This window comes from Lepisma saccharinum, chromosome 29 (genome assembly GCF_977018435.1).
Source record: "Lepisma saccharinum chromosome 29, izLepSacc3.1, whole genome shotgun sequence".
Lineage (NCBI taxonomy): Eukaryota > Metazoa > Arthropoda > Insecta > Zygentoma > Lepismatidae > Lepisma > Lepisma saccharinum.
The window spans coordinates 41,577,593-41,865,950 of record NC_139257.1 but is presented as its reverse complement, the minus strand read 5'-3'; the positions used below and the strand labels follow the sequence as shown (position 1 = coordinate 41,865,950).

At 37.4% G+C, this 288,358-nt stretch overlaps 3 protein-coding genes across 5 annotated transcripts; 1 reads left to right on the top strand and 2 right to left on the bottom strand.

Annotated features, from left to right (window-relative positions):
- The first annotated feature begins 13,044 nt into the window (after window positions 1-13,044).
- On the top strand, window positions 13,045-36,986 carry Gorab (Golgin, RAB6 interacting). 2 transcript variants are annotated; one of them, XM_083114395.1, is made up of 6 exons: window positions 13,045-13,231; window positions 18,948-19,117; window positions 20,908-21,176; window positions 27,656-27,796; window positions 32,024-32,228; window positions 36,626-36,986. In XM_083114395.1, the coding sequence occupies exons 1-6, from the start codon at window positions 13,165-13,167 to the stop codon at window positions 36,737-36,739; spliced, it is 966 nt and encodes a 321-aa protein (XP_082970521.1). In that variant the 5' UTR covers window positions 13,045-13,164; the 3' UTR covers window positions 36,740-36,986. The 2 variants fall into 2 exon arrangements, with proteins under 2 accessions (XP_082970521.1, XP_082970520.1); XM_083114394.1 differs by having other exon boundaries at window positions 18,945-19,117; window positions 36,626-36,985.
- An 18,258-nt stretch (window positions 36,987-55,244) lies between these two features.
- On the bottom strand, window positions 55,245-55,904 carry LOC145981471 (uncharacterized). The gene has a single exon (XM_083114701.1). It carries the CDS (start codon window positions 55,902-55,904, stop codon window positions 55,245-55,247), a length of 660 nt encoding a protein of 219 aa, XP_082970827.1.
- Window positions 55,905-97,581: 41,677 nt separating this feature from the next.
- Window positions 97,582-275,361, bottom strand: LOC145981609 (nose resistant to fluoxetine protein 6). Of its 2 annotated transcripts, XM_083114977.1 has the most exons (15): window positions 275,130-275,361; window positions 167,110-167,291; window positions 161,872-162,053; window positions 158,860-159,089; window positions 154,071-154,169; window positions 142,143-142,310; window positions 140,490-140,583; window positions 137,153-137,272; window positions 131,873-132,038; window positions 123,687-123,766; window positions 115,822-115,917; window positions 112,932-113,061; window positions 110,831-111,005; window positions 103,978-104,120; window positions 97,582-98,777 (listed from the first exon to the last, which is right to left on the bottom strand). In XM_083114977.1, the coding sequence occupies exons 1-15, from the start codon at window positions 275,338-275,340 to the stop codon at window positions 98,652-98,654; spliced, it is 2,202 nt and encodes a 733-aa protein (XP_082971103.1). In that variant the 5' UTR covers window positions 275,341-275,361; the 3' UTR covers window positions 97,582-98,651. The 2 variants fall into 2 exon arrangements, with proteins under 2 accessions (XP_082971103.1, XP_082971104.1); XM_083114978.1 differs by lacking the exon at window positions 154,071-154,169.
- Window positions 275,362-288,358: the final 12,997 nt, after the last annotated feature.

Genomic DNA, 288,358 nt, shown 5'->3' with positions numbered 1-288,358 from the left:
TCATTATATTACCTCATAACGAGTATGTTACATACGCCATCGTCATGGACGTCCGCAGGATTTTTCCAGGGAGGAGCAATGAAGGTATTTTTTTCCAGGGGGGCAACGAAGACAAATTTTCCCCAAACACAGTGTCCTTCCCTAAAAAACATTGCTTAAATTTGAATTTATGGTGTCCATGCAATAATTAACACATATTATTGTGGCTAAAATGAAATTATATGTGCATATTTTTTGGTTGACTTTCATTTTCCCGGGGGGGGGGGGGGCACGGCCCCCGTCAAATTTTTCTCTCATCTCAGCAATTGCCAGATTGTCTTCGTCAGCCAAATAACTCCATACAAGTAAATATTTATTATTTCTTACATCTTATGCCGCTGTATCCGCAATGTAAACAACGGGACTGGCTAAAACCGGAAGTTCCTGGGAACTGGGCAAAACATAACCAATATTGATGTTTAAAGTTTTAACATGGTTTATAGGATCTGTGTTATAAGCCAACTTGGTGGCCGAATGCATGTGGTGCTTGACTCACGATCTTGTCACGAGGTCCCGGGATCGAATCACGCCCTGATCATGGGTGTTCTTTGTGACTGTCCTTTCATCAATTTCATCCCATCATCACTCATTCTCATCGTCTCGATTGGCTTAAAGTAGTATAATAGCGGCGCTGAACGATGAAAATACAAATACACATGGTATTGGGATCAGATTTCACGAAAAGGTTCTCTAAATCACTAAAGTGGTTCCGGCGAGAGAACGGACTTGGAAATTCTATTTTTGTCTTTTCCGTCGAAAGCCAAGTAGGGTCACATGAACAGCTGAACCAATCGTGTTGGTCCAGTTGCCGTGGGTAGGAGGAGTTCTCGTGGTATTCTGCGTTGCCAAATTTTCGTTTTGGGTCGTTTTCGAAACAGGTGGCACCCTCAACAAAGCCAGTACGGCGAAGCCTAATGGTTGCCGCCACGTAGCAAGCAAATGGGTCTCAGATTTCCTGCCTCTCCCTGAAATGCGAGCGAAGGGGGCTTGTTGACAGGAAGAGGTGTCGTACGACCAGTGTTGTCACAATATGAGAACACAATTTCCCTTTCCAAGGGGCAAAATTTCCATCTTCGGACCAATTTTTCCCTTCACCTAAGCAATCATACAATAATAATAATAAGTATTAGTAGTGGAAGTAGCAGTAGCTGTAATTATTATTATTATTAGTGGTGGTGTTGGTGGTGGAAGCAGTAGTAGTAGTATTTCCGGGGTCCATGTGAATAAAAAATGTTAAATTTTTCACATACGTGTCCCAGGTTTGACTCCTGGTCAGGAATCTATTTAATCGTTAATCCTCATCGTTACTATTATCCGAAGGTGCAGGAAAGCGATGTACTTAACAGACATGTAAATATATACAAGCTATATTCAAGGGATCAGAAAAAAGAACAGAAAATGTGAATATGAAATTGGAACTTAACATAAACTGTAATAATGTAGTATTCTTAATCGAAATTCCCTTTTGCCTTTTGGCTAAAATTTCGGTCCAAATTTCCCTGCAAAAGGGAAATTTCCCATCATGTGGCAACACTGTGTATGACTGGACAAAAATCAGAACCGGTAGCAACACCGCTTCTCCCCCTTGAACTGGAGGCGGAAAGTCTGGGTTTCCTCAAGTCCATTCTCTCGCCAGAACCACTATAGTCCAGTAATCCCACATTGAACGGGTTCATTGTAGGCGTAGTGAAACACAAATGTCCTCTTTTTCCCATAAACATGTCTATTTTATGAAGAAACATACGAAAAATCTATAGAAAATCTTAGTAGGACATTTTAAGAATAGTAGATTCACTAGTCAACTAGGTCAGCTGCTAACTACGTATATATTATTTATAACAGTGGGTTAAATAAAATTGTTTATTATGTTTTCTGTTATTGTGTTTAATCAGTAGAATTTATTTATTAAATATTACAAAATATTTCAGTATTATATTTAATCTTATTCAATTTTGGAAGTATTTGTCCCCAACTTAAAGTAATTGCCTTACTTAATATTTAATGTTAATATTTATTGAGTCTAGAGAAAGGAAGTGAATAGAACACAGTTTTAATGGCAGTTTAACCTGTTATACTGAATACCATGGACGCACGTCTTAAATGCTCCACGCAAAATTGATATTTATGATGGAATAACAACTTTCCTCAGGCTAAGAAGCTGTTTCATTAATTCTCCATCGAAGTTGTAGTTGTCCATTAAAGTTATGGATAAACCCAATTTCTGATGATTCGTCTAAACTAATCTATAAAGCATTGTATTATAAGTGAAATAAATTAAATATAGCATTTAAAAAAAATAGTTTTATTCACCGTTAATTGAAAATGTATTTAAATAATAATAATTATAATATTGTAGAATGTATAAATTATGTGAAACTTTACCTCGCCCGCTTAAGTGTGTACGAGACACTCCCTTCTTCCGTTGGCTTTATTTTAGAAATTCAATTTTGGAGATAATGCTAACAAAATTCGCCACTTACAAACACTTCCCACAGCACCTAACTAAATTGTCAATGAAATAGGTACATGATTGCTCCCGGAACTATACTATGTACACAGCTTTCACGAGGTATTTGATTGATTGATTTGGTGTTTAAAGTTCACTTAATGCACAGTAAAGCTAATCGGGACTGGACCTACAGTTTAAAGTGGGATCCGAACCACTATGTGCTTCCGCCGGGTATCGAACCCGGGACCCCTTGTTTACAAGACGACGGCGCTATCGGGGAGGCCTTGATGAGGGATTTGTCAACGAGATTTACACAGGAACGATTCTCTCTTGTCATATCGGTGGGTGTCTTTGAATTATAAGACTTCTCTAGTTACAGTTCAGATTACTAGTCATGGGCGTAACTTGAGGCTTAACTTTTTGGAGGGAGACAGAGTCGAAAAGTTTTTCATCCCATAAAAATAGTGTCCGGGATTATTTGCTAAATAATTGTTACATTTAAGTCACAAATATTATTATTTATTACTTAGTTGCTCAGGTCTCAGGATGTTAGCGAAAGTATCCTTAACTTGTAAAATTTAACAAACCTGAAAATTTTGGGGGTAAGTGCCCCCCCCTTGCTCCCTCCAAGTTACGCCTATGTTACTAGTGAATCTCAACAATCGGTGGTCGCAATCTCTAGAAGGAATTCCTTATGTAAACACTTTTTAGTTTCCTTTCAAATCAAAGTATCATTATGCAATTATGCATCATGAAAATATTTTTAATACTCTTCATTCGTATTCACTAGATTTTTCTCTGAAAGATATATTAATTTAACTTCAAAAGCATAAAGTTTAATAAATCATATTTTTTACATCACATTAAAATATTTAAGTTTAGGATGAACAATGTACAATCTTATGGTGAAACATTTACATAAAGATAAGTTATAATTTTAATGTCTGTGTCTACTCTCTTAATAACATTTTTCAAGCACTTCAAAAGAATATTTCAGCTTAAACTATTTCTTCCTTTGGACCACATTCTTGAACTGTCCTTTGACTACATTTGTGGACTGTCTTCTTCTTCAGAATATTCATATTCAGTATCGGAATCAACGAGTACATCATTTGAATCAATATCATCAATTCCTTGTGATTCGAAGTTACTTGAAACTGGTTCAATGCCTGAGCCACCCCTCTCCAGCTTTTGAATTTGCGCTATGAGCGCTTCGGTGATAGAGTTTCTTTTCCCTGCTCTACCACCTTCGTATCTTTCGAAGTCAGTCATCAACTGGTTTTCCTTCTTTGACGATTGTCCTTTGTTTCTTCCAGAATGTGTTGGAAGATCATTTTCCCGGTTTTCTGCAGCTTTACTAGTTTCTTGACGACTACTTTCACCGACATATGTTCCTTCAGCCTTCAAGTAATGAGAGTTCTCAGCTATGTTTGGGTTCATATCCTCCAACTGTTGGCGGACTTCACTAATTTCATCTTTCAGTCTATCAGATTCTTCTAGCAGGAAGTATTGTCGTTCTTCTAAGTCTTTCCGCTTCCTTCTTTCATCTTCTAGTTGTTCAGTTGCTTCTCTTATGTGAAATTTCAGCAACTCTAGTTTGTTCTTATAGTTTTCGTCCTTAAAGTCATCTGGAAGTTTACGTTCTGTCTTATCTGACTTCACTGGAGATAATGCTCTTCCGTTGGAAGTGTGTCTGGGAATGGTTGGGGAGTTTTGTGGCATTGTAGAAGGGCATTTATTTTCTGGTTTGGAATTTCTGGAAGGTGCTCTAAGATCAGCGAGCTGCTTTGTCATGCTAATCGGATTAGAATTAGTACCATATAGTTTATCCAGGGAGAGTGATTTAGCGGCAAATGCTGATTTTTGCCTTTCTAATGCTCCCGATGTCTCAGCAATGACACGTTGCTTCGCCCCACGTGACGAAGTTCCCAAAGCCCCAAGTATCATTGTTTTACTTCGTTGGTTCATTTTGAAATAATCTTGCTGCTTGGGCAACAGTAATCCACCTGGATTTACCTTAAGAATTATGACAGTGCAAGCACATATTTGAATTCACTATCACTATGACAATGCAAGGTTATTTTGTTCCCATGCTATTACGTTAAATGATACGAAAATCATTGTTATCATCACAACAATAGAATTCCTCAAGAGTAAGGTTTTGAGCATTGTTTTGTACAATTGCTGTTAGGCCTCCCCGATGGCGTAGTGATGACGTCGTCACCATTTCATACTCAGTGCAGGTACGTGGTGGTTCGGATACCACTTTAAACTACAGGTCCAGTACCCCCCCCCCCCAAAGACTTACAAAGTACAAAAATTAAATAATGAAAAAATATACTTATATAATCCAATGTTATTTATTTCCGCCAAATTTATTGGAAAGCAAGGTTGGGATCATACAACTTTGAATGACAGTATAAAAGAACATTTATGCAACATTTACTACTATTTATAATAACATGCATAAAATATTACCAGGAACTTTACTTTTCGTCGACTGGATCTAACATCCTTCTTTGATATTTAATAAATATTTAATTTTTATCTATTTGAAATTAATTTCCTTGCCATAGCATATGTTTCTTTGTGCTGTTTCATCACTATCCTTAAACCGTCTTTCTACCTATTGATGTAATAAAAATATAATGTTAATTAATTTGAATATTTTAATTAATATTATCTTAATCATTTAAATATAATTATAATTATTTTAATTTAAGCATTATTATTAATATTGTTATTATTATTATTATTATGAGGCATTTATTTCTGACCCCCCAAAATATATTTCTAGATACGTGCCTGATCTGGGCATAAAGTGGACCTGTTGTTTCTTATAGTACCACCGCACAATGGGACAAAAGTGACTTCCCCGATTGGAGCAGTGGTAGCGTTGTCACTTTGCAATCAAGATTGCAACGATCCTGCGAGATCGCCACAAGTTACGCATTTGTTCTTTTTATTGTCATTGTTGAATAGCATTGTATAATCTTATCTATTGTGTTATCGCTTCTGCATAGGGTTTCACTGCTATGCTTGGTAGAGAACGTAGTTCTACCATATCTCACTAGGGAGCGTTATTGTTTTAACTAGTTCATTATTAATCTGTATAGATGGCACCTCATGTTAAGCAGCGCTCTCGTAGTTCACGAGAATCCACTAGAGGCGCTGGCGCTGCGCTCGGAATTGTATATAAGCAGCGACGCTGCCCCGGCCAGCAGTTCTGTGTTGACTCTTCGGCGACTCATGGTCGAGCTCTGCTCCCGCAAATAGCCCAGCATTGCAAGCACACGGGTGCTTAGGGATACAAGAGGGCTTCTTACAGTGTGGCCTACTCTGGTAGATTATACGAGAGGTAGCAATATTTCTCGGCCTACCGAGTAGAATATACGCATTGTTTCAAGCTCAACCTCCTACAGTGTGGCCTGCCTGTAGAACAGAAACGTACTCCTTGTGCGGCCTACAGGTAGATTATACGCATTGTATTGGGTTACGGTTTAGCTCGTGGACATATTTACTGTTGGGAGACGGCCTACTAGTAGATTATACGAAGGGTATCCGTATTCTTTGGCCTACTAGTAGATTATACATTTCACAACAGCCGATGCAGAAATGACGTCATCTTTTGGCCTACTGTGGTAGATTATACGAGCGATAGCAATATTTCTCGGCCTACCAGGTAGATTATACGAAGGGTGATGTTCATCGTTAGTTAATTTTTCATTAAGGGAAAAACGAGCAGTGTTTTATTACTGCCTACAGCTTAGCATTATTCAAGTAATTAATTAAAGTAAATAAAGTTTAACTAAGCACTATCCTTTGTAAGCTTATAGTAAATTTCCGTTGCTTTGTTAATATTACTCTTTACTAGGAAAGCAGATTTAAATGTTCCTTGAGTCGTTTAATTAATGCCCTATTGTCCCCAAGTCAGCACAGAGGCGACCCAATGCCATACAAGAAAAATAAGGTCCTTTATTCCCCACTGGAGAAAAATTGAATGGTCCTTGTCCTCCCTCTCCAAGACTTCTGCAGAGGAGATTCGAACCTGGAACTTCAAGAACGACAAAAGTGCAGTGAAATCTTATCGGGAGATATTGTGACTTTGTTTTGTGCGGATATCTAATTTCACCCTAGTTCAATAAACTGTTTACGTCGACGCTAACTTTCATTATATATATATATACACCCGAACCCTGAGTGTATAAGAGCATCATATCTCCGGCTAGAAAAGAGCTAACATCATGGGTAAAACTGAATAATGTTCCCCGTCACCACGTCGAACCCGGTACGTTGCAGTCAAGTACTATTCTGAGATACTGCAACCGCAACGTCGTGCCAGAAGGCGTGTGTGTGTGGTAGTCGAACCCGAGGGGCGTTACAAGGTGTCCCGGGTTCGATACTCGGTGGAGGTACATACCTAGGTAGTGGTTCGGATCCCACTTTAAACTGTAGGTCCAGTCCCAATTAGTCTTTCTGTGCATGAAGTGGATTTCAAACAACAAATCAATCAATCAATCCTATGTCTTGGCAACTCCGTTATTGTTCTTTTTCATTTTCTTTATATTCTTAATTTGTTGTAGCTATATCATGCACCAGTTAACACTTTATCAAGTTACAGTATATACATGGATGAACATAATATTTATACATTTACACATTACTTTCCTAATAAATAACTAAACTATTTCATTGAGTTTGTGAAACATTTTGTAAAATATGTACTTGATACGGCCCTGTTCACGTATATTGCAATTGTTACGTACCCAATAGGACCAAGTAATGTGAATAGTTTGCCAAAGACGAATAGAGATGGCAGCACCAGGCGTGCAAGGTTAAGAATTGGCATAATATATATGAATAACTATAAATAAGAACAAAGGAAATTGGAAAGATGAAAAACAATAGAATATATTATAAGAAGACAAAAAATAAATATGAAAGAAGTAAATTAATATATATATCTTATAAATCAAATCAATGATCACATGTAAGTTAATATGAAAATTAAGGAAGTCAAAGCACTGATACAAGTTTGTGTCTTTGAACAGATATTGCATCTGTTTGGTTGATTTACCATTCCCGTAGCGGAAATTTTGTTTACAAGAGTGGCGAGCGCGTTCTGATCGACGCCCCACAGCACTTTTTGGTTGCGCAGTTTAACTGTAGCACCTACTTGGATGCGCATGTCAATCGGCTGCACCAAGTATACACTCTGTTGCACCTAGTTAGTGGTGGCGCGTTCCAATTGCAGCCCCAAGGGAGGATATTAGTATTATTCCCAAAGCTTGGAGGAAAAAGTTAGAAAAGGATAAAGGAATTCGTAAAATAGTCAAAACCTAAAAATAAATTGAAATCCAGAGGGAAGTTCACAAAGAAGATAAGAAGGAAGTCCCGATCCAGAACGTCCATTAAGAGGGAAGTCCATATCGTCCATATTAAGAAGGAAGTCTAGATCCAGACCGTCCATTGAGAAGGAAGTTCCGATCCAGGCCGTCCATCAAGAAGGGAGTCCCAACCCAGAACGTCCATTAAGAGGGAAGTCCAGACTGTCCATTGAGAAGGAAGTTTCGATCCAGATCTGCTCATTACGAAGACAATGAAGGAAGAAGATTGAGATGAAAATTGACTGTAAACGAGAAAATTATAGAAGAATGTAGCTTATCATGTAAAATTCTTACTCCATGTATCCTGTGTTTAAATAATATATTCGCTTAAACGTCTCCATTGGAAGGCATCCTGTCTGGTTTCGTTGTCTACAAAGAACCCTACCCTGTAGATAAGCTAGCTGAGTTTTAAGATTAAGGTTTATGTACCTTTGCACCAAATGTAGGTAGCATTAAATAAATGGCGACCAACTTTTGGGGCTAGAGAATTAGGAACCAGACAGCGAAGAGAGAAAGAATAACTGAAAATGGAGGAAAAGGATAAAGATGGAAATGATAATGGAGAAGCTACAATGAAGGAAGACGGAGAAAAAAGGGAAACTTTCATTTGCTGCGGAGAGGAAGGAAACAAGGAAGAAATTATTTTCTGTGTCACATGTAAGGAAATGAAACATTGGACGTGCGAAGGAATAAGAAAGGAGAAATACATATCAATAAGTAAAAGGGAAGAAGATTATACATGTAAGGAATGCAAGAAGAAAAAGCTAAAAGAAAAGCAGAAGAAGACAGAAGAAATAAACTTGATGGAAATATTCCAAAAGCTGTCAATGCAGATAAATGAAAATAACAGAGAATTGAAGGAGAAGATTGATGAGAGTAATAGAACAGTAGAAGAAAAGTTAGAAGAAAATAATAAGGAAGTGAAAGAAAGGCTCGATGAAAATAGTAGAAAATTAGAAGCAGTAAGAAATGAAAGCAAGAAAATGTACAAGATAATAGCCGAGACATGTGAGGAAAATAGAAGATCATTGGAAAAGAAAATAGAAGAAACAACACTGCTAATTGAAAACAAAAGCGTGGATATAAATAGGACGATCGAGGAAGAAGTTTCAAAACTTAGAGAGGAGAATATACACAGAGCCAACAGTATGGAAAGAAAAATTGTTGAAAATAAATCGCAAATAGAAGCAGTATCTTCTAGAATAGATGCAAATGAAGACAAGATAGAAGAAGCAAAGATTCTGATAGAAGATAGAAGTTGGACGATGAAAGAGGAAAGTTCCAATGAACAGCATGACAGCAAGATAGACGAAGAAGCTATAAAGTTAAGCGAAATAAACAAAGAAGAGACAGATAAGAAAATAGAAGAAGAAGAAAGAGGAATAGCAAGGGATGAAACATTTACTTGTCAATGTAATGATGAAGAAATCCATGTCGAAATGAAGATGAAAGAAGAAAGTTCCAGTGACGAGTCTCTGACGGAGGAAGAAAAGAAGCATACACATAACCGAAGATGTAAACAAAGAAGGAAGAAAAGTAAAATGAGATATAGATATATTCACGTAAAGACATGGAAGAAGAAGAAGAGAAAGAAATTAAAAATAGAAAAGAACCTGAAGAAAGTTAATAATATGCTAAGAAGGGTCGACATAGATCAAACTGATTTTGATTCTACTTCGCCAAAGAGAAGGAAGAAGAAGACGAGACGGAAAAGACAAGGAGAGCATGCATTTGATGAAGATCTAGAACAGAAGAAGTTTTGGCAGAAACTAGATTTGAAGAAGAGAGAAATGAAAGTAATTTCTTTATTAGAAGAAAGTTGGAAGAGGAGGAAGAAGGATCTTAAGAAGAATAGAAAAGAAAATAGAAGAAAGAAAAGAAAAGGAGGAAGAGAAAAAGAAAACAAGATAGTGACAAGCAAAGAGTATCTGAAAGAATCGGAAGAAACAAATATGACTGAATAGTGCAAAGGAAGGAGATGTTATGACTTATTTAGACTGGCAAGCAGACGTTTCTAGAATTAATAAAGTTCTCTGAAAAAGTTCCAGTTTACCAGAAGAAAAATTCGTGGAATTATTAGTGATCTATTTGAAGGAAGAAAATTTTAGTTCTTTAATGTTAGTTCCTGTAAGAAGATATATAGATATGATAGTCATCGTTGGAGGAAAATCTATTCTGCAAGTGATATCTTAAGAAAGAATAATAAGTGCTAATTTATATCACCACTCCATCGAACAATGAGACTGATAGTGAAAGATCAAACCAGTAAAAGTAAAGATGCCAAAGAAAGTAATATGGAAAGTGGAAATCAACTTTTCAATTGTACGAACAGAAGAACGAAGAAGATAGAACAGTTAGGCATAGAAGGAAGTTAATTAAGAAGAAAACTCTCAGGAAAACGAGAAGAAAATATGAAAGAAGATCGAATAGTATCAGTAAAACATATTCTTTGTAAGCTTAGACGATTAAAAGTCATCGTGTATTTAGAAAAGTGCAAATGAAACGGGTTGTAATCCCAGAAGTTAAAGAAGTATCGGTTGTATTCCGAGAATGGGTTGTAATCACAGAAAATAAATATATCTAGATACATGCTGATATGAAATTAAGGCTGATGTGAAGAATTGTTGTAGCTGATAGAAACATTTAGATGGTTAACTTAGAGAAGAGAGAGAGTTCTTTGAAACGGAAAAATCTGAGCTAACTGATAATCTGTAGAGAGATTGCTGAAAGAAGAAAAGGGTGAAATGAAAATTACTTTTTTGGCAGGATATGGTCAGGTAAAGACTATCTTGGAGAGATTATACGAGCAGACTTGCAGGAGATGAGCTATTGAAGAATTATATTTTGTATCTAGAAATAACTTAAGATATCACGAATATTTTCGGAACGGTGAAAAGATATCTAGGAACGAAAATAGAAAGAAGAGATAAATCGAGAGATGAGAAATAATGCTGCATGCCAGGAGATATAATTTCACAGTGAAAGTGAAAAGCAATGTAAGCAGAGAAAGCTATCAAAAAGTTATTTTTCATATATGAAGGCCCATATGAAGTGATAAGTACTTTTAGAAATACAGTTCTTCTAAAGCACATAAAAACAGATGTAGAAAGGAGAGAGAATTTAGATAACATTAGAAGATATAATTGTACAGAAGAGAAGAAAGAAAGCGTCAAGAAGAAATAATAGACTTATACATATATAATTTGAAAAAAAATGTATCTGCATATATATATATATATATATTACGACAAATTTTTTGTATGGCCAACGGGGGGAATATTGTGTTACGTACCCAATAGGACCAAGTAATGTGAATAGTTTGCCAAAGACGAATAGAGATGGCAGCACCAGGCGTGCAAGGTTAAGAATTGGCATAATATATATGAATAACTATAAATAAGAACAAAGGAAATTGGAAAGATGAAAAACAATAGAATATATTATAAGAAGACAAAAAATAAATATGAAAGAAGTAAATTAATATATATATCTTATAAATCAAATCAATGATCACATGTAAGTTAATATGAAAATTAAGGAAGTCAAAGCACTGATACAAGTTTGTGTCTTTGAACAGATATTGCATCTGTTTGGTTGATTTACCATTCCCGTAGCGGAAATTTTGTTTACATCAGTGGCGAGCGCGTTCTGATCGACGCCCCACAGCACTTTTTGGTTGCGCAGTTTAACTGTAGCACCTACTTGGATGCGCATGTCAATCGGCTGCACCAAGTATACACTCTGTTGCACCTAGTTAGTGGTGGCGCGTTCCAATTGCAGCCCCAAGGGAGGATATTAGTATTATTCCCAAAGCTTGGAGGAAAAAGTTAGAAAAGGATAAAGGAATTCGTAAAATAGTCAAAACCTAAAAATAAATTGAAATCCAGAGGGAAGTTCACAAAGAAGATAAGAAGGAAGTCCCGATCCAGAACGTCCATTAAGAGGGAAGTCCATATCGTCCATATTAAGAAGGAAGTCTAGATCCAGACCGTCCATTGAGAAGGAAGTTCCGATCCAGGCCGTCCATCAAGAAGGGAGTCCCAACCCAGAACGTCCATTAAGAGGGAAGTCCAGACTGTCCATTGAGAAGGAAGTTTCGATCCAGATCTGCTCATTACGAAGACAATGAAGGAAGAAGATTGAGATGAAAATTGACTGTAAACGAGAAAATTATAGAAGAATGTAGCTTATCATGTAAAATTCTTACTCCATGTATCCTGTGTTTAAATAATATATTCGCTTAAACGTCTCCATTGGAAGGCATCCTGTCTGGTTTCGTTGTCTACAAAGAACCCTACCCTGTAGATAAGCTAGCTGAGTTTTAAGATTAAGGTTTATGTACCTTTGCACCAAATGTAGGTAGCACAATCTAAATTCAAATTCCTTAAACATCAATTTTGATTAGAACATTTAAAAAATGCATCCATGGTATTTAGCGTAACAGGTTGCACTGCCATTACTTAGCAGCTGGCCTAGTTGACTAGTGAATATACTATTCTTAAGGTGTCCTACTAAGATTTTACCTAGATTTTTCGTATTTTGTTTCTTCATAAAAGAAACCTATTTATTAAAAAAATGTGTTTCACTATGCCGACAAGGAACCCATTGCTTAATGTGGAATTACTAAACTACTGTATAGTTTCCAATTGAAATAACGTTTGGTGAAATCTGATCCCAATATCATGTGTATTTGTCTTTTTGTTGTTTAGCGCCGCTATTATACCACTTTTAACCAATCGAGACAATGAGAATGAGTGATGATATGATGAAATTAATGAAGGGGCAGTCACAAAGGACACCCATGTCCAGGCTGGGATTCGAACCCGGGAACTCGTGACAAGATCGTGAGTCAAGTACCAAATCCACTCAACCACCGAGTTGGCTTTTACCGCAGATAGCAAATCATACAGACGCTGTTTTTGGTTCACATAGAGAACGACAATACATTTGGATAAGAAAATGAGAACTGGACGCATGACCTTTCCTCTCTAAAATTCGAGATTTTCACAGTGTCGGGAAATTTAGGATATTTCCCGTCCCGACTGAAAATTTTCTGTCTTTCACACCCCTGTCCCCTAGTCGACAGCGCCAACAGTAAAGAAGAAAATGTAGAATGTGTTCATTAGAATAATCTGTGAATTTGTGTTTTGTTTTGGTGTATAATCTGTGGTTTAGTAGTTGTCAAACCCATAGACGTCATACCTGTACAGTGTCAAACCATGTAAAATATATATGGGAGATTGAATATAATCGGAGTCTTTTTTGCGGAATGCAATAATCTGTAAAATAATGACAACTAATTGGGAAGGATTTACAGAAGAAGAACTTAAGCAAATACGCCACAATACTGGGAAAGGTAATTTCGCAATTTATATTTGTAATATTCTACCTCTTACTATCTTACTATTCTTTATATTTGACAGTAAAAAATGTTCGTACCAGAGGTACCCTCAGAGGGGTTACTGGGGCATTTATATACCGGAGACACCTATCAATTATTTATTTCGCAATTTTTTACATTGCTAATTTACTATTCTGCATTGCGGAACATTTCTTTAGGTGAAATAATGAATTTCTAACGAAAATAATGTCTATTTCTTACATTAACGAGTACTTACTGTTGTTTCCCACAAACCATTGACGTTAGCCCAAAAATTCACGAACCATCACGGGAACGAGGTATGCCTACTAGGTTAGGTTAGGCCTGTTAGTTTAGGTTCCATTAGCACTCCTTTCGTTCAATTTAGCATATGGACCGTGTAAAAATGTAAACATAAACATTGGTGAGGTCTTGCCCGGTACTTCCAGTTTAGGCCAGTTCCCGTTGTTTCCACTACAGATTCACCGTCATACGAAGTAAGAAATGAGTATTTGTTAAAGTTCTACTATGAAAGAGTGAACGTCAAGAATCCGTCGGATGATCAACTGCGGAGCAGATTATTAAAACATGACGTGTCTTTGTGGCCGCCAGTTGTATAGCATACTACCACTACGTATCCCATGTACAAGCACGACGAACTCAAAACATACGAAAGTTTAGATATATTCAGTTATTTTGTAAATGGAAGAGTGAGGGAAAGAGAATTCTATAAAACTATTATATTATAAAGTATGCTTAAGTGAATCTTTGCCAACAAATCTGCAGAAGTAATGACACATGCAAATGCTAGTAAATATGTGTGCTTTCAACTTCGCCTTTCCGCCTGAGGGATTTACGGAGAACCTATGATGTGGCATGCACGAATTTACTTCAAACAACAAGGGAGTTTTCAGATTGAAGCGACAAGCGATATCGAGTTTTCGCACACAAGCCTTCAATCTAAAGCAAACCGTTCACCACGCTTGCGCAAATAACAGACCGGGCAACACAATGCACAGTATTGATAAAACGGCCTAGTCCGAGCGACATGAAAGCGAGAAGCGACACCTGCAATTTGTCGTGTCGCTTTAATTCGGAAGGTGTTTATATTTTAATGTTGGTTTCCAAGATACACGCATCGTTTCAGTCTGAAAGCTTCCTTTCGAACCAATTCACCACGAGAAAATTCACATGTCGCTTGGACTGGTATGTTTTCTCAGTACTATGCATCGTGTCGCCTCGGTCTGTTGTACTCGTATGCAAAGTGGATTGTTTCCTTTAGAATAAGGGGCCGTTGCTTGTCGCTTCGGTGTGTAATCTCCGTGCCACTTGAAGGTGAATCCTCAGTGATCAACGAAATATATCGAACCGAAGGGATGCGACAAGCTGCACGTGTCGCTCAGATTCCCAATGGCATGTATTGTGCCGCCTGAGACTTGATTTCCCATGCACGGTAAATGCTTATTTATAGACTAAATGGACCTGTGTCGCTTGTCACTTCGGTGTGAACCACTGCTGTCGCGTGTCGCTTTGGTTTGAGACCTTACTAAGAGCCATTCTTTTCACCACAACATAATCCACAGATAAGCGATCAACATGACTGTAACAAAATGCAAGTCGTACAAATCCTGTCCGGGTACCAATCCCTTTTTCGTTCTGCTTGTATCCACAGGTTTCGTCTCTGTACGTCCTTCGGATACCTACGAAGTGATACTTGACTCAATAAAATTGTTCCCGATCGAACTCTGCAACCATATGCTATGCAGCTGACTCGCTATTTCCTTGTAAAAGAATCTCCACTTTGTCGTTTCATATTATTGTCCATAGCACTGTAAGCGTAACCGGATGTTCCAGGGGAGCCAGACGATTGCGCATGCTCCGCAGTAGCTCCGCCTTTAACACCGTCTATACGGACAACATCGGAATTACAAATTCCACGGCATCTTCCACACCCGTCAACAACTTCACGACGCATCCTCGACACGTCATCTTGTAGCAGCAGCAATAGCGCGCATTGTGCTCTCGTGCAGAAAGCAAATGGCGGCAGCAGCAATAGCACGTCGGAAATAGATTTTCGTAGAAAACCACATGCATTCGCATTAAAATGGATCAAAACTACATTCCCGAACATCAAGAACACTACAGAAAATGATTTGCGTAAGTACTTTCTGCTGTAAATTTGAAGAACTCCATCTCCGGTATAGTAAAATGTTACTGATATTCTCCCTCAACAAACGACAGTAAATATCGTAGAAGCATGGGAATGAATGTAGAAGTAAACCGGAACCTTAGTAGAATGCATTTAGGGACTTTATTTTAATGCTAAGGGAACCTAACCTAACCACGAAAGCATATATTGAACAAAACCTTAAGTAATCGCTAAAACTCCACAGCATGTGTTAACAGATGTACATTGAACCATTTAAAAATTGCATTCGTAGCATGATGAAATTGCCATAAAACAAAAGGAACTTGGGCCCAAAACTCCCCATTTTGAACACTTGACACATTACACAGACTACCACCTAAAGTAAATATTTTGGGATATTATTTTAATGCTAAGAGAAGTAAACCTGACCATCCTAACCTAACGACGAAAGTATGTATTGAACAAAATCTTTGAACATTTTGGCGGCAAGAATTATACAGAAGTATATGGAAGTGAAAAACCTGTGCCCAGGAAACATGCAGTAAGTAATCACTAAAATTCTGCAGTATGTGTTGACAGATGTGAATCAAAATCGAGCCATGTAAAAAATGCATATGTAACGTGATAAAATTGCAATAAAACAAAAGGAACTTTGGCTTTTCTTGATGACAATTTGCGTATTTTGATGCTACAAATCCTTAAAAACTGGCATTTTGTATCCAGCATGTGTTGCGTGACACAGATCTACAATTACCACCGACATTATTATTTCTACCTGAAAATAACAAAATTTGTAATAAAATATGGATAGGAGCCTTGGAGTGTAAACATATCTAACAAAACCTATTATTTTTTTAAAGCAAATGCATCAAATACAATAACCAACATATCAAATACAATAACCAACATATGTGTGAAAAGTGATAAATGGGTAAACTTTCCGTATCCGGAAAACTGGTTTCTTAAAATTTACAGGAGAAATTACTTACCAAACGCAGTCTCTTTAGACTTGTGGAAGTGCGGGGAAGTGTTTTCTCGCATTGTTCATTGATTTTTTTCCGGCAAATCATGTATTTTTTGATATAAATGTGTGACCGATGCACGAAAGCTGTTGCATCCATTTCCTTCCAGCCGGATGTTGCCTGTGTGTGATGACATAATCACGGTCAATGCCTGTCAGTGTTTCCAAACACATGTTTTTGTAACTGAAGAAGGTACGTTTTCGCAAATTGTTTGTGGGTCTATGTGTCAATGGTTCGTGGCACTATGTGTCAATGGTTCGTGAGGCTATGTGTCAATGGTTTGTGGGGCTATGCGAGAATGGTGTGTGGTGCTACGCATTTTTTTTTCTAAACCAATTTTTAACTATTCTAACCTAAACGTGACCCGACCTAACCTAACCTTACTGGAAATGGTTCGGGGGGCTATGTATGAATGGTTTGTGGGGTTACGTAGGTATTTTTGGGTGGAGTGCGGTGGAAACACTGCATGCCGACTACGGTAGTGAAACTGCGACCGCAATTTAGCATGTTACCGAAGGGAAAAAGAAACGAACAAAACTTACTTCATACGTCGAAAATATAGATTATTTCCGTGAAAGAAGCGAAATGTCATTTTCAGCAATGTTTCTCAATGCAGAATACGTAAGTAGGAATATGGAAAGTGGCAGAAGTAGCGAGTTTCAGCCATTTTCTGGATACGGATAGCTCCATGAACGATGCATGGTTAGACTGGTTAGGTTAGGCTAACATAGTTAAAATTTGGGGTTGTAGTAATATCAGGAATATATATTTTGTTCTTTAAGTATTGAAAACATAAAATCTTGCAATAAACATTGGTTTTCTTGAGAAATCGAGGGTGTCGGTTGTGGTCACGGATCCGCTTATTTTGCAAGTTCTACATGTGAGCGGCAAATTTTAACTGAAGATTCGTGATTACGAGGCCTAAATTATTGAGTATGCGTAATATGAAAGAAATTGGGGAAGTTTCCGGTATAGTAAAATCGCTTCAAAATAAATGCCAGTGACAACCATGAAGTTGTACCATAGGGTTGCACATGGTCAAATATAATAATTTGTTGCTAATATAAATAATTTGTTAGAGGAAGATTTGTTGTAGTAAATAAACCTCGTAAAGTACTAGAAGTGACACACAGCAGAATCATATGGATTTAAAAAAAAATTAATAGCATTAAGTGGATTTGTAATATGTCAAGGGTAATAGTGACAATAATAATAATAATTGGATAAATTAAAATATGCAGTCTTGTTTGAAACTAGTTCTTACTAAATTGCTAATTCAAACCAAGGTAGATAGATTTAAATGATTTAATGATCACTTTAAAGATATCATTTATAGAATAATGTACATAAGGATAGTGCAGATATCAGAATCACTTTTTGTGAAACTACAGTGATCTCGTAATCATTTAATGGTGTTTATTAGGTTCTAAGAAGGGAAACAAAATATATGTACTGTTGGGATCAAGCTCATATAAAAGAAGATGTAATATGTAAACTGCAAACACACTTAAATTTCTTTTGATTCAAAACTCAATAATTTTTATGGGCAAAAATAACAAACATTTTGTGTAGAATAATATACAAAATACAAATCATGTTAAACCATAAATAGTATAATTATCATTAAACTGTAAATAAACATGACAGCTGATATTTTGCAAAATATCTTTAAAAAAAATACCAAAATTCAGCTACAAAGGAAAAATATTGTAAGTTACAATTATATAGTACATCCAGAATGTTTTACTGGAAGAAAAGTTTTTAGAAATTATTATAGTTTCATTAACACACTCCACAAACATTTGCATAGTAGGTTCATATATATAGTATCAGAAACAGAGATATGTATATTTACTTCTATTTTTTTAATTTGCTTTAGTCAAACTGTTCAAATATTTTACAGGGTCGTTTACCAGAAAAAGCCTTTCTATGAAGAAACATATGTGCATGTATGGTGCCAGAAACAATACAACCAGTTTTAAGCATGTTGTTTTTTAAAAAAAGAAAATCGATTTAAACAAAAAATAATAATAAATTATTTTTTAAAATAAAAATTATGTTTTTATCCACCATGATTCAAACTATGTTTCAACTTAATCTAGTTTGTAGAGCTTCTACACTTGTAAATAGGATTGCCATTCATCACCAAGTCTAATAGTTATTCGAGTCTCTCCAAGGTTCAAATTACATAACTCTCAACTCCCTCCCTTCCTCAAAAAATATACTTCAAAGCTTAATTTCTTTTGGAAACACAAAATCCGAAATTGTGTTGAAATTTCAGTGCCGAGGATAAAAAAATGCATTATATAGGTAGTAATTTATCTTGTTCAGCATTTTTTGTTAAATCAAAGATCATAGTTTGAAAATTTTGTGTCCTTTAATTAACCGAATCACACATTCTTAACACAGTAATTACATATTTCGCCAGGTTGATTGACATTATCCATAGTATATCTTAACAGGCAGGAGGTTTCCTAACACCTACATTTTTGTGATGTTTCGTGGCATGAAAATGTAAATTTTCTAACTTTTTTTCCAGAAGAAATACCATTGATTTCACATGAACCAAAGCAACAGCCAAGAATGGACAAGTCATTTAAGAAAAACTTTAAGAGGGAAAGAATGCTTCTTGGAAAAGAACCATGCAGTACGAAAGTCATTAATGATCAACAGTCATCTTTAGCACCAACAGCATTTTTCTCCAAGTCTAAGGTAGAAATCTCAAATTATTGAAATCAAATATTGACAAGTTACTGATTCAGGGTACCCAGTATGGTAAAAGAAGTTCTGTCACTTTTTCCAGATTTTCGAGTATTTTCTAACAAATTTCCAATCCACTCTGTAATGTTTGTTTCTTACTGTAACCTTATTTACAGCCACTTTTTTCACTGTAAATATGAAAGCAATGCTGCAAGAAACCACATCCTCGAATATTTCTTTTTACTCACAATAGTCTGTCACCTTGTAATCAAGGAGTCCTGGGTTTGAGGTCCATAATGGTTTGGATTCCACTTTAACTGTAGGCCCAGTCCTTATTAACCTATCTGAGCATTTTTATCCATGTCTAAGTTAGGAATCTCAAATTATTCAAATCATACATTGACAAGTTACTTGCCGATTCAGTTCCCAGTATGTTAAAATAAGTTCCATCACTTTTTCCAAATTTTCGAGGTATTTTCAAACAAATTTCCAATCCATTCTGCCTCAAAACAAACTTTTCCTGACAAACATCGTTTCTGTCAAATTAAAGATTACAAATATGGTAAAATTCACATTCACTGCAAGTGCAATCATCATATTTCAAATGCTTTGTGTAATATGGGATAATTTTATTATGTGCTGGCCATGTCAAAGGCTAAACTAAAACAGTATATTCAGAAAATACAATTGTAATTAAAAATACAATATTGTAGAATTGATTTGCATACACAGTCAGTTTCATGCTTTTCCCTAACATGTCTTAATATTCGATCAAATAAATATATTGTTTATAGAGCCACAGGGCTCTTCCCAAGTTCTTTCCTCTGTGACAGTGTTGCCAACTTAGCTCTCTTGGAGCCAGGTGTGCCTCTTTCGTTCACTTGTTTGGCTAGGAACTAGGGCCCCATCATGCCCCACTGTGATGCCATCACTGGTTCCTGCCCACATAGACAAACTTTTGCCATGATTATACATTTTGCACATGATGTGACATTGTTATATTGGCTGCATCACCCACCTCTTCGTATCTCATCAGCTATTTTTTTGTAACGCCGTGTTTGACGTGAAATTGACATAATATTATCAGGGAATCTTTTGTTTTCAATTTCATATGACCATCGGTGGATTATTGAGATGGGCGATGCTGCCAGATCTAAATGGTGAAAACTAAGAATAAATTGTCATCAATTTATAGATTTACAAAGGCTGGATAAAGTGCCTCCTACGGTAATGTTAGTGCGGTAAAGTTTTAACTCATTTAAGGTGAAATTTAGCTCTTTCATGTGCATCAAGTTTGGCAACGGTGCCAGGATGGCTGGAGGAGGCAAGGAGAAATGCATTGCGCTTATGGGAGTATTATTTGATTTGTTTTCTTGGGAATAACAAACTTCCGATGGAATAGAAGAAGATATCAATGGGAAGAGGGCAGTTTGAAGATGCATTTGACCAACGGAAAAATCAAAACTTCCATTTGATTAGCTGTAACTTGATGTTGAAGTTGATTCCCCATAAGGAATTCATGGGATTCCGAAGATTCTTATTCATATTTTTTAAATAATCAACATAAAAAAATGCTTTCGCATGCAACATGGGGAGAAATTCATACTCTAGCGTACACCCAGTTTTTTTTTAGTAGCAGGCGATAGTGAAATAAATGCACAACTGTTGCGTAACTGTAACTCCTCTTTTGTATTTAATCATGAAGAAATGAAAAAAAACTGTAGCTTTGAATGTATCGCTTAAATAGGAAGAGATACATATTGTCCAATTTTTTTTGTAATATTTATTTTTCCGTTTTCAAGGAATCTGAGCACAAAGAAGTACCTGCACCAGGAGACGGAGGTTCGGACTCAGGATGTAGCCTAAACGAAACACCAGCTGCTACTCCTGATCAGAGTCCAAGTCATGGAACGGTGTGCCTGCATGTCAAAGAGGATGGTGCGTACGAACTGTTAAATGTGGACAGTAAGCAGCTTAAAGCTCGGCTGGGTAATTTTCAAGAAAGGCAGAAGATGATGGAGGAACAGAACAAAAAGAGACGAGAAATGCTTGCTGTAGCAATTATGCAAAGGTATGCTATGGGCTGGGTTCGTATTTATCACATAGAAATATTAGGAGCTTGTCGTTCAAATTCGTATACTTTTTATATGTGCATGTAATAATTTGAAAACAAGATAAAATAATATTCACGTTATTTATATTATTTCCTAGGATGTGACATTTGCAGATATGTCAGTGAATATGTATTTATAGAAGTAAAAAATATTTAAAAAATGATGTTAATTTTATATTGTTCATTCACTGAGATGAACTGGTTTTTTTTAACGATCCTATGGTAGCCACCAGAATCTTCATAAAAAAAAAATTGTGGTTGCTACTACTTCTCCCTCTAAAAATATGATTTTATACAGGGTGTACATAAAAGAGTATAGCAGTTTCAACGATCTTTTATTTCTCGTAGCAACTGTGTATGAGAACAAATGTTACATTAGACTCATAACTTATGGTTGTGCAAATTACTCACAATTACAGAATAATACATATTCTTAAATAATATTGTAAAATACTAAAACTTATTGTACTTACAATTAGTTAGTGTATATTATTTCCAAACAACGTTTCGGGAAACCACTGTTCCCTTCATCAGGTTCCATTTTGACTATCGAAAACACTCCATAGCCACATCAAGTCGATTCAAAAGTCAGGAAAAAGGATATAGGTTTGACTTTGGTAAAGGAGGAATTTAGAAAACTTGCCAAAACCTGTTAAAACTTCCATTCCCACACTGCTGTTTAAAACCATAAAAGTTAAAAGAATCAATTTAAAAAAAGCATTTCAACTTAAAAATTTAAAAAGGCGCATGCCATTTCACTTCTTCGTGGTGACTTCAGAAAAATAAATACACCCTGTATAAAATTCAGGATTTCTGAGGACCGAGTCTTGGTGAAAGCAAAAAAGAAAGTACAGAACGAGTTACTTTACACAGAAATCCAACTTTGGTCATTGTTTTGAATCCTTTTGCATCCATTGTTTGAACTCTTTGCTTGTTTTCCACAGTGTTTACTAAGTGAAGAAGCAAATAACTACTTGTTTGAATAGATTTAGTCTTTATTGCTTTACGGCAGTCATAAATCCCACCCTGATGTGTGTAATCAGTAGCTTATGTATGAAAAATCCTGTTCTGTATTTGTCTTTTATTCAGAGGTAATGTGGAATGCTAGTATGCAAGAAGCTAGTGTGGGCTCATTTGTAGGTTTATATTCAGCGTTAGCTTGTGAATTTTCAAGGAAGGGTGCTACAATTTTCCAAACTTTCTCCTTACTGTTTGTTGACAACATTAAACGTGCTAGAGCTTTAAATAGCATGGTGCCAGATGAATGCTCCGGTGAGGAGTAAGTATTGGCTGGTGGAATGACAGAACCATGCCATTTTGTCGTTGTGATGGTCTTTGGGGAAAGTGCAAAATTGCTATGAAAGTTTAGTGTTTGCTTGAAACTCAAAGTGTAAATGTTGCCAGGTGATTGAACCACAAACTTTAATTTACCTTGTTTAAATTTGGAAATACATCTTCCTTCCAAATATTATTTACATGTAGATATTTCAAAGAAAAATGCAGGCTTGACCAGGACTCGAACCTGGGTCTCCGGCATACTTTGCCATTCCTTAGCTACAGAGGTAGCCCTGGCTTTGCCTGATTTTTCAATGTCCCTGTTTTATCTGTGTGGAATTGTCTCTGTCAGCTCTACAGCAAGAGTGACAGAGAAAAATTAGATGAAGTCAGGTCTTACTTGTGTGGCTGCGGTGGCTCAGTCGGTAATGCATCTGACTACCATGTTAAAGGTCCTGGGTTCGATTCCCAACTGGTTCAAATCCGGGAACTTTTCTAATGTTGGAAGCGGCCCTGGCACCCACCCAGCGTCGAATAACATGGGTACCTGGGGGAAACCCTGGGGGGTAAAGGCGGTCAGGGTCACATCACGCCCACTCATGACCGGATCAAGAAAGTGTGGGGTGTTACCCCCACACCCCCTATATGCCTTTATGGCATGGTGCTATGCACAGGGGAGAACTTTACCTTTTTTAAGTCAGATCTTACTTAGTAAATTACTTACTTACTACTTAGAAAATGCATTCATGTTACGTAGTAGCTGACCTATATGGCAGAGTGGTTAAGACAATGTACATGGGTGTTCTTAAGTGTTCCATCATCCTCATTGCGATTACACAGAAGTACAGAAAGACAAGGTTAAATAATAAAAAAATGAAATCAAATCAATGTTACACAGTACATGAGGCATGTTTTCTTATATTCAAAAATTATAATGTTTCTCGAAGTGCAAATGATAAATGTGTAATTCTTTGTATAACAGAAGCATGTATTAGTCAATTTTTCGGTAGCTTTTTGAACTCTGAAATCTTTGTGTTGGAAGAGAGTGCAGTTATTTTTTTGTGAAAAAATGGCATTTTAAAAAAATCTTGTTCTACTTCTAGTTACTAAATTATACATGTGTCATTTGTAAGCATGAAACTTTCTCTGACATGAACAAAACGAGATGTGATTTATAATGATACTGGACTGAATAAATCATGAAATGAACAGGTATGAAGAGATTTTAATTGAAATGCAAAATTTTCTACTAGACCAAAATTGAGTATGAGAATTTGAATGAAAGGACAAATATAAAATTATCAGATTATATGTAAACTCAAGAACTGTACTATGAATTTATCACAAAAGGAACCAGCATGGAACACATTAAAGGCCTCCCAGATGGTGCAGTGGTTGTGTCATCGCCTTGTAACCAAGGGGTCCAATGTTCGATACCTGGTGGAGGCACATAGTGGGTCGGATCCCACTTTAAACTGTAGGTCCAGTCCCGATTAGCCTTACTGTGCATAAAGTGGACTTAAAAACACCAACTTGAATTGAATGAAACACACAAGGTGTGTAATGGAACAAGTTGAATGTGAAGTTGCACTTTCGTTGTTTAATTTCTTTTATGGTTACTTCATCGATTCAATTACGAGGCGGCATCAAAAAGTTTTGCATCCTCGTCCTTTGCCGTGTCCTGCCTCTGGCTGGGTCGGCATAGAAGTCAGTGGCGAAGCGTGACATTTTTACATAGTCATCGCAAGATTTGCCAAACGTCAGGGTCGATCTTCCAACACAGAGTTGAGGGGGTGGAGGCACAATATTTATCTGCGATAAACGCCAAGGTCACTGCCAATTCAATGTAAAAGCTCATACCACAGACCTTACGACTACAAAAGACACATAATTCTATCCAATACAACGAGAATTATTAAATATGATGGAAACTGAGATGCAAACACCTCAATTGTGTTTAAAGGTAAGAAGAACCTTTATGGTTCGCCGCCAATTGTTGTTTTGATAATGAAAAGCAGATTCATATCGTTCAGTGTGTGCTTTTCCTCTTACCAAGTGGAAATAGCAGACATTCGAGTGGTGTGCCCAGGATTTTCGAAGAGGAGGTGGTTTACGTGTACTTTTTAGTAGTCATTCCTGAAGTCCTCATTTTGACATCTTTCCTGCCTTTTCTATCTTCTTTTTTTTTTAAAAGAATATTGAGCCTAAGCAGAATTATGATCCTCACCTCCCTCCTTGAGCACTGGACACTCGGAAGAATCTTGATGACTCCAGACAAACTCTGCCATGGCTGTAAACATGGGAACTGGGGCTGAATAAAGGGCCTGTTATGACCCAGACCTTCAAGATTGGGGGAAAGTACAGGTGGGCCTGTTCGGCATCGGCAGAAACCAGAGAGATTCGCACCATTCTGCGATGAGCTAGGCCGATGGACACCATTGCCTTCAATAGGAAACTTGGCGGGAGGGTTCAGCACGAGGGGTAGTACTGGGGCCTCATTTCGATGCGCTAAGATTAGCGAATCTGTTGCGTATTTCGAGCTGTTTCATGCTGTCGCTTGGCTTATTTCGCACAAATATCCGAGTATACTGACTTATTATTTTTACTGCTTCTCTAAAATATATAAAATGCAATATTTTTATTATTTTGCTTGGTCATCGCCACTTCTCACGATGACCGGACGCCTCGCCTCTATTAGAAGTCAAGCATCTCCATTTTCTTCCTGGTCTTCCACCACTCCTTTCTTTCCACAGTGTTCCAATCGTGTCTTCTAACACTCTTCGCTATCTGCTCTTTCCACCGACATCTTAGTCTCCCCCCTTGGCCTTATCCCCACTCCTGTTGAGGTTTAATTTATTTAATAATGAAAGATTGAAACAATGAACATACATATAGTTTGCCTGTAGTGTCCTCTACTCAGAGTTACCCTTACACATGGTTTCCATCACATTCAACACAAATGAGCCAGCATTTTACCCAGACCTCGAATAAAGTTTTGAAATTTTCCACAGAACACTCCATAGCCCACCGTTCAGAGCTGTTTTAACCTCCTGTAGGTCCTTGAATCCCATGCCACGAAGCACAGATTTACACAGTATTTATGATGTCCCAGACTCTCAATCATTGCATGTGCTGACCCACAGGACATGCACACTGCATCAGAGATTTCCTGTATGGTGTTGCGTCCATCCACTCAAATGAGCTCATCAACCCTGTGGCGGTTGTCATCAGTCACTGACGTTGGTGGCCTGCCTCTCCTTGTCTTGTGGCCCCCGTGACAGAGTGGTTAGCACATCATGCTACGACACCAGGGGTCCCAGGTTCGAATCCTGGCCTGGTCATATGTTTCTGAGTGTCCATTCATCACATCATCACTCATCCCAATCTTCGCAAATTAACCAAAAGTGGCACAAAAGGCGAAGTAAAATAATTCAAATAAATCAATCTCCTTGTCTTGTCCACACTTTCGGTTTCTTCCACTTTACTTAAGTCTGTGCTTCGTGGCATGAGTTTCGAGGACCTACAGGAGGTTAAAACAGCTCTGAACAGTGGGGCAGGGAGTGTCCTGTGGAATTTATCCAGCCCTTTTTTGAGGCCTGGGTAAAACGCTGGCTGAAATTCATTGAACGTGATGGGAACTCTGAGTAGAGGACACTACAGGCAAACTATTTGTATGTTCATTGTTTCAATCTTTCCATTATTAAATAAATTATAACTCAACAGGCAAAACTTTTTGATGCCCCCTAATGCACTGTAGTTATGCAGTCTAAAACAATGGCCAAAATTGAATTTCTGTGCATAGTAGCTCATTCGGTACGGAACGTGAGTTGGTTCGAGTCTCCTGGGGGAAGTGTAACTACTTTTCTCCTGAGATTTCGGCCAGTGTATGGAACTGTTGGCCTCTCACCGTCGTGAGGAAATTGGGGAGCTACAAATGAGTAGCATTAACCTACAACAAAGACTAGGGATTCAACGTGTTGACTACATGTCACTCTGTAACTGGGGGCCTTAGTCTTCACCTTCAATACATGATCACAGAAATGGCCACTCCATTATCGCTCTGACTCATAATCGGTGAGAAAATTCTAGTCCTGATTGAATGTTAACCACTGCTGAGTGGGTTGTCTTACAAGTTCTTGTTAACTTCAGCCATAATAAACTTGTAGAGTCTACACCCAAGCATGAAAGTTCAGTCTGTCTGACACAAATTAATGAAGCAGCAACCAGGAAATTTGTGGAAAATGCACAGACAGTGTTGTCAGGGTGGATCGTCGGTTCTCTTTGAATTTCTCTTCCACAGCATGGTCCAATTCGTCTGTCACCAGAGATGTTTGCCCACTGCGTTCCTCATCATGCACATTGTTCCGTCCTTCGTTAAACTGTCGCTCCCATCTCCGTACCATTGAGTCACTCATGACCTGTTCACCATACACTTCACCAATTTGACGGTGACTTTCAGCTCCTGACACATTCCGTGCATTAAAAAACTGTATGACTGAGCACACTTCGCACGTGGTGGTTGTTTCAATTTTCTTGAACATTATCGCAACCCACTACGAAACATCTGCATCTCTGTCGTCTCTAACACTGACGTCTCTGCCTTACCAATGGGTCCAACTGCTCGGTGCACATGCACACTCTTGTGATTGCAGTGCAGCTGTGGCATAAATTGCAAACGGAACTTACTTTCGGGATGTGCCTTTTATTATGTTGTCTTTGTACATGTTATTTATAACACCATAAAGCCTTGTTACCATGATATGGTTATAATATGAAGGTGTTAGAAAGAGTGGAAAGGACAAGAGAGAACGAGGAGAGAAGAAGGAAGGAAATAGAGCATGAGATAAAGAGTCCAACCACATTCACTTTCAGGTGAAAGTACAGTTGACAAGGGAAAGCCAGCTGCTAGAATGTTCCAGAACAACTTTCTAATAGTCTGGAGGGAAGTAATGTTTGTGTATATATATCGTCCTGTTATTGTACCTTGTTACATTTGTACTTGGTGCAGAGTCTGAAGAAGACCTTGCTAGAAGGTTGAAACGTTATGTTTAGTTTATATTTTATAATAAAATAAATTTCTGCCTTCGTGAGCATATTGAGTTTTTCATGTTTTTTATGTACAAAAACTTGATTTTAAGATCTGTATCTTTATTCACTTGTAGGAAGAAGCAAACAGATGCCGAATCAAGTCGTCTCCAACATATTCAAGTTGAGCTCAATAAATTAGACAGCTCCCTGAGTAGTGATGTGGGGATTTTAAGGAATCAGATTGAAGTAGCAAGTATTGAATTTAATGAAGCACAGTGAGTAACATATGAGCCTATTTTTAATTATATATGAAATGCGATACTTAAGAATAAAATACAGTTTCAAAGTTTTATAGAAACTAGAGTTTTAATAACATGATTGAAATACAGAATTGGCCAAATTATTGGACTCATTAGTTAAGAAAATGATTGGAGTGGATTGATTTGGTTTTTTAAGTCCACTTTATGCATAGTATGGCTAATCGGGACTGGACCTACAGTTTAAAGTGGGATCCGAACCACTTGTGCCTCCACCGGGTATCGAACCCAGGACCCCTTGATTACAAGGCGAAGTTGAGAAAATGAAACATATAAAATCACTTTATGTAGAGAAATTTGACAGATTTAATATTTTATGTTGCACATTGTTATACACATTGCAAGTACTGTCAGTATTTCGTATGACCACCTTTCGATCCCCGGCCGGTTCAAATCCGGGAACTTTTCTAACGATGGAAGCGGCCCCGGCACCCACCCAGCATCGAATAACATGGAAACCCTGGGGGGTAAAGGTGGTTAGGGGCGTGATGCTGATCACATCACCCCCACTCACGACCGGATCAAGAAAGTGTGGGGCGTTACCCCCACACTCCCTATACCCCTTCATGGCTTGGTGCTATGCACAGGGGAGCACTTTATCTTTTTACCTTTTTTTTTTTTACCTTTGGATCTTTTCGAGCCCATTTTAATTACTTCTTCTGTACCACTCTTATTTCTAAACATCAAACCATGTGGTTTATGAAAGTACACATTTCTCCAGAGATACAAATAAATAACACCTTTACAACAATCAGAATTAATATTATTTCCTATGTTATAACTGGACCTCGGATTTCAGGTATTTAACCTATTTTTTCCTTTGCAGGTAAATAAGAAATACTGTAACAAGTTATGTCAGCGTTTAATTAAAGAACACAACAACTGACGAAGTTTTATAGTGCCTAAACTAACCTATGTTAGGTTTATGTGCCTAAATTTAACCTATTTTTAAGTTTTAATATTTCTTAGGTTTTACAGGATTTCTATCTCACAGAGGTATTTACTCGCTTTGGTGACGAGACAATTCAATGGCAGGCATGTTTGAAACATGTTTTCTGTCTATTTCCCTCCCCTATCCAAGTCTCTGATGTTTTTCAAAGCTCTAAACAAAACAATATGTCTGGTACTACTGTTACCACAATCACAGTTGCCTCCTCCTTTTTGCCACCGCACTATGCACTCTTAATGCTAAGCCGTGTCTACTAAGAGAAAGTAAACTATCCTTGCACCCCCACCCCTTCCCAGTTTTGGCAGCCAATCGCCTCTACTGCCTGCACAGCCCAATGTGCAAACTTCTGATCCACATGGTCTTGCTCACTTTCGTGTCAGTTCGGTCGTTTTGTGGCATTCACACCTTGTGAAGTACCGTTTCAACATTCAAATTTGCATCACTATGTTTCCGTTGAAAGATAATTAAAAGATAAAGATAAAATTTAACATCTGCTTGTACCTTTTCCATGCATGATTTTCAGATCCAGTAATTCTCGCATAATTCCAGGAATTCAAAGAATTCCAAATGAATAGCCACCCTGATATTGTGCAGCAAGTTTTACGTACTAATTCATTTTTCATATCAACAAGTAACTTTTACTAATAGAACAAGTATAGTATCGCAATAATTTGTGGATAATTTTGAAAACGATGTATACAAATGAAAATTTGGTTAGAAAATTAATATTTGATTGTTACATATGCCTACTAAAATTTCTTACGCTTATTGCAATTTTTTTAACGATTGTATCTAATCCGTACTTACCAGGAATTTTGTACCATTTAAGTTTTTTGGAACCTACTTCAGGGTTTTTCGAGGATAATTTAATATTTTTAGAACTTATTTCAGAATTTTTAGAACCTATTTTAGGATTTTTAGAACCTATTTTAATATTTTTAACCTAATTTTGGAATTTTAGAGAATATTTTAATATTTTTAACCTATTTTAGGATTTTAGAACCTATTTTAATATTTTTAACCTATTTTAGGATTTTTAGAACCTATTTTAATATTTTTAACCTATTTTAGGATTTTTAGAACCTATTTTACGATTTTTAGAACCTATTATAATATTTTTAACCTATTTTTGGAATTTTAGAGCCTATTTTAATATTTTTAACCTATTTTAGGATTTTTACAGCCTATTTTAATATTTTTAACCTATTTTAGGATTTTTAGATTTTTAGGATTTGTCAGAGTGTTTTGTGGAATCTGCAAAAAATGTCGCAGGACACTTTCACAGAGTCAAAATATCCTGGAAATTCTTCAGTCTGCATATTTTTTTCACTAACATTGTTGGAAGAAAAGGATTTTTGTCATTAGATGATTATGTCATTGAAAATTATGAATATTTTAAACCAAAGCTTTGGTACATTGCTATGATGTATATTCTGTCAAAAAAGTACCGGGAATTGTTAAATAAAATGCACAATTTTCATTTATTCATCACTATTTATTTTGTCGCCTTCAAAGTAGGCCCCATTTGATGCAACACACATATGCCAGCATTTTTTCCAGTCTTGGAAACACTTTTTATAGGCACTTTCCGGTATGGCCTTCATCTCCTTCCACGAATTTTGCTTTATGGCTTCAATCAAGTCAAAACGGGTACCCCGGAGCGGCAATTTTAGTTTTGGAAACATAAAGAAGTCACACGGGGCCAAATCTGGTGAATACGGTGGTTGTTCGATGGTATTTATTGTGTTTTTGGCCTTAAATTTGGTCACAACTGTTGCTCTATGCGATGGCGCATTATCGTCCTGTAAAATCCACAAATTGTTCTTCCACAAATCTGGCCATTTCTGACGGATTTTCTCACGCAAACGCTTCAATACAGCCAAATAGTATTCTTTATTGACTGTCTGTCCCTCTGGAACGAATTCATGATGCACCAAACCACGAATATCGAAGAAAACAATGAGCATCACCTTGACTTTTGAGCGACTTTCACGTGGCTTTTTCAGTTTCGGCTCATCTTTTGTCCTCCATTCTGATGACTGTTGACTTGTTTGCATGTCAAACTCGTAGACCCCTGTCTCATCACCAGTTATGATGCGTTTCATGAATGTGGGATCAGAATTGGCACGATCCAGCATGTCTAAAGATACCTGCTCACGGTACTGTTTTTGAAGAAAATTCACGTCTTTCGAAACAAGCCGTGCGGCGACGCGTCTCATGCCCAAAATATCCACCAAAATCGAACGAACAGACTCGTGAGAGATGTTAAGGTCAGTAGCTATCTCTCTTAAGCTGGAATGGTGATTATCGAGCACAATTTCCTTCACTTTTTCAATGTTTTCAACTGTAGAAGAGGTCGTCCAGAACGAGGCTTGTCTTCGATGATCTCTCGTCCCTCCTTGAACGCTTTGTACCACTCCTAAGCTTGTATTTTCGATAAAACTGATTCACCATAAGTCTTTTCCAACATTTGTAGTGAGTCAGCACACGCAATTCTGTTCGCAACACAAAATTTAAGGCAAATTCTTTGTTCAATAATTTTGTTCATTGTAAAGATCATGATGCACTACTGAAGTGGACTGATTCAACCTGCTGCTGTAAACAAACTGGTTGACAATGACAGATCACGGTCATGTTTGGCATAGGAATTAAGTACGGATCTACCAACTTACAGAAAAAAAGATTTTTAAAAAATCATTTGCGCGGGCCTTTTAAATTACAAATTCCCGGTACTTTTTTGACAGAAGGTAGTTCCAGTGAAAAATTTATTTTTTTAAATTTATAAACATTCACACTACATTGAATTGTTACAATTTTCAAGTATCGGTATTGGCTACTTAAAATATGTATAAAATGATATTTATATATTTAATTGTTAAAATGTTCAAGCATTGTTATTAATGGGAACATGTAATAGTATTGGCTTTATATCAGCTGGGTTTTATTTAATACAGTGATTTACGCACACACACCCGACATCCCCACAAAATTTCCTCAAGGTCTGTCTAAGATTTTTCACAATGGTCATTTGCTTCTAAATATACCCTTACACCCCCGAAACACAAACTTATACCCCCTTCCAGTCTAAACTGGATAAACCCCTGACTTGATAATAGTTTTAAATCATCTGGTTCATTCAAAACATGTCCTTCTGGGTCGTACTGGAATTAATGTAGTACATTTATGTTCAAGTTTCATGAATTGACATGTATTTTTGTGTAAAATGTCTATTGTAGGAAGAGATACGCCAAAGCAGAGAAGGAATTTCTGGATGCAAAAGTGAAGCTTTTTGATAAGCTACAAAGGAAAGAACTTCTTACCGAGCATTTATGCACAATTATTGAACAAAATGAAATGCGCAAAGCAAGAAAGCTGTCGGAGCTCATGGAAAAGTTAAATGTATGTTCATGGAATGAAAATGAAGAACAAATCTTGCCACAGGTAAGTTTACATGGATTTATTATTAACATTGTACAGTGAAGTGGTAACTAGGGAATATGTTATTGATTAAATGCACGTTTCTTTACAATCATGAAATCCCTATACTTAGGCTTACCATACGTCTGGGATTAGCCTGGACAGTCCTGGTTTGTTAGTGATGTCCGGGATTGCAAAATGTCTGGGGTTTTCAGAATCTGGACATAAATATAGTTACTGGTATTGAATATTCACGACCAGAATTTATGACCGGCAAGGATCGATCGATTATACCTTTTCTTTCTTCGAGATATCGACTTCTGAGCGGTTAAGGTGTTTCAAAAGACTGATATTTCATGTGCCAACATTTCTAAAATGGTTGAGTTTGCTATGTCTTTGCCTGAAACATCTGCTCCAGTTGAGAGAGTATTTTCAATTATGGGGAATATTTGGTCTGCAGAAAGCAGTAGACTTCTAGCACCCACTGTTAAACATCTGAGATAATACTACTATTATTAGAGAACTACCTGAAGCACTATTAGATCTGTCATGTCTAGTCTACCTAGTGATAATTCAATTCAATAGAGATTGTCGCACATAATTTATGGCAATTTGGCACAGACATGACTGACAGTGTTTAACCTTGTCCTGAAATCGAATTCGCTCGGGAGTATATTCCCAGAATAGGAACGGAAAAGTTTCCAGGGAGAAGCACCTGTTGTGTTTCGGGGTGGGGGGTTGTTTGTGTACACAAAATGGTATTTTGAGGTCACACGAGGAATTTTTTGTCATTAAAACTAAAATTTGTCTAAATTTTCCAGAACTAAAACAATGTGAAAATCTTAAGCATTGAAGAAACAGTAAAAATGCATGTAAAAATATCACCGATTTTAAATTTATAACACCGAATTTTACCCTACATTGCAACAAAACACTGAATTGCAGTAAAAAATAACATCGAAATTTGGGGAAAAGTTAAACTTAAAAACTTCACGTCTCTACATATATGGTATATTTATGTACATAATTGCATATTTTGGGAATATTTTTACACAAATGCTAAAGTTTGACCCTCTGTTACTTTAGACTGGGAATCTTGGATTTGCAATCAAGTGTAAAGATGTCATGTTTCCATTCCCTTGCGAATGTCTCCATCGTTTACAGGATTTTTCTTTACCACTCAGATTAACTTTTTAAAGACAATTAGTGTGTACCCTTATTGAATTTGTAAACCTACAAATTAGTTATATTCAGGGTGCGGAATCATGGGGGGGGGGGGATTTTCGCCCACCAACAATCTTGGTTTCAAAAACCCTCTCCCTTTCCGGGTGGGAGAATTTTTGTTATAATAAACAAAAGACAAGCAATTACTTTTAATTTCAAATATACTTTACTAAGATTAATATCGAAAACACGCACAAATTGTTGTAGTTGTGAGTATTGAATGCTTTCTCTCTCACGGGATCATTAACAAATCTACATCAATACCCACAATAAAAGTAAAACAAGAATGCAAAACAATAATAACTATAATATCTAATTGATTTATATTAACATAAAGCACAGACTAAACAAAAACTTACACATAATAAAACCACTTCAACTATTCCATAATTTATTAACACCTTTAACCAGTTACTAAAGGAATTGGTTAGCTGCTTTGCAATATCTGATATGTATAAAAGTAACAAATTAATTTCCATTATGTAATTAATAATAATAATATATTTTTAATTGAGTAATTTATTTTTACTTTTAATAACATTACAAATGTGTATATCGTATAATTTACACATATGTGTAAATTGTTTGGGGGGGGAGGGGGTTTGAAGATTAAGAACTTTCTCCACCCCACCAGTTTTCAATGATTTTGCATCCTGGTTTTATTTTATTCCTCCATTTTTAGTGAACATGAATCCACCTTCTGAAGACATGTATGTACATGTTAATGGAATATTTTTTCACGTTGAAGACATTGGGGGGATTGAAACTCGATAGTCCCCACCTACTGGTCCACCATGACTCATGAGCCCTTTGGCTAAATTAAACATAGAAGTACAGAGCATTCCCTGACATTCGCTACGAGACTCTGCGGCAAGCGGCCCGGTGTCAGAACTTCTATTTCCCGGTGAACGGGGTCCGCGACAGTCGGCTATTAAAATTACAGTTTTCATATTGTGTACTAACCTTGACTACAGAAGGTGTTGAAAATGATGTCCCTCTGCTGCAACACATTCCTGGCATCTCCGAAGGAAATTGGCATTTACACTTGCAAGTTCGTCTACTGTAATTCTCCCGATTTCTCGTACAATACTCTCTTTTAACTCACGGATGGTGTGCAGATTGTCTTTGTATAGTTTATTTTTTAGATTTAAGATTTATGCTGTGGTTTTTGAAACACGTTTCTTGTGGGTGATGGCGGATAGATTTCCGAGGAGACTGTTGTAACCTTTGTCCTATCTCATAGAGTTTTTCCTCAGTAAGTACACGTGGGTTTTTCTTTCCACTTTTATTCAGAACTGACCCTGTTACTCTAAACTTTTTACGAGGTTTAATATAGTGGTCCTATGTGGAACGGGAACACCAGGAAATTTCGTTGCATAACGTCGTCGCAATTATCCACAATTCCTCTTTCCGAAGTAACACTCGACAAGATAAATCCTTTGTTGTAATGTAAACTTTTGTGGTGCCATATTAAGCCACAATCTTCAACACACAGACACGACACAACACAACTCCCGAGGGGGGAGGATTATACTGGCATCAGTCTGCAACGTCAACAGGAAGGGAAAGAGAGCGAAAAGAACATATTGTTGCATGCGACTGCCGTGAACCCTGTTCACTGGGAAAGACAATCGCTGACGCCAGGCTGCTTGCCACCGAGTCTCGTAGCGAATGTCAAGGAATGCTCTGTACTATTTTACCCAATATTTCTTTCTCACTAGTGTATAATCTCTTTTAGTTCGAAAACAGAGAAATCGAAGGTAGAATGTGATTTTCGCAACTGCAAAAATCTTCGTTCGTAAAGCAGGAAGTAATCCAGTGAGCAATTGAACTTGACATGTAACAGATCGCATTTTCATACATTACAAATGTAGAATCTTAATGCCATTCAATTTTCTATTTGAATTTATCAAGTAAATTATCTGTCCAACCTGCTGATAGGATTCACACGCAGTTTGTGTCTAAAGGCAAAATTTTAAACTCATGACAGAGGACGAGATAAGTTGATAAGGGATTGTGAACAACATGCATGTCTATGATTTTATGATAGAATTGACCAAACTATGCCAGTAGTGTTTTGTTGGTATCCATGCTTTCATGAAAATACTGTGAAATTATGATGGTGACAATAATGTGACAATAATCGTACAAATATATATGTAAAATTCATGCTGGTAGTTTCAGGCCATAATCATTTATTCATTTTCATATATTGCTATGTATTGGTAGGATAGACTAAATTACATTTTAACATGGAGATGATGACTACGTTCACTTTAGTTTGAATTTCACTACGTCTTTCACTTCACGAAGCATATTTGAAGGCTCACTACTACAGACAAATTACGGTTGTACATGAGCTACTGGGCTTTGAGCGTATACCGATTGTTTACCTGTTCTAGTGTTATTAGCTCGAGCGAAGAAGCTCTCGACTTCGTAAGCCATCAAGCGTCATCCGTGCAAACTATTAGATGATCGAGTAAAACAGCCTCGATGCAGCAACGTAGCGCGCACGGTGGCGGCAAACGTTTTGCGGATGATGATGCTGAACGTGAGTTGTGACTGAAGCTGGGACAGCAGCCCAAACACTTTTATGCAGAACATTTTGGGGGACTGATAAAGCGATGGCATAAGTGCATCAATGTTCGTGGAGATTATGTTGAAAAATAAAAATGGTTTTCAAGTCAGTATCTCACTTACAAGGGAGGTTACCTAAGTGTCCCCCTACGATTTCCATGAAACTTGGCAGGTGTATAGAGGGGTCCAAATGAAGAAATACATGTTTTTTTTGTTTCGGCCAAAAAACTGTTTTAGGACTTCAATTTGTCCTCATCTTGACATTAGAGGGGAGATTTTGCCCCCTAAAACCGTTTTTTAGCTGAAACAAAAAAAAAAAGTTTCATAGAAATCGGAGGGGGACACTTAGATAACCTCCCTTGTTAGTATTTTTTTATTAAATGTTTATGACTTACTTACTGACATACCTATGCATATGTGTATTACAATTTTTCTCTTCCTTCAAAACTTTTTAAATAAACTTTGTGTGATAAAAATATGAGTTTGTTTTGTAATTCAACAGCAAAAGAATGACTAAAGCATTATGAGGGTTTTAGAAGTTAGAGAAATACAAACTTGTCTTTAAATTGCAGGTAGAGATTTCTTTGTTATTCAATTTATTATACTCTTGAATTTTGCAGGTACCTTCTGTACTATATGATGTGGATGACACCAGTTATGCAGCATGTACAACTTTGAAAAATCCAAAAGATCTGAACAAAAATGATTCCACAGCACAGAAAGCATCTTTGTGAAAGTACAATTAAGGATTTGCTTGGGAAGCATAAAATATATTTAGCCTGTATTGCAGATTCTCATCTTACAACAATCTCAGGTTTCGTACAATAACAGATTTCTAATTTGCCTTAAATTATTATTAAATATAGTAGCAATATTTACGTTGGATTTTATATACATATATATATATAAAATATAATATACATATATATACTTAGAGTAAGTATAGAATTTGTGTTTGTCAAGTATTATTATTTTTATTGTTATTATTATACTGTTTGTATATTATAATTACATTTTTATGTATGTATTATCTATCAAATTAAACACAAATTGTACAAACGAGTACCTTGTTTTATTTTTTTAATCTGCAGATGGTGTAAAATTCTTTAGTACCACCTCTCTATCTTGAATTTTAAAGTCGTTTATTACATATTCAAGGCGACAAAAGTCTTAATTGTAAAAATTTGTAACATGTGAACAAAATTGTTACATGTTTGGCGAGTGCCAATACAAGTTTCATTTTTGACAATGAGTGAGGAAGCTGTCCCCTCCCAGGTATGAAAATTTTCACAAAGCACCCCCCCGACCTGTCTCATCATCACCATATTAAATCATAGCAACATTCCCCTAGCTAACCCAAGGCTTGACCAAACATACCCCCAGCTTTAATTTGACAAGTTTAACAACAAGACTCTGCAATCCATTGTTTGCGCACCTCACATCACATTTCCCCACTCCATTGTCTGCGGCGACGTTCGTTCGCAGTGTTGCAACTTGGAGGGAGCAGAATTGTCTGAGAATTTTCAACGAAATTTGAATGTGAAAGGCATGAATTAGTATCCCGTCACCTACGCTACCTATTGATTACGCTAAATTCTAAATACATTTTGATATTTTCCCTTTAAACCTTAAATGAATTAAGTTATATTAGGGATATTTCTTACCAGCATAAGAAATGTATGAAATAAAACGATAGAAAAATGAAAAATATAGAACTGAGCTCACCTTCTAAATGTTTTCCAGTTCTCCTTCTTCAGCTTCACTCTCCCATTCATCCGAGTCTGTGTCTAACGATGAATCTGTGTCCGTGTCTGAATCGGCTTCACCAAGTCTAATTCAGTTCATCTACACGCTCGTCCATAAGTCCATCTCTTTCAAAGTAAGAATCTTGCAGCCAAGAGTAAAGAGCATGAACATTTCAATGCTTTAGAAAAGAACACAGGCAAGCGTGTTATCAGATTGCGTTCTCGTAGTGATTGTTGTACGATAAACAAACGAACCACCATCCAACTAGTTAAAAAAAAAAAAAAGCCTGGCCACTGCTCGATGTCGCATTCAGAGAATGAAGTCATTCACCCAGTAGTTTCTCTTCGTTATAAACCTTAACACACGTGCGTAATACTACAGTTTACGATCGGAGCACCGCACGCATTTTCAAAGGCCGGATTAAATAAAATGAACCACTGATATAATAGGAGCCTGCATGCACCGTCACGCTAAACAGTGAAAATTGTTTGTCATATTTGTTTTAGCTTAATTTTGTGGAGTTGGCACCACTGGTACTCTCAACACCAGACCAGTGAGTAGAAGAGTGGTGGGGAGGATGACGTAATAGGAAGTGCTCCGCAGCGATCTGCGCATATCGGGACTTAACTTGTCAGGCTATAATATTTTCCACTTCAGACACTGTTTGAAGAACAGGAAGATCACAGCATCACATCTCTTAATCCTTTACCGGACGGAAATTTCTCCCACATGTTAGCCTCTACCAACGAGAACTAATTGTCACTGAGATATGAAACTTTTCTTATTTAACGTCATCTCTGATATCGTGTACACATTTTCGAACTAGAGCGAATTTGCTTGTAGCATTGTTCAATCACACTATTCATACGTAAAACTGCATGTGGACAATGCAAAAAGCTGCCATCCACCCATAAATAAACAGAAATGGATTTTATATTTATTTTTATTCATGATGGTATGGAATTTTATAAATAACTCTCGACATTCTACTGATCCTTAATTCAAGGCTCTTCACTGCACTCTTGTTAGCATTCTATTAGAAATAATGGTTTGCTCACTGTGCAGGATTTGGTAGCTTTCATCAGCATATTGTCTCAGTCGCTGTGAAGACGCAGTACGCTATGAATTTTCATGGTGCTTGTTGAACAATTGATTAACATAGAGCTGTGTCAAGGGTGTTTTCAGCCATACTTCTCATACCATGCACAAAATGGGTCCTTGGCACTGATACAAAGTGCCTTTGATTGATTTGCTTTATTTTACTTTGCATTTCTTCCACTTTTGGCTAATTACAAAGATGGGGATGAAGGAATACTCCCAAAGAACATTCATGCGCAGGCTGGGATTCGAACCTGGGACCTGTGGTGTCATAGCATGCTGTGCTAACCTCTCAACTACGGAGATCAGCATGTATCTTGAGGACCGAATGCTTTTCTGCAACTTACAGCCACCGAGATTACCTGACATGACCCCTCCCCCGATTTCTTCCTGGAAAGGGGGGGGGTATCTTAAGGGAATAAGGTGTATGTTACATGCACTTGGCCCTTGGACAAATTGAAGGAGAGCATTGCAAATATCACCACTATTGACAACAGCATAATTGAAGAAACGACCAGGAACATCCAGCTGTGGCTTTAGGTGGGAGGACACTTTCAGGGTATAATGTAAAGTTTATTAAACTACCATATTTATGCTATATTTCAGATGTAATAACTTGTTACATTGCTAATGAAATGTGTCAGTTTTATATAAATCACCCTGTAGAATCCTGGACGTTGAGATGGACCTAAGGGAAATCGGTAGGGATGGAAAAGTATATAGAACTTGCTCAAGATAGGGAAAGATGGAAGGCCTGTGTTGCTGCAGCCATGAACCTTTAGGTTTAAGAAGGCTAGGGAGTTAGTTAGTCTGTAGAATCCTGGCTGTACAGTACTATACTCATTTTAATCAACGATTTGTTTTGGTATAAATTAACTACTTTTCATTTGCCTTCATATGCGCGAGAATTTGCTGCATGCTCTTTCGATGCTTTGACATTTTTCTTGTTACATAATTAGGCATGTGGTTGACAACTGTCACCCAAGCAGCAACTGACATTAACTTTATATTATTATGTAGCGTAAAATACAGCTGAGAATACAACAACGAGAAAGAATGAACAAGCAGCCATGCACAGTATAGTTCAGTGTTGCAATCTCGCAATGAATATCAGTGGGTAATACTGGTTACACATGTACCTAAAGAAGGGCTAATCGTCGCTATGAAGCCTGAATATCTTCACCAGGCATCTGAATTTTTAAATTCAGTTCCATAAAAAGAAAATAATTGAATTTGCTTACATAAATTTCCATTATTTTCTTTAAATAACAAGTACAACATGTTTTTGTTTTTTTCAATCTATCGTGTGCATAATTAAGTCAGAATAACATGATGCCATTTTCAATTTTTGCACTGTTGGTAGCTGAGCATCAAAAATATGCAGTGATATGGTACAGTCGGCCATATGTTAGAATGTATTGCATAGTTATTAGCTGTTAACAATTGATCGTTATTTAGGAAGGTCACTCTTGTGCAATAATTCATTACTTTAAATTCAGTCTTGTATTGATTAATAAATTAAACCTTTTTTAAGATCACATTTCATAGCTGTCTTAGTCCGTATTTGAAAAAAATGCTGGCGCTAGAATTATTCTTAGTTTTGTCTACCAATGACCCAGCTGTTCTTAAAGTGATATATTTTTGGTGAACATGTCGTCCTTTTTTTGGAGGGTTAAAGGTAGAAACATAGAATTTAATTCTTTATTTTGAATTTGAGTTTAACATATATGAAGGAAACAATACAATGAAATATAGCATACACAATTTCAAAATGTCATATCACATATTAAAGTTTTGAACTGAAAAATAATGGTATACATATTATTTTTTTCTGCCAAGACATATAATGGATGTTATACAGTTTACAAGTGTACATTGTATTAATAAATGGCCTCTAATTAGATAACAAAGAAACAATTTAAAAGCTCATGCAAATAGAACATATATAAAAGCAACATAGAACAGCAAGGCTATACTCTTCTCAGCTAACTGTAGAGCACATAGCAACAGAGGAGCAGAGTGGTGAAAGTGCAGCATTGCCAACCGTATGGTAATTACCATACATGTAAAGAAATTTCATGGCATGTACGGACGTACTGTCCAGACCTTAGTACGTAAGCTAAATGTACTGCTTTTCAAAATTTACACTTGCTGTTTTATCCCAAATATTTCCCTTAGAAATTCTTAAACCAAGCGTACGGACTTGGAGACAAAAATACGGTCCGTTTGCCATGCACATACGGTATTATCATTTTCAAAAGATGGCAACACTGACAGAGCAAATCAGGGAAAGCGGGTAACTCCAGTCGTCCATTACGTAATCAGTTTCTCACTGTTCATTGGTGGAGCCGTCTCGCATAACTTCTTGCGCAGATACTTGTTTTCGTTCACCAGGTCTACAGTTAGCTGGTACAGGGTATAGTTCCAAATCTTTGGAAAATAAAATATAATTAAGGTTCAGCCGATGCCAATGTAACGGTATCGGAAAGTATCGGATGGAATTCATCTACCAATAGCAGCCAATACTTTTCCGGCATTTTGGTCTTTCATGGTGTGCCCAAAAATGTAGCTCAGTCTAATTATTACTTTGCACCAGTTTTGCAGGAAAAACTATATTTTGTAATTACATAACAACTATTTTGATGTAATTCTTGAATATTCTAAAGCAAATTTCTTGGTAATTTGATGCATTCTAATTGCAGAAGAATATTTACATGCCAATAATGATCAATATTTTTGACAAATTCTTAATTATTGTAATTTTAAATATTGATATCTGTGGGAATTGGTATCAGCTTAGCCCTAAATATAATGCAAAGTAGAATGCTTTATAGAATCCTTAGATGACACTGCAAATGGTAGATTTAGTTAAGCTGCCATACACAAGGTGAATTTAATTTTATATTTGTGCTTCTACCAATGTACATTCTTCTACTATGTATATTTGAGCAAAAAAAAAAAAAAAAAAATCATCCATTGGGTAAACAAAAGACTACCATTTACTAGATCTTTACCAATTTTTAAATTAGCATTATTATTAATATAAACTAACCATGATAGATTATAAATACAGGGCAAACTGGAAGAACAGTAAAAATATAAAGTAGCATGTGAAAGGTGAATCTTCATACAATATAGCAACAAGTGTACGTTGACAAACTTCAAAGGAACTGATTACACTGATCGGCATGAAAATCCTCCCACGAGGATGAAAGGGTGTACCTTATAGATTTCGAGTCGCTGATTACGAATATCGCATTGAAAAAGTTCCAGCACGTAAGGTTTTTTTTTAGGGGGCATTTTCCATAAAAAATTACCGAAAAATTGTATTTTTGTAATGAAATTGTATTTTTTATGCTTGGAAAGCATAATTGTGTATTTTTACCTCAATCCAAGAATTGTTACTATATCCTAGGAACATTCTTTCCCCTGCCCCCCCAACCCCCCCCCCCCGAAATAGAAGAAAATTCCAAATACACCCCACCCACTCCAAAAAAACAGTGAATTCTGCCATAACACACATTTTTTTGAGAATTCCAGATAAATGTCAAAACAAAAATGTGAATAATATTGCATTTTAACATTACTACTGGAAGAAATATTTTCACGATGTCCCATGAGCCACAAGTGACTGGCTCTAAAATGAATGGTATCTTACAATTTTTAACTGTGTGTGACAGGCTTATTTGTGTACATTGGAGTTCAACGTTTTATTTTCGTTACACTCTTCCTACACTGTCACCTCGGCTTCCTTCAAGGTAAAAGAATTCGTAATCAACTTGTGGTCATTCGTTGGCACCCCCTTGTCTAGATGACAAACAGGATGTGGCTGGAAAAAGGTGCCAAGACATCCACCTCGTTGTCCCATGAAGGAGATATTTTACTTCCGAGGTGATCGTGGTGTAAGAGAGTCGCGTTACTCTGTGTCTGTTTATATCGTTAAGGAAAAATATTTCTGCGTGAAATATTGACATTTGTGTTAAACCAACATGCCACGAACTTGCAAAAACTCGGTAGATTCATTCTGCTACATATGTGGGGAAGTGGTCTTCAAGGAGCAAAGTAGGGCATTGTCACCGTTCCTAAAGACAGCGTACCACCTGTACTTTGGGTGTAAAGTCGGCGACCAGGATCGCGATTGGGCTCCCAAACAAAGTTGTAACTCGTGTGCACGTTCTCTAAAAGGATGGTTGAAAGGTACACATAAATCGATACCATTCGCTGTACCTATGGTTTGGCGCGAGCCCCGGGATCATGTTGCAGACTGTTATTTCTGCCTGACCAATATTACAGGTTTCTGAAAAGGCACGAAGCATAAAATACAGTATCCTGACTTGGATTCTGCGAGGAGACCTCTCCCACATGATGATGTTCTGCCTGTACCCATACCACCAGACTCATACATACTGAGCAGTGTTTCATCCGACGAAGAACCTGCGACTTGTCAGGATGTTGCACAATCTTCGAGTACGCATTCCGATCCCAATTACGCCCCAGTGTCTGACACTAAGGAACCACATGTGATAAGTCAGGAAGAACTGAATGATCTGATCAGAGACTTAAACCTTCCGAAGACCAAGTCCCTGTTGCTTGCATCACGACTTCAACAATGGAATCTCTTGATCGAGATGTGAATATATCGATGTACAGAAAAAGAGAGGTGAGCCTAGTTCCTAATTTTACAAAGGATGGTGATTTGGTGTATTGCAGTGACATTCCGTCGCTTATGGAACAACTGAAATTTGACTACATCACTGAAGAATTATCTCGGGAATCATAAGTCACCTAATTACAAAGACATTGTGGGCAGGTTAATTACTTCATTTCGTACCATGGGATTTAATATGTCCCTCAAGTTACATTTCCTGCATTGTCACTTGGACTTCTTCCCTCAACAGTACAGCTTGGGTGAGGTCTTTGATGAACACAGTGAAAAGCTTCATCAACAAATAGCTACCATGGAGAGGCACTACAGTGGGAAATGGAGTGTGAATATGTTGGCCAACTTCTTTTGGAATGCGACACGCGAGACACCCTGTACAAATTACAAGAGGAGCAGGAACACCAATTGACATGCAAATGTTGAACTTTTACTCTTTATGTAGTTGTATCTGCTTGTTTTATATTGAAATTCTGATGATAGCATGCAATTTTATATGGGGGGAGAATAGCACCTTTGCGTGGTAATTGAAACCCGCCCCCACCCCCTCCCTCAAAACTGGTACGTCTTGGAGAAAAACAGGTTGCGGATTCGAACTCAGGAGCTCGAAATCTATAAGAATCACCTAATTTGGTTCATGGGAGCGACAAAAAGTTTAATTTTGCCGAACAGTGTTATATGTTGAAAAACATTATGGTAAATTTCTCGTATCGGACAAACGACTGAAATTTGCTAGTTCATTTAATTTGAATATTCGTACTTAAGTATTCTGCATTGAGAAACATTGCTGAAGATGGCATTTCGCTTATTTCACGGAAATAAGCTCTATTTGCGACATATCGAGTAAGTTTTCTTCGTTTCTTCTTGCCTTCGGTAACATGCAAAATGGCGGTCACAGTTTCACTACCGTACTCGGCATGCAGTGTTTCCACCCCACTGCACTCAAAAATACCTACGTAGCCCCAAAAACCATTGACGCATAGCCCCACGAACCATTTCTGGTAAGATTAGGTTAGGTAGGGTCACGTATAGGTCACAATAGTTAAAAATTGGTTTCGAAAAAAAGATGCGTAGCCCCACACACCATTCTCGCATAGCCCCACGAACCATTTGCGGAAACGTACCTTCTTCAGTTACAAAAACACGTGTTTGGAAACACTGACCGGGATTACGTCATCACACACAGGCTACATCCACCTGGAAGTAAATGGATGCAAGAGCTTTCGTGCATTGGTCACACATTTATATCGAAAAATAGATGATTTACCGGGAAAATTCAATGAACGATGCGAGAAAACACTTCCCCGAACTTCCACAAGTATAAAGAAACTGCATTTGGTAAGTAATTTCTCCTGTAAATTTGAAGAAATCAGTTTGTCCGATACGAGAAATTTACCAACATTATACATGGACAGCATGTAAGTCTATTAAATTATGGTACATAGCGCATCACAATCATGAGTGCACACACACACAAAAACAGTAAATATTGCTAAGTGGACTCTGCATAGTTCCAAAATTCAAGTTGGAAAAATAAAATGTTTCTTCAGTCATGAAAACTTATTGTGTATGGAAATTAACATCAAATGAAACTGGTTTCATATTTCTAATCTTGATTAGGAGTAGGTACAGTGCATATAAACTTGTTGATTTCATCGGTATTCAATGAATAAAGTCCACTTTTGATGAAAATTAAAATTTTGATACTATGCTATTGTAGGGGTGGTCATCTCCACATGCCTAATTTTAGGTAAAACACTCAGTCTCGCATAAATCAACTTGAAAAGATGTTTTACTGCTTCATTCTGTAGCATTTTCAAACTTCAAATTGCGTTCCTGTAAAAAGTTAGAGTGGACTATAATTGTTTCACCCATGTATCCATCAAATATGAATAATTTCAGTACAGTTCAGTAATGAAGATTCAACACTTTTCTGGAAATCTTTAAAAACTACCAGACAAATTTATGATACGAACAAATATGAGACATCTGAGGGAATTTTGTTTGTTTACACTAATTACAGTACACTCATTCATTCTTCATCTATGTGTTATATATGCTGCTATGGCACAAGTACAAAACACAGTTAAAATGCTTTGAAATCAAGGTAAATTTCTTATATTGGACAAACGTCTGAAATTTGCTAGTTCATTTAATTTGAATATTCGTATTTACGTATTCTGCATTCAGAAACATTCTTGAAGGTAGCATTTCCCTTATTTCACGGAAATAAGCTCTATTTGCAACATATCGAGTAAGTTTTCTTCGTTTCTTTTTGCCTTTGGTTATGCGCAAAATGGCGGTCACAGTTTCACTACCGTACTCGGCATGCAGTGTTTCCACCCCCACTGCACCCAAAAATACCTACGTAGCCCCACAAACCATTGATGCATAGCCCCTACGAACCATTCATACATAGCTCCATGAACCATTTCCGCTAAGGTTAGGTTAGGTTGGGTCACGTTTAGGTTACAAAAGTTAAAAATTCGTTTAGAAAAAATATGCGTAGCCCCACACACCATTCTCGCATAGCCCCACGAACCATTGACACATAGCCCCACAAACCATTTGCGGAAACGTACCTTCTTCAGTTACAAAAACATGTGTTTGGAAACACTGACCGGGATTACGTCATCACACACAGACAACATCCGGCTGGAAGGAAATAGATGTAAGAGCTTTTGTGCATCGGTCACACATTTATATCGAAAAATACATGATTTACCGGCAAAATTCAATGAACGATGCAAGAAAACACTTCCCCGAACTTCCACAAGTCTAAAGAAACTGCATTCGGTAAGTAATTTCTCCTGTAAATTTGAAGAAATCCGTTTGTCCGATATAAGAAATTTACCGAAATCAATATCTGCAGTATGACATTATTTGTAGGGAACGGATTTTTTTTAAGGTGTAGCACCTATCCAAAAATATAGCTGTATTCATACCGATCGTTTGAGATATGTATTTAAGGACTTGAAATCAATTGAAATGAACAAACTTTCTTGCACCTTTTCATGAGATTTGCACATTTATCCCCTCTTTGATGGTTCAGCACCTGTTCCTTCCTGTTTTGTTAAAAAAATCGGACAGAAAAATAAATTATTTTCATTCTTCTTGAGCAGCTACATAAAATCCTATAGTCTCATTTCGTAGAGCAGAACGAGAGCTATAAAATGGTGTAATATAATCATTGCAGCCCCAATAGTTCACAAGATAATGTAGTTTCTCCACATATTATAAGGATCTTCTGAGCTCAAAGCATCAGCGAATTACATTCGAAAAGATAGAAATGTTGAGTGTAATCCAGTATAACAAGTTGTTTGAAACCCTGTAAATGCTATGTTTACTTCCTAAATGCTGGTTACTTTATCTAATTATTACTAATTATGTTATTTGCTACAGTATTGAATAATGTAACTGGTTTAGAGTTGAATAAAGGCATTTTATCAGCACCTTTTTGAAAACATTTTCAGAATTTTTTTTTCCTTTCCTGACCACCATTTTGCACCTCAAAATTCTCTCTCTAATTATTTGCATAACTACAAGCAACTTCGAACTAAAAAAATATATATCTAACATACACATATATGTTGCATTTAGTTATTTATGTATGTATGTATTTAGTAGCATAAAAGTACTGTGAAATAATGCATTTGACTAATACATTGCATGAACACTTCACCAGCTAACCCTTAGATTCACTTTTTTGCAGCTCTTTACTAATATTTAACAGTATCAACATTAACTTCCAACAAACCATATATTTAGACTTAAAATTCAACGAAATATGTATGGTTGGATCATACCCAGAAAACATAAATATACTTGTATGATATCTCAAAACATTCAAATTATGCAGCTTGTCCTTCATAGCAGCCTAACAATGTATTGTGGGTAAAATTCAGTATCACAATCTTTGGATGCTGTAATCACATTTGAATTATTAAGTAACACTTTGACAACAATAAGAACATCCAAGTTGGAAAGCTGCTTGGCAGTTAAGGCACTGGAATAAAATTTCATACTTCTATCCGAGTGCTGAGCACTATTGGGATGATGGTATCTACGAAAATCACAATTATACTCGCAGATGGTATTAATATCATTTTCATGAAGAGGATGATACATTCGTGCTTCTTGCACACTGTTGCTAAGCTGCATTTGCTCTTTTCTTAAAACGTATCGTCCCAACAGATATGGATTTTGTACTCGGCTGATTGATTCTATGTATAATGTCCCACTGTTCCTCATATCTTCCTCTATACATCTGTATTCCCGATCAGCAGGACTCAAAGGAAAAATATGATACCTCTGGTTTGAGTATTGGCAGAACTCCCACTCTTCTGTTGGATAGCATTGGATGACAGAATTCAGCAGCGACATCTGCAAAAGCCAACCAACGGCAAATATTTAGCACATAAAATATGAACTCAAACTATCTAAGAAATTAGCAGAGTATTTCATCAAAACAGTTTTTTTATTACTCATAATAATAGAAAAGAAGTCTCATTGGAACCAAATTATCTACATTGACATCACAGGTTGTATGAATGATTTCCACTCGAGAACTAAATATTCAACTTCTTGTAACAGTAATAAATAATTTAAAATGAAACCCTGTCTGCTCTACCTCTGATTTCATTATATATAAACTAACATCTTATTAGACTATGATAAGTTCTAAGTTAACTTGATTAGACAAGGAACATGATTAAAAATATGCCGGTAACAGTATGGTATAGTGAAAACACATTTCACTCGTTTATTTCCTAATTATTTACATTTGTACTTACCTGTTATGCATAGCGGAACATTTTTGAACGTGGGATTTTGCTTTTTCCTTCACATTACAAGTATTTATTGTTCGTTGCTAATTCGCTTTCGTTACATACAATATGGCAGGCAAATCTTGACTCACGTTGTCTATCGTCAGCTGATATGCAGTGTTTCCAAACTTATTAACCAAAAAATGCCGCACAAACTATTCACAGAAGGTTTTTAAGCGAAAATTGATCCACAAACCATTCACGGAAAGTTAGGTTAGGAAAACATAGAAAATTAAATTGGAAAAAAAAACCACTCACACGTCATCTTGTAAAACTACCGTGTGGTTGCTACACTAACAGGGGGTTACATAATCGAATGCACGGAATATCTGATTAGAGAGAGAGAGAGTGAGTGAGAGAGAGAGAGAGAGAGAGAGAGAGAGAAAATTGTGAGGAATCCCACGTAGTCGATGGTAATGGTGGCAAGAGCTATCGTGCATCGGAGATACATTAATGTCGAAAAATACATGACTTACCAGACGAATAAGTTGAACGAAGGGAGAAAACACTTTCACGAGCTTCCAAAAGTCTACAGAAACTCAGTTCCGTAAGTAGTTTCTCGTTGGTGCGTCGTTTCGGCGCTACAGTCGTTCAAAATAGCCCGTTTTGCCGCCTGAATGCTGGCAACCACACACAACATTTGATTGCATTTGTGACGTCATATCCCGTCGTGAAGCGATGCGTTCCAGGGTTGCCAGGAACACGCATATTCTGTGAAAAATGAGATAGCTACAATCAGCCACATTATGTACCGTAACACAAAACGAGAAAACACGTTCTGTAACCTAACAGGAAGTAAACAAACGATACGAAAAATAGTAGAAAGAAAATAGAATTCAAGTGGAAGTGGTCATATCGAATTTTGTCTCAGCTTACATGTCAAATATTTGCAAATCTAGTTACCAAGTTGGCATCTACAATTTAGTCTATCCACTTCGTTCTTCTGATACTAGTTGTCTGTGACACACTGAACAGATGACAAAATAGAAATGAAAGAGCTCAAAATTCAAAAGGTAAGCAACAGATAATATAATGTATATTCAGAGCATTATGAGGTAAGTGGCAAAATGATTTAAAATACAGGGACATAAGTAGTAGTAATACAAGCTCTAAGACGACTATGTGTTTATCTATGCACCGGATACACATGTGATAGTTTGCAAATGTGAACAGGGCAGTATATTCGGTACTGATTCATAATTAGATTGTTACTGTGGTTGTACTTGTTTTAGACGTAATGTAATAACGTGAACCTCGGATACTTACGTTATCAGCGCAAAAGTACCGCATGGCATCTGGATACAAATCTGTAGATATCAACCTTGCAACGAGATTTGCAAATATTTGACATGTAGTTGGGCGTAAACAGCCACGTGTAAGCTGGAAGTCCAATAAAATTTATTGATGTTGATATTTCAGATGTAGGCTGAGACAAAATCCAACATTGACATTTCATTATGAATACGTTTTTTACCATTTCTCATATCGTTGGTTCACTTCCCCGTTCCCCTAAGATGACTGCTTATCTTCTGGCTGGTAGGCTATGATGTTCGGTCTGCTGCACGTGTTTCTCTCTTCGTTTTACAGATAATAATGTGGTTGTTAGTTTGTCATTTTTCACAAAATTTGCGTGTTCCTTGCAACCCTACCGTGCGCTGTTTCGCCGCAGGATATGGCGTCACAGGTGCGATCAAACGTTGTGTTGGGTTGCCAGCATACAGGCGGCAAAACGGTCTTTTTTGAACGGCTGTAGCGTCGAATCGACGCACCAACGAGAAAAATGTTACTGGGAAAAGTTGTTTGTTTTGATGTCCTCTATACGAATCTGTGGTCCGTGGGCGCCATTAAAATGACACCCTGTATATATATATATATATATATATATATATATATATATATATATATATATCACTGAATGTCGGGTAAGTGAAGTTTCGGTTCCCTTGACCTCTGTACCCCCTGGAGAAAGTGAAATATTTTGCATGGTATATGAAAATTTTGCTCTTTATGAATGTTTTCTGTTGATTTTAGCTTGCGGAAATATGTTATTGTGAAGTTAAGTACATCTGTTACCTTAGCGTGTTACTTTACTATGAAGAACAACAACCCGAAGGCTTCGTGCAAGTGAATATCAAACCCAAAATGACATTCCACAACAGCAACTATAAGGTTAGGTACCAACAGTTATTATTGACTTGTTTTTTTGCTATTTGAGTGTACGTACAAAGGGTTTTAATAATAAAAAGCAGCAAAAGCACTCCAAAATGGCAGGTTTTTGCTTACGTGGGTCATACTTTGTTGAATATCTCCGTTATTTGTGTTTTCCGTGCACTGCAACTAATTTTATATTACGTAAAACATCAAATTCCAATGTAATTCTCAAGGGGGTACGGTGGATAAACGGCCCCAAAGTTTCTCCTGATTATGAGGATTAGATGTCTCCAAAATGCAAGTTCATAGCTTTAGCCAGTAGAGAGGTACAGGAATTACAAACACCTCATTGTATTCTATTTTGGTTCCTTTTCCATTGCTTTTAAATTCCAATGATAAGGATGAACAATAAACAAATGCAATGAAGCATACATACCTTAGTGATTCAAATCTAGGACTGGCTTCATAGCAAATTAGTGATTCATCTGTATTCCTCCGCCGGCCGAATATATGGTCATTTAGGTGCTATATTTATCTCCTTTAAAACTCCACCCACCTTTTCCTTTCTTGAGATTGAGCATTTTGGATAAATTCATGTACAAATAGAAACTTTTATATATGTCTGGGTGCATTCCGTTATTCTGATAAATCGGAAGTCCTGGTTTATTAAGTTGAACCACCCTCGTATAATTTTGCATGTAACATTGTTATGATTCAAAGTACAGTATGCGGCAAAACAAACAGTACCGAAAGTCACGGACAGAGTGCGCCCAGGTGCAAAGTGTTTTCAGCCAGCAGCGTTGCCTGCGTGTCCAGTTGGATTTGGATTAGCGTTGTGTGCAGTTCGCGTGAGGAGAACGGGACTCATAACAGAAGATTTTTGATTTGATTTGATTGTTTATTTTACTTCGCGTTTTGTGCCTCTTGCCTAATTTGCGAAGATGGGGATGAGTGATGAAATGATGAAATTGATGAGTGGACATTCACAAACAACCAAGTCCGACCGGGATTCGAACCCGGGACCCTTGGCGTCGCAGCGCGATGTGCTAACCACTCGGCCACAGGGTCGGGCTCACAACAGAGGAGAAGGTGTTTATTGTCGAGCACTACTTCCGCTCATACGGTGTTGGGCATCAGAATGTACCGAGCGTGAAGGTTGTGAAAACTCGGTTCGTGGAACGATTCAACAAGGTGGCTCCAAGCAACACAATAAATCTTGTCCATCATCGATAAGTTCCGTCGTACTGGATCAGTGTTGTGTCAATGGAAAGGGACGACTGGGTGCCGAAGGACAGTAACCACAAACGACAAACATGGACGTGTTCTGGATCAAGTGGTACGGTAGCCAAAGCGTAGCCTACGTCGAACGGCAATGAAACTTGGATTAAGTGACCGGTCTGTTCGGCGAATGTTCAAGGCCATTGGTGGGTTTGCATACCGTATTCAAGTGGGGCAGCGCCTCAATGCAAGAGATGAGCGGGCCCGGTTACTGTACTGCTCCACAGTGTTCACCATTGCATATGAAGATGCAGATTTCATGAGGAACATATGGTTTAGTGATGAAAGCCATGTGCACCTTGATGGGTACATCAACCGACAAACAACTCGTTTTCTTGGGTTTGAATGGCCAGATGTAATCATTCAGAAATCATTGCATTGTGCGCGGGTTATGATTAGGTATGCAGTGTCGGGACATGGAATATTGGGCCCGTATTTCTATTTCATGGAGGATGAACACGGGAATCCACAAACTGTGAACCAGGGACGATACAGACACTTGATTATTGAGCCATTCTTGCATGATTTGCGTGCTTTTTGCCGCGCAAGAAATCTGCCGTTACAACAACAATAGATGCAACAAGACGGAGCTACTGCACACACTGGGGGGGGGGGGGGGGGGGTCAATTGCCCTTCTGCGACAAGATTTTGGGAATCGCCTCATTTCCCATGGAACGGACTTCCCCTATCCTTCCCACTCCCCTGATCTCATGGCTCCCGATACCTACATATGAGGTACGTTGAAAGAGGACGTTTTCCGATCACATGACTTCCCGTCCACTATACCAGAGTTGCGAGAGAAGATTCGGTCATTGTTTGTGTCGTTGCAGCAACCCATGTTCACTAACATGTTCCTCAATCTACAGGCACTCTATGAGGAATGTGTGCACCGTGGCGGGAGACATTTCGAACACATTATGTACAGACGTAAATCTCTGTAACTCTCATTGCATTTCGTTTCACATCATTTTCTTTATGTCCCATTATGTTGTACAAGAAACCATTGTCAATGATGTGATTTCAGTACTGTTTGTTTTGCCGCATACTGTACTACTTCCCGTATCTTCTCAGACTTCAATAATTAATAAAAACAATTATTTGAGTAGAAGTGTTGAAAAAGTGTGCTCTTTTATACCGTATTCACGGTTTCATATATACATTAGTAAACATGTTGCATTTTAATATTTAAATAATATTAATTTAGCTAAATTGTAAATATGTTAAATTTATGGTAATACTTCCATTTGGTCAAAACAGCTATAACTCACTTATTTCATCCTTTTTAACATTGCTACTTACTTATTATGCATTGCGGAACATTCTATAAGGTGTAATTATGAATTTCTCATGAAAATAATTTAAATTTTTCATGTTACGAGTAATTATTTTTGTTCGTTTTCTTCGCTTGCATGACACACAATATGGCACGAGCGTTCTGGATAATCCCACGTCGTGCTTGTGTTTTGTCGATTTGGAGTGGTTATGCAGTGTTTCCACCTTTGAAACCAAAAAAATACCTACTAATACCTAAAATGTGCGGTTGTATAACCATTCCCGAATAGCCCCCACGAACCAATCATGGTAAGGTTAGGTTACGTTAGGTTAGGCAAACATAGTTAAAATTTGGGGTCTTACCAGAAAAATGCCCCACAAACCATTCACACATAGCCCCTAAAACCATTCACGGAAGGTTAAGTTAGGCAAACAGTTAAAATTTGGGATCCTATTTGGTTTTTTCATCTTCTTGCAAAACAACGGCATGTTTGGAAACACTGACACGGGGGTTACTTCATGAAACGCATGGAACATCCGCTTCACATACAGGAAGTACATGGAAGCAACGGCAATTGCGATATTTTCATACATAAAAACATGAATTACCGCTAAAAAAGATGAAACGATGACAGAAAATACATTCGGGAACATCAACAATGCTACAGAAAGCAATTCGCGTAAGTAGTTTCTTCTGTAAAAATGAAGAAATCCGTTTTGACTAAACGGAAGTGTTACCAAATTAACTTACAATTTTGAAATAAGATTCTGTTCTCTTGAGACAAAATATCTCCATAAGCAAATAGCTTTGTTCAAAGCAAACAATTGCCTAATCCAAAGCAAAGAAAGAGTGTGCAGTTTTTACTTTAGCTTTACGATAACGCCATACATGGGCATCCGGAAGGGGGGGGGGGCGTGGCCCCCCCTGGAAAACGAAAGTCATCAATAAAAATTACATATTTCACACATATAATTTAATTTCAGCCAAAATAATGTGTGTTAATTATTGCACGAACATGATAAATTCAAATTTAAGCAATGTTTTTTGAGGGATGAACACTATTATTGGGGAAAATATGCCATGTTGCCCCCTCCCCCCCTGGAAAATAATATCTTCCTTGCCCCTCCCTGGAAAAAATCCTGCGGACGTCCATGACACCATAGATCAATGTATAGAGGAAAGGAGCCAAATATGGCATACCATTTACATTTTGGTTCATACGTCAGTCAGATTTATTTCCAAGTGTGTTCAATGTACATAAATAGTTATAGTATTGAATGTTGTGTAATTATTGATAATAGTAGTCACATCGGACAACACAATTAGTCATGATATACGAAAAATACAAACACTGCACAATTTCAGACATGGCAAGTAGGGTTACTAATATGGCATACCTGTAACTTCTGTGAACAAAACAGTTTTAGAACCTGATAAACATAACCACATTGCGTTACAGAATATTAGAAAACAGTACGGTCTATGTCAGTATTTTGAAGTTGTGATAGTCTCTGCCATAGACCTAATAGAACTCATTCCTAGTCTATTGACAAAAGTCACACACATAGCATTCTTTCTTTGATCCAGCACACTCCACGTGGGCCCACAAACGACACAACATACACATAATACACTGTTCACCATGAACATCATTTGAAAATTTCCCATCACAGAACATACAGATGGCATCAGAGACCTGTGGTTTCTGATCGGCATTACTGCTAAAATTAGAGCTAGATGAATCATCCCTAATGCTCATAACGTCATCTTCCTCCTCGGAATCTGTTGATTGCTGATCGACGTACTTCATTTTCTTTTTCTTTTTATTTGCTGCCGCAAGAGGAGTCTGCACAGATTTCTCTACTTCCGTAGGACTAATAATTTGCGCCAATTGAAGTTTCTTCTTTGTTGACTTAGCAGGTTCCTTATTTAGTGAAATTTCCAATGTGTTTTTGTATCGGGAAGATATAACAACAGCTGATGAACCAGCCTTCCTTCCACGACTTCCAGCACTTTTCACAATTTTGGGAATGGGAGAGATGTTCCATGGTGTTACCCTCGAAGTTGAAGGTCCTGCCTCAGCCGTTGCTTTCTGGGATGAAGCGTTGATGTCTGTAGTCAAATCTTCAGTAGAAGCTTCCATCTCGGCATTTATGAATTCTTCATTGGCAAAAATGTTGGGGTTGAGAGGATAAATCCCCGTTACCTTAAATCCATTCACAGCAATTGCCCCCTGTTTGAACTTTTAAGTACGCATTCCCAAATAGTTCTGCAATATCAAAGTTGTTTAGGGGGCGTGAATTGATTCTCATCCAGAGGCGGATTTCTTCACTGTATCTTGCTTTCAGTGGACTCATAAAACTCCTATCTAAAGGTTGAAGTTTATGCGACGCATGTGGAGGAAGGCATACAATGGAAACATGATTCTCTTTCGCCAATAGCAACACCTCAAGATTTCTAGAATGGCTGTAACGGCCATCTAATATTAACAGTACAGGAGATTGCGCAGAGGGCTTCGTGTATTGGAGGAAATGCCTGAACCAATCCGTGAAAATATGTGCCTGAATCCACCCAGATGGATGACATGCAGCAATGGTTCCTGAGGGTGCACCTCTCAATAGTTGAGAATTCATGTTTTTCCTAGGGAAGATCATCATGGGTGGTACATAAATGCCACTGGCACTGATACATGTGACTACCGTCACAAGTGCTCCCCTTTCATCTGAACTTAGCGATGCCACTTGCCGTTTACCTTTACGGGCCAACACCTGGGGAACTCTCGACTGCCCTATGCTTAACCCAGTTTCATCAACGTTAAATATTCTGTCTGGTCCATAGTTTTTCTTTTCCATCTCTTCTCCTAACATGTTGAAAAATTTGTTCACATTTTCTCTATTGAATCCCAGGATTCGGTGATATGATGTTGCTGTAGGTTTTCAGAAAGACAATATTCCTTTGTGCCTCTTTAGAAATAGTTTCAACCAACCTTTCCCTGCACAGTACTTCAAAAATGGGTGTTTCAGTCCATTTTGTACAGTCAGCTGGTATGCCATCTGCCGCACATTTCTTCTCGTGAGACCGAAAAATTGTTTCTCATGTTCAACAGGTAGCTAACTAACTCTTCTTCAAGTCTTGCACCTAGCACTACTTTCCTACCAAGCTTCTGCGTAACAGCATCTGTAATCGGCAAATCAGGGTGAACTAACCTGTGTAATGTTGTGTGGGGTACAGGAATGCTTTCAGGAAGCCCATTACTTCATTCCTGCAATATGCTATTGCTCGACTCATGTTGTCATGGTCCCACTGCTTCCTTTTGGGTGGCATGTCTGAAATAATAATACAGACCCTATAGAACCTCCACTAGCATGTTTAGGTAGCTGTTATCGTTCCATTATAGAGGTTAACGTTCGGTTTTCTTTCATATTCCTTCTTAGGCAGTGTGTGGCGGTTCCCTATTAATGTGGCTGCCTGCATCAATTAGGCCCATGGGTCATCCTCTAGTTTCACTGTAGCATTTTTCTACCTAAGACTGCGCAATACTCTCTACTTTTCTTGCGATTGAACAACGGGCAAAAACAGTTCTTTCATATGCCAATGTTAACCTTTACAGTGGAAAGAGTACAACTTGCTATGTATCTGGTATGGTCTGTTACAGGAAATTATTTATTTATTTAATTTTAAAACAAAACAAGTAGTTGATATTTATTACCTAGACTAATGGATACATTTATTTATTATTTTATACTTATTGTCACTTTTCTTAGTGTTTGTCATGAAAATAATTAATGTACTCCTACAAATGAACATTGAATAGTAGAATACAAATATGGCATGGTGTGGGTACAAATATGGCATACTACTATGCCATATTTGTAGCCTCGCCATCTTTGATTTCCTGATCAAAATTTTACTGAACCCTGGCAGCACACATAAAAAACAACTATGCTCATTTGTGCTTCAAAGAATAGCCTTTTAAGTGCACACACGGTTATTGTCACTTTGTTGCAATCAAATAAACTGCCGATGGAAATACAACTTACCTTAAAACTTCTGAAATCTTCGAAAAACAAACAAGGTTCTCCTGTCTCACAATACACGTGCGGTGCTCAACGCGATAACACTCACAATGGAAAGACCTTCCAAGGGTTCGTTCCAGGAAACACCAACAGAGGGTAGTAGTTACCAGCAGAGATAATGCACCATGCCAAATTAGTACCCCTATGCCATATATATATCTCTCCTTTCCTCTAATATTATTACCTTACTCTATGATAGCACCAAGTAACCAAGGACTTTTTCTATTCATTCATTCCTTTATTTGGAACCTAACAGCTTTTATGCCACATATAAAATGTACACAATTGTTTTACATTAAAATTATCAGTCTCCCCCCCCCCTATTTTACAGATATTAGATTTTTATTTTAAACAAAGGACACTTTGCCTTTTACAATTGTATGTTACACTTTCTTAAAAATTATAAGAAACTATAACCAATCCGCACATCTGGATTAACAACTAAACTTGAACAAATTTGTTGGAAATGGAACCTTTAGATTATTTAAAGCAGTATACAAAGATATTTCTCTCTCTATTATATTTCGAGCATTCCAGTATTATATGTTGTGCATCTGCACTTTCCCAGCCACATTCAAATTTCTTATTGTTCGTTATTCCAATTTTGGATAAATGTTGCCTAGTACACAAATGGCCCATTCTCAGTCTATTAATTAATACAATTACATTTCTTGTAGCACTTACATGATGAAACCATGGTTTGTGTGTTTTGAATTCAGCAAATGGTCTGTATGATTCTCCCACTGTTGTGGGAGACACCAATCGACACCAATCAAACTATTCATTCAGAATTTTCTTCTTTACTCTAGAGACAAGTTCGTAATATTTGAAAGACACACTGCTTTCTTTGCACATTCATCTACATGAGAATTGCCTGTAATATTACTATGAGCTTTAACCCAAGAAAACTCAATGTTTTTTCCAGATTTTTGTATTGTTTCAACTAATTGTATAAATTTATAATATAAGGGGATAATTTGTAAAGACTCTTGTAAGAAGATTTAAGCACCTGTAATACACTTTGCGAGTCAGTAAGTATTAAGAACTTTCATAAATTTAATTTTTGGACATATATTAATGCTTGGTAAATTGCATAAGATTCTGCTGCTTATATTGAAGTCTTGTGGAAGCTGAAATAATAGGTCTGTTTTTATGTTGTGGATTGTACACTGCACATCCAACTCCTGACTCACTTTCAGATCCATCTGTGTATATGAAATAAAAACTTGGCCATTGGGTAAAATATTCCAATATGTGCGAATAACGAGGGAAATGAATATTATCCAGAGACTGTTGAGGATAATCTAATGTAAAAACAGGCCGTGAACGCATCTGTAGAACATCTTGGTACTCTTGACAAAATGAATTATATAATTCTATCCACATAGCAGCTTTTCTGTTTGTTATTTTCCTGTTTCATGTAAGTGTATCATATTTGTTAGTACATTGCTGAAAGGATGCTCACAATATGATTTCACTTTGAAGAGCATATTTGCTGCTAACATCTTCTGTCTACATGAAATGGAACATTCACCCACTTCCATGTATACTACTACGTTTGGAGTGCTGTTCATAATGCCTAAACATCTTCTCAAGAATTTCCTTTGTATGACATCAATGGAATTCAATTTTTCTTCTGTCAAGTTACACATTGCCAATAGAGAATAATCTACCAAAGGCCGAAAATAATTCTTGTAAAATAAAACTCGAGGATGACATCCCCACTGAGTATTTGATATTGCTTTGAACAAATTAAACACTTTTTCTGATTTGACTTGTATTGCTTTAATTTGGTCCTTCCAAGTTAGTTTTTCATCCAAGATGACACCTAAATATTTTACTCTGGATGTAATGGGAATTCGTGTTTTTCGAGACATTGAGTGAACTATTGCAGGTGTTCCCTTTTTACTTAAAATTGTAATATTAGATTTTTCCATTGAAATGGAGAGTTTCTTACTTTCAAGCCACTTTGCACTTCCAATATTTGTTCCTCTAAAACAGGAAAGTCAGTATGAATTTGTGTCGTGGACATATAGATACAGATATCATCTGCATATTGAAGATAATTGACTGTTGGAATTAATTTCCTTTTCATCCCGATCATATATATGTTGAATAACAAAGGACTTCCCTGAGCTAACCCTTTGCAGGCTGAATATGGTCCTCTACTTTCACTGAAAAAGTGGAAATATACAGATCTTTTATTCAGTAACTCCCATAACATCAAAACATAGTTGTGAGGTATTTTTAGCTGTTGTATTGTTTGGATTAGGATATTAATATGTACATTATCATAAGTTGCGCTTACATCTAAGAATGCAGCTAATACAATTCAATACAATCAACTGTTTGGACCAATCTTCTGGCACTTTTCCATTATTTAAGAATTTATTAAAAATTGTGCACATCACCATTAACGCTACATCTGAAAGGTGATTAATCATTGAATAAGTAATTCCACCCTTCCCTGGAGCAGATTCTTTGCTGTTGCCGATGATTTCATAGATTTCCTCTTTTGAAATTGGAGTTGCAAAACCTTTTGCCGAACGTAGTTTTGATGACTACATAATTCAATTGGTGTTTCAATTACTCCGTCTGGCACTGTAGGTATGAGTTTCTGAATAAATTCAGTCTTCCAATGTGATTTCAAAGGGACTACATTTGCTGTACGAGGATTTTTCAGCGACCTAAACTTTTTCCACACATATCCTAATTTCATGCTTGGGTGTAAATTTTCACAAAATAATTTCCATGATTTTCTTTTTGCTTTTATGCATAATCTCTTTGATTTGGCCATAGAACGTCTGAATGCTATCCAGTTCTCCGGATTTGGTTGACGTGAGTATATTCTTGCTAATTCGACTCTATGTAGTTTTGCTTCAGCACACTCTTCTGTCCACCAATATATCTTTGGGAAGTGTTGGTGACTACTTTTTATCACCCTGGGACAACTCAAGTCCATCGCAGCCGAAATTATTTTTACAAACTCCTCATATGTAATATTATCATGTTTTAATCCATCATCCTCTGAGAAATAAATATTTAAAAGTTTAGTATAATTAGACCAATTAGCTTTGAATACTTTCCATTTACGAATAGTTAATATTCTTTCATTTGTTGCATGGCAATAAGCCAGATAAAAATAACATGGATAATGATAGCTTGTTCTCAAGTCCATATCGGCCTCCCATGTAAAGTCTGCACAATACTTTTCTGAAATTAATGTTAAGTCTATAGATGACGGATTACTTCCATTTCTAGGCATATGAGTAGGTGAACCATCATTTATTATAGTTAACTGCTCCACCTCCATCAATTCAACAACAGTTCGACCCAACTTATCTGCTGCCTGTCAACCCCACAATGGGTGGTGGCAATTGAAATCTCCAGTTATGATTAACCCATATATTCCAGAATTTTTTTTTGTTGACAATTTTTGTCAAATTTATGTATTTTACTCTATTATGACTACAAACTATCAGGAAATCAAAACTAATTGAAAATCATTTTGTGTTCAGGCTAGAGGAGGGTGGGTCAAAATCGACCCAATGGGAAAATAGGGATATAATTCGTAACAATATAGGCACTGGCGATTCATGCAATCACTGACTCACTCTCTCTCTCTCTCTCTCTCTCTCTCTCTCTCTCTCTCTCTCTCTAACATTGATACCAATAAATAAAGAAAACGCATATATTTGATGTCCGCAGTTTATCACTTTGTTATACAGGTTTATGTTCTGTTGGCAGGATATCACAAGAAAATAAAACATACTAACAATAGTTACATGATTATGCACGAAATATATTGTAATATCACACACATTTTTTCACTTCATGAGTACATTACTTCTTGTGAAACTTTCAGAACATTTATCATAGAGAAATACATTGCACTGGCCGCAATACCTATTGGATATGTTTTTACAGCTGGCACATCTTTACCTATATTTCTTCTCTTTGATCATGTGATTTAGTCTGAAGTACTTTTTGCTTGATGGTGGCTCTCAAGATGTGCTTACAGAGGAAGACCTACCCGAAGAATCTCTTGTTATTCCATATCCTGCCAAAGTCACTGTACCAACCCTTCTTCTAAAGTGAGAATCATAGAACTTAAGACCTTCTGTAAACAAAAGCACGTGTACCCTAAGAGTGTTGCAAACTTATGAAAAAATAATCCACATAGCCTGCAAGGTGTAAAAACATTCCATTTGTCAACAGATGCAGAATAAGCAGTGTATCACTGATGACCTGTTGAAAGTTATTGAATGTATGGAGAAAAAAAAATGTACATCTTGCTTGGTGGCCGACTTTCAGACTCATCACCGAAGTTCCCTGGCTCAAATCCAGGCATGGGTGTTATTTGTGAGTGTCCCTTCATCAATTTTATCTGACGATCACTCATTCTCATCGTCGGGATTAGCCAAAAGTGGAAGAAAAGCAATGCTCAATTTTAAAAAATACAAAATTTACATCTTATCCCCCAGGAGTAAGATGGTTCCGTACCAAACTATTAATTTTCTCTCATATTTTATTAAAAACAAACCTTGCTAGAAGAATGTGACACATTGAGATAAATTACGTTTTGAAACCGGGGTTTCTTCATTAAATTTATTTGATGTTTGAAAGTGTTATGATTTATTATTATAGATAATGAAAGTAAGCTAATAGGCTACATATGATTTGATTGACTAAATTAATAATTATTAATTAGATAAAAATAATGGAAATAACTCATTTGGTTTGATTGATTTGCTTTATTTTACTTCCCCTCTTGTGAAACTTATGGCTAATGCGAAGATGGGGATGAATGATGATGATATGATGAAATCAATGAATGGACATTCACAAACATCCATGCCTAGGCCACGATTCGAACCCCGGACCCCTGGCGTCGTTGCGCGATGTGCTAACCACTCCGTCACGGGGGCGGCTAACTAATTTGGAATTCAAATATTACCTATCCCTCATCGTCTCGTAACTAATGACAAATGTGTGTGTGACACCGTGGTCGATCTACACCTCAATGTCACACATTCCAGTATCCTCCAGAGTGTACTTCATCATCTCTAAAGTTAATTCATCCAAAAACACACTCGTATGTCCTTTTCATCCCGTTCAAATATGCTGGATTATGCAGCAAAGACACCAAGGGAAACTAAAACGGCAACTTAGAGAAGCATAAAAGAGGGGAAAGAAGACTGTAGAATACAGAAATATTTTGAGGCAGTCACATTTTATTGTACGCTACATATAAAATAAAATGCATATTTGAGAGTGAATTTTTAAATATTGTCACATTTATTTTCTCTCTTGTTGAGAGGTGTTCATTTTAAATCAACTTCCCTCACCCTACGGCCTGCCCTCCTTTACCTGCAAAAGTATTCCGGAGTGTGAGAATGTCACCATCCGGATAATGAACACCTCTGGATTATAGATCGACTCCTGTGTCCCACCTCCTCCCCCATCCCCGGAGGATCATCACTGACAACGTGAAATCACTCTGTCATATGCCGACATACCACTTCTGTTTCTGTACTTGACTTAGTGAGAAGTATTGAGGTTGGCAACAGCCTAATAACGGATTTCTTCCACATCATATAGTCCGTTCTATGAAAGTACGCTAATGGAAGAAAAACGTGTAAATTACATTGGATTATCATTAAAGGTTTCTGTTTAAAATAATAATACGTGGTAATTGTATAAATTACAATCGATCACGTGAACAGCAAGAAAATAGCACCAGTTTCGAACATGGCGACTTCCATGCGAGCAGGAAGGTATCCCGTGTTTTCAGTGTCTTTCGGAAATACAGCCGTTTGAAAAGTGGCAAGAAGCAGGTTGTTCTTAACATTTATGTGACGTTGTGTCGGTGCTATCCTGAGCAAGCAGTGAAGTTGGTGTCCAAGTGTAATTGTGTGTCTTCGTCTTTGTGTTTTCGGTGTGGTGAAAGAAAGGAAAACGACCGGTCAAGTTGAGAGTCCCACGAAAAAAAACATGTTGTTGCTCGTATAAACAAGTACACCGATTTTGAGATAAGCGCAATACAACGCGAGGTGCTCTTGTATTCTTTCAATCAAAGAGCCGTCCTGTCCACTGTGGGGAAGATGTTGATAGTGATGATTGATGACGATCTCCCCAATTTTAGCAGTCGACGTTAAATAGCCTTTTGTGCCACGTTGAGTTCCTTTTTGGGAAGTAAATTTGACAGACCGTACTCTGACAGGATGATGTCTAGCGCCGAAAATGCCTCAAGTTCAAAAAGTTTCTGCTGAATCAAGGTAAGAAAATACATTACTTGCATGAGACGTGCGTAAATAATGTGCTTATTATCGTCTTCTTGTTTTTTAGTGCACGAGAAACTGAGAGAAAGATAAACAATGTATTTTTATTTCCCGGCTTATCTTTGTTTAGCTTCTGCTAAAACTGGCGGTATATTTGTTGCACAAAGGAGAAAACAATACTCTACATGTCAAACAATGTTGGGCAATAATTTTGTGGAAGAGGAAGCAATAAAACCAAAAGGCTTGATTTACTGAAACGAATCTCTCTCTCTCTCTCTTGTATAACTTTGGCGCTGTCATACTGAGAGAGGAGTTAACCCAGTGTCAGATAAATTGAACTTTTGGCGTAGAAAAATATGTTCATTCTTGAACAAGAACACGTATTTAATCATTTGTAGAAAATTTATTATACTTCACTGTGTAGATTATTATCAATTAAAATAAGAATACGTTTTTCAATGTTACGTAAAATTAAAGGTTGCGAGTGAGCAGCATATGATGGCCGCACCATTCGCGAACAGCTGGCATGGAGTGATACGTTACTCGAAGTGAGACTGTTGATTACAGAGGATCGGAAGGTTCGTGATTCTTACTTTAAACTGTAACAGATCTCCATTGTAGCCTGCATGTTTAGCTAGCAACTAAGAATTAACAACAGCCACATTTACCACCCAAGAAATCAATGGAATACAACATTTTACCACTTATTGAGTTACATATAGTTCATATATAGTACATGTATTATATAGAGTACTCCAAGTTGAGGTCTAATGGATCAATGCCACCTATGTTTGTATTATTCAATCCAATAACATCATGCATTTTGATTTGTTCTCTCCCTCCAGCAGCAGATGAACGTCTACTTGTCAGTTTGGAAGGCGAGACAAAGTACAAGTTGTCTTCTACTCATATCTTTATTCGTTTCCACTCTTGCATCAAGAGGACAAAGAAAAAATAGTATTTCCTCTATGTTGTGGTTCCTCTTCAAAGTGATCAAGTATCTCAGCTAGCGGCAGAGGTCTGTCAGTAAAGACAACTTCACTCCTCCCTGATCCTACTCATTCATTCACCCAATGTGGGGATAATCCAACCAGTTATGGGGTGACGTGCGGTCAGCACGACGAACCCCCAGTCGTTGTTTTAGGTTTCCATGATCAGGTTACGCTTGTCATTCATAGCTTTCCAATTTCCTCACGATGGTGGGTAGCCACCGGTCCCATACACAGGCCAAAATCTCAGGAGAAAAGATGTTACGCTTCCGCCAGGAAACTCGAACCTGCATGCACCCCGTAGTCAGAGCCCAAAGCATTACGCCTTAGACGGAAATAGTTCTTCTTCTTTTGCTCTACAGCCCTTGGTGGCCTCTGGCATCCCAAACAATCTTTTTCCACCTCGTTCTATCTTGAGCTACATTTTTTCAATTGCATATATTCATCCTTCTCAAATCTTCCTCAACCGCATCGATCCATCTTCCCCTCGGTCTTCCTTTTGGCCTTGTTCCCCACAATTTCTGATTGAATACCAGGCGTGGTAGCCTATCCTCTTCCATTCTCATCAGATGTCCTGCCCATCTTAAGCGTTGAGATTTTATATATCTCACATGTTCATATTGAATCAATCCTTCTAACTCCATATTATTCCTAATTCTATAGGATCCATCTTCATTCCTAACGGGGCCAAAGATCTTACGTAATATCTTCCTTTCAAAACACATTACCTTGCTTTCTGCTTTAGATGTAAGTTTCCAAGATTCTCCACCATATGCTATAACTGGTCTAATAAGTGTCCTATACAGTCTTAATTTTGTGTTCCTAGAGAGGTTTTTTGACTTAAATAATTCTATATGTGCATAATACTGTCTATTTCCAGCCTGTATCCTTTGGTTAACAATCTCTTCTTCTTCTATGTTGTTATGTAGAAGAGCTTCAAGGTAAGTAAAAGTGGGTACTCCTTCAAAGTGATATGTACCTACATTCAAAGCCAGAGAGTTTTGTCTGGCTGGCGATCTGGACATTCTCATATATATATATATATATATATCTTGTTTTAGTTTCATTAATTAATAGTCCTATTTCTCTGGATTTACTATCTATCTTTAAAAAAGTGCTTTTAAGATCTGCAAGTGTCATATTATCACAATATCATCAGCATAAGCAAGTATCTGTGTTGTTTTGTAGAATATACTCCCCTTTTTTGCAGTGGACTGATAATATCATGTAGTACAATAATGAAAATTAGGGTGGACAGAGCATCCCCTTGTCTCACTCCTGTTTCTATGTTAATGGTTGGTGAGACTTCTCCCTGCACCATGACTCCCGCTGTTGTATTTTCCAAGGTTACCTTTATCAATCTTATTAATTTATCTGGAAATCCTACTTTCTTGAATACTTTTATAATCCCAGCTCTGTGTAAGCTATCAAATGCTCGTTGATAGTCTATAAATAAAAAGTGTAGATCTATATTTTGCTCATAGAATTTTTCCATAATTTGAGATATGGTGAAGATGTGATCTATGGTAGATCTATTTGGACGGAATCCACATTGATATTCCCCTAGGATTTCTTCTGCCTGTTTAGATGCTCTCATATATAGAATATTGGAAAATATTTTGTATCCAATATTTAATAGTGTTATTCCCCTGTAGTTGCCACAATTCCTTTTATCACCCTTTTTATGGATGGGGAAGATAACTCCATATTTCCAACTACATGGCATTTTCTCTTAATCCCATATCATGCAAACTAGCTCATGAACTTTCTTCCAAAGTGTTTCTCCACCCTTTTTAAATATCTCCGCAGGGAGCAAATCTTCTCCAGGTGCTTTATTATTATTATTTAATTTTGATATTGCACACTTTACTTCTTCAAACGATGGTCTTTGTACCTCACATTCTGTAACTTGGGTTTGGTCCTCATCTGCATTATCTGTTATATTAAATTTAGATTTATAGAGCTCTACGGAAATAGTACAATGCATAAATTGGTATAATATATGAAGTATGCATGCAAACCTTACAAACATAAAAACATAATTGAATACAGTGAAGAATTCCAGAGGACAATACATAAAATGTGAAACCTGATGAAAACACATAATTGTTTGAGATAATGAACACATGTCACAAAACTGCAATTTAAAACAACAACTAGCATTCTTTAGGAATCATATTGTAAAAGAAATTTGGTAAAGTATGAAAAAATAAAATTGCACATAATTTTCTTTTGGCAACGGTATTTTAGCTTTCCCCATGATCAGTGTGCTCACAAATTCAAAGCCAACTGCAGACGTCATAATTTGGAAAAATCAGCATCAACTTTAACAATTATGAAAATTATAGTATGCCCATTAATTCCAACTCATAAATAAGAAAGATAAAGTAGTAACAAAATAATATTGAAGTGCGCAATGGGTCGAAAACAACCCAATGGGAATATATGGGTTAATGGAGTCTTGAATGAACTAATCATAGACCTTAAATGCTTCACTGCAATTTTTTTGCGACGTATAAGAAGATGGTATATAGATCGAGATAACGGTAAATACTTCATTCAAAATTTGCACTTGTATTCTCACTACTTCCAACCGATATTCTCGAAGAATCACTAAATTGGGATTAAATGATATGGGTTGGAATGCCAGACTTTCATGTACAAATATACCCACTCTTTTTCTGCCTTTTTGATTAAGTACTGCGTGATAATTTTTATTTCAATAGAAACTCTTCCATCCCCCCTCCCCCCCATATTTCACACACACATATAATGAGAGGATGATGCTCTTCTATCAGTTTCACGAGTTCAAGTTTTCTTCAAGGAAACAAGCATAAATCCATTGCACAAACAAAAACATATTTTGCATGTGATAACTTACTGATTATTATATTTAATGTTGAGCAATTTCATTTGATTCAAGCTCTTCAATTAGTTTCAATAACTGTGAAGTAATATTTTCACAATCGACTAGAATATTTTTAATTCTCTGAAGATTATCATCCACAGTTATGTTCAACGTTAGTTTCGCCATATCTTGTAATAAACTAATCAATATTTGCTTTTGAGAGTCACATTGTGGGATGCTAGTCCGTAATTTTCGTTTTTCCGTTGTTGGCACTGACGTTGGACTGCTTTGGGAATTTAGTAAAATATAATCTGGTCTTTCTTGTTCGTTTTGGATTTTAGGTTTGTCACACGGCTTTAGATTTTGCATACCTTTATTTATCATAACTTCTTTAGTTTTAAATATTGTCCCAAGTCTTCGATCAGCATAATTATTGTTCATGTTGTAAAGTTGAGGTTGAGAAGATTTCCAAGAATATAAGTTTCTTGATGTACCTCTCTTAGAGTGGCCAGCACCTCATATCTGTTAACTGTTGTAATTGCTGAACTTGGAGCTTTTACAAAGGAAGACTCTGAAATATGTTTCTGAGTAGCTTTACATGCGAGGGCAACCTTTGTTATTGAAACGTTACGCTGATCAATTTGGTCGGTTTGAACACAAATTCTCCATTTTCTTGATAAATCATCTTCTTCATTCTTTCCATTTTCATTATTGGAATATTTCTCTCAGCCTCTGCTTCATCTTGTACTTCTTCTAAATTTATATGTAACGGTAACCCATATATTAGTCCCATTTTGTGTAAAAGACTCTTCGGGATGTGTGTACAGTTAATGAGATAGTTAAGTATAAATTAGATGTAGTAGCTGTCCAGGAAGTTAGATGGCCAGGAGAAGGGAATTGTAAAACTAAAAATTATACTTTTTTCTATGGTGATACTGAAAATCATAATTTTGGAACAGGCTTTTTTATAAATAATAGAATTATCTCTGCTCTTAAAACAGTAGAATTTATTAATGATAGGATATCATATGCAGTTTTACAGGGTAGGTGGTGTAAAATTATTTTAATAAACATACATGCACCAACGGAAGATAAAGATGATAATACTAAAGATGATTTTTATACAGAGTTAGAACAGGTCTTTGATATATTTTCTCAGTATGATATGAAAATTCTGTTAGGTGACTGTAATGCACAGATTGGCAAAGAAGAGACATTTAAACCCACGATTGGTAAAGAAAGTCTTCATGAATTAAGTAATGATAATGGTATAAGATTGATTACTTTTGCAACCTCAAAGAATTTAATTGTGAAAAGTACCACTTTTAAACATAAAGATATCCATGAATATACCAGGTCTTCTCCAGATGGTAAAACTCATAATCAGATAGATCATATTCTCATTGATAAGAGAAGGCATACTAGTATAATTGACGTTCGTACACATAGAGGTGCAGACTGTGCCAGTGACCATTATTTAGTAATTGCTAAATTAAGAGAAAGGCTCTCAGTGTTAAATCATAAGCAACAAAATCTAAAAGTTATAAAATTTGATACAGGAAAGTTTACTGATGAAAGAATTAAGAAAGATTACCACATTAAACTGTCAAATAGATTTCATGTTTTGCAGGATTTAAATGATGATGAAAATATAAATGAAACAGACGTAAATAAGAATTGGGAGCACATACGTAATGCAATAGAATCAGCAGCTAAAGAAAGTATAGGATACCATAAACCGAGAAAAAGTAAGCCATGGTTTGATAATGAATGTCATAATCTAATAGAAATAAGAAATCAGGCTAGACTTAGGTGGTTAAATAACTCTGATGATACAAATCTAAACAATTATAATAGAATGAAGCGAGAAGTTAACCGCACGTTTAGAAGTAAAAAAAGAGATTACTTGAAAAGCAAAATTAACAAAATTGAAACAAACAGCAAAAATACAAATATCAGAGATTTATATAAAGGTGTAAATTAGTTTAGAAAGGGGTGGCAACCTAAAGTAAACTTGATAAAAGATAAAGATGGTGATTTTCTAGCAGACCCAAGCGATATTCTAAATAGATGGAAGAACGACTTTAATGACCTTTTAAATGTCCATGTAGGAGAAACCTTTAGTTCCAGAACCTAACTTGACTGAAGTTAAAGATGCTATTAAAAGGCTAAAGAATAACAAAGCACCTGGCATTGATTTAATACCAGCTGAGTTAATTAAATATGGTGGAAATTCTTAATATGTCAAATTCATAAATTAATTTGTTTAATATGGAATAAAGAAGAAATCCCTCAACAGTGGAAAGAATCCATAATTGTTCCTGTGTTTAAAAAAGGTGATAAAATTAACTGCAATAATTACCATGGAATTTCTCTACTCTCAACAACATATAAAATATTATCTAACATTCTTTTAACAAGACTAACCCCATATGCTAATGAAATTATAGGTGATTATCAATGTGGATTTAAACATAACAGATCAACTACAGATCAAATTTTTCACATCAGACAGACACTTGAAAAAAAGTGGGAATATAATCAAAATGTCCATCAGTTATTCATTGATTTCAAAAAAGCATATGATTCGGTCAAAAGAGAGAAATTATATAATATATTAGTAGAGTTTGGAATACCTAAGAAGCTTGTTAGTATGATAAAAATATGCACCAGTGAAACAGAAAGTAAAACTTGTGTGCGTATTAATATGTCTGACAAATTTACAATTCATGATGGGTTAAAACAAGGAGATGCATTATCTCCATTGCTCTTTAATTTTGCCTTACAATATGCTGTTAGGAAGGTAAAAGAAACTAAAGAAGGACTAAAATTAAATGGTGTGACTCAGTTGTTAGCATATGCAGATGATGTAGACTTACTGGGGGATAATGTGAATACAATTAAGAATAATGCTAAAATATTTTTCAAAACTGCTAAAGAGATAGGTTTGGAAGTTAACAAAGAGAAAACTAAATATATGCTTACAGGCCGAAACCAAGTGTTAGGTAATAATCAAAATCTAATTATTGATAACAACTCGTTTGAACCAGTTTCCAAATTCAAATACATAGGAGTAATATTAACAAATGAAAATTATATTAAGGAGGAAATAAAAAGTAGGATTAATTTAGGAAATGCATGTTACTTCTCTCTTCATAAACTTTTGTCTTCTCGTTTAATATCTAAGAAACTAAAAGTTAAAATATACAAGTAATTTTGCCTGTAGTATTATATGGATGTGAAACTTGGTCCCTTACATTGAAAGAGGAACATAAATTGAGAGTATTTGAAAATAAGATCCTTAGGAAAATCTTTGGACCTAAAAGGGATGAGGAGACAGGTGAGTGGAGAAGGTTACATAATTTAGAACTACATAATTTGTATTCATGTCCAGATATTATTAGAATAATTAAATCAAGAAGACTTAGGTGGGCAGGCCATGTGGCACGAATGGGAGAGGAAAGAGGAGTTTACAGGATTCTTGTTGGGAAACCTGATGGTAAGAGACCTGTAGGAAGGCCAAGACGAAGATGGAGGGACAACGTTGAGATGGACCTAAGGGAAATCGGTAGGGATGGAAAAGAGTATATAGATCTTGCTCAAGATAGGGAAAGATGGAAGGCCTGTGTTGCTGCAGCCATGAACCTTCGGGTTTAAGAAGGCTAGAGAGTTAGTTAGTGGTAGTTTACTTAGGGATTTTGACATTTACCTTATACTTCTTCTGAAACTCTTTGTTCAAGTAAAAGATGTACAAAAGTAACATCATTGGATGTTAAAAAGTAAACCTTTGCACAATTAGGACCATAATTCACCTTAATTCTAGCTTCTCTTAAGCGACTACCTAACATAATAGCACTAAAGCTACCAACATTGTGTTCCATGCCTTCAACAAGAACAATATATGGGCCTTCGTGCACAGGATAATATAACTCACTTTTATTCACATTATCCTTTGCTTGCATTGTACGCTCGGTAACACTTTCATATAGGTGAGACGGATTTCTTACTTTTTACAGGAGAAAGTACTTACGCAAATCATTTTCTGTAGCGTTGTGGAAGTTCGTGAATATAGTTTTGATCCATTTTAATGAAATGCATGTTGTTTTCTGCGAAAATCTCTGTCCGACATGCTGTTGTTGCTGCCACCATTTGCTTTCTGCACGAGAGCACACTGTTCCGTGTGTTAGATGATATAAACCCGTAGTCAGTGTTTCAAACCACACCGTGTTATCACTACAAGATAACGTGTCGAGGATGCGTTGTGAAGTTGTTGCAAGGTGTGGAAGATGCAGTTGAATTTTTAATTCAACACGGGATCGTGAAGAAAGAAGTGGAATGCAGGACGTGGAAAGTTAAAATTCAAAAGATTTCCGTGTTTTTAATTTCATCGAGAAAAACCAATGTTGACCGTATATGCTAAATTGAACGAAATTAGTGCTAATGGAACCTAACCTACAGGCATAACTTAACCTCATAGGCATACCTCGTTCCCATGATGGTTCGTGGGGCTATCGTGAATTTTTGGGGCTAACGTCAATGGTTTAATAATTACTCTTTATGTCAAAAAATGAACTTTTTCTCATGAAAACATTTCGTGAAGTGTTTTTATTTATATAATTTTTTTTAACCTAACCTTACGGTAAATGGTTTGTGGGGCTAACGTCAATGGTTTGCGAGGTATTAGCATAATTTCAAATCTGGGCACAAAAGTAGGTGTTTTTTTGTAAACAAGGTTGCAACACTGCATGCACACTCCAAATCGACAAAACAATGGCACAATGCGTGATGAACGGGTACGCTATCGCCATATTGTGTGTGGAAACAATGAACAGTAAATACGGCAATGTAAGAAATAGACATTATTTTTGTCAGAAATTCATTACTTCACCTAAATAAATGTTCCGCAATGCATAGTAGTATGTTATCAATGTAAAATGAGTGGGAAATAAATGTTTCAAAGGTATCACACCTATATGAAACTTCAATAGCGTCCCAACACCTCTCACTCGTTTATTTCGTCATTTTTAACATTCGTACTTACCTATTCTGCATTGCAAAAGATTCTTCAAGGTGCTATTTTGCTTTTTTCACGAAAAAAAGTTCAATTTTTGACATAAAGAGTAATTATTAAACCACTGACGTTAGCCCCCGAAACCATCCATGGGTAGCCTCACAAACCATTGTCGGTACCAGTTTCATAGATTGGAGACACATTAAAATCGGGTATTTTGTGTTTCGCATGGTTCGTACTTACCAATTGTGTATTGCGGAACATAGTTCAAGGTGCCATTATGCTTTTTACACGAAAACAAACGCAATTTTTCACTTCTCAGTGCTTTTTTTTTTATTCCTTTCTTCGCTTCCGGAACACACAATATAGCGGGCACATCTCGACTCATGTTGTGGGTATGCAGTGTTTCAACCTTCTTCAGCGAAAAATACCTACTATTGTGTTCGTCACCAGTGGAAATTATACATTATGCACGGGTAGCTAATGTATAGCCTGGGTAGATGACGGATAACCCTACGAACCATACATGGATAGCCCCACGAACCTTTCACGGATAGCCCCACGAACCATTCACGGATAGCCCCACGAACCATTCACGGATAGCCCCATGAACCATTCACAGATAGCCCCATGAACCAGTTCCAATAAGGTTAGGTTAGGTTACATTACGCAAGCGTAAAAAAAAGGGGGGGTTGAAACACTGACAGGGGCTTACGTCATCAAATGTATGCAGCATCCAGTTGTCGTAGGGCAAGCAAGTGAAAGCAATGGCAATTTTGCGTCAGTGAGATATTTCTCTTGAAAAATACATTATTTCCTGGTCAAATATATTCCACAATGAAAGAAAATACCTCAACGAACGTTGTAAACCTTGGAGAAACTCATTTCCGTAAGTAGTTTATTGTGTAAAATTGAAGAAATTTGTCTCCGATGTATGAACATTGTCGTTAGCCCCAAAAATTCATGATAGCCCCACGAACGAACCATCACGGGGACAAGGTATGCCTATGAGGTTAGGTTAGGCCTGTTAGGTTAGGTTCCATTAGCACTCATTTCGTTCAATTTAGCATATAGGACAACATCGGTTTTTCTCGATGAAAGAAAATACCAACAAGAACTTCTAAATGCTACAGAAACTCATTTCGGTAAGTACTTTCGGTAAAATTTAAGTATCCCCGAAACGTATTTCTTCAATTTTACAGGAGAGGAGAAAGTACTTACCGAAAAGTTTCTATATACTCTACGAAGGTTTCTGAAGTGTTTTTTCCCCTCGCTGAATGAATTTTCGCAGAAAACCATCTATTTTTCAACATTAATGTCTCTTTGATGCACGAAACCTGTTCCATTGATGTGCTTCTACTACGTGAACCAAATTTTGCATGCGCTTGATGACGTGTTCAGTGTTTCCAAACACGCAGTTTTCCTACTGTGTAACAGTAGTATAACGTAAATGAACGTGCATGTGACTGTGGGGCTTTCTATGAATGGTTCATGGGGCTATTTATAAATGGTTCATGGGGCTATCTGTGAATGGTTCATGGGGCTATTTATGAATGGTTTTTGGGGCTATCCGTGAACGGTTCGTGGGGCTATTTATGAATGTTTTTAACAATTTTTGGTACTATTATCGTATGAGGGAAACACCTACGAATCATATATTTCGGACTTCTTTACATTGCTAACATGTTATTTTTGAATGTGGAACATTTCCTAAAGTGAAATAATGCATATCAATATCTATTTCTTAGATTTACGAGTACTTACTGTTACTTGTTGTTTCGAATCTGTAACACATTATGGCCGTGATAGCGTACTGGTTTAGGGGGCGTTCTGAGTGTTTTTTTGTCGATTTATGCAGTGTTGCAACTTCGTTCACCGGAAAATATCTATTTTCATGCCCGGATTTGAAATTATGCTAATACGTCTCAAACCATTGACGTTAGCCTGACAAACCATTGACGTTAGCCCCAAAAACCATTCACGTTAGCCCCAAAAACCATTTTCCGTAAGGTTAGGTTAAGTTAGGCAAGCATAGTTAAAAAAAAAAATACTCGACACATCATATTCTAGTGAAAACACGGCGAGGCTGAAACACTGGCTACGGGGTTGCATCATCTTAACACACGGAACATTGCACTCTCGTGCAGAAAGCAAATGGCGGGAGCAGAAACAGTGTGTCGGACAGAGATTTTCGCCGAAAACAACACGCATTCACATTAAAATGGATCAAATCTACATTCAGGAACTTCCACAACGCTAAAGAAAATGATTTCTGTAAGTACTTTCTCCTGTAAATTTGAAGGAATCCGTTTCCCTCATGGGATAATGTTACCCAATTTTTAAAATTACAATTTTAGGCATGAGTTTACAATACCGGACCACTCTCCAATTTCTATAAAATTTCGCCTACTTACTAATTTCGGTGTCCTGATGACGTAACTGTAGTTCAAATTTGGCGGTCGCTTGTTAAAATTGTACATTTACGTCTAGAAAGTGTAAAATAACCTTGTGATTTACCACGCTGATTGTCCCTACACAGCAATTCGGAACCATCTTTTTTTCGCAATTCGTTAATGGTCTTCCTTTATGCACAACAATCTTGCTGACGTAAGACGAGGAATGCCTACGAGGTTAGGTTAGGCCTGTTAGGTTAGGTTCCATTAGCATAAATACAAAGAAAAATTAATATTTTAGCTACGAGAACTATACTTTGTCTTGCCTGTTGATTTCTTCATGTTGGGAAAATGGCGTCTTCCGTGGAGCTATTGTTCTTATGGTAGGGTTACGTTACGTTAAGAAAACATAGTTTATTTCCTTTTTTTCTCGATTTCCATACTTGACCGCCAATTATTACATGCAGATTCGTGTTTAGGAGTTCACAATTAGTGAGTAGGCGACATTTCATAGAAATTGGAGAGTGGTCCGGTATTGTAAACTCGTTCCTTAACTATGTTTGCCTAACCTAACCTTGCCGTGCATGGTTCATGATTTATGAATAGTTCGTGGGGCTATCCGTGCATGGTTCGTGGGGTTTTCGAACCTGGAAAAGAATACGAAATCAGTAACACAAAACTTGGTATTTTTCGATGAAGAAGGTTGCAACACTGCATAACCACTGATCATCGGCAACGCGTCAAGATTTCTCCGCCATATTGCGTGCAACGCTACCAAAAATGAACAAACAAGAATTACTCGATATGTCGAATATTGAGATTATTTGCGTGAAAAAAACGAAATGGCACCTTCAAGAATCCTTAGGAATGCAGAATACGTAAGTACCAATGTGAAAAAGAAGAAAATAAAAAAAATTTCAAACGTTTCGGGGATACTTAACATTTAATACAGATTCTTCCTTTTCATTAACTCTTGCTCGATTTCGTTTTGACTTTTTTGGTTGCTTAGTAACCAATTCAACATCCATATTTTCTCCGTCTTTACTTGAAGATGTATCCTTTTTTCCTTCCACTATTTCGCTCATGTTCATTTGGACGACCTGTCTGTTCTTATTATTACATTCCTCGCTAGACATTTCCCCCACTTCTATGAAATTTCTTACAAACGGGAAACTTTATCCGGATGGCCCAGAGCCTTCCATGCTATCTAGATTTTGAACACAGATTTATCTTCTTAATCACCAGATTATTTGATATTAACTTACGTTTCAATAAATTCACTGTCTTATAATAACACAGAACACTTTTGAAATAAAAACGATACTTATATCCACAATTTAATCTTGAATTTATCTGTAATTATATATTACGCAACTTAAGCCGCGCATCAGGTCAAGTTTCCAGTAGGTTGTATGTATTAATCCGCGCGAGTACGGCGCTCAGAATCATCCATGCCAATCTTACCTGAACCGTGAAGTCCAATAAATCTTATAGTTGAGTTGAGTTACCTGAACCGCCAAGCTCTTCGTATCACAGACAATGAGAGAATCGGCAGTATTGCCAACACATCAAAACCCGTACATGCATGTCAAGCGAAATGTATTTCTACTTCTTTAGTCTCCTAAACCACACAATTTTTATTTTTTAAATCACTTTCTGTGCATAAACTGTGTAATAAATGTGTTATTGTTTAATCGCGAAATATCTTCGAAACATGAGGGTGCGTGTGCGGGGGAGAATTAGGTTGTATCGAGCGATCAAAAAGAAAGAAAGTAAACGACAGGCGTCCCTTGAATTTATGGTGAGTTATGGCTTTTGGTTTACAAAGATTAAATTTATTAAAAGGTTTGTTGCACCATTTGCAAGCATCCGTTCCTTATAAGACATATAAGTTTATATATACCACAAAAAACAGCGTGATTTGTTATGGATGGTGTTATACAATGTACCAGTTAACGACAAGTATGTTACGTAAAATAACTTTTTGAAAATCCGGAATGTGCAGTACAATTTTGTATTCAAAATTAAACTTATTTTTTGCTCACTTCTCACAAAACTATGCCATTTGTGCTACGGATTCCTTACAATACCAGAAGTTACTGTTTGTGCGATAATATTAAGGGGGGGTTGCTAAGCAGTGGCGAAGCTAAGGCGTAAATACTGGGTAGGCTGAAAAATCTGCTTATATTTTTTTTATACAGCAGGTCCATGCGTCGGTTCTTGTTGGTCGCAAAAGTATCAATTACTCTTTCCTTGAAGCCTTGATCAATAGAAAGTTCCTTAACCAGTTTTTTTTTCGATGGCTATTGTACTGAGAGAACTTAATCTTTCATTTTTCATTGAATTACGGAGATAATTTTTTACTCTCTTGAGGGTCCTCACTCCTCATACTTCTTTCGGAGGAAGCTGTTGTAACAGGGAATGTCAAGACCAACTTGATAAGTTGTACTTCTTTGTAGATTCTTTGAAGATCATTGCTAACTATGAATTATGAATTTTAGAAGGTCTGCAGGAGGTAAATGCTTTTCTTCATCAGCATAGATATTCTTTAAATCATTTTCTAATCGTTCTTTGTTGAAAAATGGATATGTGGACAGAAGGATACTTAATTTCATCACAGGAAAATGTAGTTTATATTCCCCAAAGCTATTTTGGTCTACCAATTCAACAAACTTTATCTTCTCAAGATCTCCAAAACGTATTTCCAGTTGTACAGTCAGTGTGTCCAAGATTTCGTAGGTTAAGCATCTGAGAGCCACGAAGTCTTGTTCACTTACATTTATTTTACTGCAAATCATCTTAGTTTTCAACACATAATTTCACAGTATTATATTTTTATAACATAAATACACTATGTGACACACACACAAACACACGCACGCATGCACTTGAAGTAAATTAACATGCAACAATGCAGCGCGCGAACGACGCAGTTTGCACAAGAAGACTAGAAGCACAACAGGTTGGTTCTGAGGCTAGCCGCTTTTACCCAGCGAATCGGCAGTCCCCTCCCCTTACACTCCCCTTCCACCTACACAGAGCTCACGCTGTAGCTGCCTTGTAACGCGAGGCTTTTCGTCAAAAGCCTCACAGTTCGGCCCGAACGCGCTTTCTCTTTCTGGCCTGCCTGACGAGATATATGGAAGGATCGGCGGAACCAAACGTTCGGATTACATAGTTTAATTCCTTTTAACGAACTTTGATTGTTACAGGGTACAAGAACATTTTAATTTCAACATTTTTTGGGTAGGCTAAGCCTCAAAAGCCTCATAGGAGCTTCGCCACTGTTGCTAAGCAAGGGTAATGATATTTCATACATCAAGCACGGGTGTTCTTTGAGAGTGTTTCTTCATCAATTTTTCATATCATCACTCATCCTCATCTTCGCGATTAGCCAAAAGTATCAAAAAAGCTAAGCTAAATAAATCAAATAAAAAAATGTTATAAAGAACTTTTTGCGAGCAAGAAGGGTTCCGGTATTCTCCATTTTTTTGTGTGTGTCTCTTCGTTTTCGACATAAGAACTACTGAAAACATTGTGTTATGTTCATAAATGATCGTGCATCCTACACACATGCACGCCCGCACACATTTCTGTCGTTAAAAATGTCATTAATCAATTTTATTCTCAATTTTAAAACGCGCTACGACGCCAGAGGTCCTGAATTCGAATCCCGGCCTGGGCATGAATGTGTGCCAGTGTCCATTCATCAATTTCATCATATCGTTACTCATCCCCATCTTCGTAATTAGCCAAAAAGTGGTATAAAAGCGAAATAAATAGAGCACATGTAAATTTTAAAAAGGAGCCTCATTCAAGCAAAATATTATCTTTGTTTCAAAGTTGGTTCATTCATTCACGGTACAGTAAACAAGCGTCTTCGACAAAGCCTTCCTTACTGCCAATGTGTGTAACAATAAGCCTCCCCCCCCCTTCTCAGTCGGCTGCTTTAATCCAGTGCTCAGCCCTTCAACGAAAGCCTGGCGGTAGTTTCGCACAGTGGTATCCTCCCACGCTTTATTCAAAGTGTGTCCCGCGTTGACCCATGTCTCGTCCAAATCATTCAACACCCGACACACAGTTCAAGCTCTCATCGGCGGTAAATCACTCTCACTTCTTATTGCCTGCGCCAGTTTTTTTTTGAAGTTGGAAGTTCATTGCGAAAGTAAAATTCGTGCACTTTCTGGCGAATAAGTCGCTTGGAGAAATCATCCAACACCACTATTCTTGAACGATTTCCTTTAGCAAGTGACCTCTTCTTGCCTGGTGTTTCCATATTACCCGTTTTAAAAAAAAACACTTTTCGCCGCGTAAATGGAACGTTCACCGACACCTGTCAACACCGACGTCATGCTCATCACCTCACGTCCTGTCTTATCCGGATATTGTTGCCTTAAGGATGAATATACATTTAAAACAACTTGTTTGGCTTGACCTCTATTCAGCCATTCTCGTTGCTGTGCAGCTTGATTAGCAATGAATCACGATAAATGTAGGGTTAAAATAGTACGGTCTGCAACACTGGTGCCAGACGGATTGGTGATTCCACGCGTACTGCAACCGTCTTCAAGTCCACCTCGACTCGCTCTTGAGTTGAAGTGTTCATTGACCGCTATCGACAGCCTAGTTGGCGATCTGCGGTTCCAAGTTTGTCTGCTCAGTGATTGCAACGGATCAGGTACATATCTGCTAATGTATATATTATTTTGTCTACATATTAGAAGTTTATTAACTGTGTCCTTGCAAGTATGCACTTATGTCGGAATAGAACCCGTCTCAACGGAACTATATTCTGCGCACACGTTTGGAACTATGTGCGAAAAGTTGCTGCAAGGTTGACCTGACGCGCGGCTTAGCTAATACCATAGAATAGTTCTATGCTAATACTTCACCACAGAACAGTGTTGCCACAATATGAGGGCACAATTTCCCTTTCCAAGTGTCAAAATTTCCCTATTTGGACCAATTTTCCCTTCACCTAAGCAAACCATACAATGATAATAATAAGTATTAGTAGTGGTCAGGGACGTAGCTAGGTTGATCATTTCGGGGGGGGGGCAACTCTGAAATTTGTTCCTATCTAAACATTACCAGACAGTAAAGGTAAATAACTCTGTGTGTGTAATGTACACACACACACACACACACACTAGGGATGGCCAAACGGATCCGGATCCAGAAGTTACGGATCTGGATCCGGATCCGAAAGTTCCGGATCCGGATTCGGATCTGAAAGTTTCGGATCTGGATCCGGATCTGAAAGTTCCGGATCTGGATCCGGATCCAAAAGTTACGGATCTGGATCCGGATCCGAAAATTTCGGATCTGGGTCCGAAAGATTCGGATCTGGATCCGAAAATCCGGATCCGGATCCGAGAGTTTCGTATCTCAATCCCATTATAATATTACCACAACTTAAAAGGTATTATGATCTTCTATTACAAAGAAATTTTTCGTTAGTCCTACAAGAATTTTTTTCAAGTGTTGTTCCTAAAATACTTTGCTACGCATCGGCTAACACACTCGTGCACACATGTCAGAGGTGATTTTGTAAATGCCATTGAAACGAATATGTATTCATTCGAATGTATTGGAAATGAAAACACACATAAATGTGAGACATTCCATTCCAGGATGAAACCTTTAACACATATAACAAGATAGAAATGTTATACAAAAATTATACAATTGTTCTACAGTTACAGTTCTACAAATTAAAATAAAACATTATAATATATGCAGTGTTAAATAATTACAAGGGAGGTTATCTAAGTATCGCCCTCCGATTTCCATGAAACTTGGCAGGTGTATAGTGGGGCCCAAAGGCAGAATTACGTGTTTTTTTGTTTCAGCTAAAAAAACTGTTTTAAGGGGCAAAACCCCCCTCAAACGTCAAGATGAAGACAAATTGAAGTGACGATCTGACCCCTGTGTCCCTCTCCGATTTCCATGATACTTGGCAGGTGTATAGTGGGGCCCAATGGAAGAAATACGTGTTTTTTTTGTTTCAGCTAAAAAACAGTTTTAGGGGGCAAAACCCCCTCAAATGTCAAGATGAGGACAAATTGAAGTGAGGATCTGACCCCTGTGTCCCCCTCCGATTTCCATGAAACTTGGCAGGTGTATAGTGGGGCCCAAAGGCAGAATTACGTGTTTTTTTGTTTCAGCTAAAAAACTGTTTTAAGGGGCAAAACCCCCTCAAATGTCAAGATGAAGACAAATTGAAGTGAGGATCTGACCCCTGTGTCCCTCTCCGATTTCCATGATACTTGGCAGGTGTATAGTGGGGCCCAATGGAAGAAATACGTGTTTTTTTTGTTTCAGCTAAAAACAGTTTTAGGGGGTGAATAACAGGGTGTCTACCAAAATAACAAATCCAAAATTCTTGAGTTTTTCATGATTTTTCTTTACATTTATTTTTCGTTTTTGTTTACCTAAGTAGGGATCGAATAAATAAAGGTTCAGTTGGAAATTAGCAATTAAGAAAATAATATTTAATAAGAAAATCCTACCAGAAGGCTGGTTAAAATGAAAACTGCAGCAGTATACAACAAGATATTTAGACCTATTTTATCTATTAATGCATTCTGGACTGCATTTTGCAGACTAGCGAGGCTCTGGCGTTTGGACTCACAGCCAGTATAATCTTATGTGGGGCTCGTTTTGTCGTCCCTATGTGTTTGTGATTGTCTCTTCATCCATCTTATCTTATGGCCATTCATCCTCATCTTCGCGATTAGCCAAAGGGGCAGAAAGGTTAAGTAAAATAAACTAAATCCACTAATCAGTCATTGGGATAGCAAAAATTCTTGACCATAAGTAAATTTCTTGACCTACTTTCTTTATTTTTTCTTGATTTCCACGACTTTCTTGACTAGTAGACACCCTAAATAACTTCGTTCTCTAAACCCCTGCTTTACAATCAAGATAATGAATAGGAATGGGAAACACCTTGTTTCATTAGTATAAACCCGAAGGCAAGAAATTACCCTTAGACATTGAACGATCGCATCATTAGAATGTGGCCTCAAAACTTTTGTTCATTAATTGCTTCCGTTTGTCCTCTTTTTCGGCAATAACTGAAGCAAAATAAATGTCACTATTGAGTTTGGGAGCGCAGTCCATAGACTTGTAACTTGCATGATTTGTTTTTGTTAAACTGAAACACGTATTTCACCTAATTTTATTATGTGACGCTCATAATGTAGGATATTTATGACATTTTTCAAATTCCTCCCGGACGCCGGACACAAGGCTAAAATGTAGGACTGTCCGGGAAAATCCGGACGTCTGGTAACCCTATACATATATATAGGATATACAGGGTAAGTCAAAATGATGGACCCGATTACAGAAATTTATTCTGTGAAATCTAATAAACATATGTTATTGTGAGACATGCGCTTTGAAAGGTTAACTTTCAAAGTTTAGTTTCCATGCAGTGTTTACACTTTCTACCGCTAAGAGTCAGCAGCGAGTAGCAAGCAGGAAAATGGCGTTGACTTAAGAACAGAGATCTTTCTGTGTGCTTAATTATCATGTGAACAAGTCTGTGATTAGTGTGCAACGGCATTTCCGTACCAAATAACGGAGAGAACCACCTACGGGGAAGGCCATTCGTAAGTGGTATGAACATTTCAGAGATTCGTGCTGCATTTGTAAACGAAAATCGACTGGCCGTCCTTGGACTGGGGAAGAGACAGTGGAACGAGTGCGCACGTTTCGTGCGGAGTCCACAGAAGTCCACCTACCGGGCAGCGAGAGAACTTCAACTTTCACAGAAAACTGTCTGGCAGGTTCTGTGGAAACGTTTACAAATGAAACCCTACCGCTTGCAACTAGTTCAAGCCTTAAAAGACACTGATTATGCTTTGCGCGCGTCCTTCTGTGCGGATTTCCTCGCATTAATGGAAATGGATGGGTTCTCCGAGAGGTTAATTTACAGTGATGAAGCAACTTTTCACCTTTCAGGGAAAGTGAATAGACACAACGTAAGGATTTGTGGAACTGCTAACCCCCATGAATTTGTGGAACACAAATGCGATTCTCCCAAAGTGAATGCCTTTTGTACCATTTCCAAAGATTTATGGGCCCTTTTTCTTCCATGAACGTACTGTGACAGGACTTGTTTTCCTTGATATGCTGCAACTATGGCTCCTTTCACAGCTTGCAGAGGAAAGCGCAGATTTCATTCTCCAATTGGATGGTGCCCCTGCGCATTACCATGGCAGCGTTCGGGACCATCTCAATGGGGCATTGGAACAACTTTGGATAGGCCGTGCATCTCCGGAGGATCGACCTCTCCTTCATTGGCCACCTCGTTCCCCTGACTTGTCCCCTTTCGATTTCTTCATGTGGGGTTTTGTCAAGGATCTAGTTTACGTACCACCACTTCCAACAACATTGGATGACCTGCGTGCCCGCATCACAGCAGCCATTGCTGATTTTGACTGCAACATGCTACACAAGGTTTGGCAGGAGAGAGACTATCGGCTTTATGTGTGCCGTGTTACGCGAGGTGCTCACATAGAACACTTGTGATTTGTTTGAAAAAAACTTTGACAGTTTACCTTTCTTAGCACACGTCTCACAATAACATTTGTTTATTATATTTCACAGAATAAATGTCTGAAATCGGGTCTATCATTTTGACTTACCCTGTATATTACATTATAATATTGCTACATATGTAGTGCATTGGTATATTAAACTACTAAGAAGTGTATATAATATATATGTGAATACTGGAGGTTAAATAAAAATTAGAGTTCAACAATTTTCAGGAAGCAAATCAATTTATGTAATTACTATTAAACTATTACTGTACAGTTTTCCTTAATGTATTTTACTTTCTGCCTGTCTCAATGACAACCTCTTCTTTTTTATCGAAACTTTATCCCCTGTGGAAGTGCTAAACTGATTTCGTGACATGTGATAAATTATTCTGTGTAGGATCTTTCCTATTCATTCTGGAGAATACCGGGATTTTTTTCACCTGTTCGAGCGGCTCCGGTGCCCACCCAGTGTCGTACGTATAAAGTGGGTACATGGAGGAAACTCTGGCAGGTAAACGCGGCCAGGGACGTGGTGCTGATTGATGACATCACCCTCCACCTTCGGCCGTGATCAAGGAAGTGTGGAGCCCTAACTACACACCCCTATACGCTTTCATGGCTTGGCGAAAAGCATAGGGGAGCACATTACTTTACTTTTTTCATTATTTGGTATCCAGTACGTCATCATTAACAAATCATATTACATACACGCACACGCACACATATACACATTTTTTTGGGGTAACAATTATAACTTTAGAAACGCTTATATTGAGAGCGAAGCGAACAAGAAAGATATTACTAATTTCATACCTTTCATTCTTTAAAACAGGCAATAAAAAATACTTTCACGAGTCATCATGTAAGAAAACTGCTACATTTTTTTCGTCCTCTTGCATCTGCCCCTCCTCCCTCCCCCAAACCCTCCTACCTCGAGGGCAGTGAGGTCATTGGACCGTTCTGGTACTTGGCACCCTGGATAGAAGCAAAATCTAGCAGAATGAACAAAATGAATCGAAAACAAAGGTTTACTGGAGAAGGGAAAATTTAACCGTATTTGCGTATTGCCTTACAGAAACGGTGCACTGAAACAGCAGGAGTACAATCCCTTAATCCCTTAAAGCAAGAAAGACCGCTCCCTGCAATTTGTCAGGTTCGACACAAAGGGGTATAGTCATACAGTGACGACTGTCCTTTCGCAGGAATATTTTATGACAGGCAGTTCAGAGAGTATTTGGGACGCAGTGCCGCCTTTGGTTGTCCGCAACCATCGCGCCAACATTTGTTGAACAAGCTTGTTGTATTGTCTCCATTCAAGCTTTGTGCTGGTCTTAGGGCCGCCTGTCAAGATGTTGCTTTCCTGAAGAAAGAAGATCGCGTTTTATTCTAATTTCTGGGCGCTGTGGTACCGTCGTTCCCTTGTAATTAAGGGGCATAGGCGCCGACTCCATGGGGCTTAGGGGAGCTCGAGCCCCCACAATGTTAATGATGTGGGGGCAGAGCCCCCCAAACAATTTTGCTTAAGAGGATTTAATGTATTATTTTTCTTCTCTTGTAAAGTTTACTCTGAATCGTGCCACATGAACTTAACTTTAAATACACATTTGAAATGTTCTAGACCATCAACTTTGGGGGGCTGAGACCACTTAACCATCAACTTTTGGGGGGGGGGGCTATGAGCGAAGACAGCGAAACACACGACTTATTACTATGTACTAAGTATATGATTATTATTTACTATTATACATATATTAATCAGAGACATAATGAATTTAGCCAACGACTTGTTAAAGACTTTTTGGGAATCCCCTAAAAGAATGCAAATATTTAGGAATATTTTTGATGTGAATGAGAAGGCTGACCATACTGGACTGCGACCCCTTTGCCCTCGTCGGTGGACGTCGAGAGCCTCCAGTATGCAACAGATCTTAAGGAACTATGAAAACTTTCTCAATTATCTTGAGAAATTTTCTGAAGAAGATTCTACTGACGCAGCATTAAAATGTGCTGGATACCTGGAGACAATGCTTCACTTCAAGACATTTTTCTTTCTCTCCCTCCAATGCAATGTGATGGGTCCAATAGAAGAGGTAAACTGTAAGATTCAGTCTCCACGCATTTGTGCTACAGAAGTGGAATCAAAACGAAAATACTTGACTGACATCTTTCAAGAAAAGCGAATGGGTTTTGAACAGTTCTGGCAGAAATGCACACAGGGCAAACCCAGCCTCGTTGATGAGTCAGAATTGCCCCGGCAATGTCACGTCCCTAAGAGACTTGAAAATCCTGATGCTGCCAACATCACAAGTTCTACACTCCGAAATAGTGTTATAAATCAATATACACTGACGTGTGTGACACAGCAAAATCATGTGTTAAACAAGGACATGAATCTACAGGACTACAAAAAGTAACAGCCGTAGAGAAAGAATGGATCTCAGCTGTGAACAGTTGCACAACAAACTTTCAGCAAACGCGAGAATTCTTTCGCCAAGATTTGGATGCCGATAGGCTCTCTTTACACATGTCCATGCTTGGTGATATCGCCAAACAGAAGAAAGTGGTTCTATCATGCGTGACATAAGGAAGTTTCTTTTGGAAGACAGCACCCTCCAGGAGCCAAATTCATGATGGTCCTCCGCACTGTGCCAGTGACGACAGACACAGCCGAAAGTGCTATTAGCCGAATAAAGACATATTTGAGATCTACAATGAGGCAGAAGAGACTAAGCAGCTTAGCAGTACTCCACATACATCAAACTAAGCTTGATAATTTGGACCTGAAACCGCTCGTTAATGAGTTCATAAAAAAATAACCCACTGCGTAGAGCAACTTTTGCTTTATTTTTAAATCATGTTCATATGTTTTTGTTGTGTATGTCAGTTTATATCTTAGTGTACATGCTTTTTATTTTATTATTACAAAATTAAATTTAAAAAGTAAAATATTGTAGCAAGAACAAAAAAGTAAAACTATTTTCCTGCGATTTGTGTTAGCATTTATGTAAATAATTAAATAAACTGTTAAATATTGTAAATATTCGTTATTTTATGGGTTATTTGCAGCCCATCACATGTCTGTTGCGGACATTAAAACACACTCATGCCCTCGCCGGGACTCGAACCCGAGACCTATGGATCAAAGTGAGTTGATCCAACACGCTCGGCTACCGAGGCTGGCATAAAACTGTTAGGTTGGTCTCTTAATGTAAATACATACTTTTCAATAAAAATGTTAATTGTTATCTAAAAAACAAATGAGGAGACACAAAAAAACATAAAGAGAGTTTGAAACATTTCTAATCGTTTTTCATGTTACATTTCATTTGCATGAGGAATATAATAGCTGCTTAAAAACTGCTATACAAAGACGTAATTTTTATTTTTTAAAAAAGTGAGGGAGTGAGTCATTCATTCATTTATTTCAGTGATCAGAGCGCCCCCAATAATTTTGACAAGTCGGCACCCCTGGGTTCACTTGACATGGAATGACCCTATAACATTTCTGTAAAATCTTTTGTGAAATCTAAAAATGTCCTCTTTTTTTAAAGTTTGTTATCTGGTTACCCTACACAGAGATTAACTGCAGCCAAAAGAATTAATTGATATCAATATGTTTATTCATCATTAAGTATTAAAATAATGCAATAGATGTCGCCATCAGTACAAATATAAAACATAATACAAGAACAGTATAAACATACAAATATAAAAAATAATACAAGAATAGTATAAACAAACATACAAAACATAATACAAGAATAGCATAAACATATAAATATACAACGTAAAGCAAGAATGGCATAAACATACAAACACAAATATATGGGGTGTGTATAGAATTACATTAAGAGTAAGGACAACATTACATACAAGGGATGTTCAGAAAGTAAGTTTCGTCATTTTTTTTTCACATGGAAGCTTTATTACAAACAGAAGAATACAATATCATAACAAAATACAATCTGTTGGCTATTTTTTCACATAGTCGCAACCGACATTGATACATTTGCCGTATCGTGAAATCAATTTCAAGAAACCCTCCGGCAAAAATCGGTGCCCAGCAATTTAAGGAAGTTCTTCACAGCCTGTTGCACCTCTTCGTTGCTTCTGAAGTGACGTCCAAATAGCCCTGGTCTCTTGCGTCGAATGACGGACTTCAGTTTGCTTAATGTGTGGCAATAGCGTGCCGCACTTCCATTTCTGACCACATTTCCAGCACACGTCTTTCTGCCATACTGGTTTGCACTCGAATGAGCTCGGGTATGTTGGTCTGCTGCTTATCTCTATTCTTCGGCACTCTGCGCATGCACCATCGCTCCTCTGCTCTCGCTCCTCCTGTTGTGAATTCAGGAAAGATTGTCTTTTTTTATGGCAATGTGTTATCTCACTTTATAATAACGCTTCCCTGTGAACAAAATTGACGAAACTTACTTTCGGAATGTCCCTCGTACATTAAGAGTTCCAGATTTTTAAATCATCTTTTGAGTGCAGAATAAATTCATCTATTGAGTAGAAAACCTCCTCTCTTAGCCAGTCTTGGCAGTACTCTTCTAAATGTTTCAAGAGGTGCATGGTGAGCTGTCTCTGCCAACAGGTTGAAGAGTTAAATTCCTCTGTGTTTGTAATTAAGGCAAAACGAAAACAAAAGCACCTAGGTGAATGGTTCAATCCTCAATTAACTCAATTAAAAACACATATATCTGAAAATTAAGAGCATTTATATGTCGAAAATAAAAGAAGCCAAACTTGCCGCAAACGATCACTTCAATAATAATTCCAATAATAAATGTAAGGCAGCTTGGGATATTATTAAAACTGAGCTAGGCAAAGTGAAGTATGAACCAAATGGGAATATCTCAATTACCCCAGACAAATTTAATTACTTCTTTGTCAAGTCTGGTAATGGTGATCCCACAAAGATCAATGCTGCAAAAGATTGTATCCACGGCGATGTAAGTGGTGTACCAATATCACTTGACAATAGTAGTAATCTGCCTAGATTCAGATGGTATGAAGTTAAGCCAATGGATATTATTAAAGCAACACAAAAATTTAAAATCTGAGGATTTCTATGGTTTATCAAACTTTGTTATAAAAAGAATTATTGACATTATGCAGTACCCACTTACTACTCTTATTAATTGGATGTTTGACAGTGGGTGTTTTCCTAGATGTCTCAAAGTCTCAGTTGTTGTTCCAATACAAAAAAAGGGAGATAAGTCGAATCCAAGTAATTACCGTCTAATATCACTTGTGCCTATTCTATCAAAAATTATAGAACACTGCATACATATTCAGCTAGATAAGCATTTTTCAAATAATAATTTACTCACAAATGCTCAGTATGGTTTTAGAGCTCATTCATGTACCACAAAAGCAAATGAAAGCATTGTTGCAACAGTACTGGATGCTTTTGAATCTAAACTTTCTGTGAGTGCAACGCTTATTGATTTAAGTAAGGCTTTTGATTCAGTTTCACACCAAATGCTGATAAAAAAGCTACGCTCTTATGGTATCCTAGAAGCTGAACTCTCTTTCATAAAATCGTATCTATCAAATAGACAGCAGATGGTCAGTATAAACAGTAAACAATCAGATGTCCTAAATATTGAAAGCGGAGTCCCCAAAGGTTCTGTTCTTGGTCCTTTCCTTTTTTTAAATTTATGTAAATGATCTACCTAGCTTCATACCCCATAAAACAGTTCTGTATGCAGATGATACTACTTTCCTCACAAATGGCAATAATAAATACATACTTGAAGAACTGGACGAAGAAGTAGAAGATAAGTCCACTTTCTGGTTTGAAACTAATCATTTGACTATTTATAGGGACATTGAATTTTCGCGATGCACGAAATCGCGAAATATGAAAAAAAAGATGCAATTTTGAACATTCTGCACGTAACTACACCCTCAATGATGAAATATGCATGAGTTTTATTCGCGAAGTAATGCGAAATGTGTGTTTTTCCACGAAATGAACGCTTTTTCGTGAAATATCATCAAATTAAGTAGAAAACACGCAAAAACCGGCAATCCAGGTTGCGCGCAAACTCTCGATTTGTAACGAAACGTTTGCGTAAAGTTTCATACCACTTGCAGTTGAAGAACGTTCTATCTTCAATCACATTAGGATGACGCTGCAAATTGGGATTTCCCATACACATAATCTCAGTTCGAAAACTTCGCTCCCTGTCAAGCTGCATTCCTTTCTTCCCCCAAATATGCAATTTAGAAGTGATTTTGTGTTGATGTTTTCTTTTTGGTTGGACAGCTAAGTACTTGTGTATGTGTACAGTATATAAAAATGAAGTAGTTTATCAATTTATAGCTCTTTTGTATGTTGTTTCCTCTCATAATAAAAAAGTGTGTGCCAATTTTTTTTTCCACCGCTGGTATATACCGCTGATCTAACATTTTATTTACCACTCTCCTCAGTTTTTATTTACCATAAATTTGTCTCCCTAATTATTAATCAAAACAAAACAGAGAAAATAATCTTCACCCTAAATAATAACATTGAATGTACCTCAGTAAAGCTTCTTGGTCTACATCTAGATTCAAAATTATCCTGGGATGTGCAAACGAACAAATTATGCTTCAAACTGGCCAGAGTCATCTTCTTATTAAGTAAACTTAGATCCTGCGTAAGTGAAAATTTGTTGGTACAATCTTATTACGCCTTTTTTCATAGCCATTTAACATATGGGGTTTTATTATGAAGTAACTCATCAACTGCTGGCAATGTATTCATTTGGCAGAAGAAAGCAGTAAGACATATGGCTGGAATATTCAACCAATCTGTTTCATGCAAACCTCTTTTCAAGCAATATACAATAATGACTGTTCTATACCTATACATATTTAGCTGCCTAATGTTTATCAAAGAAAATATTCATAAATTCAACATAAGACACACTGTACACAGACACAACACAAGATTCAGTTATAAGGTATACACACCATCAACCAAGCTAAGCAAAGTACAAAATAATTGCAAACACATGGGAATAAAACTCTTCAACCAGCTGCCAGGGTCAGCCCACTATGCACCTCTTGAAAAATTTAGAAAGGTTCTGCAAGACTGGCTAAGAGAAAAGGTTTTCTACTCAACAGATGAATTTATTCTGCACTCGAGAAGATTTAAATTTCTAGAACTTTTAATATATGTAATACTATCCTCTCCATACTCACCTTATGTATTTATTGTCGCCGACTTGTCAAAATTATTGGGTGGGGGGCTCTGATCACTGAAATAAATGAATGAATGACTCACTTCCTCCCTTTTTTTAAAAATAAAAATTACGTCTTCGTATAGCAGTTCTTAAGCAGCTATTATATTCCTCATGCAAATGTGTGTCTGCTCATTTGTTTTTTAGATAACAATTAACATTTTTATTTAAAAGTAGGCTATGTATTTACATTAAGAGGCCAACATAACAGTTTTATGCCGGTCTCAGTAACCGAGCGTGTTGGGTGGTTGGCTCAACTCGCTTTGATCCGTAGGTCTTGGCGAGTGCATGGGTGTGTTTTAATGTCCGCAACAGACTTGTAAAGAAAGGACATGTGACGGATACAAAGAACCTTAGTGTTGACGTACCCATAAAAATAGCGAATATTTACAATTTTTAACAGTTTTATTTAATTATTTACATAAATGCTAACACAAATTGCAGGCAAATAGTTTTACTTTTTTGTTCTTGCTACAATATTTTACTTTTTAAATTTAATTTTGCAATAATAAATAAACACATAGCACGCCGTGCTTTAGCAATAATGCCTTTGATCATAGCCGTACCAGCTTTCGCAATACAGACTTTTCATAAGCTTTCCTTGCGTACTTTACTGCAAGCCAGTGTTATAAACTCAAAGACTTAAGAATTATTTTCCCCTTATTATTTGTACTAGAGGAAGAGATTTCGAGGATAACTAAATATCGTACATATCAATATTGCCTAAAAGTCGTGTTTACGAAATCAAATTGTTCAGAATTCACTAAACAAGATACTGGTATAATTGTCATATCACCTCGTCATTTTGAAACTCTCTTTAGTAAAAATGTTAACAATACTCATAATTATATACTTACTGTTAGTATATAGTATTAAGTCATGTGTTTTGCTGTCTCCGTTCATAACCCCCCCAAAGTTGATAGTTTATGTTTATGCTATTCTTGTATTGAGTTTTATATTTAGATATACAGCGTGTCCACAAAAACACTCCTCGATTTTATTTGGTTATAAAATGAAAACTTTGAGGAATATTGTGTTCATTTTTTGGGTAAACGTGTAAAAACTCATAAAGTTTCATGTGATTGAATTTCATTACAGACACTCAATGTGTGCCCCACCTGTCACACGGCAAACATCTAGGCGATAATCGAGCTCATTCCAGACTCTGGAAAGCATATCGGGCGTGATTGTGTTTACAGCTTCTGTGATTCTGTCCTGCAGAATTTCAATGGATGCAGGTAGGGGAGGTACGAACACTATGTCTTTGATATACCCTCACAAGAAAAAATCGCAAACACTAAGGTCCGGTGACCTAGGAGGCCAGGGAAGAAACACCTGATCATGGCGTCCAGCACGACCTATCCATCTGTTTGGCAGGACCTCATTGAGAAAGTTACGGACGTTACGATGCCAGTGCGGTGGTGCTCCATCTTGTTGGAAAAGGTAGTCACCTACCTCAGTAAGTTGAGGCATCAACCAGTTTTGTAACACATCCAAGTAACTGTCGCCGGACACAGTTTCGCCTTCAAAGAAAAAAGGACCATAAACTCTCTGTTCAGATATGGCACAAAACACATTACACTTAGGAGAATCACGTTGTATCTCCAGCGTGGCGTGGGAATTCTCCAATCCCCATATCCGCACATTGTGTCTGTTTACCTTACCATGCAGGTGGAAGGTTGCTTCATCACTGAAAATGATCTTCGGCAGAAGATTGTTATCATTTTCCATTAACTGCTGGAGATCCGAACAGAACTGCTGTCGCTTTGGACGGTCTTCAGGTTTTAACTTCTGCACCAGTTGCAGTTTATATGGCTGAAAGTGCAAGCGTTTTCGTAACACCTTGCTAATCGTACTTTTTGGGATTTGTAGTTCAATACTCGCTCTGCGCACTGACTTTTTGGGGCTCCGAACAAAGGTTTCCCTCACACTCTCAACAACTTGCTGTGGGACTGTCGGTCGGCCAGAGTGCCCTTTCCGCTTGTCACAGATGCACCCTTCTTCGACGAAATCCTTGTACCACTTCAAAATGGACTTGTTCGAAGGTGGTTCCACACCAAATTTACGCCTGAACGAACGTTGAACAGACACGACACTCTTTGTTGTGTGAAATTGTAACACACACCAACTTCGTTGCTGTTTTGAAAGCGCCATCTTGAATTTACTGCCCTCTAGCGGAAAAATGGGTAAATTTCACAACCTGTAGGGAATAAACAAAAATATTGTGAGTTACTACACCTTCTGACAGCATACTTACAAACATATTGCAAAAAGTTTTTATTTTATAACCAAATAAAATCGAGGAGTGTTTTTGTGGACACGCTGTATATGCTATTCTTGTATTATGTTTTATATTTGAATGTTTATACTATTCTTGTTTTGTCTTATATTTGTATGTTTATACTATTCTTGCATTATGTTTTATATTTGTATGTTTATACTATTCTTGTTTTGTCTTATATTTGTATGTTTATACTATTCTTGTATTATGTTTTATATTTGAATGTTTATACTATTCTTGTTTGTCTTATATTTGTATGTTTATACTATTCTTGCATTATGTTTTATATTTGTATGTTTATACTATTCTTGTTTTGTCTTATATTTGTATGTTTATACTATTCTTGTATTATGTTTTATATTTGAATGTTTATACTATTCTTGTTTTGTCTTATATTTGTATGTTTATACTATTCTTGTTTTCTTCTTATAAGGCGCATAAGCTCTTTATGGGCTTTGGCCTGCTCAATTACATCCTTCCACTCTTCTCTACTCAACACACATTTCTTCCAGTTCTGTGTCTTCAGTTTTCTTATGTAATTTCTGACATCGTCTATCCATCTGGTTTTGGGCCTTCCTTGTGATCTTGTAGCAATAGGTCTCCAATTGTAAATTTGTTTCACAATTCTTTCTTCGGGCATTCTTTCAATATGACCCAACCAGCTCAATCTTTGTGTTTTGATAAATTTCTTATATTCTTACTCTTTATTAATGTTTCAAGCTCTTCATTTGTTTTTATTCGCCATATATTATTAGATTGTCTCGTTGGGCCATATATTTTCCTTAATATCTTTCTTTCAAATATCATTAGTTTTCGAATTATATCTTCTTTAAGCACCCAGGTTTCACAGCCATATGTAACCACAGGTCTTATTATGGATTTATACAGCTTTAATTTTATTTTTCTGGAAACTAGTTTGGATTGGAATATCCTCTTATTCGCATAAAATGCTCTATTTCCAGCTGCAATCCTTTCTTTAATTTCTTCTTCGATTTCATTGTTTCCATTTACTATTGACCCGAGATATTTAAATGACTGTACCTGCTCTATGTGCATTGTATCTATATTCTCTTTTTGTTGTTGGATTTTTCTTCTTGTACATCTCATATACTTTGTCTTTTTTTCGTTCACTATTAGTCCATATTTCAATGCCTGTTGCTTTAGTTTCACTAGTGAGTCCACCATTGATTGCTTAGTTCTTGTAGTAATTACTATATCGTCTGCATATGCACAGATCTGTCTTAATCTTGTTGAAATGTTTCCTCTGATTTCCAACTTCTGAATTATTTCATCCATGACTATGCTAAATAAAGTTGCTGATAATGGGTCTCCTTGTTTTACGCCTCTATTTATTGCAAATTTCTGACTAAAATCATTGTTTCCTTTTACTACTGCTATAGTGTTTTGTAATGTCAACTTTATTAATCTTATTAGTTTGTTTGGGACATTAATTTTCTTTAGACATGTAGGAATTGTATTTCTATTTACTGAGTCAAATGCTTGCATAAAATCGAAAAATATGTTATGCAATTCAATATTATATTCATAACATTTTTCATATATTTGTCGCAGTATGAATATATTGTCAACTGTAGATCTATTTGGTCTAAATCCCATTTGAAATTCGCCCAATTTGTTTTCTGTAATTTCGGAGATTCTATTTTGTAGAAGAATTGCAAAGATTTTGTATGCGACATTCAGAAGCGTAATTGGTCTGTAGTTATTACACTGCAACCTGTCTCCTTTTTTAAAGATTGGGCAAATGATACCATGTAGCCATTCTTGTGGCATTTCCTCTTTATTCCATATGTTGAGTATCAAATTATAAATTTTATTCCTTATCATATATCCTCCGTGTCTTATCAGTTCTGCTGTGATGTTATCTGAACCAGGTGACTTATTCATTTTTAAGGATTTTATGATTTTATTTACATCCTCATATGTTGTTATTGGAATTTCAGTATCATTTTCCAATTTTTCGGGAATTTCATCTTCATACGGTAAGTGTTCCCAATTTAATAATTCCTGAAAGTACTCTTTCCAACGGAGTAATACTTTTTCTTTCTCAGATATTACTTCTCCAGATGCATCTTTACATAATGAAGTTGCATGAGTGTAGTTCCATACATGAGATGTCACAGCCTTAAAAAAAATTCTTGAATCCTTTCTTCTATGGTATTCCTCAATCTCTTTGATTCTATCATTTATCCATTCTTTTTTCTTCTTTCTGCATACATTGTTGGCAATTCTCCTTTTATTCTCATATTCTTCACAATTTGCCCTTGTGTGTCTCTGTAAACATCTTTGTCGTGCAGCATTTTTCTGATTTATTACCATTTTACATTCATTATCCCACCATTCATTCCTTGGTTTACCATCTTGCTTTTGTATTACTTCAGTTGCTGTTTTCAGAATGGCTTCTTTGAGTTGTTTCCAATCTTCATTTATATCTTGGGTATCAATAATGTTTTCCAAATTTTGACTGATTTTTTTCCTATATTGTTTCAGAATTTCTTTACTATGCATATTGCTTTTATTCTATTTTATCTGTTGTCTTGGAATACTTTTTTGTACAGGTATTAATTTCTGTTTGATTACTGCCTTGACCAAAAAATGATCCGAATCACAATTCAGACCCCTCATTGTTTTTACATCCTGCACCATTTCCTTTTTATTTTCGTTTACTAAAACATGGTCAATTTGGTTGGTAGTTTTCCCATCTGGGGACACCCAGGTACCTTTATGTATCTTTTTATGTTCATACTGTGTACTCATTACAGTCATATTATTTGCAATAGCATAGTTACATACTAATTCTCCATTATTATTGGTTATCTCATGCAATGTATGTTTACCTGTTACTTCTTTAAATGCATCCTCTTTTCCTATTTTTGCATTTAAATCTCCCAACAGGACTATCAGGTCATGTCTCGGGGTTTTATCTTGCACTACTTGCAGTTCTTCATAAAACTTATCTTTAATGTCATCATCTTTCTCTTCTGTTGGAGCATACACGTTTATAAATGTCACATTACAGAACCTTCCCTTCACCTTAGTTTAGATATTCTTTCACTACACGGTTCAAATCCTAGTACATGTTTTACCATTTCTCTCTTTACTAGGAATCCAGTTCCATACTATTCTTGTATTATGTTTTATATTTGAATGTTTATACTATTCTTGTTTTGTCTTATATTTGTATGTTTATACCATTCTTGTATTATGTTTTATATTTGAATGTTTATACTATTCTTGTTTTGTCTTATATTTGTATGTTTATACTATTCTTGCATTATGTTTTATATTTGTACCAATGATGACATCTATTGCATTATTGTAATTCTTAATGATGAATAAACATATTTATATTGATATTGAAAAGCGAAAAAAATAAAAGGAGAGCATCTTTCAGAAATTCTAAAGAAAGTATCAAAATTATTATTATTATTTTTCTGGAATTGTAGCTTTCCTGGCGACGTGATTCAAACAAGTGTTCTCGAGTTACCAGCCAGGTTAAGTCGATGTTGGCTTCCGACGTTTCCAGCACATACATTGCTCTCATCATCAGGGAATATAGAAATGGAGACCACTGTAGGGTTAAACATATGACTATGATGGGGCGGAGTTTGGACTCTGTCTTCCTACTGGCTCACTCCGGATCCTGGTGTTCTTATTGGCTGGAGCTTTGTTTTTATGGATGAGTGGTTTCCAGGCATGACTGAGCTGGTGTCCCACGTCTCTGTTGAGTTTGAGTTGCTGTTTTAAGTCCACTTTATGCACAGTAAGGCTAATCGGGACTGGACCTACAGTTTAAAGTGGAATCCGAACCACTTGTGCCTCCACCGGGTATCGAACCTGGGACCCCTTGATTACAAGGCAATGACGCTACCACTGCCCCATGGGGGAGGCCCCACGTCTCTGTTGAGATTGATGCTTTCCCATGAAATGGCTATGTCTGCTTTTACTCATCTGTCCCAGTAACCAGCACATTTGGCTATTATTTTGATGTCTCCAAATAAAATCGTGTGTCCCTCTGTAAAGCTGCGTTCTGAAAGTCCTGACTTTTCTGGTTGGAATAATCTGATGTTGCGCTGTTCCACTCACATGGTATACGGTATACTCCTGGAATCCAAAACTCCAGGTTATCCTTGACTGAGCAGAGAAGAGCCTTGGTCTTAGGTGGTGATCTGTAGATGGTCTTTACTCCGTGTCTTGCGAGAATTCTACTTAATTTCCCAGAGGTGTGCTCAATAAAAGTAAACACTTTTGTAGTGGGATGTTCTTCTCTGGCATTGCTTGTAGCAGGGCAACTGTGCGGTGAAGGGACAACACATCCCCATGTTCACCTGGTCTGGGTGGTGACTCAGGTGTTTTAAAGCCACTTTATGCACAGTAAGGCTAATCGGGACTGGACCTACAGTTTAAAGTGGGATCTGAACCAGTATGTGCCTCTACTGGGTATCGAACCCGGGAGAATTAGCAAAGTGAAGACATGCAAGTTCTTATCATTGGAATTAGCAATATTGACAAAATATGATGAAGATTCAGAAAATATGCTGTTTGTTGTTACATCACACAAAGACTTGAGTGAAATGGAATCTCTTGTCAGCAAATCATCCTTCAGGAATCTTGAACATAATTCGAATAGTCATTAATAGGTGTCAGTCAAAACAAACCAGAAAAAGTTGGTAACGCAGTCTGCCCCACTACATCTCTTTGCCCTATCCACGCTACATGTTTTTGTCTATCTAATTGACACTTTGAAACTGATAACCAATTTGTGTACTGAAAATGATATAAGATTTGCACAATCCATTTGTTCACATATAATGCAGGATCAAAAATAAATTCAAAATTGTAAAAAGTAGTGTTTTTATTTTATAGAACTTTGTACACATACACACAACACAGGCACACACTTATCCATTCTATGCACCTTGTACAAGCTCAAATGCATTTACAAACAAGACATAAATATGAAAAGTGACTACTTTGTCTGTATTGTAACAGACTCTATATTACATTTATTAATGATTAGCAAATTTTCACATTAGACATTTTTATTGCAAAAAATAACACTATTAAGTCTAGATATAAACTTAAATCTACATTGTTGTTTGTAATTCTGTTGTCTCCATATATACAGGTATAAAAGAGAGAGCACATTCTTTATATTTATAACATCACAATACATCACAATTTGACTGTATATAAATCATTTCATGACTAATAATTTGTACCCTTCCTTGTAGCTATTAAATGCATTCATTTTGTGCTATTGAAAAACTATAGGCATGTAAAAAATAGAATGAATGTGTCTTTGAAATTATTTTTTGTATCTCAAGAAAATTATGTAAAAATTTATTATGTAAAATCGAGTCTAATTCTTCTCTAGTTGTTCCAAAAAAGAAATTCAAATTACTAGCATAATTATAATGGTTGATGCAATAAAATGCAAGATAAGAATCTACAAGATCTATGTATATTACTGCGAATCAATATTTATGAAAAATTCTTCTTCAGAACCAGAGAAAAATAAGTGAAATGTTAAAGTGGTACTTTCATCAATAGGTACATAAAAGGGATTAATCTTATTAAAAGATCATAATTCATGGAATTCAATTCATTTCTTACAATGTTTAAACGAAATATACATAACTCAGGTATATATATATCCACATATTGAGCATTTCCAATCATTATCACACATACTCATTGTTATGTTTAGAGGAAATGTCTAAATATAAGTAAACATTGGACTGCAAAAAAACCATTTCCACCAACATCGTCATTCCAGTCATTATAACTTTGTAAAGTCTGGTGTTGAAAATGACTAATTTTTTCCAAATTAATTTATCATTTGTGGATCCTTGTTTGATAAAAATGACAATATTCTAATGCCACTCTCACTGTTTTTCAAGAATACTTTGAATTTCAGTCCTTCTTCATGTATGTTTCTTCTTTGCTGAAAATACGATGCGTAGTAATGAAATCATCGGTGCCTCCAAGGCCAGAGATATGAGAAATCCAAGAGTGTAAGAAGCCACAGTGTGTCCTATGAAAAATATTGTCTAGGAAGAGAAGGACAAAAAATGAACATATTAATAAAATTAAATTAAATTATATGTGTACAGTATAAGGTGATTCATAAGTCTGTAAAACATTTTAGAAGTTTACTACAGATAAACGATACAACTGACAGTGGTAATTCCGATGGCAAGAGTTTTTTTTGTACATACTGCACAAATGCTCTGTGTGTCAACCTTTGCTGATGCGGCAGATATCTAATAGATACTGCATGTTAGCATATTGTGGTCAATCAGTGCCACAGCCACAATAAAGCCCCTATCACATGGAACTGGATTTCTAGTAGGAATGCCCTAGTTGGCACTGAACTAACTTTCTAGGTAGCAATCATGGCCGCCTGGCTGACTGCTTAACTAGTTTAGAGGAATAGGACATGTTCTAATTGCTACTTGCTTTCCTCGACTGGATTCTGTGGAACAGCCAATCAGAGCAAAGTTTCGCCATGTGAAGATAATCTGCGAGTGTGCAAAGGAGCGCTTTTGTCTGTGGTTTCCGAGTGTTACTCCAGCAATGTATAACGTATACAGCATGAAAGGCGCGTTGAGTTACACCATCTATGCTGAATGCATACATGTACAGTAAACGTTGTAAAGTATGTATTTAAGCAGCACCATTGTTTTGTACCTAATAACGTTTTATACGAAACGTTATTCCTCTTGGTTGAATAGTTATCAGCTTTTAAAAATGTGAAGTGATACATTGTTTACATCTCACATGGCTGCCATTACAACTTCCCTCATATGGGAACAAAAGTCTATCGACAAGTACGCTGATAAGTATCGTGTGAGGCGAAAACTAGCAAATTGGTAGCCAGTCCAGCGCCAACTAGAGCATACCTACTGGAAATACAGCTCCGTGTGATGCGGGCTTTATATTGTTGCGAAGTTCCTGAAGATTAGCAGAGAGTGGGGCCTCCTGAAATTCTGCTCCAAATAGTCACTCCACAGTCACAGTGGACAAGGTTCTTGTATATTTCAACCAACAAATGCCTTCTCATGTTTACATGTGTGTAGTTGTGTCAGAACCTTGAAACCAGTGTTCTGTCTGAGCTTGCTGGGCTGGAGCGTCGTGTTCATGCTAGTGAAATGCTGTCGAAAATTAACCGTTATTGGGAAGGGTAGATCATGGCTCTTTTCCACGCACATTTTTCGTAAAACCAAATAATGAAACACTGTTGGGAAAATGGTTTAACCATCGGAGTGACCACAGCTAAAGATATTGTGGCCAAGTAGCAGAAACATTCCCCAACAAAAGGGACACATTCAAGGTTGCCAGCAAAAGTGTCACCTGACGTGCTGGAATTTGGCAAATTGCAGTCCAGGAGAATTCACCACCCCAACGTGCCATGCCCAGAGGTTCAATGTGACTCAGTCCACTGTCAGTGATGTCATTCGTCGCCATCTTGGCCTGTGGTGCGTACGTAATGGCCAGGTTCACAACCTCCTCCCATGTCACATTGTAGAACGCAAGGCCAACTGTCACAAACTGTATGAAATATACTTGGAGGGGTCAAAATGGAAGACAGTTGTCACATTGGATGAGGCCTACATTTATCCCACGTGTAATGGTAATATTAGGGAAATTATGCACCGTGATACCTCTGGCAAGGGAAGTACCGAGTTTTACTGCCAGTGCCGAGAAAGTTTCCCGCAGGGAATCATGATTGTCACCGGATATGGTTACAAGGGGAAGTTGGAGATACGTAAGGTGGAGAAGAACACAAAGGTGAATGCTGCCTACTTCCAGGAATCCATTATGGCCCCAATCTATTGGACAGACATCCCTCCTTTGTACGGAGCCAACAAGAACCAGGTGCAGATGCACGTGGACAAAGCATCCAGTCACACCACTAGATCATCCCTCCGGTTTTATCACGACATGCAGCAGGAAACAGGAATCCATGTTTTTCCCTTTCATGACATTCCTGTCAAAAGCCCTGATGCCAGTCCAATGGATTTCTGCAGGTTTGGACTGTTAAATATCCATCAGATATAACCCAAACAACCTCTGTAGTTCTATCGGCATCAGAATTACGACTATCGGTTTCAAAGTTTATCTGTGGTACATTTCTACAATGTTTCATGGACTTATAAATCATGAAGTATTTCCATAACAAAGTGCTTGTAATAGATTGATCCAATTAATATGAATGACTTTAATTAATGCCAGTAGTATATTGAGACACTGATAATTCAGGCTCATTAAAAATATATCATTTAATCTATCATGGATATGTCTGCTAATTTTTGCATCGTTTCTAAAACCTTTACAATAGGCAAAAGAGGCAATTTACCTTCCCACATTCTACCATGTTGTGAAACAGCAATGGATATGTGTGCATGAGGAAGGGGATGCCGAAACTAGTTATGTTCTGTTGTGTTTCTAAGTACAAGATACACATAGTGATGCATTTCTTGTAAGGTGGATGCCACAGTGTGACTGAATTGGAATAAAAGTATATGAGTGACAAGTATGCTATAACTTGACAAGTTTAAAAACAAGACGCTGCAAATAGCTGTTGCGCATCTCGCACCACATTTCTCCACTCCATTCTCCGCAGCGACGTTGGTTCGCAGTGTTGCAACCTGGAGGGAGCGGGATGGTCTGAGGATTTTCAACGCAATTTGTATTCGCTTTTTCCTGGGCGGTTTTCTACCTGTTGGAGTACAGAAATTCAGCTCACCTTTCGCCAACGACTCTTTTCTTTTAAAACTTGGCCTCCCTGATGGCAGAGTGGTAGCTTCGTTGCCTTGTAATCAAGAGGTCCCGGGTTCAATTCCTGGTGGAGGCACATAGTGGTTCGGATCCCACTTTAAACTGTAGGTCCAGTCCTGAGTAGCCTTACTGTGCATAAAGTGGACTTACAACAACAAATCAATCCAATCCATTTCTTTTAAAACTTGAGAATCCATCCATTTAGATACTCCCGTGGTGGCGCTTGTGGACTCGACAACATCATACTTAAGTTTATATAACTACTTCTGATTTCGCAAATATGTTGCAACATTGTAAACAATTTCTCTGGCCTGTCCTCTAAGGGGCTTTCCAGAGCAGATTGTGGATTTTGTTGGACCCGGCATGATTTGATTTTTGCATTTCAAAAATATGCAGCCAAGATTAAAGAGCAATAACATTTCAATGCTTTAAAAAAGAACACAGGCAAGCATGTTATCAGATTGCCTTCTCGTAGTGGTTGTTGTACGATAAACAAAATAACCCCCACCCCACTCAGTTTAAAAAAAAAACAGGCCACTGCTCGATGTCACATTCAGAAAATGAAGTCATTCGCCCAGAAGTTTCTCTTCGTTATAAACGTTAACGTGCGTGCATAATACTAGATTTTACGATCCATGCACCGCACGCATTTTCAAAGACCGGATTAAATCAAATGAACCACTAATAAACTGATATTAGCCGGCACCGTCAATCCACACAGTAAAAATTGTTTGTCATATTTTTTTAGCTTAATTTTGCTGAGTTGGCATTACTCGTTTTGTCAAGGCCAGACCAGTATGTAGAGGAGTGGTGGGGAGGGTGACGTAATAGGAAGTGCCTCGCAGCGATCTGCGCATATCTGGACTTAACTTGTCAGGCTATATGAAGTAGTGGAAGAATAAGCACGTTTGTTGAGGAGGTCAAGTACAGTCATTCTGTTCAATATTCACCTCCTTTATAAACTTGTTCATGAATAAAAAAAAAAAACCTTTGAAGTTCAGAAAACGAAGAATATTGACAGCTTTAACATAATATTATCACAATGAGGCAGCATCATTTTCAAGATTCTGTTTTATAATATTTCCTCCTCTATTTACATACTTCAAGAATGCATCATAGTTTTAGTGCAGGAAACCTGACATTCAAAATATAAGTGCAGTGCAGTAAATATTTCTTTTATGAAATGATTTACAGGCATCAAGTGAGTGACTATGTTTTGCCTACATGCTTTTTTCAATCTCTCTGAAATTCATGAGCATTTGGAATAAAAACTGATTTTAGGATCCTTAGAAACCAAATCAACCAGTGACATGAGTGTTGCAGGTAAAGCACAGAACAGTGGTGGTCAACACACGACACGTGTGCCGCTAGTGGCATGCTGGCACTTTGAAAGTGCCACAAGCAAAGTCTCGACATATATAAATTTATTAATATGAAACAATGAATGAAAATTGTTGATACTGAAATTAAATTATATGTAAGAAATTTGCCATTCAGTCAGCAATTAATTTCCAGGGGAGATGTGTCCCTCACCTGCCCCGCTTTCAAATTTTAAATAATGATTCTCTTCTTCCAAACTATTCAAATGTATTACAAGAGTGAAATGAAAATCTTAAAAAGTCCAATAAAAATTGTAGGTCAGATTGTATACAGCTCAAATTTACATGATGTATCAACTATTATTTACAAAATGACCTCAAGGCTGCAACAGTAATCAAATGATCTTCAAAACACCATTTTTGCCTCCTATACACACTTGCACCAGTGAAGAGAAGTGGTTTCTTGCACTCTATCAGCCTAAAACTTACAGAAATTCCTCGACAAATTTGAATTCAATATCTCTGTGCATGCTTACCACACCAGCAAATTTACTAATGGAGGAGAAAGTTCGACAATGGCCTCAGTTCGCAGACAGATGGGTGGAAAGGCCTTCACAGTGGCTCGTAAGTGACTGGACGTGGACCCCAATGACTTATTCTTCTTGAGGTATGCAGGCACCAACTCAAAGTTGAAATAGGTATGTGCTAAAATGTAGCAAACTTGTGCAACCTTACATACAAAAATGTACTAGATAAAAAACAAAAACAAATGAATCTCCATTGTATACATACAGGTTGACCTGGCCATACCTTGGCATAGAATATATGCTTCTGCCAGCTATATATTTATCAAAGTTACAACCAAAAAGCAGACTTTACATTTGCAGAGAAAACTGTGCTTCAACACAAATGAGGAGCTATTCGATTTTGTAAAGTACTGGCCAGCAATTTTCTTTTATGACAGGATACATGAAATTGTACGATGTACAACAAATGCTCAATTCAGAAAGTGATATGTCGAGGTGTAGCCTAGGTTTGTAGATATTTTCTTTTGTTTTCATTTCTTTAGCAGCCACTACACCCCCCCCTTTTTACAGGGACTAATTTACAAATATATTTTCTACATAAACATATTAAAATTCACACTTACTATCGTTCCTGGTTCCAAATGTACTGGGGCATCTCTACTCAGGACCATCGCTCTCAATGTAAGTGGATGCACAAGATATGCACAATATGTGACTCTACTAAATGCATAGAGTCCTGTCCATGACAATATTTTAGTTACATATCCTGCAAAATAAATGCACAATATGTTAGTAATTATGCATCGAAAAGAAAAATTGGAAGGGACAAATTACTTTAATTGAAATTATAATTATGAAGTTGGCCTGCATATAAACCCCAATGAAACCAAAGCAATGATAACAACAAAAAGGAAGAGAAGGAAGCCATAAGAACTGACGAGTAATTCTCAAAAAATAGAAGTGGTCACAAAATTTAAATATTTAGGGGCCTGGACTACAGAAAATAATGAGGAAATGGAAGATATAAGGAAGAAAATCCATCAAGCCAATAAAGTACACAATTACTCCTTGATATCAATTTTAAAATTAAAAGTGATACATTATAAAAGGAAAATAACACTCTTTAAGTAATGATAAGACCAGTAATATGGTGTGGCAGTTAAACCCGGACCCTAAATAAACAAGCCACAAATACCATCAACTCCTTCGAATGGAAATTTATTAAGTAGGATTTTAGGTTCTGTGAATGAAAATGGAAGGTGGAGAATAAGATATAATCAAGAAATTTATAGAATATACAGGGTGTCCAAATTGAAATTCCCTAATTTCACATATTTATATTAAACATAATATACAGGCAAGGACAGTGTGGTAGGTGGTATATGGTAGCTTAGCTGTGGAAATTTTAAATAGGTAATGAATAGTAAGGATTGCAGGGGGTGAAACATGAAAATGACAACCAATGCTGAAAAGGCGCAAAATATGTGGTGGTACGCAGAATTGGGATCCATTATTGTAGTTCAATAACGGTTTTGTGCAGAGTATCACAGAGACCCTTCCGATGGCAAGAGAATCAAGGCGTGGAAAGCAGCGTTTCTAGAGACAAGATCTGTCGCTAAGAGGCATGGTGGTGGCCGATCACCAACATCAGAGGAAAACATTCAGTGCATTACAGATGCATTTGCACAAAGTCCCAAGAAATTCGTTCGCATGGCGTCACGTGAGATTCCTCTCCCAAATTTTGTGTATTTTGCAATAATGGATCCCAATTCTGCATACCACCACACAGTTTGCGCTTTTTCAGCATTGGTTGTCATTTTCACTAATCACCCCCTGGAATGATACAAAATAAACAAATCCTTACTATTCATTACCTATTTAAAATTTCCACAGCTATGCTACCATACGAGGTTTGGCTAGAAAAAAACCGGACTGATGCTATGAAATCTTTTATTCGGCATTTTGTACAACAGGAACTTTATCTCCTTCAAAGTACTCCCCTGCACGATCTGTACACCGCTCAATACGAATTTTCCATTGCTGGAAGCAGTGTTGCCAGTCATTTTCGGAGATCATGTTCATTACATCCGTCGCTTTTCTTTGCACAGCTTCTACTGTCTCAAATCTGGTTCCTTTTAGGGCGGACTTCACTCTGGGGAATAAAAAGAAGTCACAGGGAGCAAGGTCCGGCAAATACGGCGGATGTTCTAACACTGGGATGCCATATTTAGCCAAAAATGTCTTCACTGACAGGGCCGTATGGACAGGAGCATTGTCTTGGTGCAGAATCCATGACTTCCGTTGCCACAAATCAGGTCCTCGCCTTCTTACTCGCTCACGAAGGGTTTTCAGCACATTAATGTAATGATGTTGGTTTACAGTTTGACCCTCGGGTACCCAATGAACGTACACAATGCCTCGAATGTCGAAAAAGACATTGAATTTGGACTTGCTCATGCGAGCTTTCTTGTGACTTGGCGAACTCGGGGTCTTCCAATGCATTGATTGGCGCTTTGTGGCAGGGTCGTACGTGAAAAACCACGATTCATCACATGGTATCACTCTCTCTAAGAATGTAGGGTCTGTTTCAATGTTCTTCAAAGTGTCCGTACAAATGTTCACTCGAGCTTCCTTCTGTTCCAATGTCAGGTTCCTTGGCACGAGTTTTGAACACACTTTACTCATGTTCAAATTCTCGTGTAAAATTTGTCGAACACTTTCTTTGTCTATTCCTGTGATTTCAGCAAATGCTCTAATGTTCAATCGACGATCTTTTCGAATCACATCACTCACTTTTTGAATGTTTGTTTCCGTTTTCGACGTGCATGGTCGTCCTGAACGTGGGTTGTCTTGGATCATTTCCTGTCCTTCTTTAAACCGTTCAAACCACTCAAACACTTGTGTGCGTGATAAACACTCATCCCCTACACAGATTTTAACATGTCGTATGCTTTTGTTGCGGATTTCCCCAGTTTGTAAAGGAACTTCATATTGACATGCTGTTCCATTTTAATACTCAGCATTTTTCCGACGAAGCACAGACGCACGTTCCGCTTTGTCCAAGTGCCACAGCGAAACTGAGAGGCCTGCACCCAGGGCAATTAGTCATTCTGTAGGCAGGGTATGGTAGTATAGAATCATGCATTGCTCAACCTTCGCGCATTTGTTGTTTGCCAATAGCAACATCAATCCGGTTTTTTTCTAGCCAAACCTCGTATACCACCTACCACACTGTTCTTGCCTGTATATTATGTTTAATATAAGTATTTGAAATTAGGGCATTTGAATTCGAACACCCGGTATAATGAAATAGATCTGGCGACCACCATCAGAATAAAAAGACTAGAATGGGCAGGACACATAATCCGGATGGTAGATCAACGCATACCCAAAAGAGTAATGCAAGCAAGAATTGAAGAAAGAAGACCTGTAGGGAGACCCAGGGACCGCTGGCAGGAGAGATGCTGCAATAATATTAGGAACAAGAAGGTTGGAAGCAGCAGCAGCAAATCGAAAGAAGAGGAGGCAGATGATCACGGAGGCTAAGGCCCGATTCAGGGCTGTGATGCCTTGAGAAGAGGAGAAGAAGATCCTGCAAAAGAAATGCACAATATGTTAGTAAATATACATCAAAAAGAAAAATTGGAAGGGACAAATCACTTTAATTGAAATTATAATTGTTCATTTAGATGTTTTCATGTTCATGTAGGAGATAAATCAGAAGTAAATGAAGTGCACACAGCAGAACCTCTAGTTCCAGAACCTAACTTGACTGAAGTTAAAGATGCTATTGAAAGGCTAAAGAATAACAAAGCACCTGGCATGATTTAATACCAGCTGAGTTAATTATATATGGTGGAAATTCGTTAATATGTCAAATTCATAAATTAATTTGTTAATATGAATAAAGAAGAAATCCCTCAACAGTGGAAAGAATCCATAATTGTTCCTGTGTTTAAAAAAGGTGATAAAATGAACTGCAATAATTACCGTGGAATTTCTCTACTCTCAAGCTTTCACCCCTAAGATGTGAACTCATTTTATTGTTTTTTTCGCAAGTCTGATTTTAGATAAGTGGTACAAATTGTTGATTATAGCTAAATAATAGTAAGTTTTATAATTATATGCTCTTGTGCTGTTTGATCAGCATGAAATAACCTTTTAAATTATGTGTGTTTGAAAACGCTAAGTCATGTAGGTTAGACGTTAGACCACAGTTTTTGTAATGGAGTCATTCTGGGCAAGTGGCCACGAAACAGACAGACTCGAAAGGCAATGAAGGATGGATTAGATGTTTAAAATGTAAGAAGTGGGCACATGAAGAGTGCGCTGGTTGTGACAAAGAAGATGATGAGTTTGAGTGTGAATTTTGCAAATAGGCCTACGCCTAATCCTTTATTGATAGACTATAGATTACGAATTACTATTTACTTTATCTTGTAAAGTTGCATACTTAAGATAATACTTAAAAAAAACATAATGCTTATTCTTAATGTGTATTACTTCAGCTTGTGTTGATGAAATACACACTCTGAATCGATGTGATTTGTTCATTTACCTATGCAGGTAAAATGGGAAGGGGCTGGACACTTTACCCAACCTAGGCGGGCAAAGTGGCCACTTCGTACTTCTTTTAAAAAGTAACGTGTACTTTTCTAAACAACAAGAATTAAAAAAAAATAGATATTGGAAGTAAAGTTATTATACTTACTATTGGTCTATGTTTCTATAACTTTGCTGATTAAAATGGTATGATTAGAATTCATCAAACCTTAGAGTGGCCACTTTGCCCTTCCTTCCCCTACTTAACTATGTAAGCAACACAGTAATCATTCATGTTCATTAATAGTCCAGTCATCAATTTTGGCAATTAAAAAGAACACAAATAAATAAAAAGTGGCAGAAAATCAATGGTAAAAAAAATCAAACCTCTCACAATCGAATTACAGTTACAAAGATTTAAAAAAATATATGTAGCCTTATGACACTATTCTGCAACTGAACACAATTGTTTTCCATTTAAGTTTTCATGGCATGGTGCTGGTATTTTAAGTGTGTTACAGTGATTAAAATAAACTTGAAGGTAGTTTAGATGGACATCAAGTTTTGACTTGTCAATAGAAATTTTGTCAAATTTTCGGCATTACTTGTTCAGTAGCTCCTTTTCTGTACGAATTTGTGTTTTCTTAGAATGTTAATCTGTGTACTAAGTGCATCTAAATTATTTAAATGTTATCATAAAATTTAATGACTTAGGTCATAACCAGACAATAGTTTAGTTTACTGATTAGTAACATATACAAATTTGGACCATCCACCATATTGTCCAGACCTTGCACCTAGCAACAGCAACCCCCCAAAAGAAGAAATCACTAATACACCACTGAGCGGGCATCCCCCCAAAGCAAAAGGCTTAATTCGCAGTGTTTAAGGGTACCTTAACCCCTCCTAAGGTACAGTATAACCTTGGACCTCACTTGCTGTCTATTCATGCTCCATTGTCACACAAATATTTAATTCTTATCAAACAAGAACCTTGCTTTTCTTTAGATTAAGTCTTATATTTGAATTACATAAAAACAACAATTTTTCACTGTTTCTGTAACTTCACTTGAATTAAAGGGAAAAAAACCTTATGTCTAAAGCATATTTCAATACAGGGAAGGAACTCAATGGTCCTTTTAGAGATTACTTGCAGAAAATAATTAATCAAATAATGATAGTGATACAGAATCAACTTCTCTCCAAGCTTTCACTCTAAGATGAGAAACGTGTATATTTTATAATCATAACAAAATGTGATAATTGCATAATCTTTTGTGAATTTGTGACATTTAGTAAGTTATGAGACCTGTCCAGAAAGTAAAGATGCAAAGGCCAGTATGTTATTACCAAGGCTAGGATTTTTATGACCTAAATATCACCAAAATATGCAAAATAAAATATGCTCTTATGACCGTAAATTTTACAAAATATGCACTAATTTGAAAAATATGCCCTTATAACTGGACTGTTTCAAACATCAATATCTAAATGCTGAGATATTTTCACTATTTTTAGTTCACTTTATGGGCTCTGAGTTGCAATGCACAATGAATACTTTCTCTAAATTTTCAAATAAAAATTAAAAAGATTTTGCTGCAGTCGGAAAAATAATGAGTAAACATGGGTGTAAGAACGAATACACTTCGAAAATGACTGTATATTTCATGAAAATGCAAAAAATATGCTGAATATGACCGAAAATCCATCAAAATATGCTCTATCATGCAGAAATGGCCAAATATGCCAAAATATGACCTTAAAAATCACATTAATTTTTTTAGTTTCTTCATAATGTGAATTTCTATATGTTTAGGGAACACATTACCCTTACCTAAAAAAATATGCTAAGTTATGAAAATACTAGCCCTAGTTATCACATAATTTGTATTTTACAAAACTACCACTATAAATGAATTACATGTACTTTATGCCGGGAAGAACGAAGCAATCAGTGGCGAAACAATTTTTTTGAGTGTCAAGGCCCTCTTAGTTGTTTTCCATTGGGTGTCCATGACCTGCGCAATGAGCTCCATCACAGGAGTTGTCATTGATTCGCGGCAGCAATTCATTACTAATCTTTTCAAGTAGTTTCCCAGTTGACCTCAGGATATGAAAATTTTAAAGATTTGCATGTAGAATGCAAAAGTGTTAACCATTCAGCTATGCACAATTCCGCCACATAGTTGCCCCATTATCCAAACACACATGAAGTTTGGGCACAAGCTTCTGTATCCCAGATGCAGAATTCTGCCGCTTGGCTGTTAACATCATGACTTCTTTCACTTTGTTATTGTCATCGAACCATTTTCCCTCAAGATGTTTTTTAGGTGAAAAAACAAGTGAAAGTTGCTGGGTGCAAGGTCTGGACAATATGGTGGATGGTCCAAAATATCTCACTTGAGTTTTGTAAAGTAGGTCGTCAAGAGATCAAAGACAGCTGACATCCCCTTTTTTACCTCCTGAGAATTCACGTCACCACTTCATCACATTTCGTCAGTTCGTATGATCCCATAAAGAGTAACATTTTGTCTTGTGAATTTCCACTGGATGCTCACCTGTTACACTGAGAAACCACATGATGCACCTTACTTTGGGTGGGATTAATTTCAAACATAGAACAAAGCTTTGTTGCACTATCAAACAAACATGAGTGGAAGGCATAAGAATCAAGGTCAAAAACCAGTGTAGCCACATATGCATAATGAAATTTACCTAGATACATGCAATGTATCTATTTTCTGGATGAGCAGCCTCAATATTATCTAAACTCTTAACAATAATGAAAAGGTTGTTATTCAACAAAATAATGTTTAATGAACACAAATAAGGGTTCATATCTTGGTTGCCTCCTATCTTGGTGTCAGCAACATAATGCATAATTCCCATACCATGCAGGTCAACAAGGAAAAAAACAAGAAATCAATGAGTTACCTCCATATCCTGTTGAGCATGCAATAATTATCCATCCAAGACCCAGAGCCCACACTGTATGGCACAAGGCAAAATATGCAGCTGATGACACAGGACCTAACTCAACATAGTAAAGGCCATATACAAGACTCATCATACATGTTGATGTAAGGACCCATCCTAAGGTTACAACAATCTGTAAATGAAAAACAAGATATTTTTGTTATAGAAACAAGTTGTGGACATACGCACAAATATAGAAATGTATAAACACAAAACCACAAATGCTATAATGGAAACGAGCTTGAAAAAATGTCATATTTTCAAAGATGTATTTACATAATCAGGATAATTGAATAGAGTAAAGTGGTGAGCATTCTTGGATATTTACTTACAAAAAAAATATTTTACTTGATATAAAAAACACGTACTGTACGTAGAACATGTAAAAAAATGTGAAATACAGGGTGACCCATAAGTCCGTTGGCACAAGTAGTTACTTGACTAGAGCAGCAGTTGCCAACTGACTTATGGGCCACCCAATTAAGAAATTCAATTCATACCGGGTGGTCCAAAAGTCCCGGAACGGTCACATATCGTGAGAAATACACATCGAATCGGAAAACAAAAAAATACATGTTTATTTAGTGAAAGAAAGCTATTCAATGATATCACACTTGATTCCCCACCCCCTGGGGGTGTAGTGGGAGGTAACTGTGAAATTCTAAAAGGAAATTCCCATTTTGTATTGTCGAATCGGAAAGAGGACTTCATTCCGAGTCCAACGAGCTATCAACCATCCTCCTAGTTCAATTAGGAACGGAGATATGGCGATTTTATATTTTCGGAGAGAGAAAAAAAAATGTGAACATTTCATAAAACCCAATTTTGTTTTTAAAGGGACGCTCTGCCCCTAATTGAGCTAGAGTGAATGCAATTGCAGATTCGGAATCCACACGTGAAGACCTTTCAATAGAGTATATGGAAGGGGAAGGGGGGTCTAATTGAGCTAGAGTGAAAGCGATTGCAGATTCCGAATGATTTTTTTTTTTTTAGATCCCCATATCTCCGTTCCTAATTGAGCTAGGAGGATGGTTGATAGCTCGTTGGACTCGGAATGAAGTCCTCTTTCCGATTCTACAATACAAAATGGGAATTTCCATTTAGAATTTCACAGTTACCCCCACCCCACCCCCAGGGGGCGGGGAATGAAGTGTGATATCATTGAATAGCTTTCTTTCACTTAGTAAACATGTATTTTTTTCGTTTTCCGATTTGATGTGTATTTCTCACGATATGTGACCGTTCCGGGACTTTTGGACCACCCGGTATATTTCAAGAGTCATTATCGGTGATGAAATGTGGTAGTTTATTTAAAAAGAGAAACCAAACCAGTAGATTCTGGAAAATGATTTTCAAGACTTTTTCTGGCAGTATCACCATTGTTTCACAAAGTTGATTGCTTCACAAAGATAATATTTTGAAGGCAACAGCAGCCACTAGTGAACAGGTGTATGGCATAGTATCAATTTTGTGTATATATTAGAGAGATGCATCTCCCCACCCCATTTTCAACCTCTTGTGCTAAATATACTTCTTCTGTTTTATTAACTTAAAATAACATAATTTCATATCATTTTAATATTGCACTGTGGAGATCTTCTGCTTGAACAGACAGATTATTTTAGAGTAAAATTTATTATATTTTCAAATGTTATTTTGCAACTGAAAATGAAAACAATTGTAAACTAAAACTATTCCCATCAGTTCAGTTTATATTTCAAGACAAACTTTCCAAGAAATTTGTCAGTAAGAAAACAATCTATTAATTTTATACAGCAGTAGGAAAAAAATTATGTTTAGCATAACAAATATGATGAAACAACTGTAAATGTCTTTGAACTGACATAAACAAGAAATGGTATATAATTACTCGACTTATCTTGTCTTGCATTAACCTTTGGTAAGCATCACTAATTCATTCTTCAAATTAATTCATTATTTTAGGATTAGGTGTCATACTAATATGGTAATAACTACATTGAGAGTAAAACCTCACGTGAAGCATTTTTTCAGTGAGATTTTTTCCTGTTACAAGCAAAACAAAATTCTTAATTCTCACCTTATTCATTTTCATTGAGCAATTTGTTTTGTAGAGCAGCCAACCTACACACATGCCAACCAGGTAAGGTCCAAATCTTGTCCATGGTTTGTCATACAGAGCATCAAATTGAGCCAAGGGTTCTGCAATGCTATAATTAAAATTATGATATTTAGCCATTACAATGCTGACAAAGTCAGGGACTAGAGCAATAATCTTCATGTGTACGTATGTAACTCTAGCAGTTAAAATATTTTATTTTCAATCACATTCTATTTCAGCTTAATGATATGAGGTGTGGCTAGAAAGAAACCGGACTGTTGCTACAAAATCTTTTATTGGTTATTTTGTACAAAACGAACATTATCCCCTTCAAAGTACTCCCCTTCACTATCGATATACCGCTCCATACGAATCTTCCATTGCTGGTAGCAGTGCTGGAAATCATTGTCTAAAACCATATTCATGACCTCCGTCGCTTTTGTTTTCACAGATTCTACGGTCGTAAATCTGGTTCAGTGCTGATTTGACGTTTGGGAATAAAAAAAAGTCGCACGGAGCGAGATGTGGCGAATATGGTAGATGTTCTAACACTGGGATCCCATTCGTGACCAAAAATGCTTGGACTAAGAATGACGTGTGGGCAGGAACATTGTCCTGATGAAGAATCCATGATTTGCTTTTTCACAAATCAGGTCCTCGCCTTCTTACTGGCTCACGAAGGCTCGTCAGCACAGTAATGTAATAATGTTGGTTGACAGTTTGACCTTCGGATACCCGGTACACAATCCCATGGATGTCGAATCAATTCACCGACATTTGCAATGTTTTATTCCGTTTTTGACGTGCAAGGCCGTCCAGGATGCAAGTCATCCACAATCACTTCTCATCCCTCTTCAAACCTTTGAAACCACTCAAACACTTGCGTGTGTGATAAACACTCATCTCCGTACACTTCCTTAAACAAACCACAAGTTTCTGTCGTGGATTTTCCGATTTCCATAAGAAACTTCACATTGATACGCTGTTCCACTTTCACACTTAACATTTTTCCGATGGAGTACAGATGTACGGTTCACTTCGTCCACAAGCTACAGCGAAACTCGGTGCCGTGCTATCACACAGTTGGTAGGCAGTATATCACGTTATACACTCATGCACCTCTTGACCTTGATGTGCTTGCCGTTTGTCGACAGCAACATCAATCAAGTTTTTTCTAGCCACACCTCGTATATCATTTAAAATGTTGATACCCAATTTCTGGCTTTATGTGCCACATATTTGTTGAGCAATTGTTATAGAAATGGAGGTTTCAGAGCAGTACTCGAAATGGAAATTCCTAGCTGGGGAGCATATGTTGGTTTTTATGTATCATTAGTTTTATCTCTTACACAACTCAAAATAGAAACTTGCTATTTTTGGAATCCTTCCTTACGTTATACCCAATATGATGAAATGTTTGCAATATGAATATATAGACTGTGGATAACAAAACAAAAACAGATTCTTTGAGGATATTGCTCTCATTGAAAGGGAAGTGGAAATATCTTCTGGTGCAGAGTCGCATTTAATAGACTGGTTATAATATTGAGAAGATATCATCTTATCGTATCTCTAAATTTCTCTTGCACTTTAAGGTACATTATATAGCCAAAAGTCACCGAACACCCAAGTGAACGTGGCGGCAATGCCATGGTCTCAGGCTGGTTTTACTTATTTTGGCTTGGGCCATGGGCGTCCGGAAGGGGGGGCAAGGGGGGCCGTGGCCTCCCCCTGGAAAATGAAAGTCAACCAAAAATTATGTATTTCACACATATCATTTCATTTTATCCACAATAATATGTGTTAATTATTGCATGAACATCATAAATTCAAATTTAAGCAATATTATTTTAGGGAACAACACTTTTGTTGGAGAAAATATGCCTTGCTTGCCCCCCCCTCCCTGGAAAAAAATACCTTTCCCCCTCCCTGGAAAAAATCTTGCGGACATCCATGGCTTGAGTCATTAGTTTTGGTCAATGGCAAATGAACAGTGGTGTTTATGAGGACGTTTTAGACAATAGCATGAGGCCCACACTGTGGAAACAGTTTGAAATGGGCCCTCTTCTCTATCAGCATAATAATGCCCCTGTTCATAAAGCAGGGTCCATTGCATCGTGGGTTGAGGACAATCAGGTGGATGTGCTTAGCTGGCCTGCTTAAAACCCCTCGTAGAACATTTTTGGGATGAACTGGAGTGTCGGTTGCATGCCAGATCCACTTTACCAAAAACCCCCCTTGAACTATTCATGAAGCTACAGGATGAATGGGGGGGGGGGGAAATCCACCAGCAATATACCACAAATTAGTGGAAAGCTTGCCCCAAAGAGTAATGCTGAAATAATAGTGAAGGGAGGTCCTGCATCTTATTAGTTCACTGGCTGGTGTCTTTGGGATGAACAGCACTGGGTGTGACTTTTGCATATATAGTGTAGACTCCTGGAATTAACAAATATGTGTATTTATGTAGTTTGTGTGTATGTGTGTATGTGGACTTGAAACAAAATTGAGAACTTTTTTTAAAAAAGTAAAGTGCTCCCCTGTGCTATGCACCATGCCATGAAGGTGTATAGGGGGTGTGGGGTTGGGGCCCCACACTTTCTTGAGAACTTAGGATATGTAATGTGAGACAATCAATATTAAATAAACTGCAATAAACGAATTTTAATAATTTATACATTGTCTGCATTATGTTTAGTGCTATCTGTAATTTTAAGATTAGAAAACAACATTGTATCAGTTTATATGTAATTTTATTCTAACACCATGTATTAATGAAACTTCAAATTACCATAAACATTCATGTGAATAAATCAGTCAACATATAAAAATAGATAAGAACATAACAAAATAGAAATATCCACCATACCTTGGAATTTCACGACTTTTGTATGCAATAAAAGCTGTTGTGCTCCAGGAACTTACAAGGAAAATGGCTACAGTAGCAGCAGCTAGTTGAAAGAAGCTGAAATAAATTTGATTATTATTAGGCATTTAGTTTCTAAAAAAATTATCACAAGCTCTTTATAATAAAACATAATTTGTATTTGAAATGCAAGAATTAAAATATGAGCCTAAAAAATATATATGTGGTTTTATATCTTCGAAAACGTCTTCTCATTGTATGCACACACATACATACACTAATTTTCTTTCAAAATTATGCATGATATACAGGGTCACCGAAAATGATTGCCGGGATTTTAAACTGTTATTATAAAATAAGGATTTAATGGATATACACGTGTGGCATCTTAAAATGTTCAGCAAAGTTTAAAGTTGGCACCATTTGTAGCTCTGGTGATGTCTAGACGTATTCAAACCCCTGCCACATTGCAATTGCTGCAGCGACCCTCTCTTTAAGGTACTCCTGCGCATGCGCAGCTTTAAGCCTCACGGTCACACAAGGTCACACGAAACTTTAAACTTTTCTGAACATTTTAAGATGCCACACATGTATATCCATTAAAAAGTTATTTTATAATAACACTTTAAAATCCCGGCAATCATTCTCGATGACCCTGTATTTTTGAAGCTTGAAAGAGTTGTGTCCCATGGACTAGTAGTTAGTTCACAATAAGTCACTTCTCCATGCCTACAACACTAGGAAGAAATTACAATAAAAATAAAAAATGCAATGTTGAAATATAGATAATGGCAAATATGGAAAACAAATGTCTATTTAACCTAGAGTTGCAAAAAAAGCTGGCTTTTTTGAATGGAGAGGTTTTTTTCGATAAAAAACTGGTTCAATCTTCAATGAAGGCACAGTAGTTTCAGATTCCATTTTAATCTGTAGGTCCAATCCCAATTAGCATATCTGACCATAAGTTGACTTAAACAAACAAAATTTTACTGAGAGAAAGACATTTTTTTAAATGAACTTTAGGGCCACTGTGCACTAGGACAGTGTTTCTCAACTGCAAGGCTGTGGCCCAGTACTGCACCATGAGAGTTCATTAGATCCAATGGTTGCCAACTATTTGAAACCCAATTTATATTTGTCAATAAGCCATACCATATGCCATAATTTATTTATTTATATTTAATTTCAAGGGTGCATATTAACATACATATAACGTTTAAAAAATTAAAAAGGGGTAAAATTTTTGAGCAGGGCATCGACTTTTATAAAATGAATTTACCATTTTGTGGTCTCACAATGGTCAACAAATAGGTAGCCAAAGTACATCCAGACCTATTCCGTGACCAGGTTTACCAGACATCAAGTCAAATTATAAATGATGCACTTGAAAGCCAGAATATGCTAAATACAAATGTAAAGGGGTTTGCTTCTAGATTTTCTATTTTATATATAGTTAAAGGAAGAAACTGTATCATTGAGGGTACATTTGATAAGTGCATTAAACAATGTAGCCATATTTGCTTTCTTTCTTTCTTCTTTTTTTTGCTCCATGTGAATGTTCAAATGTCAAATTCAAACAATGAAAATTATGTCATACTATTAGATTATATTTACAAAGTATACTTATGCAAGTGTTTAATAAGCCTAATAAAATATGAAGGCTTATCGGCTTGGGGAAAAAAACACATGCATTCAAACAAGCCGGCATTTCTGCAACTACTGCTTGTGTCTAATTATGAATTCCATGTCAAAAGTTGTATTTACAATTTAGATATGGGTGTCTTACAGCAGAGAGATAAAGCTGTAGAACAAGAAAAATGCAGGAAAAATTAATGTATTTTCATTGATTTGGAACACTTTGGGGATAAGAATTGATTTGGAACACTTTGGGGATAAGACTTGATTTGGAACACTTTGGGGATAAGACTTGATTTGGAACACTTTGGGGATAAGACTTGATTTGGAACACTTTGGGGAAAAAAGCCGAAAAAGACCAACCAAAAAAGCTACGGAAAATAACTCCATTTTTCTTTTTTCAAAAAAGCCATTTTTTTTCGACCACTTCCAACTCTAATTTAACCTCATAATTGGCATAACACAAAAAAGCTATTTTACATGTCAACAGTATATGCATGAAAGTCTGAATATACACAGTCTATTCAGTAGACACGTAATTATACCAGCAGCATTGGGGCCCTCACTGAAGAGAACCTTAACGGACCCCTTAGTCTTAAATTTCTAAAATTTAAATTTGTTCTTCATATCGTCCATTCATGCTTCTTTTAAAAATATATCTGTAATAAAAATAAACATAAAGTACAATATTAACTTAGAAGAAAACTGAATCATAGCTCATCATATTGTTGCTAAACTTCATCTCATTTTGCTGCAAATACATATATTTTACTGTTTACCAGTGCATTGTTGTTTACCTGACATGATTTTTCCACCACTTTGTCCAGCTCAAGAATGCAGATAGCCCATGTTTGATACCAAACAGAACCAAAACACTTATACCCTGTACCAGCTAACTGTAGAGCAGGTGAACGAGAACAAGTCTCTGCGCAAGTAGTGACGCGAGACGGCTCCACCAATGAACAGTGAGAGGAGCGGGATTGCATAATGGGTGACTGGAGTTACCCACTTTTCCTGCTTTGCTCTGGCAGAATTGCCAACTTTTGAAAATGATAATACCGTACGCACATGGCAAACAGAGCGTATTTTTGGCTCCATGTCCGTATGCTTGGTTTCAGAATTTCTAAGGGAAATATTTACCCCCTTCACACGCACAGTCACACACACACACTTGTTTTTCAAGATTGCGGTATATTTTAGCATTAAGTTAATGGCTTGTGTAGCATTATATACTAGTTAATCTCGAAGGAAACATGATATATAGTCAATAATGTTGACAAACTGCATCCTAATGACGTAACAGACTAGTGACGTAGTTTAGATGGGAGGAATCGAACTTGAGATCTCCTAAATGTCCTCGAATCGGGTAATTTGTAGTTGTAATAACTTGCCTTTCTGCAAACAATCTTATCTGAACAAAATTTAAAATTTACAAGAAATTAGCACTCAGAGTGAAATGGTAAATGTACTTCTGTACGGTGGCTTGTCTGCCAAGAAAAAGTAAATTGTCCTTGCGCCCCCAGTTTTGGCACCAAACATAGCCACTACTGGCTCACAAAAAGAAAAAGTAAAGTGTTCCCCTGTGCTTAGCACCATGCCATGAAGGCGTATAGGGGGTGTGGGGGTAACTCCCCACACTTTCTTGATCCGGTCGTGAGTGGGGGTGATGTGATCATCACCATGCCCCTGACCGCCTTTACCCCCCAGGGTTTCCCCCAGGTACCCATGTTGTTCGATGCTGGGTGGGCGCCGGGGCCGCTTCCAACGTTAGAAAAGTTCCCGGATTTCAACTGGCCGGGGATCGAACCCGGGACCTTTAGCATGGTAGTCAGACGCATTACCGACTGAGCCACCGCAGCCAACGAACCAGTCTTTGACACAGACTTATTAACCTCCCCGATTTGTAGAGGTAACGTCGTCGCCTTGTAATCAAGGGGTCCTGGTTTTGATGCCCGCTAGAGGTACATTGGTTCATATCCCACTTTAAACTGTAGGCACAGTCCCGATTAGCCTTTCTGTGTATAAAGAAAACTTAAAATAACAAATCGAACAAAGTTCACACATGTACAGTCACTGTCAATGCACTGAGTATCAAGCATACACCGATTAATGGTCAATGTAGAAAAGAGGTTCTCGATCTTCAATTTTATCAGATTTGTTTTACTGAAAACACGTTCACAGTCAACATTTGAATGTAGGAGGGATAAAACAGGAAGTGCGAATTTTGACAAGCTGTATATTTAGCATATGGGCCAAGACCTGGACCGTACGTCCGTACATGTACTGTCAGGACTGTACGGTTGGCAACACTGCACTTTCACCACTCAATTTCCCTCTCCTTCTCTGCCACTATGAGCGGTCCTGCTACACAGTTAGCTGGGTTGGAACCCAATCGCTGCCACTGTACCTATTACTTCAGTGACAGCTGAAAGATTGATTTCTAAACTCAAGTTAATCAAAACGTTTTTGAGAACTATTCAAGATTATACCCTGCATGGGCGTAACTTGAAACTTAACTTTGGAGGGGCAGGTTCGAACTTGAGGCTTAACTTTGGGGGGGGGGGGGGCAGAGTTGAAAAGTTTTCATCCTATTCATCAGGATTATTTGCTAAATAAGTATTACATTTGCGAAATCATAAATATTATTATTTATTACTTAGCTCCTCAAGTCTTAGGATGTTAACAAAAGTATCCTTAATTTGTAAATTTTAACAAACCTGAAATTTTGGGGGGACAAGTGCTCCCTTTTGCCCCACCAAGTTACCCTGTTTTGATTATTTCTCAAAAACTTTTTGATTAACTTGAGTTTAGAAAAAAAACCTTTCAGCTGTGACTGAAGTAATAGGTACAGTGGCGGCGATTGGGTTCCAAAACCGGGGGCAATGTATCAAAACTAGTGGGGGGGGAGCAAAGAGAGTATATTTCCCTTTGTAGATAAGGTTTAGCTTAGTGCAGGGGCAAAAGTCCCCCTAATCGCTGTCACTGAATAGGTAACAACTGAATTCTGGTGAACACATCAGTAAATTGATAGCTAAACAGTTTTTGTCAACAAAAATTTAGAGAGATATTTTACTTCGTTGCATGAGAATCAGAGGAACAAACTCCAAAAATTCGGTTTTCAGTTTTGTTTAACGTATCTCCTCCTATTTGGAGGCAGATGAACATAATCTCACTTCTAATCCTTAGCAGTAAGGTTGAGTCACATATCTCCTGTTCGCCGAGCATGCACAAGCAACAGACTGAGGCGACATGATGCATGCCATTCAGAAAACGGCCCAGTCCGAGTGACACTCTATTGACAGGTGTTGTTTGTCATCTTAGTCTGAAAGCTTCCTTAGAGTTCATTTCCTGTAATACAGGTATCATGGTAGCATTGCCTATGATTGGTGGACCCTCTCCCAAGGCGTAGTGGTAGCGTCGTCACCTTACAAGCAAGGGGTCCAGGATTCGATACCCTTTGGAGGCTTATAGTGATGTGAATCCCACTTTAAACTTTAGGTCCAGCCCCAGTTAGGTGGAAATATATGGTTAAGAATCAAAAGTATTTTCATTCAAAAACTGTCAAAGAAATAAATAGAGACTCACAAGTGACAACAGGACGTTAGATTCTTGTTTCATTCTATTTATTACAATAAACAACAAAGCACATTGCCAAATTGTCCATTGAAAATGTATGCCGATTATCTTTGAACAATGTATTGCGAAAATGACATTTCCACATCACACATAGGCAGACATGCATATTTGAAGTGAGAGCTGTCATGCACACTTACATTATCAATATAACCTACATGCTCACTCAGAACGTGAGGAATTTTACACAGTTTTTGGTACTCTGTGTTTTTTTTCCCGAATAGATTCCGGAAATTGTCCATAAAGAACTTGCATGCATGTCTCTGATAGATTAAATTTCCTTTCGACTGAACTAACGTCCACTGTTTCACAGAGCAGTTGCATGAAAGCTTTCAGTTTTTCCATCATGCCACACACAATCCTTACATTTGTAGACAGGAACCGCAAATCATTTTTTGTAAACATCCCTCCTTCAATAAATATTCAAGTATCGCAATGGACGATGCGTTGGTTTTGCCAAACCCATTCACAACACAGGCAAATACTAAAAATTATTTGTTGTGGAGACCCAAAGAGAATAGTAATTTACTAAAATACCATGTGTTTTGTCTATTTTTTTGCATTAACTCCATGATCTGCATTTACACAAATAATTCGGAAGCTAAATTTTGTCTTGAATGTCTAAAATATGTACATTTTATGTTCTTTCCCTTGAAATATGCCTTTTATATGCTAAAGATGAAATAAGACTTCGTAGATTACATTCCAACCATATGGTTGGGACTCTTACTGAATATGGCTGACTTTCGAAACAACAGAAAAAATATGTTTTTAACTAAACATCCACGCCCTAATGATTATATCGTTCCATTTTTCACTTCCAATTTTGTACCGATTACTTTTGTCTTTTTAATTGGCATGACAAGTTAGCTCCGGGAATTATGCGTGAATTTTGCTTGTATTTTTCTCTGTAGACGTGAAAAATTGCAACTTTCATTAATCCAAATCCCATTCAATTTATACATATTTATGAATGCCCTGAGGCAAGTTTAGCTTTTATTCTTATCGAGGAATGGAAAGAGAAGAAAGCTGCATGGAAAATAAAACAGAATTCTCTCAATATGTTTGCTTTGTTTGTGTCCTTTGCAGAACAATCTATCTGGCGTAAGGAAGATTATTGCATGATAAGATATCTTGAAGTTGATAAGGTAAATTTGAAATAGCTATACAATTAACAATTTTTCGTAGATTACTATATTCTATAACATTTGAGACTTGTGTTTGTAGATGAACTGTATTTCTTGTCTGAGTATGCAAAATGGCAAATGTAAACTCCGTATCTTAAATTAAATACATATTCACTGTTCAACTGATTTGAATTTTTGGATACATTGGAATCACACAGATCCTTTATATTGTTAATAGAGTTATGTGTGTGTGTATGGGGGGGAGTGGCAATAATATGTAAGGTCAGAGGCATCTCCTGAACACATGTGGTGCATGCTGCGCATGCTTCTATTGTGGGAAAAAGGACAGCTTGCTCTGCGAAGACATTAATGAGCATTTCTACATTCTAATTTCTTCATATAGGAGAAGTATTTATTTCACACGAGAGCGCTCAACTAACCTTATATTACATTTCTTGGATCTGAAGTGACGCATGCGTCAATTGTGGGAAAATAATTATTACTTTCTTTCACTTCAGATCCAAGAAATATAATATAAGCGTAGTTGAGCACTCTCGTCTAAAATAAATACTTTTCCTATATGAAGAAATTAGAATGTAGAAATACTCATTATGTCATCGCAGAGCAAGCTGTCCTTTTTCCCACAATTGATGCATGTGCAGCATGCCCCGCTTGCATTCAGGGGACTCCTCTGTGTAAGGTTGAAATTGAGAAAACATCTACTTCTACCCTTGAATTTTTGGAAAGTTTGCCTTGAAAACCAGGTATTTTACTTGAATTTTATGATGTTCCTAAGTTGGCCACCATGGTGGGGCGTACAAATGAAATGCAGTTTGAGGTGGTTATGGATGGTCGTGTTCACAGTGGAAGGAGCCATATGCACCCTCCGGGCCATCTTACATTGGGTTGGTGGATTTTCCTGGCATACCATTCACTGAATCTTACAGAGCAAAACAAGCAATGCTTTCACTGGTGCCCTTTTGCCTTTTATGGGCGAATGTTTACCAACAGCACCCTGTCGTGTGCACCGGAACAACATCTCTTTCAAAGTGGGTTTCCCGATGATCAAACCATTCTGCTGACATTGTTGTACTATTCGGCCATACGAGAAATGTGTCTGGAAAATGGCAACAATAATTGTTTACTTTTGGCACCATTTGTCAGTTTCGTGTTCAACACTCCAGCACCTGAAAGCAGCTGATAACAGCTCTGTCACTTCAGCTCAATCCCACAGATGGCAGTAGCATTGCAAAGTCATTTAGATCTATCCAGAACAACCTTCTGTATCGCTGATGGGCAAATTTCTATGAATCTGATTCTCTGCTACAGTGAAGTACTCTATGGTTGGGTGTTTCAAGTTTCTGTAAGAAATTAGGCATTGAGGCTTAACTTTTCATGGTGTTAGAAGATTTATACACAATTAACTACAGCAATCATTAATAAAATAGTGGTTAATTTTATAATTGTACTTACTTGGTTGATATTAACAAAACAATGACACCCACCATGTAAAATTGTGTGTCATTAGACAGGTACCAGCTCCAGATAAGACACTAAAAAATACAGAAATTCATGTAAAATACTCTTCATATGTTTAACACTTGATTTGTATACCCAACGGCAAAAGAAACAATAGGCGAATTGTCCATCACCATTTTCATTCGGCCTGTTTTACACAATGTGATGATAATGAATTGAAATGAAAGTGTCAATAAGAAGAGGACAATACCTTCTTCCAATCAACAGAATTTTCTTGCTCAAAACGACAAAGTATATAGAATAAAAAAGTAATGCAAATAACTATTATCTTTGCTGTTGACTGTACAAGCAATTGTTCTATATTTTTCTGTTTAATTAATTATTTGTAACATTCACAAAGTTGTAATCAACACTTAAACACTGGATTGGGGTAATCCAATACAGGGTGTTTCCAGGTTGATGATACAAACTTTCAGGGATGATGGAGAAGGGCACATGTATCAACTTGAAATATGGAACCCTGGTCCGGAAACGACTTAATCGAAAGTTATAATCGAAAATCTGTGTATGAAGATGTAATACTTTTATTACCTGCACAAGTTTCACAAGCTGTTCCATGGCCAGCTCAGTCACCTGATCTGACCCCACTTGATTTATTCTTGTGGGGTCATGTGAAAAGTCTTGTGTACGAGACACCTGTAGTACACTGAAGAGGATCTCCTGGCAAGAATTCTCGCTGCCTGTGACATTGTTCGAACGACCCTGGGGTTGTTCCAACGGGTACTCCAGAACTTTGTGCAATGATGTCATGCCTGCAGAGAAGCTGTGGGACTCCACTTTGAACAACTGTTGTGAATGTAGCAGCTTGTGAAACTTGTGCAGGTAATAAAAGTATTACATCTTCATACACCGATTCTCGCTTATAACTTTCGACTAAGTCGTTTCCGGACCAGGCTTCCTTATCTCAAATTGATACATGTGTCCTTCTCCATCATACCTGAAAGTTTGTATCATCAGCCCGGAAACAAACTGTATACACACAAGGGATGGACTGATATAAAATTTTGGTTGATACCAATAATAATAGATTCATTATATAATTTTATTCCTAATAATGGCATTATAATATTTCATATAAAATTTCAAATGTTTTTTGAAGACTTTCAATGGATCATTGACCTTCTTAGTAAACGTGTTACAAGATGATTACTATGCAAAAGAAGCTTCATATTTAAACAGTAACTTTCTTTTAGAAATTAGGGCATGGGGATTATATGTTTATATCCATAAAAATTACAACAAAATGACAGAATATGGGACTAAATTATAAGATATCTATAGAAATATTGGATCAGTAAAATTATCGGTAATGTTAGTGATATGCCTATATTGGCTGATATAGAGAGAGTATCGATTAATCTGTCACATCCATAATATTCACCAATGTTGAATCAGGAAAATTACATATGTGCAATGTTGGGACTATTACCATCATCATGCTTCGCCGTTTCCTGCCTCTGGTTGGGTCGGCATAGAAATCAAGCCTCTCCATTTTTTCCTGGTTTTCCACCACTTCTCTCTTTCCACGGTGTTCTAATCTTGTCCTCTTCTAACACTCTCCGCTATCTGCTCTTTCCACCAACATCTTGTGGCCGTATTCCCACTCCTTGTGTATGGTAAGCTCTTACTGGTAGTCTTTCTGCATCCATCCTCATCTGTGCCTGATCTATCCTGTCCTGAAGCTTCACTACACCCACTGTCTGTCGGATCTCCTCATTCCTTATTCTATCCCTTCTAGTCTTCCCCAATATACTCCTTAAAAATTTCATCTCCACTGCCTGCATCTTTCTTTTGTCTCTCTCTGTCATTGTCCAAGTCTCTGCTCCATACATAATTATTGGCACGTAGTATGTGTTATATATTAGCTTCTTGCATTTCATAGGTACATCCCTGTTTCTTATTAATCTTCGAACACTTTGATATAGTCCACCACCCTTTGCCCTCTTCTGTGTACCTCATCTATTCTTCCACTTCTCTCAATTATGCTTCCTAGATATTTGAAGCTCTCCCCTACCCTCAACTCTTCCATGTCCATCTTTATTCTTGGTTCATTTCTGGCTCTGTTTCTTGTTGTTCCAGGAACTTTTCTAACGTTGGAAGTGGCCCCGGCGCCCACCCAGTGTCGAATAACATTGGTACCTGGGGGAAACCCTGGGGGGGTAAAGGCGGTCAGGGGCGTGATGCTGATCACATCACCCCCATTCACGACCGGATCAAGAAAGTGTGGGGCGTTACTCCCCACACCCCCTATACGCCTTCATGGCGTGGTGCTAAGCACAGGGGAACACTTTACTTTACTTTACTTTTTTTTACTTTTTTTCTTGTTGTTATTAGCACCTCACTCTTTTCTGCACAGAATTTCGTTCCTGCTCTTCTGATTTCCTCATTTCGACTATCAAGCTCCCATGGCACAATTAATGAGCTGGTGTTTCATGTCTGTATTGATTCATGAGCTTGAAGGTGTTCTTCATGACTTTTTTTTTTTTTTTTGCTGCATAACTACAAGATGTAATAGTGGGTGGAGTGAGCTGTGACATTTAAATATGGTGCTTATAAGTGGATTTTAACATCATTTAAGCCAGCCCCTGTGGTGAAATGGTTAGCACGTCATGCTACAATGCCACCCAGATAGCATGTAAGTTAACTGCAAGTTAAATCGAATGTCGATTTAACTTGCAGTTAACTTACTAACTTACATGCTATCTGGGCAGGGGCTCTGAGTTCGAATCCCGGCCTGGGCATGGATGTTCGTGAGTGTCCATTTATCAATTTCATCATATTATCACTCATCCCCATATTCGCAATTAGCCAAAAATGGCACAAAAGAGAAGTAACATAATGCAAATCAATTTAACATCGTTTAAGTTCTTATCCTTATCCCTCTTGCTGAAATGGATATTTCGGAACTGGATGACCACTTGTGAAGTGCATACATGGTACAGACATTAGTTTGCTTACTTTCCTAGGTACAAAGTTTGAGGTGGGGGGGGGGAGAGAAGGTGGGATTATGGTGAGGAGCATATTTCATACATGTGCAAAGCATAGTTCCAGGATGTAGAGGAGGAGGTAAACAGAAGATGACAACTGAGAGATTTGAGTCTTTAAAAAAAGTCATGAGGACTGGAATAGAATGACTTTTTCTGGCTTTATGAATATTTTTAAAATATACAGAGCATTCCCTGACATTCGCTACAAGACTCGGCGGCAAGCAGCCCGGCATCAGCGCTTGTCTTTCCCGGTGAACGGGGTCCTGGTGAACGGTGAACAGTCACACGCTACAGTCTCTTTCTTTCACTCTCCCTGCCTTCACTCTCTTTCCCTTTCTGTTGATGTTGCAGATTGATGCCAGTATAATCCTCCCTTAGAAGTTGTGTTGTGTCCGTGTGTTGAAGATTGAAGATTGTGGCTTAATATGGCACCACAAAAGTTTATATTACAACAAAGGATTTATCTTGTCGAGTGTTACTTCGGAAAGAGGAATTGTGGAGAAGTGCGACGATGTTTTTCAATGAAATTTCCTGGTGTTCCCGTTCCACATAGGACCACCATATTAAACCTCGTAAAAAAGTTTAGAGTAACAGGGTCAGTTCTGAATAAAAGTGAAAAGAAAAACCCACATGTACTTACTGAGGAAAAACTCGATGAGATAGGACAAAGTTAGAACAGTCTCCTCGGAAATCTATCCGCTGCCTCTCACAAGAAACGGGTGTTTCAAAAACCACAGCATTTAGAGCCGCTAAAATTCTTAATGGTGAGAATTACAGTAGACGAACTTGCACGTGTAAATGCCAATTTCCTTCGGAGATGCCAGGAATGTGTTGCAGCAGAGGGACATCATTTTCAACACCTTCTGTAGTCAAGGTTAGTACACAACATGAAAACTGTAATTTTAATAGCCGACTCTAGTGACTGTTGTGGACCCCGTTCACCGGGAAAGACAAGTGCTGATGCCGGGCCGCTTGCTGCCGAGTCTCGTAGCGAATGTCAGGGAATGCTCTGTATATAGCTCTTGTTAAGCTGCTCTGAGCACAGCATTGTGCAGAGAAAAACTAAATTCAGAATAATAAGAATGATATGTAGAGAATACATATATTACGTTTATCCAAGTTCTGGCCATCTTTTAATTATTTAAAAAACGTAAGGGCATGAAGAAGGGTTTCCACGAGGTTCTTCCCTCTACAGCAGCTGCAGATCACTGTTGCCAACTTCGCTCTTTTGGAGCCACATCTGGCTCTTTTGTGCACTTGTTTGGCTGTCAACTGTGGTGCCCACCTCCTATAATGCCATCACTGGCTCCTGCCCACATAGACCAAACTTTTGTCATGAGTATACATTTTGCACATGACGTGATATTGTAATATTGGCTGCATTGCCCCATCCCCTCTTAACTCCCCAGCTACTTTTTATAGTGCTGTAAAGATGGCATAATATTGTTATCTGGGGATCCTTCATTTTAGATTCCATACAATTATGGGTCACACCAGATCTAAACAGTGAAAACTAAGAATAAACTGGAATAATTCTTGGAGATTCCCTGATGGTGAATATTGAAGAGGTTTTCTCGGGCAATCAGCCAGGTGATTTCCAGATAGGCTTCCGAGCTTTTGAGAGCTAACGTCACTCTCATCTTCAGGGATTGAAGTGCAGAGGTAAGTCAGGGTGAAGTTATATGTATTTGGTGTGGGAGGGGTCCAGTGTAAGTGGTGGGCCAATCAGGTGGTGTTTCTCCGACATCCGTGCTCCCAGTTGACTATCGCTAACCAGGCTGGGTCCAGTTCAAGTCCCGTGTCCCTGTTGAGATTTTCCTTTACCCGGTGTATAGCTATTGCTCTTTTGATGAGACAGTCCCAGTAATTTGATCATTTATTGATAATCTCGGTGGTTGTGAAGTCAATTCTATGGCTCTCCTGGATGAAATGTTCTGTCATTCCATTCTGTCTAAATAAACTGTCATCACTTTAAAGTTAATGGTAAGAGCAATGCCACCACCCCTTTGACACCTAAAATTATCTACGTGGCATTTTATCCAACATTTGTAAATTTAACTTCTCGAAAGTCAACTTTAGCTCCATTTGAGGCGATATTTATCTCTTTTGTGCACATCAGGTTTGCCAACACTGGCAGGGTGACCATAGGAGGCAAAGAGAAATGCATTACGCTTATCAGAACATTATTTTATTTGTTCTCTCGGGAATATCAACCAATGGCATAGAAAAGTGCTTGGACAGAAAAAGGACACGTTGAATAATTTCTTGGTCGTCAGAAATGTCGAAATTCCCATTTGATTAGCCGTAACTTGAAGTTGAGGTTGATTCTCCACGAGGTATACATGGGATTCTGTAAATACTTATTCATCATATTTTTCAAACATCGTGTCTGGCTTAATAATATCAACTTAAACAGTTTCCACTTGCAACACGCAGAGAAATTTGTTCCATTGTCCACCATTTTTTTTTTTAGTAGCAGTGCCTATTCTGACAATAATAAAATAAATGCACAACTGGTACAAAAATGTCACTCTTCCCCTAATACATGTAATTCAATCAGTAATATTGACTTCAATCTTTACATTTTTATAATTAAACTGTAGATTATGTTATACAGAATGATCCATCTAAAATGTAACTGTTGTTATGTGGTATAACTTTTATTGAAACACAGAATGTATACAAAAATGCTTTCGAGCATTTCAATAATATTTTGAGAATTTGATTTGACACCTTGGTGTTACATTAAGTATTGAAAATTATGAAAAACTAAATATGCTGACCAAGGCAGTAATTTATTTTATTATAAAACATAAACTAACGTAACGTTTCAACCTTCTAGCAAGGTCTTCTTCAGACTCTGTATCAAGTACAAAAGTAACCAGATACAAGGAGAAGGGTAAAATATATACACAAACATTACTCCCTCCAGACTATTTAGAAAGTTGTTAGGAACTTTCTAGCAGATGACTTTCACTTTCCAACTTTACTTTCACCTAAAAGTCTAAACACAATTACTTCCATATAGAATGTGGTTGGACTTTTTAATCTCACGCTCTTTTCCCTTCATTTTTCTTCCTTTTCCTCTCCTCTTTTTCTCTTGTCCTTTCCACTCTTTCCAACATCTTCTTCCATTCTTTGTTTAACTTCAGTCCCCCATTCCAGTTCATTGTGTCTTCTTCGCCTTTCTTCTCTATTTCCTTGGCTTCCTTCCATTTTCTCACTAGCATTCTCTTCTCCCTTCCTATCTGCTTAGCCTCATCCCACTCTATGTCATGTCCTGTTTCTCTCGTGTGTTTAAATATTGCATTTCTCTCTCTCTTAAGTCGTACATCATCCCTATGTTGTTTCAACCTGTCTTTCAGCCTTTTTTTCGTTTCTCCTATGTACACACTCTGACATTCTTTACATTTTACTTCGTAGATAATCCCTTCTTCTTCCTCTTCTCTCTTTTCCTTTTTCTTGTTAGCATTCCTCGCTATTCCTAAGATGCTTCTCCCTCCCTTCCTGTAAGTTTTAATTCCTGCTTTTCTAAGCAGGAATTAAAACTTACAGGAAGGGAGGGAGAAGCATCTTAGGAATAGCGAGGAATGCTAACAAGAAAAAGGAAAAGAGAGAAGAGGAAGAAGAAGGGATTATCTACGAAGTAAAATGTAAAGAATGTCAGAGTGTGTACATAGGAGAAACGAAAAAAAGGCTGAAAGACAGGTTGAAACAACATAGGGATGATGTACGACTTAAGAGAGAGAGAAATGCAATATTTAAACACACGAGAGAAACAGGACATGACATAGAGTGGGATGAGGCTAAGCAGATAGGAAGGGAGAAGAGAATGCTAGTGAGAAAATGGAAGGAAGCCAAGGAAATAGAGAAGAAAGGCGAAGAAGACACAATGAACTGGAATGGGGGACTGAAGTTAAACAAAGAATGGAAGAAGATGTTGGAAAGAGTGGAAAGGACAAGAGAAAAAGAGGAGAGGAAAAGGAAGAAAAATGAAGGGAAAAGAGCGTGAGATTAAAAAGTCCAACCACATTCTATATGGAAGTAATTGTGTTTAGACTTTTAGGTGAAAGTAAAGTTGGAAAGTGAAAGTCATCTGCTAGAAAGTTCCTAACAACTTTTCTAAATAGTCTGGAGGGAGTAATGTTTGTGTATATATATTACCCTTCTCCTTGTATCTGGTTACTTTTGTACTTGATACAGAGTCTGAAGAAGACCTTGCTAGAAGGTTGAAACGTTACGTTAGTTTATGTTTTATAATAAAATAAATTACTGCCTTGGTCAGCATATTTAGTTTTTCATAATCATGGAAACAAGGCTTAATGGAGTTATTATTGAAAATTGAAATGTATTGAAAATGAGACGAGGCAGAACTTTGGAATTAAATGGTAAGGCAGTGTACCATGCCAAAGGTACAGAGGGTACAAAGGTAGGCTCTACATATTCTCGCTCTGTCATATAGTGAGCAAATGAATCTGGACAGACCTGCAACTCCTGTGCCCATACTCCCATGAGTAGGGGAGGGGGAGAGTGGAGCCCGAGCTGAACAGATCGAGGGAAAGTTGTGTGAAGGATTTTAGCCGAAGTTTATTTTGTTTGTGGTCGCTCTATACCAGAGGTATGACTGAGCATCAGCACCATCTCGTTAACCCAAGCTAGGCCCCCCACATAGGGCATAGGGTCAGTTGGATGCATAGAACTAGGGCCCAGCTATCAAGCAGGACCTGTGTGAATGACTAAATAATTGAAATAACCCTTTGAAATATTAGAGAGGAATTACGTTTTTATGTTTCTGCATGTGCATAATAAATGATTACATAATAAAAAATAATCTTTGTTCATTGACCCATGCTTTACATGCATGGGTATGGACATCATCAGTCAGGGATGCATAGAATCTACATGTATATTTGCAAAGAGCATTTCTGGTGCTAGCATATAAAAATCAGCACACAAGAAAAAATTCCAAACAAACTGCTTTGTTTAGTATTGGCACAAACATCCCAATTAGCTTATTTGTGTGTTTTACCACCATTTCTTATCCTTGATTTCTATGTGCTCATTTTTCTCTCATTACCATAAAATGAAATTAATTTTTTTTCCTAATATAAGAAGAAAATACATATTACTCACCATTTCTTTCACAGGAAATAATGTATTTATGTACAATACATTTCTCCACCAGTATTGTGGGCAGTTCTCATAATCAAGAGTTGGTGGTTCAAACACAGAATTGTAATGAAACCATTTTTCACTAAGTTCCACAATACCAAGAACAAACAGGTATGGTGGTGTTAACCTGCAATTGGCAAAGAATAATTTTAGTACACTCAAGTCAGATGCTTTTAAATTACAGTAAAACCTGTCTATTCCGGAACACGATGGTTCGGAGCAAAATTTTCCGTCTTAACAGTTTTCCCTCTTATACAGGGTTGACTTTAAATACATTATAGAGCAGTGCAGGAAATAATGGAAAGACAGATTTACATTTCACATTACTTATAATGTAGAGTACTAATGCATGTACATACATGAATAAAAATGCGATACAGTCGCAATAAGCATAGCAGAGATTACAATTATGTAACTATAAAACATGTTGTTACACTTTTTACAGTATTGTAAGAATGTACAGTAAGTAGTTATGTATCTTTTCGAACCCGGGACCCCTGGCGCCGTAGTGTGATGTGCATAGAGGGAAAGAGAAAGATTGAAAGATGGAATAAGAGAGGCGCAGAAAGATTGAGATAAAAGAAAGAAACAAAGAGAGATAACAAGAAAAATAGAAAGATGACGAAAGAACAGAGGAGAAATAGACAAAGAAAGGTGGAGAAAGAGGGTAAGAGATGAAAGAAAGAAACGGAATCGTAACAGCTATGAGTATTGTAGCGCATTCTTTCATATCGACAATGTTACCGATAAGCAAGTGGCAACAGAGGTGCGTTCCACTTACTGTATTGCATTGTTTTCTTGCAAGCGAAAAAAATCAAGGAAGAAATTTCCGTCTTACTGAGAATAAAAACATCTCGTTGGTCTTTAAATGGTGTTCCGTTTCCGCGTTAAGGAGGTTTCCGCCTTAAGCAGGTCATTTTCAGGTATAAAACTGGTCCGTTCTTGGGACTTTTTTTTCCGTATTTACAGGTTTCCTTCTCATAGAGGTTCCGGGATATGCAGTTTTTACTGTATATGTAATAATAACCAGTGATCAGAATGCTACATTTTAAAAGTAGCTTCGCTACAACTACAGCTACTCTTCCAAAATGTAGCTTCGCTACAGCTACAGCTACATTTACGAAAAAGTAGCTCGCTACGCTACTCCTGTTCGCTACTCGCTACTTCGCTACTTTTTGCGCTACTTCTGCATAAAAAAAACTTAAAAACAACGATATGGGTATTAAAAAAAATCCCCTACTACTGGTAAATATATTCTGTTATTCATTATAATGATTCCAGTCATTTGATAATTTTGATAGCAATGTTACTTCAGTTACTTATTTTTACTATAGTTTTTGAGAATACCATACCTATGCAAGTGGCATATCAATTCAAATTTGATATATGAATATTGCAATTAGGGTGTTACCCAAATTACATAATTATTACAATTATACACAAATAAAATTTCATAGAATTAAGTATTTATGTTCACATCAACATATTTTTCTTGAGAATAAATATTTCATTATCATTCTTCCTCGTTCTCACAATTAGCCAAAAGTGGCAGAAAGCAACTATAGATAAGAGAATAATTAAATAAACCATTTATCCTCATTTTCATGATTGAGAGAAGTGGAAGAATAGATGAGGAGGTAAACAAAGGAGGACAAATGAATGGTGGTGGACTATATCAAAGCGTTCGAAGATTAATGTGGAATAGGGATGTACCTATGAAATGCAAGAAGGTAATATGTAACACATACTATGTGCCAATAATTACATATGGAGCAGAGACTTGGACAATGACATAGAGAGACAAAGAAAAGATGCAGGCAGTGGAGATTAATTTTTTAAGGAGTCTTGTGAGGAAGACTAGAAGGTATAGAATGAGAAATGAGGAGATTTGACAGACAGTGGGTGTAGTGAAGCTTCAGGGCAGAATAGATCAGGCACAGATGAGATGGTTCGGACACATGAGGAGGATGGATGCAGAAAGACTACCAGTAAGAGCTTACAATGCACAATGAGTGGGAATAAGGCAAGGGGGAGACTAAGATGTCGGTGGAAAGAGCAGATAGTGGAGAGTGTTAGGAGACAAGATTGGAACACCTTGGAAAGAGAGGAGTTGTGAGAGACCAGGAAAAAATGGAGAGGCTTGACTTCTATGCCGAGCCAGCCAGAGGCAGGAAACAGCGAAGGATGATGATGTCATGATTAGAAAAAGTTACAGAAAAGTGACGCAAAAGTAGGAGAAATACATAAATTTGAAAACTATGTATTGTATATTAACTAAAGAAAATGGTCGTTTCTGCAGGAAAGTCAATAACTTGTACATACTTTTTGCAATATGATAAAATTATTGAGGAAACTGTCGTGTAAACCTGAATGTTCTAAATGTATTGTAATTTTAAAATTTGTGAACAAATACTGTCTCGAAAATAACTGTAATTCCAGAAACTCTATCATTCTTGTAACAATAATTTCTTGTTGGTGAGATCTTATATACTGACGATGATCAATGCTGTTAACTTACTGAGCCATTTATTGCTGGTACTATTCCCTTGTCAGTGCAGTGGAAATTCCATCGCTCGTTTCTGCACTGCAAGTTGTGTCTTACACAGCAATTAATGACATTTTGGTGTCTCTTACACCATGAATATTCACAGGATTTGTTCCGGGGGTGACATAAACGAGGCACTTTTTTCCAGTGGTGCAGCAAAGGAGGCATGTTTCTCCCCAAAATAGCGATGCAGCTAAAAAAACGTAGCTGTTAGCAGGAATATATTCATATATGTCACTTAGTTATCTGGATATCTGAATTCTTCAGATACTAATTAAATAAATTACGCAGATATCTATAATCTACAATCTAGATAATCTGTATCTCCATGTAATAGACTGTCTTTATGAACCTCCTGCAACATTAAGGGTTATTGTCGATTTTTTCTGACACTGTTGCTACATTCAAAATTCACCTCAAAATGCCAAGAAAAAAATGTAGCTGTAGCGAAATTTTCGCTACAACTACAGGAATTTTGTAGCTTCGCTACCGCTACAACTACAATTTTCAAAATGTAGCGTCGCTACAGCTACAGCTACAAATTTTGTAGCTAGCTACAGTAACGACGCTACAAGTAGCTCGCTACTTCTGACCACTGATAATAACGCGTGGCCAATAGCCTGTTGAAGGCCTGGGTCTACCTACCAAATGCCAGCCTCACTCCTAGTCACTCGCTCCACCAAGGTGGGAGGTCATCCAACCAGTTACGGGGTGACATGTGGTCAGCACAACTAACCCCTAGTCATTGTAGGTTTCCATGACTGGGTTACGCTACTCATTCGTAGCCAATGTCCTCACGATGGTGAGTGGCCATTGGTCCCTTACACAGGCTGAAATCTCAGGAGAAAAGGTGTTATACTTCCCCCAGGAGACCTGAACCTGCGTGCATCCTATAGGCGGAGCCCAAAGCATGACACCTTAGACCCAATGGCCATGGTGCGGGACGTAAATTATATGTACCTACTTTATTACGATAATTTCAGGAAGGTTATGTACATTTTTCATGTCAAACTATATTTCAAGTTCATAATCTTCTGTGAATTGGTTCAATATTAGAAAGACTTAAACTGGAGTTATAAGGACCGAGAAAATAATAAAGTAGGAAAGAGACAGTGGAACACTTACTGATCAATAACAAGACTTTTAACTATGTAGCTATGTATTACATATATATACAATTAAGTATTTTCTTGTTCTGGATGAAAAATTATTAATGATCATTGCAATAATATTAAATCAAGTGCAAAACAAATGTACGATTAATATGCTTTATGACTCTCTGTTACTACCCACTTTAAATTGTGGTAATACAATAGTAGATACCAACTGACAAAAACTAGATCCTCCAATCTAAAGAAAACATAGGAAAAAGGGACGTGAAATTCTTTAAGCTATTCAATTGAGAAGCAAACATAAATGTCCCACATTTATTGTCAATATCAGTGTTAATTGTGTACCACCTTTAGAATAAAATGCCTGCTATTCAATAACTTTCCTTCATATCAAAATAACTGTTATTTGATCATATAATTCACTTTTGTCCAGTGGCGTGGAGTGACTTTTTCAAAAGTGTTACCGGTCGCGGTCATCAGACATTATCATCTCCACCCTACCCCCCTCTTAAAAAAACATGCCTTTGATCTGGATTTTTGTTAATTTCGTTCTTTTCTTTTTGCAATAAGCTCAGTGATTTATTTAGTCACAATCACTCCTAGAAAGAACTACCACTCATGAGAGAGTTACCGTGAAAATCCAGTGAATGGTAGTCGAGTCTTGTCAACCATTTCTGTTTCTTTGCAAAGAGGTGGAAAGGGGAAGAAGAACCACACATTCGGTTCAGTTTGACGTTTCTGTGGTGAGCAGACGACAGAATTCCCCTCCTCCAGTGGTGGAAGGGAAGTCCAGATGTACGTTCTACAGGTTCTACTGTTGCCAAATTAGTTTTTTGGAACAAGGTTTGTCCAAATCACGAATCGCATCAAGTACTTATCTTTTCAGCTATTACGTAAAAGGTCTCAGTTGTAGTTAAATCCAGCTTTGGCTTTGCAGTATAGCTCTTGTTGTTTCAGAGAAATAGTATCCCCGTTTTAGGCGAGATTTAGCTCTTTTCTGGAAATCCAATGTGACAACACTTGTTGATCCGGTAGGCCGCAGCGGCAACAGGGCCCCTAAACAGGCATATGAATAACCCCATAGAACACTTGCCTCCTCAAGTCTTTTCCCGCCGTTCCCTTGCATTGGCGCCCTTTCCTCCTGTTGCCTATTCAGGGTAGCGGAATGTCCTCTGCAATATACACTCAATTCTGTTAACTTATTTAACAATGTTGTTATTTTATTAAGAAAAAAACTTTTTAATTTCTTTACATTTTTCTGTTGCCTGCAGTAACACCGGTTACATGCACGCCACGCCTCTGCTTTTGACACACAATATTGAAACATAATTATTAAAATTGTGCATTTTGCTTACTTTAGAGGAACATTGTTATTTGGCATTCTGTGTACCTGAATACAAGACTTTGGAAATGTATCAACCAGTCATTGATTAAGTAACTGTTAGTTTCTGATACTGATACCAACATCAGCCAATATCAAGACAATATCAAGACACAATACCAGACTAGGTTGTTTTCTACACATCTATGTCACTAACCTAAATTTTACAAGACTTCCTACAAGTAATTTTAGTGATGTCTTACCTTAAGAATCTGTAGGTGACTAGTACAAGGTATTGTAGAGATGATGATCCAAATCCAGATGATTTTGACATATTAAGTTTGGTTGTTGTTCTATAGTAGAGATATGAAACTAAAAGTCCACTGAAAAATGAAAACATAATCTAAGTTAACACTGATGAAGACTATAATGAATATCTAAGATAAAATTTTAGCATTTGTTAAACCAAAACACAAGATATTACTTTACAAAACATACATAATACAAGAGCCCCAGATAGCATGTAAGTTAAATGCAAGTTTCCACTTGCTTTGCATTTACCTTGTAAGACTTGCCTGATGCTTCAAGTTGAATGCAAGTTCACTGTAAGTGTGCAGGAAACATGATTTGATTCAGTTGATTGATTGAGTTGGTGTTTCAAGTCCACTTTATGCACAGTAAGGCTAATCGGGACTGGATCTGCAGTTTAAAGTGGGATCCGAACCACTATGTGCCTCCACCGGATATTGAACCCGGGACCCCTTGCTACCATTGCGCCATCAGGAGGCTCTACAGGAAACATGAGTTTGCATTATAAGTCAAACGTGACAATTTGTCTGATAATTACCTGTCACACTTGCATCTATCCTGGAGTTCAAGCGTCATTAGAACGCATTGCAGACCCCAAAGGGTGCAACATTTTTCATTTTGGGCCTGTTGTCGGTACTGAAGTAGCAGTTTAGGAATAATACAAATGACTCATATACATATGAGACCTTCATATTAATATTCATAGGGAAGACCATGTGAAAATATTTCTTAGAGGCAAAACAATCATGCTTAATTTCTGCTTAGTTAGCACTGCTGCAGGGGGATACAAAAGTACATTGTATAACCTATATTTTTGGTAGTGTGTACAGTATCACCAAAATCCATTGGTGCTAATTGTACTCTTTTGTGCCTCCCTCAGCTGCAAGATGGCTGCCAGAGTTTCTGTTGTCCATATTATCTACAGGGACTGGCAGAAAAAGCTGACAGTTTTGAAATGTGTTTATAAAGTACACAATTAATGTAATGCAAGGTTTAATAATCAAAATTGCTACAAAAATAATTGCCATTCTCAGTGCTTACATTAATTTTTCTTTGGTTTGAAAATTGTATCCAGAAAATGATTACCTTCTTTCCTTACACATTCATGTAGCCTTGCCTTTAAGTTGGATGACGCCCTCACAGGTATTTCATTAGAATTGCCGCCATTTCGTTGCGAATAGCTAACTTGAGATCACCAATTGTGTGAGGTCTTTCAACATACACTTTTGATTTTGAGATAGCCCCAAAGGAAATAACCACACATCGTCAGATCTGGGGAGCGAGGAGGCCAGGGAACTGCTCCACCTTAACTGAAATGGTGATGAGCAACGAAGCCAATGAGCACTCCCCCCGTTGAAAGACCTCACACTAAAATCTAATTGTGTCAAAGGTAAACACCATTTTTGAACATTTGAACCATTTGAACAACAATTGGTGATCTCAAGTTAGCTATTCGCAATGAAATAGTGGCAATTCTAATGAAATACCCGTGAGGGCATCATCCAACTTAAAGGCAAGGCTACATGAATGTGTAAGGAATGGAAGTCATCATTTATCGGACACAATTTTCAAAGCAAAGAAAAATTAATGTAAGCACTGAAAATGGCAATTATTTTTGTAGCAATTTTGATTATTAAACCTTGCATTACATTAATTGTTTTCTTTATCAACACATTTCAAAATCGTCAGCTTGTTCTGCTGGTCCCTGTAAACCACTGTAAACTTATTAAACACTACATTGTGGTGCTAGTTAGATCACTGTAGCCCTCGAAAAATTTGTGAGGAAGTAAAAACAGTTTTATATTATTGCATAAAGATAGACTGAGTCCCAGGGCTTTATCTCTTCCCGGTTTTGTACATATTTCTTTAAAACATTTTAAAAACTATCCTGAAAATAAGCATAAAATTTTTAAAAAATAAGAAATACGTTTCTTTCTTAGATGGAAAATCACCATCATCATTTTTTTTAATAGGATGTAGGAGACATATGGAAGCTAATCGTGGCTAAATATATTAGTAGTAAGTTGTCTAGAGTTATTTATTTGCTACGGTGCCTAAAAAATTGTGTACCTGTTGACTATATTAGAACTTCTTATTTTTCATTTTTTCAAAGCATTATACTTTATGGAATAATCCTTTGGGGGAATTCCTGTCAGGTCAATGACGTTTTGCTATTGCAAGAGAAAGCCATCAGGGAGATTTCGGGTTCTTCTTATAAAGAACATTGTAAACCTTTGTTTATTCATTACAAAATAATGACTGTAATAAATTTATATATTTACTCTGTATTGATTTATACTAAAAATAGGTTGCCTGAATTGAAATATAAACAAAATGTAAATTACAATACAAGGTATAACAGAGAACTTTACTTACCTCATCATAGATTGTCTAAGTCATTAAATAGTTTTGAAGTAATTGGCGAAAAACTTTTCAACAAAATTCCATTCTACTTGCATAATGAATCGTTACAGAGTTTTAAAAACAAATTGTATAACTGGTTAGTTTTACACCCATTTTATGATATTAATGAGTTTTTTGAATGTCTAGTAGATATATGATTTAGTTTTAGTTCATAATTTAATTAGCTTTGCATAGCCTATAGGTTTCACACTATTATGGGCATATCTTAACTATTGACTTTGTCTATTGTTGTACTTGGCCTAATGACAATAAATTTTTTATTATTATTATTATTATTATTAATCACGATAATAAGACAAAATTATTCGCAAAGAACACCCATGGGATTTGAACGGGGGAACTTTTTGTGTCATGATCTAATGTCAACCACTTAACATGTCAGCCACCAAACCAAAATCAAATTATTTGAATCATGCTTCACATAAATGTAGAGCCACAAAAGAGTATATTCCCACCCATAATGCTATGCAACCTTTAATTCTCACTCAACAAGTTTCATCTGAATGATAAGCTCCCATCAAATGTACTGTTTGCAACTCTAAGTACAATATATCTACTAATGTTAGTCTGCCACATGTGAGTTGTCAGAGATAAAGCCTGTTAACACCATGAATTGGTTTTGTATCTCTGCATCAAAACTTGTGGCAATATTCTTGTAATAATATTTGAAAATATATTATAATACTTGTATTCAGCTTAATGATGCATTTATTTGTCTCTACCTTAAATTTTACTGTAATACATTTTCATTATTGAGTACACAATTTACTTTATTCACTTCATGACATGATTTAACATGCCACAAAAGATATCATTATAAACAATAATCAATGATTTGTAAGTGTATTAGATTATTGATATTATTACCTGATGAAAAAGAAAGTATCCACAGCATATGGTCCATTTGTTATGGATTGAAAGAAAAAGTTTTGCTCCACTACAGCTCTGTATGTTTTATTATCTGTAAGAAAATAACTATATTATTATGATAACAGTTAGGGCTGGTTTGTCATAGTGTGACATGGATTTCTCTATACCTTGTTCAAATAATTCCCATCCAACTTTTGATACCTATCCTTGCATCGCAGTTTTATTTTGCTCATTGGATTGGTATCACTGCTTTGCAAGTTCTTCTTTTATAGACCCAAACAAATTAATACAGCAAGGCATGAGGTCTGGACTATGAATGAGTCACTTCATTAACACATTCAAAATTATCCCTTGTTGTAGCAGTTGATAATGGCTAGGGACATTGAATGTTCGATATGCACGAAATCGCGAAATGTGAAAAAAAAATGCAATTTTGAACATTCTGCACGTAACTACACCCACAATGATGAAATATGCATGAGTTTTATTCGCAAAGTAATTGAATGTAATGAGAAATGTGTGCTTTTCCACGAAATGAACGCTTTTTCGTTAAATATCCGTGAAATATCATCAAATTAAGTAGAAAACGTGCAAAAACCGGCAATCGAGGTACTGCGTGCAAACTGTCGATTTGTAATGAAATGTTTGCCTAAAGTTTCCTACCACTTGCAGCTGAAGAACGTTTTATCTTCAATCACATCAGGAAGATGCTGCAAATTGGGATTTCTCATGCACATAATCTCAGTTTGAAAACTTCACTCCCTGTCAAGCTGCTTTCCTTTCTTCCCCCGAATGTCTACTCAACTTCCAGTTTCATTGAACTTGCTAGCTGTAGCAGCGATAAGATTAGTCTGTTTTTTCTCTTCCACTGCTGGTATATTTACCGCTCTCCTCAGTTTTTATTTACCATAAATTTATCTCCCTAATAATGGCCTTTCTTGCCAGTAATCATCCACAATATCTGTACATTCATTCTCGAACAATGAATAGGTCCCGGGTTCGAATCCTGGCATGGGCATGGATGTTTGTAAGTGTCAATTCATCAATTTCATCATGTCATCACTCATCCCCATCTTCGCAAATTAGTCAAAAGTGGCACAAAAAGTGAAGTAAAATGAAGCAAATCAATCAATCGAACAATGAATACCATTTTGCGATCTCCTGACATGAAATTTCTCTATCACTGTACACTTCATGCAATTGGTGTTAGGGTTACACCTACTTACCGACAGAAAACGAGTGCACACTTCCAGTTTGGATGGCACCTCCAACTGATGTGACATGTTCACCACTGATAACTTCTGATCCATAACAGCCATGGTTTCAAGGGAACTATGAATAGTGTTGCCAACCACATTCATCAAAATATCTCTTTTCGACACAATGTATGGGCAAGTGCAACTTTTTAAATTATTTTTTTATTACTATCACTTGTAGTATAGTTGTTGAGAACTCTTTTAGTTCATTTCATTAACTACAAGGATGCCTAGCATATGGAGTCATGAGCACAAGGGTACTAATAAAAAAAATTGTGCTGTTCTTGTGGGTTGTATCATGTGAGCTAAATATGACTGTGAAAGCACATGGCATAGGAACTTGTTAAAATTGAACAAATAGATCAAAGCTAATATATTTGCTAAAATTGTTTACCTGAATATTTAAAGGCCACAATGCATGTGTGGCCAAGGATGACCCACAAAAGACTGAAAAGTCGCAGTCCGTGAAGAGGAGGCAAGCTATCGTCCCCAACATTAGGATCACATATCTTCTTCAAATTAGACCACAATGAAAATGATAGTAGTACCTGGTCAGCAATCCCTGTAATTGTAAAATGACTACAGTATTTTTTTCATAATTTTATGATGAGGAGAAAACATACAATCTAGTCTAATCTAATTCTAATTTTGCAAACACTGATACATCTAATTGGTATATGGTAAAGTTTAGTATATATTTTGAACTTTGGTGGAGTAAATTTGTGGTTAAAGGACAATTATTTTAATATTATACGTGTATATGTCTGAATAATTAGATCAAAATTTCTGGTTGATTAGTACAATGTATTTGTACAGGGTGGGGCAAAAAAGAGGTAACCAAATTACCATGTTTTGGTAACCTTTTTTTGCCCCCCCCCCCCCTTATAGTTTATAAATTGAAACTTATGGCAATTGATGGGAACACTTTTAAATTTCTATAATGTTCAAGAATAATTGCCCCACCAACCATACACATATCATAATATTAAAATAATTGTCATTTAACCACAAATTTAACGTTGCTCTTAGAAGTACCTTAAAAACAATAGTAAGAGGCCCTTAAGTTTTTATTAGTAGAATTGTAGTTCATTATTATAAACTAGAATGTATGTTAAAGTCATGGGTTAGTTTGAAAATTTGCAAGGAACTTTGTCAAAATCGAGAACACAGATTAAGTATGCTGAGGCATATATTCTAGGATACCTGTAAAGCCCAGGCTCAGAAAGGAAGAAAAATTGGTCGAAAAATGTGCATAAAATTGTTCATTTCAATAAGAAGATGATGGTGTTTCAGTAGTTGGCACACATTATTTCTTACGAGCTGGAAATTTTGCCTACTTTCTTTGAAATTTGCAAAATGTAGAAAACCATGCAAGGGACCATGTGAATTGAGCATGGCAGGCTTCTAGCAAGGATGCTGTCAATGTTGTGAACCCCTTCTTGCCAGCATGTCATCTTTCCAGGAAAGGGGAATTTTGGAGTCAAACTAGTCAAACTAAAATGGTTGCTTATGATAGGCAAATCCCTCTTCTGGGCCAAGAACATCACTTGCAGTCTGAGTAAGACAAGAGGGAGAGGCTGCTGACCTCTTCAAACAACCAGAGTAGATGCGGGGGTGATGAGTAGATCCTGAAGAAAGACTTCTTTCATGCTTCAGAGGTAGTACATTGTCCTTTGTTTTCGAAAGGGATGTCTTATCTTAATGAAAAGAAGCACTTGTTTTCAGAAATGCCTTTGACTGTTGCAGTAACAGTGGATGTGAACCTTACATTGTATCTTTCACAATATGCTTACCTGAGTCTGCGAAAGGAATTTCCCAGTTCATAATTACGTCAGTCTATGTTTTTACTTAGTGTAAACTTTCGCTGCTTTGAGCAGTAATTGAAACGCAACAAAAAAAATAGTTTTGCTCCTGCTACAGCTACTCTACCAGCAAAATAGCTCCTGCAATATTGCAATAGCATCACTACTTTTGTGCTACTTCAATTTTTTTTATTTTTACCCATAAACTTGATGTGACCCTCTTAGCTGATATACTGCAGGCATTCAGAAAATCTTCCATGCAAAATTATAAGCTGGATCCAATGTATTTTTACAGTGCTCTGGGCCTAGCATGGTCTGCAATGTTTTTAAACACTAAAATGCAATTGGATCTGATCCAGGATCAAGATATGTATCTGTTTATGGAACAATGTATAAGAGGAGGCATGGTGCAATGTTCTCAGAGATATGCCAGAGCAAATAACAAATATATTCCTGATTATGATCCAGCACTGCCATCAAATTATATACTGTATGTAGATGCCAATAGCCTCTATGGTTATGCTATGATGGATAAACTGCCATATGCAGAGCTTGAGTGGGTTGAAGATTTCAATATTGAAGATCTTAAGGATTTTGATGACAGTAACTATGGCCTGTTCTTAGAGGTTGATCTGACAATTCCTGATGATTTACACAACACATTTTTTGATCTGCCCCCAATTCCTGAGGTTGAGTGCTCACCTGGCTCTAAACAGAAGAAATTGATGATGACTCTAAGAGCCAAAACAGGGTTATGTCTTATATTACAAAAACCTCCAGTTCCTGATTTATCATGGGGTTCAAGTGACCAAAGATGGAAAAGTTTTGAGGTTCAGGCACTCAAGATGGTTGAAGCCATATATTGATACAAACACAGAGCTTCGAACATCTGCAATGAGCCAATTTGATAAGACCTTGTTTAAATTGGTGGTCAATTCAGTGTATGGCAAAACAATTGAAATTGTCAGAAAACATATTCATGTTAAAATAATTACTGACCCCAGCCGGAGCAAAAAATTGATTGCAAAGCCCAACTTCAATTACAGAAGAATTTATGATGAGAATATGGCACTTTTCAACATGAAAAAAACAAAGATTAAGTTTGATAAGTCTATTTATGTAGGGGCTGTGATATTGGAATTGGCCAAATTACACATGTTAAAATTGTATTATGATCTGTTGAAGCCTTTTTATAAGGATTGTGTAAAACTGATGTACATGGACACAGATAGTTTTGTTCTTGATATTCAAACAGAAGATGTTTATCAAGATATAACACAGCCTGAATTGTTTAAATATTTTGATACCACTGAACATTCAAAAATTAAACCCCACAAGAAAAAGGTGCCTGGCAAGTTAAAAGATGAGACACTTGGTGATGTTATTGTGGCATTTGCTGGGTTAAGGGCCAAGATGTACAGTTTTGAAACATGTAGTGGTGCTGTTGCCAAAAAGGCCAAGGGCATTGGCAGAGTGACTGTAGACAAAGAGCTTGAATTTGAAGATTACAAAAATTGCCTCAAATCATGTAGCACAATCAGAACATCAGAATCCAGAATTCAGAGTGTGGATCACTTGTTGACTACAAATATTGTAAGAAAAGTGGCTCTGGACCCACATGATGATAAGAGATGCATTTTATCATGTGGCATACATACTCTACCATGGGGTCATTGTGATTTGAAAAGTGGTAATCAATGCCCAATTACAGAGCATGATTTGAAATAAATAAACATGCCTATGAACTTATTTGGGTTCAAAAAACAGGCTATTATGGACCTGCCAACACCACAACCCTCTTCTGATATGATATCTAAACTAAGTGCTTTGTTAATTATTCATCTGAACAGCATACTTACAGATATTGATGATGAAACAGGAAATTCATTGTACATATTTAACAATAATTTAAATTATTACCAATTACCTGTAGGTGGTCAATTGCAATTTATTACAACCCCTGAGGGTAATGTCAAGATTTCAGTAGGGAGAAATATTTATAGAATTAAGCACTCAAACATGGTTTCTGGCACTGTATATACTGTTTCTGCTGGTGACTGCTTATATATTGAGGTCCCGGGATCATATGACAAGCTTATACCTTTTTTTATAGAATTAAGAATCAGATATTCAATAATAAATAACCACTAAAACAAAAATGCCTAATGATATATTTGGTCATACAAGACATGAAGATCACAGTGATGAGATTCTGATGCTTGATGTCAGAGTCAAGAAATTAAGAAGTGATTTACAAGCTTTACAAACCACACTCAATGCCAGTCTTCAACTAGAAATTACAAATTTACAATCACAATGCATGTACCCTCTTCTTAAAATTGATTCTAAACTCAAATTGCTGCTTCAAAAATATACTGACTTGGCCACATTGGATAATTTTCAAAGTTTAGAAGAAGCTGTAGCAGCTCTTCAAGCCAAATTTAAGACCCAGGCCACCAACTCTGAGCAATTGAAACAACAATTGGAAGAGCAGATAAATAATGTCCAGACACAGCTCCAAACAATTGTCAAAAGCATAAAATCACAAGAAGATTTTGATCTAGTGATTTCCACTCTAAAGGAACAGATTCAATCACTGAAGATACCTAATCTGGACCCCTTGAACAATGCCATAGCCGAGGTTAAAGAAAAAATTGAGACACTTGAAAATTTTATGAACAACTTGCCATCTTCTGATGCTTTGAGTGCAATAACTCGGAGTGTTGCCAACAAAGCTGCAACTTGAAACATATGAAGATTTTGGAAAAATTCAAAGTACCATAACCCATCTTGAGGGTACAATAGCAGCAGTGCAAAGTGATTTGACAAATGTACAAGAATCTCTAGAATCCCGCCTGTCTGGTATTGTAGACACACTTGTCAGTGTCCAGCAACAGATCACAAAGCTTGAAAACCTCAACACTGAATCTGAGCTATCTCATTTTCATCACTTGATCGATGATATCCAAACAAAGCTTGAAATTTTACAACAATCAACACCCACTCAGGCTGATATAGCCCTGCTCTAAAATGCTATGCAAAATGTGGCTGATGCTTCTGAATTAAATAATGTGAAATTGGCACTTGAATCTTTGCAAAATACTGTAACAAATCTGCCTACATCACAGGAACTTAAAAATATTAAGAGAGCAGTGAATCGCATATTGAAATCAGAAGATATCAAGAATATCCAGACAGAGATCAAACAACTTACTCAGACAGTGGCCACTCTACCAACCAATCGACATATTAATGAACTGCATGCCCTGTTTGATCTCTTGTAAATCACTTCTTAATTTCTTGACTCTGACATCAAGCATCAGAATCTCATCACTGTGATCTTCATGTCTTGTATGACCAAATATATCATTAGGCATTTTTGTTTTAGTGGTTATTTATTATTGAATATCTGATTCTTAATTCTATAAAAAAAGGTATAAGCTTGTCATATGATCCCGGGACCTCAATATATAAGCAGTCACCAGCAGAAACAGTATATACAGTGCCAGAAACCATGTTTGAGTGCTTAATTCTATAAATATTTCTCCCTACTGAAATCTTGACATTACCCTCAGGGGTTGTAATAAATTGCAATTGACCACCTACAGGTAATTGGTAATAATTTAAATTATTGTTAAATATGTACAATGAATTTCCTGTTTCATCATCAATATCTGTAAGTATGCTGTTCAGATGAATAATTAACAAAGCACTTAGTTTAGATATCATATCAGAAGAGGGTTGTGGTGTTGGCAGGTCCATAATAGCCTGTTTTTTGAACCCAAATAAGTTCATAGGCATGTTTATTTATTTCAAATCATGCTCTGTAATTGGGCATTGATTACCACTTTTCAAATCACAATGACCCCATGGTAGAGTATGTATGCCACATGATAAAATGCATCTCTTATCATCATGTGGGTCCAGAGCCACTTTTCTTACAATATTTGTAGTCAACAAGTGATCCACACTCTGAATTCTGGATTCTGATGTTCTGATTGTGCTACATGATTTGAGGCAATTTTTGTAATCTTCAAATTCAAGCTCTTTGTCTACAGTCACTCTGCCAATGCCCTTGGCCTTTTTGGCAACAGCACCACTACATGTTTCAAAACTGTACATCTTGGCCCTTAACCCAGCAAATGCCACAATAACATCACCAAGTGTCTCATCTTTTAACTTGCCAGGCACCTTTTTCTTGTGGGGTTTAATTTTTGAATGTTCAGTGGTATCAAAATATTTAAACAATTCAGGCTGTGTTATATCTTGATAAACATCTTCTGTTTGAATATCAAGAACAAAACTATCTGTGTCCATGTACATCAGTTTTACACAATCCTTATAAAAAGGCTTCAACACATCATAATACAATTTTAACATGTGTAATTTGGCCAATTCCAATATCACAGCCCCTACATAAATAGGCTTATCAAACTTAATCTTTGTTTTTTTCATGTTGAAAAGTGCCATATTCTCATCATAAATTCTTCTGTAATTGAAGTTGGGCTTTGCAATCAATTTTTTGCTCCGGCTGGGGTCAGTAATTATTTTAACATCAATACGTTTTCTGACATTTTCTATTGTTTTGCCATACACAGAATTGACCATCAATTTAAACAAGGTCTTATCAAATTGGCTCATTGCAGATGTTCGAAGCTCTGTGTTTGTATCAATATATGGCTTCAACCATCTTGAGTGCCTGAACCTCAAAACTTTTCCATCTTTGGTCACTTGAACCCCATGATAAATCAGGAACTGGAGGTTTTTGTAATATAAGACATAACCCTGTTTTGGCTCTAGAGTCATCATCAATTTCTTCTGTTTAGAGCCAGGTGAGCACTCAACCTCAGGAATTGGGGGCAGATCAGAAAATGTGTTGTGTAAATCATCAGGAATTGTCAGATCAACCTCTAAGAACAGGCCATAGTTACTGTCATCAAAATCCTTAAGATCTTCAATATTGAAATCTTCAACCCACTCAAGCTCTGCATATGGCAGTTTATCCATCATAGCATAACCATAGAGGCTATTGGCATCTACATACAGTATATAATTTGATGGCAGTGCTGGATCATAATCAGGAATATATTTGTTATTTGCTCTGGCATATCTCTGAGAACATTGCACCATGCCTCCTCTTATACATTGTTCCATAAACAGATACATATCTTGATCCTGGATCAGATCCAATTGCATTTTAGTGTTTAAAAACATTGCAGACCATGCTAGGCCCAGAGCACTGTAAAAATACATTGGATCCAGCTTATAATTTTGCATGGAAGATTTTCTGAATGCCTGCAGTATATCAGCTAAGAGGGTCACATCAAGTTTTAAATATGCCTTGTGATAATCACCAAATGTCTGGCATTTTAAATTGTTCCACATCAACTGGGCATGGTGATAATCTTCATCAGTGATTCCAGATCCTCTGATTTTGCTGTAAAACTCTTGTTGTGGTGGCAGAGAACACTCATCAAATTTAGAAAAATCTGTAACATAATCATATGGATATACACCCTTCCGCCTAATTAATTTCAGCTCCTGATTTGGAAACGAAGCACATGTGATTTTGAATTGATCATCAGATAATTGACTGGCCAGTGTAGCCAGGCTAGCCGATAAAATTCTGTAGGAATCAAGAAATCTTAAGTGAATAGGAACACCATTAACTTTAATTATTTTGCTAATGGCAATATATTTTTCATTATTTTCAGCTAAAATATATAAATTCTGCTTTCAAACCCCTCGTACCTGATCAGATGATGGAAATCATAATTGGATGCTCCATGGCAAAATATAGGGACAAATTTTGGTCTCTGGATCTTAATATTACAGCTATTACACAGGGCCATTAAGAATTTACCATCTGTATGAGAATGGTGCTTCACCTTGATATTTGTATCTGAAAATTCAGAATCACATACCGGGCGTTTTTCTGCATTGTTGAAATCTTCAATCTGATCCTCTGTTAAAGGCAACATGGGTTTTGATTTTAATAAGACATTAGATGCTATGTCATGGCACTCATTTTCTATTCTATCTGCAAATTCTTTGATGGCATCTGCTCCCATGTATAAATCTTCTTTACTAACAACCCCATCCTGTACAACCACATAATAAAAACTAGAAGGTTCATGTAGCTGGTATGATGTAATTGAAGGTTCATCAGGATCTGGGCTACAGAATGCAATGGGTTTGAGGTTTGATTCAAAATCACAGACTATATATGCTGGGTGTTCCAACAAGGCTTCAAATTTTTTGAATTTTGCATTTTCACTTGGGTTAGGCATAAGCATATGAACAGGTTTATGATTCCCACAGTATTTCAGATGCTCAATTAACTTGTTTTTAGCAATTTCTGCATTCTCTTCCTGAACCCCATTCACCATTTTTTGACCATCAAATACAGACAAACATCTTCTGCACAACTTGAATATTCTATGAGTTTTGTCTAGTTGTGTTCTGACTAAAGCTTCAAGATTATGTATCAGAGTATAATGGTGTGTATCATCCCCTTCAATTAAGAGCAGATCAATCGGAACAGCAGAATCATCATCAAATGTACTGATTCTGAGAGGTGCTATCAAGCAATTGCCACGGCCAGTAGAACAAATAAATACATTAATAGATAATTGTTTACCATTAATATCCCTGGCCTTTTTTTCAAATTTATCAATATTCTGAACAGACATTGGATATTCTAAACCCTCCATTGCCTCATCAAAATTGTGTTCATATTGTTTATAATAAGTTATTCTCTCAGGATGATCTAAAACTGGATACAAAGCCGCTAAAATACACCACAGAAAGCATTTCTCATCATTATTTTTTATGTTAACCACGGCTCTTTTCTTTTTAATATTGGCAGGTAATGGCAGATATGTAGAACCTTGTAATGGGCTGAATTCAGAAATATTAATATAAAGCTTGTGTGGAGATCCGCATAGGCTCCATCCAGACTCTTTTGCTGCAAATTCAGTGTGTTTAATATTCAATTGATCTATCAAACTGCTTATTATTTTGTCTGAATTTGCATTTGAATATATAGGTACAGTTTCTGTTATGTGGGGCTGTGTAAATTTTGTGCCATTTGGCTTCTTATATTGTGTAAACAATTTGAGGGACAGCTTATAAGAGCCATTTTGTGCATTTAGAATTGCCTGCACATCTGGATTTATACTGTTCAAAAAATTCTTAATGTCACATCTTGGCTCTGATACAAACCGGTGATCCCTAAGTTGGCCATTAAAACTGCTATGGATAGGTGGTGCATAGCGTGGCTGCTTTGCTGGTCCAGCATTAACAGGTGTTTCATGCTTCCTTTTCAGACCAGATGTAGATGGTTGTGGGGGCAATGTTGATGACTGTTCATAACAAATACACTTATGCCATTTGTAATATGCCTTGCTTAATATTTTATGGCATCTTGGACACATTTTTGTGGCCTTTCTGCATTTCTTAGGGTCACAAATATGCCGGTGTCTAGACCAATTAGAACTAGATATATTTTTTTTGCATTGATTGCAATATTTTTGATTTGGCATTTTTGTTGTTTGTTTATATAAAATTTATTCGTCCTAAAAAAACATAACTATGGACAATATGCCAAAACAATTATAACAGCAGCTAGTGGCTGAGCTGGTGCTTTTATACCCAAACAACAGCAATAACTAGGCTCTGGTGATCCCCAATATAAAATAGTTTTGCTCTTTTATGCTGTTGTACAACACACTTTACCAGGTTTCAGATCTGGGAGCTATCAGTTGTATATCAACTAGCAGTGAATATTCTCAAAATATCACATGTGGGGATATTATTCTGCCACATGTATTACAATCTTACACATTTTACCAGGGTTCAAACCCAGAGCCTCTTGATTACAAGGCAATAATACCAACACTTTGCCATCAGGGGAGGCCCACACACTCTACCAGGTTTCAGACCTGGGGGCCTCTTGATTACAAGGCAACAAGACTAGCACTTCTCCATAGAGAGGTCTTAAACCCAGAAGCCTTTGATTATAAAGCATATAAGCCATGGGACTATGTCCACATGCAATACACATTGAATATCAGAACCCAGGAGTTATGAGCTCTATATCAGCTAAATACAATTCAAAGTTGGACTTTGAACTGTGCAATGAATATCTGTAAGTCTCACTCGGGTATATATTATCTGAACAAGGCAAAACCTGAATCCAATTCAGGCATACATGCAAGAGGCACTTTTTACTAAGAATTTCCCTTGGAGTCAATAACATGATGGCATGTATGGGGAATTTTCCCTGAAAGGGCACAGTGTAGATTTTATCTCATGCATGCAAGCATATTAAATCTCCCAGGCATGCATAATTTATTGCTGGCCGGGACATGAAACTGATCAAAGATTAGAAAGAACATGAAACAATTTGCAGCCTGACCTTGTCCTATTGTATTGATCTGTAAGTTGAAGAGCATGAGAATATAAACATTTTTGACCTGTTTTTAAGTGTAGCCAAAACAATATCAAGGGGGGCATATTTTTGACAAGTTTATGGACAACAAACTGAGAGATGAAGCTTTTACACACTTGGCCAAATCTGTCTGTAGAGGCTTCTTCATTTGTACACTAGGGCTCAAAATTCTTTAGATTTAAATATGAACACACATGGCCGATTGGGGCATATGCCCCCCCTTGACATTGTTTTAAGTGTAGGCAAATCTGTATATTGAGGGTTCTTATTTTCTACACTAGGATTCAAATTCTTGGGGATTAAGAGCATATCACACTTGAAGAATTGGGGAATAAGAGCATCTTGCCATAATTTTAAGTGTAGGCAAATCGGGCTGTTTAATCAAATGACCTCTTCTTTTCTACACCTATAAGTGGTCCCAAAAGTATCATCAATTATACTACTTAGGTTTCATCATGATTAAACCACCTTAACAAGTAAGCAGGAAATCCATATACATAAATGCAGCTGAATTGCAGATATATATATGAAAGTATTTTGATAATAACCTATGTGCTAGCCTCTATGAAAGCTCAAAGTTTGTTACTCTTATTGTTAAAAACAGAAATATAGTTAGTATTCGAACAGTATAATCAAAGTAAAAATGCATTGGATCGAAAAAAAATGAGTGAAAAATACAGGAACAAGGTTATATTCTACCATTTCATCCAAAGAACAAATGGTTCTACTGTTTTCAAAACTCTTAAGAATTACAGTTGTAGGTGAGAGGTCACACAATAAACTTTACGGAAAAAAAATCCCTGTAATAATTAAAGCCTTAACGAGACGTGCAAAAGTTAATATCAAAATGCATTTCAGATACTAACTGCATAAAATGCAAAATAAATAATAGAAAATAGTGGTGCTAGTATTAACTTAATCATAAAGTATTCAAAGAATTCACTTGTTTGGTGGATCGAGTCTCCCCATTTGTATAATAATAATAATAATTATTTTTATTATTATAATAACATTTATTTTTGTTAGTTAACATTTATAACCGTGGTAATAATACATATCATTTTTCTACTATTAAACTTTTATCATTTGCCCGACACCCCCACCCCCTGCAAAAATTTCTGGCGACGCCCATGGACGGAGTGGTTAGTACAGCATGCTATGGTCATTGGCATATGCAGAGGGCTGAAGGGGCTACAGACTCCTCCAAAATTTTGAAAAAAATCAATATTTTCAAATAAAATCAGTGAAGAACTCAGGCAAAAATCAGAGTGATAAATGCAAATTCACCTTAAAATTATCCCCGATTGTCATATTTTTAGAGTGGAAAGTTTTTAATATACAAAATATCTTATTGTGTATGCCACCTCCTATAAAGCAGTTATGTACTATCCATCTTTACAACTCCAGCCCCTTTAAAAAAAAAAAAAAATTCCTGCGTACACCAGTGGCAATGGCGCTAGGGTTCCCTGGTTCGAAACCCACCCGGGCATGGGTGTTCTTCGTGAGTGTTCCTTCATCAATTTAATCATATCATCACTTATCCTCATCTTCGGGATTAGCCAAAAGTGGCAAAAATGTGAAGTAAAATAAATCAATCATTTAACGATAATAACCTATGCCTTTTATTGGCAATAAATTTTCATCACAGAATTCCACAAAGAATGTAAAGAATCAATGCAATAACTGACCATAAAATAGTATAAGAAACGAAAGGTAAAATAGGGTTGCTTGAAACTTCTTGAAATGAGTTGCTTTTTGAATAAGAGTTAAACTAAAATAGTTTTATAAAACAGACTGGATTATATTTTGAGTGTGTTCGTTACTAACAAAAATGGAGTAGCAGATCACTTTATTAACAATATGTGCTATAAAGTACTTGATATCATACTCAGAACATATGAGGCTATTGCATTCATTTTTTCATTGTTGACTGTCACATGTCTTCAAGAAGTGTGAAAACATAACTTTTAATGATGGTTTAGTAAATGAACAGAATTATCTATATATGGATTACCAACCCATTTCAATAATGCTGGTAGCTACAAAATATTGAGTAACAGTAAATTACCACTGTCTGAATTATCCTCGCTAGAATTTTGAGTATCTGGTTTCATCATAGCTGCTCCATGCAATAGGCATACATGATTTCCATTACATTCCTCAGTCCCTGTGAAATAATATGATTGAAAGATTGAATTACTTCTGATAAAACTACATTATCATTATGCGGTGAAATCCCTTATTAAATATTTATTTTCTGTGTACAATCTGTGAAGATGCTTCCATATTTTTTCAGCATTCTAATGTAAAATTAATGGATGTGAAATAGAATATAATAAGGTTGTTAATCAGATTAATTGCTTAACCCATCCTCATTTGAGGACACTTGGTTTCATATTTTCTTGACATGTTACCTTCTTCATTTTTGCTCTGTTATGTTAATTGAACTATTCTTTAATAAATATATTTATGTTTTTAATTTCTTATGCAGTATTATTATTAATACTATTGTTAATATGGATGGAAATTTAGAACATATTATTTATTAAATTTTATGTGAGAAATTTTAAACATAAGAGGCATGAAAACAAACAGCATTTACAAAGAACAGTACAAAACATGATTTTATTGTGTTTTCTATCTGATATAACACTATTTTTTATTTTTATTTAATAATACAATTAAGTGTCCTCAAATGAGGATGCTGGGTGGAACGGGTATAAAAATATGTCGAAAGGAGTTTCTTTCTGTTTTGCATATCACAATTTGTTTTCAAACATTTAGTCAAACTTTGAAAATTCACTCTAAAGGAGATTTAGGATGGAAGCAACAATTGATAGGTGACAAGGTACTCGCGACAGCTGACAAGCAATGTCCAACAATGAGGGTTTACACCGAAGTGACAAGCAACGCGGACCCCTGCAGTCAATAAGCAAGCACTGACTGCACAGAGGCAAACTACAGAGCGAAGCGACACGATGTACATACTGAGAAAACTGGCCAATCAGTGTGATACGTAAGCAACAAGCAACCCGTGCAGCTTGTGTTGTTGTTTCAGTTTGAAAGGTTGCATTTAATACTGAGTGCTCGCTTCCAAACGAGATGCGTAGCATGCCCCTTTTCGAGTGTCGGTCTGGAAGCTCCCTAATATGGTACTACAAAGAATCAACCTCAGTTGTTGTAAACAATTGAAGCAGTGGCTGCACCGGGTGCGAAGGGGTGCTTGCACACCCCTTAATTTTCTTCTCATCCCCTTCAACACTCCATTTTCAGCCGAAAATACTGTTAACTTTCCACAGAGGGAAAAGGTTTAGATTAAACAAGAAAAGTTTCTGGCAACTAAACATTTGTTTAAGCATATGACAATCAAATAATTATTCACAGGCATTAAATGCTCTTTAGTAATTGTACACATTTTGCTTACAGTTATCAAAGGATTTGTTCAAAAATTACAAAATTTAGTAAAAGCTATTATTTTTTTGTTTACAATTACCGAAAAAGCTTAACCAAATGTGTTTTTTTAATTCAAACAAATTAGTTTTTTCTGTGTTGCAATGTCCTTTACTTAATTAATTATTAAAATAATGTCTTTAAATGAGCTTAGAATTTTAGTTATTGGAGACCCTTATAATATACTACAGGCAAGCTATTGATACTAAACCAAAAGGGCAGTCACATTTTGTTCCCTCTACATGTCCTTCTTGTGGTCATTGCAAGCAAGCAAAAATGAAACAGGAAAGTTGCTAGTAATATGCTAAAGTATGCGTGCATGTTTAAATTTTCCTATATTTTCAACATTGCCCCCCCCTAAATTTAATTCTGCACCCTTTCAGCATCCCTAGATGATTATTATTGGCTCCACTGCTGAATTGAAGTAAAAATAGCATTGCTTTTGTGGAAAACAGTGTTGCCAAACATTTGGTTTAGAAGCGAGGCTTCCATATTTCATTGTGTGCCAGCATGTTATGCTTTAACGCTAGATGCAATGCAGACATGTTAGAGAATCCTAGATTTCATGAATCCGTTTGTGGTGATCATTTCGATAATATTGATGTTGTGTGCCCACCATGAGTTGATTGACGAGGAAGAATATTTCAGTGAAGTGAATTATGTGCAGTGGCCAGTGATAACTTGAGATTCAATATTTCAAGCCCACTTGATGGGAAGAGAACACAGGAGTGATTAGGGAATGACAAGTACTTTCCAATTACATCATAGAATGGTGAAAAGGTCCAAGCAGCCTATTTCTATGCCAGGTAAGAAGGAAGAAGACATTTCAGCAAAGGAAATCTTTGAAAAGAAAATTGTACAAATAAAGCAGTGAATGGAGGTAGATGCATCCACAATACATGAGTCTAATATTACATGGGAATGAAGCAAGTTTATGTGCGAAAGAAATGAAGAAGTGCATTCATTTTGCCGTTAAAATCAAATGTATGCCTTGTAATCAAGGGGCCCTGGGTTCGATGGCTGGTGGGGGCACATGGTGGGTCAAATCCCACTTTAAACTGTAGGTCCAGTCCTAATTAGCCTTTTGGTGCATAAAGTGGACTTAAAAACAACTCACAAAGCAAAATGCCAAATGATCAATTTGGAAAGCGAGTGGAAGGAAACAGTTAGATTGTAATATTCATATCTGTCCAGCATCCTCATTTGAGGACAGCACTTTTCTAGAGATCTAAAATTAAGAAAAAACATTTCATCATATTGTATTTGTGTAAACAGTTTTCAGGTGAATAAGAGAAGAAAAATCAAGAAAAAATAATTTGGGCATTAATGGGTTATATTTTGAACGCAAGTTCCCTTATACCTTTAAATACTTCAGTATAAACAAATGAAAATTTGTACATATAAGAAAGGTCAAAGGGCAAAAAGGAGATAAATTTTAAGGCAAACATGTATTTTTTTGGAATGGCTCAAAACTGTATCTGTGACATTAAGCATTTCTCTCTTCTGTTCAAAAAAAACTATTTTTTTATATCTTACACACATCCTGAGCAAAACATAATCCATCTATTGAAGAAGATATGACAATAAAATGAGGATAGTTGGTAATTTTTAAAACTGTATATAAAGTTGTCTTGGGCTGACAGACATTTTATCTTAATTAGTTGCATATAGGATATTATATTATTTTGTGATTTTTTTTCAAAAAGAAAACTTGAGTGATTTAACATATGCACATAATAATGCCATTTAATGTGGTATAAATATGTAAATAACAATAATTACAATTTTGAAATGGCGTGTGCTGATGCTAATTTGATGGATAGATATGTTTCTGTCACTTCATGTTACTATATTATTTACTAATTAATATTTATGCTTGCATTACACTGGCTACCTCTATATTGTTCTTAATTTGGCACTATTATGGAGGCATTGTGTAAAATCATTGTCTGCCTACTATCTAAATTCCTAAAGCACAGATTGATAAGTACATACCCAGCTGGAATTTTTTTCAATTGGTTCCGATAGCCAATATGAGTTTTTGACACTCTATTGGAATCGATTGGTCAATCGGAACTGATTGGTCTATTTGAATTGATTGGTCTATCGGAATTTATTGGTTAATCGGAACCGATTGGTCTATCAGAACCGATTGGTCAATCGGAACCGATTAGTCGATCGGAACCGATTGGTTTCTATTGAAAAGTATTTTATTGCTTTCAGTATATTGCTTATGAAAAATTCTTATTTATACAACTGTAAATTCAATTGAAACCATATAAAACAACTCAAAGAAATCTCTGGTAAAGCATGTCGAATTTGTAACTTAGAAAAAACTTTCACATACAATTTTTTTTTCAAATATATGAACGTTTCTAACTCTGAAGTTTCATTGTGTTTAACACACTTATAGAAAATTAAAAAAAAAACATGCTGCTCGAGTCATAAATTGACATGTTGTTCTTCCTTTATGCATGCAAAAACAGCAAAACATTAGGTTAAACAAAGAATCGGACCCACAACACTTGAAAAGGTGATAAACAAACAAAACACTGTCGAGATCGACTTAGTTCATAATCATCATAATCATAATCTTTATTTATCCATTGACCCATTTTTCCATGGGTATGGATATCGTCAGATACATGTAAATATAGATAAGATATAGTATAAGAGACACTACAGTATAAAAACATCAAAGATGTTTACATAATGCACATATGTAATAGCCTACACTAATTTACATAAATTGAACATTTACAATATTAAAAGCAATGTTGATCAAAAGATTGCTCATTTTTCCAATTGCATTACACACATAAGATTAACCATGGAAATTCCATATTGAAAAAAAGAAAAGAAATAATGTGAACATTTATTACAACTACTAGCTGGTTTAAGATTTAGTTGGTTCTTAAGAATAATTCTTCTTAGGTTTTTATTAAGATAAATCTGACTTCAGTAGTATGCATTAGAAGAAATTCAGATCAAGTGTGTTGTTTTTCCAAAGAACTTGTAAATTACAGGAAATGTGGTGTCAAGAAACAAAGCACCTATGCTTTGAGTCAATAAATGAATTTATAACATATTTATTCTACAATATATGCAAACTTACAATTGGATACAATTCACCAATTGGAAATTGTCTTGATTTTCCAATTGGTTTGAGTTGAGATTCCGATTGAAACCAATACATTCCGATAGCTGTATTAGGCATCCGATTTATTCCAATTGAAACCAATTCAATTGGAACCAATAGCAAATTCCAACTGGGTAGTAGTGGGGCCTAAGATGTTTTGTAAAATGCACCAATGACTTCCCATGTATAACGAAGGAAATTGGAATTGGAAGGATATTTTATTCATCCTACTAAATTTGAAGAATGATTGTAAAAAGTATGTACTCACCATTAGTAGTGTCAGTGTCATGTCCTCTGTTGTTCAGCGTTGAAGCAACAACATCTAATTTAACTTCCGTATCACTTGGTTTCAATTTCTCTTGAGTGTTGTACGTGTATTTGCAACAAGGTAAAACAATTGCAGTATTTTCAGAAGCTTTGTGTTTTCTTTTCCTCTCTTTAGTTAAATCATAACTTGTTCCAGCCACAATAAGTGCCAATAAAATTGTCCCTGAAATTCTAGACACCATAAAGTGTATTAAGCGAATGTTTATCTGAAATCATGTAAGAATTTATAAACAGTTTTATAAATCAAGTATTTACTTGTATAAAAATAACATAATCTACATTTATATATTTCGGCAGTTGAATTCTTACTAGTTTTCGTGCTCAAAGTGAAAATTCCTAAGTGGGCATTGTTGTTAAAGGGAGTTATAACCCGTTACACAACATCCCATGAGGCCTGCCTCACTCCTACATGACATGAGCAACCAGTTACAGGGTGATGTGTGGTCAGCACAATGAACCCCCAGTTGTTGCAGGCTTCCATGACCGGGTTATGCTACTCATTCCTAGCTCCCCCAACTTCCTCACGAAGGTGGGTGGCCACCAGTCACATACACAGGCTGAAATCTCAGGAGAAAAGCTGTCAAGCTCCCCCAGGAGTCTCGAACCAGCACACATCCAGTAGCATGAGACCAAATCCCACTGTGCAAATTAAACTTTTTGCTTTGGGGGGTGGGGGGGTGCATACTCAGTGGCATGTTTGTGATTTCATTTAGGGAGGTATGTTTTTTTGAGGGGGGTATGTACATTTGTATCGGTCAGTTATTGCCTGTCGGTTTTAGTAGTAATAGAAATGTGGCTCTAACCTAAGCCCCACGACAGGTTAAGTTCTGCTATAATTCTGCCGATTTTCTCACTGTCTGTGATATGAACAGCTCGGCAGTTGAGGCAAGACTTGCATGGGAGATGCTGAGCGCCATTCTCGTGTGGTTTAATACATAAAATCTGCTGCAAACTTAACCTGTCGCCGGGCTTAGGCCATTAATTTTTATGATGACATTTACACGCAATTTTGAGACAGTATGTATATTTACATTCTCGGAAAACCATAAACTCACACAAAAAAGCTATCAAACTAGTAACATCGAAAACATGACCAAATTTCTGTTGCCAATCTACCTACAAGTTTCTTAGGAACTTTAATACATGTAAAATATCAGAACTATGCCATGAAAACTTTAGTGGAAAACAGCCTGCTGTTGACTCGGTGAGTTGTTAAGTTTCAAATTGGCATTCTTTTTCAATTCACAAGGCTACATTCTCTTCAAGAAGGAAATCTTTCATTACTCGGTTAATGGACACAAATCATTTTTCAGTCGTGTATGTTGCATAGTTAGGAAATGGTGTACTGTATGCTATCAATTCCATTTTCTTTGAGGGTAATGAAAACATCCCTGGAACAGATAAAAATAATTTTCTTTTGCCTGGGATAAAATTCTTTGTGAGGGGGAAATCCCCATTCCCATAATTCACTCATTGCCAAAGCCTGACACCTTAGACTGCATGGCCATGGTGTGGGACTGTTAAGTGGGGTGCTTTACATAAATTATCTCAGCTGAGGAAATGGCACCCTCCAATTTTAATACTATATTCAATGCAATACCAAGACAACAGATAGAATTTTCTGAAACGTTATTGATATAGGCGATAAATTACCTTATCCAGATACTATGAAATCAAAACCGTAATTTTGGAATTTTTCTAATTGTGATTAACGTAAATGTATGTACATACAAGCTGTATCTGAACATTTGCTTTCTAATTAATGGAACAAAACTCTTAATTTTTTCTGGGGAATTCCATGAAATGTGGTCCTACGCCATGCAAATAACAAAATGAATTTATATGGAAATTATTATTGTTTTTAATTGCATTAAGTTTTAGATGTTTGTGAATGCACTCGCATCTGCAGCCTATGTGCTTCACAGACAAATGAAGTCAATATTTGCTACATTTTTAAACGTGTCACAAATGTAACACACTTTTATTAATGCTTTTCACACATTCAGCCTATGCCATCATACTCAAGTATTTTTTTCATTTGTTAGCAGACACCATAAAGTACTCCATAATTCTATGAAATCAGTTCATTGTGAATATTTTAATCCAATCTCATCTAGAATATTAAATTTTGTGTGTTAAATGTCACACAGGTAACACTGGAATGACCCTTGTGAGGTTGGAATCTTTAATGTTTGCACCCGAATGCATTGCATATCGCCTGCAAATCTCAAATATGGGGAAATAAATAATTAAAATAAAATTCTGAACAACACATCCTAATACCTACCCTACATTTTTAATAAAAATTCTGAAATAAATATTACTTTTCTCTTAAATTTTGAGTGTGCATGGAACAATTACATTTTGCTAATCAAATTGATATAATGCTATATCTTCATACCTAAAAAAAATATATTGTTATCTAGATATTTTGTTTTTATGAATTTACATGGCATTATTTTAATTGCTCTTAAGTGCTAATTTGAGTTTTGGTTTTTAGTACACTTTATGCACATATAAGCTAATAGAGACTGGACCTACAGTTTAAAATGCGATCAAAACCTCTGTACAATGTGCCTCCACTGGGTATCGAACCAGAACGCCTTACTTGCAAGGAAACAACATTGCCACTATACCATTGGAGAGGCACTATTAAATTTTAATGTTAATGTTCATAACCCTCTGAACATTAAATTTTAATTTTAGGTCATCATTGAGGAGAATAAAACAGTGTTTGCAGTTCATGCATGAAATATGTTAGTGTTCTTTGCAATGAAGAAACTGTAAAGTAACTGAGTTACTTGTGATAATTACATAGTAACCTTTCCTGTAACATAGTTACTTTTTAGCCAAGTAAAATCAGCTACTTTTAAAAAAGAAACTCTCTCATCTGAAAACCATACAAACTTTTGCAATCTATGAAATAAAATTAAATGAAATCCTATTATCTTACATGAGGATAATAAATGTAGAATCCGTCCAAATGTTATATAAGCCATTCAGAGTTCTAACATGGATAACCTCAATACTTTTGGCTAGATGCTTTATCTCTTCTGTAGACATTTTGAGAAGTTGCTCAACATCTTTAGTAGAACAAACTTGAGGTAGACATAGGCCAATGCTGATGTGACGACTCTGCAAAGAGAAAATGAAATATTCAGTGCCAGTTGTAAGTGTGTATACTTGCTATACTCCCACATACATTCGAGGGTATGTGTTAATTCCTTTGTACTCAAAATTATACATGTAATTTTATTTTATACTCTTTATACTTTTTAATATGCTTAAGTATGTGTTAATTCCTTTGTACTCAAAATTACACATGTAATTAATTAACCTATCTCATATCATAGTGCTATTTGTACTCATATGATCAAGTGGATGGAAATAAATCTTATCTTATTCAGGGTTGCTATGTGTATAGAAAACAGGGAAATGTCAGGGAATTTGACTTTTCAAGGAAATGTCAGGGGATTTTGCAGATCATCTGGAATTTACGTGCATTTTGGAGTCTGCAAGAGAAAAAGTTGCAAAATGAACAAGCAGTTCACTTTCACTTCTGGATTCGGTTCTTCTGATTCCACTCCCAAAAAAACATTCAGTTTAGAAACTGGTTTTTTTGTTCTTATGATTCTGTCTTGTGCAAAATTATGGTTCCTTCGAATTTCTGTAAAAATTTTCACTTTTATAATAATAGATATTAGAAAGAATATGAAAGTAAAACTTGCAGTCTAGATATCTGATAGATCATGGCCGTATTTAGAGGGGGATTTCTAGGGTTCAACCCCCCCCCCCAAATTCTTGCATATTGGATTAATGGATGATCAGAAACCAAAATCTGTAACTCATTTTCAAAAATGTATTTGAAGTTTCAAAAAAATACAAGGAAACTATGTTGAGACGATCCATCTAGAATTTTCATACATTTGGAATTCTGAAACTTGAGTGAAACAGTTTTTGTCTTGAAATTGCAGCCCACCCATGCAACCCCTCCAATTTCACTTCTGGTGTCCTCTTTCCAGTATTGTTCCCTGGCTGGGTCATCAGACTGAAAATTCACTTATGATTGTTTCAAAATTCCTTTCCTACTTTGAAATTCCCTATCCGATAAAGTTGAAAATCCCCCTTGATGGAGTTGAAACCTCGGATCCCCAGTTTTGTAGCACGTTATGTTCGCGATTGCGGTACAATACATGCACCGGGCTAAGTTCTTAATTTTTCCTACCTACGGCCATGTGATTGATAACTAAAGTACATTGGCAATATGATCATAATTATCGGAAAGGTTGGTGAAGATGATATTATCATCTATTCTTTTATAGATCTTAGTCTTGTTGGCATTTCCTATAGAATTCCAATATGCAACAAAAATTTCTCCAGATCTGTGTACTTATAAATGTAAACAAAAATGCAGCATTTTCTAAGACACTATAAATCTGCCAGAAAATGAAAAATTGTCTATGGTTTATGAACTTTCTATGTTTTTATATTGTGGAGATCTGTTATGGCGAAATAATGTACCTCTGTTACCTTAGACTGAAAGCTAGATGCACGTGATTGTAGCACCCAATACATTTGATGCCGATTGTAATTTTACATTTTAATCTTCGAATTTTCACGTGTTCTTGTGTGTGTAGAATGAAACTTGCTAAAAAAGTTCTGAAAATAAATATTCATATATTTAATTGAAAAACACAAGGTTCAAGAGCAAAAATTATGATGATAAAGAAGTCTGGAAAAACTTTTATTTTTGGACTGGATAAACTGGAAATGTCAGGGAATTTCATAATAAAACAATCGTAGCAGCCCTGATTTTGTAATCTCTGTAACTGCGGCAAATTTAGAGGTTTTAAGCTTACAACTACTGCTACATACTTCTGAGCACTGATTCGGCTTGTATGAAGGGTTCTGGGTTCGATAATCGGTGGAGACACAGTCGTTCAGATCCCAGTTCTGTAGATCCAGTCTTGATTAGCTTAGGGGAAAGTGGGGGAATCGTGCGCACCACGTTTCCGAAGGTACGAGCCAGAGAATGAGCTTTCGGTTCATGCTATAACCTAGCGGCCGTCTCAGGAAATACTACTACATTGGGCTTTTCGCGCCAGTTGTATTGTGTTGTGTGTAGCGAGTGGATGTTTGTTCTTGTGTCCATTGTTGTTATTTTGCTGTTGACGAAAATAAGGAGGTATGTCTTAAATTTTTACTCTAGTGTTTTGAACTATGCTTGTTTCGATAGTGCATGATCATGTCTATACACGTGTCTACTTGTTACGAGATTAACGTTTTTATATTTTTTTCTAGAAAGTAAATTTTTTGTAAGGTTGGTGTGGGGTGTGGTGTGGATGACGTATATGTAATTGAATGCGCACAATTTCCCCAAACGACATTAAAGATGAAACAAGTAGTAATACCCAGGTTTTAATTTTGTTCACAGATGCCACGAAATTACAACAGAAAAACTGAGAACTCCTACTCTGAGGGTAATCTGAAAAACGCTCTGGACGCTATCAAAAATGAAGGAAGAAAAATAAGGGAAGTTGGCAGATGGTTCAACATACCTTAGTCTACTTTACGGCAAAAGCTTGTAGAAAATCGTGATCTGCCTACTCCAACCCGGCTTGGAAGAAAATCAACGTTTTCTGTTGAAGTGGAAAGTGAATTGAAGGACTATGTTCTGACACTGGCAAAGTTATTCTACGGGTTAACTCTGAAATAATTGAGACGCATAGCATTTAGATATGCAGAAGATCAAGAAATTGTACATTCTTTCAATATGGAACAGGCTCTAGTAGGTAAAGACTGGCTGTACGGATTTTTAAAACGAAATCCCGATGTAACTCTACGACAACCCGAAGGAACAAGCTTAAATAGATTTACTGCATTCAATGAAGAAGAAACGAAGCTATTTTTCTCAAATCTTCAGAAAGTTATGGATGAATATAAATTTGAGCCAAGGCAAATCTACAACGTGGATGAGACAGGCATCACGGTCGTCCCAAAGAAGTGCCCGAAGATTTACGCTGCGAAAGGTATGAAGAGGATTGGTGCTGCTACTTCAGCAGAAAAAGGGCGCACAATAACTGCTGTTTTGCTGTCAACGCTGCTGGATCTTATATTCCTCCAATGCTGATTTATCCGCGGAAACGCATGACACCTCAATTACAAAGAAATGGTCCTATCGGGTGTTCTAACAAGTGTTCGAAAAATGGTTGGACAAACGCAGAATTGTTCACTGAGTAGCTAGTTCACTTCCAGAAATCTGCAAAACCCGCAGCAAGTGACCCAGTGCTGCTTATTTTAGATAACCATGCAAGCCATATTTCAATTGAGAGTTATGAATTCTGCAGGAATAACCACATTCATATGGTATCTCTGCCACCGCACACATCACACCGGTTGCAGCCGCTCGACGTAACATTTTGCAGTCCATTGAAAAATGCATTGTACAGGGAATATGATCTTTATTTAACTACAACTGGCCATGAGAGGGTGACAGAATATGATTTGGCTGAGCTCCTAAATCAAGCTTTCATAAAAGTTGCAACAATGGAAAAAGCTGTTTCAGGTTTCCGCTTTACAGGAATATTTGCCTTTAATCCCGACAAGTTTCAGGATCATGATTTTGCTCCTGTTCAGGACGTTACACTTGTTATCGCTGAAGATTCTTCCTCTCCTAAAGGTTCGAACAAATCATGTGGCATTTTGAACAGTGCAGATAAAGACTTAGTGGAAGAAAACAAAGATTCTTCCTCTCCTAAAAGTTCGAACAAATCATGTGGCATTCCGAACAGTGCAGATAAAGACTTAGTGGAAGAAAACAAAGATTCTTCCTCTCCTAAAAGTTCGAACAAATCATGTGGCATTCCGAACAGTGCAGATGAAGACTTAGTGGAAGAAAACAAAGATTCTTCCTCTCCTAAAAGTTCGAACAAATCATGTGGCATTCCGAACAGTGCAGATGAAGACTTAGTGGAAGAAATCATCCATCCAAATCCTGATAATAATGTGCCTTCAACATCTGCTGCAGGGACAAACTCTTTCCTTTCCTTTGTCCCAATGGGATTACGTCAAGGAAAAGGGAATAATACCAAAACTATAAAGAATTCTCGGCGAGCAAAACAACATTCAGAAATTTTGACCAGTACGCCCATTAAACGCAAGTTAGAAGAGGCCCAAAAGAAGAAACAAGAAGGAAGTAAGAAGAAGTTGGACAAAATAACGCGACACCATAAACGTCCGTGTGGAATGAAAAGCATCAAGAAGAAGCTGATAAGGAAAAGGCAACTTTCAGAGTCGTCTGAGTCAGACACCGAGGATCTAGAAATTGTTTTTGATGACGATAAATTGGATGACGTAGACTTAGAACGGGGACAAGGCAGTGCTTTGATTGTACAAGACACTAATGAACGTTGCGGAATTTGTGGTGATTTTGGGAAAGACGATGAATTATGGTATCGATGTGTTTCTTGCTGTGAATGGAGCCATGCAGAGTGTACTGGTGTCGATACAGCCAACAATTACGTGTGTGATTTTTGTAAACGAAAATAACATCGTCTTCCCCATTAATTTTCTTTCAATTTTAAATATTGAAACAGCAATTCAATTGCCTTCTACAATTGTAAGGCAACCACTTTTAACACATTCAATTTATATGTTGTTAATCTGATATATAACTACATACATTTTTATTTGCTGAACTATTTATTAATGCGCACCATTGCCCTACCCTTGCGTATCATTACCCCATAGGTTGGGGAATTGTGCGCAAGTGCAGGTTTGCATTACATGATGCATTACTCACGTACACACTGTTTTCTTTCAATTATAATTATTTCATTCAAAAGGAGAAAGAATGAAAAAGTATTAAGCTAAATTTCATATTTTCTCAAGCAAAACCTTTCCAAATATAATGAAAATTGCTTAGGTGCGCACAATTCCCCCACTTTCCTATATATGTGCATAAAGTAGACTTACATAAAAAAGTTTAAATGGGGTAAAACATCCCTAGCAGGGATTTACATTTCTTTTCTTCTGCTGGCGTGAAAAATTTTGGTGGGCGGAAAATTCAGGGCAACACGCCCCTCCCGTTAATTCACACATTGCTTTTCACATAATTAGAATCTTCCGGTGTTTTTGGCTACATATATGTATTGACCTGTGGCAGTCACAACGATTTCATGGTTTTACTTACGTATGGTGTCAATTCCTCCGAGAGCAATACGTCAAGTTTGGCGATGTTGAAAGTTACACGAAATGGCGGAGAAGAATCGTTCGTGGAGTTTTCCAGCAGGGCGTCACACAGAACCTGGGACCCTGTCCAAAAGTCATTCCCCCAGAAGAACCCTGCAGGCCGTCTTCCACTGGCATCAATCACTGAAAGCAGAAAATTAAATTTTATTCATGTGATACAATCAAATTATGAAATTGAATACAAGTAAGAAGTGAGTCAGCTAGTGATTAGATATTATTATACACAGATTTGAATCCCATTTCGCCTGATGGCTTATCAGCACCTGTCAATCAAATCTGACAGCTGTCCGCCATTTTAGGTGAAATGGGATATCCCGTTTTGCCTAAGCCGATTGAAAAGGAAATATTGCAAACAGTGGTGGATGTCGAGTTCGAGATCTGGACTATCTCACCATGTTGTAAGTCTTCGAATTGGTATGATGATATGATATGATTTATTTGCATCCAAGGACTACAATTTTGTACAAGTAGGTACATCTGTAGTATAGGACATGTCAAGTAGAAGTACATGATAATAAAGTTTGGTAATTTTAACATAAGATACACGCATATATATTGGTGTATTATAACCCTTGCATATCAAGATATTATACTATACAATTTCAGTTTGATGTGCAACAGCAAGCCCTGCATGTATGGTAACTAACCATACCTTTTAACATTTATTCTTGTTACACATAGTATTATAGGACATGTCAAATAGAAATACATGATAATAAAGTTTGGTAATTTTAACATAAGATACATCGCATATAAAGATATTATACTTGAAAAATTTCTGTTTGATGTGCACGTATGGTAATTAACCTAACCATACCTTTTAACATTTATTCTGGTTACAGATACACAAGACCTGTGCTGAAGGCAAAAAGTTCTACGTCGTTAACTTTTTTGGTTTAATAATGGAAATCAGGAACCACATAATAATAATATTATATTATTGTTGTTATTATTGCCCCATGGCCAGAAATGTGAAAACCTCAGTCAAACGAAGGAATCAAATATATGCTTAACAGAATGAGTGAATAAGCAGACAATACAAAAAATATATATGAAATTATCTGCCTGGCGAAAACAATACAAAATTCGAAATGGTATTTAGTATTTAAGACTAGGTCTGATCCAGTTGTGTTGTTACATTTTCTCAAGCCAAATTGTCATTTTCAATTATGGTTCAATTTACTTTTTTGAAAAGAAAAAGTACATTAATTTTCAAGTTTCAAAGAAATTGAACCTAAAATGGGAGTTAACAAAATATCTTTTTTAGCCTTCATCTATAATGCTCTGGTCTTCTCAGACAGTCTAGTTAGCCTTGAATATACGCTCCTGATTGCAAGTGAGGGGAATTTTAACGGTGATTAATGTAAACACCAATTCGGAAAATATGCCGATGCTAATTACGAACAGTCACATGAGCCAAATAGTCATGCGTTGCTACTAAAAAGGAGCATTGCCACAATCCGACAGCCAGGGACGTTTGTTGCATTTTATATACAAGATAAAAGAAAATATACACAAAGTATAAATATAGTTACATCTAACCTAACCTGTCGTTTTTGTATTGGCTGGACCGATCGCTGGACCAGGTGTGTGACATCAAGGAAAGCTAAGTATGAATTAGTATAATAAAACATATCACATATCTCCCTGTTGAGAGATCGTTAAATTCCCCTCATTTGAAATATTTCCCTTTCAACTAGTTTAGGCAAAAAGGGATTTGCCTAAAATGGCGGCCAGGTCATAAATCACATTATACCGGGTGTCCCAGAAGTCTTTCCCTGATTACAAACTTTATTCATATCCGCTATATGCAATGTAGAGATGTGAAAGTGGTGCCAAAATGTTGGAAAACTAACAAAGTTTATTTGTTGCAGGTTTCAGTAATGTGGCTGCAGTGTAGCAGTGTCAGTGCCAAGGAATCAGGCATCTTTCCATACAATGTTTCTTGGACTTGACAGGATTTGGGAATGAAGATAAATTCCATTTTTTAAATACCAACTTATTGATGGCAGATATTCTAGACGAAAGAATTCTGTACATTTGAAAGTTCCTCTGCACTGTTATTGGTGACCGGGTCTCGTGATACCAGAGGACATGCTGAGCTTTTTCCTCATTTGTGAACATTTCCGGTTTTCTGGGCACTGACACTGCTACACTACAGACACGTTACCTCAAACCTGCAACAAAAAAAACTTGGTTAGTTTTCCAACAATGAATAAAGTTTGTAATCAGGGAAAGACTTCTGGGACACCCGGTATTTTGCTGATAAGCAATTAGGCGAACGCATACACATTGTCAATGACAACAGCTCTGATCTGAGTTTTTGCTACTTGGCGTGGCTTTTCTACCACTTTTGGCTAATCGCGACGATGGGTGATGATATGATGGAATTGATAAACTCACAAACATCCATGCCCAAGCTATGATTCGAACCCGGGACCCCTGACGTCGTAGAACTATGTGCTAACCACTACGCCACGGGGGCCGACCATTTTATTGTAGTAGGTTGCAGTTTGTAAAACATACGTCATTCATGACCAACGGGAGGAGGGGCTGGAAACATGGGCGTCGGGAGAGGGGGTCGAATGGCTCGGTGGACCCTCCTGGAAATTGATATCGTTCATTAAAATATACAAAAAAGCCAAAAGTTTGTTACTCTTATTGTTAAGAACAGAAATAAAGTTCATTTAGTTAGTATTCGAACAGAATAATGAAAGTAAAAATGCATTGGATCGAAAACATTGAGTGAAAAATACAGGAAAAAGGTTATATTCTACCATTTCATCCAAAGAACATTCCACAGTTTTCAAAATTCTAATAATTACAGTTGTAGGTGAGAGGTCACACAACAAACTTTATGAAAAGAAATTCCTTCTAACATTTAAAGACTTTTCTTGAACGAGACGTGCAAAAGTTAATAACAAAATGCATTTCAGATAGTAACTGCATAAAATGCAAAACAAATAATTGAAAATAGTTGTGCCGGTATTCACTCATTTGGTGAATCAAGTCTCACTATTTATATAATAATAGTAATAATAATAATAATAATAATAATAATAATATAATTTCGTATAAAATTTAATTTTGTTAGTTCATAATATTTATTATTGTATAATAACATTTATAACCGTGGTAATAATACTTATTATTTTTCTACTATTGAACTTTTATCATTTGCCCGACACCCCCTGCAAAAATTTCTGGCGACGCCGATGGCTGGAAATTGATATTATTAATTTTAAATTACAGAAAAGCAATAAACTTATTATGTTGATAGTTCAAAACAGAAATAAATGGCAGTTATTTAACATTCTAGGAGAATATGCACAACAAAGTAATAGTTAGCTCAAGGACTGTAGGAACTACAAGTCAGAACTTTATGTTTTCGTACTCTTCAAAATTCAAAGAAAAAATGTGAGATTTTTATGTCAGGGATCGCGTCGCAGAACGTAAATTTAATGACTAAAACTTCCACTAACTTCTAAATCTTTTCCTTGAGCGAAATGTGTAAAAGTTAATAACAAAATAACATAACCATGTTGTTCAATGTATTAACGGTGTGAAGTGTGAAAAAATGATGAAAAACTGTTAGCTCATCTGGTGTATCGAGTAGAAGTCTCTCCCAAATAATAATTTGGTACCAAAATTATTTATGGTTATTGCTAGTTTATTATTAAGTAGTTATTAATTTTTAATAACAGTAATAATTTATTATTCAGGGGCCTGACCTCCCCTTCAAAAATTTCTGGCGACGCCCATGCCTTTCGTCGTAAACCGCATGCTTTCAGACAGGTGCTTCCGGAAGGACGTAATTCTCGGGGCCCCGGGTTCGATCCCCAGCAGACACATTACACACGTTGTTCCGAACCAACTTTAAAATATACGAGGTGTGGCTAGAATAAAAACCGGATTGATGTTGCTGTCGACAAACGGCAAGCGCGTCAAGGTCAAGCGGTGCTTAAGACATAACATGATATCCTGCCTATCGACTGCGTGATTGCCCAGAGTGCGCGGCGCTCAGTTTCGTTGTAGTTTGTGGACAATGTGAACCGTATGTCTGTGCTCCGTCGGAAAAATGTTAAATATGAAAGTGGAGCAGCGTATCAATGTGAAGTTTCTTATGAAACTCGGAAAATCCGCCACAAAAACTTACGGAGATTAGTGATGGGTCGTTCGTGAACGAGTCGTTCAAAAATAACGACTCTCTCTTGTGAGCGGTGAACGACTCGTTCACCAGAATTGAACGACACGTTCAAAGAGTCGTATGTGTGCCACGACTCCTCCGCCCGCCAAGCAACTATTATTCCATTATTCCCTCTCCTTTCCACGAATTTTGCGAGGAAGGCGCATGCGCAAGTGTATACTCGCCTGGCTGCCGGAATTTTTGAAAGAAAGCAAGTCGATTCTGCGGGCAGCAAATGGGGACTGGAGAGGAGAGGAAGGGGGGGGGTCCTCTCTGTTCCTTTTCCCGTAAAGCTGGCTGAAACGTGCCGTGTACGATGAGAGGGGAAGGAGCATGCTCGCGAGTCGACTCTTTCCTTCGTTCAAAGAGTCGTGGCACACTTTAGCGACTCTTTGAACGAAGGAAAGAGTCGACTCTCGAGCTCGCGACTCGCGAGTGTTGTTTGCAGAGAGAGAGCGCGCAACCTCAGCCCATGACGGGCAGCGAAGAACAGCCAACAAATTTGTCCTGTAGTTTCAAGTTCGGCCAAACCATTAGCGCTAAAATTACAAGAAATTAAATGTTAGTAAAAAATATTAGGGGAGTATTGTAAAAATTTTGGGAAGGTGTTAGGCACAGACCTCTTGATTACAATATTCCGATTAGCCTATTCTGAGTTGTTATTGTTTAAGTCCACTTTATGTGCAGATAGGATAGTCGGGACTGGACCTACAGTTTAAAGTGGGATCCGAACCTCCACTTTGTATTGAACACGGTACCCCTTGATTACCGGCGACGTTATCACTACGCCATCGGGGAGACCCGATTAGCCTATTGGAGCATAAAAGTGGACTTATAACAATTTTTGCCAAGCAAACCATTTTAATACATGACAGCGTTAACCACTATGCTATTAGGGTGAATCAGAAAAGGGGGGCAGTAATTTATAATTTGCAACACAAAATACTTAGTGTGGAAAGCGATTGTTACTTTTAATTATTTTTTAAAGCGCCGGCCTCCATGGTGGAGTGGTTAGTACACCTCATTACTCATCCTGATCTTCACGATTACCCAAAAAAAGTGACAGAAAATCGAAGTAAAATAAACCAAATCAATCAACCAATCATTATTTTCTAAAGCAAGATCAAACAATAAACACCTTTTGTTTTCTGTTACTCCAAATCCAAAAATGACGTAATACAAGCAGCAAGCACAAGTTCAAATGATAAACCTTTAGTGAAAATAACAAACATGTATTAAAACAAAAATTATAACTTACAATTTTTTATATTCAGTTAAGAATTACCTAATAGAACAAACCACATGATAATGAATGAATTATAAGTGGACTCGTGAAATGAAGGTCTTTTTATATTTGAATACTACATTATGTTCTGTTTTTCTGATTTTTTTTATAAAGAACCTGAGAGACAAACACACGCTCACACACGCAGTTATACATAATTTCTTATAATCCGATCTATAATGGATATTCAATTTGTTATAACATTAATTTAATATATTTTGTGTAATACAAGGAACAAATTTGAAATTATGCGGGGAACGGTGGTGATTTCCCCTCTAACGATCATATCATGCAATTTCCCAATACAATCGCTCTCTCTTTCTCTCTGTATGCATGTGTACATACATATACTTACATATTATACACGTGAGATTAGAAGATTAACATTTAAATCACATTGGAATGATAACGTTATTAGAGACGAATCACAAATTTACACCAATAGAAACACAGCATTATATACAAAATAAAAGTAAAACACAAATGAAAAGCAAAGATAAATATGAAAATTCAGTGCGCAAAATCATTGCAAAACAAAAATGCAATCAATAAAATTAATATTGACAAAACTAACTCAAGTATTCTATAATGTATGCCGGCGTGGTTAGCACATCAAGGGTCTCGAGAAATATAGTTTAAGGGATGTAAGGGATGATCCTTCCACGTAGTACACCCAATTGTGAACCTCACTTCCACATAGTACACCATGGACTGCATTTTGCAGACTAACGAGGCTCTGGCGTCTATACCTACGGCCAGTATAATTTTCGTGTGTGTGTGTTGTCCTGTGTTTTGTCCTTATGTGTGCTGAGTGCCTTTACAGCCTCAGCTTTTAACCGGTCAGATTATTTTAATATTTTAGTTACTACAGGACATTACAGTTATGTTATTTTAGTTCTGGTAAGGGGCTGGATCCCGTATAAACTGAAGGGTGCAAAATAGCCTAAGTGACGCACACAAAATTTTAAATTCATATTCAATCATAGCCTTTAGTATAAAACAGAGATGTGATGGGGAGGGCCGGCCCCCGTGGCGGAGTGGTTAGCACATCGCAGCACGAGGGCAGGGAGTCCTGAGGCCGATATTCGGTGGAAACACATAGCGGCTCGGGATACCACTTTTGCCCAGGCTTTGCTCTTCTGTCACTTTGGCTAATCGCGAACATGAAAATCAGTGATGATATAATGAAATTGATGAAGTGACACTCAATTCCGAGATTCCTCTTAGCGCACTGTTCTAACCACTCCTCCACGGAGGCGACTGAAATTGTTGGAAGTGAATCAGTTTCGCAAGTAACAGGACATTACAAAATCGCAATAAAAACAGGGCCAACCCTTCCAAAGTTGGTGAGATGATGAGAGACACTCTGTGTAAAATGTACTGTCCGAGAATCTCGTCTCATTGGAGTAACGATACCGATTTATGCTTTGAAATCGATAAGCGAACAAGACCAGACAGGTGTTTTTAACTTGAAATCAAATCGCGAACAAGATATGCATTCTCATTCACGAGTTGAAACGATGTGCCAAGTCATCTTGTCTCACCACGATACTCGATGGAGTTGCTCTTCCGCTTCGTGCACATGTAAACCTTTTAATTTACACGTTCAATTTTATTTATCCAAGAAAACAAATCTGTTAACATGAGAATGAACAGAAGAAATAAGCTACTAGTTATTTTCCCATTAAGGAACAAACAAATTTTAAAATGCTGTAATTCCTTATAAATTAGCATGTAGTAATTATATTTCATAATTTATTAATTCAATTTTAATATTTAACTGCCTAACACGCTTTGTTGTATTTTATGCATCTTTTATACCTAATTACTTAGTATCGACAGCGAGGATGAATGAATTTTACGTACAGATAAGCTAATCGGGACTGGATCTACAGTTTAAAGTGGGATCCACCAGGTATCGTTACAAGGCAACGACGAAGGATGGATGGTGATTAGAGTAATTGACAAGAGGTTAAATACAGATTACCACTCATCTCTGCGCTGGGGTTCGAACCCGGAACTTTCGGTGTCAATAGGCTTACTTTGAGGAGGGCGACACCACTTATCTGTCACTCCAAGATTATTTCAAGCTGGCCAACATAGAAACCAAGAAACAAAGAACATGCACCATGGAGTATGTTTTATTTATGTTATTCAGCCATCCTTTCATTCCTTGTTAAATCCTGGTAAGGAAATCGCTTCCTGTCTCGGATTCGATCCTCGGTGGAGGCACCTTGCCCAGTGATTTAGACCCCCAGTTTAAAATGTAGCTTCAATCCCGATTAGACTATCTGAGCATAAAGTGAACTTTAAACATTGTCTGACAAAATCGTTTTCATATGACGTGAAATATTTCATTAACATTAACGTGTAAATATTTTGCTAATGAAAACAGCATTAAAGAATAAATATAGAAGTTTAATCATAAATCTCATCGTACATGATACTGCAAAAAAGCTTTTATTGAATGACTGCACAATTAGGAACAACTACGTAAGATGGACATGGGTCATGTTCACGAGTGATATAAACAGCTGTTGGCCATCTGCGGTGAGCCTATGTGTTAAGGTGTTTTACTAGTAGAAAGCAACATTAAAAAAATACATACGTATAATTTGGTCCGCTTTATAGAAATTCGATCATACATTATGATATTGGCAGAAACTTATATTGAATGACTGTAGAACAACAAAAAGCTATGAACATGGATATGGGATGGACATGGATAATGTTCAAGAGCGATATATATTTCTTAAACACAGCTGTTAGCCATCCGCGGAGAGCGAGACTGCCGACGCCGCGCCTTGTGTAAGAGAGCTCGCGACTCGTGAACGAACGACGAGTGAGCAGAAGAGTCGCTAAGGCGAGCGAGTCGTTAAGGTGCTCCACGACTCTTCGTGCCGTCTCGAGAGTCGTGAACGATGAGGGAGGAGAAGAGTCGCTAAGGCGAGCGAGTCGTTAAGGTGCTTAATGACTCTTCGTGCCGTCTCGAGAGTCGTGAACGAATGATGGGGAAAGAGTCGTGGGACTGTGCTGTGACTCTTCGTGCTGTTTCAAGAGTCGTGAACGAGCGATGCTCGTGGAAATGCAAGCATGTGTCGCAGCGCAGATCTGGAGTGCATTTTGTTGACTCGCTTTCTCACATTTGTTGCGATATTAAAACCAGTGATCGAATGCAAAAAAGGAAGAATATGTAAATGCACGTTATTACTAATAAAAGGTTGATATAATTATATAGCATTTCTGTGTATGCTATCGTACTGCATAATTTGCATTATCCGCAGCATGAAATGTAAACTGAAACAAGATACAAATATAGAAAATCTCACTCATGAGGCAGAGTATTGAAAACAAGTATGTGCAATAAATTTTGTTTGTGTGTGTGTGTTTACTGTTTACACATATATGTATATCCACACACATACAGAATCGTATTTGTATTTTTCTTATTTTATGCAGCTTTTCTTCAAATTTTAAGTAATCGCGACGATGAGGATGATGCGTGATGATACAGATGAAGGGACACTCGTAAAGAATATTCTTGCCCAGACCGGGACTAGAACCCGGGAACTTCTGTGGCAAGATCAAATGTCGATTACTTCAGAATCTTGGCCATCTAGTCGGCTACACGCACACACACATGCACAAAAATGCAATACAATTTATTAATCTTGAAGGACGTACGTTGTGTTTGTTTACTTAAATACAATCATCTGCTTCAACACCTCCTACCCCCTTCCCCCTCTTCAGGCATGTGTTTCGAGAAAAAGAAGCTTGGCGACTCTTTTGAACGACTCATTTGAACGACTCTTCTCAGTGAGCGAGAGCTCATGAGTCGACTCGCACAAATGAACGGCTTGAACCCATCACTAACGGAGATGAGTGTTTATCACGCACGCAACGAGAAGTGATCGCGTCCTGGACGACCTTGCACGTCAAAAACGGAATTAAACATTGCAAATGTCAATATTGATTCGACATCCGTGGGATTGTGTACGTTAATTGGATACCCGAAGATCAAACAGTCAACCAACGTTATTACATTACGGTGCTGACGACCGTTCGTGAGCGAGTAAGAAGACGAGGACCTGATTTGTGCAAAAGCAAGTCATGGATTCTTCATCAGGACAATGTTCCTACCACACGGCATTGTCAGTCAAGACGTTTTTGGCCAAGAATGGGATCCCAGTGTTAGAACATCCACCCTATTCGCCGGATCTCGCTCCGTGCGACCTTTTTTTCATTATTCCCAAAGCTTAAATCAGCACCGAAAGAAACCAGATTTACGACCGTAGAATCTGTGAAAACAAAAGCGACGAAGGTCATGAACATGGTTTCGGAAAATGATTTCCAGCACTGCTTCCAGCAATGGAAGATTCGTATGGAGCTGTGTATCGATAGTGCAGGGGAGTACTTTGAAGGGGATAATGTTCGTATTGTACAAAATAACCAATAACAGTTCGGTTTTTTGTAGCCACACCTCGTAGATCCAGTCCCGATTAACCTATCTGACCGTAAAGTGGAGTTTATTTGGCATGCCATAAGATTGTTACCTCGACTGTTGAATTTTTCGTCATGCAGTAAGAAATAGAGCAACTTTAAAACAATTAAAATGTATCCTACAGTCCAGCAGAATTAACTTGAGAGAAATGACCGCTCTGTGAGTGATGCAACTGCGCTCGAATTGGTTAGAGCGGGGGACTTCCCGCTGTAACGGAGTCTAGAGTAGAGTTTGTACAGTTTCCATTGGCCCGTTACAGCGGGAAGTCCCCCGCTCTAGCCAATTCGAGTGCAGTTGCATCACTCACAGAGCGGCCATTTCTCTCAAGTTAATTCTGCTGAACTGTAGAAATCAGAAATATCCATATTTTGCAGCATTCATTCAGGCACGTATCTAGAAATATGTTTCCGGGGGGGGGGAGGGGTCCGAACCAAGTGTCTCAGGAATAATAATAATAATAATAATAATAATATTTAAATTAAAATAATTATATTAAATCAAATTAATACTAATTACAATACATAAATTAATATTATGTCATTATTACACGATTAGGTAAAAATACTGTAGTTATAAAAATAGAGATATAACAGCGCATATTCATTACGTAGCTTACCTTTAGTTAAGATCGGAATAATTTACATAAAAACAAGTGCTCTGGCAATGAAATTAATGTCAAATAGATGAATAATTGAATATTTATAGAATAGAATAGAATAGAATAGAATGGTCTTTATTTAAGCAGGCGTGTTTCGGCCTCATGAGCCGTTCTTACAACCAACCCTTGTCAAAGATACAATAAATGAATAAAAACAAAAAGAAAGAAAAAAAACACATAATGATCATGATAATACAATAAAGAAAATATAAAGATTATACAATGATAAAATAATACATTGAATAGATTAGAATATATACTGTTGAGTAAAGATAAGTAATAAGTCTTCGGTAGTTCAATGTGTATGCCGGGGGAAGGGGGGGAAGGTTAGGTATGCATAAGTGCAGGTGCAATTGTTAACATATGAAGGTTAATTAAGTTGTTGGGACAATAGTAAGTTCTTCAGATTTTTCTTAAAACTTTGATGGCAAATAATGTTAGTCAATGGTGCGGGCAGTTTGTTCCATTCCCTGATCCCTGTAACAATGATGGACTTGTTATATGTGGCGGTTTTATGTTTGGGGATTTTTAGATTGTGCTTGTTGCGGATATTATGTTCGGCTGATGTTCTACGAGAACAGATCTTATCGGATAAGTATTTTGGGGAGCCACTCTTAAGTATTTTGTGCATCAAGGTGAGTGTTAAGTATTTTCTTCTATTGCTAATGTTTAGCCAAGAAAGTTTCTTTAAATAGGGGGATACATGTTCCTTTCTGTTTAGGTTAAATATGAAACGTATACAACAATTCTGAATTTTTTGAAGTTTATAGTTTAAGCCCTGGGATATATTACTGTACACTGGAGCGCAATAGTCTAACGTGGATAGGACGAGTGATTGCATAAGACGATCTTTAACATTAGCGTCCAGAGCATGTTTTAAATGATACAAAGATTTAAGTTTCCCCATACAGTTTTTCACAATAAATTCGACTTGTGGCTCCCAATTTAAGTGTCTATCGAACACAATCCCCAAGTTTTTGCTTGTATCCACTTCGCATAGCGGTATACTGCCAAGAGTTGGAGGAGAAGGTGCGGTTTTGTGAAGTTTCTTAAGTGTACCATGAGTTCCTATGGTCATGAAGCAAGATTTTGTTGGATTTAATTGAAGGGAGTTCCTCCGTGACCAATTTGTTATAGCATCAAGGTCGAATTGAAGTTTGGTCATCGCATTATCGTAGTTTTCTGTATTACACTGAATATAGATTTGCGAATCGTCAGCATACTGATGGTAGTGGCAATATTGGACAGCGCGGTCGAAATCAGCTACGTAAATCATGTATAGTAGTGGACCCAATATACTTCCTTGAGGGACGCCTTGTTGAACAACTAACCATTTAGAGTATGTGACTTCCGGTTCCCGATATTTCACACGTTGTTTCCTGTTGCCGAGATATGATCGAAACCAATTTAACGCGTTTCCGGTAACGCCATAGTGATACAGTTTGGCCAATAACAATTCATGATTGATCGAGTCGAACGCTCTTGAATAGTCCAACAAGACTAAAAGTGTAACTTCATTTTCATCTATGAATAACAAAAATGTCACATGTAGTTGGAGAAAAGTAAGTTTCTGATTAAAAAAGTTCAGAGGAAATTAATAACCATCGATTATGCAACAAATGCTAATATTTTCATGACTTAATTTTAGTACTTGGTAAGTCTTTCGGCGAGTCCGGACCCCTGGACCCCTCTTAAATACGTCCTTCCTGTCCCTCAAAGTCGTATGATCCCAATATAATCCTTGTCTTCCAATAAGTTAAGAAGGAAATTATACAACAAATGCTAAACGAGCATAATTTCATTATTCAATTTTCGTACTTAATAGGTCTTTCGGGTGTGTGTGGGGGGGGGGGGGGGAGGGGGTTCAGAATCCCTAAATACGTCCTTCGTGTTCCTCAAAGCCCGATGATCCCAATATAATCCTTGTCTTCCAATATGTTCAGAGGAAATTATACAACAACGGCCGAACGAATATATTTTTCATTATTTAATTTTAGTAGATACTTCATAAATCTTTCGGGGGGTCCGGACCCCCTAAATACGTCCTTGCATCTATTCTATTCTGTGAAATTCTCTTGTTAGTTTTATTTGCTACTCAAATCGCACAGAAGTAGTTTATTTCATGAATTTTTAGCTGATTCCTTTCTTGGCACTGATACAATTAAAAAACTCAATATGCTGACCAAGGCAGTAATTTATTTCATTATAAAACATAAACTAAACGTAACGTTTCAACCTTCTAGCAAGGTCTTCTTCAGACTCTGCACCAAGTACAAATGTAACAAGGTACAAAACAGGACAATATATGTACACAAACATTACTACCCTCCAGACTATTAGAAAGTTGTTCTGGAACAACAGAGTCTGAAGAAGACCTTGCTAGAAGGTTGAAACGTTACGTTTAGTTTATGTTTTATAATAAAATAAATTACTGCCTTGGTCAGCATATTGAGTTTTTCATATCATGGAAACAATGCTTAATGGTGTTATGATACAATTAAATATACTTTTGAGGAAAGTTGAATTTCTCTTTCCACATATTTCCATCCCATTTCCGTTCATTAAGAATGGAGTAGGTACTTGAAAACTACGAATATAATCAGTTTCAAATCAAATAGAAAGCCATTTCTGCATTTCGCACTCTTCTTGGGTTAATTTTGTCTTTTCCTCAGTCATTGACCTGGGTAATGAAAGAAAAGCAGACTTTGGAAGCGCCTGGGGTTTCTCGAAGTTTCGTAAGTGCAAAACAAGTTGTGGTGAAAAAGCAGAAATTTCCTACAGGTCCTCTTCCATAAGCAGCAAATTCAGGGTTTTCCACTGTTTGCCATCAAATTTACACAGTGTTAATGCAAGAGGGAACACAGTGTTCAGAACGCTTCAAAATAAAAGCCGATTCGCAACAGCTACGTCTACAGGGCGATTCAGAATAATGCCTGCACGTTTGATTGCAAGGTGTTCTGATATTATTTGAATCACGGCGAACGGAACAGTGGCATTTGCCAATTGAGCTAAGTTTTAAGTCCACTTTTATGCACAGGTGGGTTCAGGGCCGGATTAACCTATGAGCAACTGGGGCAATTACCCCGGGGCCACCACCAAAAAATCTTTTATCCAGCTGGCTATGTGAAAAATTACATAAGAAGTTGTATTTTAAAAATATAAAAAAACTTCAATATTGTCCTATGTCTACACTCTTCTGGATCCAATTGTAGCACAGCTCTCAGTCGATCTGTTTCTAGATATCTGAAGCTCAGTATACTTTATACCATGGATTGATTTGGCTGTGGTGTGGAAATAAGGCACACTTATTCAAACAATCAATTTTTATCAGATACGATTAAGATAATAAATAATCCTACGAAGTACATAACTTTCTTTCGTTAATAACATCGTATTAGAACTGTGAGTTCTAAGCAGTACTCAGTACAGTAGCAATGTCAAACATCAGGAAGACATCCCAATGGAATTGTCTATGTATAATATTGTATGCAAGGATCCGTTCTGCAGTATATTTCCCAATGTCGAAATTCTCTATAGAATGTATTTGGTCTTAATGGTAACAAACTGAAGCGAAGAAAGATCTTTGTCAAATATGAAATTTGTGAAAAACAGGCTTCGTGCTGTCATGGGACAGGATCACTTATTAAGCATTGAACATGAACTTCTTCGTGAATTGGACTTCGATGATATAGTACATGAATTTTCGGCGAAAAAGGCAAGAAAAGTGTGTCTACTATAAGTGTTAAGCCTTTGGGAATTTTCTTGAAGAAAGTGTAGTTACTCTAATTTCCACAATGAACCTGTTGGTAATTGTCCAGTAGATGGACCGGGTATATGTAGTGACATATTTACTCTTAATCGTAAATAATATCATTTATAATAAATTATGTACGTAAGTACAGTCTACTGTTCAGTTCTCTGTTTCCGTATGAATCCCCTTAGTATTTACTATATATTGTAGATACGGTGTTCACTCTTCATAATATACTGTAGACATTTAGACGCAGAATTTTACTGCTGCTATAGCGCTGCAATTTTCGTCCTGCAACTTTATTTTACTGCGCTATTCTCCCTGCAAACCTATCTGCGATACGTTCTATTGTGAATGACTACTGATTCTAAAATGAGGTCTACCATTTCAACTGCTGAAAATTGGTGGTTAACATATTGAGCTAATAAAGCTCGTGGTAAGAAATAACAAAAAAATGGGGGGTCCCCACAAAACATTTTGCCCAGGGGCCTCCACAAATCTCGGTAGTGCCCTGGGTGGGTTAATCGTGTATTGACCTGTAGTCAAGTTAAAGTGGAATCCGAACCATTTGGTGCTACCACCGGGCATTGAACCCTGTGTCGCTGTTTATATGGTCCCCCCAGTAAATGGTTCGGAAGGACCAAATAAACCAGGAATATGGTCGGTCTTCTCTCCGGAAGGGAACGAATATTTGGACCGCCCGCAAGAAATTAGGTTCCCTAAGGAAAATCATTGACATTAAACTGCAAGCTGCAAACATAAAAGGGGAGGTGATAATCCAGTGAAATAATGTAATTCAGGGGAAGTTCGCCACCAAAATGCTTTTCATTTTTTTCCTTCTAAACGAATACGGGGAGAAGGACAAAATTTATACGATACAAAATTTACCAGCAAATGCATAGTCGAAAGAAAACAACTTATGTTTACTTGTACATGCACGCTTTCCAAAGCAAATCTTTTCACGACATTCCTAAGGTTTGAGGTTACGATATCAATAATTAAAAGGAAGAAAAATAATTCCTATCTGCCACGAAATGACAATTTCCAACGTAGTATTGAAATTCGGCACCTTTCTTTGTCTTGTGTGTAGACGCAACTGCGGATTCCAAACTGTACTGCTTGCTTGCTAGTTCGCTCACCACACTGCAGTTTTCAGTGGAAACAAGGCACATGTTACTTGATTTTTTACAGGCATCAGCGAGTGTTTCCAACCTATAGTTTCTCATCTACGATTACAAAAACCACAAATACGGCGAAATTCCCAGCATGGCGAACATCCCTTCTTTTACCCTATATACCCTCTTTCGAAAATTTAAAAGGGTGAAACGAATATCACCCCGTGAAATATGGTCTCCCCTGTGAAACAAATTAAACATTATACCAGGAGGAGTGAGGGGACGAATTTCACCTTTGAAAATGCCCCCCCCCCCGAGAGGTAAAGTCCAAAGACCTTAGAAATATGCCCCCCCCAGGCGCAAAACTCCTTTGAAGTTCAAGGAGGGGCAAACGAGGCATATTTTCCACCATAATGCCCTCAGAAAAACACTCTTTCAGTTTGAAGTTATCATTTTCCTGTACCGCCCTTATAATAATTAATATAGATTACTGTGACTGAAGTGAAATCATATGTGTGAAATATATAATTTTATGTAGACATTCAATTTCCTGGGGCGTCGTCCCCCTTACCCCCTGCCCACCTTTCCGGACGTGTATGAGACCTGCCTTGAGGTTTTGTTGTGTGGATGCTTCCCGTTGAATGAGCCCTTTCCTCTAATTTCCGATGTTGAAATCAGGGTTGTTGAAGGTCCAGCAACCCATACATTCTAATGGGTTTCGCTGCAGAACCGGAACCTTCTTTTTTCACACAATTTAAATTCGGTCCAAGTTACGTATTGTTTAATTGAAAAAGGGTTTATGGACCCTACTTAAATTCATTCTGAAAAAAAGGTTTCTCGATCGAATTGAAATATTTTAAACATAAAAAAAGATTCTTTACGGCCTAGAACCCATTTGCACTTGCTGATTTTCTCTTCCGAACGGGAATTGAATTTATTTATACTTCCTGAAAATTAACAACCCTGGGATTGTTAAAGATCCAGAAATCCATGCATTTTAATGGGTTGTATTGGGTTCCGTAACAGGACGGGAACATTTTCTCTCGCGCTGGCAACATTGGTCGTGTCAGATGTCAGATGAAAGAAAAGTGTTGAAATTTACCGTACGCACCTAACCTACCAAACTTTTGCTTCCTGAATCCGCCTGTGGCGAAACCGAAACAAAAAGTGCACAAAACGCACTTCTCGCAATGTTGTCCCCTTTTTTGTTTATTGTTTTAGGCACGTGTAGGCACTAATATTAAGCTAAATAGGCGCCAACAGTCGAAAGAGTCAATAGGAACTGCAGAATTTACGTATAATCATTGTATTTCCTTGAAACACACTTAGGCACTGAAATCATACCAATCTGATCAGTAATCATAGGCGCAAATAGGAATTTAGGCAATATCCAGGCCCTCATTTATCAATTAGGCTACATGGTTAGATATCACAGTCCGCTGCTCAGGGACAGATCTTTCCTTGCAACCTCCATGCTGTTCGATCTTCAGCATTGACCATTCCTTCAATAGCATCCCTTTGGATACAGTTTCTTCTCATCCAGTGACCCAACAAATTTCTCTTCATGATTATGTCCAGCATTGATCTCTTTTCCCCAGCATTTCTCACTTTTTCGGTCCATTTCACCCGTTCCATTCGTCCCCACAACCACATTTCCAGAGCTTCCAGTCCCTTTTTCACACTTGTTCTTGCGCTACGACACCAGGGGTCCCGAGTTCGAATCCTGGCCTGGGCGTGGATGTTTGTGAGTGTCCATTCATCAATTTCATCATATCATCACTCATCCTCATCTTCGCAAATTAGCCAAAAGTGGCACAAAAAGTGAAGTAAAATAAAGCAATTCAATCACTTATTCTCAGCGTCCCTGTTTCCATATTTCATTAGTATTTTCCTCAGTTCTTTGTTCATAAATCCACAAAGAATATTTTTCTTTCTATTGAAGGCTTCCTTCGCCATTGCTATTCTTATTTTTATTTCTTGGCTGCAATTCATGTCACTGCTTATGATGCATCCAATATATTGAAAGCTGTCTACTTGTTCGATTCTCGTATAGTGGAACGACAAGGAAAGAAACCTGCGCAGAACCTCATCGCGCTGGCGGGTTGGGGAAAAGACAGGGGAAGGAGCCTTCACTGCGGCTCACGTCAGTGTTGCCAAACATATAGATTTCTTGGGAGAATTCCTTAATAAACTATTGCTATGGTAGCTCCAACGACCTGTTCAAAAACACGTTTTCTGCTCATCTAACTTGAACATGGAGGGGAGAGATAGAGTGGAACTGCTGTTTGAACTGTGAAATTATGCCAAACGATACTCAATTGTGCTAGGACATTATTATTATTTTATTACTATTTTTAGATGGTTGTATTTTATCCCACCCGAAAATCTATTTCTATTTTAGTTATTTTACGTCGCTTTTGTGTCTCTACGGGTAAGTACGACAATATGGATGAATGAAAAAACTGATGAAATGGATGATATGACACAAACACAGTGAAACGTCCTTGCCTTACGAGGTAGAAACACTGACTTTGTAGCGTGGGCAAATTATTTTATACATGTGTGTGTGTGTTTCTAGCAGATGGGGAGGATAGGTGGCACCCTAGCATAAGCATTGCTATCTTGAATTATTGAGGAAGACATGCTGTCTAATTCACCAAATATATTTCACATACGTAATGCATTTTCTTATTATGGTGCAGGACGCGTGCTCACCCCTAACGATAGCTGTAGACCGAACACCATCAGAAGGCAAATTGATTTGTTATCGTTAGCATTCGACTTGAAAGACTGTGGAAAATGAATGTTGACAAATGAATATGCCTCGTTTACCCGCCTGATAAAAATACATTGTTTCCCCGTCGCTGAAAAAATCTGTGGACGTCCCCTTGCCCCCACTGCGCACGCCTATGCCGCCGCCGCCCACCCCCCGAGAACGTTGTTCATCCGCTACTATTAGATCATCGGATTTTGTAGCAAATCTTCTGGTTTACCAAGGAACAATCTCCCGATTTTTTCAAGTCTAACCTGGTAACACTACCCCGAGCACCAATTACGGCAGGGAAGATGCGCGAACGCTTTTGACGGAAGGTTTTTTTCCTTGTGGTCGAGCTATACCTCTAATACTCACTTTTTCCTTCCTCTGTTCCTTCCGACGTCTCGTGATCGCATGCAGTGCATACTGCGCATGCGTCAATTGTGGGAAAAAGGACAGCTTGCTCTGCGACGACATTCATGAGCATTTCTACATTCTAATTTCTTCATATAGGAGAAGTATTTATTTTACACGAGAGCGCTGAACTAAGCTTATATTACATTTCTTGGATCTGAAGTGACGCATGCATCAATTGTGGGGAAATAATTATTACTTTCTTTCACTTCAGATCCAAGAAATGTCTAAGCTTAGTTCAGCGCTCTCGTGTAAAATAAATACTTCTCCTATATGAAGAAATTAGAATGTAGAAATGCTCATGAATGTCGTCGCAGAGAAAGCTGTCCATTTTCCCACAATTGACTCACGAGACGCCTCTGCTTCCGATCAACATTGCTTTCTTCTTATTCGCATTTATTTTCATCCCGAACTGTTCACAGTGAGTATTCATTTCTGCTAGCATATCATTTATGGTTCATGGCTCATGTCATCTGCAAATATTATGCAAGATATTTTTCTTCTTCCTCTGGAAGCAGTTTTTGACTAAGGTAAGCCCTAAAAAGAATCTAGACAGATGTGCCACGGTTAACATTTTCACCGAAAAGAGAGACAATTACGAAATTTCAAATCAATAGTATTGTTGAGCAGGAAATAAGAACAACGCTGGGAAAACACATTAGGTCAGGAGTTCCCAAACTTCTTCGTTTCACGGCGTTCTTAGTGTTTCGAGATTTTTCCACGGCGTCCAAGTCAGAATGTATAGGCCTATCTAACACTTGAAACCAGGGTTGTTGAAGGTCCAGGAATTTTAAATATATTCAATTCCGGTCCAGGAGAGAAAAGCAGCAAGCGTAAATGGGTTCTGGACCGTAAAGAACCTTTTTATCTGTAAAGTATTTCAGTTCGGTCCAAGAACCTTTTTCCCCGCATCAATTTAGATACGGTCCAGGAACCTTTATTCCAGGATCAATTTAAATACGGTCCAGGAACATTTTTTCAATGTAACAATATACAACTTGGACCGAATTTAAATTGTGCGAGAAAAATATTCCGGTCCTGCAAGGAACCCAATAGAACCCATTAAAATTTATGGGTTCGTTGCTTTAACAACCCTGACTGAAACGCTCAATTAGTGTAGTTAGGTTGTTATTTAAAATTCAGAAACATTTTACATGTAAAAGGGATCATACTGTATAAGCACATGTTTGTAATAATCCTATCATTTCAGTGAAAATACTGGAACGGCACACACTTTGGGAACCACTTCATTAGGATGTGAAGTTGACTAAAAAAAAAATGACGAAAGTTGATTCATATGTTGGTCTTCAACTCTCTTTATTTTTATGACATTGCCAAATTATTGAACACTTTTCCGTTATGGCATGGAAGGGAAAGGGAATGTCTTGAAGTAAGTATTGCACAGTGTCGTCCCCTTGCGTAAGGACAGGAAGGAAGAAGACCAGCAGAACAGGTTGTTCCCGAAGCAACATGGCTACTCCCGCTCAATGTTGCCATAACCAAGAAGCACAATTTCCCTTTTATGGGTTCAAAAATTCCCATTTTCATCTGAAATTTCGCTTCAAATAATTTGCCGTCACATAATTATGTGAACTAATAGAAGCAGGAGAATTATTACTATTTCCTCTTACTCGTTTAAAAATATTAATTAACTGAGTATAGGGTTGGTTGAATGGATAGACAGAGGAATGGAATAAAATGTAATGTAGATTATTAATAATACAGGGTGTCTACCAGTCAAGAAATTATGCTTGTGGTCAAGATTTTTTTATATTTTTTACAGTGTATTGAATTTACATTGCTATATATTTGTACTGGGATTTGATAAAATTGTATTTTTGGAAATCTAAAATTGTATTGGGTTTTTGGTTAGGTTTTGTTGACTTCGTTCCTTAGGAATCACGTGAAGTTTTGTAAAAATATTAAATGAAATAATGTGGCCATTTTCCATCCTGCATGAAGTCTGAAGTATTAATTTTTACATTAATAATTTTAAAACAAATTGTTAACTTGACTCTTGTTAAAGTACATCTTCAGATTTCATCTTAACTTGCCTTTTGGTACAGATTTTTCATTGAATAAAAATATGTATTTTTAAAATTTTCAACTATACGTGAGTAGGGGTAGATTAAATAAATGTTAATAAAAAGTCAGGAAAATGTCAAGAAATTTGGATTTGTTATTTTGGTAGACACCCTGTAATAACTATTTAAACTAAATTTTTAATAACAGTTACAATAATTTTTAAAAGGTAATAATGACAATACATTAATTGAAGACTAAAATTGGTAAACGCCATAAGTGTCACAATAATTCAAACATCGTTTTCCACGTTAAACTGTGAAATGTGCCATGCTTTATAATGTGGTAAACGTGAAAAGTGCTGCTAGCCCTCTAAGTAGTTCAAAGGGCGTGTTAATAGGACGCACGTTCTTACGGGCTGATGTGCGGAACGATGCGATTTCCCAACACTTTCGCTTTTGGCACTTACAACGTTTACCACTTTTAGTCCTCAATAATTGTTCCCAAGACTAATTTAAATGTTTAATCATGGTTCATGGATTGACTTAATTGAATGAATTAGGTTATTTTTTAGGGCAGAGGATACTAGTGGTACGTATATCAGAAAGTATCGCTTGGAATTTATTTACCGATGTACCGACCGACACCTTTGCGGAATTTTAGTCTTTCACGGGCTCCGCAAAAATGTCATGCGACCCTTTGGTGGAATTTCATTACCCTGCAAATTATGCAAAAATGCACCAGTTTGGGCAAAAAATCAACAACTGAATTTTGTAATAACATAATACAGGGTATCTATAAAAAACTCGGGGAATTTGAAGCTAAATATTTTATTAAAAACTGAAACTCAGGAAAAAGTAAATACGTATTTTTGAAGATAATGTTATCAAGTTTTGTTTACAATTTAGTAAATTCCAATGTGTGCCCCGTTTGTAGCACGGCACACATCCAAACGATAATCCACTTCTTGCCACATCCTGGCCAGCAAGTCTGGGGTGGTGGTTGCCACAGATGAGATAACTCTTTGCCTTAGATGGTTGACATCTTGAATTCTCTCCGCATATCCCCATAGGAGGAAAAAGTCTAAGGGAGTAAGGTCCGGACTTCTTGGAGGCCATGGAATAGGCCGTTTCCTTCCAATCCACACTTCCAGTTTCTTTAAACGCCTTAAGCCATTGACGAATGGTTTTGCCCGAAGGATAAGCACCACCATACTCACGCCGAAAGTTTCGCTGTACAGTAATAACAGATCCAGTTTCTACAAGCGATATCACACACTGCGCCATCTGTTGTGGCGTCGCTGTTGCACTGAACTGAACTGCACTCGGCTCGGCCACTTCAAGGTCAACGCTGCGCAGCTTTGCCAACCTTTGTTGGAATATACTCCAAACGGGGTAAATAAAACTTGATGAGCTACACTACACATTATTAGCATTTTACCAACTAGGACGACGTTTACAAACAATGAAGTCAGTGGCGGCTTGTAATCACACATTCGCGATTATCTCGAAAACGGCTCGTTTGCAGACCCATGTTTACTGAGACTTTTTTGCTTCTATTATCGTGTACTTTCACCTGTGTCAGTTTGAGCTATTACTTATGAGACACCCTGTATATACGTAACTTTCCTGCGATTTTGATATTATGTAGGAAATTTCTTGTTCCCTTTTTACGTAAAGTTCCGTCGATCTCAGTGATTTAGTGGTTAGCACATCACACTACGACGCCAGGGGTCCTGGGTTCGAATCCCGGCCCGTGCATGGGTGTTCTTTGCGAGTGTTCTTTCATTAATTTCATCACAGAGGCGCAACCACGAATTTTTGTCTGGAGGGGGGGGCAAGTACCAGGATAAACGTACCAATAATAATAATAATAATAATAATAATAATTTTAAAATTATTAATAATAATAATGTTATTATAACATTATTATTATTACTCATTTTCTTTATTTTACCTCGCTTCTTGTGCCACTTTTGGCTGATTTGCGAAGATGGGGATTAGTGTTGCCCACGAGACGAGACTTTGGCCTGTCTCGTCTCGTGGAAATGCTGTCAAATGCTGTCTCGTCTCGAAAATATTCGTTTGTCTCGGGACACATGGTCAATCTTGTCTCGTCTCGAATATTTAAAAGCCTGTCCCGTCTCGTCCCGTGAACAACACTAATGGGGATCAGTGATGATATGTTGAAATTGATGATTGGACACTCACAGTCACAAACATCCATGCCCAAGCCGGGATTCGAACCCGGGGCCAACGTTATTATTATTATTATTATTATTATTATTATTATTATTAGTAGTAGTAGTAGTAGTAGTATCCAATACATTATTGTCCTCGTAAATTGCACAAAAGGGGGGTAGAAGTTGGTGCTAAAGCATTTGTCTTCGAACAAACGATTTGAATTATTTTTTCAACACGTTCAATTTCACATTAATAATGTAGAACAAGCACACAAACTATTTTTTGAAAGATAGTAATGCTTGATAAATGCATTCCAAATATAATTATTTTGTACATTAACTTTCATGCACGATATATGTTTCGCACATATGCAACATGGTGCGTGGTGGACACTAAATTGTGTACTTATTCAAAGTTTCCTTAATACATATTATATACAATATATATTATTTAAATACATTACACAATCAATTCATCAATCTACCAATAAACCAACAGCAAAAATTACATAAATTGTGCACGCTCCCTTTCCTCAAAACAATTGTTCATACATTTAAAACAAAATCATTTAATACAAGTGTTACCTCTCTCTCTGGTAATTTACAATGCATTACAGAAAACAAGCTGCGAACGAAGCGAGCAAGAACATTTTTAGATGCAATTTTTTTGCAGACTGAAATCAATATTGATTTAACAGGGCGCAAATAATTTCACGGGACGCCAATGCATTCTCTCTTTGACAACTTTTATGCCACCCCGATGGCGTAATGGTAACGTCGTCGACTTGTGATGGGGTCCCGGGTTCGATGCCCGGTGGAGGCACATGACACAGTGGTTCGGATCCCACTTTTAACTGTACGTCCAGTCAGGGGCGCCGACTTGTCAAAATTATTGGGGGGGGGGGCTCTGATCATTGAAATAAATTATGAATGACTCCCTCCCTCCCTTTTTAAAGTTTTGGCCTCAGTGTTTCCAGAGGCCCATGAATTCCTCAAAAATATTAAAATTTTCATTTACAGTTCGAATGCAAAATGTCAATTGTTCACGGATGGATATATCACAAGTTTCCTCAACCATAATAGCAAAATATTCCCGACTTTTAATATCTGCTACCACGGAGCGCAAAACAGATCTCCCTAATATATCAATGATCTCGTTCTGAATGTCATGTGAGAGCCATTTGTAGCCCGAACGTCCCATCCACTCTCCTAGTTCATGCACATCTTCCTTTGAAACTCTTTTTAGTAAAAATGTTAACAATACTCATAATTATATACTTAGTATATAGTAATAAGTCATGTGTTTTGCTGTCTCCGGTCATAGCCCCCCCCCCCCCCAAAGTTGATGGTTTAGCGGTCTCAGCCCCCAAAGTTGATGGTCTAGAACATTTCAAATGTGTATTTAAAGTTAAGTTCATGTGGCACAATTCAGAGTAAACTTTACAAGAGAAGCAAAATAATACATTAGATCCTCTTAAGCAAAATTATTTGGAGGCTCTGCCCCCACATCGTTAACATTGGGGGGCTCAAGCCCCCCCCCCCCCCAAGCCCCATGGCGTCGGCGCCTATGTGTCCAGTCATGATTAATTAGCCTTTCTGTGCATAAATTGGACTTAAAACGACAATTCAATGAATAAATTTTACAACTTTTTCCATTTAAATTGTTGAGGTATTGCGAGCGAAGCGAGCAAGAAAATTTTACGAAAAGTATTTTTATTTACATAAAACTTGAAGTTGTGGGCGGTAATTGCCCCCTGCAGGTACACTTGGCCGTCAATGTTTGCCCCCCTTGCCCCCCTAGAACTAATTTCCGCCCAAAATTGGGGGGCAATGCCCCCCCCCCTGTGGTTGCGCCACTGCTTCATCATATCGCCACTCATCTACAACGTCGCGACGAGCCAGTGTCAGGAAAGCAAAGTAAAATAAATGAAATTTATCAATCAATCAAGCAAGCTCCGCGGGGGATAGTTATCACAGCGATCTACAACCATAGGCGCCGATTCCTTCCGATATTTGGGTGGGGGGGATAAAAATCTGCAAAGCATATATACCGACATTTTCCCGTTTGCGGGGGGGAGGGGGCAAGAAGTAGGAACACGCTTCAGAAAATCCTTCAAAAATTAACTAGCTCTGAAAACACAAACATATATACCAGAATACATCAAACTTTATTATCTGGACAAGAAATGAAGTGCAGTAGATATATTTTGATTACATTTATATCATACGTTTGTTTCTAAATTCACTGTGTGCTCGAAAGAAGAAATACTGAAGTGGGGTGTTCGCAGAGGCATGCTGAACACTATAAATACAGGGCTGGGTGATAGACTACACATAGTTGATATGCTCATTTCAGAAGAGAATCCTGCGTAAATTCTCGCTTCTTTTATGCAAAGTTCCTGTAGGGTCAATCCATATGAAATGGCACAACATGGTTGCTTGACCATTTTTTAAAAAGTATATTATTTGTGTGGTGTGAGCCTCATATGTTGACAGTTCAGAACCACTGTTATTTTATTTTTACTATCACCGATTTCAAGATGGCGAGCATTTTTTTATCATCGTGAGCGTCATTTTCTCCATTCATAAGCATATTTTATATCTCAGCTCTGGTAAGTCCTAGGACAATGAGACAAAACCTGTGTTGTTAAGCACATTATAGGTTACAATTATATTTGCGTATAATATCCTCAATATTATTCCTTCATAATACATTTTAAGGTCAAAATTGTGTATCCTAATCGCTCAAAATGTCATTTTTGGACATTTTTTTTAGGGGGAAGGCAGTTTGTTTAACACTTGAATTTTTTTGTGCAAGTGTGTACCAATAGTGTGTGTCAAAATCACTTGAGCTTGAGACGTTAATCCTTTTTTTCCTACAGGGTCATAAACATGTACTTTTTGTTAAAAAAAACGTCCAAGTTCAGGGTTAAATATCTCTGGTGGCCAGTTGTTTCAAACTCTGAAATTTGTACACAATACAGTACTACATGATAAGTAACGTCAGTAAAAATTTTGAGTTTGAGATTCAATTGGTTTAAAAGATACAAAACTCGTGAAAAATTCAATATTTTGCATTAAATATGGTATGCCTAATTTAATTTCTTATTAACATTTTGTGTTAAAATTCTTCAAACTGTAATTTGTAATGTCAATCAACATTACAATCCTGAAATGGATCTGCAATAAAGTATATATATGTTTTTGTTTTTTTGTTATCTTGTAAACGGATTTTGGATTTTGGGCAACCATACATTGCACTTATAAGACTTTTCCACTTCTCCATTGAAGGTTTCAAATTTCTATCGCCAGGAGGTGTTAAACTATAACGAGGAAAATGGCAGAAGATGGTCCAAAAATGACATTTTGAGCGATTAGGATACACAATTTTGATCTTAAAATGTATTATGAAGGAATAATATTGAGGATATTCTACGCAAATATAATTGTAGCCTATAATGTGCTTAACATCACAGATTTTGTCTCATTGTCCTAGGACTTAAAAGAGCTGAGATATAAAAGTTGCCGCTGATGCTTACGAATGGAGAAAATGACGCGCGCCATGATAAAAAAATGCCCGCCATCTTGAAATCGGTGATAGTAAAAATAAAATAACAGTGGTTCTGAACTTTCAACATATGAGGCTCACACCACACAAAAAAAATATACTTTTTAAAAAATGGTCAAGCAACCATGTTGTACCAGTTCATATGGATTGACCCTGTATGCAAAAAGGGGGGGGGGTCCCGGGTTCGAATACCGGCCCGGGCATGGGTATACTTTGCGAGCATCCCTTCATATACCTCATCATAATCATCACTCCGCTATGACTCAATTTCCCTGCACCTAGCGAAATTTATCTGCATGTGGCAACACTGCTCCGGCTCTGTTCGTGCAGAACTCTAATGACACTTGCTTTCATGGTGGGATAATTGTTTCACTGAAAGGCAGTGAGCATAAAAACAAACCACGTGCTTCGGTAAGCATTTCCCTCGCGGTGAACCTGAAAACGCGTGTGGAATGACAAAAAGACATCGGCGATCGTTAAACGGTAAGACAAACTTCCTCTTGGTACAGTAAACCACTTTCCCTTGACCTGTTATTTGCGTACTCCGAGACGTGGTTTTGTAGGAAGCAAAGGCCTTCACCTGGTCCATGCCCGAGTGCAGGTAATTTGCAAGATCTCGCTTCAGCATCTGCGAAAATGATTCGCAAAACACATCACGGCGAAACCTGATCTCTAGAACTACACGACTCGACACACTAAGAAACTTCATCTGGACAGATTCTCAAAATCCATATTCCTGTCGTCCTTCAAAGCTGCTTCTCCATATTGTTGAAATGCGCTGCCACCAGATGCTACCTCGTGTGCGACATACAACAGCCAGTCACGTGAGTCTACGTGTAAACAACGATAGTCTACATTCTACACGTAGACAATTTTATACACGTAGATCACGTAATCTATGTAAACAATATGGCGAAAGGTGATAAGTTAGCAAAGGGCGCCGTGGAATTAAAAGAAAATTATACTGCGTATCAGATGCTGATGTGTAAGGAGAACTTTTCATACTCTTTCTTCCAAATTCGAACAATTTCTCACCTAGGAAGAAACCTAATATAGGAATTATTCTAATGTTTTATGGGGAAAAGACCACTCTTGCCTCACGACTGCCATCTGTTGTCTTTTTTGCATACTATTTATCTTCTTCCATAGTTGATGATGGAAGAGAAGAGAAATTTTGTTGTAAATAGGATTCTTTTCAGTTCGTTATTAACCAATATACCGTGCGTCCATTTCGATCTGCAGCCGAGAGATCGGGAGAAACGTGGCGGGCGGCGCTGACGGAGGTGCCGACATTTGCGGCCTGTAATGCCCGCATATTTTTATGGACATATGCAGACATTTATATAAATATTGCAAAACTAGCACTAACCTGTGTTATAAGAGTTGTTCAAAGTGATGTCCACCTACACGCCTGGGAATTTCTGTACAAATTGCCTACACATGTCTCGACACGAGTCTGTTTTCACGTAAGTGTCATACATAAAAATTCTTTGTTCTAACGTGAACCTTGCGGCTGGCATTCCAATCGTCTGACTGACACAACACACATACACACTGCAATAACACAAACAAGTAACGGCAAGTAACCAAGAATAACACTCTTACGCACAGTACGAAATTAACACGCTCTTGGTTTACATCTGCCTGCCACTATATTCACAGCTCTGTAGTCGCGAAGGAACAAAAAACTTGAGTTAGGAGATTTCGGATTGCAAGGAAGCTCACGAACACCATTAGCTTTTAACGGTTCGTCTGCAGCGTAATCTTGATACAGTGTTGCACATTCGAAACCCCCAAACGATCCCCATCGACACAAAACTCTTTCAAGGATATAAACTTAAGCAGGACGTTACTGGTCAAAACTATGATTAAAATGTTTTACAGAGTATTATCTGTGGCTCTTAATATAATTTCTAAAGCATATTTATTTGTGTATATAAGGGTGGAACTTGGAAGAATTACAGAAGAACTTTTGCGTGTTATAACACAGGTTAGTACTCGTTTTGCAAGATGTCCACAAAAATAAGCGGGCATTACAGGCCTCAAATGTCGGCATCTCCGTCAGCGCCGCCCGCCACGTTTCTCCCGATCTCTCGGCTGCAGATCGAAATGGACGCACTGTAGTTGAAAATGTCATTTTCCTTTCATGAAACCCTTGAAAATTAATTTTAATGCAATTTAGATTGTCTACGTAATCTATGTAAACTACAACCCAATGTAATCTACGCTTAGATTACGTGTAGACAACGGATGTAGACGTAAACTTATAGCCTACGGCACATCACTGACAACAGCTTTAAAAGGGCAGTAACAAAAGTAATTCTACATGAGCAAGGACAGAGCCTCAGTACACATGACTAGATTCAGCATGCTTACGTTGAAATAAAAAAAAAATGAGCAGATTTGAACCCAAGATGAACATTTTGATGTCTGTGAATGTGTAAAATTGTCTTTATCTTTTTAGAGTGTTAATTACTGAATTCATAATATAATTCATTCATTATAATTCATAATTACTTTGATGTGTGGGAATGAGTAAAATTGTATTTATCTTTTTAGTGTTAACTACTAAATGCATAATTATAATTCATTCATTATAATTTATAATTACTTTGATGTGTGTGAATGAGTAAAATTGTATTTATCTTTTTAGAGTGTTAATTACTGAATGCATAATATAATTCATTCATTATAATTTGATGTGTGTGAATGAGTAAAATTGTCTTTATCTTTTTAGTGTTAACTACTAAATGCATAATTATAATTCATTCATTATAATATATAATTACTTTGATGTGTGTGAATGAGTAAAATTGTCTTTATCTTTCTAGAGTGTTAATTACTGAATTCATAATTATAATTCATTCATTATAATTCTTAATTACTTTGATTTGTGTGTAATTTTATCTTTTTAGAGTGTTAATTACTGAAATATTTATAAGTGAAAATGTAATGGAATTCTTATGTTATAGTAGTAATTGTATTTTGTTTGTTTTATTGTACTAGATTTTGCGGGTTAAGTGGTAGAGCAGCCACAGGCTGAACTTCGCCCATGAATAAAGAATTGCTAATTGTAATTCTAATTCTAGAAGCATGTGTTGCGCAGGTAGAAGCTCATGTTGTTTTTTTCTGTTCTCAATTCTGTGAATTAATTGTAAACGGTTTTGTCGTTCGTTGGACTGATATTTTCATTTTGGATTTCTGGGTGACTTAAGGAAACGATCCTGTGACTTTGTGTGAAAAGTAAAAGGTACCTCGTGTAGATTCAGCTTTATGAGCTTTACCATTTACTAATACAGGGTATTCCAAAATTCATTCCCACATTTAAATTCGCTATAACTTTGTAACGAACAAAGATATTTCACTGAAATAAAGTTTGTACTGCACAGCAGTCCTTAATGTAGGGCGATGAGGACAAAAGTTTTGCCAGGTAACATTTTAAAAACTGCTGTGAAGTACAAACTCTATTTCACTGAAATATCTCTGTTCGTTACAAAGTTATAGCGAATTTAAATGTGGGAAGAACTTTAGGAAAACCCTGTATAATACGATGTCGTTCCCCTCCCAGCATCCACCGATCTGCGTGGTGGAGTGGTTAGCATAGCACGTTGCGACGCTAGGGGTATCGAGTTCGAATCCCGGCCTGGATATGGGTATTTTTTTGTGAGTGTCCATCAATGTGGCAGAAAACCGAATCAGTCAATCAGACCCTCCCAACATTCATTTCCTTGAGGCGCCGACTTTAGGAGAGCAAGATACTTTCTTCTCCCGGAAATTCCTCAAGTAAATACCGGGTGGTCCAAAAGTCCCGGAACGGTCACATATCGTGAGAAATACACATCGAATCGGAAAACGAAAAAATGCTTGTTTAATAAGTGAAAGAAAGCTATTCAATGATATCTCACTTGATTCCCCACCCCCGCCCTGGGGGGGTGGGGCAAGGGGTAACTGTGAAATTGTATATGGAAACATCAATTTTGTGTTGTAGAATCGGAAAGAGGACTTCATTCAGAGTCCAACGAGCTATCAACAATCCTCCTAGCTCAATTAGGAACGGAGATATGGCGATTTTAAATTTTCGGAAGGAAAAAAATAATCAAAGGGACGTATCTCTGCCCCTAATTGAGCTAGAGTGAAAGAGATTGCAGATTCGGAATCTTCACGTCAAGACCTTTCAATAGAGTACATGGAAAGGGGGGGGGGGGGTGTCAACGATCACAAGCAGATTCCGTATCGCTTTCACTCTAGCTCAATTAGAGGCAGAGATACGTCCCTTTGAAATTTGTTTGGGTTTTACAAAATTTTCACACTTTTTTTCTTTTAAATTTAAATTTAAAATCGCCATATCTTCGTTCCTAATTGAGCTAGGAGGATAATTGATAACTCGTTGGACTCGGAATGAAGTCCTCTTTCCGATTCTACAATACAAAATGGAGTTTCCATTTATAATTTTACAGTTGCCCCCGCCCCACCCCCAGGGGGCGGGGGTAGGGAATCAAGTGTGATATCATTGAATAGCTTTCTTTCACTTATTAAACACGTATTTTTTCGTTTTCCGATTCGATCTGTATTTCTCACGATATGTGACCGTTCCTGGACTTTTGGGCCATCCGGTATATTATATACAAAAAAATATTGTTGTCAATCTTGCTCCCCCAATATTTATGTGAAGTTGGAACCTCTGGTAAATATCAAATTTCATCTTAGGCTCTTTCAGCGTTCGTTGACCAGAGAGCACTGGGCAGCCGTTCACCTGAAAATAATCCTTTTCATCAGATGATGAAATTGACGAATGGACACAAACACTCATGCCCAGGCCGGGGTTCGAACCCGGGACCCCTGGTGTCGTAGCGCGATGTGATAACCAAAACTTTGGTTTATATTTTTTAGACTGAGTGTAATGGAATCTTTTACTTTCCTCTGCCTAATATCATTAAATTAATTTGGTAAGTGATGACATGGGCTATAATTTTGATGCAAATGAATCTTTTTTTTTTTGGTAAGGCAGAAACATTGCATAAGTAGGTAGAAACGTGTTTTACACGTAAGTGAAGTAATTAGGATGCCTTTGTTAGGAGTAAAGATCATTTTTAAAACTTTTTAAACCGTTTAAGTCATTTTTCGGCCTTTTAAAAGTCATTTTATGCATTTTCCTACATTTTGGTCAAATAAGGGGCACTTTACATGCAAATGTAACCCTTTGAAGGAGAGACGTTCCCGACTCTCGTCTCATTGCCTTCAGCGCAGTTCAGAACGACTGTGTTTGAAGAAACAAAGAAATTCTGTGCAGTATTGTTGATACAAGCTGTTGTGTAACAGTTCAGCTCAAACAATGTGATTTCTCCCTCTATCAGTAAATATATTGTCGCCAGACGGATTATTGTTAAAAAACAAGGGGTACCAAGTTTTGTGCTCTGTATCGGACATTTTGTCAGGGAAGCAATTTGCACTCTATGGAATTGAAAGTGACTTAACAGCAAGTGATATTGTTCATTTCAAGTACGCTCCTCTTGTGTCGGTGGAAGTCGAGAGAAATTTTTCCGTGTAAAGGCTCTCTTGTCCGAAAACCGACAATCATTCACTTGAAAATTTGGATATGATTTTCGTTGTGTACTGCAACTCAGTACTTTTAAAGTGTAAAAGATGACAAAAAGTGAACTTTCTTACTTATACTACCACACGCAATGAACATGTGATAGATACTGTAACGTTAATTTGTAATTTGAATTTCTCTTGGTGGTTTATACATTTTTTTTTACAAATCTTTCGGAATTTTTAGGGCATTTTGTTGCATGTATTACGTCATACATACATTTTTTAAAGGTCATTTTTTGGCAATTTTAAGGTCATTAAAATCCTAGCCCTGGTGATGACTTTCATTGGTATCTTCCATTTCGAAGACCAGAAAAATCCAATTAATCTGAATATTTCCACTTCAATATATTTTTTTGTGAGAATTGCTGCGTTCAAACTAAATTGATCTATTCTTATTTATTTGCGCCTTATGACGTCCCGGGTTCGATCCCCGGCCGGTTCAAATCCGGGAACTTTTCTAACGATGGAAGCGGCCCCGGCGCCCACCCAGCGTCGAATAACATGGGTACCTGGGGGAAACCCTCGGGGGTAAAGGCGGTCAGGGGCGTGATGCTGATCACATCACCCCCACTCACGACCAGATCAAGAAAGTGTGGGGCGTTACCCCCACACCCCCTATACGCCTTTATGGCGTAGTGCTATGCACAGGGGAGCACTTTACCTTTTTTTATCGTGTAGCATATTGTTAGGCCTACCTTTTGTTTTCTTTTCTTTATATTTTGGTAACTAATGATAATTAGCACAACGTGAAGCGCTAACAAATGAAAATTCCGGCGCCATCTCACGTACGTAATTATAAATGCTACAAGGCTCTATTATTTTCATCACATTTCAGGATGAAATAGATGAAAATTCACATAACGCAATGCTAATACTACGTTGGGATCTAACTAGAGACCATTAGATTTTATTGGGTGGTGTAGTTATTCATCTTTCAGATGGTTATCACTCGCTTGGCCTAAATGTGAGATATGCAATAGGTTACGTTCAAAGAAATGGCAAAAGAACTTGCATGTACAATAATTGGATTTATGCACTCTCCATGACTGAACCGATATGGATTTGTCTAGAAAATGATATTACTTGCCTCACAATGCTCTGTTCATGCACCATTGTCCAATCGTCTCCCACTCCATTCTCTCTCACCATCCGCGATCTTTACTCTGTCTCGTATCCTCGCCAACTGTACTCGCTCCCTCACGATTCCAACGCTCATTCCATACCCGTCTCTCAAGTCAATAACCTAACGTTTGCCTAATTGCTTATTCCGCATTCCTTTCTCTATTTCCTCCTATTCTAAGAATGACAGGACACTTGTCCCTTCTACCCAATACCTTGGGTACGATACGTTAGTGTCCGCCCGTCAATCTTCAACCCCCCTCCCCCCGGGGTTTAATTCGTTTGATCATCACCGCCACTGTCTCGAAAGCATCATGTGGTTGTCATCTCGAGCTGCAAGTCGCAAACTTCAGGAGTACCTCTCGCGGCCCGGCGGTTGAGAAACACTACCATTGAAGATAAATTCTCAAAACTTGGGAATACCATTATCGAGGTGAGAAGTATCCTCGCCCCTTTTCCCATTAATTCGAATCCGGATATAAATTTCATACTTGCCAACATATAAATATATAATTTCAAAATAAAGGGGTTTTCTAATAAGAACGATATGATTTTACAATGAAATAAAATAAGAAACTATTTCAGATACCACCAAACTATTTATATTATTTTGAAGCATAGTTTATTACATTATCTTTTGAATAACACATCATTTAAGTGCTACCTCGACGTCGTGCACACTAGTGAATTCGATGAACCCAATTTTCGATGACTTTGTGCAATAACTCGGGCCTAATGTCACGAATGCAGCGTTCGATGTTCAATCTTAATGCATCAAGGGTTCGTGGTGTGTTTGCATAGATTATAGATTTCAAATAACACCACAAAAAGCAATCTAATGGAGTTATACGCGTGTAAACCCAAGTCTTTTCGCAAAATACACCAAGTTGTCGTTCTTCTAAGCCCTAATTCTTGAGCACGACGAGGAATCGATAAATTTGGAACCTCTGCAATGTTACCTCTTATAGCAGCAATGTTCTCTACACTACTTGCATTTCGACTTCTTGTTGGTATTTTCGCATCGTGAAGAGTAAAATCCCTTTCAAATTTTTCAACGATTCGACGAATAGCAAGCACAGAAAAGGGCGATTATGTGTACCATAGTTTTCGCGAAGTGCACGTTGAGTATTCACAAATGAACGTCTATTTAGCCATGATGAATTGTCACAGTATACTAAACACAACTGACAACTACTGACAGTTATAACATTTGAAGCATAGTTGCCAGTTCATTTCAAAATCATATCATTCTTATTGGAAAACCCTCTATATCCCTAGTGGATTTTACTTGTATGTGTTTGAGTGATTGATTTGCTTTATTTTACTTCGCTTTTGTGCCACTTTTGGCTAATTTGCGAAGATGGAAATGAGTGATGACATGATGAAATACAGGTATAGCCTGTATGTATAGGGTACGTGCATGAATGTGCGTAAGATGGGAACGAAACAAAAGGAAGCTTATTTACTTCTGTCAGTCTTCATAACTGATTATTCAAACAACTCCTCGTTCTTGAGCTGCTAAAAGTGATGACGACGTAAAAACTGCGACAGTGTTATCGTGTTTGACCCGAGCACGCGTCATAATAATGCAGATCTTGTTTACAGTTATGAATGAAGCTGTGTTTTGTAAGAACGTATTCGTCTCTAAACATTCGCCTTGCTTCAAGGTTTAATAAATTGTAACAACTTGCACAACGACGTGATTCATCGACGATTCACGGTGGTGTGGAATGGAGAAACATAAAGAAAACCCGTATGGGATTGCTTTATTGTGAAAGTTACAAAAAAAAAAGCAATGGGGAATCGAAGATGAAGACGGGGGGGATTGCCCAGACCCTACCCGTTACGCCACAGTTGCATATCCCCACTTGCCACTACTCACCCGGTGACTTATGGGGAATATATTCTGGTGTCGCCATTGCAATATTATATCTGTATGTATCACATTTGTTACGAAGTAGATGAAAATTATCGTACCTCCGCCAAGCACCATCAACCTCGGAGGTAGGAGCTTCATCGTCACCTTTGACTCGCAAGTAAACAGTCTAACGGTTGACAACTTTTCTTTACCGAAATGAGAGGAAAACAGTCTAAAAGTTGTCAACTTTTCTTTAACAGAACGAGAAAGAATTCGAAGGCCTGCGTCAGATTGGGGACCCCAGAATTGCTGTTTGCGGGTTCCAGAACGACGCAGGATCTCGAATTCGCTTTAAAAAAAAAACGACACTTTCGCCTTCGCTTTTGGCTTGCCTTGCATAATTTCTGGCAGCGGAAGGATACAGCTTACTTCCACCCGAAAATTTTAACTCTTCGGCAACAATGAGATTTTTTTTTCAATTGTTGAAATCGTTGAAATTAAGGATTTTGACTCGAAATTCACACTTTGAGAGATGTCTCGTGACTCGAACCCTTAACCTCCTTGTTACGCCATCTGTCAGGCTACCTTCCCACGTTCATCTTTTGTCACCCTGCCAAGTTTCGTCTCTCTTGCTTACCGAGAAATATATTTGTTTTGACAAAAATCTCAATCCTGCATTTCGAGTGATTTTCAGATTTGTAGGCCATTTTTTCGCTTTCTTTCATACTAAACGCGACTGGAGCGTGGTGATGTTTAGTTCACGTATCCCCCGATTGCGTAATGGTATCGTCGTTGCCTTGTAATCAATGAGTAACGGGTTCGATACCCGGTGGAGGCGCATAGTGGTTCTGATTCAACTTGAAACTGTATGCTCCATGAAAAAGATGTGACATAATGTGCCTACCAAGATATACAATGCACTCTACTAAAGTTTTCAAATCCATAAAGACACTATTAGAGGAGAAGGTCTAAATATGGGCGAAGGTTTAAATATGGGTTTTGGAGTTTGGAGTTATCAGCTCTCCCGGGTGATGCAGCCTGGCAGAGGCTATTGGAACTGGTTATCTGTCAAGGACTCAAAGACAAAGGTTGCGGCGCCAATTCGCAAGAGAAAGTAGTGGTTAATTTCGGCCTTGGACGCTGTTATAGAATTGCGACCTCCGAAAACATTTTTCAGGTATGTTTGAACTCAGCGTTTTCTGAATTCTCATCTGCTTTGCATAGGTTATGATATTAGCGGTACATGAAACAAATGTGGGCTTTTATAATACCATGATTTGTTTGTGAAATATGTACCACCGAGAGCGAAAATAAATTGAAGAAGAAAATAGCGTGATGGTCTAAATATGGGCCATGACATGAGGTCTAATGTTGAGATCACATTTTCAACAAATATTTGGTTTTTTTTCTTAATTTCCATTTTTCCCATTCCGCGTGATATTAAAAACAACAGATTATTCATAAAATAGGAATTTTATAATGATTTAGCGATAAATGACTTGTTTTTTTAAAATTTTAATTGCTTTTTGTGATATTGCCACTAGTAGCCCATATTTAGAGCACAATTTTCAAATACATCATTATACCATTTTTTGGAAATTGCTTTTTTTTTTAAAAAAAATGGAGACCTTCTATACTTTAGCATGCTATTACATTTAAGAATATATTTCATAGATATGCATTTTAAAGGCAGGTGCTTGATATATTTTTTTTCCTTCGAAAATGACAACATAAAAGGGGGGCCCATATTTAGACCTTTTCCTCTACTAAAAAAGAACCTGGGTGTGTCAAAGAGTACGAATTTCCCTCCATGTTGCTAGTGGAAGCGTTTTCTTATGTTTATTATTAAGCTGGACAGGATATTTGGAAAATATGAATAAGAATTTTCGGAATCCCATATATTCCTTACGGGGAATCAACTTCAACATCAAGTTACGGCTAATCAAATGGGAGTTTCGACTTTTCTGCTTGGCAATCACTTCTTCAAATTGCCCTCTTCCCGTTGATATCGTTTTCTATTCCGTCGGAAGTTTGATATTCCCATAATAACAAATTAAAAAATGCTCCCATATGCCCAATGCATTCCTCCTTGCCTCCTGGCAGTGTTGCCAAACCTGGTGCGCATAAAAGAGCTAAATTTCACCTTAAATGGAGTTAAGACTGACTTTCTAGGAGCTAGATTTACGAAGTGCTTCCTAGAGTAATGTTAGTTGTCAAAGGGGTGGGGCGCTGCTATTACCGTTAACTCTAAATTGATGACAATTTATTCTTAGTTTTCACCATCTAGATCCGGCGGCATTACCCATCTCATGGTCGTACGAAATCGAAAATGAAGGATTCACTGATAACAATATTTTGCCAATTTCACGTCAACACGGCGCTATAAGAAAAAGTAGCTAGGGATACAAGAGGGGATAGGGAGACGCAGCCAATATAACAATATCACGTCACGTGCAAAATGTATAATCATGGCAAAAGTTGGTCTATGTGGGCCGGAACCAGAGATGGTATCATAGGGAGACACGGGGGCGGGCGCCCCAGTTCACAGCCAAACGAGTGCACGAAAGAGCCAGATCTGGCTTCAAGGGAGCTAAGTTGGCAACACTGACTCGGAGGGAAAAGCCGGGCGGAGACTGTCCCGCATGTCCTTAAGTTAAAAAATAAACATATATTTTAAATTCAGAAACATTTTATGTGTAAGAAGTACTAAGTTAGCAAATATTTGGAACAATCATATAATTGATTGAATTTCAGTGAAAATATTGGAACATTTCCCGCGGCGCAGAATTTGGGAGCCACTGGACTAGCTCAATAGTCAATAGTCAACGTAAATCTTAATCTTCATTACATTTTCGAACTTGAGTACTTCTGCTTTCCTGATCATTTCGTATTCCTTTCCCTTTTGCTTAGCTCCTCAAAGAAAAGCTATTCAAATACTTCATCTTACATGTGTTAGAAGAGAAAAAGTGTCGGATCTGGAACATCTTGGCCATTCTGTGAAAGCAAAATTTAATGGGATGTTTGGCAAGTAGATCAAGTTGTAAAAGTTTAGTTTTCTATACATGAAGACAAACACAGTCACTTGAGGACGATACCTTAATCCAACGAACGATTCCTTTCACAGGGGGGAAAAAAAGATTTCTTTGAATTAACAAATCACGTTTGGTCGGGCTTTCTGATAACTACAAACAGAAAGTTCCAGAGTCTTTACTAAATTTTGTAATTTCGACCAAAATTTTTAGTAACTCGAAACAAATGTGCACGATTACTGAAAGAATTACGTTCTGGTCATTGTCACCTATTTAAGCAGAACTTTGTTTACCAGAAACTTTTGGTCTTTCAAAAAAACTGTTTTTCTCTCTTTTGGGGGAATAAATTGCAACATACTGTTATGTTTTAAATATAAATATGGATAATTTCATTTAACCACTTCATCACTTGATAACTCATTTCAATTATTCCAAATAGAGCCGATTATTATTGTGTTTTCAAACATTACTCATTTTTGGATTTAAAAAAATGCAAATATCAACATTTAATTTGTATAAAATAATAGCCTCAATCAGAACTGTAAAATTACACCAGTCTCAACCCTGTACGTTCAACAATTTCGAAGTTGTGACTTCATATTTCTCAAAATGTGTGCAAAATCACACCACTTGTAGTTTTTAACAATCAATAAATAGCAGTTTTTAGTTCACTCCTTCAGTAATACCGGGTGTCCCAGAAGTCTTTCCCTGATTACAAACTTTATTCATATCCGCTATATGCAAGGTAGAGATGTGAAAGTGGTGCCAAAATGTTGGAAAACTAACCAAGTTTCTTTTTTGCAGGTTTGAGTAACGTGGCTGTAGTGTAGCAGTGTCAGTGCACAGAAAACCGGAAATGTTCACAAATCAGGAAAAAGCTCAGCATGTCCTCTGGTATCACGAGACCCGGTCACCAATAACAGTGCAGAGGAACTTTCAAATGTACAGAATTCTTTCGTCTAGAATAATGCCATAGATAAGTTGGTATTTAAAAAATTGGAATTTATCTTCATTCCCAAATCAAGTCCAAGAAACATTGTATGGAAAGATGCCACCCGATGTCAAGAGCATTAATTCCGGATTCCTTGGCACTGACACTGCTACACTACAGCCACATTACTGAAACCTGCAACAAATAAACTTGGTTAGTTTTCCAACATTTTGGCACCACTTTCACATCTCTACCTTGCATATAGCGGATATGAATAAAGTTTGTAATCAGGGAAAGACTTCTGGGACACCCGGTATACCGTATCATTTGTGACTTGTGTTTGTATATGTATTTTGAGTCTGAGTATGTGAACGGGGTCCTACTTTGGTCACTTTCCTCTACATTTTACATGAAAAATATTTCTGAATATGAAATATGTGCATATTTTTTAACGTAAGGCGAGAAATCTAACTACACTAATTGAGCGTTGCAAGTGTTAGATAAGCCTACATTCTAACTTGGGCTCCGAGGAAAAATCTTGAAACACTAAGGGCGCCTTGAAACGAAAAAGTTTGGAAACCCTTGGCCTAGCTCAATGTAATGAATGGTTTTATTTATATTATCAGAGATGCCTAATAAAAGTTGAATGGCATTTGAATTGATGGCTAAAAGTATTTCTTGTTTCCTTTATTTTCAACATCGCATCCCCTACACTCAGAGAACTAAATGCACCATATCGATTGATGCACTAAAGTGTGTTTTATGGCTTCTTCAAAGGATCAGATTCACATTTGATGCATTTGGGTGCATTTTTGTATGTCGTGAAAGAAACACTAAAGTTCATCATTTGATTCAAGTGAGGATTTATTTCAGTCGAGATGCACTTCAATGCATCAGTTCATGCGTTTTGATGCACCTTGATGCATTTTTGATGGACCAGATTGCATCTTTTTTGATGCATTCTGAAGGTGCATCAAGGAACATCAACTGGTGCATTGAAGTGCATCTCGACTGAAATAAATCCTCACTTCAATCAAATGATGCACTTTGGTGTTTCTTTCACGACATACAAAAATGCACCCAAATGCATCAAATGTGAATCTGATTCTTTGAAAAAACCATACAACACAATTTAGTGCATCAATCGATGCATTCTGGTGCGATATGATGCATTTAGTTTTCTGTGTGTAAATTTCATTCCGCACTCCATTAGCACCCCTAGATGAGATGCCGCCGCTGGTTTCCTATGAGTACACATGGCACAGATGATGGAAATGTCTCATTGCATCATCAACCTTAGTCGACGAGTGGACATTGAGAAAAGCACAACAGAATCGGTGTATCATAAATAAACTAGTTAGATCATCGAGAATATAAATATCAACAGATACGCTTCACAATCACCATCACATATGATTATGCAAGCTTCTGTTGAGCATGTAGGTTGTATTGCGTCAGCGTAGTTGACGGGCAAGGTAAATTCCTGATGTGTTCACGGACAAAGTCACATACCAGCAGTCGTAATCCGATCAACATGATTCCTTTTTTTATTGTCAGCATTTAGTAACCTCGTTGCCCATCTGTGCTAAGGTCAAGGGCTTCCTTCTCAAAGCGGTTTGTTTCCAATGTCCGGTTAAGTAACATCCTGCGGAGTTTAGTGTTTTCACATCCGATTGCAAATTAACTTTCTGTCTTACATTATGCATTCTGAGCAGTTAAATTTCCTCTTGTTTTTACTAGTCTCTTGGGGAAACTAGTAACGAGCAGTTAGACAGTGTTTTTCGAAAGATCACAGCGATAATTGTGCAGAGAACCTTTTACATTAGAGATGGTAGACTTGATCTCGTTTTGTCGTCAGTTGAGTGTCAAGTCATAGATGTCTATCTCAGTCTCGTCTCGGTTTACAAACACCCGTTTTGGTTCTGTCTGAAATCTCGAAATATTCTGCACAAGAACTAATAAATTACTTACTATAACAAATTAACAACATATGTTATTGCTGTAGATATAATATTATAGTCATTCCTTTCACATGCTATCGTCGCCTTCTAATCAAGGGGTCCCAGGTTCGTTACACGATGGGGACACATAGTCATTTGGATCTCACTTTAACCTTTAAGTAGGTAGGTGGCCAAATTGTACACAAGTGGGTAGTGGGGTGCTCACCCACAGAAAAAATACACTTACAGTTATATTTTAACAATTATAATTGTAATATATGTAATTTTACATTATTTGTACGGTTGTAAGATTGCGAATAATGAAAGTAACTAAATTTGAAACTTTTTAAGGACATTTTTATAATTTTTCTTTTTCCTTCTATTTTTTTAGGGACAATTCCTTATTTTATTATATTTTTTTAATTTTCCTTCCAAACAGAATACACAATAGTTACTGAAAAGTAGCATATGTATTAAACAAATGCACGAGGATTTATATTTAATCATTACTGATTAAATAGTAACACATAAACATGAATATGAGGCTACAAAAAATATAGAAAACAGATACAGGCCTATAATTTTTGAATATCACTACAGTTCACCTAAAGAAAACTTGTCAGATAAGGATCTGCAAGAGCATTTACACTACTAACTACGTCCAAAAACTCTAATAGCTTTTTGACACGTTCCTGTTCTTTCTTGTATTCCATTTCCAACAAAAGAAAAGCCACAAGTATTGCAACACTCGAGGAAAATAAAGTTTAAAACAATACGCAAGTAGATAGGTGGAGTGCTGATAACACCCCAGAACGCGGAGCTCTTTTGTTATTGTGGACCAGAGCACAACAATCAGGCGACTAAAAGACCTACCCCTGAAAGAGTAAACAACATGAAGGTAACGGAAAGATAAACAGTGTTGCCAACTTATAAGACTATTTCTTTAAACAATTTTTAGACCTGGGGTGTTGTGGCCACCCCCACATACCCACTTAAAGGTTAAACTGTAGTCCAGTCCCGATTAGCCTAAGCCGCCCCCCGTGGCGGAGTGGTTAGCACATCGCGCTACGACGTGAGTGGTCCCGGGTTCGAATCCCGGCCTGGGCATGGATGTTTGTGCGCGTCCATTGATCATATGATCACTCATCCACATATTCGCAAATTAGCCAAAAGTGGCACAAAAAGCGAAGTAAAATAACGCAAATCAATCAATAAAAAATCGATTAGCCTACCGGTGCATAAAGTGGACTTAAAACACCAACTCAATCAATCAGTCAAACCTTTCACAAACTATGTTGTTCTAATGTTCACGCTAGGCTAATGAAGACACGAAAATATTGGGTCGGTGCATAAATTCGTGGCGTTTTATAACATACGTTAACAGGAATACAATAATTAATTAACACAAGAACACAGGTGGTAAGTTGAATCATTGTTATTGTAGTCTAACAATACACAGTCACAACAACACTCATTCAGTCAATAATGCAGTCGCCTCCATTGTCAATGACCATGCTGCCAATGTTGAGGAGGAGTTCGATCTTCGCCTGTGGAACTGCTGTGTTTACAGTATAAGGAAGGCATTATCCCAGTACACAGTAAATTGTTTTTGAGTTGAAGAAATCAGTTAGCCAAGTTTCAAGAGCAGCTTCGTTAGGAAATACTTCTTACAGCTGCACTTGATCCTCGGTTAAACTCGAAGAGCAGAATGTGCCGGAAATGTTCAACTTTGTCCACTTGACACTCCATTTTAATTTGTATGCAAAATAAACCAAATGTGTTCAGGATTAGAATAGTTTTCATGAACACAAAACTACAAACTAGGCAATAACAATGGAATAACGCACAAGGAACTCTTGGCAACGCAGTGTTGCCAAACCATGACAAAACGCTACGAACTTATGCACCGACCCAATAAATATGAGAACTAATTAATCTTCGAACAGGATAAATCAGTTATGGTTATATTGCCGATGCACGCAATACATATATCGTTAATAACAAAACACGTGCAGGCTATTCGTGTTTGTTTGTATTTTTGTTATTTAGTGTCGCTCTTCTTCTACTTTTGGTTAATCGCGAATATCAGGATGAGTGATGATATGATGAGATGAACGAATACTCACAAAGAACACTCCTGTCCATGCTGGAATTCGAACTCGCGTCCCCTAACATCGTAGCTCCCTATGCTAACCACTCCTCCACGGAGGTCGGCTATAAACTATTCATAGTGTCCTATTCTTTATATTGTATTTTTAAGTAAAAACATAAAATCAAAAATAGGAAACCATACTAATAGTAATAGCCGCGGTAGCTCAGTCGTTAGGGTTTCTGACTACCATGCGAGAGACCAGGGTTCGATCCCCGGCGGAGGAGAACCTGGAATTTTTCCACCTGTTCAAGCGGCTCCGGCGCCCACACAGCGTCGTATAAAGTGGGTACCTGGAGGAAACTCCGGGGGGTAAAGGCGGCCAGGGGCGTGGTGCTGATCACATCACCCCCACCTTCGGCCGTGATGAAGAATGTGTGGGGCCCTAACCCCAGACCTTCCTATACGCCTTCATGGCGTGGTGCATAACACAGGGGAGCGCTTTACCTGTTTTTAAATAATGGTAATATCATAAACTGAAATTAGATTATTTTTAGAAATTTTCAGTTTTCGTTTAAATTTGCAATTAATTTAAGATATCTTTACAGAATGTAGCCACAGAATACCGATAAACTATAATATAAACAAACTTTGCTAATGAAGTTATTCTCTTTGGAAGATTTCAGATCGAAGCGACAAGAGACATATGTCGCTTCAGAACGAATTGACATCATAGCGATATGATAGGTCACACAAACCTGTGTTCCATTGGTGAAATCCTTGAATCCTGTATGTTATTAATATAAACAATTTGCATCTATGTGGGTTGTCATAGCGTGGACTTTATTTATTCTGATAAGGTTGTAACTCAAATTCTGGCAAGGACTGCTCCACACCTTAGCTGATACATTTCATTCCTATTTCACCTAAACAAGTTCTGTCTAATCTCAGTCAGAATTGAATAATAATAATAAGAATTTAACTGTAAAGAGCTAACGTGGAAAATCAGTAACGCTAAAGCTAAGGTGTAGTCATTTTGACGAGCTTACTCTTTTGCTTTATAGGAAGAGTTTTATTGGCAATTAATATTGGCTAGTGGATAGCTTCAAGTACCTCGGATGCACTATAAGCAGTGACATGAGCTGCATACAAGAAGTGAAAATGAGAATCGCAATAGCAAAAGAAGCTTTCAATAGAAGAAAAAATGTTTTTTGTGGACCCATGGACATAGGTCTAAGGAAGAGATTAGTGAAATGTTTTGTGTGGAGTGTAGCACTATATGGTGCAGAAACCTGGACGTTGAGAAGAAATGAAGAGAAACGACTCGAAGCTTTTGAAATGTGGACATGGCGAAAACTGGAGCGTGTAAAATGGACGGACAAGGTAAGAAACGAAGCCGTACTGAAAAGAGTTGGTGAAAAAAGATCTATACTGGATACCATCAAGAAGAGGAAAAGAAACTGGTTAGGACACTGTCTAAGAAGGAACTGCCTGCTAAGGGATGCCTTGGAGGGAATGGTTGAAGGAGGAAAAGTCCGTGGAAGAAAGAGATATCAGCTTATGGATGATATTAAATTAACTGGGTCGTATGCTATTACGAAGCGTAAGGCAGAGAATAGGGAAAGCTGGAGATTGCAGTGAAAAACCTGCCAATTAGGCAGAAAACAATGAATGAATGAATGAATGAATAACATAATTTGTTTGTGATAGTATTAGTGACAAGCAAAATAAGATTTGACATGATTTAACGTTACATTTAAAATAGCAATTTGTTTGGTATTCTTCACATATTGCTTTGGAACAATGGCTGCAATGCATTTTCGTCTTCCTCCTTTCCTTTCATGGTTCTCACAGGTTATTCGGAAGTTTGATAGATGGATACTGTGCCATGAGTTGTCTGAAGCAGCAAAACCACATTTCTTAGTTTTGTTTTGCAAAACACAATCGTTTTCTCTTTGTTGAAACAAAAAAGAGACGTGGCAAATTTGGTTAGGTTAAAGCTAATGCTTCGTCAGATAAAATAATATCAAATAATTTATCAACTGGACACCAATTCAACCCAGACAGTATCACTCCCTCCACAGTTCAAGGCCAATTGAAGGTACTGAGGGCAGGGTTGTTAAAAGGTCAGAAACCCATAAATTCTAATGGGTTCTATTGGGTTCCGGTCCAAGTTGTGTATTGTTTCATTGAAAAAAGGTTCCTGGACCGAATTTAAATTGATCTGGTAAAAAGGTTCCTGGACCGAATTGAAATACTTACAGATTTTCTCTCCTGGACCGGAATTGAATTTATTTAAATTTGCTGGAGCTTTAACAACCCTGACCGAGGGTGCCAAGCGCATCATGTGGTAAGAAAGGGGTGCGGGATACCTTTTTGTATTTATGCGTCGTCAATTTGACCAAGCCTTAGCTTTCTAGGGTTAAAATCACTTTTGGCTAATCGAGAAGATGAGGATGAGTGATGAAATTAATGAAGTGACAGTCACAAAAAACATCATGCCTAGGCTGATTCTCAACCACTCTTATCGAAAGCCTAAAAGTAAGTAAGAGTTAATGGTGTTGTTGCATTCGTCATGTACAAATCAAGCACAAGATTGTTTATTAGTAGGGAACGGATTTTAAAATGGAGCACCTTTCCAAAAATATAGCTGTTTTCATACCGGTCGGTCGAGATATGTATTTTAGGACATGAAATCAAGTAAAATGAACACACTTTGTTGCACCTTTTCACGAGATAAGAACATGTATCACCTTTTTACCTCCTCTTTGATGCTTCAGAACCTATTCCTTCCTTTTCTTTCATGTTTTGTTAAAATAATTGGACAGAAAAATAAACGGTTTTCACTCTTCTTGAGCAGCTACATGAAATCCCACAGTCGCATTTGATTCCGTGGACGAGACGCACGTGGGCGAAGCGCACAAGGGAAGTTCGGTTGGTCAGGCCGTGGGTTACTCTTCTGTACAAGCAACTTGTACATTACTAGAATGACTAAGCCTAATCCACAAATACAGTCAGAAAATATACAAATATTTACAAAACGACATCCCTATCTACAGAGATAACTTGTACTTTTCTGTAGAATAGTACAACCAACTTGTACAAACGGCCTGGTGCCCTTGTCAATTGGCATAGACTTAAAATTATGGCACCATATTTAAAAATGTATATACAATATGGCGTTTTTCCTCTCGTGTCGCACAATGTGTCATAAGTAATTACAAAATGACATAACTTATAGAGATAACCCTTATTGTAGCTTCGTAATATACGCCAGTGTACATAAGCATTTCAGCAAATCTCCTTCCAAGTACATATTCAGAACCCTCCGTATTCATTGGTCAACCTAACCTAATAATAATATTCACGGGCTCAGGTTTAGTCCTGGTTAGCCTCGCTGTGCATGAATTGCTCTTAAGTCACCAAATTGAGACGTCCTTTCCCATGGCACTGATATTTATTGTTATTAATTATCTTTTCTCTTGTACAAATGTTTATTGTTCTTTAATCTTAATTTCTGTAATTTACCTATCACTGATAATGCCAGCATAGTGACTAACCTGCATATACTTATCTTGTAAGGGCTGTTACCATGGCAATTACGAGTGTCTTTTGTCTGGACTAAAAAGTTCGGGTTTGGTTTTTGGGAATAGAGTGATCAAGTTGAATTATAAGAAGTTTAATTTCTTTGAGTGACATGGGTTAGCCTATATGTTAGGCATATAAGTATTTAGTTTGCAAAGAAGTAAAATAGACTTCCTTTTTCTTAGTGCAAACTTAACTTTGATTTTTATTTGACGAACCAACAGAGAGATATTAGCTACCCCATACCCTGAGAGGCATCACGTGAATGCTTTAGAGTCTTTCATGTGAACTTATTATTGGCTCGTTTAGTTAAATCATGTTCATTTGACAAAAGAACGTGTCAAAATCCATTAATCAGTCAATAACAATATTGTTTCTATACTATAATTATAATAATACTAATAGCACTCCTACGACTGACAACTCCTACAACCCTCCACTCTACTATCTTAGTCATACGACCGGTTCCGCCAACCGGAAGTTAGGTGCAGTCAAGGCCACGAAGTCAGGTGCGCTTCAACCACTGTGTGCTTCGACCACGGCACCTCTCATTTATTAGAGCAGAACCAGAGCTATTAAAGGGTATTGAAGCCCCAATAGTTCACAAGAGAATGTAACAAAACCCGCGAGAGAAAACACAATCTTCAACAACACCTATTCGGCAGAGCCACAGTTCTCTCTGCGGTCCGCGCTCAATATATACAGAAGGCGCAGAAAAAGTGAGCATCGTATGAAGGCATTTTATCAGAACCTTTTTCCCCTTTCTCGACCATAATTTTGCTCCTTAAAATCCTTTCCCTATTTATTAGTATTATCTTCGATTTCAATAATATCGGTACCTTTGATATCGATATATCGAAATTCGTCACAGCCCTAGAGGTAACTACGAAAACTCGTCTCTTCCATTTTATTTGAATTTTCGGTTTCTCGCCTCGCAACATGCTATGAAAACTCTAGAACAGGAAGACATGCGAATGTTCTGCTGGAAAATTTCTCTGAGCCAACGCCTGCTGGTTGATGTAAACAGGAAACAATTTGGAAAATGTGCTGATATGTAATAAGTACAATCTCGTTAGAAAGACAATTGGCTGTCCTGAAAATGAGCATTGTCGCCAGCACAATGCTTATCACTGCATCATCTGAAGCGAATAAAAGACAACTCATTCTTCTGCGTAACACGTGCATGGAATCAAGAAATTTGTAACGTGAAACTTTGTAACTGAGACGTTACTTTACAAGGACGTCACGTAAATTGAAAGGTACCTCAATCCACATACATACATACATACATACATAAAAATAGGGTATAAATTAGGGGTGAACCGGTGCCGATATATCGGTATTTATTTATTTATTTATTTATTTCGTCCTGTTTTACATGGCGAAGTTAAGGCTGTGGAGCCTTTTCTTGCACTTGACCATGTTTACAAAAAAAAATTGAATGTGGAATATTGAAATATTGAAAAAAGAAAGAAAGAAAGAAAAATTACAGGATAATAAAAAAATACAAAGAAAAAAATACATAGAAGAATGGAAATATAACCTATAGATACGGGCACTACCCCCCACACACAAATAGGAGTAACTTGGCGGGGACAAAAAGGGGGTGCTTGCCCTCCAAATTTTCTGGTTTATTAAAATTTACAAATTAGGGAACCTGAGGAGCAAAGTAATAAAGAGTAATACCGTCACAGTTACTTAACAAATATTCCTGGTCGCTGTTTTTATGGAATGGAATGGAAATCGTTTAGAGTCTCTTCCCCCAAAGTTAAACCCCAGGTTTGATTCTACCCCCTCAAAATTAGGCCCCAAGTCTGATTCTGTCTCCTCAAAATTAGGCCCAAATTTAATTCCGCCCCCTAAAAATTAGGCCCAGTTTGATTCTGTCTCCTCAAAATTAGGCCCAGTTTGATTCTGTCTCCTCAAAATTAGGCCTCGTTTGATTCTGTCGCCCCAAAATTAGGCCCAGTTTGATTCTGTCCCCTCAAAATTAGGCCCAGTGTGATTCTGTCCCCTCAAAATTAGGCCCAGTTGGATTCTGTCCCCTCAAAATTAGGCCCAGTTTGATTGTCCCCTCAAAATTAGGCCCAGTTGGATTCTGTCCCATGAAAATTAGGCCCAGTTTGATTCTGCGGCCTCAAAATTAGGCCCCATTTAATTCTACCCCTCAAAATTAGGCCCAGTTTAATTGTGCACCCCCAAAAATTAGGCCCAGTTTAATTCTGCACCTTCAAAATTAGGCCCGTTTGGATTCTGCCCCCCCCCCCAAAGTTAGGTCCCAAATTACGCCAATGCCACACACACACTCACTCACACACATTGATTGATTGAGTTGGTGTTTTAAGTCCACTTTATGCACAGTAAGGCTAATGGGGACTGGACCTACAGTTTAAAGTGGGATCCGAACCATTATGTAACCACCAGGAATCGAACCCAGGACCCCTTCATTACAAGGCGACGATGCTACCACTGCGTCATCGGGGAGGCCCACATATACACATTCTTGCCGTTACACATACATGCAGCACGAAAGGCACGTCGAGTTACAATGTCTATGGTAAGTGCACGGTGTTTACAATTGAAAAAGCTAAAATATTCTTCCATACGTGTACAGTAAACGTTGTAAAGTATGTATTTTATCAGCGCCATTTTTCTCTACCTAAAACCATTTAAAACGAAGCGATATTCCTCTCGGTTGAATAGTTATCGTATTTTAAAAGTGTGAAGTGATACATTGTTTACATATCACGCGGCCGCCATTATGGGAACAAAAGACTATCGACAAGTACGGTGTAACAAGTACCGTGCGAGGCGAAAACTAGCAAATGGGTAGCCAGTCCAGCGTCAACTAGAGCATTCCTACTGGATGTACAGTTCAGTGTGAGGCGAAAACTAACAAATGGGTAGTCAGTCCAGCGTCAACTAGAGCATTCCTACTGGATGTCCAGTTCAGTGTGAGGCGAAAACTAACAAATGGGTAGTCAGTCCAGCGTCAACTAGAGCATTCCTACTGGATGTCCAGTTCAGTGTGAGGCGAAAACTAGCAAATGGGTAGTCAGTCCAGCGTCAACTAGAGCATTCCTACTGGATGTCCAGTTCCGTGTGAGGCGAAAACTAACAAATGGGTAGTCAGTCCAGCGTCAACTAGAGCATTCCTACTGGATGTCCAGTTCAGTGTGAGGCGAAAACTAGCAAATGGGTAGTCAGTCCAGCGTCAACTAGAGCATTCCTACTGGATGTCCAGTTCCGTGTGAGGCGAAAACTAACAAATGGGTAGTCAGTCCAGCGTCAACTAGAGCATTCCTACTGGATATCCAGTTCCGTGTGAGGCGAAAACTAGGAAATGGGTAGTCAGTCCAGCGTCAACTAGAGCATTCCTACTGGATGTCCAGTTCCGTGTGCGGCGAAAACTAACAAATGGGTAGTCAGTCCAGCGTCAACTAGAGCATTCCTACTGGATGTCCAGTTCCGTGTGAGGCGAAAACTAACAAATGGGTAGTCAGTCCAGCGTCAACTAGAGCATTCCTACTGGATGTCCAGTTCCGTGTGAGGCGAAAACTAGCAAATGGGTAGTCAGTCCAGCGTCAACTAGAGCATTCCTACTGGATGTCCAGTTCCGTGTGAGGCGAAAACTAACAAATGGGTAGTCAGTCCAGCGTCAACTAGAGCATTCCTACTGGATGTCCAGTTCCGTGTGAGGCGAAAACTAGCAAATGGGTAGTCAGTCCAGCGTCAACTAGAGCATTCCTACTGGATGTCCAGTTCCGTGTGAGGCGAAAACTAACAAATGGGTAGTCAGTCCAGCGTCAACTAGAGCATTCCTACTGGATGTCCAGTTCCGTGTGAGGCGAAAACTAGCAAATGGGTAGTCAGTCCAGCATCAACTAGAGCATTCCTACTGGATGTCCAGTTCCGTGTGAGGCGAAAACTAACAAATGGGTAGTCAGTCCAGCGTCAACTAGAGCATTCCTACTGGATGTCCAGTTCCGTGTGAGGCGAAAACTAGCAAATGGGTAGTCAGTCCAGCATCAACTAGAGCATTCCTACTGGATGTCCAGTTCCGTGTGAGGCGAAAACTAACAAATGGGTAGTCAGTCCAGCGTCAACTAGAGCATTCCTACTGGATGTCCAGTTCCGTGTGAGGCGAAAACTAGCAAATGGGTAGTCAGTCCAGCGTCAACAAGAGCATTCCTACTGGATGTCCAGTTCCGTGTGAGGCGAAAACTAACAAATGGGTAGTCAGTCCAGCGTCAACTAGAGCATTCCTACTGGATATCCAGTTCCGTGTGAGGCGAAAACTAGCAAATGGGTAGTCAGTCCAGCGTCAACTAGAGCATTCCTACTGGATTTCCAGTTCCGTGTGAGGCGAAAACTAGCAAATGAATAGTCAATCCAGCGTCAACTAGAGCATTCCTACTGGATATCCAGTTCCGTGTGAGGCGAAAACTAGCAAATGGGTAGTCAGTCCAGCGTCAACTAGAGCATTCCTGCTGGATATCCAGTTCCGTGTGAGGCGAAAACTAGCAAATGGGTAGTCAGTCCAGCGTCAACTAGAGCATTCCTACTGGATATCCAGTTCCGTGTGAGGCGAAAACTAGCAAATGGGTAGTCAGTCCAGCGTCAACTAGAGCATTCCTACTGGATATCCAGTTCCGTGTGAGGCGAAAACTAGCAAATGGGTAGTCAGTCCAGCGTCAACTAGAGCATTCCTACTGGATATCCAGTTCCGTGTGAGGCGAAAACTAACAAATGGGTAGTCAGTCCAGCGTCAACTAGAGCATTCCTACTGGATATCCAGTTCCGTGTGAGGCGAAAACTAGGAAATGGGTAGTCAGTCCAGCGTCAACTAGAGCATTCCTACTGGATTTCCAGTTCCGTGTGAGGCGAAGACTAGCAAATGAATAGTCAATCCAGCGTCAACTAGAGCATTCCTACTGGATATCCAGTTCCGTGTGAGGCGAAAACTAACAAATGGGTAGTCAGTCCAGCGTCAACTAGGGCATTCCTACTGGATGTCCAGTTCCGTGTGAGGCAAAAACTAGCAAATGAGTAGTCAGTCCAGCGTCAACTAGAGCATTCCTACTGGATATCCAGTTCCGTGTGATTCGATAGGGTTTTGAAATCGAAGAAATAACGGCATTAACTTTTCGTCTTCAACCATGCTGTCAATAGAACCTGTCAGTATTCTGGATATTTACTTAGAATGAATGTTTCTACGGCCGAGAAGCCAAGCAATAGCAGCATTTATCATTCAAGTGGGCATCTAGACATTGCCCGGGGCCTCGAAACTAACAAGAAGGTCCACGATCAACCGCATGCCCTCTGGCACGTTTCTTATATCTTCGAGTGCCAGGTTTCCACTGTATTTCATAACTAGAATGTTGACTTGTTTTGGCGACACTTCTGTTGGTTTCCCCATTCTTGATATTTTTTTCCCATTTCGGTGAGAGTAAGGATTTGTGTTGACGGATGCGGTTAATGTTTCCTCAACAATATGCTTCCTAAAGACAAGAGGATATCGGTATCATGAAACCAGAAAAGTAGGTTACTTTTTAACAATTAGATAATTATTTGTTCCAATTACGAAACTTGGGCGAGGAAAGGTGACTTTCGTGCCACTATTTCTTCTGTGTGTTTGAAAAAAAATTGAGATTTATTTCATTGAACACAACATGCGTTAACCAATTACACGCTTGCTATTTGCAATAGGCTATGTAATATGATTTACGAACACCATTTCGACCACTTCCTGTAATGTAATTCCTACATTACTTGCTCCTTCATGTTTGAGGGTAAAACATATTTTTAGTTATCTTGCAGAGCAGAGGTTCTCACCCTCCATGAGTCCGTGGTCCGGTAAATTTCTTTTTCAAAAGTCGATGCCTCGAAGCGAACAACTTTACTCTTAGCCTAAATACAGGGTGGCTCAAAAGTTATCACCTCATTTTCTTAGCCTATAGCTTCGCTTTTAAACTAAACAAAGTAAGTTTTTTTGTGTTAAACTTTTATTGATACTTGTAAGTTTTATCCATTAAATTAGGCACACACAGGAGACATACTATGTAGATTTTCAGCGAAAAATGAAGGCTCGACCAGGACTCGAACCCGGGTCTCTGGCAATCCGTGTCGTTGCCATTGCTGTACCATTGATCTACGCTGGGAGGAACCAGGCAACGTCGACGTCTATAGTGTTTCAAAGGCAACAGATCCCGTTGCAGTAAGAGACGATTTCACACAGGTAAGACAGCGCCAGCAAAAATGCAAGGGAAGCCAGGCCGGCTCGGTAGCTCAGTGATGTCAACCTTCGTGGCGGAGTGGTTAGCAGAGCGCGCAAAACGCCAGGGGTTCCGGGTTCGAGTCCCGGGTAAGGCATGGGTATTTGTGTTTGTCCAAAACGTGAAAAACTGAGAATACTGTAAAAATTGAAAAGTGTAAAAGTTGAAAAAGTGTGAATGACGGGGGATACCACCGCGTAGGGTATTCCTTTTTTCGAAAAAAAAAAAAAAGTGGTAGAGGAATGGCACGGATTGCCAGAGACCCGGGTTCGAGTCCTGGTCGAGCCTGCATTTTTCGCTGAAAATCTACATTGTAAGTTTTATGTCCTCAATTTTTAAAGATAACATCCAATAAATGACCACCATTCGAATTGATGCAAATTTGGGCTCTTTTTATTGCGTTTTGCATGGTGTTGGAAATCTGCTGGGAATTGTTTTCAATTTCATGCTTAATATTGTCCTTTAGTTGCTGTAACGTCTCTGGCTTATTCACATAAACCAATGACTTCAAATATCCCGAAAGGAAAAAATCTGGAGCCGTTAAATCGGGGGACCTGGCCGGCCATGGCAAATCACCAAAACGGGATATTACTCTGCCCGGAAAAGTGTCACAATTTTTTCACGTTCTTGTGGGGTATACTTATGCATTTTCGCACACAATAAATTTCGTGAGTATCTTCTATTTAACTGACAAAACACTACTGATATAACCAACAAGATGTCAAAATAAAGGTCAGTTCAAATAGGATGGTGACTTTTGCGCCATCATTTAGCTTTCTAGACTTTTTAAACTTAATAATTAATTAATATGTACCCTTAAAATTTAATATCAATAAATAGGATATGGCAAAATCGTACAGATTATTATTTCGATTCTGTCTATGCTTGTTGAAACACATAAAATTAGATTTTAATTAGTTGACTGGATCTAATGGAATCATTTAGTTTCCTGTGGCTAGTTTCATTAAATTAATTCGGTAGACTTGATTTTCATAGGCAAGTTCCATTTCGAACACCGAAAAAATCCTATTATCAGAATATTTCCACTTCAATATAATTGAGAACTAAAATTGGTAAACGTTGTAAGTGTCAAAAGCGAAAATGTTGGAAAATCGCATCGTTCAGCACATCAGCCCGTAAGAACGTTCACACTAGTGACATCTTTACACGCCCTTTGAACACCTTTCACGTTTACCACATTACAAAGCATGGCACATTTCACAGTTTAACGTGGAAAACGGTGTTTGAATTATTGTGGCACTTACAGCGTTTACCAATTTTATTCTTCAATTCTTAGTGAAAATTTCTGCGCAAAACTAAACTGACGGTTGTGCCCGTCCGTCAGCTTCCAAATTTGGAGCCGGGAAGCAACGCCCCCCTCCCCCTCCCCGTATAGATCGTTGGTTTTCTCACAAACACCGTCCCGAAAGCATTTCCTGTTATTGCAGTGGAAGCCCGAACTAAGCCCATCTTTCCAGGTGGTTGCCAGCTCCGGCTGCCCCAGTGGTGGAGAAACACTGTTCCAGAGTACAGTAAAACTTCGTTAATTCGGACCCCGATAAGCCGGACTTCGCTTAATCCGGACAGGCAAAAGGACAAAAAAAAGCAGAATGCAAGGTTTTAAATGTGGCTAGAAGTCAACAAGAGAACTTCCCAAAGAAAAGGCAGTGAACCACTGATGAAATTCTGTTTCCCTCAGACTTTGCACTGTACTCAGGAGCGTATATTCTAGGATAGCTAGGCTCTCTGCGAAGCCTGAAGTCTAGAGAAATCTGTCAGAAATTGTAAATAAAACTATTCATATCAGTGAATTGATGATGGTGATTCTGGAGTTGGCAACCTGATTTCTTGTGAGTTGGCAACCTGATTTCTTGTGAGTTGGCAACCTGATTTCCTATGAGTTGGGAACCTGATTTCCTATGAGTTGGCAACATGATTTCCTATGAGTTGGCAACATGATTTCCTATGAGTTGGCAACCTGATTTCCTATGAGTTTGCAACCTGATTTCTTATGAGTTAGCAACCTGATTTCTTAGAAGTTGGTAACTTATTTCACGTGACATAGTGAGATAGCCCAGATCAGTATACGCCACAGACTGTACTGTGTAGTGTATTTAGGCCTACGCCCTTTAAATATTCCATAATAAACGTGTTTTATTGCTATAAACAGAGTTTTAATGCACTTTCTACTTTTATTTTAGGTTATTTCAGTTAATCCGGACTTTCGTTAAACCGGTCAACTTATTAGTTCCGATTAACGAGGTTTTACTGTATATTTTATCACTTGTCACTTCGATTGTTGATTGCAATTTAAGGGGACTTTGGTTATCTTTCAACAAATTATGGACAAAGGATAGTAAAGAAATTTGTCTGTAACGTGACAGTTCACCATTTCGCCCCAAATGTCATTTCTATAATATTCCCATATCATTTACATTATTTCATCTGATTTTTACATTCAGGATTATCAAGTTCCCTGCTTGACACCTCACGATCCAATTGTCAGCATTCTATTATTTTCTTGACTTCTCTCCTTACCACTGTGTCCTTCCCAGTGCCAACGATTAAGCAGCTAATTTACATCCGGAATATTTTTGTCTTGAGAAAACTTATCATAACATGGTTATTGCTTTTGTAGCGAAGAAAAGTGCGGTAGATTTCTGTCACTTTCCACCAGTGATGTGCCGTAGACTATACGTTTACGTCTATATGCGTTGTCTACACGTAATCTACGCGTAGATTAAATTGGGTTGTAGTTTGCATAGACTACGTAGACAATCTAAAGTGCGTTAAAATTAATTTTCAAGGGTTTCATGAAAAGAAAGTGACATCTTGAACTATATTGGTTCCTAACGAAATGAAAAGAACCCTATTTACAACAACGTCTCTCGTCTCTTCTATTATTAACTATGGATGAAGATAAATAGTATGCAAAAAACAACAACAGATGGCAGTCGTGAGCCAAAAGTGGTCTATTTCCCATAAAACACTAGAATATTACCTATATTAGGTTTCTTCCTAGGTGAGAAATTGTTCGAATTTGGAAGAAAGAGTATGAAAAGTTATTCTTACACATCAACAACTGATACGCAGTATAATTTTCTTTTAACTTCACGGCGCCCTATTCTAAGTTATCACCTTTCGCCATGTTGTTTACATAGATTACGTAATCTACGTGTATAAAATAGCCTACGTGTAGAATGTAGACTATCGTTGTTTACGCGTAGACCCACATCACTGCTTTCCACACACTATTCTCTTTCTCATCTTGAAAAATTTCAAGATGGCCCCAACGCAGAGTGGAGGAGAGAAGATTTGACCTGAATAGAGCTCTTCGAGCTTTTCGGTTTGTAATGATTATTATTATGTGGTTTAAATTGGTGTAACGGTAATGCCACTGACGTAAGAATATTTTTTCCCCGAGTTCTTGACTGCTATTATTTGAAAATTTCTCAAAATTTCAGGATGTGCTGTTAACCCAATCTGCGTACGCGAGTGGCTAGTGTTGATTATAATGATAATGATGAATACAGGAATTACAATATTCGCTGCAATATATGAAAAACTGAAGAAGTGTTTGGTATATTCTACCTTAGATTAATGTAAAATTCAACATGTATATATATATTTTAAATATATGTAAAAAAAAGTTTGCATCTTGGCACCATGCTGCAATATGTGCGATGAGGCGGCAATCAGAATACAGGGTGTTCCCGTGACCTTGGCAGAGTGGATGGAGACATACAAGTACCAACACGAGATAAGGATGTGGTATTATTAGCCAAATAAAAAAAAACTTACAGTTTTAAGAAATGAAGTTACTGGACAAAACGCTATATACTAGAGTTGACGAGCTGTATCTTTGCGGGTGAACCCTGCCCAAGCACGGCTGCGCAGTAGCAAGGGGGAGGAGCTAGCGGCTGCGCGTCATTATCCTTGCGTTCTGTCCTTGCTGTCAACCAACCAAAGGGCGAGTAGGTGGCAACTACATAAACGTATCTCTCTCACACTCTGCGCGGATTAGCCAAGGCCACCCGCAAAGATACAGCTCGCCAACTCTACAAATCTTCAACATCGTCTCGTGCAACAAATTGAGATGAGTTAGTTGATCAAATTGAGGTACTTATATCTTTCGTAACTACCCAGCTTCTAGCATCTTCGTGCACAGCATCACAAACTTTCTTGTATCGCTGTGCTTCTAATATGCCATTTCGAGGGCAGGAAGCAAGAAAAGTACTGCAAACCACGATACTTTCTAGTGAAATTTTAGGAACCTACACGATTGCTGTGCCTTGTGCATTTCAGCAACTTAATTTAGGAAGATTTCACAAAGACCGGAACATACTCTTTGCAAATTCTTTTAGCTGACATCAGTGTACACGCTATCCCTTTTAAACCATTGAGATATCGGGAAAAACTTCATGAAATTCAAATAGTGAAATTCTAGCATGCAAACATGGACGAGGTGTGCCGTGAGAGACAGCAGATTGAGCACCTATGCAAATGTATCCTACTTTAGTTCTGAGGATGCTTTATGAGAATTCTCTAAACTGGAGGAAACCATCACTCCACGCCCCCCCCCCCACTTCAAGCACTGCTGCTCCCCCTGAGGAAAAATCATGCGGTCGATTTTGAGGATAAGTATAAATAAATATATTTCAATTTACAGTAAAACCTCGTTAATCCGGACTAATGGTGGGGGGGGATAAGTTGACCGGTTTAACGAAAGTCCGGATTAACTGAAATAACGTAAAAGAACAGTAGAAAGTGCATTAAAACTCCGTTTATAGCAACAAAAGACGTTTATTATGGTGTATTTAAAGGGCATAGGCCTAAATACACTATACAATACAAAGTCTGCAGGAAACAGAATTTCAACAGTGGTTGTTGACTGCCTTTTCTTTGAGCAGTTCTCTTGTTGACTTCTAGCCACATTTAAGACCTTGCATTCTTTTTTTTTGCCTTTTGCCTGTCCGGTTTAAGCGAAGTCCGGCTTACCGGGGTCCGGATTAACGAGATTTTACTGTATTTCCAAAACTATGAAAAGTTATTCTTCCTAATAACAACATGCTCATGGATTTTAGAACATTTCTTCGCTTTTCTCTTCATTACATGGGTAAGACTTGCACCACACGTGGCTCGGATATGTGCTAGAGTTAAATTGTGTTTTTTATATATATATAGAATTTTTATTATAAATGAATATCGCTTTCGTGCCCATTGACCTGCTGCAGCAGAGAAAAAGTCTTGGACGAAAAAGAAAATATCAAATGTTATGACGGAATAAACTCAGTGCTTCATGTTGCAAGAGGTAAATATCCCATAACAAGCGATGTTGCAATAGTGAAAGTTGGGCACCCATAAAGTATGTATATAATTGTAAGCAATTAGAATGCAGCACTGTGCAGAAAAACGTATTATGATCAATAAATGGTGTTTTACCCATTAAGGAAAGAAATAAGTTAGTTAAGAAAAGAATTGGTGACAAGAATAGAGGCAAAACATAATAAAGAAGAATCGTATTGCCGTGGGAAAAAATATGATACGAAAGATGCGAGAATATCTTCAGCAAAATGTCTTCCTTCCTGCTGGAGCTAAGGAAGTGTGTAGGAGGGGGTGGGGTGGGGGGCATTGGCGATTAAATCACTGCTCTCTTTATATAATGTGAATGTTAATAATGGATTCCTGAGAATTATCTGCCATCACATCCGGTTGACTAACACTCAGCATAGAAATGAAAGGATAAGTTATTAAACTTCGAGATGTATTGATAGAAAACTGATGTTTGAACACTTGGAATATCGTCCACTGAGAATATAATGTTCTATCTTCAAATTGCAAACAGAGATATTTTGGCTGTGGTCTATTTAGGATGCAATTGTTTCGCTCGGAAGACTCGGAAGTTGAAGACCTATAAATTGCCAAAAAAAAAAGACCTATAAAAAGACATAAAAATATAAAAAAAGGACCTTAAAACGGAAAAAAAGACGTATAAATGTGATCCAAATTAATTAATTACTTCAGTTTTAATTACATATTTAATGTATACGGTCGTATACACCGTGCTGAAAGGTTCAAAACAAGAGAAAGTTGCCACTTACAGCGCGACCTTCAGACAAGTTACGGATAAAGGATCTTGTACCGTACCTGCTTCAGTCGTCCAAAAATGTTTTTCTCTCGTTTCAGGGATGGTTCAAATATATTTATTTATTTCTTTACTACAGAAAGGATGTTTAAGAGGTGATAATGATGATCTGATGATGATTCGAATTGAGAATGGGCAGTAAAAACGTAGTCGAAAGAAGGTGAAGTTGCAAAAAAAATCCGTTAAGACCTAAAAAAGGCTAAAAAAGGACCAATAAGCCAAAAAACGCCGAAAAAGGCAAAAAAGGACAAATAAAACCCACCTTTTTCTGGCCTACAATGACCCAAAATGAACATATATTTTGTTAGGCCTCGTCTTCGGACACTAGGAAAAAAAAGGATATTTCCTCAAGTTCCGAGACCTAACTATCACAAATTAATAATGTGTGTCGTTTTGGACTGTTGAATTCAGGGTGCCAAATCATTGAAGACTGGTGGGGGGGGGGGAGAAAGATCTTAATCTACAACTCCCTCTCCACACAAACATATGTATAACTTATACGATAAACATATTTATAATGTTATTAAAAGTAAAAAAAGTACTAAAGTAAAAATATATTGTTATTATTATTAATTATAAATAAAGAAATTAATTTGTTACATTTATATAGCCTATATCATATATCATAAACTGCCAAACTAATTCCTTTACTAACTGGTAAAGGATGTTAATAAAATATGAAATAGTTGAAGTGGTTATATTATATGTAAGTATTTAATTAGTTTTTGCTTTATGTTAATGCAAATTAATTAGATTTCATAATTATTACTGTTTTGCATTCTTGTTTTACTTTTATTGTGCATATTGATATAGATATTGATTAGATCTCTTGAGAGAGAGGATTGGACACTCACAACCACACTAATTTGTGTGTATTTTCGATATTATTCTTAGTAAAGTATATTTGAAATTGAAAGTAATTCCTGATTTTTTGTTGTAACAAAACTCTCCCGCCCGGAAAGTTTTAGTGGGGGGATTTTTGAGGCCAAGATTGTTGGGGGATCCCCCCATCCCCCCAGGATTTCGCACACTGGTTACATTTTAACGTCACGCGTACTTCGTGCATCCTAATTTTGCACTAAAGACAGTTTACCTAGTGAGTCCCGGTATTACGGCACATTTTTTACATAAAAAAAAAGCTTCACATAATAAAAAACTTGACAAAATCTGCTAAGATTATGCGTTGAAATACGATATTTTGCTACAATTTCTAGTAGTTTATAGGTAACTACCGACCTCCGTGGCAGAGTGGTTAGGACACGCGCTACGGCGCCAGGGGTCTCGGGCCTGGATATTTGTGTTCTATGTGAGCGTACCTTCATCAATTTCATTAATCATCCAATGCAAATATATACAGACCCTCTATATTTTCGTATTTAAACAAACCTCCCTCTAACTTCCGGGAGCTTAACTCCCGAAGAACTACAATAGTACTTTTTCAATAGTTGGCACACTAAACTGGCATAAAACATCCCAGACCAAATTGCTGCTGGGTACCAGTTTTTCTTTCCCAATACACTTAAACTCAAGTTACATAATGTTCGAATCTTATTGAAATACTTATCTAATTGAAAATGTACTATCATTAAACTGAGTAACCAACTAACAAGTAACTTAATGTGTGTAATTATTATAACTATTTAATGTGATCATATTCTTTGTGTCATATCATTCTGCAATACTAAATATAATTTTATCTAATTAAACTCAGATGTTAATATCTTATGGAAAATGTACGTAAATAACATACACCCTTAATATTAAAAATATATAATATCAATTTACAAATGCCATAAATCAATAAATACAACTTGTTCTGGACACCAGAATGGTCTGGACAATCTTGGAGAGAAAAAAGAGAGACAATAACTAAATAATATAGCTATGCAACTGAATTATCTATTCTTAATATATATATATATATATATATATATATATATATATATATATACCGGGTGTCCAAATTGAAACGCCCTACTTTCAAATGCTTATAGTAAACATAATATACAGGCAAGAACAGTGTGGTAGGTGGTATATGGTAGCTTAGCTGTGGAAATTTTAAATAGATAATAAATTGTAAGGATTCGTTTATTTTGTATAGTTCCAGGGGGTGAAAAGTGAAAATAACAACCAATGCTGAAAAAACGCAAACTGTGTGGTGGTACGCAGAATTGGGATCCATTATTGCAGTTCAACGACGGTTTCGTGCAGAGTATCACAGAGACCCTCCCCATGTCAAGAGAATCAAGGCGTGGAAAGCAGTGTTTCTAGAGACAGGATCTGTCGCTAAGAGGCATGGTGGTGGTCGATCACGAACATCAGAGGAAAACGTTCGGCGCATTGCAGATGCATTTGCGCGAAGTCCCAAGAAATCCGTTCGTACGGCCTCACGCGAGATTGCTCTCCCAAAATCCACAGTCCACGATGTGCTTCACAAGCGTCTTAAGCTTTATGCATCCCAATTCTGCGTACCACCACATAGTTTACGCTTTTTCAGCATTGGTTGTCATTTTCACTTTTCACCACCTGGAACGATACAAAATAAACGAATCCTTACTATTCATTACCTATTTAAAATTTCCACAGCTAAGCTACCATATACCACCTACCACACTGTTCTTGCCTGTATATTATGTTTAATATAAGCATTTGAAATTAGGTCGTTTCAATTCGGACACCCTGTATATTTTCTTTGTTTGATGTACATGTATGTAATTGTATGTTATAAATAAAGAAAACAATAAAGAAAGGAAAGCAAAGCGGGAGAACCGATATATTCAGAGCAAAAGACGTCCTGGTTTATTTTAAGTCACCAGGACATAAGAGCATACCCTCGAATGTATGCGGGTTGGGGGGGGGGGCTGCTTTGGGGGTTCCCCCTCTTTATTTATTTCATCGTTGCACATGTAATATTAATTAATCACTCATCCTCATTGTAGCGATTAGCCAAAAGTGACAGAAAAGCGAAGTAAACCAAACCAATCAATCAACTTATTATCAATATATATCGACCCAGCCAGAGGCAGTAAACGTCGAAGGATGTTGATCGACTGTTAAATAGAAGGCTTGATCAAACCTTCACACTGAATAAGTATTTTGCAAATATTTCGGTTTACGAAATGTAACGTGTGTAGTTCGAATCGTTTCGGAGATATTGAAATGTTAAAAATATATAAGTTGTTGAAATGAAGTCATTTGGCTCACACAGGTAGACGGACAGACCAATCGACCTTTCCGTGTGGTATTATTGTTTGCCAGATCTTAAAATTCAAAGTTTAGAGTTTTACATCAGCAGTTCCTGAAATATGAACAGTTCACTTGAGATCGGTCGTTGTTCCGCATGACCAGACAGAGATTGTTTTATGGTGCATTTAGCTAATCTTTGTTACATGTGTCAGACCACTAAGTTATGTCTTTGTGGTTGTAGCAGTTTCTGATATTACAATAGTTGACACGGATGGATTTACGGACGTACAGTCAATGGTAATGGTAAGGCAAATTGTCCACCGCTATTTTCACTACTTCTTTATTCTACATCCTGCGTTGTTTTAAGGAATGAAACTATGTTGGTTCGAAGCAGACATTGTTCTCTGCGTATTGAAGTCTTTATTTCAATGCATTGTCATCACATTGTGTAATTCAGGCCGAATGAAAATGATGGTGGACAATTCGTCTTATGTTTCTTTTGCCGTTGGGTGTACATGACCAATGCAGAAGAGTACTTGAAGCTTTGATGATTCTTATGAAAATGCATATTTGGGACTAGCTTAAGCTTCTTGAGCCAATGTGTGCATACAACCATGTTTACATCAAAGTAAAAACTCCGATAGTACTGACTATGCTGCCGCAATTTACTTTAGAAATTAATTTCTGTGAAGCCTGACATGTTCTTTAGTCAAAAGAACATGATTTAACTAAAAGAGCAAATAATAAGTTCACAAGAAAGACTCGAAAGCATTCGCGTGATGCCTCTCAGGGTATGGGGTAATATCTCTCTGCTAGTTCGTCAAATAATAATCAAAGTTAAGTTTGCACTAAGAAAAAGGAAGTCTATTTTACTTCTTTGCAAACTAAATACTTATATGCCTAACATATCATCCATGTCACTCAAAGAAATTAAACTTCTTATAATTCAACTTGATCACTCTATTCAAAAATGATAATGCCCGAACTTCCAAGTCAAGACAAAAGACACTCGTAATTGCCATGTTAACAGCCCTTACAAGATAAGTATATACAGGTACCTGACATTATTAGTGATAGGTAAATTACAGAAATTAAGATTAAAGAACAATAAACATTTGTACAAAAGAGAAGATAATTAATGATAATAAATATTAGTGCAATGGGAAAGGACGTGTCAAGCCTCAAGTTACTATGTCTGCGTTCATGTGTGTTATTGTTCTTTATTGATATCGAGTCTTGGTTAAGTTTACTATTTTGTATTTATGTTCTCTATTAAATTTTTGAACATATTTAATATTTTAATTGTTGTATACTTATCAATAGGGCTAGAATTTTTATGATCTAAAAATCACCAAAATATGCAAAATAAAATATGCTCTTATGACCTAAAATTGTACAAAATATGCACTATGATTTGAAAAATATGCCCTTATAACTGGACTGTTTCAAATATCAATATCAAAATGCTGAGATATTTTCACATATGTACTATTTTTAGTTCACTTTATGGGGCCTGAGTTGCAATGCACAATGTAAATTTTCAAAAAAAAAAAAAAAAATAGAGAGATTTGGTACAGTAAAAAAAAATCCTCGAGTAAACATGGGAATAAGAACGAATCCACTTCGAAAATGACTGTATATTTCTTGAAAATACAGAAAAAATATCCTGAATATGACCGAAAATCCATCAAAATATGCCATATCACGCAGAAATGGCCAAATATGCCAAAATATGCCCTTAAGAACCGCCTTAACTTAATTAGTTTCTTCATAATATGAATTTCTATATGTTTGGGGAACACATTATCCTTACCAAAAAAAAAAAAAAATGCTACGTCATGAAAATCCTAACCCTACAATATTAATATGTACAATTCGTACTCGGGAAAGTCAAATAATAACTTAATGAACTTCATGATGTTCGAAAAAAAGCTACTGTTCATTTAATTAATTGTAAAACTATTAGAATACACATGGAATATAGGATATTTCATTTTGGTGTAAAGGACCAGGAACAATTTGTCTCGGCAGAGTAGTGTCTCCATACTCGTTTAAATATTTACTGGTATTAATTGTCTAGTTAAGTTATGAAATTACAGAAGGTAGTATATGACGACAATCATTTCAGGCATGGTTAGGCTTTTGTTCCGACGAAGTAATATGAACATTTATTCTCGCTTATATCTGGGAAGAACCAATGGAACTATTTATTTTTTACTCGGTGAGCTTTGAAAACAGTTTTAATGAATTTGTATATACTGTTGAAGTGCAAAATTGATAAATTGAAGTAATGATTTCAATAGGTGCTTCTTTTTTGTGCGACAGCAATGAAGAACTGAATTATTTATCTTCACTTCTCGATTTAATGTATTTTCAAAAGGTATCTCATCACATACTAAGATGAGCCACTAGCAATTGTAAATACCTAGAAAGGTGAGTTACAGATTGGAGTTGAAGCAATATTCTGCTGAGACTATTTTAAGTTACTTGTAATTGTTTTGAAATTTTATGTAAGAATTAACCACAAAAGAAATTAAATATTTTTAGGGATACCTCAAATCCAAAGTATTCAAGGACAACCCTCCAAGAACCAGGGATGATTTGAAGGAGCGAATTCGGCAAGAGATTCACAACATTCCGTTAGAGATGCTACGAAGAATAATGGGCGGATTTACTCTGAGCCTTCGACAATGTGTGCAACACCATGGACGCCATCTTACTGACACCATATTCAAAAAATGAACATTTTTCAGGTACACTAGTAATTTCCACTCGTGTACAGTACATTCATGTTCAAAAAGTAAATAAAAATTTGCTCTCTCTATTTCTTGTGAATATTTTACATCTTCCCGTTAGACTGCCTCGCCCTGTATAATTGTGTTTGTCCGATCACTCATTTAATCATTCGTCCCAAGGTGGCTATTCCTAGAATTATGCGTGAATTCTGCTTGAATTTTTCTCCACGGACGTGAAAAATTGCAACTTTCATTAATTCAAATGCTATTAAATTTATAAGTATTGATAAATGCCCTGAAGCGAGATTTTCACAGTTGAGTTTTTGTTTTTATCGAGGAAGGAAAATAATGTGTGAAAAATAAAACATAATTCTCTCGATCTGTTTACTTCGTTACTGTCCTTCGTAGAGCAATCTGACAGACGGAAGATTATTGAAAGATAAGATTTTTTGAAGATGATTAGGTAGATTTGAGTTTAAAATTCTTAGACAATTAACAATTTTTCTCAGATTAGAATATACAGGGGTGTCCCAGAAGTCTTTCTCTGATTACAAACTTTATTCATATCCGCTATATGCAAGGTAGTATGTGAAAGTGGTGCCAAAATGTTGGAAAACTAACCAAGTTTCTTTTTGCAGGTTTGAGTAACGTGGCTGTAGTGTAGCAGTGTCAGTGCACAGAAAACCGGAAATGTTCACAAATCAGGAAAGAGCTCAGCATGTCCTCTGGTATCATGAGACCTGATACCAATAACAGTGCAGAGGAACTTTCAAATGTACAGAATTCTTTAGTCTAGAATATCTGCCATCAACAAGTTGGTATTTAAAAAATGGAATTTATCTTCATTCCCAAATCCTGTCAAGTCCAAGAAACGTTGTATGGAAAGATGCCACCCGATGTCAAGAGCATTAATTCCGGATTCCTTGACACTGACACTGCTACACTACAGCCACATCACTGAAACCTGCAACAAATAAACTTGGTTAGTTTTCCAACATTTTGGCACCACTTTCACATCTCTACATTGCATATAGCGGATATGAATAAAGTTTGTAATGATGGAAAGACTTCTGGGACACCCGGTATACCGTATCATTTGTGACCTGTGTTTGTAGATGTATTTCGAGTCTGAGTATGTGAAATGGCAAATGTATCCTACGGACCTCAAATTAAATGTTTTAAATATACCGCCTAATTAAATTGAATTAGAATTTTCGCCTTTATATTGTTACTTTTTGTGTGTGTGGTTATTGAGAGGCGGTAATACGTAAGGTTGATATAGAAAAAACATCTGCTTGAAGCCTTGAATTTTTTGTAAGATTCGCCTTGAAAACCGGGAATTGTACTTGGATTTTATCATGGTCCTAGAGTAGCCACCGCATCGTCAAAATTGATCCAAGAGGTAGCAAAGGAACATAAAATATGCCGACAGCAAAAATATTAATTTAAGACCACTTTCCTCTCAGACTTTGTATTGTGTGTGTGTGGCTACAAGGGTTAGAAGTTAGAATGGGTGGCGAGAATTGCAGAAGCAAGGTGGTGCAGATTTTCCAAGATATGGGCGAGGGAAATCCTGGATGCTTCTGGATACTCACTTTGCTGAAACTTGAAGGACAGAGGGCATGCAGAAACGGTGTCTTCTCACAAATACCTCAACGCACACCTTTGGTCAAAGGCAACATTGGAGTTCCGCCTATGTACGGCAAGATATGAAATGTAGGTTCTTCAGGGCTTTGCCTTTGAGCGTCACAGAGGTAGAATTAGTGAGGACTAACTACCATGCGTAACTCTCGCAGTCACATACAGAGAACTGGAAGTTTTCTTCTGACAATATGTAATAGCTACTACAATAGTTTGCTACAACGTGTTTACACTTTCGCTCGAATTCAGCATCAGCATTGTCAAACTTGAGAAAGAAAAATCACTTCGCATTTCAAGACATTTCACATCGCAACTGAAAATTTGGAATTAGGAGAAATTCACAGCCAATCAGTATAAAAACAAGCCGCTATAGCCACTATTTTTAGTTTATCGGCTTAACGGGGTCCGGATTAATGAGGTTTTACTGTATTTGAACAGAGTAATCAAACCAAATCTGCGCCAGATCGTAAAAAAATAGGATACGTTTTCATATCATTCAATCCGAAGGGAAAACGTTTTCAAGAACCTGAAAATTAGAATATCATGAGAGAGGTAAAACATCATAAATTTTATGACAAATTTTCCCCTAAGTTTTAAAGTTTGTTCTTGAACGATGTACGTATATAAAAGTTAATAACAAATGAAATAGCTATACATTTCAGTACACTAACTGTATGAAATGTGAAAAAATAACGAAATAACACTTGTGCTGGATATCCACTCATTCAGTAGAAAAATCTGTCCAAGAATACAGTAATAATAAGAATAATAAGCGGTCCCGGGTTCGATACCTGGTGAAGGCTAATGGCCTAGTGGTTAAAATGTGACATTAAATCGTAGGTCCAGTCCCGATTAGCCTTTCTGTGCATAAAGTGGACTTAAAACAACAATTAATTAAATCAATCAATCAATAATAATAATAAGAAGAAGAACATTGGGAATAAAATAGGTTAATTTTGTTAGTTTATATTAGATTTTTATTTTATAATTATTAATTTTACTATTTCTACTATGAGTTTTAAAATAGCCTGAACCCCCTACAATCTCGTTAATCCGGACACCGATAAGCCGAACTTCGCTTAATCCGGACAGGCAAAAGGCCAAAGAAAAGAAGCAGAATGCAAGGTTTTAAATATGGCTAGAAGTCAACAAGAGAACTTCCCAAAAAAAAGGCAGTCAACCACTGATGAAATTCTGTTTCCCGCAGACTTTGTACTGTACTGTATAGTGTATTTGGACCTATGCCCTTTGAATACACCATAATAAACGTGTTTTGTTGCTATAAACGGAGTTTTAATGCACTTTCTACTGTTCTTTTAGGTTATTTCAGTTAATCCGGACTTTCGTTAAACCGAATCATTAGTCCGGATTAACGAGGTTTTACTGTAAAAGGAATAACAATTGGAGCAACTATTTACATAGTTTGGCGTTTTCAATCGTTGATATTCTTCTTAATTTGATGATTGTATGTCTCCGGAAGCGCACGAGCGGAAGTCGAATCAGAAGAACATGAAATAACCCGCCTGAGAAGCGAACCGAGGACCCATCGAGGGCCATGTGCTTTGTCTTACGTGATAGAAAGTAAAAGGAGCCGAAAACGATCGTCTGCTCTCTCTCGTTCCACTGGAATCAGTCGTTATGCAACACCTCAGGAATCGCTTTTTAACCTAGACCCTCGGGGAATCTGAATTCTGATAGCGCTCCCATTCCACGTGCTCACAATCTGGATTGTCTCGACAAGAAAACATTCTGAACATTTCTTGTTCGAGGAAATAGGCGCCGGTTTTGCTCGTACAAATGTCTAGTACAGTGGTTCTCAAACTGTGGTACGTGTACCCGCAGGGATACATACAGGGTACGCGATCAGCTCGGAAGAGAAATTCAAGAAAACTCACTCGATTACGGCTCGGCTGGACTTTTGGCATGCATATGGGCGAATTGTTTCAAAGTTTCCTCTCCATTCGAAAAACTTCTTGGATATTTCAAAATATGAAACATTACATCAGCTTAGAATTCCTTCTAGAGCATTGACGTGAATTTTCATGTAGTTTTCTTTCATTGTTGTCTAGATATTATCAATAGTTTAATAGACTTATGTAATCACAAAACTATTGATAATATCTAGACAACAGTGAAAGAAAACTACACGAAATTTCACGTCAATGCTCTGGAAGTAATTCTAAGCTGATGTAATGTTTCAAATTTTGAAATATCCAAGAAGTTTTTCGAATGGAGAGGAAAATTTGAAAAAATTCGCCCATTTGCATGCCAAAGGTCCAGCCGAGCCTTATATGTAGACATCGGATTTCTAGGTTCTAAAAAGTGTTTTTTAAGGTTCCTAAAATAGGCTCTAAAATTCTTAAAATAGGTTCAAAAACCCCTAAAATAGGTTCTAAAAATCTTAAAATAGGTCCTAAAAATCTTGAAGTAGGTTCAAAAAACTTAAAAATAGTTCAAAATTCCTGAAAAATGCTGATTAGGTATAGTCACCGGTAATGAAAATGGGACACCTATATCCTGAAATACGCACTATCTTGCATAACGTTATGTGTGTTGCCTAACCCTACGGCGATGGCAGAACTTATCATTCTTCGCCGTATAGTTAGGCAAAGAAAATCATGTTATCCGCAGTGAAACTCCTCAATTGTGTCTGTGAGGATCATCTTAAATGCTGAAAGAAATTTTTCAACAAAAACATAGTCAGTGGTGCAAACTTCAATGTTAGTTTGCAAGGCGTGAATGCCACAAAGCACCGAAGTGACGCCAAAGTGAGCAAAACCACACAGATCAAACCACTTTGGACTATACAGGTAACAGTGGCACCAGATATTTGAGCTTTGAAAAATCACCATGGGCTTAGAGGAAGGGAAATCGACAGAGAGTGCGTTTGGAAAACATTCGTCATTGAATTATTTCGTGATCAAACAAAGCAAATGCCTCTGTGCGACATAAAAATCCTGTAAAACCTTTAAAAATATATAAAAAAAAGGTTTGATTTAGGTGAATAAACCTAAAATAGGTTCTAACAAGCAAAATAGGTTTTTTAGGCACTATAAAACTTCATCAGTTGGTGCGTTTTTTAACGAAACGCTGACATAACTTGTTATTTCTTACATACCTGTAAAGGGAAAAATAGGTTGAAAACCTAAAGTCAGAGGTCTTCTCATATGAGAGTGGTTTTTATCGATCACCTATTTAAGAAAGAAACATACTGAAATAAACTAAATTTGGAGCCGAATCTTCGCTTGAAAGTTTGAAGTGCACAACCAGACATCATGAAACTGTGTCAGGCTATGCAGGCACATCCTTTTCACTAGAAACCCTGAGGATTTACAATAAAAAGTCCAAAATTGTGCTTGACCGTTGGTTTACAAACTTATTTTTGTTCATTACTTTCCTTCAATAACTCTGATAAAAATATATGAAAATTAAAGTTTTTATAAACTTCTTAGCATACGTGTGTTTCACATTTTTATTTTTGTAACTAATCATACAGATTGTAAACATAAGCCTGTGATACTGTCACATTTCCAAAATCTTCAAGTAACACCCAATAGCATAATAAACGTAGGATTCTAATGAGGATTATATAATAATAATAATAATAATTAGTAGTAGTAGCAGCATTATTAGTGGTGATGGTGGAAGCAGTAGTAGTACGTAGTTAAGTATTCCGTTGAATTCGTTATTCGTTTGAATAAAAAATATGTTAAGACATTTTCCATTTCAGTTTCATCATTATCTGACTAAGATTCAAACCTAGAACCAGATGTCCCAGGTTTGAATCCTGGTCAGAAATCCATTTAATCGTTAATCCTCATCGTTACTATTCCAAAGATACATAGAAGCAACGCAAAATAAACTTAAAGGAGCAGAAACAAGTAGAAATAGCAAAATAAATAACAAAAATGTAGATATGAAATTCGAAATTAACATAAACTGTAATAATGTAGTCAGATGACTTTAAAATTTCCCTGCAATTGTGGTATTTTTCATTAAAATTCCCTTTTCCCTTTTGGCTAAAATTTCGGTCCGAATTTCCCTGCAAAAGGGAAATTTCCCTTCATGTGGCAACACTGCACACAGCACGAAATCAATTTTCCTCTTTTGCACGGCTCCAACATACCAAAAACGCCCCACCAATCAGGAAGCCAAAAAGAATCCCCAACCTCCACTATTCGGCGAAAACCTATGGTGGGGCTACATAAGACGTTTAGTTACGACTAAATGGTACAAGGAAAAAATAGTTTGAGAGCCACTGGTTTAGTATATACCTCCAACATAATACAGGGTGATTCAAAGAGGACTTTACAACTTTGAAAGCATATAGAAATTTATTTAGATAACTTACAGAGTCGGTTGAGGTGCGTTCCATTGCAATTCAAAACACATCACGTTTTAACTCACATAGTCCATTAGTACCGAACTCACCCACCAGTAGCGTTGTCAGCAGTGTTGCCACATGAAGGGAAATTTCCCTTTTGCAGGGAAATTCGGACAGAAATTTTAGCCAAAAGGGAAAAGGAAATTTCGATGAAAAATACCACAATGCAGAGAAATTTTAAAGTCATCTGACTACATTACTACAGTTTATGTAAATTTCGAATTTCATATCCACATTTTTTATGTTATTTATTTTTCTATTCGCTCCTTTAAGTTTATTGTACGTTACTTTTATGCATCTTTGGATAAATAGTAACGATGAGGATTAACGATTAAATAGATTCTTCACCAGGATTCAGACCTGGGACATCTGGTCAGGAAGTGATGAAACTGAAATGTGATTTTTTTTATTTCTTTTTTCTAACGAATAATTCCACCACCACCACTAATAATGCTACTACTACGAATTATTATTATTATTATATAATTTGCTTAGGTGAAGGGAAAAATTGGTCCAAAAAGGGAAATTTTGTCCCTTGGAAAGGGAAATTGTGCCCTCATATTGTGGCAACACTGGTTGTCAGCATTGTTCTTGAAAATGGCTACTTTTACTGGCGGGAAGTGCTTGCTGTGAGTTTTGGTCCGTTCCTTTTCCAGGAGACAACCGTAAATGGTATCGTTTATCTGGATATGCTACAAGATTTTCTAATTCCTCAGCTCGACGAGGATGACCAAGATGGACGCCTTTACTATCAGCAAGATGGGGCACCACCACACTACCACGTAGAAGTCCGAGATTTTATTGATACCCAGGTCGGTGGATTGGTCGTGCAGGTCCAATTGCATGGCCACCACGCTCCCCAGATTTGTACCCCGCTAGATTTTTCTTGTGGGGTTTCATTAAAGATCGGCTTTGGAATGAAATCGACTTCAGGTGGGATGTATGCCGCATAACAAATGATAGCCACATCGACCCGACATACAATGGCACCTTAACCGGCTCTGTAAGTTATCTGAATAAATTTCTATATGCTTTGAAAGTTGTAAAGTCCTTTTTGAATCACCCTGTATTGAAGCACCAAGAATGAAGTGGATCAAGTTTCGATACTTTATGATCTGCTTATTATCCTCTTGGTCTCACTATCGTTTAACATTGTTCATGTACTATAGCCTGACAAGTTAAGTCCCGATATGCGCAGATCGCTGCGGAGCACTTCCTATTACCTCATCCTCCCCACCACTCTTCTACGTACTAGTCTGGCCTTGAGAGTACGAGTGGTGCCAACTCAGCAAAATTAAGCTAAAACAAATATGACAATTTATTTTACTGTGTAGATTGACGATGCCGGCTCATATCAGTTTATCAGTGGTTCAATTGATTTAATCCGGTCTTTGAAAATGCGTGCGGTGCGCGGATCATAAACTGTAGTATTACGCACGCGCGTTAAGGTTTATAACTAAGAGAAACTACTGGGCGAATGACTTCATTTTCTGAATGCGACATCGAGCAGTGGCCTGTTTTTCCTTTTTAAAGCCGAGTGGGATGTCCTTTTGTTTATCGTACAACAATCGCTACGAGAAGACAATCTGATAACATGCTTGCCTGTGTTCTTTTTTAAAGCATTGAAATGTTCTTGCTCTTTACTCTTGGCTGCATATTTTTGAAATGCAAAAATCAAATCATGCCGGGTCCAACGAAATCCACAATCTGCTCTGGAAAGCCCCTTAGAGGACAGGCCACAGAAATTGTTTACAATGTTGCAACTTATTTGCGAAATCAGAAGGAGTTACATAAACTTATGTATAATGTTGTCGAGTCCACAAGCACCGCCACGGGAGTATCTAAATGGATGGTTTCTCAAGTTTTAAAAGGATTGTATTGGATTGATTTGTTGTTTTAAGTGCACTTTATGCACAGTAAGGTTAATAGGGACTGGACTTACAGTTTAAAGTGGGATCCGAACCACTAGTGCCTCCACAGGAAATCGAACCCGGGACCCCTTGATTACAAGGTGACGACGCTACCACTGCGCCATCGGGGAGGCCAAGTTTTAAAAGAAGAAATAGAGTCGTTGGCGAAAGGTGAGTTGAATTTCTGTACTCCGACAGGTAGAAAACAGCCCAGGAAAAAGCGAATACAAATTTAGTTGAATTTCCTCAGACCATTCCGCTCCCTCCAGGTTGCAACACTGCGAACCAACGTCGCTGCGGAGAATGGAGTGGGGAAATGTGGTGTGAGATGCGCAACAGCTATTTGCAGCGTCAGGTTATACCTTCCCCTCCTCATGGAAACAGGCGCACACATGTAAAACGAAAGCATTGTCTGTGTTGTCCATTGCCCCCTGTAACATCTGGGACATACTAGTTTTTGTTGTAACTTCAATGAATTTTTAACATCTTGAGCAACCACATGTTACTTGAAATATAGCATCACTTAGCGGTGGTTATTTGCATTACACATGCTTCTTTTATTCATTGCTTGTTGCTGATTATAAATACAAGAGTAATTACGCACAATTCCATACCTTTTATGATGTTTTGCATAATAAGTGAACGGGGAATTTATAAAATGTGTGCCCCTAGGCTATTCTTTGTATTGGCCTTTGCCGATATGATTATTACTATTATTAACACTTTTCTTATCATGGCACTTCCCTTCCACTAATTTCATGTTTTGTATTAATAACTCTTGTAAAATACAGACACATATGATTCAAAATAATTCATTAAACTTCGATAAAACATGTTCTTTTATCTTGCTATTATGACTATATCGATAAATTTTAATAGGCGATGGTCTTTGTCAGTGGCGGCGATTGGGCCTCAAAACCGGGGGGGGGAGCAAAGACCGTATATTTCCCTTTGTAGATAAGATTTAGCATAGTGCGGGGCCAAAAGTGGCGAAAACTGGGGGGGGGGCTAATCGCCGCCACTGGTCTTTGTCACTTCTACCCCTTCAGTGTCTCAATTTTGTGCGACCCATAGGCTTTAGACTAGGATAGCCTAGTGGCAAATGCTCACCATCTCCGACTTATACTTGAAGCTCTATTTATTATTATTGTAACATGTCGCTTTCGGAAATTTCATTTTCCCCATTTTTTTCTTATGGATATCTTTTTCCTGGGAAAGATCAGTAAGGCTGTACCATTCCTCCTTTACAAGTTTCAATGGGGGGGATAGGCGGGGGGCGGGTAATCAAAGAACATAACCCAAAATTCGACTCCTTGGGACGCCCTCCTTAGAAGGTGTCTCGAAACGTTTGAGCCCCCCCCCCCACTTCGCCGATGGCGCAGTGATATCATCGTCGTCTTGTAATCAAGGGGTCCCGGGTTAGATACCCAATGGAGGCACATAGTGGTTCGGATCCCACTTTAAACCGTAGGTCTAGTCCCGATTAGCCATACTGTGCATAAAGTGGACTTAAAACAACAAATCAATCCAATCCAATCCAACCCACTTTATTCTCCGCAGCGACGTTGGTTCGCAGTGTTGCAACCTGGAGGGAGCGGAATGGTCTGAGGAGTTTCAACTAAATTTGTATTCGCTTTTTCCTGGGCTGTTTTCTACCTGTCGGAGTACAGAAATTCAGCTCACCTTTCGCCAACGACTCTTTTTCTTCTTTTAAAACTTGGCCTCCCCGATGACGCAGTGGTAGCGTCGTCGCTTTGTAATGAAGGTGGTCCCGGGTTCGATTTTCGGTGGAGGCATATAGTGGTTCGGATCCCACTTTAAACTGTAGATCCAGTCCCGATTAGCCTTACTGTGCATAAAGTGGACTTAAGAGAACAATTCAATCAATGAATCGAAAAGCTTGAAACGTTTCGTGCGGAACTTTTGTACAAAGGTTATTGTATAGGACCATACCTCCACATATCACACTTTGAGTGCGGCAAAAAATTATGGTACAACACAAACATAAGCACGTTTATTTAACGCATTGAAGCATCACTTGGAATTCCATGTTCTTTTATTTTGCTAATAATGATGGTTGTAAGCTTCATAGCACCTGAAGATGTTTCCGGTAGCTAATTCATTTCGGAAGTAATTAAATGGAACTGCAATTCAGCCACTCAGGCATTTAAAATATATTCCCTATAAGTAAAACCTTTCCTTTGTCCTGTGCGTTTAATCTGAAACTATAAAATATGTCAAAGTAAATCATCATGATTAATCTCTAAAGCACTAACTGCGGTTGTTGGACTGTTATGAGTAGAGCTCGGAAGTTGAAGACCTATAAATTGCCAAAAGAAGACTTATAAACAGACCTAAAAATATCAAAAAAAGAACCTAAAAACGGAAAAAGGCCGTATAAATGTAATCCAAATTAATTAATAACTTCAGTTTTAATTACATATTTAATGAATAAAGAAAATACAAAATTCTGGTGGTATGGAACACACAGTGTGAAAAAACTATATAAATGAAATGCATCTTCTTTCAGACATTATATTACTTAGATTAACGTAATTTGAAAAATCATATTTGAAGAATCATATTTGGCCTAACCACACTAGGGTTACAGAAATTGGACTTGGGAAACCTTACCTCAGTTGGCAATGCAGTATATCACAATAGTCACCTCCAGCGCGACCTTCCAGACAAGTTACGGATAAAGGACCTTGTATACCTGCTTCAGTCGTCCAAAAATGTTTTCCTCTCGTTTCAGGGATGGTTCAAATATATTTATTTCTCTCTTTTTTATTTCTTTACTAGGATGTTTAAGAGGTGATGAACTGAGGATGATTAGAATTGAGAATGGGCAGTAAAAACGTAGTCGAAAGAAGGTGAAGTTGCAAAAAAATCCGTTAAGACCTAAAAAGAGGCTAAAAAAGGACCAATAAGCCAAAAAAACGCCGAAAAAGGCAAAAAAGAACAAATAAAACCAACCTTTTTCTGGCCTACAATGACCCAAAATGAACATACATTATGTTGAGCCTCGTCTTTGTACACTAGAAAAAAAGAAGGATGTTTCCTCAACTTCCAAGCCCTAGTTATGAGTCTACTACACAGACGAGCCGGTAAAAATTTCCATCAAATGAGTACAATGTTTAAAATACCCCATCACTTCCTTACGTAACCTTTCGGATTGAGTGAATAGAGTAAATCATGGGTAATAAGACGTTAGGTTGGAATTCAAAACGCCTTTTGCACTGTTTTGTTCTACATGTTACCGCGTTTACCGCCAGTAAACCAACTTTTTGTTATATTTTTATACACTTAACTTCAACATATGTGGAATTGCTCATTACTAGAGAACGGATTTTAAGGTGCAGCACCTTTCCAAAAATATAGCTGTTTTCATATCAGTCGTGTAAGATATGTATTTTAGGACATGAAATCAAGTAAAATGAACACACTTTGTTGCACCTTTTCCTGATATTAGCCCCCTGTTTGATGCCTCAGCACCTTTTCCCTTCCTTTCTTTTCATGTTTTGTTAAAAAATTGGACAGAAAAATAAACGATTTTCACTCTTCTTTAGCAGCTACATAAAATCCTATAGTCTCATTTTGTAGAGCAGAACGAGAGATATAAAATGGTATAATATAATCATTGCAGCCGCAATAGTTCCCGAGATAATGTAGCAAAACCCGCGAGAGAAAACACAAACTTCACAAAACCTATTCGACAGAACCACCGTTCTCTCTGCGGTCCGCGCTCAATATATACAGAAGGCGCAGAAAAAGAGAGCAGTGAGTAAAGGCATTTTATCAGCACCTTTTTGAAAACATTTTCAGAACCTCTTTTTTCCCTTTTCCCATCATAATTTTGCACCTTAAAATTCTTTCTCTATTCATTACATTTTATGCAAACAATTAAAACAAGCTGTTAAACCAGAATTTAAGTATATTTTTTAAAGAACTTAGAGTGGTTTATGTACGCCATTGATCGTTCTCCATCTCGCCCTTCTTACACATGAGTTCCTCCCCTATTGTAGGCAGGGGGGGCGAGGGAGCCGAAGAGAGAGTTTATTTACGTACAAACACACGGCCTATGATGTGCGTCTACGCGTAAACAACGATAGTCTATATTCTACACGTAGACTATTCTATACACGTAGATTACGTAATCTATGTAAACAACATGGCGAAAGGTGATAACTCAGCAAAGGGCACCGGGAAAGTAAAACAAAATAATACTACGTATCAGTTGCTGATGTGTGAAGAGAACCTTTCATACTCTTTCTTCCAAATTCGAACAATTTCTCACCTAGGAAGAAACCTAATATAGGAAATATTCTAGTGTTTTATGGGGAAAAGACCACTCTTGCCTCACGACTGCCATCTGTTGTTGCTTTTGCATACTATTTATCTTCTTCCATAGTTAATAATAGAAGAGAAGATAAATTTTATTGTAAATAGGATTCTTTTCATTTCGTTAGGAACCAATATAGTTGGAAATGTCACTTTCCCTTCATAAAACCCTTGAAAATTAATTTTAATGTACTTTAGATTGTATACGTAGTCTATGTAAACTACAATACAATGTAATCTACGCGTAGATTACGTGTAGACTACGCATGTAGACGTGAACTTATAGTCCTGGTTCCACCCCATCACTGGTTCTACCCATGGATACAGCGTTGGCAGGAGAACGTCAGACAAGAATAATTGTTTGTATTACAAATGTATTATTCGCTGGTGGTTTCAATTAATCAACTAATTTGACTCTTCGTGACTTCATGGATTGTTTCGACATACTAAAAAATATCCAAAATTACTGAAATCATGTTCAAACAAAGTACTTCGTAAATATCGTGTTCAAATATTTCAATCGAAAATAATTAATATGCACTATTGGTTTGGTTATAGAATGAAATCGTGAAATGAAAATACTTTTTTCTTAAATGAAACAATGTAAATTCACTGCAGCGTCAAAATTCAATGAGAACGCTATTGGATATGATTAAAAGTTGCCACTTTGATAGATATTGAACACCCCAGTTTTGTTAGTAAATATAATGAACGTCGCACGAGTGGCGCATCGAAAATAAGAATAAGGAATAATTTAGAAACTTTAGCCTCACACAATTCTTGACTTAAGGCTTGATTGGGCTTTTGGCAGCCATCAGGGCGATTTTGTTCAAATTTTCCCCTCCTTTCCAAAAACCGCTGTGATATTCCAAAATTCGAAAAATTACATCAGCTTAGAATTGCTTGTAGAGTATTGACGTGAATTTTCGTGTAGTTTGCTTTCACTGTTATCTAGATATTATCAATAGTTTCATGATTACGTAAGTCTATTACACTGTTGATAATATCTAGATAACAGTCAAAGAAAACTACACGAAAATTCACGTCAATGCTCTAGAAGGAATTCTATGCTGATGTAATTTTTCACATTTTGGAATACCAAAGCGGTTTTTCGAATGTACAGGAAAATTGAAAAAATCGCCTTGGCGACTTCCAACGGTCCTGTCGAGCCATGTTCTTATTGCTCGTAGGTGAAAATACGAAATTTAAAAATTGTTTCTTCAGGAGCGTATATTCTAAGCTAGCTAGGCTATCTGCGAAGCCTGAAGTCTACAGAATAAAATACAGGAGAAAAATCGATCAGAAGTTGTAAATAAAATTATTCATATCAGTGACATGATGATGGTGATTCTGGAGTTGGCAACCTGATTTCTTGTTGAGTTGGCAACCTGACTTGTTTCTGAGTTGGCAACCTGATTTCTTATGACTTGGCAACCTGGTTTCCTATGAGTTGGCAACATGATTTCCTATGAGTTGTCAACCTGGTTTCTTATGAGTTGGCAACCTGATTTCTTAGGAGTTGGTAAACTTATTTCTATTCATAGCCTACGACCACGTTACATAGTGAGATAGCCCAGATCTTGGAGTCAGTATACGCCACTGTGTTTCTTAATTGTAATAATGTCTTGGGATTATATAGGACACCTGGATTTCAAACTGACCAACCAAAACCGCTGATTTTTTCAGACATCTGAAAGATTTTGGTTATAAGTCCCGCCTATAGTGTATGCCCCAGGCTCAATACCCACTTAGGGCCGGCTCTCACTGCATGTGATGATCTCAATACCAAATACATTGTTAATACGAGATGAATTTTAGCAGGATGACAGAACGTGAGGAAGAGAAATAGGGTGACAAATGTTGAAAAGGGTGGTGGACGGTGAAAGTGCTATGGAGACGTTTCTATGTCTAAAAGTTCTTGGGGATACAATTTCTGTGCCTTTAATAAGGGAAAATGAATTGTTGTTTTAATAGGAAGATGTAGAAAGCGTTAAAAAAGAAGGCAAGAAGTAAGTAAAATTGTGACATTCACGCCTTATGAAACAATGCAGGAAGAATCTGTCTGAAAAGAATCCAAACTCACGCAACATCTTTCCAAAAAAGCATCAAAGATGCGGACCGTAAAGAGAGCGAAAATGTTTCTTCCAATAGTCAGTATTGTTTTAGGTTTTCTTGTACCCAAATAAACATTTTTTCTTGATGTATGCATCGAAACGTTGACAAACTATTGGGAAGGGTTTGCTGTTGTTGTTTATGTGACGATTTAGTTTCTTTTATGTCGCTTTTCTGCCATTTTTGGTTAATCGTGACGAATGGAATGCATGAAGCATGAACCAGCGCGCCGTTAGTTTGCAAGGATACAGTGCATAGTTAATGGAATAGAGGTTGAATTTTGCATGCTTACGGGAAAGTTATCTCTTTACATTCGCATGCAATGTTAATTGGACATTATCTATTGTGTCATGCTTTCAAACTATACTATTCAAACACACTACGTTTCGAGAGAGTACAAGGACACGCAGATCCGAAGTTATTGGCGAACCAGAAGGAAAAGCATCAGTGGATTTATGTCTAATCACTAGGGTTTTATTTTCTCCTAAATTTCGATGTTATTTTTTACTACAATTCGTTGTTTTTTTCGCGGTTTAGGGCAAAATTAGGTGCTATTAATTTAAAATCGGTGATATTTTTACATGCATTTTTACTGTTCCTTCGATGCTTAAGAGTTTCACATTGTGTTGGTTCTGGAAAATTGAGACAAATTTTACTTTTAATGACAAAAATAAATTATGGTTTACCTTTGTGAGAAATGACCAAATTTCTTCCATTTGGAACTATTTCATCTCATCAGACACTAAATATGAATGTTTATTGAATGATAACACGCAACTCTTTAAACACAATCATACACATCACATTTCCCTATCAATGCCAAAAAATTACTCTGCGACCTCAAAATACCGTTTTGTGTACACAGACATACACCCCCCTCCCATCCCCCGAAACACAACAGGTTCTTCTCCCTGAAAAGTTTCCCGTTCCTACGAAATTTCCCTTCTGGGAAGATCCCCCCTCTGAGCGAATACTATTTCAGGACGAGGTTAAACAAACACTGTCAGTATATCTGCGTCAAACTGCAATAAATGAAGCGTGACAATCTCTTTTGAATTGAACTATCACCAGGTAGACTACAAATGACAGAATAGCGCTTCAGGTGGTTCTTTTTGAACAGAAGAAGTGTTATCCTCAGTTAATAATGCATATTTCGCGGCGTTTTTCGCGTTAAAGTGTAGAATTCGGTGTTGTTTTGAAAAATGGCATAATTCGCGTTATTTCGCGATTCCGAAACACCGAAAACTTGGCTCATTTACCTACCCAAATACATTTTAAACAATTTATTTCGCTTTCCTCAGCTTTTCGCATCTTCATTCCCGAATTGATGCTTTCTTGGAAAGGTGTTATGTGAGTTTGGATCCTTTTCAGTCAGATTCTTCCTGCATTGTTTTATAGGGCGTGAATGTCAAAATTTTACTTACATCTTGCCTTCTTTTTAACGCTTTCTACATCTTACTATTAAAACAACAATTCATTTTCCCTTATTAAAGACACAGAAAATGTATCCCCAAGAAATTTTGGACATAGAAACGTGTCCATAGCACTTTCACCGTCCACCACCCTTTTCAACATTTGTCACCCTATTTCTCTTCCTCACGTTCTGTCATCCTGCTAAAATTCATCTCGTATTAACAATGTATTTGGTATTGAGATCATCGCATGCAGTGAGAGCCGGCCCTAGGTGGGTATTGAGCCTTAAGCATACACTATACGCGGGGCTTATAACCAAAATCTTTCAGATGTCTGAAAAAATCAGCGGTTTTGGTTCGTCAGTTTGAAATCCAGGTGTCCTATATGATCCCAAGACATTATTACAATTAAGAAACATTTTTTTTATATTTCGTATTTTCGTTAAAACGAAATCTTCACGTCCCTACTAATCACCCATAGAAAAGATTCTTGCAATGAACATGCCGTTGCATAAGGGCACTTTCCTCAGCTTTACTGAATAGTGTCCTGAAAGACATCCAGTTATAATTCCAGAAGAAAATTAACGATGAAATATTCTTCATAGCAAGATTGATTGATTTAAATCAGGTGATTTTTTTAAAAAAACACTGATTTTAAACACTTTAAATAAATAATTTATAGAATAATGTACATAAGGATTTTGTAAATATCAGAATCACTTTTGGTGAATGTACATTAATCTTGTTTATTAGGCTCTAAGAAAGAAAAATAAAATAAAGGCAATATATGTACTGATGGGGTGAAACTCATACGAAAGGAAATGCAAAATGTAAACTGTACACAAACTTAAATTTCTCTTGGTTTAAAATTCAATAATTTGTATAGGCAAATATAGCAAACATTTTGTGTAGAAAATTGTACAAAATACTAATCATGTTAATCCTTAAATACTGTCATTATCATTAAACTGTAAATAAACATGGCAGCTAATATTTTACAAACTACCATTAAAGAAATTGCTAAAATTCAGCTACAATGACTATAAAAATATTTTAAGTTATAATTATAGAGTGCATCCTGAATATTTTATTTTCACTGGAAGAAAAGTTACTGAAATTATTGTAGTTTCATTAATACACTAGACAAACATTTCCACAGTAGGTTAATTTTGTCCCACACAAAAGCTAGATTGTCTTTCGAGGAGCGTAGCTCTCTTTTCCATTTTCAACGATTCCGATACATTTCGAGTCTTCAAAAAAAAAGAAAGGCCCCTTAAGTTCCTTCTTCTTCTCTTAAGATTAATGATTAGATTCCATTAGAAATTTCGGAATCAAACTCTCATGGTGCGATATGAGGATGTAATTACTGAGAAGGTGGAGACATGTAAATTGGATCCTGTTTCAATTCCCGTGATATCGGATGTTCCATTTAGATGTAGACCGTTCCAGTTGAATTCAAATCAAACGGCAATTTTGCGTTATAATCGTCGAGGAGTGTAGTTGTGCTTAGTCAAGCCCGTGTTTTCTGGTTGACAAGAAGGATGGTTCTTACAGATTAGTATGTAGTTACAAGCAGTTCAATAGACTTATAGCATACGACAATTTCCCACAAGCTCGTATTGATTTAATTTTCCAACATCTCCAGTCTGCAAAGGTTTTTTCTTGTCTTGACTTATGTAAGAGCTTCCAACAGATAAGATTAGACGAGAAGAGCAAGGATTTAACTACGTTTGTCACGTCTTCTGGCCAATACCGTTACACACCAGAGTCCCTTTTTGGGTATTAACTTAGGTACGCAATTGTTGACTCGAGCCTTAGACAAAATTATAGGAAAGTTCAAATACAAGTTCTTAGTCAATTATGCGGACGACCTCCTAATATTTAGTCCTGATGAAAAATCTCATTTGGAGCACTTAAGATTGGTTCTTCAAGCATTGCGGGAGGCAGGTTTGACTGTTAATCCGAAGAAACAGAAAAATGTATATTTACATATGATTTTTTATTTGCTTTAACCAAACTGTTCAAATATCTTACAGGGCAGTTTACTAGAAGAAGCCTTTCTATGAAAAACATATATCTATATGTATGGTGCCAAAAAAACATACAATCAATATTAAGGTTGCTATTTTTGCCTATCAAATTATTGAATTTTAAATCAAGATAAATTTAAATTTGGTTTTAAAAAAATTGATTTCGATAAAAAAATAATCAAAAATATTTTTTAAAAAATAAAATTCATGATTTTTATCCACCTAGATGGATAATGTCCAATGAACATTGGATGCTAATGTAGAACCATTTTCACTAATATTTGGAGAACTATTACCTGTCTTCACCCAGAGAATACCTTGCGAGTGTCATTATTATGTTCTGTAAGGCAAGGGTGTACTCAAGAGGACAGCCATTATGTTTGTAGGCCTTCCCAAATCCAAGAGAAGCAATATAAATAAATAAAAGTATGAAATAGAATTTTGAAAAAATAGAAGGGAGACCCGATAATCTATAAAAAATATGTACCTATCTTGCAACCCAGTTCTCAAATAAAATCTTGGATATGTTACCACTGTAAAGCATAACTTAATGATTGATGATTGACATGGTGTTTTAAGTCCACTTTATGCACAGTAAGGCTAATCGGGACTGGATCTAGAGTTTTAAGCGGGATCCGAACCACTGGGGGCTTCCACCTGGTTCGAACCCGGGAACCCCTTGATTACAAGGCGACGACGCTGCGCCATCGGGGAGCGTATTTACAAACCCTATAGTGCTGCAGAACCTCCAGCGATATTCGGCTTCTGATTGGCTGTCATTCCGGAAGTTAATGCAGTGTTCCTCCAAGGTAACGCTAGATGGAGGGGATCAAGTTGACAGTGTAGATTTCAGAGATCTATCCCAACAAGATAAGAAACCCCTTTAAACTGAAGTTGATTTTTAGCACATTTTTTAAATTAATGTTTTGAAAGACAGAAATTACAACTCTTCTTGAAGTGAATGATTTTCCTATTTAAAGTCACATTAGTAGAAACATTATAACTACTTACGACTATTGAGAAATTTATGTATTCCAGCTTATTGCAAACAATACCACAATGAAGCCACTGATACATATGATGAAGTAGTTTGCCCAGTAAACTTAATATGTAGGCCTATAATTTATTGTATTTTCAATGGCATTTCCAAAGATTCTTGATATTGTTCAACAATATTATGCTTCTAATTTCTCATTGCAACAGTTTCTTGTGCAGTACAGAAATTCCATTATTTAACATATTTCAAGTTATAAAATTTCTCCTGTAATGCAGAAATCACTTCACATACATTGTAAGTCCTTTCAGAGAATTCAACATTATTTTACAACGTAACGCATTATTTCGACAATTTGATTACAAACATTATTACTAAATAAAAACGAGTGTAATTTTTCAATACTTTTCCTATAAACCATAGACATAGTACTCTGTAAACGAACAAGCAAGGAACGATGAACACGAAACATAAACACTTCCGGTGCGCACAGCCAATAAGAAAGCGTTATATACCTCTGGTTCTGCAGCACTATAGGGTTTGTAAATACGCCACGAGGTTCCACCACTGTCATGTAATGGGGAATTTAAGATTTAGATAAACGTAGCGTTGAAATCGAGAGTAATTGAGTTCATTTCTCTGAACCGTTCATGAATTGAATCTTAAAGTGTGCGTGAAGCAATGTTCAATTACCGTGAAGATAACTAACTAACTCTCTAGCCTTCTTGAACCCGAAGGTTCATGGCTTGAGCAAGATCTATACAATTACCGTGAAGATTGCTGTGATAATGGAAAATTACGTTTCACTTCGTCACTTCCTACGTCGCTCTCTCCTTCGAGTTCTTCATCTCTGACGAACAAATGCCTTTGAGGACCTCCCCGATAGCGTAGGGATAAAGTCGACGTCTTCTATTCAAGGGGTCTTGTGTTCGATACCCTCTGGAGGCACATTATACAGTAGTTCGGATCCCACTCTAAACTGTAAGTCCAGTCCCGATTAGCCTATATGTGAACATAAAACGGCTCGGGTACCCTTTTCTACACCCTCGATTTTTCGCACATTTCAAATATTCTCGTTACAAAAATTAGTTCTTCATAATAAACGATGTTTCTAAATAGCGCGGAAAGTAATTTTTTATATCTACGTGCTACGAAACTTACGTTTTTTATGAAATTAAAATTCCTTGCGTAACGTCAAAAAGGTTTTTCACAACTTTATGATGGCGAATGATGCATTCATGTCACAGGCGCAAGTCTGAAGATTTCGGATCATCGATTTATGTCACAGGCGCACGTCTGATTTTTTCTTTTTCTTCTTATGATTGACTTGTGCAATAGGAACATTTGCGATTGCGATATGTTCTCTGTGTGATATATTGGCAGATTGGACATTTCAGACATTCGATTTCATTTATGCGACTTCAGAAATTGGAAATAATAATATTTTTTTGGCAACTGCATGCCGTAAAGGGGAGGGTTGTTTTTTCTAAATGACTTGTGGGATGGGATAATTTGCGACTTCTAATTTTTATGATGGGAAGGGAGTGGAGGTTGGTATTCTGTGGAAAAGGACAACAAGGACTTTCAACGTAGGAGTTACTTCATTTTTGGACTTACAAATTGAACTTCAACCCACAATTCAATACCTGGCCTTGGTAAAAAGAGGTAAGTTACCTTCTTTGGTTTAATTTTAGCCTTCATTTTTTGTATCTTCATGTGTCGATGCGGAAAACAGTGAGAAATAGTGTTGGGGGCAGTTGATTTCGGCCAATTTCTAACATGCCTTTAAAAGGGACTCTATAGATACAGGCGGGGCCGCGGTAGCGGTAGGGGGCGGTAAGTCAAATACCCCAGGGGCGGAGCCAGGAACCGGTGGGAAATTTTGACTCAACAATTGCAAACGACGAAATCGCCACTTTAAACGGCTGTACAGTCGTAAATACTTCTTTCCGCGCTCCAATGTTTTTTTTATTCACAAATAGGATCACATAACCTTCACAATGAAAGAAAAAAAATCAAAATTCGAGGGTGTAGAATAGGGTACCCGACCCCATAAAACAATAAATCAATTCATATACCTTTGAAATGGCAATCCTCAGAGTTTCTTCGTCTCCCGCAGTATAGCATATTCACATGCAACGTGCGATAAATTGGAAACCATATTTGTGCATGTCCGTCTGGCTGTACCTATCGCAGAGTCTCCTATAGCCTTCATCATAGTAGTAATCCAGGTTTTCTGGTTTCAAATTGATACGTTCTTTAGTCAAAAGAACATGATTTAACTAAAAGAGCAAATAACAAGTTCACATGAAAGACTCGAAAGCATTCGCGTGATGCCTCTCAGGGTATGGGGTAATATCTCTCTGTTAGTTCGTCAATTAAAAATCAAAGTTTGCACTAAGAAAAAGAAAGTCGATTTACTCTTTGCAAACTAAATCCTTATATGCCTAACATATAATCCATGTCACTCAAAGAAATTAAACTTCTTATAATTCAACTTGATCACTCTATTCAAAAATGATAATGCCCGAACTTCCAAGTCAAGACAAAAGACACTCGTAATTGCCATGGTAACAGCCCTTACAAGATAAGTATATACAGGTTAGTCACTATTCTCACATTATCAGTGATAGGTAAATTACAGAAATTAAGATTAAAGAACAATAAACATTTGTACAAGAGAAAATATAATTGATAATAATAAATATTAGTGCAATGGAAAAGGACGTGTCAAAATCTCTGAAGCGATTTCTTTCGATTAGACTCTTTGAAGCATTGCCAAGATATAAAACTGCATAATATACACTTTCTAGATCCGAAATTATTTGCGAACCAGAAGAAATATCCTTTGTAAACACCATTGGATTTATTTCAGTCTAATCATCCCTGGAAAAATGTTCCTGGACCGAATTTAAATTCATTCCGGAAAAAATGTTCCAGGACCGAATTTAAATTCATCCGTAAAAAAGGTTCCTGGACCGAATTCAAATTCATCCGGGAAAAATGTTCCTGGACCGAATTTAAATTCATTCCGGAAAAATGTTCCTGGACCGAATTTAAATTCATTTCGGAAAAAATTTTCCTGGACTGAATTTAATTTCATTCCGGAAAAATGTTCCTGGACCGAATTTAAATTCATCCAGAAAAAATGTTCCTGGACCGAATTTAAATTCTTCCGGAAAAAATGTTCCTGGACCGAATTTAAATTCATCCAGAAAAAATGTTCCTGGACCGAATTTAAATTCTTCCGGAAAAAATGTTCCTGGATCGAATTTAAATTCTTCCGGAAAAAATGTTCCTGGACCGAATTTAAATTCTTCCGGAAAAAATGTTCCTGGACCGAATTGAAATTCTTCCGTAAAAAAGGTTCCTGGACCGAATTCAAATTCATCCGGGAAAAATGTTCCTGGACCGAATTTAAATCGATCGGGAAAAAGGTTCCTGGACCGAATTGAAATACTTTACAGATAAAAAGGTTCTTTACGGTCCAGAACCCATTTACGCTTGCTGATATTCTCTCCTGGACCGGAATTGAATTTATTAAGATTCCTAAACCTTTAACAACCCTGCATGGATGTCATCATATCATTCCTCCATTCCTCTGCCAAAAGTGGCAGAAAATCGACGCTAAGGAACAAAAAAAAGAAACAATCAAATTTTATTGTTATTGTTTAAATCCCTGCTCTTTCATTGCAATCATCGGTGGACGTTCCTGACCTCTCGCAAATGCAACAGGCCTCGCAGCTACAGCTCAACTCGGAGGAGAAAGTGGATGGCGTGGGTCCCCTGAACAGCCCTAAACGAGAGCATGTTATTAACGGTTAGATCTCGAAGCGAAAGTACCACACAGTTGGCGTTTGTGATAATTAAATGCCCATTTTTTGTTTGAAATATTTTTACGGGTGTTGAAATTAGCTCCGTGAATTACCCGAACTCCATAACAGAATTCTTGGTGTGGTCTCGGTCGGAAGTTTTGCCTGCAGTGTGATTTCATCTCTGATGACGTAACGCTCGGTTATCTCCGATCCGTAGAATTGAGAACACGGTTTGCGAGTGCGACAGGACTGTGCGATATTGTTGTTTCATCCGCCGGTCTCCGCTGAGTAGTGGTTAGCGCGCTGTGCTATGACGCCAGGGCTCCCTTCTGAGAAATCATCAATTGCATCCCTCATCCTCATCTTCACGATTAGTCAAAAGTGGCTGAAATGCGAAGTAAAGTAAACCGAATTGGTCAAATCAATCAATCTATTGTTTCATCCACCTCATGAGTTTGTAAATATAGCGTTGAGCTAGTGAGAATTCTACTGTCACTCAACGTCATCGTTGTGATTAATCTAGGCATGAACTTAGTTTAAAAATTATAATGGAAAAAAAATTCCTGGATTCCTGTATGAAGCTAGACTGCGCGTCAAATCTCCTGCGTATGTCGATAGCCAATAGCAGCGCACTGCAGCGGTGCCATGTCGAAATCTCACACGGAAAAGAGACAGCGTGGTTGAGCGAAACGCCTTGTCACGGAACTAGGCAACGCCGCACGTCTGTGATTCGCTGGTGTTGTTCAGCCGTTCAAGGCCATATGCAGGAGATTTGACGCGCACTCTAGTCTCAGTATTCTGTTATAAAGACTGGGTCTAAATAATCTTATGAAGCGCAAGTTCAAAATTGAGGCTCAAAATCTTATGAGTACCTTATGAAGCGCTAGGAAGATTTGTGAATCTATGATCATTCGCAACAACAATAGGACTAAAATTTTGAATATGTCCCTCGAATTGCCATCGGTAGCACTGGCAGCGATGACATTGGACTGCGGTGAAATTAAACTATCAATGTTCATACCACATACCCCCCATTACCCATAGCAACCATCATATAACAGAATATGTCTTAACCTCTTGTTCTAACAGTTACAACCCACCAAACCAAATATACTACTTCACATAAAAGCTGCCTATGACAGTTATCGTCATACCTGATTGCTTCTCCCTTCCTCTCTCTCTCTCTCTCTAAGCCGAGGGCGGAGGTAGCACAACTCGATACAACTCCAGGGATACTGTGTTCGAATCCCGGTCTGGCCATGCGTGTTCTTTGTGAGTGTTCCTTCATCAATTCCAACATGTCCTCACTCATCTCTGCAATTAGCCTCCACCGGCTTATGAAATGCTTTGGAAATTTTATATTTATTTATAACTATCTGAATACCCGGCGTTGCCCGGGTATTTATTTATCTCAATCTTCTATTAGACAGGAAAATTCTAACTATAGTGTAAAATGTAAGCAATTTTATTTACAGGTATTTAAAAGTATAAATACAGTATACAAATTATAAAGTAAAATCTTTTACAAATTCGCTATAATATTAATTTAACTCAAAACTTGATTATAAACAACATTTTTAGTTTCACCTCCAGTAGCAAGCATAAATAAATTGAACGTCATTGGGAGTGTCACTATTCATCTTAGCGACCCTGAAGGCTATGGATTCCACACTAATATCGATCTTTTATTACTTTCCCATCCCAACCCCTAGGGGTGCCAGGGGTGTCTTACCCCACAGTATTTCTTTCCAGATTGTAAGTCATATGTGTACCAAGTTTGGTTGAAATTGCTCCAGGCGTTCGAGAGTTGTGCCGGAACAAACGTACATACATATCCATTTTTATATATATAGATTATGAAAAAAGTGCGGGGACAGTTTAGACTAGCGCTGTAAATGCTTTTTCAAGAGTTATGAAACTAACGGTTATGTATCAACATTTATTAAAGAGAGATAAATTCAGATACAGAGATAAGAGACGAAATGAAATCTTTTGCGATTACGGTTGCTTATTTTCATAAACAATGCAAACGAGAGAATGTCTTGACTGTAAGTTGGGTGCATGGAGAATTGACAATGATAATTTTGTTTCTGTGCATAGATGCATATCTGCAAACGTTCCTTTGTCTACCTATGCCCTGTACACTATAATGAAAAAACGGAGACAATCTGCTCCACCCGAAATAACAAACAATAAAAATCAGAACACAGTGGCGTAGGAGTTATTTATATTTATATAATATTTCTATCTGTTTCGCTTTCTTCATGTTTCTTGGAATTACTGTCTCATCATCAGACACATCTTCATTTTCTATAGGCAGGTATAGTGTTTATACAGGGTAATTTGAAAGTCCCTTAACCCCCCCCCTGAGTTAGACTGGGTACAAATGGTCCAAGTAATGGGTACAGGGTAGAAGTGTACCCTGAAGATGAGAGTGGCGTTGGCTCTTGAGAGCTTGAAATCTTTTCCACAACTCACCTGGTCAGCCCGAGAGACTCTTTTCAACATTCAGTAGTTTGAGATTACCAATATTTCTGCTTTGGCGAATGCAGATTTGTAGGACTCAGGGTGCGAAATCCTGGGGTGGGGGATGGGAGAAATTTACCTCCACCAACAATCTTGGCCTCAAAAATCCCCCCCACCAAAAATTTCCGGGGGAGAGTTTTTGTTACAACAAACAAAAGATAAGCAATTATTTTTAATTTCAAATATACTGTACTAAGAATAATAGTGCAGTTGTGAATATTCAGTGTTTCTCCTCAAGAGATCATTAACCAATACGCACAATAGAAGTAAAACAAGAATGCGAGACAATAATAACTATGAAATCTAATTGATTTATATTAACATAAAGCAAAAATTAAATCAAAACACATAACAAAACCACTTCAACTAATTCATAAGTTATTAGCCTCTTTAACCAGTTACTAAAGGAAGTAGTTTGCTATATTATAATTAGTGAACGGAACTTTAGGTAAATAAATGTTTTTTCTGCGATAAGACAGAGACCCTTGTTTTTGCCAAAATTCTGATCATAGCCTTATATGTCAACGCAGCAAATTTTATTTTACATAAAAACACATATTTCCCAGTTTTCCATATGTAAATACATATTTTGCGAATTTTAATTTTACATATATAAAATCGCTCATTGACTTCAGCTACCTCGAAATCCTCGAAGGAAAAATGTTTATTCTCCGCACCTTTTTCATATCGAGAGTGCTAGGTTTGTTTTGTCTTTGAACAAGCTCGCTGGCAGACTTCTGGCGCCTCGTCTACGATCCTATTGGGGGAAAATATTACCCCCACTGGATCTAACCCTCAAGTGCTAATGTCTAAATGTACAGACATTTTGGGGGAAAAAACAATGTTTTCAAACTTTGTGCCAAGTTGCACGTGTTCTGGAAGGTGAAGTAGAGGAAGAGGAAGCTTCGGAAAACTTCAGCGTTTGTGGCATTTCGTGCTTCAAATATGCAAGAATTGTTTCTTGTGACGCGGAGCGATCTTTTTCACAATATAAGATGCTTTTTAGAGATAATCGTCACAGATTTACAATGGAGAATTTGGAAACACTATGGTGATCCACTGCAACTCTTCCAAGAAATAGCTCACTAAGAGGTAAGCATCTAGAAACTCATTTCAGGTGTTTAAAATGCATGTAATATTTTGTTTTTGTTACCAAATGTTTTTTTTATTTTTGTCACATATTTTCCTGTTTTTATCACATATTTTCAACATTTATGACACATAAAAAAAAATATTTCTAGGTGTTTTAGCACATAATTATAATATCTGATATACATAAAAGTAACTAATATTTTTGTGTAATTAATAATAATAATATATATTTTAATTTAGTAATTTGTTTACTTTTAATAATAGCATTTTAAATATGTATATCGTATAATTTATATGTATGCTTGTGGGGGGTTTGTAGATTAAGATCCTTCTCCCCCACCAGTCTTAAATGATTTCGCACCCTGAGGGTATTGAACCGCGGTGCATAAGGTAAACGATGCAGTGAACGCGTTTGCTGGCAAGTAAGAAGAAGGGTCTCAGAAGTAGATCAAGGGTTCTATGTCGGTCGCTCCTTGAAGTGAAACGCTGTAGACAAAAGACGCTTGAAACAGCCAGATAAGCATTGCAAGGCACTGCAGTTTCACTTTCTTCTTGTGCAAGCAAATTAGAGCTCAGAGAAATTGCTGATGTTTTTTTTTTTTTTCAACAACTGCACTTACAAGCTCAGTCACACTGTGCATGAGATTCTGTTGTGCAAAAAAGTTAACGTTACATTATAGTTAACTTCTCTTTATTAAAACACTAACTGATTGCTCGGCGTTGCCCGGGTATTTACGTATTTATCCCAATCTTCTATTAAAGTTGTTGTGGGAGAAACATGGCGATTTTAAATCCACTCCGCAGTACTTAATAGACTACCCCTGTGACCTCTTGATCATGATCGAGAAAGCAAGTCTCTCTCTCTCTGTCTCTCTCAAATGTTACCGTGAAAGTCACCAATTAGCTTAGCGACTCCGAAAACTATGGATTCGACACTAATGTAGGTCATTTTTGACATTTTATTTTCACCCCCTCTCACCCCCCATGTCGATAGGTGATGAATAGGGAGCGGAAGTTGATGACCTAAAAAATACAGGTATATGACCTATAGAATGTCCTAAAAAATGGGAAATAATGACGTAAAAAAATACAAAAAATGACCATTACATTTGTTAGTTTCAGGTTAAAAATTGAAATGAAAAGGAAATTAAACAATCCAGCCTCTCCTTATCTGGTCTTAAATCTGAGTTTGCCCCAGACGGACACCTGGTGGTTTCACTCGACACAACAAAGACTGTCACCAGTTCAGCATTGCAATCCTGCGAGATAAATATAGGCCTATGTTCACCTTGGTGAAAAGACTCAAGAATATTACCAAAATGAAAGAAGTGACAAAATATGACAAAACAATACACCGAATATTGCGAAAAATGACGGGAAAATGCCGAAAATCGGGGAAAACTACCTAAAACCTGAAAATTGGCAAAAAAAATGAAATTTAAAATTACATTTTTTGGGTTCTAGACAAAGTGTAATATTGTGTATATTTAATGGGCATCGTGTACGAGATGTCAGTAAAAAGATGACATTTCATCAATTTCCGCTCCCTAGTAATGAACTTGGAGTTGAACGGCATTCGGAGTGTCACTATTCATCTTAGCGACCCCGAAAACTATGGATTCCACACTAATATCGGTCGTTTTCGATTATTTTAAAATGTCACCCCCTTCTCACACCCATCCCTAGGGGTGCCAGGGGTGTCTTACCCCCACAGTATTTCTTTCCAGATTGTAAACCATATGTGCACCAAGTTTGGTTGAAATTGCTCCAGGCGTTCGAGAGTTATGCGGGAACAAACAACAGGGTCTTCTTCAGACGAAGATTCACAATAAATGGTTTGTTAGAAGGTGGAAACGTTAGGTTTTAGTGTATATTTTTTATACAATAAATTTTGCCTTGGTCAGAATTTTAATGTTTTATTAACATGGAAACAAGGCTCAACAGCGTTACTTATTTTTATACTTCTTAACGTGATCGAAAGTTCCACATATTATTAGTTGTGTAGAGTTGGTATGGTACTTTAGTATTATACGAACTATCTCCAATTAGTAAGCTATAGGTACCTAACCTAAACTTCATATGTAATTAGTACGCCATAGAAACCTAACGTAACTAATTAGATATGAAGGTTAGGTTAGGTACGTATGAAAAACTAAATATGCTGACCAAGGTAGTAATTTATTTTATTAAAAACATAAACTAACGTAACGTTTCAACCTTCTAGCAAGGTCTTCTTCAGACTCTGTATCCTTCAACCTTGCTAGAAGGTTGAAACGTTACGTTAGTTTATGTTTTTAATAAAATAAATTACTGCCTTGGTCAGCATATTTAGTTTTTCATAATCATGGAAACAAGGCTTAATGGTGTTATAATAGGTACGTATAGCGTACTAGCTAATTGATGGTAGTCCGTATAATACTGAATTACCGTTGGTATTTAGTTTTGCTTTCTGCTGCAATAAAATTTGAACAATTTATGAAACGAATCCCTATTGCTCGTTTTTTTTTTGTTTTGTTTTATAAATTAAGATGAGTAAAAAGCACAAAATGATGGTTGCAAGGCAGGTCTTGGTTGTAGATTCTGTCTTACGGATTCACTGTTGGCCCCCACCTTGTACTTGGATCCAACATGGCGGCCAAGACATTTTTCTATTTGCCAACTAGGTGTTGGCAACACTTGTCTTCGAGTGCGCAGCAATCATGGTTGCATGACGTCGTTTTGTGTATGCAGAATTATCCTTTGTCATCTGTTGGACAGGGAATCTGTTGTGTATCTAGACATGTGTGTGTGTGTGTTATTAAATATGTATTTTACATAAGGTGAGTGTCCTTTTCAAACTCACACCTACCCAACCATCGAAAGTATTTGGATACAAATCGGAACGGAACTCGGTCCCCGACAGTCATCTATCTATATATATATTTTTTTTCAAATAAAGAACTGTAAAGTCACAGAATAATATTTACAGTTTCTAACGTAGAGGTTGCTGGGCACAATTTTTGATTGTAAGTTCTGTCCTATTGATACACCGAATATAGAGTGAACATAAAAATCCAGTGTGTGCAAAATGTTCGATTTATTTACATGATTAGTGATAAAGCAGCGAGAAAAAACGCGGAGTATGCTTACATACAATCCCATAAATAAATACTAGTAAGTGGTTTCCAACATTTATGGTAATAAACACAGAAAACCAAAAGCAGGTGTACACATACTTTAGCTAATGTAATGTTAACTATTTTCTCAATAATCGTAGTGTAGCAAATATCGTCAATTTCGATCCCCTATCAATTCACTTTAATTTTTAAATCTTGGAGCGATGTTTTTAGAAACTGCTTTATAACTATACTCAATCCCCGGCCGGTTCAAATCCGGGAACTTTTCTAACGGTGGAAGCGGCCCCGGCGCCTACCCAGCGTCGAATAACATGGGTACCTGGGGGAAACCCTGGGGGGTAAAGGCGGTCAGGGGCGTGATGCTGATCACATCACCCCCACTCACGACCGGATCAAGAAAGTGTGGGGCGTTACTCCCACACCCCCTATACGCCTTCATGGCGTGGTGCTATGCACAGGGGAACACTTTACCTTTACCTTTTTAACTATACTCAAAGCAAAATTCAAGTCATGTAGTGCATAATTTCTATTCATATTAGATTGAAAGATGATAAGGGATTGGCAATTGACAGATAACTGAAATGGTTCCATAATAGATGGAAATTTATCTTGGTCACGTTTACTTGGTCTATACTTCCAGGACAAACTTTTTAAGTAACGAATTGTTTTCGTTTTAACGATAACACCGAAAAGTTGAAGAAAGCAAAATAGAATCTTTAAAATGTATTTTGTTAGGTTAAGGTCAAGGAGGCAAGTTTTTGGTGATTTGGAATCGCGAATTATGCCTTTTTTTTTTCTTTCTTCAGAATGACACCGAATATTCCACTTTAACGCGAAAATCGCCGCGAAATATACAATATAAACTGGTAATAACATTTCCTCTGGTCAAAAATAACTACCTAAAACACTATTACATCTGTCGTTTCTCGTCAACCTGGTGATAGTTCGATTCAAAAGAGATCGTCACGCTTCATTTATTGCAGTTTGGCGCAGACATGATTGACAATATATATCCTCGTCCTGAAAAGGAATCTGCTGGGTGATCTTCCCAGAAGTTTCGTAGGAACGAGAAAATTTTCAGGGAGAAGCATCTGTCGTGTTGCAGGGGAGAGGTTAGCCTATGTATGTGTGCACACAAAACGGTATTTTGAGGCCGCTGACGGATTTTTTGGCATTGTAATGGAAATGTGATGTGTATGACTGTGTTCAAAGATTTTGGTTTTATAATTCAATAAACATTTCATATTTAGTGGCTGATGAGTTGAAATGGTTTTCCAAATGGAACAAATTTGGCCATTTCCCTCAAAGGTATGTCATAAAGTTTTTAATTTTGTCATTAGAACTAAAATTTGTCTAAATTTTCCAGAACTAAAACAATGTGAAAATTTTAAGCATGGAAGGAACAGTAAAAATGCATGTAAAAATAATAACACCGAATATTGCCTTAAACCGCGAAAAATAACATCGAAATTCAGGGGGAAATAAAGCAAAAACTTCACGTCCCTACCAATTGTTATAGCTAAATATACCACCTATATATATATATATATACCACAATCTTTGAGGCTCTACATCCAGTAAGATGTACGAGTAGCACGCATTACACTATGCAGGGAAGCCATCATTTCAGGATCATTTTAACATTTAAGTGTAACAACTTATTTCGACTTCAGAAGTGAGTCAGCCAACCATCTACAAAGTGTTCAAAATGGCTGTCGCTTTGTAATCAAATGGTTCCGGTTCAATACCCGGTGGAGTCGTATAGTGGTTCGGATCACACTAGAACTTTAGGTCCAGTCGCGATAAGCCTATCCGTGCGTTAAGTGGACTTAAAAAAACAAACTTAGACCAAAAAAAAGTGTCGTTCTTCCACCTACGAAGCCACAATTTCTTCTCTTTGACCGGGAGTTTTGGGTTTTCATGATTGTTGACTCTCCATGATTCTGAGTTTGAGTTCCGACGAAAACATGACTGAGCCATTATGGAGGGATGAGGCGAAAGAAAGAGACGTAAGTTTTTTTTTAAAAAATGCAAAAATATTGAACGAATTTGCAATACGCACGGCTATATCGAAATCATCATATGTTAATATCACAGTACAGGAGATGTAGGTAGCAGATACGTCAGATTTTAAATCAAAGTTACCATCATACTTACTAGGGAATTATGTAAATACAATTAAGAATAATGCTAAGGTATTTTTCAAAGCAGCTAAAGAGATAGGTTTGGAAGTTAGCAAAGATGAAACTAAATATATGCTTACAGACCGAAACCAAGTGTTAGTTAATAATCAAAATCTAATTATTGATAACAACTCGTTTGAAACAGTTTCCAAACTCAAGTACTTAGGAGTAATACTAACAAATGAAAATGATATTATAGAGGAAATAAAAAGTAGGCTTAATTCAGGAAATGCATGTTACTTTTCTCTTCATAAACTTTTATCCTCGCGTATAATATCTAAGAAACTAAAAGTTAAAATATACAAAACAGTAATTTTGCTTGTAGTATTATATGGATGCGAAACTTGGTCCCTTACATTGAAAGAGGAACATAAATTGAGAGTATTTGAAAATAAGATCCTTAGGAAAATATTTGGACCTAAAAGGGATGAGGAAAAAAGTGGGTGGAGAAGGTTACATAACTTAGAACTACATAATTTGTATTCATGTCCAGATATTATTAGAATGATTAAATTAAGAAGACGTAGGTAGACAGGCCATGTGGCACAAATGGGAGAGGAAAGAAGAGTTTACAGGATTCTTGTTGGGAAACCTGATGGTAAGAGACCTTTAGAAGGCCAAGACGAATATGGAGGATAACGTTGAGATGGACCTAAAGGAAATCGGTAGAGATGGAAAAGAGTATATAGGTCTTGCTTGCTCAGGATAGGGACAGATGGAAGGCCTGTGTTGTGCAGCCATAAACCATTGGGTTTAAGAAGGCTAGAGAGTTAGTCATCATTTTATATCATTTAAATAGAAAATTATCGTTCCGTTGCGAGATAAAAAGATTTCTCCCATTGTGTTTACTTTACATTTCCAGTTTGACCATGAGAGTGGAAAGAAAGGGTTAGTTACTGTCTGCAAGCATCCCTATCATCAACATGTTTAACCTTTCTATATCCTTCAATCTCAGCATTGTTCTTCGTTTTCAATCTTGCATAGCCAAACAATGTGTTTCCTTTAATGATAATGACACTTAGAAATCAGCTGCCTATATGTTGGAAGCTACTGACAATAAAGATTTCTAGAATGATATTGTGATAACAAACAGTGGAGTGACGTTGATGTATTGGAGGGGAGTAGACTTTTCTCAACAGGATTTTTACATTTACATGCAACGTGAAAAATATGGACAGCGACTTGCAACAAAAATGAAAGCACTTTCACCTTGTTAAATACAGGTATCAGTGTAAACTTCATGTATTTTTCTTACACTGTAATATTCATTTGTAGATTACTTAACTGCATATGCATTTTAAAGTTAATTATTATTTTATTTTCATCTGATAATTGTGTTGACTGTCGAAAGGAACTGACTGACTTGTCACTTGATTAAAATCATTGGCAATGGAACGTGAACGTCTCTCCCAACACAACAGTATGATCTCGATACATTCCTCACACGTTAGGGACATTCTGGCACCGTTTTCTCGCGTCTGGGAAATGAAACATTTGTTACAATCATGTTGTCATAACTTTTTTCCTCATCAAAGGTAGGTTGAAAAACCCTTCACTACTGCATTTCTCGTGAAATTCTAGCCTGATTTGATATATCACATCACCCTCTTTCCATTTTTTTTTTTAAAAAATGCGTTGAATTCAATATGGCGGACGTCCGCTTCGAACACACCAATGTTGTTCTCGCTAGGCTTGACCCGTTTATAACATGACCATTTGTACCCAGCTTAACTCCTTTACAGGGACGTCGGAACTTATTTTGGAAGGGGGGCAGGTTTTCAAATCTATCAACCAGTTTTTACAATCTCATTCTCTCCCCCCCCCACACATATAAATATAAATATATACACATTACATTACATCTTCCCATGCAGTGCAGTGACTTGTCAAAATTATTGAGGGCTCTGATCACTGAAATGAAATTAATGAATGACTCACTCCCTCCCTTTTTAAGTTTTGGCCTCAGTGTTCGGAATCTCGTAAAAGCATACAAATTCCTTAGAAATATTAAAATTTTCATTTACGGTTCGAATGCAAAATGTCAATTGTTCACAATGGATATGTCACAAGTTTTGTCAACCATAATAGCAAAATATTCCCGACTTTGAATATCTGCTACCACGGAGCGCAAAACAGATCTCCCTAATATATCAATGATCTCGTTCTGAATGTCATGTGAGAGCCATTTGTAGCCCATCCACTCTCCTAGTTCATGTAACAGTTGGGCTGAAAAGTTCGTAGGCTAACATAGTAAAAAATATTTTTTTGACAAAATTCGATTTTATTATTCAACATAGTTTCCTTTGAGGGCGATACAACGATTATAGCGGTCATACAATTTTTCGATGCCATTTTTATAGTACGATTTCTCTCTAGCCTCAAAATAGGCCTCAGTTTCGGCGATTACCTCTTCATCAGTGCTAAATTTCTTTCCAGCGAGCATTCTTTTAAGGTCTGCAAACAGGAAAAAGTCACTGGGGGCCAGATCTGGAGAATATGGTGGATGGGGAAGCAACTCGTAGTCTAATTCATATAATTTTGCCATCGTTTTCATTGATTTGTGACACGGTGCATTGTCTTGATGAAACAGCACTTTTTTCTTCTTCAAATGGGGCCGTTTTTTCGTGATTTCATCCTTTAAACGCTCCAACAACGCTATGTAATAATCTCAGCTATCTCGATCAACTTCACTTTACGATCATTTAAAATTATTTTGTGGACTTTTTTGATGTTTTCGTCGGTAACAGCCTCTTTGGGGCGTCCACTGCGTGCATCGTCTTCGATGCTCATTTCGCCTCGTTTAAATTTAGCAAACCACTTCTCAACGGTTGATTTTCCTGGTGCAGAGTCCGAATAATGTTTATCAAGCCAAGCCTTGGCTTCAACAGTATTTTTTTTCGCCAAAAAGCAATGCTTTATTAACACACGAAATTATTTTTTATCCATTTTTTCACAATAACAAAAGCTGCTTCACTCACAATGCTATATCTCACGAACTAATTATCCGGCAGCTGTGAAATTTATACACGTATCTTTTGAAGGTTAGTACTAAGTAAAAATCACATGGATTTAATTCTAGTAACGCCATCTATGAGTCAGCCTACGAACTTTTCAGCCCAACTGTTACATCGTCTTTTGAAACTCTTTTTAGTAAAAATGTTAACAATATTCATAATTATATACTTGGTATATAATAATAAGTCATATTTTTTGCTGTCTTTGGTCATAGCCCCCCCAGTTGATGGTTTAGCGGTCTCAGTCCCCCAAATTTGATGGTCTAGAACATTTTAAATGTGTATTTAAAGTTAAGTTCATGTGGTACAATTCAGAGTAAACTTTACAAGAGAAGCAAAATAATACATTAGATCCTCTTAAGCAAAATTATTTTGGGGGCTCTGCCCCCACATCGTAAACATTGGGGGGGGGGGGGCTCGAGCCCCCCAAGCCCCATGGAGTCGGCGCCTATGAGTGAAGCATGATGGCATTGAGACATTCCTTTAATGATTAGTAGCATAACAGGAAACTCACTACTTTTAAAAGGGTGCGAAGTACACGTGCAAACGTATTGAGAAAATCCATGTTTCTGAAACTTTCCGATCGATGTGTTAAAGAGAAAGTTGCCCATGGCCGTGTTCTCATTTATCATTTCATCATTTTATAAATCTTAATATAATTTTAACAAAAACGTCGCATACTAAAGAAGAATTACATGAATGAAAGAGTTAAAAGGAAATAATTTAATGATAGATTTAGTTTATTTTACTTTACTTTTCTACCATTTTTGGCTGATCGCGAAGGCAGTCGATGAGATTGGGGCAATATGGTATATTTTATTTCGTAAGCTCTATATTTTTCATATTTCAACATACAAAAATCCAAACTCGTCACTGCAATTTGCAGAGTATATGCCGAAACACGCCGTGTGCAGTTATTCTACTCTGAACAATGACCGGGTCGTCTGACCAAGTCTAAATTTGGAAAGGGAAGGGGGGAGGGGATTAGCCTGGACTTGAATTTCCAAGAACTTACAAGGTGCACCTTTCCTCATGGCCGATGACCTTTTTGACATCAAGGAGTCTCTAAAGAAAGCTCGTGTTCGGAAAGTGCACCGGAAGATTTAAAGTTAAGCTGTCCTCTGTGGCAGTGTTGCCAGATGAAGGGAAATTTCCCTTTTACAGGGAAATTCGGACCGAAATTTTAGCCAAAAGGGAAAAAGGGAATTTCGATGAAAAATACCACAATTTCAGGGACATTTTAATGTAATCTGACCACATTATTACGTTTATGCTAATTTTATATCCACATTTTTATGTTATTTTATTTATTTATTTTGCTCTTCCTATTTGTTTCTGCTCCTTTAAGTTTGTTGTACGTTGCTTTTATGCATCTTTGGATAAATAGTAACGATGAGAATTAACGATTTTTAAATGGATTCCTGACCAGGATTCAAACCTGCGACCTGGCCAGGAAGTGAAACTGAAATGTGATTTTTTTAAAAATATTTTTTATTCAAACGAATAACGAATTCAACGGAATCATTAACTACGTACTACTACTGCTTCCACCACAACCACTAATAATGCTGCTAATACTACTACTAATTATTATTATTATTATTATTGGAACTTTTCTAACGTTGGAAGCGGCCCCGGCGCCCACCCAGCGTCGAATAACATGAGTACCTGTGGGGTAAAGGCAGTCAGGGGCGTGATGCTGATCACATCACTCCCACTCACGACCGGATCAAGAAAGTGTGGGGTGTTACCCAAACACCCCATATACGCCTTGATGGCGTGGTGCTATGCTATGCACAGATGAAGGGAAATATTGGTCCAAAAAGGGAAGTTTTGCCACTTGGAAAGGGAAATTGTGCCCTTATATTGTGGCAACACTGCTCTGTGTTTTTCTCTGGTGTAGTGTTATACCTACAGTCCGGCCAAGGAGGACGAAACTACCTGGAAAGGATGATTCCAAACGCGAGAGGGGAAGCAGGGAGAAGCACTCGCCAAACTACCCTGTGGTGTTTGCTTGTTGTGTTTGTGATTTGTGATGCCTCTTACAATTGGCAACAAACCGTTTCGAAGTGGAATGAGGAAAATTGGGACGTTTTGGCCCCTGTTGCACATTCTACAAAACACCCTCGTTTTGCTAGAAAATGTCACAAGCCATTCAGTTACTACATTTATACTTATAATACTATATACAACAATATTATTATTATTAAATACTATCCTGATCAATGTTGTGTACATTTGTGCTAATTATAATATTTATTAAGAAGATCAATTTAATGAAATGATCTAAAATAAAACTACTGGTTTACAAACAAGTTTATCTACTAATGTGACGATATGAATACTTTCCTGATATGTTCTGTTTGCTGATATAGTATATGACTGGCTTACCTAAGCCTTACATAATTCGTAAACATCTCTGTATGTATTTCGGCGGCGATGTTACTACGTTGAAACTTCATTGCTCTTTCTACAGCAGACGATTTTCAAGGAACCCGCTTCCTGTCCAAAGCTCCGTCACACCTATTTAGCCACTGAACGCGTCCGGTTGGCGCATGCGCACTTCCGTCCATGGTCTCGGCTAAGGCAGCCAGACAGTATGCGAGGAGCGCACTTGTAGGTACAAAACCTGGTAGGCTTCAAAGCAAAACAGGAATCAGAAGCATGGGATTCCTACGTGGATACTTTGATTTGCAGAGACCTGACTGCGATGTCACGTGCTTCTTGCTGTTAACAGAAACTTGAGTGCACGTTCACAGATCTAGTGCAAAAATATTTTTCCAAATATTCTTCACAACCAAGATAAGTTGAAATCAGTAGCGTATACTGAGTCCAATATCTGGGCTATTTCACTATGCCACTGGTCCTATGAAGAGAAATAAATTTACCAACTCCTAAGAAATCAGGTTGCCAACTCATAGGAAATCAGGTTGCAAACTCATAGGAAATCAGGTTGCCAACTCATAAGAAATCAGGTTGCCAACTCATAGGAAATCAGGTTGCCAACTCATAGGAAATCAGGTTGCAAACTCATAGGAAATCAGGTTGCCAACTCATAAGAAATCAGCTTGCCAACTCATAGGAAATCAGGTTGCCAACTCATAAGAAATCAGGTTGCCAACTCATAAGAAATCAGGTTGCCAACTCGTAGGAAATCAGGTTGCCAACTCATAGGAAATCATGTTGCCAACTCATAGGAAATCAGGTTGCCAACTCATAGGAAATCATGTTGCCAACTCATAGGAAATCAGGTTGCCAACTCAAGAAATCAGATTGCCAACTCATAAGAAATCAGGTTGCCAACTCATAAGAAATCAAGTTGCCAACTCGTAGGAAATCAGGTTGCCAACTCATAGGAAATCATGTTGCCAACTCATAGGAAATCAGGTTGCCAACTCACAGGAAATCATGTTGCCAACTCATAGGAAATCAGGTTGCCAACTCATAAGAAATCAGGTTGCCAACTCATAGGAAATCAGGTTGCCAACTCATAAGAAGTCAGGTTGCCAACTCATAGGAAATCATGTTGCCAACTCATAGGAAATCATGTTGCCAACTCATAGGAAATCAGGTTGCCAACTCATAAGAAATCAGGTTGCCAACTCATAAGAAATCAGGTTGCCAACTCATAGGAAATCAGGTTGCCAACTCATAAGAAATCAGGTTGCCAACTCATAGGAAATCAGGTTGCCAACTCCAGAAACAGCATCATCATCTCACTGATATGAATAATATTATTTACAATTTCTGCTCAATTTTTCTCCTGTATTTTATTCTCTAGACTTCAGGCTTCGCAGATAGCCTAGCAAACCTAGAATTTAGATTTAGTAAAAGTTTACTGTTGTTTTAAACTTCATGTTCAGGGCTGATGGCTTAGTTTTAGACCTCAGAGAGAGGTAACACCGTTCATTCTTATGTTCACGGGTGATTTAGTTTTTTAACCCGTGCTAATAGCACATTTTCGATCTCTGACATTTTGGAGGTGATGTGATCAGCACCATGCTCCGGTCGTATTTACCCCCCCATGGTTGCCCCCAGGTACCCATTCAATGAGGCTGGGTGAGTCCCGGAGCCGCTTTTTGCGGGGTTAAGGTCGGAAAAATTCCTACCTTAGATCACTCACCACGTAAATCGAACCTGAGTCTCCGCGTGGCAGCCAGACGCCTTACCCACTAGACCATTCGTCCCGAATTTTTCCCCACCTTCATCTTTTTACCTAGAAAGCTCAAGATGGAAAAGAAGAGATTCAAAATTAGGCTGCTCTCTGCCCCCTTCCCATCGGGGTACGCGGGGTTTATTGTTTCACACCGACCGCATCTGTCCGTAAAATCGAAGCGGCGAATTTCTAAGGGGATAATTCCACCTTACACTTGATTTGCGGAGAGGTGGATGCGATTCTTATCTGCACATGGATCTTTCTGTCACATACTTCTTGCTGGTATCGAAACGAGTCCACATTCATTTAACTAGTGCAAGAACCCTTTTTTTCGGAACGTAACACAAGCTGGAAAAAATATAGTCTCATTTTTAGCAAGCAATCGAGGGGGGGGGGGCAAAAATACTATTTTGCCCCGTCGATGATGAGTGGGGGCTGCAAATCGCCCCCCATGCTCCCCCGGTTCCGACGTTCCTGTTCCTTTACATTTTATAAGGGGTGTTAATGGACTTTCGAATCACCTTACACAGTATTACTTACAGAAGGGCATGTCTTCACTTCCTACAATTACTGATAGATCTAAATACAATTTATACGTATCAAAAATGTTTGCTCCCCTTCTTGAATTGCCGTAGCCTATTTTTCCCAATTTTTAGGGTTATTATATGTATACTGGTTTTCGCTCAATGGCAACCAGTAACCACTCAAGGATTGTACACATTGCAGATCAAAACATTTACTCGAAACTATAAAGATTTCCCTACCTCTTGCCTGTTCCGAACTTTGTTGACACCTTGAACTCATTTGAATGGTCATGAAAACACCAACGCCTTATTTTCTGTTGATAAGAAACTAAAACATTTTCCTACTTTGGTCGAAAATATATTTTGGTATTTCATTGTCGTAGAAATATCTAACACTTGGTAAATTTCTCATAGTAGTAACATAACAGGATAGGACTAAGTGGTAAATCTTACATAGCCTATATACAGTATGTGTGTGTGTGTGTGTGTGTGTGTATACACATGTATGTAGCCTATATGTATGTGTGTGACTACCACAGGGTGGATCAAAAGTCGCAATACATAGGAAAATAAAATTTTGTTTTTAGGTTTCCATATTTATTGATTTTTTAACGTGTTATTTTCTAATGCGTGTTCATCAAGAGTGGGAGAAACGTATTGCAAACCAATGGTAACCAGGTAAAGCATATTATATGAATACATTGTTTCTTATCACAACATATTTATGTTTCCTATGTATTGCGACTTTTGGTCTACCCTGTATATATATACATATATATGTGTGTGTGTGTGTGTATTTCGAGGCTTGAGAAGGGACCGAGAGCTGAGACATGACTTCTCATACACATCTCGTCTCGTATTTTAAACCTTAAAGGTTCCTCAATGTATCGTCTCGTATTTTAAACCTTAAAGGTTCCTCAATGTATAACATGCATTTAAACGCTCTGGGATTAAATCAAACGTAATTCTCGCGATAGGGCTTGTGCCTTTTCCAGCAGTCTATCTGCTATCTTTCATTATTTGGACAAAACTGGTCAATGCACAGGACTCCTTCTAGATCTAACAAAAGCCTTCGACCCTGTACTACATGGAAAAGAGAGTCCTTGGCGTGAGAGATGTGAAATGTTATTATTTAATCCTTCTTCAAGAAATCATCTCCGGTTGGCAAGACATACGGTAGTGGAAATTATGTAAGTGGTGTTCGGAGACGGAAGTTCCCCGAAGGTATTCATGGATTGCAGAAGTTGCTGATACAAAAGTTAAAACTGAGGAGCTGGAATCTACAGTTAATGACGTATTTGTCACGAGGAAAGACGCGTTTTGAAAAGGAAAGTACCAACGCTTCGTAAATTTCAACACCACCCTTTCAGAGTCCCGTGGTTAGAAGTTTGGAATATCTTCAGCAAGAATTCATGACTGTCAACTGTCATCGGTTTCTCTGTGTTGATTTTATCGTCTTTCTCTTCCGTTTTCCCTCTTGTGCTTCACTCAAGGGTCAATAAACGTTCTAAAAATACCGAAATTGGTTGATCAGTAAGCTTGATTAGTGTTAAAGTTACGCAACTCAGAGTCCTCTGTAGCCTGTTTCAGGCATCGTAGAACTCTGAAATTTGGCGAATCCACTCTGCAGACCATGGGGAAGAGGATGGCGATAAAAAAAGAAAAATAGTTCAATTTTCCGCCACCAGGTTGAAATGTGGCGCTGTACTTCCATGATTGGTTGTAATCATGACGTAAACTGCTCCAATTGGTTATGGATTTGCCTTTACCTTGCAATCTTGCAATAAACGAGAGATTATTTTCTCGCAACTTCCAGCCACTAACAAATGTCTTTCTACTTAATAACTCAGCTAAATCACTTAACGTGATTATTTGTACAGTGGGATCCATGATTATTACCGTGCAAATTGTCCACGACTATTTTCATTAATTTTTCTCTTACATCCTGTGTGTTTTTAAGAGATGGATTTTTATGTATGATGGTGCAGAAGTTGTCAACAGCTTGTTTTGAGTTTTCTTTTAATTCTTGAAGCTCTTATTGGGTCAAATGAAGTGCACGAACATGACGATGGACAATTTGCACGGTAATACTCATGGATCCCACTGTACAACCCATTCACCAAATTTCAGGGTTCTAAGATGCCTCAAACAGGCTACAGAGGGTTCTGAGTTGGGTAACTTTAATTCTGGCCACCCGGTAAATTATAAGTTGTTATTGATTTAAACATTAAACATAGCTACACTTTGTGCCTTACATTAAGAAAATAATAATTTATTCGTGGGAGGATTTGATTTGATTCATTTTACTTCGCTTTTCTGCAACTTTTGGCTAATCGCTAAAATGAGTGTGAGTGATGATATGACGAAGGCACAAAGAACTATGCCCAGGCCGGGATTCGAACCCTGGCGTCCTAGCACCCTCTGCTGCCATGGGGGTCGGTTATTCGTGAAAGAAACCATAATATTACATTAACATTCCCTTGTCGGGTTATTTCTGTCACTTGTGGCTAATTGCGACGAATAGTATGACTAGTAATTGGTTGATATTGACGAAGGGACTTTCACATACACCTCCAACGGCAAACTTCGTCAAACCCATGGGCGTAACTTGGGACCTAACTTTGAGGGGGCAGAATCAAACTTGGCCTAATTTTCAGGTGGCAGAATTAAACTGGGCCTAATTTTCAGGGGGCAGAATTAAACTGGGCCAAATTTTCAGGGGTCAGAATTAAACTGGGCCAAATTTTCAGGGGGCAGAATTAAATGGGGCCTAATTTTCAGGGGGCAGAATTAAACTGGGCCTAATTTTCAGGGGGCAGAATCAAACCGAGCCTAATTTTCAGGGGGCAGAATTAAATGGGGCCTAATTTTCAGGGGGCAGAATTAAACTGGGCCTAATTTTCAGGGGGCAGAATTAAACTGGACCTAATTTTCAGGTGGCAGAATCAAACCGAGCCTAATTTTCAGGGGGCAGAATTAAATGGGGCCTAATTTTCAGGGGGCAGAATTAAACTGGGCCTAATTTTCAGGGGGCAGAATTAAATGGGGCCTAATTTTCAGGGGGCAGAATTAAACTGGGCCTAATTTTCAGGGGGCAGAATCAAACGGAGCCTAATTTTCAGGGTACAGAATTAAATGGGGCCTAATTTTCAGGGAGCAGATATTACTCTTTATTACTTTGCTCCTCAGGCCCTCCAACTTGTAAATTTTAATAAACCCGAAAGTTTGGAGGGGCAAATGCCCCCTCTTGCCCCTGCCAAGTTACGCCTATGGTCAAACCCCTTATAAAGCATCACAAAAGTCCAACTAATGTCATTTTGGCTCTAACCTTTAATCCTCCTAAATACGGACTTACACAGCCCCAATTTCTGAATGAACTCCTGCTCACACTGAGAGATGAACCGTTTGTAACACTCAGGACGACAAACAAGCATAGGCAGTCTCCTTGTCCTTATCCAACAAAGCTACAATAATGTCTAGTGTTTGGACGATATATCCCAATGTTGAAAATATATCAAAACGATATCAAGAAGACGATATTTCGTCACGATATATATGGTTTCGACGATATACGTGTCACGATATTTTCGCGATATATCGTCACGATATTTGGCAATATATATCGTGTTCGCGATATATCGTCACGATATTTTGGCGATATCGTGTCGTGTCACGATATTTGAGACGTGGAGACGATATATCGCCGATATTTTCTTGACGATATCAAATTTCCGATATCTATATATAACTAATATCTTCCTGAGATTATGAATGAAATTTCACTTACTTTTCATGGCCCAAGCGTTACCTTCCCGCACGCCGTCGAAAAAGGCGTTCATTGCGTCATGGCAGGGGCTAGAGACCTGGGGGCGGCCTCCCCAGGCCCCCATCAGGCGGAAGGGGTTGTAGATGTCCAAGACGTCTTCAGGGGCCGGCCCCCCGCGGACGCTCGCCTGCGCCGCCGCCAGCAGCAAGAGCACACACGCAGGTGGTTTCATTTCGACACACGCACGCACAACACTGGCCGTACGCGCGCCCGGCGGACTGGAAACCCTCATTTTTCCTTTCGATGGATCACGTGGCGCTGACGTCACTGCTTGCAAACCACCATTCGTCAGGAGGAATGCCATACCTTTCAAAATTGGAATACTTGTTTTCCAGAAATAGTTCACTGCTTTGCAACAGATTGGCATTTGGCGTGAATAGAAAGCACAACACGGCGCTGTGCGACAAAGGTTAAACCCTCCGTTTACAAGCCAGCAAGCATCACTTCGTATGGAATTCTTCTCTCGTGTGTATGTTTTCGAACGGTAAATTCTTAAAGTATGTATTTTAACCCGCAATTACCGTTTCAAATATAATTCTCCTTTACGTTAACATTTCATTTCATAAAGTGATTCATTGATTTGGTGTTTTAAGTCCACTTTATGCACAGTAAGGCTAATCGGGACTGGACCTACAGTTTAAAGTGGGATCCGAACCACTATGTGCCTCCACCGGTTATCGAACCCGGGACCCCTTGATTACAAGGCGGCGACGCTACCACTGTGCCATCGTGGAGGCCCCTCATTTCATAACACGAAGAGAAATTATTCTAAATTTCGCGATCTATGTCGCATTTTCAAGTTGAAGAAAAAAGATCGGCGTTACTTTACTAAGCGAAGAGGCACAGAATACTGACCGTAGCGTCTCTACGATCAGTGTTGCCAGAAACAGTTGATAGATGACGAGAAGTACTTTCACCAGTGTTTACTGTAAGGTGGGTGGGTAATTTTGGGGAGGAGAGGAAAGGGTTACTGGTTGGCTAAGTTGAGTCCGGGGGGTATAGTGGCGTGCGTGTCTGTTATGCAGGCCCTTTCCCAGCGCCTGCGGAAAGATGTGTCAGAGCGGGGGGGTAAAAGGTGGATGATGGCAACACGGAAGCAGTTATTGAAGGTGGTATTATGGCTGTTGGTGTGGATGGCAACAGTGAAATCGGAGTTTTGGGTGGAGGAAGGGTGATTATTAATCCTTAGGTTCAAGGGGGTGGAGGTTTCGCCTATGTAGAAGTTGCCGCAGATTTGGCAGATGAGGGTGTAAATTAGGTTGGATGAGTGGCAGGTGCCCTTAGGGTGAAGGGTGAACTCGCCTGCCGCTGTGGGGATCAGGAGGGTGGCCGAGGTGATAAGTATGGGGCAGGTCTTGCATCTGGGTTTGTTGCACCTGTGAGCTGGGGGGAGTTGTGTGGATGGGGTGGGAGTGTTCGGGACCAAGATGTTTTTGAGGTTGGGGGGGGGGGGGCGACGGAAGACGACCCTGGGTTTATCCCGAAAGATGTCCCTGGTATCAGGATCACCATGCAGGATGGGGAGGAGGGAGTGTAGGGTATGTCTGATTTTCATGATATGGGGGTGGTATTGGGTGATCAGGGTTGGAGGGTTGGTTTTAGGTTGTTTGGTGCGGTTGTGGGAGTTGGCTCTGGTGATTTGTTTGTTGATGAGGGTGGAGGGATAGCCACGGTTGGTTAGGGTTTGGTGCAGGCGTAGGTTGAAGTTTTGGCGGGATGAGGGGGATGAGTTGAGGCGCTGGCCTCTGAGGGCAAGGGAGAATGGGATGGCTTTTCTGGTGTGGTAGGGGTGCGAAAAAACAGACTGAAGCGTGCGACTGTCGCGGACCCGTTCATCGGGAGAGAAAAGCGCTGATGCCGGGCCGCTTGCCGCCGAGTCAATGTCAAGAAATGCTCTGTATATATAATGTATGTATGGAGGTGGTTGTAAGTCACTGTTCGAAATAATTAATGTAATTAATGACTAGTAAAGGACGAAGATCTTAATTTATACAGACACAAATATTGAGTTTGACTTTCCTTTTATGCACTTATTGGCTAATCGGGACTGGACCTACAGTTTAACCTTTTGAGACCCAAGGCCTTTTTCACATGTAAGCCTCTCTGTCCCGAGCCGATTTTGAACAAAATGCAGAGTTTCAATTAAATGAGTGTAGATCGGAGACTAATTGCCCTAGACAGATGAGTGATATACCGTTGTACGCGGAATGAACCAGAGAGTCAGACTATATGATATTTATGCAAATTCGGCGTATATGTGGCGAGGGGAGGGGGCTAACTCTCAAAATTCCAAAATTCCGGGGAAAAAATTTGGTTCCCCCTCCCCCCCAAGAAAAAAGTACATGACAGTGTCGACATGCACATGGAAATGATCGCTGACATGTAAGGAACACAAAAATATTTGCATTATTATCATATGACCAATGTAACTTGAGTTGTACCGCCAAAAGGAATGGTCGGGACGCCACTGATTCAAGCTTCAAAATGCAGCGGTACCTTGAAATGACTATAGCTCAGAAACTAAATGCCCTAGAGATATGAAAGATATACCGTTGTACGCAGAATGAATCACAGATTCAGACGATATATAATTTATGCACATATGGAGGGGGAAAGGGGGGAAATCCTCTGAAAATACTTTTTTCTTAAAAAATGGGGTTTCGACCCGCCCCCCGAAAAAAAGGATATGAAAAGTTTAAAATGCACATAGAAATTATCGCTGGCATGTAAGAAACAGAAAAATATTTGCATCATTGTCGTATGACTAATGTAACTTGAGTTGTAACCCCAAAAGGAAATATAGAAACTAGACCAGAGAAAAATATATATATATACATATATATATATATATATACATATATATATATATATATATATATATACATATATACATACATACATACATATATATATATATATATATATATATATATATATATATATATATATATATATATATATATATATACCTACAATAATAATTCGAAGTGAGGGGTATGTGGGAGCATTTTCGTAAATCATCCTCCCTGCTGTCACATTGCCACTATGTTAAACCCCCTTCGCTAACCCCATGGCTCGACCAACCCCCACCCCACCCCCAGCTTTTTTCAACTTTAAGCCCACTTTTTATATTTCATATTTACTATGTTATTGCATATAAAAAGTAAATTACTAAATTTTAAAAATATATTATTATTAAATATAAATAATAATAATAATAACCCAAGACTCGACAGCCCTCGAAAGGGCCTGGACCTATCTCCCGACTGCCAGTCACCCTCCCACGATCCTACCTAGAGGTGTGGAGTTCTTCAACCAGTAATGGGGTGACGATAAAGAAAACCCATTATTACTTTTATCAGATATGTATAAGTAGCATAGTAATTATTTCACTGACTGGTTTAAAATGTCAATAAATTAGAAAATAGTTGATTTTTTTTTTTTTTTTTTTTTTACTTTAAAGTTTTGTTTATTTTCCGCTTTCTACTAATATAGTTGTCCTTTCTGGCGTATCGTTCCTTCTCGATCATATTACAATGTTCTGAGAAGTTCTTATGATAAGCACCAGTGCTCCAAGTGCGGCGAGGGGGATGCTTTCCCTCCTGTTAAGAACACTTTCATAAATCATCTCCCCCTCCCCACCTACTGCATTGTCTCCATGTTGATCCATACAATCCTACCCTGAAACTCAACCAAGCATCCCCCATCTATGAATTACCATTTCGAGCCCTGGTGAACACAATAACAAACAAACAGGGTAACAAACAATAATAAACCAACTTGAAGAGTAGCGGAACGTTTCTTTTCAGAAAGGAAAGAACAACACTGTGTCTGTGTGTTTGTGCCGACATTAGCAGCTTTATCTGTGTGTGCTAGCCGAGAGCATTTAAAGGGCTCCCCCGTGCTATGTAACACGCCATAGGGGTTGTGGAGTTGGGGCCCCCACACTTTCTTGATCAGCACCATTCCCCTGACCGCCTTTGCCCCGCAGAGTTTCCTCCGGGTACCCACTTTATTCGATGCTGGGTAGGCGCCAGAGCCGCTTGAACAGGTTGACAAAATCACGGTTCTCCCCCACCGGGGATCGAACCCGGGCCACTGGCATGGCATTTTTTTTTTAAAACAGAAGCCCGTAAGCGGTAGCTTCCCCCATCATACTTCATCCACTCATATAACTTTTGACTCAAATCTCTATTTCATTTTTCTCTTTCAGGACAGACAATCACAAACATCCATGTTCGAGCCGGGATTCGAACCCGGGACCCCTGACGTCGTAGCGGGCGGGTATATATATATATATTACCTAAGCGGTAATATTCCCCGTTTTTCACCTTTTCTTCAGTTTGTACAATTCTCGGTTTTTCTCATTTGGACAGAGACAAATATCCATGTCTTGCCCAGGACTCGAACCCGGGACCCCTTGCGTTGCAGCGCCCTGTGCTAAGCACTCCGCCACGGAGGTCGACAACGACTGAGCTACCGCGGCTTCACATTATAAATATCATTAAGTATAAATACAGTGCCTTTATTAGTAACCAAAAATAATGTTTTTAAGGTGGTCACCTTGTTATGCTACACACTATTGGACTCTCCTCCTGAAGTTGAACGTCACATGCTTTAATACATCCTTCCCAATACTAGCGTAAATAAAAAAATCACATCACCCCCTTTCAGGGGCGTTTCCACTTGGTGGGCTCTTGCCCACCTTAAAATAGTCTCAGCTTACTCGTCTGCCCACTCAAATTGAGTGAATACATGATATAATATATTATTTAAATAACGCAACGTATCAAGCTAGTAAATAATTATAGTACAAAGTGCACAAAGAGGCCTTAACAATTGACTAACATGACCCAGTTTAACTTCAAAAGCGAAGAACGTTTCTAGATTCTCCATTATGTTGGTTTCCTTTCATTTAACATGCGAGAAATGATTACGTGCGCCAAAATAATCAAATTACACTTTTAACACATGTTAAAACAATGAGCAAACCTACAAAAATAGGAAAAGATTATTGAATAAGTTTGATCAAAATGGTTATTCTAGAATTATTTTTACTATTCCGGTAACTGCGACTAAATGAGTTTTGGTAAGTTAAATGTTTTTTAAATTTTATCAGTTGTATAATTTTTCCATTACTACGTTTACAACTTCGTTTGTTTTATAAAAGCATAGAGAAGCTTTTCCTTAACTGATGAAAGCTTACTTCGCTTTATTTCTATAATATTTATATGCCGAATTTTTAACACTAATAACAATTGCATACAAAATATTTGTAATAATTGCATTCTAAGTATGAATTTGAGCCATGAACGAGAATGATCCAGTACAGTACAACGTTCATGAAACGTCCCTCCAGCTTGAAACATTCCCCTGGCCAAAAGCACCCAACCGTATCCCACCAAAAGAAATTCTATCCACCCCTGTGCCCTACTCCAAGAAATATTTTGGTGACGCCACTGCTCCCTTTCCATTGAAAATGTTTGAGGTTCAATTCAATATGGCGACCAATATGGCGGACGTCCGCTTGACACACACAACTATGCTTCCGCTGGGCCTAACATGTTTCTGTCATGACCCAGCATAACTCCTTTACATTTTGTAGGGAGTGTTAAGGGACTTTTAACTCACCCTAGTACACGAGTTCCAGGGTGCGAGATCATTGAAGATATAATACATATGTTTAATAATAAATATACAAGTAAATTCATATTTAAAATACATTTTTATTACTATTATTATTATTAAGTATATACTTTTATATATGTCAGATATTTAAAAAGTAGCAAACTAATTCCTTTACTGACTGGTTAAGGATGTCAATAAATGACAAAATAGTTGAAATATTTTTATTATGTTTTAAGTTTATGTTTAGTTTTTACTTTCTATTAGTATAAATCGATTAGATTTCATAGTCATTTTTGTCTTGCATTGATATTTTATCTTTATTATTCATATATTATATCAATATAACATTTGTTATTGGTGTAAGATCTGTAAATGGTCTCTTGAATGAGAGAAAGTATGCGACACTCACAAACACATTACTTTGTGTGTGTTCTCGATACTATCCTTGGTAAAGTATATTTGAAGAAAAACATAATTGGTCGCCTTTTGCTTTTATAAAACACTCTCCCTCCCCACCCGGAAACTTTTGGTGGCGGGGATTTTTGAAGCCAAGATTGTTGATGGGGGGATATCCCCCCTGTCCCCCGAAGGATTTCGCACCCTGAGGAGTTCCCAAACTTGTTCGTTTCACGGCGCCCTTAGCGTTTCAAGATCCTTACTTGGTGTCCAAGTCAAAGTGTATTCCTATCTAACACTTGCAACATTCAGTTAGTGTGATTACGGTGGGTGCCTTAAGTTAAAAGCCAACAACGCATAGGATATTTCAAATACAGAAAAGTACTAAATAAGTACATATTTGATTGATGCAATGGTCCGATTCTATCAAGTAAGTGTCATTTCAGTGAAAATATTGAAACATTTCTCGGCCCCCTGTATGCCTTTAAGAACCACTGCCCTAGAAATGAGGCTTTATCAGTCACATAGCTATACATATTATTTTGTATCTTCTGATCCTATGGCAGTCCCCGTTTGAACTTTTCATATGTTTGAGTGCCAAATACATTTATTTCATAATTTTTGCTCATCACCTGTTTTGAGATTTTTGAAGTCAATGGTCAAGGTCACGTGGCAATATTTTCTTTTCATACAAAGGTAGGCTTTTTAAATAAAGGAAAGCTTGTTTAATTTTCTGTACAATAAACTATATTTCAGCTTCCTAGGCCAAATAGGACTAGAGTTTAGTATAGCTCAGAAAGGGCAATTTCTGCGAACTTTGACTTTGAATAATCTTTCTGCCCTCCCGCTGTCACATGAGTGCTCGCGCGTTGTATTTTTTACAACACTCACTATTTTCAGTCATGTAATTGTAATTTCTTAATATTTATTAATGCTTTTTACACTAATTCTATCAATCATGAATACTAGTAATCATTGAATAAAATAATAAGGTGAAACAAAATATGGGGATTGAATTGAAAATGGAACACAAGAGTACTCACGTGTTGTAACAAGTACAACAGAGACACATTCACTGCTTCATTCTTCTGTTGCAACTAAACGAGTGACTAATAAAACCACATATTTAGCAGTAACGATGAGGAAGGGCTAGGGTTGCCAGACCCTATATACGGGATTGTCCCCTTTTTTTAAAGAAATGTCCCGGTGTCCCGGAAAAAGTTATCGGGACGCCCGTTTGTCCTGTATTTAGCTACAGAAAACACGAATTCAAATTTCAAAATCATTTTATAGAACAAGATATTAATAACAATTTATAACTAATCTAATTGGATACCATTTACCACTCAAGTCTCATATTAGCATGGGCGTAGAACTGCTCATTTTCGATTGTCGATATGTCGAATAAGAAGCGACTCACGACTGGCAAAGGCAGTTAGAACTGCTCATTGTCGATTGTCGATATGTCGAATAAGAAGCGACTCACGACTGGCAAAGGCAGTTCTGGTTCTAATACAGCTTTTCTTGGTCAATGGAATCCGAGTGGAGTGGATAATATTCAGGGCTTAGGTGATGTAAAAAGTTTTCTTTCATTTCGACATGCCAAAAAGAAAGTGTTCTTATAGTAGTGATTATTCTAAACAAAGGTCCTCTTAAAGGACGCCAAGTGTTCACTCAAATATTAATATATTTTATCAAAATGTTAAAAATTCGGCATTAACAATGCTTTAAACTGCAATTGATTGTGTAATGTTTAAAAAAGTTATAAAAATAAATTTAACTATATCCATGTCTATATGTCCCGTTTTTTTTTCATTTTAGAAATCTGGCAGCCCTATGAAGGGCGAACAAACGAATACGTTGGTGGAATCCATTGTTGGTGAACAAGCTTTTCATTTTACTTTTAAAAATTATACATTGTTATACTTCGTACAACAGCGCGAGTGCCGGAAGGATAATTTTACAATTACAAGACAAACAAGATTTTCGCAGTTACTAAGTTCTATGCATAGTTTCGACTCCCCAAATGTCATGAAAATCTGAGATGGCCGGGTTGAAAATTGCACATATCTGTGTTGATTTGGCATGGAATGACTCCCATGAATAGTTTGTGGGCAAATGACCAGAACGCTATTTAAGTAGAAACTTTGAAAGCTATGTTGATAAATAAGGTGAACTTCAATCACACGTGTGTAAACTTTTACAAAATGCTATTTGAAAATAAGGACGTAATGAAGAAGATTCATTCATTTGCAAAATATCAGTGCACGACTTCTAAATTCTAAAAGACTACTTGGTTGGAGTGCAATGCATTTCAACATATTATGTAAGTTATTTACATGGTCTTTATTTATTTAATTGTAAGAGAAAGTAAACGGTTCTTGCCCCCCCCCCCCAGTTTTTTGAACCCAATCATCGCCACTAGTTTTCATAAATGTTTATGAAGAAACAATGTTTATATTAAAATATGTACATTTTGCCTTCCCGTTTTGAAAAATGTCCTATTTTGTTGTTTTAAAAATCTGCTCACATTACAAGGGCACACGGTATATTTTTACTGTTATTATTATTACTGCTGCTACTACTACTTCTACTAGTTTACAAATCATAAAATTCAAATTGAATTGGAAATACTTTGGCGTTGTGTACGAGTTCAGCCTTCAGTCTACTATTTAGATAGAAACTGGATTCGCTTTGCATCCTTTCAATAAACATCTATCACTTTGTTGATGAACAGTTCTTTGTATTTTTGTACTTTCTCACAATGAGAGGCGTATTCCGGGCGCATGCGATGCATGCGGCGCATGTGTCAATTGTAAGAAAATAATTATTGCCTTCTTTCACTCATGGGCGGAGTTTGAGCTTTTGCTTTGGGGGGCCAGACTCTGGGAGAAGCATATGATGTACCTGAGGGTTGTTGAATATCCCCTAGCTTATAAGGGGTCCGGAGACCTTCCCCCGGAAATTAAAAAACAACAACTTAAAAACACTGAGTTCTAGGCATTTTAGATTTGAAAATGTTAAATTTCCTCGCTTAAGTAAACAAATATTATTTAGCATATTGGTTATCATTTTGAAAAGAAGCAAAACAGTACGATTATTGCATTTTGCATTTCATTAATTTTTTAGTGATACAATACTCGTAATACTTTAGAAAAGTAACGGTACAATAGTAAATTTCAGAAATTTTAGAAAAATTAAATTGAAAAGTTCCTTTAATGCCTCAGCGGCAGTAACTGTTGACCCAACACAAAGTCATTTTACGTTTTTCTTTCTTCAAACTGTACACATCAATCAAATCGTCTAAGACCCGCTATTGCGGCGCAATTACCGCACATGCCATCATGCCAAACGTCAAGATTTGCGGTATGGCTTCATAACAAAAATGTAGTAACTGAACTTAACCATGTGTTATTTTTTTAGTCTTTTTTAAGTTGGGAGGCAAGGCCCCCCCTGGCCCCTCCAGAACTCCGCCTATGGTTTCACTTCAGATCCAAGAAACGTAATATAAGCTTAGTTGAGCGCTCTTGTGTAAAATAAATACTTCTCCTATATGAAGAAATTAGAATGTAGAAATGCTCATTAATGTCGTCGCAGAGCAAGCTGTCGGATGGATGGATCCATGTTTTTACATGCCGAAGGGTACTATAAAATTAATAATAATAATAATAATAATAATAGTTGCTGTATCTTATGACATGTAAGTCACAGAAAACAATATTTTTGTTATAAAAATAGCTCTACAATTTCACCATCCGAATTACATTAACTCTTTCCAGAAATCTCAGGGAGGGGCAAATGCTCCCATGCCCTCCCCCCTGCGAGGGCCATTGTTACCTTACGTTAGAAGAAGTTTCGTTACGTTTTAGTTTCAAACGCAAATTTGATGAAAATCTAGGACAGCGAGACTACACTGTTAATATATTGTAACTAGAATATTTTGACATTTACCTAATTTAATGTTCAGTCACATTTCTTTACACAACAATGTCCTTGGCCTCGAGCACGTATTTCCCTTTCTCCTTGCTTTACCGGTGTAAGACTACTTGTTTGTGTTTCCTGCCAATAATCACTAACGACAGGTTTTTCATTCTCTTCCGTTTAGACTTTATTCTTACAAAGTGTACTAGTTACAGGAAACTCTGCTTTTACGTAATCGTCCATATCTCAATTGTTGAGAAATTACAATCAGTACAGACAATTCTATGCATACACATGGTGCCTCTTGCGCTGAACAGGTACTGCCCTAACTAGAGTCCGCGTGCATTCGGAACACTCCAGCTGACTTTCGCGAGTCTAGCCAGCGAGCCTACGAGCAATGTACAGCGTGAGCAATAGAGCTATAGGTGCAGAGTAGAGATGACGTCAGCGGTTCACTTCTTGATTGGAGGCGTCGGGAGTTATGACTCGCTCCCAAGGTGCAAGCGCAGAACGGCCAGAGCTGTTACGGAAATAATCTCACTTTAACTAACTAACTAACTCTCTCGCCTTCTTAGACCCGAAGGTTTATGGCTGCAGCAACACAAGCCTTCAATCTGTCCCTATCCTGGGCAAGACCAGTCCAATATTTTCCATCCATACAGATTTTCTTTAGGCCCATCTCAACGTTATCTCTCCAGGTACGTCTTGGCCTTCCTACAGGTCTCTTACCATCAGGCTTCCCAACAAGAATCCTGTAAACTCTTCTTTCCTCTCCCATTCGTGCCACATAACCTGCCCACCTAAATCTTCTCGATTTAATTATTCTAATAATATCTGGACATGAATACAAATTATGTACTTCTACATTATGTAACCTTCTCCGCTCACCTATCTCCTCATCCCTATTAGGTCCAAATATTTTCCTAAGGATCTTATTTTCAAATATGCTTAATGTATGTTCCTCTTTTAATGTAAGGGACCAAGTTTCGCATATATATAATACTACAGACAAAATTACTGTTTTGTATATTTTAACTTTTAGTTTCTTAGATATGAATAAAGTAACATGCATTTCCTGAATTAAGCCTGCTTTTGACTTCCTCTTTAACATCATTTTCAATTGTTAGTATTACTCCTAAGTACTGATTCAAATTAGTTGTTATCAATAATGAAATTTAGATTATTACCTAACACTTGGTTTCGGTCTGCAGTATATATTTATTTTTCTCTTTGCTAACTTTCAATATTATCTCTTTCTCTGCTTTTAAAAATAGCATTATTCTTAATTGTATTTACATCATTGCCTAGTAAGTCTGCATCATCTGCATATGCTAACAACTGAGTCAGATCGTTTAATTTTAGTCCTTCGTTAGTATATTTTACCTTCCTAACAGCATATTCTAAGGCAAGATTAAGGACCAATGGAGATAATGCATCTCCCTGTCTTAACCCATCATGAATTATAAACTTGTGAGACAATTCGTGATGGGTTAAGAAATAACCTAGAGAGGGGCAACTAGGACACTCGACCGAGGTCCTGCCCCTCCCGGGACCCCTCGCCACATAAAAATAATTGTTAGTGTACAGACTATTACGATTTTATAGGACCCTGGTGGTTATGAAATAACTAAGTGAATTTTTCTGTTTTGTTTTGACTGAATTAAAGATATCTAAAATTACTAATATCAGATTCTAAGTAATGTACTACATAAAATCATGTACAAATATTTCAATCAAGAACAGTTACTATGCACTATTCGTTTAGTTATAAAATGAGGACCTCCCCGATGCCTCAGTGGTAGCGTCACTGCCTTGTAATCAATGAGTCTCGAGTTCGAAGCACATAGTGGTTCTTATCCCACTTTAATCTGTAGTTCCAGCTCCGATTAGCCTTACTGTGCATAAAGTGGACTTAAAACACTACCAACTCAATTATATTATGTAATCATGAAGTAAATATATTATTTCATTTGAGACACTGTAAATTCTCTACAGTGCCAAGACACATTGAAAAGTGAATGATTGAGAATTATAATATACAATTTGTAGAATGTTATTGTATAAGATTAAAAATTGTCACTTTCATTCCTAAAGTAATACTTTTATATTCCACGCCCAGTTTTGTAATTAAATTAAATTAACGTCTCACCAGTTGCACATCAGAAATGATAATATATACTAATTTAGAAATTGTTATCAGCCTCTCATAAATCTTGGTTCCAACCTTCAACATGTTCTGCTTATTGCTCTCAGGAAATAATACGAATTATATTCAAATTGTTTGTAATAATTATCATTATGTGCTTCAGGATAAGGGACAAATATCTCTGATTTTTTCAGACCTCTGAAGAATTTTGGTTGTAGATCTTACGTACAGTCACCGACAAAACCAAATGGGACACCTGGACCCTGAAATACACGCTCACCTTCAAAGCGTTACCTGACTCTAACGTGGTGGTAGAACTTCCCATTGAAAATTTGCTATTAAAGTCCACTTATTGCCGTAGAGTTATGCAACACACATAACGCCATGCATGGAAGCGAGTGTTTCAGGATCTAGGTGTAACATTTAAATTACTCGTGACTGTACAATGTACGTCCCAGGTGCTGCGCCCACTGATGGCCGCCCCTGACTCAGAAGTGGATAGATGAAAATCGCTCTACCTCCAAATTGTATTCGTTCACAATTATCATATCCCCTTTTGACTTTCGACATGATATCTATCCTTCTGGTATAATTCAACATGTTGGTGAACGTTTTTCACCATTTTCTCTATCGATATGATATATATCCTTCTGGTATCATTCAACATGTTGATGAAAGTTTCCCACCATGTTCTCTTTCGATATGATATCTATCCTCCTGGTATCATTCAACATGTTGGTGAAAGTTTCCCACCATGTTCTCTTTCGATATGATGTCTATCCTTCTGGTATCATTCAACATGTTTGTGAAAGTTTCTCACCATGTTCTCTGTCGATATGATATATATCCTTCTGGTATCATTCAACATGTTGATGAAAGTTTCCCACCATGCTCTCTTTCGATATGATATATATCCTTCTGGTATCATTCAACATGTTGGTGAACGTTTCCCACCATGTTCTCTTTCGATATGATATCTAGCCTTCTGGTATCATTCAACATGTTGGTGAAAGTTTCCCACCATGTTCTCTATCGATATGATATACGTATATCCTTCTGGTATCACTCAACATGTTGGTGAAAGTTTCCCCCCATGTTC

Bases quoted from the DNA above. Each gene is read 5' to 3' on its own strand.
- Gorab (XM_083114394.1), top strand. From the start codon at position 13,165: ATGACAACTAATTGGGAAGGATTTACAGAAGAAGAACTTAAGCAAATA. The intron at 19,118-20,907 runs GTAGAAATCTCA...TCCGTTTTCAAG, and splicing joins CATTTTTCTCCAAGTCTAAG to GAATCTGAGCACAAAGAAGT. The intron at 21,177-27,655 runs GTATGCTATGGG...ATTCACTTGTAG, and splicing joins GCTGTAGCAATTATGCAAAG to GAAGAAGCAAACAGATGCCG.
- LOC145981471 (XM_083114701.1), bottom strand. From the start codon at position 55,904: ATGTTAGGAGAAGAGATGGAAAAGAAAAACTATGGACCAGACAGAATA.
- LOC145981609 (XM_083114977.1), bottom strand. From the start codon at position 275,340: ATGAAACCACCTGCGTGTGTGCTCTTGCTGCTGGCGGCGGCGCAGGCG. The intron at 162,054-167,109 runs GTAAGTAAAACC...TTCTCTTTGCAG, and splicing joins CGGAGGAATTGACACCATAC to AGTCGTCACATCAGCATTGG. The intron at 98,778-103,977 runs GTAAGTGTGAAT...TTCTCTTCCTAG, and splicing joins ATTTGGAACCAGGAACGATA to ACAATATTTTTCATAGGACA.